This window comes from Acomys minous, assembly GCF_964271855.1.
Source record: "Acomys minous genome assembly, chromosome: 15".
Lineage (NCBI taxonomy): Eukaryota > Metazoa > Chordata > Mammalia > Rodentia > Muridae > Acomys > Acomys minous.
The window spans coordinates 34066368-34310160 of NC_140497.1; the positions used below are offsets into that span (position 1 = coordinate 34066368).

A 243793-nucleotide genomic window follows, 5' to 3' on the forward strand; every position below is an offset into this window, starting at 1 on the left:
CACCAAAGCTTCCCAGGGTGAAAAAGATTCAGTATAAGGCAAAGCTATTTGAGAAAGAACTGTTTCCTTGCACCTTGTGGATCAAACACTAGGGAAACATTGCCAAGATTTGTTGTTGTTGTTGTTGTTTTGGGGAATGTTTGTTTGTTTGTCTGTCTGTTTGTTTGTTTGTTTGAATAAACTACATCCATGCCCAGCTGCTCACAAATGATCATGTGGAAGGTCAGCTGCTACTGCAGTCACGTGAGGGGTTTGGTTTTACTTTATTTTCAGACATGAGACTCCTTGGTCTCCGCCTTGGCTCTGCTGTCATGGTCCAGCAAATGTCTGTCTTGTAGTGAAAGACAGATGTATCAAGATAAATTCATGATGTCACTTTCATGCATATAACTTAGTGGCCCCTTTGCACGGCTGATGACGAAGGCTCTGTATAACCTGACTTCGCACAATCTGGCCCCTTCTGACCTTATTTGTAGTCACCGCCCAATTCCCGCTCACCTCCGTGTTGCTATTACACTGAAAATTTATCTAGCCCCATTCCTCAGACACACTCAGTTTTCACATTTATGGAAATTATGTCCCTTTTCATGCTCTGTAGCCAAATAATCATGATAATTTCAATTTTTCTCATCTCCACTGCCAGGGTCTGACTCATGCCATCACCGTCCCTCGTTCAGGCTGCCACCCTCACTGCCCTGCTTCGTTCTAATCACTGCCCTATTATCACATATCTGCCATGCAGTAGGCAAAGCGTTCTGTATCAAGTATAAATCAGATCTGTTTTCACCAAGAAGGAAGCTCAGATTCCCGTGTTTGACCTTTAACACGCTGCCTGGCTGTCTTTGCGCTGCTTCTCCGTACTCATTATGGGAATGGTTTGTTCTGTTTCCTGCCCACGTGTACGTCTTTGGGGTCTCTCAGATACTCTAGCACCCTCTGATCTCAGGGACTCTGACACATCCCACCTGGGCTAATGATTCTTCTGCAGCATATTTTCATGTCTCCTCTGCTCAGCGCGGTCTTGGGATTAATGGTCAGTCTTTAGAAGGCCTCATCTATCCAGGTAAACTGTTAAGAGTCATCGCTGAGCCTCGGTCACACTCTAGCACACTCTACCGTCTCTGTGACATCCCTTGTTATCTGCAGTTACTGATAACTACTTTGCCTACTAACTTATCTTGCTCTGGAAATCTCAAGAGCAAAAGCACTCTCAGGCTCCTTCATCCAGTGCCTGGCTGGTATAGTCTGGATCTCGCAGACAGCAGCAGCTGCTTCCTTATTCATGAGCCGATTTTCTCCCTTGTCTTGTTCTTCATCTGCTCGGTGTTTTCCTATGTGGTTCTGTTTCATATTCAGTGGAAAGTTTCCCAGAATCTGCGAATGCTCATATAAAAAAAAAATTACCATTGACCTTTTATTTATGAAGTACCTTCAAGCAACCTCCAAAGGAAAAAGAAGTTAATAGTTTATGAAAGGCTCCTTAGCATATGGTTAAATTTTTACTGACTCTATGTTCTTTTCCCCCTACTTCTCATCTTTCTGCATGACTAACAGTATTTGCTTCTTTACTGGCTCATTATCTCTGAGCACCTGTTCTGGGAAATAACAGCCAACAGTGCTGCAGGTTTTGTTGAGTAGCCGCATTTCTTCTTGCCTCTAGTGCTTCCCTTCCCTCCCTCCCTAGGGTACCATTTACTCCATCCTTTATGGGATACCCTTGTCCCAGGCACCAGGAACATAGAAGGGACATAACAATGGACGACAACCTCCGGAAGCTTCAGCTATCTATCAGAGACGGTTGACAGGTAAAGAAAGCAACACCTGGGATACAGGGACATATGGCGAATAGGAAGATCCGGACAACACGTGCCCATGAAACCAGTCAAGCTGGGAGAGGGTTTGAGAATAAGGTGGTCATACAGTCAGCCCCAGAGGATACCCTGGGAATAACTGGCATGAGGTGGGAATAGTCAAAGTTTTTTAAAGACTGCCCTATTTAGGATGTATGGAGCGTGGAGGGGATGGAGGGAGAGATTAAAAAGAAGTATGACACAGAACAAAGCCTTGGAAGAATGGGGATTGATGTACAAGCATCTGGATTTTATCTCTTGCGTGCAGAGGGTGGGGATATAGCCACTGAATGTGTTTACTTCCCAGCCACAAGACTAGCAAGAAACCACAGTCCATTCACTATTGGGTCCTTTTTCTATAGTCTTTCTGACTAAAGAAAATCCTAGTGCAGCCGGTACTGCGTGCTTTTGGAGTCTTAGAAGAAACCTCCTTACAGACAATGAAAAATAAGCTGATCTATTGTTTTAATCTCAATTCGCTGCCCCTATTTTCTCATGTTTATTCCCATTAGTCTCTTAGGCTCACGGAAACTCTGTATGAATTCATTATAGTGTATAAATAGGCTCATCTCAGCAATTAGAAAAAAATGACATTTTCCAGAGCAATTACTTCCAAGTATCACTAGAAGGATCTGTAACTATGTAGCTGCCACATGAAGCCTTTTATTACAAGAAATAAGTGAATATGTCACCGAAAAGAAAATGAAAATGATCACTTTCTTTTATCATACCTTCTAATATTTCACCAGTATCCTCCATATTATCACACAAAGCTAACTCTTTCAGTAAGAATGTGTTCACCTTTCTGTTTATGGTGAATTTTCTTCTTATTCATCACAGTGGCATGGGCTTCCTTATAGCACTTTCAGTGACTCTTCCTTAATGGTACACAGTGATTGGCAGACTTGACTATGACTCACTCAGACTGAACCTGGATAATGGGCAGTTGATGGACACAGAGGAAAGTAAATATGTCAGATGGACAGCCACATTGACCAACAAACATTAAGTACTTAATTTTACCACAACATCTTTATTCCCAACACATAAATGGGAAAAAAGGGTAACAGTGGGAAATCTGAACCTGTGCATCTCCAAGAGTGTTTTAAATGGCATTGCTGGCTTGTGGGGTGGGGCCAATAACAGTTACCAGGTTTGCAAAAGTAAGAAAAATACAGAATTTTACTAAATGGCAAAAAATTTTACCTGCGGATAGGAGAGGTCTTGACAAGCGGAGAGTCTGGTGGAAGGCGCAAATCACTTCTATTGTGCAGATTTCACAAGCGGCATCAGGGTGTTAGTGCGTATTCTTATTTTCCATTTTTTTGTCACAATTTTTGGATAGCGTGATTAGGGATTTACCTAGAAGGAAGTGAAAACTCACAGACTAAGTAACTTGACCTAAAGATGATTTCCGGATGATGTTATTGGGAGTGTGTGGAGATGGCCAAAGCTCAATGGACACAGTAACATGGTCAGGTCAGGTGTCTGGGTGGGAGGGAGCAGAGTTACAATGCAGCCTGATCATGAACCCGGTAGCCTTTGTAGTGCATGACACTTACTATTCTAGACCAAGAGCATCCACTTAAGGACTGTGGTTTAAGTGATGGCCATGTGCCTCAGTGGCTATGAGCATTTTTTCTTGCTTCAGTTGCCGGTACCCACACATAGTGGCCCACAACTGCTTGTAACCTCAGGTCTACAGCATCAGACACCATCTTCTTGCCTCTGCAAGGGCTTGCACACACCCATGCACATGTGTGAACAAACATACATATAGGTGCACATGTAAATAATAAACATTTTAAAATAAAATTTTAATTTTAATTTTTGGAAAATAATTTTTAGGAGCGTGATTTAAGATAGCTATCAGATTAAAAGAGTAATGGACATGAACTTGAGGCATGCACTGGTTTGTATCCTCGTGTCAACTTAACTTTGCAATTTTTTAAAGGAGACATAAATTTAAGGGAGAGACATTGCAGTGTTGCACACTGAGTTTCATATTTCCTTACATTTTACTAAGTATTGACTATGTCAACACTAGAATTATAAAAGCACATTAGAACATAGTGTGATTCATTTACCCAACCAAACAATCAAAAGTAGTGCCAGGTTTCCCTTGATATCTACTACAGTGCCTGCAAGGGACTAAGCCAAGTGGAATCTTAATGCTGGCCTGGTATTATTCTCCATAGAAATCACTGCTGCAAGTCTCACAGATAGACTGCTCAGAGATGGTGGGGACTTTGATGGTCACTAAGACTTGTAAAGGATTCGGTGTGATCAGGGACATCTGACCAGAGGAAAGTCACCAGGCTTTCCTTCTTCTGGAACCATAAGTAGTTTTTACCATGCTTCTGTTTAGCAAAGCAGAACGGGCTCTCTAGGTGTGCCTTCAGAAAGTGCTCCTTGAGCTGTTTGTTTTTCAGAAAAAGGAAAGTTGTTCCCAAATCAATATGCTTAAGGAAATGGAAAGCCCTTGATTGGCAGCCAAGAGGCCTCCTAATGAAATGACATTTCCCCCAGGGATTTCAAGTGCTTAATGGAGCCTGGCGCTCTCTGTGTAAAGTTCTTGTGTTTGCTCTGTGCTGTGCTGAGCTGGACTTAGATAAACACCAGTACACCATGAAAGTGACCCTAAATAGACACATTTCCATGTCTATGTATGTCTTTTAACAAAAAAAGAAATGTTTGTATTCATACCAGGGTTGTGTGGTTGAAAGTAAATTTATAGTGTGAACAAACTCAATTCTTCATGAGCCTTCAGAGAGTGATGGCCAGTTATCAACCCAAAATACTAAAAGTTCATATAATACTGGACACATGAAAACACAATGAGATTAACACTGTATCCCCGAGTAATTTTAAGCAGTCAGTTCTCGGAAAGATGTACAAACTCTGGTTTTGGGGTTTTGTTTTTGGTTTGGTTTGGTTTGGTTTTGTCTTCTGAAGGAAGTGAACAGACTATAGTCATTATTCTAGTATGATTTGAATCTGTTTATAAATATACAAGGGCATCATGGCCAGTCTTTATGGCATCTTCCTGTTATCTGTGTGTATGAAATGCCTTAATTTTAGGGCTCAAAACCTCATTGAAACTAGCAGAAAATTTTAATATCATAGAATTTTCTGGCATCCAAGGAAAGAGAGATACACTCACAATAAGAGACCAGCCAATTTTCTCTTGGCCAAATGTCTCTATTCTTTCCTTTCCCATTTCTCTGTCTCCTTACACTCCTCAGAAATAGAGACACTATCTCCTAAAAGTGACCACAGATAAACCTACTTATCATTTATAACCACAGTATATGAAACTTTGAAAAGGAGAATCTCTTTATATCTTTTTTAAAAAATCATATTGTAAGTAGGAAATCATGGTATTGGCGATATTCTAAAGTAGATTTAATTTTTGAGGAAATAGAGGCTTTTTGAGATTAGCCGCAACAACACTGAAGACAAAATACATAAAAGATAAGCTGCTTATCATATCTCTGAACAGCTTTCTTGATACATGCATATGTTAGTAAAGGTTTTCTAGAGAAACAGAACACACACACACACACACACACACACACACACACACTTAGTATAAATGCCTTATGGAGGCCAGGAAGTTTTCTGATCTGCTTTATGCATTCTGGATGCCCAGAAAAGCCAGTAGTAGAAATGTGAGTCTGAGCCCAAAGGCCTAAGAACAAGGAGGAGCGATGATGTCTGAGAGCAGAAGACAGATGCACCCAGGGAAACAGAATAAGTGAGTCCACACTTCTCCTTTGCTGTATTCAGTTCCTGAGCAGATGGGATGGTGCCCACTCTCACTGGTGAGGGCAGATCTTCTTCACTCAGTCTACTAAAACAAATGCTAATCTCTTTTAGAGACACCCTCGCAGGCATACTCAAAAGGTTTACCAGCCATCTGGGCATCATTTAGTCCTGTCAAGTTCACCTCTAAATTTAACTATCACACGTTCTGAGTATATTCTGACCACATGATAATATATATATATATATATATATATCAGAGAATGCAATGGTCATGAACACAGGCAGTTGGGACATTACTAGTGCCACACAAAGGAGATGAGGCAAAACAGGTTTGCATTGTCTTAAAGGTACAACTCATGATGCAATGTCATTGAGTCTTTTTTGTTTTATTCTTTTTGTGTCTACAAACAGAGGTAACCCTTGGAGTACATGTATCTGAAGGACAATAATGCCATATCAAAGGACTATGGGTGAATTTGTTTGAGTTTTGACATGAGTGAAGAATCTGTTCTCTTTCCCACCCGCAACCCCCTTGTGAAAATTGTTAGCTTCTTCACACTGGGGCTAAGTCAGTGGTGCCAAGACCTCAGGTTTCAGCGTGGCTTCTCAGCATCTGAGAGATGCTCTGAGGACCAGCGGCAAGCAGATGGCTCAAGGTGCACAATTTCCCCCAGCTCAGACCTCACCAACTGCGCATCCCGCATGAACGTCCTGTTTAGCATTCCCCCAGATTTGAACAGGAAATGGTGAGTCATGCCCTGGAGAAGGCTGGCTAAGAAAGGTCTCTCAGGGATCTTCACATCAGGCCTGCCTCTGCTTCGCATTTATACCACGAAAGAGCTTTCTTTCATCAGAGGCCAGAGACCAAGTATGAGTTAGCATCACCACAATCATGGAGAAGGTTAGGATTGTGCAGCTGTAGTAATGGCCCATGGTGGGTGTGGGTCAGAACAGCACGCCGAATCGCTCATGCCGTTTACAGCAGGCTGTGCTGGCCATCCAGTTGTTCTTGTCATTCTCGCCACCATATGCCTGGCTTCTGTTCCCCGGCAATCTAGCTCTGTTCTTTATTTCTTTTTTTAGTCTTGATAGAAATTAAGTGGTCTGGCCATCCGCATCTCTCAGACTCCTGTGAAGACAGCCAGATGGGAAAAGGTCTTCTATACTTGCACAATGATCAGAATCGAAACAATGGCAATGTTTTATCTTTTAGGCAAAGACCCAGCCCTACCCCCAGGAAAGCATGGCATGCTGGGCTACAATCTTATTCTATAATGGGAATTGAAGCATTAAAAAAAAAAGAGAGAGAGAGCATCAAATTATAGGCACATGTGTGGTTTATTTAGAAGAAAGAATTTTTGAGCCCATAAATGAATTACCCTCACACTGCACTAGAGCATTTTTACTTCAGAATCCCAAATATGTGTGCTTGAGGGAAAGAGGCAAACAGCCATGCAGCTCAACTAGTTTAGGCAGTCAATTCAGAATGTCACTTTGAATTCATGAATTATCTCCTTGTCACTTGAACTGGAATAGTAGAGAAAGAGTTTTCCATTAAGGAAAATCCTCCTGCAAATACACAATGGGCTAAATCTTTCAAAACTTCAAGCCAGAGCTCACAGTCCATCAGCAGAGAAGCTCTTGTTCTCTGGAATGAGCCCAGAATCAACAAGAACATGCCAAGGTGCCAAGACTTTAACCAGACCCTGAGCAGGAAGGAGATGCTCGGCCAGCCTGATAGGGCCCTACCCTAATGGGGTTCTGAGCCGGTGCCTCTTGTTCCTGATGATCAGCCACTCAAGAGGTCCTCCACTGTCACCTTCATGATTGAAAGTCTATATTAGTTATTTTTTTTATATTGCTGCAACGTGATGCCTGACAAAAGTATCGTAAGGAAGGAAGAGTTTATTTGGGTTCAGAGTTTGGGGGTTCAGTCTGTAATATCATCAGAAACTTGAGGCAGCTGGTCACATCGTATCCACAGCCATAAGGCAGGGAATGCTGCCTGCTCTCGTCAGTTCCTTTTTTCCTTTCTACTCAGCCCAAGGCACTAGCCCGCCATGCTGCCCACATGTAGAATGGGTCTTCTTACCTCAGTTACCCTAAACTAAAAAAAAAAAAAATCTCCTGAAGACATGGGCGGAGCTTGTTCTCAACTCATCAAATTGATCTGAAGATTAACCATTATGTTGTCCAAGATTAACAAACACTTCCCAGACCAGCTTGTCACGGTCAAGTCACTATGACACAACTAGGTCACAGTCATGTGCATCTTTGGTGTAAGTAAGCCACAGCGGGAAAACACACTAGAGAAGATAATTTACATTGAGAGTCATCTTTAAAAGTCTTAAGCAACTTCAAAATGATAAGCACATATTTACTTTACAAATAAAGGTCAAACTTAAGGTCCACAACCAATCCACCTGTTTTGATGAAATACTAAAAGCTTTGGTAAGAAATTATCTTTCTAAAGTGGACATTAAAAATTTCGATTTGAGCCAGGCACGGTGGCATGCATCATTAATCCTAGCACTCAGGGTGGCAGAGGCAGGTGAATCTCTGTGAGTTCAAGGCCAGCTTGGTCTTCACAGAGAAACGCTGTCTCTAAAAATATTGGCTTTGGTTTTGAACAATGAGAGTTTTCATGTATGAACCTTTCCTAGTTCTTTTTCAGTCTTTCATAAATTTATGTTCCTTTGAATTCAAATTGATTTCTTGGGTTCAGGTTGTGATTGTAGACTCACAATAGTTATTGACATGAAAAATACTTTACAATACAAAATTTAAGACTATATTATGATGGGATTTCATGAGGTCTATATCACCACTGCTTGACCAACCACTCTCATTTCTCTTTTTGTTCCACAATATTATAGATCCATGGATAAAGGCATTTAGCGGTTCTTGTAGATTGGCATTACCCACATGCCACAGCCCTTCTCTCCCATAATGTTCTTAAAGGTCTGAATGATGCAGGAACCATTGCATCCTTGGGCTCAATCCTAGAGCCTTTATTAAAAAAGAAAGAAAGGAAGAAATCTACATTCTCTTTTCTAACTCCATTCCATGATACTTATGTACTTTGAGGATGTCTAAGCCAAGTTTTTGAATTCAATCAGTCAACAGACAGCCCAACAGCAAACTATGATTTAGGGGATCACTTGAAGATTCTTAATTTTCTGGAGAATTTAGATCCCAGAATATAGGCCAAACCATCCTTGAGTCTTCATGAAAGTGACAAGTTATGGGATTCCAAAAGATCCAGTTAGCTCTCGTAAGGAGGGCATCCCATTTGCTGTTTGAGGAGATTAGCCATCAAAACGTTATGAGAGGACCAGAGAATGTTACTGAGTGGTAAAATGAATAGACTAGCTCAGTCCCCAGTTCAGTCCTTAGGATGAACACATAATCAAACACACAAAATGATACTCAAGAAATGGTACTCATTGTTGCGAAGTCCACTTCTGCCTGCCTTGTGAACAAATCTCCTTAGATGGGTACCTGATGCTTCTGCAACTTAGTCATCACCTCAGGCCCTTGGGGACAAATTCTTGCTCTGGAATGACTCATTGCTAAGATTCAAGTTGTCACATTCCTCATGGAGTCACGGTTACTATAATTGTCACTGCCATGTACAGCAGCCTGGGAAGGGCAGCAGAGTGAAGGGAATTTCACACATGCCATAAGTCACTTACTCACTCTTCTTCAGGGATCTGGCTGGAACTTGGTGAGGTGAAGGAGGGGGAGATCTGTCTAGCTGATGCAGACAGAGGGACTACAGAGCCTTCAAGAATGGAATCTGAACTAAAATTGTCCACCATGACGCATGTGTGCAGCTTGATTTTTATGGCACCAGCATTTTGGCACTCAGCAGCCACCTATGTACCGGGCAGAGTGAGATATTGGTGTATCATTCCAAACGATACTGCAGGTGTTTTCAGAGGGAAACCAATTCAGATCATTACTCCCGAAGAGCAAAGAAAGACTTTTCACTTGCCTTCACACAATAGGTAGAACTAGCAAAATTACCTTTTTCCTAGTCCTAGGGGCAAAAAGAAATCATTATTAAGTATAGTGTAGTAGAAAATTTAAAATATTGTCAATACTGCATCTATTACTAAACACAAGATAAGTGTAAGTTTATATCAGGCTTTTCTAATTGTTTTAGTCCATATCTCCTTTTATTAATTAAAAAAAAAAAGTATCTCCACAGTCATTCCTACCACACCAAAGCATCCCTGGAAGCAGGGGCCTACCATGAGTCACTTTTCAACTTCTTGATTGTCATCATACAATAGAAGTTTGCCAAGATTTACTTTTCCTAGTTTTTATTAGACATGTAGGATTTTTTTTGCTCTCAAAATTAAAATCGTATATTAAATCATCAAACACAAGCATTTTTGGAGATTCTGACTCATCCTTACCAACTTCCTCCTCTGCTCTACCCTCTCCCAAATGTCCCTAGGTTTGAACACGGGACTGGATGAATGGCAGGCTCATCAACAGCCGACTCATCCTATCCACTACCTTGCGTGCTGCTTCATGAAACGTGTGCTAGTGCCATGCTGTTGCCCTAGGCTTCAGCAGGGAGACTGCTCTCAGGAGGATTGCCAAGGCCTGTGTGCTTTGGTCTTAGTCACTTTTAAAGTCCGGTTTACTCAGCACCTGGAAGGCAGAGGCAGGCGGATCTCTGAGTTTGAAGCCAGCCTGGTCTACAGAGTGAGTTCCAGGACAGCCAAGGCTACATAGAAAAACTCTTGTCTTGAAAAAACAAAAAAGTGCTAAAGTCAGGTTTATAAATATATACATTGCTGCTAGGGATGTAACGCAGTTGGCAGAATACTTGTGTGGCATTCATGAAGACCAGGGGTTGGATTACCAGCATCATATAAACCAGATATGGTTTATAATAATTTAAGGATAATAATTTAAGGTCACCTTTGGCTACATAAACACTTAGAAGGCAGACTAGACTAAATGAGACCTTACCCCAATAAAATAAAACAAGCATACAAAATAATAAACATGTAATTTATAAATATTCATTCTTTTGAGGTGTACGTATAAACTTTGAAACTTTTGGAATCGTGAAACTCCTATCACAGAAAGATTAGTACATTTTCATAACTCTATAAAAACGTCCTCATAGCCATTTATAGGCCATTTCCTCCTCTATCCAAGAAACCCCAAATTGCTTATCCTAGATGTTGCCTTTTCTAGAATATTGTATTGGTAGAACACGTCTTTTGTCTGCTTTTTATTGCTGTACACATTTGAAAGACATCCATGTTCTTCACATATCAGTAGACTGTGTGAAGTAAGATCTTGTTAGTGAGTAGGACCCTATTGTGTTGATATGACATTGTTTATTTACCCATTCATCAGTGGAGAATTATCTGTGTTACAAGGTCATGGTGAACAGAGTCTCTGTAAATAGTCACACACAGATCTTACATTTCATTTCTTTGAATAAGTAGCAAACAGTAAGGCATTTCATTGTTGTTTGTTTTCATTTGCATTTCTCTGAGTAGTGGTGTCGAAAATGTTGTGTTCTAGTTACGTGTGGTAACGCAGGCCTGTAATCCCAGTACTTGGGGAGGCAGAGGCAGGTGGATCTCTGAGTTCGAGGCCAGCCTGATATATAAGTTGTCCAGGTCAGAAAGAAAGAAAGAAAGAAAGAAGAAAATGCTGTTATCCTTATTTTCATGCTGACAGATTATCAGTTCAAACTTTTTGCCCAGTTTGAAAATATAGTTACTGGTTTTCTTATTATTATTGTTCTGTAAAAGTCCTTTCCATATTCTGATTACCAGTCCATGACATTTTGTAAGATTTTCTTCTGGTTGATGGCTTTCTTTCCATTTATTTTAGTGGTGATAATCATAGAAATTTTACATTTTGATTATGGTTGATATGATTGATATTTTGCTATGACATGAAATATGGATAAGATATAAAATTTTTATAACCCATATTCAAAGATTTCCTCCTATATGTTTTACAACTTTCAATGTGACAAAATGCACATAATATAGAATATTGTTGAAATCATCTAACAGAATGTAGCCCAGTGATGAGTATCTCACTTACACTGCACAGCTATCACCACCGTCCGCACCATTCCCAAAGGAAACCCACAGTCCTTAAGCAGTCGCTCCATATTCCTCACACCTAGGCAGTGTTCACCAATGTTCACTTTGTACATATTGATTCCAAGACTTTACATCCAAAAGACAATCATTTTTCCACTGAACTGCCTTGGCACTTCATTGACAATGTGGGATAAATATCTGTCTGTTCTCTTATGCTAATCTGTGTCTTTCACATCTGCAGTAACTGGTTATCGTATCTCATAAGTCATGGGATGTCCAGTCTTGGGCGCAACACTGGTATTATAAACTATCGTAGTTAGCTTTAATTGTCTACAGTCATCTGGGAAGAAAGCTTTGATCACTGAATTACCCCAATCAGATTAGCCCATGGACCTGTCCGTAAGGAACTATCTTGGTTTTTAATTGATGCTGGAGACCCTTTCTCACTATGTGTTTCACCATCCCTAAGCAGGTAGTCCTGGGTTGTGTAAGAAATCTAGCTAAGAATAAGCCAAAGAGCCAACCAGCAAGCACGATTCCAACACGGTTCCTGCCTTGAGTTCTTGTCCCTCAGTGATGATGCTGACCTGAACTTTAAGATGAAATAAACTTTTCTTCACATAGTCAGATTGGGTCTGAGTGTTTTATCACAGCAACAGAAAAGAAACAAAAGCCTGAGGGTGGGGGTAGCTACTGTTCCCAGCTCTACACGAGTCTGGGACTATGAACTGTGGTCCTCACCATTGCACAGCAAACACTGAGTCTCTTCCCATCCCTGAATTCAGCACCATTATAGTAAGATTTGACATCAAGTTGTGAACTCCTGTAGCTTCGCTCTTCTTTTTTCCAAATTCTTTAAGGCTATTATATTTCTTCTGATTTTCCACACATGCTTAGAATAAATCAATAAATGTCTCAAAAATAGCTTCTTGGCATGCTGATAGAAATAGACTTTTGATTGGAGCTTATTGCCTTGAATCTAGATCCATTTGGAGAGAATTGAAATCTTAAACTCAACTAATTGCCTCATCCATGAACCCAATGCACCGCCCTCCCCATTTAGGTCTGCTTTAATGCCTTTCATTCATAATTTTTAGCTATAATAAATAATTTAGTTTTAATTATACAGAACTTGGATATTTTGAAGACTTATTCCTGAGTATTTAATGTCTGGTATGGTTGCAAATGCTACTTTTGTTTGCAGTTTTCAGTTTATTGCTAATATGGACACTAATGATTGATCTCTGCATAGAGTTTATATCCTATTATCTTAGTGAACTCAGTTATTAGCTCTCAGAGCTCGTGCATTATCTTTGAGATTTCCTTTGTAGATAATCTGTCCTCCATGAATAGAGGCAGTTCCAGTGCTCTCGTTCCCACCTGTGTGTCTCTTACTTCTTTTCCTTTCCTTATTGCTCTGCTGGGAATGTCTAATACAATAATGAACAAGAATTGCAAAAGCAGGACTCTTGTCCTAGTTTTCAACTGATCATAGTTTAGCGACTATTTTATTTTCCCGTGATGAAATGCTCTTGACCTTTGTAGTCCCAGCCTAAATCTTCTATTTTCCTCCTTACATGGTAGGTACCTCTTCCTCCAGCTGCCCTTATTGGATGTGCCTCACATTGTCAGCAGCTCCCTTGTCACCTTATATACTCTTAGATTTTGTTTTCCCTGTGTACAGACTCCTCATTCCTTACTGAATACTAGATCTTTCCTAGAAGAATCTTTTACCCATGCCAATTGTATGTCTTAGTGGCACGCCAGTTGGTATTATTAACACTTACCCATCATCACTTCTTTTCCATTTGCACATAGTTTGTTTCTCTGGTACATATTTTTTTAAAAGCATGGATCTAAATTACATTTCCAATTGGTTAAATGCTCTCATGTCTTATTTAAAGCTTCACACTGGGGCTAAGCGGGTCCTACATGACGCATCCGTCTCATCCTCAGGCTTGCTCATCTCCTAACACTTCCCTTCTTGCCCATTGCATTGCATTCCACCTTCACTGATCCTTCTTTTCTTCCGAGACAACTAAGCATCTTTACTCTTCATCACAGAAGTAGAATATCATATGACCAGCACTTTTTTAGATGTGTGTGTCTTTTAGGCTCAAATGTGACCTCCTTAGCCAGCTTTATTCTCTACTCTATCTGGGCCATACTACCACTTAGATGTTTTATCTGACCATCTGTTATTTTCTTCCTAGCATTACCATCCGACATAACATTGTTTAATTACTGTTTTATTGTCTCCTTCTATCTCTCTTTCTAGAAACTAAGTCCATCGAGGGCAAAGATTATATAGACTTTTAGCTACTTTATTGGGTTCTTTTTCATACCTCCTTATGCCTCCTCTAACTCTTGGGTTCCAACCCCCCCCCCCCCCGACCCCTGCTCTAACACTAAGTAGGTGAGAAAGAAAGTTAGAGGGGAAAAGGGCTATTGATATTGTTAGAGTACTTCCTGCTGGCTAGGAACATTGAGTTCATTGGGACAAGTTGGATTTTCATCACCAGAATCTCTTCCAGCCAGCAACTAGCAATTCAGCAACAAACAGCAATAGCAGCGGGGGGAAGCAGCTGCCGCCTCTCTTGGGGCTCTGGCATTTATATGAGTCCCCACAATTCCAAATGTAAACTATCCTTGGCTGGCAAAATCACGCCCCTGCCAGAGCATGAGGGAAATCAAGTCAGCTGCCGTGGACTCTCTGAAACAGCCCTATATCCAACATCTGGGATTGAAACAAAAACATAAATGCTTCTATGTTTTTAAAGAAACCAAAAATTCTCACTACAGGGGATATTGACATTGTAACTGTACCTCTGTTTCTGATTCCAGTGCCTGAGCTCACAGTAGGCACGTAAGAAATAATGAATGCTGAATGAATTTCCCATTCACTTGGTCACTGAACATAAAACTCTCAGTATTAACTTATTCTAGCAATAAAATGGAAACCATTCTAGATACTGTGTGTGTTTGTGTGTGTGTGTGTGTGTGTGTGTGTGTGTGTGTGTGTGTGTGTGTGTGTGATTGTTGTTGCAGATTGGCCTCAAGTCTCCACAAATGTGAGGCTAAAGCTATACCGCTAAGCCACATCCCCAGCACAAATTACAGATTTCCAGGTTCCTCTTTTGGAAATACTGGTTTTATAGGCATATAATATCCTGAATTGGATATTTTAAATAAGTTTAGGAGTCTCTCTCTCCCTCTCTCTGTCTCTCTGTGTCTCTCTGTCTCTCTGTCTCTGTTTCTGTCACTGTCTGTCTGTCTGTCTCTCTGTCTCTGTCTCTCTGTCTGTGTGTGTATGTGTGTGCATCTCCCTCTCTCTGTCCCTCCTCTTTCCCTCCCCTTCCTCCCCCTCCATCCCTTCCCCCCTCTGACAAGCTCGTAATCAAATAAGGCCTCGCAGATGCTAGACTAGCACCTACCTCTGAGCTACATATGAAGCTTTTTAATCATAAAATAACTTAACACAGAGAATTGGGGAACTGCGGAATTTATTGTAAGCACTAAAGAAGCAAAGGCCAGAGACACCACTGCCAGTGATTAGGAAAACAAGTTTGAGGAATTTTGATGAACTCCAGCCAAAGAGCTCAGCTGTCCACAGCACCAAAGATTCTCAAGGGGGTTATGCGGCAGTCTTGGCAAAAAGGCTCATTCTGCTAACTGCCAATGGCCATTTGCTTACTCATCGCTGCCGAACAGTAACAGAAGGGTTCCTTTCTTTTCTGTCTTCCCGTCTTTCATGAGTTCTTTTCAGAGCAGAGATCTGACATGAGGTCCTGTTGGCCAGAAGGAAAAAAACATATTAGCCCAGGACCCCAGCTCTGAGAAAGGAAGCAAGAATAGAAAGAAAGGAAAGACAAAGAAAGAGAGGGGAAAAGGAGAGAGAAAATAAGGAAGGTACTCACAACCCAACTCATAAGCTCACCTCTTTCCGATCTGTGATGAAGTGCGCTCATTTTCCCTTATCCTCTCCATCTCCCCACTGTCTGTCCTCTACAGCCCCTCCCACCTCTGCGTCCTAGGACATTGCCCTCTGCAGCAGCCTGACTGGCATTCTCCTCTTTAACCTGCTTTCTTGACCTGCCTGAAATCTATCTAACTCTCGTTCCCCGGCTCAAGAGGCTTCAGCGCTTTGTGCCACCTATGAGGGTAAGTTCCAGTGCCATGGCCTGAGCAGAAAGGCCTGGCGCTTTGACCTCAGTTCTTCAGCGACATCCTGCAGGTCACATGTTCCCTCACCTCTGCCTCACTTCATCTCATTCATCCCCTGCACTTCTCCACTTAATGTCCGCTGGTCCCGCAAGACACAGTTCTGATGTCACCTTACCCAACAAGGCCTTATGTAGTAGGTTAAGTGAGAATGGTCCCATAGTGTCACATATGTGAGTGTTCAGTTGGAACTGTTTGGGAAGGATTCGAAGGTATGGCCTTATTGGAAGAGATGTGCTGCCGGGGGTAGGCTTCGATATATCAAAACATACACACACATACACACACACACACACACACACACACCATTCCCAGTTGTGTGTCTCTCTCTGCCTCCCACCTGTGGATCAAGATGTAGGCTCTCAGCTACCACTGTAGTACTGTGCCTGTGTCTGCCTGCTGCCATGCTTCTTGCCATGATGGCCATGGACTCTAACACTCTGGAACCAAGAACCCTAACTTACACACTTTTTCTTTTAAGTTGCCTTGTTCATGGTGTTTTGTCATAGCAACTGAAAAGTGCCTTATTCTACTCCCCTGCCTTCACCCCCCTCCTGACACTCTCTAATGCTCACCCTACAGCTGAGTTAGGACCCCTTACCTCAGCTGCCCTAACATTCATATGGTAAGAGTCTGTCTAACTATAGCTTTCATACATAAAGAACCAGTTCTAGGCATATGTTATCTCTTCCCCAGGGTTAACATCTTCATGATCATGTTCTGACATTTTCATCTTGGTACCAAGTGATGGAGGCTTACCATCTGATTTGAACATCCACTTTCTCTGCCTTGAGCCTGTGGCTGATCAGATCAGAGAGCTTGTATTTGACTTTGTTGTTTTTATTTGCCTTGGTTTCAACTTCTTTCTGACCACTTTAAAATTCTTTCTCACAAGGGAGTACGGGATTCGCCATTCCTGAATCTCTCTCAGACAGACTGTGTAAAGTGAGAGTTGAATGTTCTCTCCTATCTTATGAAATAACATCACATGGCATTAAGACCTTGAAGATGCGGTGCCTAAAAGGCAGAGTGAAAGTGATGCCCTGTTAGAACACTTGCCGCTCTTGTAAAAGACTCTGGCTTGTTTTCCAGCACCCATGTGGTGGCTCACAACCACCTGTAACTCCAGCTCCAGGTGGTCCAACACCCTCTCTGACTTCTCCAGGCTACAGAATGCATGGAATGCACATAAACTTATGCAGGTTCGTGTACACAATAAGTAAAAGTAATAATAGATAAAAATAAAGGAAACAGGAGTGGTTGTCTGGTCACATGAGACGAATCTGTGTATCTTACAGTTTTTCTTCCTCACTGTTGGGGGGGGGGCGCCATTACATTTTTGCACATTCCGGATTTTTGCATGTGAGGAAGTCTCTGAGGAAACCAACGCTTCTGTGGCTTGAGTTCTGACAGACCAGGGTGGCAACTTGACATAACTGAACTTTCAATGGGCATGGCTGTGGCCTTGTCTGCCCCTGCCCCTGGATGAGTTGGAGGCAGCCTGTAGGCTAAGAAGCTGGGATGGCAGGGACAGTGCGATGGTTTTACAACCACAGGAATGGAGTAAAATTACAACCGAGATCACTGCAGCCAGGAACCAAGAATTATAGGCTGAGTGTGGGGATAGCCAGACTTCCAGCGCATGTAGTTTGAGCCCTCTACATACGCTAGCATACCATCATTGAAGGAATGTGAGGAAACGCTGGAAACATCCAGGTTTTACAAATTACAAGTATCGTAATTCTTACAAAAGCATCATCAATTTGAAAGAACCTCTAATGGGAAACATAAAGGAAATTGTGGGATTTCAGTAAAAGTACAGATTGTGGGCTTGGGGGAAAAAAAGAACTCTTAGAGATCATTTCCAAGTTAAAAATAAATTCTTCATAAAAAGAAAAAAGAGACTGGGTGACATGCCTTTAAAAACCACAAAGGAGGAGTTAGAGAGATGGCTCAGTGGCAAAGAGCACTAGTTGCTCTTCCAGGGGTCCTGAGTTCAATTCCCAGTACCTACATGGTGGCTCACAGCCATCTATAGTGGGGTTTGATGCCCTCTTCTGATGTTTTCTTCTGCCATCAGGCATATATGCAAATATTGTGCTCATATGCATAGATAAATCTTTTTCAAAACCACAAAGGCATCTAGACTCTTATTTTCCATATCAAAGAATGTTTATTATTAAAGATGATATATAATAGCCTGGTGTCATGGCCCACACCTGTATCCCACTGCTTAGGAGGTTGAGGTGAGAGGATCAAAATAGTTCAAGGCCATCCTGGGCTGCACAAGAAGGTACAGGGAGAGGGAACAGAAAGCGGAAACTGCAATTCCCTTTCGAGATAGTCTGTGTAATTGAACAATCTAAGAGATTTGCTATCCGTACCCTTTACATTGTGATTTTATACTTCAATGCTCTTATGCTAAGTAACTGCCTCAAGACTTATGGACTTTTTATAAGTATTTCCACTCATCTGAAAGGACTATATTTATGTGGAACAATCTTGACTACAGGAGTGTTAAGGTGCATATATTAGCAATTATTTTCTATGATAGATCATCTTCTTCAACCTGCTTAATTAGAGTGAGCCCCACTAAAGTAATGAAGTGCAATACTGAGCATGTTTTCCTCCATCCCACTTGCATTTGATGAAGGGCAGCAGGGCGAGTCTTTCTTGTGCTTCTCTTTTTATCTGGGGGCTCCTTGAAATGCTTTAAAAAATATGCAACCAAAAAGTTTTGAAATCAGTGATTCCACTGACAAGAAACACCTGTGTCCCCACAGAAACGGTTTGAGGAGAAGGGTGAAGGGCAGCTTCCCGGCCCAGCTCCGCCCACGAAGGAACTGGAACTGCAAATCATTGGGAACACTTTGGCCCCCAGTAGTGTTTCCTTGGACTGGTGTGTCTCCAGGACCAAGCGGTTTGATGATCTCTGCTAAAGCCAACAATCTGCATAAATGTAATATTTTTGGGACATTTTTGAAGGCAGCAAGCTCACTTAGATTTATGTAATTTTAGCTTTCTTCACATATACCTTTTTAAATATGAAAGTTGGCTGTGGTATCTTGTAACGGTTGCTGGGAGAGAAATCAGCCCACACTTTTTTCTGTTAGTTGAACACCACTGGGGGAAAATCTGCTCAAATTTGGTGAACAAACAAACAAACAAAAAAAAAAACAAACAAAAAAAACCTCAAACAACAAAATTCAAAATCTTTATATCCTTTATTTTTTCAAGCAATACTCAAATTTTCACTCATGGGAGCAATTTTCTTCTGTTGTTTCAGTTCCTCAGGGAAAATGTCATAAATGTACTTAAACACAAGAAGTGGTTTTGTTTCCTTTTCTACTAAATAGGTCAGTTAAATTTTGAACATCATTAAAATGGAAGGGTATTTTATTTTTCAGTAGCTAAGCAACAACTTTATGTTTAAATGTATGTTTTATTTTATTCCATCTTATTTTTAAGATGATTAAAAATTACATTTTGGATGACATCTTTGATATGTTTTACATCTCTAACTATTAGGTGTACTTTATGACTTTGGAAAACAGCTATGCTTTGGAAGTTGCCTTGAAAAACAATGATGTGGGTTCTTTGAAAAAGGATTAGTTTTAAAATGTAAAAACAAAATCAAATATATGCTGATTCTGTAATATAAAGTTCTAAACCTGTTGGAGTTAATATTTTATAAGGTCTATCCATGCATTATAGTATTTTAAATAGAAATATTTATACTCGCTATTTTAGAACCATGAAAAATAGCTCACACTTTAGGAACTGCTAGCAAATGGCAGGTAAGGGTAACAAATATTTAGTATTGTTATCATTATACTGGAGTGAAAGTAACATGTATTTGTTTTTTTCCTTATGTAAATTTAAACTTCAGGAGTATGGGAACACAGTAAGCATATGATAGAAATGTACATAGACCCAGACTACAAGACAAAGTATATGTTTTACCTCATTTATGACATATGAGTATATTTTATATTTTGTGCTTACTTAAGGAATACCTGTTGTAAAATCTGGATAGCCATTATTTTATTATCTAATTAGTATTAGTTCTTCGTTACATTGTCATAGCTTTTGTTTATCCCGAATATGGATTAATTCTAGAACTGTTTGTTGAACGTGTGTTCTCTGCCAGGAACTGTGCTACTTGCTACAGACTTACATGCCCTGAGTTGTCATTTGGTAAAGGATACACACACTCTTTAGGTGATGAGAACCTGTCACTTGGCTTCATAGCATTATATTTTAGTTCTTTGTTAGTTGAGATAAAGATTAGCTGAGAACTAGTGAGAACCATTAATTAAATGTTCAATACTGAAATGAAACATTACCTGTTTTAAGTCCTCTGCAGAAACCATGACAAAAAAAGTATGAATTAGATGCAAAAATTCTTATTTTACATGTAGAGAAATAGTAAGATCTAGCCTCTACTTTAAGAACTACAAACTGATCATCTATTTATATTTCATGAGTATTTGTAGCTTATTATTCAAGCTATTTCCCTTCTAAACCATTCTATTTCAAAAACATATCAAAGATGCATATTAATTACTGGGGTTTGTGGTACCAGTTGCTTAATTTCTTGCATTTGGAATAGTTTTAATTATGTAGACAAAGGAGCAAGGTATTACAAGGTGTTAATCCCAGCCACCGGGATGATGTTATTTAATTGATTTGAAATGCCACCTTCTAGAATACATAGTCATTGTTGGACATTGAGGAACAACAACAACAACAAAAAAGGACAGTGACCTACCCATGAAAAGAATGCTGTGGAGAAGCCGATCAGTTACTTATCAGCCTGCTATTGTTTCTGTGCCAAACAGACGCGCTCACATTGCTTGGGCATGATGTGACTGGTAGTTATGGTCAGACAGCATAATACAGATAAAGTGATGACTTCATCCTCCATGGATAACTTACACCTTGTTCTCTAGAATTAGTCATTTTAGGAATACATGTGAAGAAAGTGTGAAACCAGACACAAGTTCCAACTAGGTATAATAGTGCTTTGAAAGCTTTGTCACAGCCAGAGAGGAAAGATCTTATCAATGTAAATTCTGTTGAACTCCTTTTTTGGGGGGGAAGAAATGGTTTTATAGAAGAAGTTTCAAGATAGTATTAAGTTTCAATATTACATGTAAATCCAGACTAATGCTTAATGATTTGTTGAGAAGTGGCTCCCATCTTCAGATTTGAAATGGTATGGTATTAATAAATTCTCAAGTTCTTTTTTTTTTTTTTTTTTTTTTAAGACAAGGTTTCTCTGTGAAGCCTTGGACTCACTTTGTAGACCAGGCTGGCCTCAAACTCACAGTGATCCACCTGCCTCTGCCTCCCGAGTGCTGGGATTAAAGGCGTGCGCCACCACAGCCTGGCAATTCTCAAGTTCTTTTTATTTTTTTATTTTATTAATTTATTGAGATTACCACTCATTTGTTACCTGATCACTTGTATCCTCCCATTCTTCCTCCCTCCTGCTTTCACCCTATTCTCCTCCCCTAGGTCTATGACCGAGGGGACCCCCCTCCCCTATTATATGGTCATAGGCTATCAAGTCTCATCTTGGTAGCTTGCTTATTCTTTCTCTGAGTGCTACCAGGCCTCCCCACCAAGGGGTGGTGGTCAAATTTGGAGCACCAGAGTTCATGTCAGAGTCAGTCCCTGCTCTCCACATAACTGTGGAGAATTTCCTGTCCCTTGGGTAGATCAGAGTAGGGGTTCAATGTTTACTACTTGTATTGTCCTTGAGAAGCACATTGTTTTCCACAAGAATGTTTGGAAAAAAATTCAATTACTAAAAGAAAGATTTCAAAGGCAACCATCTCCAAACATGTTTCTGGGTAAACCTTCACTAAAAAAAAATCATACTTGGACAAAGAGGACCAATATAAGTTTGGGATAAGAGTAAGAGTAAGGCACAAAAAAATTAAATTAAATTAAATTAAATTAAAGGAGAGAATTCTTTGTCATCAATTCTTCTTAAATGGCATTTTAACACACTATTACCAAGAGAACCATGGCTTTACTAGGGTGATATCCCTTCTCCTATTTGCCACAAATCCTTTTTCTTTTTCTTTTTCTTTTTTACTTCCTCTATGAGCAGCCAAAATAGATAGAGATGACGTAAAAAAGTAGAATTGTTATGATCATTTCACTAGAGTTGATCTGGGTGAGTTACTTCAACTTTTTATATGCAGTTTAAATAAATAGTTAAATAATTATTGTTTAATAAAATAATTACATAAGTATTTAATCATTTTATATAGTTAAATACATTAACTATTTACATACATTGAGTCTCTAAAGGAAAGCTACTTCCTAAAATTTGGGACTACAATACATTTATATATAATATATGCATACATGTTATATGTATAATATACATTCATTATCACAAATGTATGTATGTAGACATAGAGTTTCTGGGCAGAGTTTAGACTGTCACTGCTGGTTTTAAAATCTCACTACTTGCCTGGAATATAAGTAATAGAGTAACTCCACATAAAATGGTGACCTTGATAGAAACTACCATGGCCCAAGTGGAAAGAAGTCGCTTTTGCAAAATGTTAATAGGAAGAAAATAAGTATCCCTATGTTTCAAATATATCAAAACCGCTTCTTTTTCATAACAGGGTTAAAATATTTATAATCAAGAGAGCATAGATGATAATTACAACATGTACCGAGCCATCAGTGTGTGCTGAACTCAATGATAAAGACTCCTCTTTAAGGGAATTTTTTAATCAACCGTTGTGTTGGGCACTGTTATTGATGCTAATGTAGAAATGAGAGGGTTGAGGTCTTGCCAACTTCAGTTAGAAAAGTGAGGAATGTGTTTCCCTATTTGTTTGCTTCGTAAGTTGGAACAGAATGAAACTGTACAGTCCAGCCTGTCTTTGAACCCACAATCCTCCTATCACAGCCTCCAGAGTGCTAGGGTGACAGGTGACAGCCACTGTGCCAGGCTCAGGGGGATACACTTTTCACAACAGTAATGGCATCACAGAGTGAGTGGGGAGGGCAGGACTGGGGCACTGTAGACAACCATGTTCTAGTCTAGACCCCAGTTCCTTGAGGGTGGGTGCCAAGTCCTTGCACAATTCCAGGGACTTTACCTGATTGGGACAGCGAGGGAATGTAGAAAAGACAGGTACGTGGACAGACAGAAACACTGACACAAAAAAGCACCCAGGCTCTCAGATAGAGAAGCCGCAGTAGCCAGGAGCTCAAAGTGTTCATCACTTAGAGTTGAACAGGGATGTTGGGTGACTGTATATAGCTAAACCAAAGAGGTGTGTTTAGCTAACCTGGCTAAGTGCAGGTTGGTAGGGAAGTGGTCTTCAGGACATACACATTTGGCTGGGGAGAAAGCTGTGGTGGTGGTGGATGTTTTCTACACAATCTGTCAGATTTTGCACTCAGACCCCCCCGCAGGGAGATTTCCATCCCCTGAGCCTCACCCAGGAAAGACTTTGCCATTCCCCTGAGTCTGAACCGTTAGTCCTTGAAGTAGCTGTGCCTGTGTCCACTTCCCACATTCACCCAGGATTTCATCACTCACTCTGGCTTCCTCCACTCTTCGGAGGTAGGTACTGCTGTGGTGACCCTTCCTGGAAGTTCCTAACCTCTCATTCGGCTTCTTTATGGAGGGATTGGTTCACCATATGAAGAAAGGAAGAGCAGACTCGATATGCGACATCTGAAAATTTGCTTGACCCCTCTAAGTGCCATCCATCATCCCCACCCCTATATTTTCTATTTCATTTCTCAAATCTCTTTTGTTCCTCAGAATGACTTGAAATAGCCCAATAAAAGATCTAGTGCCTAAAGCCCTTAAAGATAAGAGGTTGAGAGCGATATTCTTTGAGGTGGAAATAGCTGTTTCCTCACCTTGGAACTCAGACTGACGGTTTGTGCTGAAATGGAGCCACTGCTTGATTGACACCTCCCACCCCACCCCACCCCACCCCACCCCATTTTTCTTCTACCACGTTTGGCCAGAGCAATCTGCTTCTGTGGGAGTCTTGGAGGCAAAAAAAAAAAAAAAAAAAAAGAGAAAAGCCTAAAATACCAACTTGGCTGTCTAATTGTTTTACTCATCAAATCAGTCAAGGTCTAGATGAGAGAGCGTTGAGTCCATTTCAGAGGCCGTGAGCCACGTCTTCAAACAACAGAGAACCTTGGAGGAACAGAACAAAGAGGTTTCTTTATCAAGTGAAATCTGAAAAGGTCTGTGGAAAAGAGAGTCACAATAGCTCTTAAAATAAGTAGGAGATCTAAACGGTAAGCTCAAAAAATAAAAATAAAAATAAAATTTAAAAGACACAAGGTCCATAAGCCACAAACACCCACACAGCAGCAGCAATGGCCCCTGACCGACTGTTACTCAGAAAAAGACAGACCATGAGAGAATGAACAGAAAAATGTTCCCCCGATGTCACAGAAACCCAGTTTAGTGAAAGCACTAACTGCCCCAGGGAGGTTATTTGTTTGCCGTTCAGACTGAGCAACTTGATAAGAAAAGAATCCGAGGACCCAGTGAGAAAGGTAAATAATTAACGACCCAACCCCAGCGAACAGCAGCGGCAAGTTAAGATAGTGAGTTAGACCTTCAAAGCAGAAGCCTTAGTACCAGGGAGACCCCACCCTGAGCCAGTCTTCTTTATGATCCAGGCACTTTTACTTTCTCCTGAGAAGTCACTCTCTAAACCAGACCCGGTTACACTTTAGAGATCAAAAGGAGACCTTTTCTAATACATTAAAGACAATGTCTCCAGTTCTTCCATGCTTATGGAAGTGTTTATTCACCTGCTTCCTCCTGTAACTTCCGTGTTTGCAGACTTAAGTCAAAAAGTAGTTGAGTCAAAGAGCTATTTGGAAAAAGAAGTGCTTTATCAAGGGGAGTGATGGCACATGTGCACCTACAATCATTGCCCTAGGGAGGCTGCAGTGGGAACATAGCAAGTTCAAAGTCAGTATGGACCACATAGTAAGTTCTAGGGTACAATGGGATCCTGTCACAAAAAATCTGGGGCTGGGGTGTATCTCAGTGATAGAGCCCTGGCCTAGCAAAGCAAAACAAACCAGCAAACAAAACACGTGTGCTAGCTCTCTTCTGCATGGCTTTCATATAGATTTTCTTACTGGGAAAATTCTAATAGCATAATGGTTCTTTCTCTAAATTATGAGCCTGAAGCATCTACATGGACAAGCAAAATGTTGTTTTTAAAAAATCGCATTGTTTTCCTAAGTATCTTCTAATCAGACACATCCGGATGGATCATAATCACCAAGGAAATAGAAAGGAATGTGGAGAAATGAAAAGAGGTGAGCTTTAATATGGAAAAAAAAAAGACCAACATGGACATAATCAAATGATTTCTGATTACCACGTGACTCTTAAACATCTATCAGAGCTAGGGCTGACAACCCTTGAGAAAAATGAAGGAAACCTGACTGACTGACGTTTGAACTTGAATTCAAAGACAAACAATGTTGGAATGTTGCCTTTCTCATTCTCTTCTTCAGTCCAGTTCAGTGGAGCTATTTCAACCACAGAGCTGAATCTGAAAATCAGATGATTTGTTTTAATCTGTTTAAAAGTTGAGTGGAAACACAATTCAATTCTGGATAGTATAGAACCATGTAGTGAATAGATCATTGGATGATAATGAAAAGCAGCTGATAGTCTTTATGATATCTTTTCACAGCCATTTTAGTTCAGTGCATAGGCTTCGAGTAGTTATTCATATTTTATAAATAAGCACTGTGCAGCAAAAACCAAAAGTGCAACTTATAAAACATCTCATTTCTTTTTCACTTGGTGAGCAAAATGCCCCATCTGCTTAACTAAGCCTTCTTTCAAATTTGCTTTCCTATGTGCTCTTGAGTTTATTGAGAGTGAACATGGATAGGAATAGAAATTAATTTTTCTTTATTTTAAAATTCTTTTTCTAAAATATTTGCATTGTTCTGGCCAATATTTTAGTGTGTGTGTGTGTGTGTGTGTGTGTGTGTGTGTGTGTGTGTGTGTGTGTTTACTTTAGTAGTACTTAAAAAAAATCCTTCCACAAAAATGGTTTCCACCAAGATCTCAAAATTGAGTTATACAGGAATCTACATGGAATCTGTCACTAACATTAAAAAAAATTAGCTTACTGTGCTAAAGGATGATTAGCGAGATCCAGCTTAATCTTTGGCTTCTCAGCCACATCATACTCTTCACATATGGAGGTTGCATGCTAGTGTTTTAACATGAAACCATCTAGAGAAAGAGGCCCAATAGCATGCAAGATAGTTGTCAAATCCTTCCTACATGGGTTAGATAACACACGGGATGGTCATCACAGTTTAGGAGAGAAAGGAAGGGAGTTCAAAGAGCAAGGCCACATATCAGAATGTGATGAAACCTGACTGAAAACATTACAAGTCAGAAATCAAGGTTTGGGAACTGAGCACATTTCAAAACAAAGGATTGTTCAAAAACATGGACAACCGGGTCAATTCTTATCTGTGGTGTCCCAGAGTGCATCAGCGGGGACAAAGGTAGAAACAATCTGGGAAAGTAGATTCAGCCACAGCAGGTTGAGAATGCAGTGAGTGCATCTCTGCAGGGATTGGTGGGTCAAGTTGGGGCTGGATAACAACGTTTGACAGCATTGCTGCCCAGAGCTCCATCACAAGGTGGCACTTTAACCAACTGACCTTCAAAGCCCTCCCCTTCCTTGGAAATCTATCTCTTAAGAAGTGGGAGGGAAGCTGTAATGCAATCAGTATGAAGATGAGAGAGTTGGATGGAATCCGTGTACAATGCCTGCTTCTGGGCCTTTTCAACAGATCGTAGGCTCAAGGCTTCTTGAGGCCCTTCAAGGCTCAGATATAGTTTGGCACTTCCTATCATGACAACTGTGTCTTTTCTTCTTGTCGTACGGAAAAAGAATAAAACGATTGTGTGTCCTCAAGGTGTGCCAAGGCCCAGATTGTACTAATGATATTGGTGGATACTTCTATCCCCCCATATCTCCCCTTCAGAACCAATGTACTCACCTATCCAGACCCATGCAGTCTTGTCTTTACTTTGGACAGAATGGAAGGGTCACTTTAGCCCCCTAGCTGCCTATGGCTTCTGTTAAAACCCATAATGGTTAACGTTGACTGTTAGCTTGACAGCACTGAGAACCTTCTAGGAGACAAACCCCTGGTAATTCAATGAGAAAGCTTCCTGACTGAGTTGACTGAAGTGGGAAGGACCCCTCTAAGTGAGGTCTGTAGCACCAGCATCCCTGCCCCCACCTGACTATGGATATAATGTGGCCAGCTGCCTCTTGCTCCTGCCACCAATCCTCTCCACCAGGATGGACTTTATCCCTTTGTAAACCAATCACCAGAACAGACCCCTTCTTCTATAAGCTGCTTTTGTCGGGAGTTTTGCTACAGATCCAAGCTAAGTTATCAATACAAAGTCTCATCAGAGGTTTGCCTTCCTCTTTGCGCCAAAAACCAACCTAAGACAGTAGAAATGATGGTGATGCTGGTGAGGATGAAGATGCTCTTGGGTAAGGAAGACATGCAGTAGCTATAGCGATGATGGAAAGGGCATTTCATGCACATTGTTCTCTGCATTTAATCGCTATAATAATCTGTGGATGAACAGGGCCCTAATTTCTTCTCAGTCTATAAATAAGGGAACTCAGTAACATGAAACACGACTTCATCTATAAAGACAGATCTTATCGAGATTTTGTCATTTTCAGTTTTAAGGTTATTTCACCTGATTCCTGGGCCTAACACATCCCAGCACTCAAAACATATTAGCTGAGTAAATGAACTGATGTTGTTGGCTCTTTGTTTTTTTGTTTTTTGTTTTTCTTTTCTCTGAAAATCAGGGCCGCAGTGGTGGGAGGTGGGGGGGGGGGTGTTAATATATTCAGTGGTCCTGCCTTATACGATAATCAGGATTTCAAAGCTTTTGAATTATTCCATTCAACAGATTTTCACCAGCTCACATGAACAGTTTGTTTTATTTAGAAAAAAATATGGTGGCTTGTATCTAAATAATATGCAGAACAAAGAGAAACATTTAAAATAATACAGAAAAAACTCTGTGAGGTCCTGGCACATTGAGCTGGGTTTCTGGGTTTGTGGTTGTTACAGACCAGCAGAACCTGAATAACAAGTATTAGTGGTCAGTAAGTGCCATACTTCAGCTAGGTGAGTGCTCTCCACAGGCCACTCAAAGTAAGACAGCATTTCCAAGGAGTCCTCGTTGTATTAAAAAAGAAAAGGAGAAAAAAAAAAAAAAAGGAAAATCTTCATCTCACCAGCTCCACAGATCTGCAGGAGCAACAAGAGATGTTTGTTATGACAGTAACAGTGACAAGGCAAAGTGGATTGAAAAGAATTCAGTCTGCCCCCACATGGACCAAAGCATCTGATTAAAACAGCACAAAGCTTGCCTTCCCTGACTTCGGGTTTTTTTTTACTTGAATGAAGTTGCTTGGCATGTGTAGCCACAGACTTTAATCTAGAGGGCCAGCTTGTTTAATTAACTGCAGAAAGACTCCCTACCAGGACCCGGGATACTTCCCTCTGCAGGAGTGCTAGGTGAAGACGTCTCCACAGCAGAGAGAAGAGCTATTTGAGCAGGGGAGGCGGCTGGCTCACTGCAACTGAGAGGAAATAAAAACTGTTCTCCTTTCTCCACAATGCAGTTAGGCACAGTATAAAGGAAGGTTAGAAACAGAAATTGTTTCTTTCACCCCAGGAGCAACCCTGTAGCTTGATTTTTTTCAAGCGACGATCGTTACTAGTAAGAAACGCAGCCTTTAAATTGGAATAATGTTTTCTCTCCTCCATTTGTAGAGGGCAGAGAGGGGAGGGAGGGGGCACATTTTCTCACCCAGCAGAGAGTCACTGCTGTCACTTCCGTGAGCAAGACAAGTTAACAGGAGAAGCATTTTAAGAAAATGCATTTAATCAGAGTTTTGGGTGTCATGGGAGCCTTCAGAAATGAAGACCCACAGACCCAGGGAGAGCTAGTTATGCTAAGGGTAGGATAAGGAATGGACAGCTGTGCAGAAATGTGATTGGATGAAAAAGGAATGATGTAATGTAGTCAGTGGGGGAAGGGCTGTCAGCTCAGATCTCCTTGGTCTCTGTGCAGCATTCCTTCCAAAGGGGCAGCACCTCCCCAGAATAAGGATCTTCCAGGGAGAAGGCAGAAGAGAGATTTTATAGATTGCTTTGAGGGATTGTTCAAAATCTAACTAGCACACCCAGCTGTCCTCTATCCATGATCATATAACCACATTTTTACTTAATAGAGGTGCAACTGTGGCACTGGGAAGTCAGTGGATTTGCTGCTGCTGCTGCTGCTGCTGCTGCTGCTATTGATTTGGAACACAACATGAACATCTTTTGTGCTGCGAATAAAACAATCACACAGGATCTTTCACATAGGATCTTTGTACTCCTGACCTTCTTGGAACTTTCCAAATGCTGAAGTATTACTATGAGATCCTAAGAAAAGGAGTGACCACCAGGCTTCACGATTTCTTTGTTTCTGGATCTATTTTTAACAGCTGTGTGTGTGTGTGTGTGTGTGTGTGTGTGTGTGTGTGTGTGTGTGTTGTGTATGCATGCCTGTACAGGCCACAAGTCAACATTGGGTATCTCCCTCAATTACTCTATAAGTTGCTTTTAAAGACTCACTTATTTTTAATGTGTGTGTCTGAGCGTGTCTGCGTTTGTGCATATGTACTGCGTATGTGCTGTGTATGTGCATGTGTACTGTGTATGTGCTGGTCCTGTGGAGGAATAGGAATTACTCACAGTATGAGCTGCCGTATAGGTGCTGGGAACTAAACTTGAGTTCTCTGTGAGATAACAAGCAGTCTTAATCACTGAGCCATCTCTCCAGCCCTCTACCTTAGTTTTTGAGATAGGGTTGTCTCAATAAACCTCGTAGCTAACTAATTTTGCTAGGAGGGCTAGCCAGCCAGTCCACAGGATATATTTGTCTCCATTTCCCTGGTGCTGGAATTACAGGAGGCTGTGTTTTGGTATTTTTTTTCCTTTAATATGGGTACACTCACGTCATTCTTCATACGTGTGTGCTGCAGACTTTACAGATGTAGCTTTCTCCCTAGCCCGCTGATGACTTTTAAACACTGAGCATCTCTCGTGCTGTGAGGCACAGGAATCTGCTTCCCTTGCTGTGTGAGTCATCACCATATTTTTTAAAGTGTTCTTTTTATATGTTATCAGATTTCCAGCCAACGTTCTCTAGCTCTCAAAAGAATTACCATACCTCTATGATTTTAAAGTATACATGGTTTGCAGTTTAAGTTCCCAGAAAACAAGATAAGTCTCAGCCGGGCCGCAGTCATGGCAGCTTTATCATGTTTTTCCAAGCATCCAAGAAAACCCACCAAATGCAAGAAGATGCTGAAAATAGAAGCAGGTCGCTGGCTTCCAAGTGTGTCAGTTCTCCTGGTTCACTGTTTCTCAGATTGGGTGCGGTGGGTGGGCACTTGAAGGCATCCAGAATTCCAGCAATGAATACTGCATCCGAGAATTGTTGAAATGGTGCAGTCTAGGCCTCCTCCTCCTCCTCCTCCTCTTCTTCTTCTTCATCTTCCTCCTCCTCTTCTCCTTGTCTTTCTTTTCTCCTTCCCCTTACTTACCCTCCAACCTCTTCTTCTTCCTCCTCTTCTTCTAGAGTTATTTTTATTTTCTTAAACTGTGTGTGTGTGTGTGTGTGTGTGTGTGTGTGTCTGTGTGTGCATGCATACACACACAAGTGCCAGTGACCAAAGAAGTCAAAAGGCAAAGCTAGATTCCCTGACTAGATTTACAGGCAGTTGTGAGCTGCTGGATGTGGGTTCTGGGAACGGAACTCTGGTTCTCTGGAAGAGCAGTCCACATTCTTAACTGATGAGTCACCTCTTTTCCACCAGCCTCAGCATTTTATGTCTACTTGATTTTTGAATTGTCAAACTTTGAAACTCACTAGGCAGAGAATACTGCCATTCAGAACAATCTGAGTCTGTGTGTGAAGAATTTCAGTAATATCTTCACCTAATAATTTCAAGTCTTACTTGTACACAGAGTGATAGATGGGGAAATGCAGCCTGAGTGCATTTGAGAAAGCTCTTACAACAAACGGTAATAAAAAATCCCACTGTACAAAAGAACATTGTGTTATACTTTCATTGGCAGCATGTTGGTTTTTTTTCTCATTTTAGTAGAACATAAAATATCAGTATGTTTCATAATCTGAGTTTCTCATTTTGTTGGAACTCTTTTGGTACCGAAAATAAATACCTTACATAGAGAAGGTATATAACAGATGTCTGATAATAATGATGGGTAATAAAAGCAGCCAAAATATAAAGCCTGGTGCATTGCTCTGTTAAAACAAATCACCTAAGTAAATGTTTCCCCACAGCCTTCCTTCTAAAATGCACATATAGGCTAGGCGTAGTGACATACATCTGAAATCTTAGCACTTGGGAGGTGTAGGCAGAAGGATCAGAGGTTCAAATTTGTCCTCATCTACAAAGTAGGACTCAGGCTAGCCTTGCCTTTGTGAGACCCTATCTCTAAGGGGGGGGTGGAATATCTCTGTCGTTGTGGTGGTAGTGGTACCCATGTTTAGTGACTCACAACTGCCTGTAACTCCAGATCCAAAACCTGATATCTCTGGCCTCTGCAGGCACACACACACACACACACACACACACACACACACACACACACACACCATGCACATAGCTCCACCTCCAATACACACATACACACACCATGCACACACACACACCATGCACACACACACACCATGCGCACACACACCATGTACATGCTACCACCTCCAACATACACACCATGCACACACCACCACTCTCAACACACACATACACACCATGCACACACTACTGCCTTCAACACACACACACACACACACACACACACACCCCATACACACATCAGCACTCCCAACACACACCATGCACATACCACCACTCCCAACACACACATACACACCATGCACACACTACTACCCTCAACACACACACACACACACACACACACACACACACACACCATGCACACATCAGCACTCTCAACACACACCACGCACATACCACCACTCCCAACACACACACACACACACACACACACACACACACACACACCATGCACACACCACTACTCCCAAACTACAAGCACACACCATGTACAAACAGATAGATGGACACTATATGAGTATGGGACACTAAGACCCTGTGTCCAAATGCAGCTACAAATCTTCAAGGGAAAGGTGTCTCTTTCTGTAAACATCCACTCTGTGTCCTCAGAAGCGTGTCTAGAATTTTCCTCATGAACTCCTTCTCTCCCCCGGGATGTATGTCCCCACCACTCCACTTTTTCAGCCCTCTCTCCCCTAGCTGTGCTGCTAAGGACCGTCCAGTTTCAGAAGCGGGCTCTTCTCAGAGACAGCTTTGCTTCAGCAGCCCCTGGGCATTGTTGTAGTAAATGTATTCGCCACCTGTGCTTAATGAAGGGGTTATCAGGGTGAAGAAACTAGGGCTATGCGGGAGGATAAGGTAATAGCTAATTCCAATCAGAGCGCAGGGGCAGCACTTATCACAGGGAGGGCACTGGGTGGAGTCGAACCAGCCTTCAACAGCTTCCCAGGGTTCAGCAGGGTACACATTAAGTTCCCGATGCCCTTCAATGCCAGATAATAACCAGAACTCATTTCTTCATTGCTGACCTCCATTAGGTCTGTAGGATCTGGGCCGGCCAATACTAAAGCTCCCTGACAACCTGATGAGGCCCAGAGTCACCAGGGGGCGGGGGGGGGGGGCACACTTCTGAGTGTACCTGAAGGTGTTGGCAGAAAGGTTTACCTGCAAAGGAAAGACCTATCCTGAGTGTGGACAACACCTTTCCAGGAGCTGGGGCCCTGGACTGAATAGAGAGGGAGAAGCTGGCTGGCATCGATATTCATGTCTCTCTGGTTTTGATTTTGAATCGATGAGACCCGCTGGCTTATGATCCTGCCACCATGCCATCGCCACCAGGATGGACTGACCATGCCCAAGAAGTGTGAACTCAAATAAACCCTCTTCCTTGAAGTGGCTTCTTGTCAGCCATTTCATCACAGTAACGAGAAAAGCAACTCATTGCATCTGATGGTTCCTTTCCACAGGAGACACATTAAAAAATTTTTTTAACCTCTGTTCTATGTTCATCTAAGTTTTACAGTTGTATTGGGAGGTTCCTGACATCTGTATCCATTGCAATTGTTCTCACATTATAGCAACACAGTAAAAATGAGAAATAAAGTATTTAGGAACAGAATAACCATTTAACCCACTTTGTTGCCATAACAACTGAGTTGGGTAATATCCTGTAAGGCACAATAGGGTTAAATCATTCCTACAAGATTACACAGCTGACACTGACAGAAAGGATAGATCTGTGCCATGTGTTTGCCCAGTAGTTGGAGGGATAGTAGTTAAACTAGGTCATGGATATAAAACTATGGCGAGGAATGGCCTGGGCTGAGATGCTTGAGTCTCTGCTAGGACTCTTGCAGGACCACCCTGGTGGACCAGTGTTCCACCACACTTGGAAGGGACACTTTTTGCCCTGTCGAATCAATCCTGCAGACCTCACTCTGATGATGTTCAGCCAGGTCAGCAACGTAGGAGGCAACAATTAAGAACGAAGCTTAGAAGAGCTTTACTTCAAGGCAGGCGAAGGCTTCCCCTCTAAGTGACCCCCAGGAGTCCACTAGTGAAGGTGTATGGGACAGTGAAAGATACTGTCTTTGGAAGCATGGCCAATATCATCTGGTGGTGGCTACCTGCCTACAACCTTCCTCTTTTTCTTCGCCAACACTTGATAGATCACTATTACTGCTGCCTGAGGTTATAATGAGCCTGCCTAAAAGATAGGATCTGCAAGTTTCCCTTGTGGTTAGGACCCAATAAGGAGACATCAGGAGTGCTGGGGGAGGGTGTGAGAAAGGTCCTCAAAACAGCCTGAGCTGGAGACGTCCTTGCCTGAAATGAGCAAGACGCAGTTTATTTCTGCCAGTTATATATACTGCCATGGGTAAGCCTTTTCCTAATTGGACTACTGGATTCTGAAAAACATATGATAGTAAATACATATTACTTTCTCTCCATCTTACTTCGATGATTGAGTCTCGGCATTTATATCAAGTGTTATATCAGAATCATTTATATCTGAAGAACAAAAAGTGATGCTTCTTATTTTCATTTTTCCTCTCGTTTGTGCATTTGGCTGTCTCAGGATTTGGCCTTTGCCCCTTCAGCATTTACAAACCGTGCCAAGTTTCACCCTGTCCCTCACAATTTGTTTCAGTGGCTCTGGTGAAACCAACAGCATTTGCTTTAAAGCTCTTCTTGCCAGGCTTCGCTGGCTGAGGCTGATGGTTTGTTACTGGTTCAACACTGCTGGGAAGACAGAGCCTGGCGCCATTTCTGAGGCGGGCATGTGGCACTCAGTCTGCAGATATGTGGGAGTGTCATTGTTTCCACTGGGGACAGTGGTAAGTGGAAAAGGTCACTCCAGATACACTCTCGATGTGGTCAGAGTGTCTCCCCGAGACACAGGAGTGGGACAGCTGCCACCCTCCTCTTCCATGGCTACTTTTCAAGCTTCTGGTGAGGAAATGCAGTCACTCCCAATGAGCCCAGGGACAGCTTCCCCTAGGCCACTCACAAACTCACACAGTGCACTCAATGCAGGGCCTTGAGCTGGTGTAGAAAAAACTCTGTTTACTCAAGGGGTTAGTTCTCAGAACAGGAAGCGGGTGAGTGGGTAGTGTAATTGTGGGTTAGTTGGTGTTACTGAACAACAACCCCCCCTCCCCAGGCTCCTACAGACACATGGAACTGCAGACTGTAGGGTGACCTCTCCTTTCAGCTTCTGCAATCATAGTCATTTGCAAGCCAAGAGGTTGGGACAGGCTGGGAATACCTAGAGGGACATTGTTATTAACGGAGCAGCCAATAGCTTCTTAGGCCTTGCTCGCTCTACTCCCTGCATCTCTTGCCATCTTTTGCCACTACTTGTTATTCCGGAAGGGATGCAGAATGATGCCAGGGTTTTGATTACTCCTAATGGGATAGTCTTCACTGATGCACACTTGGTAGTGCCGTGTGCATAGATTTCATATCACTTTTTTTTTTTTAAAGTTTCATATTGCTGGCATCGTCATTCTCACCATTTCTCCTGTGAGAAGGTTTTGTTCTCCTGTAATCCTTTTCCTAATTTTGACTCATTTGATATGCGGATCTCTGAAAAGTCTTCACTAGACTGGTCTGGTTTTGGTGTCGCAGCAGGGGATGAGGTGGGGCAGGGGCGGATATGTGAATGTCACTCTGGATATTAATGGAAATTGGGATTCTTTGCTGGATACAAAGCCCTGTACTCAACAGCCTGAGGTCTCTGCTTTTCAGTACAACATCGTGTACTCAGCAGCCTGCGGAGGTCTCTCTCTGTTTTTTAGTACAACATCTTAGAAGATGGAATCTGCGAACCAAACCCAACTTGCTTTAGTTTTCAATCTCCAACCTACTTCCTAATCCTGTCCAAAGTGACAGCCACACTTCCCATCATAGTCCCATTTAGGATGCACATTCCTCCTGTCCTTGTGAAAAATGGCTAAACACGGAAGATTGTACTGATCGGGCCCATTCCATTTGTTATTAGGAATTAGGAACTACTGCATGAGCTTTATGAAACCATGTTATTCCATTAAACAAACCATACTCCAGCTTTACTCCCCACAGTGATTCTTACAAAGAGTCTCTTTGTTGCTCTAGAGACAGGATCTTTGGGTAGGACTCAGAGACGAAGGCTCTAGGATAGGTGTTGCCTGAGGAGCATGTTGATTCTAAGCAACAATGCTCTCATTGAGCTTCATGGCAAAGAAGGAACAAGATTAAGAAGTATTTCAACTTGGGAACCAGTGGATAAGCGGCTTATGATCTAGACACGAAGAGCAGCAAATGCAGGGAAACAGTAAATTCTTAAAAAAAAAAAAAGTACAAATATTCTCCAGCGTTCTTACCAAAATACCTTTTGAATAAGAACAATAATACCTTAGTTGGTCCATCATTTATCACTCTTTGTTTTTAACTTTACTAAGAAGTTCTGTACCATCAAGTGACCATAGCCTTAAGATGGTTACCGATTCCACATACTTCATTTTGTTTCACTTAAAAAGACTTGCAACATGAAACGCTTTGCACTGCCTTCATTTAGAAAGAGGTGATGGATAATAGAGAGATAGAGAGATTGATGATAGATAGATAGATAGATAGATAGATAGATAGATAGATAAATGATAGAAGATAGGTAGATAGATGATAGATAGATAGATAGATAAATGATAGAAGATAGGTAGATAGATGATAGATTGATAGATGATAGCTAGAGATGATAACTGATAGACAAATAGGTAGATAATTGACAAAAGATAGATAATAGATATAAATATATTTGTGTATGGTATAACTTAGCACTTAGATGATAAATAAGTAGTTAATGGAGAGAAGACAGATAAATTACAGATAATATAAACTTGTATGTGGTACAACTTAGCTCTTAAGAGGATGACAGATAATAGACATTGTATAATATTAATGTTTTATCTAATATTATTTCTAAATACACACTGTACTTATTTTAGAAAATCATATTCTAGTGTGGCAGTATGTGCTTTCATATAGAACATAATGTCCAAGTAGAAATTTCCATCCTCAAATCTTCATTTTTTCCCATAATAAACCCCCAAATAGTGTATGTATTATCTTTATATGTCAATGGACATCTTATTAACTCTTAATTACATAACAAATATAATTATGATATATAGCAATTTGAAAATATTTTATGGACATTTCACCTTAAAATTTCACTGTAAGATAATACTTCAAGAGAGGAAATAAACAAAACTATCAATAAGAAGTTCACAGAGAAGGTGACCTAAAAGATCCCCAAGTGATGGGATATTCAATTTGGTAAGTGACTAGACAGGTAAAATATAAAACTATAATACATGATGACTTTGCAGCCACCGCCCTGGCAGACATTTGAAAACTAGATAATAGCAAACATCCTGACTGATGAGAACAAAGCAAAGGACTGTCGGGCCCAAGGCGTTAGCCTGTTCATCACAGCGTTTAAAATGAGCACTTTCACCAGAAGAATAAAAATTAGAGAGGACCCATAGGACGAGAGAGAGTTTGATAAGCCATGCCAGACAGAGTTTGAAGAGAGAGGTTTTTTGATATAAATCAAAAGCCAAAGAGGACCCAAGCTCTTATCCAGAGCTGTGTGTAACAACATCCCTGCAACCTTGGGTTCAACATCAGCAGATTCAGCCCATCACAAATAAAAAGAAATTGCCAAGTTCCTTCTGTGTGGTGTGAGACACAGTGGTACATCCCTGTAATTCTAGCACTTAGGAGGCAGAGGGAGGAGATGGAAAAGCAGACATTGCTCAAGGAATTGTAGTGACCTGCTCAGGACAGCCAACTCGGTGACTTAGCAGAGGGTAACTCCAATGGTAAGAAAAAGTGTAGGAACTCTAACCTAGCAGGAAGGTGTCACTCCCTCTTTATTCCTGGACATACAGATCGTGTGCAGATCAAATATGAGTTTGCTCGGCCAGGGAGAGGAAACAGGATCCCCTAAATCTACACGCACAGAGCTCTTGTCACATTGACCCTGGAAATGACTACAGAAGGCCAAAAATGTTAGCTTGGGCAGGAAAATGCAATACTTACAAAATAGAAATCAATGTCTGCTTGGCAAACGAAACTTGCCTATTTACAAGTCCAAAGTATTAACTATTTCGAACAGAGCTCTAGAAGCAAACCTAAGTAGGACCCCGCTTGAAAATATATCAACTGGAGTATGAATAGTGACAACGCTTAAAGAGGAGAAAGAGCTTGGGGGGATTTTAGAAGATTTAAATCGTTAAAGGAATTAAGCATGGAAGATTCCCGGAGGAGGTGAGCTTTTAAGAAAGTGTGGAATGCAATCTAATCGACTCCTGCCTTGAAGGTAGTGCTTAAATTCTCAAAGGAGTTTTCATTTGCTTTGGATGTTTTAAAGTATTTTAAAATTAGGGGGGGGGGGAAGTATAACTGAGTTAAAGGTAGTTTTCTACAGAAACAGCAATAGAACTTTTAAAAGTTCTACTTTAAACTGTGCGATGTATAAAGATATTAAACACGTTCTATAGATAAATGGATAAGTCGGAGTCGATAAGCTAGCTCGTCTGACTAGACTATTATTATTTTGACCAGATATAACAGACAATTCACTGGGCTTTGTTTGAATTAAGCTGGCTATAAGGTTGTCATTGGAAAACAAAAACCACAGCTGTCCGTCCACGTTTACCAGTCTCCTTCCAGCCCTTCTATGACTCCAAGGTCAAACCTGGTTTTTTGCCCATGTTCCCAATTAGCGCCTCTCCGGCGATATGCATATTATTAACCCGGATAGATGAAAATACAGCTTTGCTTCCTCAATCTCACAGAGTAACACTGACGCATACAACAAAAGTTCCCCCAGAAAAGCCGGGCGGGGGCGGGGTGGGAGGAGGCGACCGAGGGCGCTTGCGCTCTTGGTGAAAATTTTAGAAAGGTAACACAAGCTGCCCTCCTTCGGGGAAAAAAAATGATGAGTTTGATTAAAAAGAAAGAAAAAAGAAATTAACAAGCTGTGTCGTGCGCTGCACATGATCAGCCATGCTTGCTAAGTCTGTCTGTTGGCTGTTGCTATGGCTACGAAAAGCCGGTGGAACCCAATGAGCTGTCTGCAGCAGCGCTGAGAGGACCAGCCATTTTACTTATGGAAAGCTGTGTGGCATAGAGCTTCACCGTAGAAGAAGCATTTTTTAAAAAAATTGAAAGAAGGGAGCCACAACGGGCATGCTAATGCACAGTTATTGCAGCCACATGTGCCCGCAAGCTGCCCCTGCGACAAGCTGCCCCTGCAATTAGCTGATTGGAGAACGGGGAATGCAGGGTGAGAATGCTGCGTATCCGTTCGCCGGCTGCAGGAAAGGGTTTTGTCTCTGGAAGGCAAGCCTTCGTTGCACAGTTATCTCAGCAGATCCCTAGCTGAGAGAACTGGGGCTCTGAAGGGAGGGTGTCGCCCTCTACTTGCACAGGTCCTGTGCGAGGCTGTTGCTTATGAGCCGCAGGTCTGGGAAAGCAGGTGTGTGCTCGGATGGGCACTGAGCTGGAACGCAAGCGGCCGCTCTCGGGTTCACCTGCTTCCTGTTAACAGACTGTTGCCTCACAGAGCATCTGCTCCTACGCGCTGAAGCTTGAGGGCTGAGAAAGGGGCTCCTGGCGGCTCACTTGACTGACAGAGGTAAGCTTTTCCCCTCTTTTGAAAGCTCAGCACACAAATGAATTGAAGCAAAACTTAACTTGGAAATTTTACATCGATCATTATAAACTGAAATTAAGGAGGAAACGCACATGTTGTTCCACAAAACAGTGTCTAAGATAGAGTTTTCTCGGTGAGTTGAGGTTCCAGAAATTGTATGATAAAGAAGAAAGCACTGTTGTTTTGTGTTAGGATTTAAAATAAATATTTACTGTTTTAACAAACTATGATGGCTTGTCTTTCTGGATAGACCTGCTAGCCAATAACCTTTCTCTCCGACAGAACAATGGATTCTTTTGTGACTTGCCCTTTGACACGTTAAAAGAACTACACAGTAAACCGGCAGCATGCAAGCTGTGAAGTATTTGTCTTTAAGCCTCATAAATGTTTTAAATCTTTACACCTATGCACACCTTTAGAGTAAGGATTTTTCTGGTCCCTATGTATGTCATAATAGGCAGTGGATTTTGTACTTGCTTACTCTGGACTGAATGGCCCAGTGTGCTGTTTGATTTAGTCCCCGGCAGTTATAGAGCAAACACTGTAGGTATTGCAAAGTTGCTTACACCTCCTCTCCCAATGTCCTGCATGCCAGGCTACCCCAGAGCACAACACCCTCATTGTCCTCCCCAGGCTCCGAATCCAGGGAAAGAAAAGTCTTTGCATTGAACTCAAGTGAAGCTATAGCATGTGGCAGGAAAACTTCTTTTCTTGTGTGCTTTTTCTCACAAGTAGATTTCATAGGACAGTGAAACAAACAAAAAACCACCACGTACTTCCTACAGATAGTCACACCAATAATGGGAGGGACGTCTGCTGCTGGTCACTGCCTGAAAGTGGCCCAGACTTTGAATTGATTAGGGCATTGCCCCTGTGTAAGCATTTCTTTGGTTTTTATAGGCTCTTAGAAACAAGCTGATAATGTGGATCAAAATTGCTCAACCAAATCAAACTCTTTGTCAAGGAATGGGCCAAGAAATGACTAAAGCCTACTTTAGCCACCATTTCAGTCTTACCTAAGTCAGTTCCCCTGCTGGTGTACCAGGAAGGTCAGATTTCTCATAATCCTGTTGAAAATAGAATTATTTGGCTGAAAACTTCTGATAACTCTCTGATAGCTTCTGAAAACTTCTATCTGATAAAAAAAAACTTCTGACACCCAGCTAAAGATGGAGTTTACCGTAAAATTTCAAGTACCATAGTAACTGTGATATTTTTCCAAGAAGTAATTCATTATTTGCTGTCTTTTTCTGGCAAAACGTAGCAGGAATAAGGGGTCTTGTGATTATGCTAATTGTGATGTTTGCACTGATGTACGTGGACATTAATCACCTGTCTCATATGTTAGCATCCCCTCAGGAGCAAGTCATAAAGTGCAATAACGGGGATTTTTTATAACTTTCTTTCTGCCATTAGTATTCAGGATATAAAGATTTAGACTAAGACTCCTCAACACAGACGGATGAAAGGTGAACGCGTGTTGGATAAGGATGTGTGTGTGTGTGAACATGGCTCTGACCGAGTGGGACGTGCTCTGTGGGATATAATGCTGAGATGGTGGGACTGTCCTTAGGTTAGAGTCCAAGGAACAGCAAGAGAACAGACAGCATTAAATTCTGTGAATAGAAATCTCAGCCATGTCAACAATTCAGTGAGAACAAAATGAATGGTTAAAATAAAAAGAGCCCATTTTTAATTTCATTCCCTTTTTATGTTACCAACAAAGGATTCTTAGAATTAACAAACACGGGGCAAGGAAACTATTCACTATTAATTTCTCCTGGGGTAACTTTTTAGAACAGGTTGTAGAAATGCTTGCAGCAAGCTCACCTTGGTGTGCCCTGTTGACTTTGTGGTGTCTTTTTCTGGGGAAGAACATGTGAGATTACAGGAAGATGGATACGCACACTCGTTACCTACCCCAGCTCTATTTCCCCACGTTGCTTAACCATTTAAAGCAGCAGCCATAGAAGCTGGCGACCTCAAAACCAGTTCTGTGCTGCCTCACATTAGCAGCCCTAAGAATGGAGTTCAGAGGGTCCTCTTCTTCTACAAACACTTTGCTTGGTGGTTTTTGCCTAATTTTAGACTCACCTTCTGCCATTCCCAACTCTCCTCTTGGCAAAGTCAAATATTTTATAATTTCTGAAACTGGCTACGAAACACTGGCAAATGTTAATACCTTCTACTGTAGATGGTCCCTTTAACTCTCCAAGCAGCACCAGCTACTTTTGGTGGACCCGCGAGAGCCCAGCAAGGGTGCCCCCACACCCAACTGTTCCTTAACACATGTAGCAACCCACTTGCTCTCTGTCTGCAGCAACATCAGGCATTTGCCTCTGCTCACAGGTTTGCACAGTCTTTACTGGTCTCTGATTCTACAGCACTTTGTACAGCATTTAGAACCTAGCATGAAGACAACTCAGGGTTCACTATTAGTTACTGTAAATACAGGAGAGAGAGAAAGAGAGAGAGAGAGAGAGAGAGAGAGAGAGAGAGAGAGAGAGACAGATAGAGAGACAGAGAGAGACAGAGAGACAGAGAGAGAGAGATCAACTTCAACTTCTCGGATGTGAAAATGTCACTCTGGGACCACAGTTTCATAAGAGCATGAAAGTCTCGTATCAAATAGTCATTTTCGGAAAGAAAATCTTTAAAGCTAACTTTTAAATAAAGCGGCAAAATTTTCAGGAGAAAATGAAAAAGTGACCATCCCTATTTGGGATTTGTCGTGAATCGGCTTTTGATCAAAAGCGGAGTACAATGTAAGCGGAGTACCTGAGAAATAGCGTTTCATACTGAAGCTGAGAAAGAGGAGGCTTTGGTCTGGAGGGGGACCAAGCAACTGAGTACTAGTAGCAAAGTTTGTTTACATAGGCCCAATTAAACCTCGATGCTTCCAGGTTCCCTCAGCTGTCAATCACTGGTGCCCCGCCTCCTTCCCCTCACGTGTGTTCCTAGGTGAGAGTCTGGTGTCACTCTAGCTGTAGACCCAGTCCTAATGGAAACTTACATTTCCCCCCAGATAATGGCATAATTGTTATTTAAAAAATATTCTAGTCACCCTATTTGTGGGGAAATTGATAGAACGTTGTCATCCACAGGAGTGATGGATGCATCAGGAAATTTACGTACAATGAATTCCCCATCTCTTAAGATACCTATGTTCAAGGCAAAAGTAGTCTTTACTTTAGTATGAATGTTTCTACATAGCTCAGATTAGAGAGTTCAAGATATCTGTATGTTTCAAGTTAGAAAGGAAAATACTAGGGCATACTTAAATTCATATTTCTAGACAATTTAATATCTATTGAGGATTGGAATTTTTTAATGAAAATGGGTTAAGTATAAGTTTCTCATTAATGCGCTAGGCTCTATAGGTCTATGTTAGCTATCTCCTGCTGATGTTAATGTCTAGCATCCTATAATTAAATAGTAAGTAAGGCTTGATATTTATCCTAAAGACAAATGAATCGAGTATCTCAAGTCACATGTAACAATTTGATTTTAGGAAACAATCTCACCATGCCTCTGAATCAACATCTATACTTCATATTTAAGTAATATGTCAAGAACTTTCTTAAACATAAAGATATTTGGTAGTATAATGGCTCGCCATTGCGTTTTTGCAGGAAGCAATATAACAGATGACTGCCTTTGGCAATTTTCTGACACTTGTACAAAAAGGACATGAATCATTCTTTGTTACCAATACGCCTATTCTAAACCATCCCTGCTCGGAGTTATATTGAGTGTTTCAAAATACCTATAAATCATTTCTGAAAATGCTAAGACACAAGTAGGGGAGCACTCCTGTGACTGTTGATCTCTAAAAGTGGCCCCAATAACTTTGGTCCAGCGTAATTCAATCAAGGCTGTATTAGCTGGTTGGAGAACAGAGAACCTGCTGAGACAGGGCCCGGGAGGCTTACAGTGTGACAGACTTACATAGGGTACCACACTTTCCAGTCTTCTAAACGGAAATGTGCTAGTTTATTAAATAGGAATTTTGGCCAAAAAGCCCCAGTTTTCTCATTACTATTAGAGTCAGGTATATATAGGTCTAGCATTGTTTTTTGCTTGCTCTTTGGAAGGTTTTATTTGAGCAAAATTTAAAAAGCTGTCATTCTTCCTGAATCTAAGCAAGAGTCAAGAGTCATCTCAAAAAAATTCTTATTCTCCTCAGAAATATCTCAGTAATATTTTTATGTTATTTTTATGCATTTATTGTAAATATGTGAAAATCAAGTAAGAAAGAGGCTTACTCAAAATTTTCATGTGCTTTAAAAATGTGCATTTGCCTGTTTTCTTAGTTTGGGGTGTTTTTATCCAGCACAGACATTTCAGTTTCTCTACTTTTCCTTTGAGAAGTGTTCACAAAGGAGGGCAAATATTAAAAGGGATTTTCTTTTAATGAATCATACCACCTATCTTCAGAAGGATATACTTTTATGTACTATTAAGAAAGCAGCACTTGGGGCCTTAAGTCTGAGCTAACATTCTGACAGATTATCAAGGTGAGTCCAGGCCAGCCAATGGGGAAAGGAATCATTTCATTTTCTTTTTTCTGGAATGGTTGGAGTTGAGACCAGAGGCGACATAAATGTCCCTGTCACATTCCCTTATGTTCTTCTCCATGTTGGCATCCTTGAAAACAATGTTCTCAACCTGTGAGTTGAATGACCCCTTCAAGGGATTGCCTAAGATATTTACATTATAATTCATAACAGTAGCATAATTACAGTTATTGAGTAGCAACAAACATAATTTTATGGCTGGGGATCACCACAACATAAAAAAACTGAATGGAAGGGTTGCAGCATTAGGAAGGTTGAGAGCCACTGATTTAGAGACTAAGGTGCTTGTAAAGATCAGCCATGAAGACCAACAAACTACAACAAAAAAGGGCTTCTGACCAAAAGTGTCGATACTTAGAATATTTCTAACAGGAAGTACGAATGCCAGTAGGACTGTAGTGACATTCTTAAGTGTATAAAAAACAAAACAACAACAAAAACCTATCTACATTCCAACCACACTGGAAAAGATACTTTTGCTTAATTGTTCATTCTGTCATCTTCGACAAAGTCTGTGCACCTACATCCAGTCTAGGATCACTGGCGTCTCAGGAGCATTTAGACCTCCAAGGAAGTGGCTGGCAGAGTGTTGGCATCCCTGGTAAAAATGTGCCTGAGCTAATGACTGTGGGGACTCTTTCTCCATCTGCTAACTAAGGCTCAGCTACCACTGGCCTTATCAGGACATTAAATAACCCATACTTAATACAACTTTGGGGAAGAACCCAACAATAGTGCTTAGGAAGCCTACAGTGGGTGCTGAAAAGGGGGCTGACATTTTGTGGCTTATCAGTGTGCCCTCACACCTTATCATGCCATTTTCCCTGCTGAAGTTAATAGAGGAAAGAGGGTTAGATAACAATACCTCCAAGTGATTCTTGTGCTCAGCTGTGTCGTCTGCTGAAGATATGGTGTGTCCTGAGACAAGTGCACATAATCTGTTAGCTCTATTATCATATGGTAAAGACTATCTTTTATTCTGTGAGAGTAAACACCTTTTAAAAAAAACTGGTCTCTTAATTGATCTAGATTTTTTTCCTTGTTATTGTTCTTAAAGATTTATTTAGTTTTATTATATGTATGGATGTTTTCCCTCCACTTTGTCTGTGCAGGGCGTTGCGCGGTATCTGTGGAGTCCAGAGAGGGTATGAGGTCCTCCGAGAACCCCCTGGAGTTTCAGAAGGTTGTGAGCTATCATGTAGATGCAGGAACCTAGTTAACCTGGGTCCTCTGCTAGAACATCAGCTGCTCTTAACCACTGAACCATTTCCCTGACTCCCTTGTTTTTATTTTTGCAAGAGGTCTCACTAGGTAGCCCAGGCTAGCTCCAAACCTCCAATCCTCCTGCCTCTGCTTCCCAAGGGCTAGGAATGCAGACATTTGCTGCCACTCCCACAGAGCTCTGGACATTTATGTAACACAGTGGTGGCGATGAAAATGTTAGAACCAATCAGGTGTTGCTACAGTGAGGACGCCTTGTGTGCCTGTCTGCTACCTAACTGTCGGTAAAGGGAAGTCATGTGAGTAGCTAATGTTAAAAAAAAAAAATTAACAGTGTATAGGTAAAATAAAAGTGACAAGCAAAACTCAACTCATTCTAGCTTTAGATGGCAGCTGGGGCCATTGAAGGCATTCAGGGAACAGGCTGGCCCACTAAATCTTCAGTCAGCATTCACAGATTGAATAAATGGCCCTTAGTAATCAGATTTTCCATCCACACTGTACTAATGCTGACATGAAATTCTTAAAAGGCCGTTTCTACCCAGAGATAAAAAAGTAAATAAAGAAACGTATCTTTTTTTTTCCCATTCTTTTTGGAATCTCGAAACAGAAGAAAAGAAAAAATTAAAACTTTAGGAAGCACTATTATTTTTTTTTAAACAAAATATAGTCTTCCTGAAAATAAAAAGGCACTCACTACACTTCAACAATTTCATAACACAAGAATATTTCCAGGACCTGGGTATAGCTCACATGTAACGGGAGTGTCATGAATAATTCACACAAGGAAATGTGATTTCTGTTCCTTCTAAAAGCATCTGGTTATATTCACACCCATTGAGAAAACAAGATCATCATGGACAAATTCACATTTGCCTTCTATTTAAGCTAGCGTAAAGAAGATAATTCAAACACTACAAATTTTAAGATATTTCTTCTTATGTTTTGGAGTATAATTAGAGAGCTTAAACCAGAAAATGATGTCAATTTAGGGAGATCTTCTTAAGTTGAAAACCCATAAAAAGGAAGACCTTATATAAGCAACCGAAATCACAGCTTCCAAGTAGACTCAAGCAAACGAAAAGTTTAAATACTTAGAATTCGGAAAGCAACGGAATTTTAAGATTGTTTTCCTTTTTAATTACATGTATGTATGCCTGTGCGTGGGTTGTGCTCATGTGTCAGTGTCTGCAGAGACCTGAGGGTCTGATTCGTCTATATGCTGGTTATGAGCTGCAGGGTGTCAGTGCAGAGCTTCAAACCTGGGTCATCGGCAAGAACAGAACACGCTCTTAACATAGAGACATCGCTCCAGCGAAGCTGCAGACAGTATTCCTCCAAAAAACCTTCAACGTGATCAGTTCGAAGGATGCTGAAATTCAGCACTTGTCCTGTCCTCACTACTATCATGACTTTACTCTTAGAGAAGAGGCTGAAAAAATGATAAACATACAAGGAACTTTTGGGGGGCATGTGACTCAGAGGTGCCCAGAAACATTTTCTTCATCTTTCTGCCAAAGAAAGACCTAGCAGAGTCACATACTTAGCTTCTCCATACACTTTGCACGTTGTATTTTTATGCCATTTTAATGATGCTTCTCTTTATATGTCTAATTAGCCCATGCAAAAGTAAATTCCATGAGAAATCAACAATGGTTTAGCTGTTTACTCCATCATAGGCTTGGACAAAAATAAATTCTGGTTGGACACTAGTCTGAATCAGTTATAGATGTGTAGATTAATGTGGCTGTAAATATGATATATGTGAGAGAGTGGAGGTTAAGTTAAAGAGGTGAAGAGTGATTCCATGCAACTTTCATCATGAAAAAATTAATATGGTCCATACATCCTTAGATACATGTTCTCTTTGTTAAGAGATTTTTATATGGGGTTTGTGTCCTTTTTAGGTAAAACACTCAGCTAATGTCTAACCCTTTGAAGTCTTCAAGGTATCTTGAACAAAGATAGTCCTTGCACAATAGAAAATAACTTGCCTCATTTAGCACACTATCAACTTCCTCCACAATTTAGTCTCGAGAACAACTTAGCCTCATGGCAGTGACATCCGAGAATTAAAAAAAAAAAAAAACAGGCAAGGGATAGTCTTCTAATTTATCAAAGAAACAATAGTCACCCTTTATGACTATACCTGCTTAGGGGAAAGGGTTTTCTTAGGTCTGGGCCTCAGACACTGAATTCTCTGACTTCACATAGAAACATGTCTTTTCAGATGAGATTTGGTCTGAAATCTGATTATGTCATTGACTTCCTTTCTCCCAAAGCTTTAATCCTATAAAACTTACATGACTGATGACATTTTCCCTTAAATTAGACAAAAACTCCCTTCCTCAGTGTAGAAAGTATTTGGCTACATTTTAAATTAATGTTTAGATTTATCGGCAGGGCAGAAGATACCATCACCCTTATTTAATAAAAGCAAATGATAATCAAAGTCATAAATATCCTGGTGCAGTTTGAAAAGTCACTGTCCTTTTGACCCAGTGTCCCATCACTGCCTCGGAAGAACTGTGATCCAGTGAAGTGATTTGACATGGGCTGTAGATTGTCATGGGATGTCGTATTACATCATAAACATTTGAAACCCTAATTTTTTTTTCTTCCTTTGAAAGAAATTAAAAAAACATGCCCTCAAAACTCTATTTCCTCCCTCTGGAGCTTTGACATTTATTTTTGTAACTGTCAGGAATGCAAAGATTAGGATCATCAACTTGTTTCCTAGAGAATGTTCTACCCGTGAACTGCCCGTTTCCCAGATTCCTGGGTGTTTTATTGCACTGTGCTTCCACCCCAGTCCGTGAGCAGAGGTCCTGGAAGTTCATGGTGCAGAAAAAAGCCTTCAGGGAATAGGGGACCCAGAAGGACTTCAGCACAGTGTGTGTGTGTGTGTGTGTGTGTGTGTGTGTGTGTGTGTGTGTGCGCGCGCGCGCGCGCGCGCGCGCGCGCCATCCTTTGGGTCACCTAACCAAAAGAGCTTTCAAGTTCAGAAAGAACTAAGAAGAGTGTTGGTTGGAACCTCAAGCGTTCACATTTCTAACTAGAAGCTACTTGTTTCCAAGACCTCCATGTTCATCCTAGCTGATGCATCCCAGAGCGAGGGAGAGTATTTTATCTGGCTAACAAGATAGGATGGCTCCTTGGGTGACTGGCATTGGAAACACTGATTCCCACTGATCAGAGAAGTCATTGGTCAGTGCATTCTCTTGGGAAATAAATCAGTATTCTACCTGGCAAGTATAACATCAGTGGCAAAATGATTATAAGACCATTATCAACATATTTGCTCAAGAAACATACCAGTCCTATGAGTTTATATTTCTAAGTGAACTAAGATACCAAGTCCTTTCTGTCCTTTCTGGCAGATGGGCATGATCATACAAAGACAGGTCCTTTCATTCTTCCTTACAAGACTTCTAAAGTGAGTGTCTCAATTGCCGAGTTAATACAAAGTAGCTAGCCATGCCACTTCTATCTACTGTTAAAAAGTTCTCAATAAGGGGGAGTAATTGAGGGTAGACCTCAGGGGAAGAATGCATGGACTAAGGGCCTGGCCTCAAGTTCCATGGGTTCAATTCTCAGCTCTACCAAGAGACACCTGATAAAGGGGAGTAGAGAATGAGGGAGACCCTATATTCTGGGTGCAAATTTAAGGAGACACCAGATGGAAGTGGAAATGTTGAGATTGTAATGTATCCTCTTGTTGTTGTTGTTTTGCTGTTTATTTATTGGAACAGGACGTCCTGGAACCCACTATGTAAACCAGGTTGGCCTCAAACTCACAGAGATCCCCCCCTGCCTCTGCCTCCCAAATGCCGTGATTAAAGCTGTGCAAGACCATGTCCAGCTGTAACTGTGTTTTCAAGTTGATACTTTCCACATTATTAATTTGTTTGTTTATTGTACTCCTATCAGGGAGCTAGCATGTGTCTGTGGTAGAAGATATGATGGGGGCGGGCGTTGAGCTAGGAAGCCATTAGGGGAGCTCAGTTCACTGAGACAGGAACATTAATTATGCAGTAGACTATAGAAGATGAGAGCCTGTTATACAAAAGTTACAAAAGTAACCCATAGGAACTCTATGTTGGAGGGGATGACAAGAAAAGGCCCTGAGAAGAGAGATGTCTTATAAGTTCAGGCAAAGAAGCCTAGATACAATGACAGTCAATGTCTTACAGGATTGGCGCATACACCATTCATATGAAAGCAAGGGGTGGGGGCGCATGTTATCTAAATGTCAATAATTATTTCTCTCTTTTTTTCTCTTGTTAAAGAAATTCTTGATGCTTGCTTTCCCAAGTAAATACCAAAACCCTATCTTAATCAAGGCCCAACTTCAATAGCATTCAAATTTACCATCAACGAGAATTTAAGCCACTGTAACCATTGTGGGAAACAGTAAAAATTCCTCAAAAAAAATTACACCTTCCTTATCTTGTTTATTGGAAGGGTTGCACCTCAGGCTGAAGGCTACTGGAACAAAACCCCACAGGACTTAGTTACCACTCTAAAGTGAGCAAGACTGTGGTAGTGAACATCACAAAAATGTAATGTAAAACTAAGTAATTCATAGTACCATTATGTGACACAAGGAATGCTGGTGACAATTAACTAACTGTAGATATTTACGAGAAAACACTGCTTAACTCTTTGTCCTTGACAGTCTTGTAAAGTCATGCAGGTGGTGTGAAGGGCCACCCATAATACACCCTTTGATGAGACCGATGGATGGATCCCAGCAGGCCTGTGCATGATCCTCTAAGAATGGGTCATTGGGATGTTGAAAGAAAAGATTTGTGGGTGATCAAGTGACAGGAGGGATGGCTATAGACTCAACCAAAGTGGGAAGGAAGGGGTGAGGGTCTCAGCATGCAGGATGAGGCATGCTTGCTGGAGATGTCTTCATAAGGGCACCTAGGAAGCAGCTAGGGAGACTTCAGCTATCACAAAGGAGTCAAGCAAATTCAGGAAACCATTAGGGCATGGGTGTTGCCCCCATCAAGAGAAGAGGAACACAGTAGTGGTCACATGTAGCTTCACTCTACTGCCTCTGTAGACGACATAACCTCCTACCTGCTAATGCATGCTTGATCAACAAGACTCTACAAGACATTTTTAGTTCTTCTTTAAAAAAACAATTTATATTTTTGCAGTATCTTGTTTTTTAAATTTTTTATTTAATTAAATAAAATTACATAGTATCCCCTCTCTCTCCCTCCCTCCCTCTCTCTCTCTCTCTCTCTCTCTCTCTCTCTCTCTCTCTCTCTTTCTCTCTCTCTCTCTCTCTTCCTTCCACTCCTTCTTGGGTTCACTTCCACTCCCTCTCAAGCTCATGACTTCTTTTTCTTTAATTATTATTGTTGTTACATACATATGCAAGTAATTATGGAAATGCAGCCTGCCATTAAATATAATTGTTCAATTTCCTTAAGTCAAATGTTCTAGCTGACACCATGATTTTTCCCATTTCCCTCATATAATTTTTAAGTAAATGATAGCACTATTTAATTCTTCATTTTAAAAGCATAGAATTTGACTCAAAAATGCAATTTCCATAAAGAGTGAATATTAACAAAATTAGCATATTAGCCAGTTTTTAGATGTTGGACAAAAGTTGTTTTTGTCCCCCCATGCCCCCATCACCCGCTGCCACTGATGTTAGTATTTTAAGTTATGCTTCTTGCAAAAAAATAAAGAAGAAAAGAAAAAAATAGTGATAAATTATTTCAACAGGTTTGGTGAAGAATAAATGGAGTACACACTCTGACTGTGTACAGCTGAGACTGGGATATAGAAAATGCTAAAGAAATGGTACCATTAACAGGATGTGGTGGTGCAGGCCTGATAGGAGTCAGGACAAGACTGTCACAAGGTCAAGCCTAGCCTGGGCTGCGTAGCAAGACTCTGTCCTCCCCTCACACACACAAAAAAGATGAAATAAAATCCATAATACAAAAATAAATTAAAAAGAAAGAAGCAAGTTAGAAGGGAGGGAAGGAGAGACTGAGGGGAGGGAGGGATGGAGGGAGGGAGGGAGAGATGGAGGGGAGGGAGGGAGGGAGAGATGGAGGGAGGGAGGAAGAGATGGAGGGGAGGGAGGGAGGGAGAGATGGAGGGCAGGAGAAAGGAAGGGAGGGAAAACCTGTTACCACAAACCCTGGCATCCTTGTAAGAGTGAGTTCATTGACAGATAGTCACTGAGAAACTCTTATTCTCTAGGCCGTGTGAGCTCAGTGGTGACCAGCTACAGTCTTGCCCTGGGGAACTGCTCATAGTGGTGTGGACAGTCACTCGGCATCAGAAAGAAGTGAGCAAGCATTCAGAGGGTGCACACATACAGAATAGAGAAAGTGTGGCTGCTCTTACCTGGCCTACTTTAGAGAAGTGCATGGGTTCTATACAAATATTTGTTTAGAAGCAAACACCAGCTCTTCTCAAAGACCCCAAGTAACACAACCAGAAGAAGGGAGAGGCAATCAAAAATCTAAGATGCCAATAGTCATTTTCTTATATGCTGAAGTTGGAGGTGATTTTTACCTTTCTTTAATATTTTTTGCTTGTCTATACTATTGTTTTGAGGTAGGCTCTCGTGTATCTCAGGCTGCCCACTAACTCCCTATGGAGACAAGGATAACCTTGAATGTCCAGTTCATCTCTCTTCTGGGATTACAGGTTTGTTCCACCACACCCAGCTTTATGGGTTGTCAGTGATCAAGGCTCGCTGCATACTAGGCCAGCAACCTGCCAACTGAGATACAGCCCCAGCTCACTTGCTCACACTTGTAAAATCTAGTTCAAGTTCTCAAGTTTTCAAAATAAGGAGATGCACCTAAAAGAACTAAAAGGAATACGTGAAAGCTAATTACGATATTTAAAACAAAGCAATTGAAAAACAGTTAAACCACCTGCATGTAAAGGTTTTGCCAGCTCCACTTATTTTTGAAGTTGCCATCCGCTGTCATTTAAGAGATTAGGCATACCACTGGGAAACTGATAGCCGCCAACTTGACATTCTGTGTGCCATGTCAGCAGACCCCTCTGTTTGCTGGTGATGAAGATTTACCCTGGATTAGGAATGATTAGTTCTCCTTTGCAGCTGAGTAAGTTCAAACAGAGTTCAGAAATAATCAGCTGCCTTGGCCCGATGCACGCACGGGTCAAACAGTTTCACTTTGTTGACCATAGATGGCCAATCTAAAAAGGAAGAAAAATGGCACACTGGAAAGCATATGTCTCGGGAGAAAACCCATCTTACCATCGCCATATTTTTAGGGCAGTGTCTAGCACTCTAAATAGCACGTTGGAACACTAACTTTTACAAGTTGTATGCACAGGTAAGTACCAACGTGTTGGGGATGATGATTCCTCCTCTGCCTTTACAGGAAGAAAAGGAACTGGAAATAGAGCTCTGTAGAACGAAAGCTGCCTCACATGCACGAGCCTTTGGCTGTGATCCCCGTTACCAAACATAATCAAATAAAGTCAGGGGAAAAGCACCAGAATAGAATGGGTTCTTCACAAAGTGTGCTCAGTCCACATTGTAAGGCATGGCCGTGGCTAGTGGTGTTCATTCTTGGCCCCCTTGTGCCTTTTTCATCATCACAAGTTAAGTTTCATCATAAACTAGGATATTATACTAGCAGGCGAAGGTCCACGCACTCCGGGAGTTTCTCTGCTCTTCCTGTCCATTTCTGCTTCCTATCTGATGCTTGATTGCTGGATTCTTGAATGTATGAGTCCACATAAACAAAACATGTTTTTGCTAAGTTTTTACCATGTTAGCAAACATGCTTCCCATATTGTCATCTCATGTAAGTGATAGATTTATGCATGCCTTTGCAGGGTAGTGAAAGGCTGCAAAGGTCTGCTCTTCCTAACTTGAGTAGAGCAATGTAGCTTTAAAGTTGTGGTGGAATCAACATGCTTTCAGAATTAGCAATTAAGACATTAAAGCTGTTTACAAAGAAGGTTATTTCAATAAGCACCAAAATTTTATACCCTTGAACATACAGTGATTTTCTTGTGTTACATCTGTATCCTACTCGTGGCCTTCAAATGATTACTCAAATTTTTCAGAAGTCAGACACTGTTAAATACTCATACTGAGAACCCGAGTCACCCTGTCTGCCCATTTGTGGGACATGAGAGATGAAAGCCATTTCCATGGCACAGAGTCAATGCCTTGTAACAAGTGTTGCTCATTCCAGGCAAATGTGAGCACTCATTTAGCTGGGTCCTAAGTGAATCTCATAAGTTGTTAAGGGATAAACATAGTTTAGAGTCTTTGAGAACCAAGAGGCGCCTTCTGTCAGGCCAAAGGATTGGTGTATGAGCAGAGTTATCAACATTCCTAACATTCAAGTGCTAAAATTCCTTCTCCATGGGGGAGAACATTTATAAGTGTAACTGGCTGTATCAATCACAAACAAAATAAGAGTCTGTGTTGGCTCTTTTCACATGAAAGCCATTGCAGTTGCAGAGGCATCCATCTCCTTGGGTACCTTGCAATGATCCCCAAATGTTTGAGCCCTTATCCACTTGAAGCAAGCTAGGGGAACACATCCAAACAGATGAAATGACACAGAGACTTGTCATTTCCTTGGAAAGCCATAATGGCTATCATGTAAGTGAGAGAGAATTGGGAATGTTTCAGTTGAACTGTGTGAGTATAGATAGTCCGTAGCTCCCTCTTTAATAGTCTTCTGGTATACCTTCTTTACTGTTCATAAGTTCTACGTTTTTAACCCTGTGCTGGTTTCTCTCAGGACTAGTTAATATATAACCACTGGAGCAGTGTGTGGAGACGAGTGTAATCAGGAAGAAAGCTCCGTATCTCCTTGGAAGCCATAAAACTAGACACACTTCCTTGGCCTAGAAGTCAGCAAGTGCCATTCCTAATCCTTCGCAATATGGCAAGTACATTGTTTTTCAGGGGAAAAAAAACCACAACCAGCAAATGAAGCCAGGGTCCTGGAATCACTTCCTCTGACTTCAGATCAGTTCAAGTTTGATGTAGTTACTGTGTGGAAAGAAGCTTCAGAGTCGAAAGCAATTTCTGAATCCACTGAGAAAAAATGGTGAGAAATGGTCCAGGAACAAGGTTGCCAACACTACTTAACTGCTTAGCAAGCTTGCATCTAGACCATTTTCATGAACTTTAAATACTTAAAAGAGGAATGTCATCGAGTGTTGCATCAGTAATCAGGATGATACATTATTATTTCTCCTTTGAGTGACTCTTTTGTAACAAATGAATATATTCTGAAGATACAATCTCATTTTACTCCTTTAAAAGTAAAGCTAGAAGAGAATGTAAATGAAATTAGTTTATTTGTTAAGCCATATTTGCATAGTTTCTTATGCATATGTTTTCATAGTTTCTTATGAAATCAATTTACTTAACTTTTTAAGTGTACATAATAAATAAATAATATATATACCATAGTCTATATAATAGTCATATAATATGCAAGTAATCATTATAAATATTATTCAGTTAAAAAACTAAGTGTTGGTAAATAATGAAATTATTTTGCTTTTATTTTTAATAATGTCTCAGAAACTGCAGCTCTGAGTAGCCTTGTAGCTCATTCATCTAGATAAAATGACTGAGATAAATGAGAAGGAATGGGAAATTCTCCACAGGACTTGTTAAAAGGGGAAAGAAGTCAGTTCATTTCCTCTGAATTTAAAAAAAAAAAGGATTGATTAGTCATCTCAGGGTGGTAGAAAAGTAGTCCTTTAAAAACAGACCTGAAGCTGATTTTTTGAGGATGAGAAAAAGAGCATTAGTTATTATATTAGCCAAAAGAGAAAGAAGAAAAGCCATCACAACAAAGATGACCTGACCTGCTCTGGATATACAAGTCAAACACCTGAAAGAAGAGCTGGAGCCCGCAGTAGCCCGTAACACTGGGATCCTCGATTTGCTAGCTCATGTTCTTAAGTTTATAGGTCGTGGTGTCCATTACAACTTGAAATTTCCAGTACCTTTGTAGCCACCCAAAATAGATCATGGTGCCCAAGTCCATTCTGGAGACTCAAAGGTGAGTTCAAATGTGTGCAAGTCTTCTAAGGAGGCCAAGCGGGTAGATCCTAATCAATACCACAACACAGCGTTCACGTTACAGAGTGATGGAGGTGCCAGAGTTTACAGCTCAGGATGGGTAAAATGATGAGCACCACGTGTCCTGGCCTTTTTAGGTCCCCCTTCCCTCACCTAACACTGCATATGCAAGTCGAAGGGCAACCTCAGTTTTGACCTCCTTATCTGTCTTTGCAACTAGGATTCATCACACTGTAATAACTTTTAGACTTACCAATAAATAAACCACAATAGAATGCTATAAAAAATATTTCAGCTGTGACTTTTTCTTCCTTTCTTTTCCCAGGAGCATTTGACTAAGTAATTAATTAAAATTAACAGAAATTAATTTATCTCTGAAAATTACCTCCTTTCTTGACTCGTGTTTCTAATTATCCTGCATAACATTTTCTCCTTTGATAACTGATTCTGAAAGCATTGTTGCCCTACTTGAGTGTCTTTTAATGCCTTCACTAAACGTGCCTCATTTTCAGCCTCCATGCTCCAAATTTTCTCTTTCTCTTTAGAAGATATTCTATTCCCCCTGTCTCAAGTTATTGCAGCTCTCACTGTCTCTGCTGGTGGTGTCTCTTTTCTTTTCTCCATAGAAGCCTCTTTTTGTTGCTCCATCAAAGCAACCACCGGATACTTAAATGAGCTGGCTGTTGTGCCCAGCAAGTTCATCAGGGTTTGAACAGCCAGTCTCTATCAAGGCTACTTCCTAGGAAAGAAAGCAGCATTTGACACTGGGGTAGCCTTGCTGTACCTGGCATAAACCCACAGGAACCTTTGGGGACACGAGCGCATCACAAATAAGTGACAGGTCTGTTTGTGCCCCTCCCCCTCCGACAGGAGCAGTGGTTGTCAGCCCCTCACTCAGTGATGGTTTTTCTATGTATTCATCCTTCACACTCTAGTTTTCAAAATGTGAAGGCTCATTGGCTTTGGATGTTTCTTTCAGCCATTATTTAAGAACACATGAAAAGTGACAGATACCTACAGTCAAAACTGGTCCCGAAGGCCTTCAGACTGTGTCAGGTTTGTGAAGTGTGGTAATTGGGATAACACGCTAAGCGTTTATGTAGAGGTGTCTCACTGGGATTTGCCATAATAAAATCTCGAGTTCCTAAGGTGGAGACACTGGCAGCGGAGACACAGAACAGGAGTAGAGGAGCAGACAGAAATCGGAAGTGAGGTTCATACAAAATGCTTCTGAATTTTATTAAAGCAGACAAGATTCATAGTAATCAAGGGACTAAGGTAATTACCATCTTTTTACAAAATAAGAAAATAGAAGTGATAATATATATGTATGTATGTATACTATATAGTCCATATATATACATATATAGGGTAAGCCCACTTCCAGATGTTATTTATAATACCCTCAGATAGTATGACTATCAATGTAACAACCTTTCTCTGTCTTTCAGAGACTACCACTCTTCTCTAAGACCTGTAAAGAAAATGGTTTTTAATTTACCATTTATTTAGGTCTCCTCTCTAGTGTATCTATTCAATTAGACAATACCTGTTTTTACTTGTCAAGTCTTATTATTACCTACTGCCAGTATTTTAATTTTCCTTTCAGGTTAGCCCTCTCTTCTATAATGTATTCACTCATCACCTTTGGCAACCAGGCACGGTACAAAGAACTAGCTGCATTCAAGTTTTTAATTGCTTCTGTTTACTTATTTGTGGGTGGGAGGTATGGGTAAACACTCTTACAGCCCATGTAAACAGAACTCAATTCTCTTCTGCCACCATGTATAGGCACCAGGGGTGGAACTCAGACTGGCAGTCCTGGAAACAAGTGCTTGACCTGCTGAGCCGTCTCACTGGTCCTACATTCAAGTTTTCAAAAAGAAGGTCCTATCCTGAAAGAGTTTAAAGTCTGTTAGGACAAAGCCAACCTGCTACCATGATAGTAAATCTCTCTCTACAACACACACTTACAGAGAGCCACTGCTCACGGCCTCATTTAATTCTCTCACAGGGCTCTCAAGTAGGTAGAGACTGTTGTCAACATTTTGTATTTGATTAAGCAACTCCTCTGAAATAGCGTGCCTTGCCACCGGAGAAGTAAATCCCAGAGCACAGCACTGCCTGGTTCTAGGAGGCTCCACGCCTCACTTTTGGAAGGTAATCATCACTTTAGTAGACAGAGCTTGGACTTCAGCTATCATTGGTTATAATTATAGTCAACCACCATAGGTTAGTGTGTGTTTGTAGCAAGATGCACAGGGCAAGCCATTCCCATGAATACCAACAGCATCCCACTTTAGCCTTCTACTTAGCACAGGAGATGACAATGTCATTGATTTGAAAAGACTACCCACCAACCACAGGACAAAACTAGGCATGAGATGAGAATTTCTTAATTCCAAGAACTCATACTTAAAATTGAAATAGGAAAACAAGCAAAACCCAGAGTGTGAGCTATCTGAAATAAATTATAAGGGCGTTAAATTCAATATCCAGGTGTATCCAATCCATTTCATTTTCCCATCAGCAAACTAAAAGTGCAAACATGTTTGAAGCTAAATTATTACATTTAGAAAGCAATTTTCCATGTAGCTTTTGAAAATAACTGTCTAATGATTACTTCTTGTGAGGAGTGATTTCCCCTGCACGCTATTCCTCAGTCTTCTGTAAAATGCTCTCAGGCCAGGTATGATATTTCATTTTCAAAGTGAAGGAAACTGGGGCCCAGATGCGGCCAATTCAAGGAGAGGCTCTTCTTACTTAGGAATTGATGGGGGAGGGACCAGTACATTGTCAGTGGCACTATCTCTGGGCTGGTGGTCCTGGGCTTTTTTAAGAAAGCAGGTCGAGCAAGCCAGGAAGAGCAAGCCAGTAAGCAGAACCCCTCCATGGCTTCTGACTCAGCTCCTGCCTCCAGGTTCCTGCCCCCTTTGAGTTCCTGCCTTGGCTTCCCTCAGTGGACTATGATTCAAGATAGGTAAGCCAAGTAAGCTCTTTTCCTCCTCCAGCTGCTTTTGGTCATGGTGTTTTATCACTGTTCTAGAAACCCTAAGACCACATCCAAAGCACATGTGTCAAATTAGCCACAATAGTCAGAAACAACTGTCGGATTCTAAAGTAGCAGCCAGGTTCTTTGGTTCTTAAAAGATATAAAAACCAAAACTCATCTGTTACTCCCTAGTATACCATCAGATGTGTTATAATTTGCCCTTATTCCTTCAATTAAGGTGTTTAATCAGAAACCAAAAAACCTAAGAATCCTTAGACTAATTCCCATTTATGTGATCACATGTATTGAGTTCTGGCAAACAGTGGGCCTCCTAACTCAATTTAGCTTCACCTCAGTTATGGGTAGCAGAATCCCACTGTTGTCAGAAAGGCATAATTGGACCTGTTTGTTGCTGACCTGGAATAAGTTTTCAAACTGTCTTTTCTGGAACAAGGAAAAAAAAATCTGTCTTTCAGTTTAGATTTTGAAAAGTTGGGTAAGCTACGTAAGTGACCCTGTTCAAAGTTTTCTGGAACAATGATCTGGCGTTGATCACCAAGAACAGGATAAACACTGGGTTCCTGCCCTGGGGCTCCTGACAATTACTGCTGTGTTCTCAGTCCTTTTGGCATCACTAACCATTAAATGCCGGCTTTAGAAGAGCCAGCCTCTTTACTGTGTTTAGAAAAGAAGAGAAATTATATCAAATAATGAACGCCCTGCGGCTTCAGGCATCTTGACTGTATTCCTCATGGCATTCTTTACCCCAGTGGGCCTGAGACCTAATGCAATGGCAATTTTCAGTGCTGGCGTTGGTATCTAGGAGTTACATTTCTGGGTCTATTTTTACCTGCTATCTTAATGGCAGGCCTAGTATCCCTGCTATCTCTCAGACACCCTGATGTAATGAAATTGTTCTTAGATGGTTGTGCTCACTGGCTCCAGCCTTAAGAATCAGGCTACAACTCCATGCAGCTCTAAAAGCCTTTGACAGGCTGGATTTGCTTCAGACAAGGAACCCAGGCAAAGGCAGGCTGGTATGAGTTTCACCTCCTTTCTCTATCCCTAAGCACGGGCTTCCCGGGATAACAGCTCATCTCGGTCCATACTAGGAGGAGGAATACAGGGCAAAATGGAACAGGACCAAAAGCAGCCTGCTGGAGCGAGTTTGTGTTGTGGCTGTGTATGTGTGATACTTTCCACGTCATGTAGCTTATTAAACAGAGCAAATACAAGGAAGTATGGGAAAGCAAGTCTCATACTCATAAAGAAGAAAATGGTGTGGCCCACAAGCATGTTCTATAACACAATTATTCTAATGGGCAATAAACATGGAAGGTTGGCTTGACTGTGAAAAAGACTCAAGGAGTTTCTTCAACTAAAATATTATTTAAAGAAAGAATCACTTAATGAGAAAATGCAGGCACTGGCTTCCGGGTAAAAATGTGAACTTTTTCTAAAACTGCTCTCTGGACACACCACTGATGGCAGGTTGGATACTATTTCCTGTCTACCAGTCTAAACTAGTTCAGCCCAGAGAACATAAGGGAATATTCAACTACACCATTCTTTTTTTTATAAAACTGAATTAAGACTCCTCATTTCTTAGCATGTCTCCCATACAACTAATTTCTGGCATTTTTTTTTTAGTGACCAAACCACTGTTGGTATTTGTAGGAGGTTGGCTTCTTTGCGTATCGACATCAGAAACATGAGAGTGTTTGTAGGCACACTGCAATAAACAAAGGAGTGTACAAAAAGCCACAGTGATTTGGTCCCAGCACTTGGGCCCCACCTGTTCATCTGAGATAGAAGGGAGTAATAGGCAGCACTGGGCCAGAGGTAGATCTGTACCCAGGTGGATAAGCATGCCAACAAGCCACAGAAATGGTGGGAAGACTTTGGTTTAGGGACATCATAAGGGACAATACTCACATGTCTAACCTACACTCATATGTGGAGAAGTTTTATTTTTGTACTTAATAAGATGGCTCTAATTGTTTGTATGACTTTGGAGGTGGGGTGGGGACAGGGTCTGGCTAAGTAGCCCAGGCTGGCTTTGAACTTGCTTTTTCTCTGGGCCTTCCTATGTACCCCCCACCAGCCCTGCTTACTTTTCAATGCTGGTCAAGTGTTTGTACTTCACTTTTATGAGTTACAGGGACACTTTTCTAGCATTCTGTATATTGTGTGTGTTTGTGAGACTATCTTTCTGTGTATTGTTTGTGTGTGTTATATAGTGGGAAAAATCAGCCTCAGTTTCTCCTATACACTTATTTAATAATAACCAACATACAAAACTTATGAGACTTCAAAAGATGTTGAATTTCTCCCACCAGTAAGCACCCCACCAGTTCATAGTTGGATGGCACCTGGGCACCCTCTACTAAGTTCTGACACTATCTGGAGTCTAGATTCTAGTCACGTTCTACAGGCTATGGCCTCAGTCCCCAAGCTTTCCAACCTTCAGGTGTCAGTCCCAAGCCCCATTGTTTATAAACTGAGCTCGTGGACTATCTGATACAAATTGGGATCCCCATCTCCCTTCCTTTGGTTCGGTTAATTTTCTAGAGTGAACCAAGGCCCCAGGGAAGCACATTAACTGGTTTATTTTGAATGAAAAAAAAAAAAGGATACAGATGAAGAAACATACACGAAGGGCAAGAATTTGGAAACAGCACACACACACCCATCCCGGGAAGCTTCCTTTGGTCAACTATCTAGAAGTTCTCTGAACCCTGCCCCTCCCCCTTTTTTAGAAGCTTCATTGCTTAGACATGCATAATTGATTAAATTATTGGCTACTGGTGGTCAATTAAACCCTTAGGCCCTTCTCCTTTCCTTGGAGATCAGAGAACGAGACGTAGTGCCCCAACCCTCTAACCCTGCCATGGTCTTACAGTAAGAAGCTTCTAGACTGAAGCTCACTAGTGGCAGCCAGACACCAGTGCAGCTATGTAGCATGCAAAGAGATCCCAAGGATTTCATGACTAGTGACTGGGAATCAGGGCTGCAAAAACCACTTAAATTGCACAGTAGCAGCCAAGCATGGTGGTGCACGCCTGTAATGCCATCACACAGGGAGGGAGAGGCAGGTGGATCAATGTGAGTTCGAGGCCACGATGTGTCCTGGTCGACAATGCAGGACAGCCAAGGCTACACAGAGAAACCCTGCCAGGAACCCTCCCCCGCCCATACCCGCAAAAGAACCTCTATGACCTTATAATAATGATAACTGTTGAAATATGCTGTAGATTGATGAGTTGATTTATGCATTTATTTAAAGACTTAGAAAATATATTTTCATCCTTCTCTGTGGTAATCTGTGTTTTACACATTATCAAAGACCATATACCAGATAACACATATTAAAACATCACATCGTTAGCCTGTGCCAAATATTCCTGAGTTCAATGACACAAAGGTTACATAGCCGCTTTGTAAAACACACAGTAAAGACCACTCCATGAATGACTTCAATGAACCTTTGACTTGTACTTTGCAGCCATGGCCCCAAAAATGTCTCGCTTCCTCTTTTGGTAGGTGCCATTGCTTTGTCCCTTGACCCAAAGACGACAAGATTTCATGTCGTCTGGTTTCTAAATGGTCCGCTAGCAATTCATTTGTAGCTTTAACCAATGTAAAGTGCGAATGAAAAAGGGCTTTACACCAGGGGAAGGAGTCTGGGGCAACTGTTGTTGGTAGCATTGTTGGTCCAACTTAACTCATGCCTAACTGTTCATAAACTTTCATACACTCAGCAGGCATGGCTGGCAGGGAAACAAGTGGTGTGGCCCATCTAATAGAACAGAATAATCTCTCTGTCTCTGTCTCTGTCTCTGTCTCTGTCTCTGTCTCTGTCTCTGTCTCTGTCTCTGTCTCTCTCTCTCTCTCTCTCTCTCTCTCTCTCTCTCTCTCTCTCTCTCTCTCTCTCTCTCTCTCTGTCTCACACACACACACACACACACACACACAGAAGAAATATTCCTTAGGGGCCTCATCTGAGGAATTCATCCACCTCAACAGAATGTCAGATGATTCTTTGAGAAATCTGGAGCTACGATCTATGTGTGTAGGAAACATTGATTTCAAACTTATTTTTAATATAAATACAAATTATAAAGATAACAGGATTTATTAAATCCAAGGGGACGCATGTGATATCTGCCTCTTCCAAAAGCCTTTTAGCAAAATATGTGGGAATAAAGAGACATTCTGGAAGGCCTTGTGACTGGAAACAGCTACTTAATTAGAATACGAGGTAGGATTTTGGGAGGGGCTTGGTTTTCACAAGAAATTATTTCACGATTTCTGGCAAATATATAAGAAAAGTGTGCTTATGTTGCTTAATATTTTGAGGAATTCATTAACTTATTTCTTTTTCCAATAACTTGATGTGGAGAACTTACTTTATGCCAGGAACAGATATGACACCTGTGGGGAATCACATCGACCAAAGAAAGAGGTGAGGAAAATGCAGGAAGTCAATTAGTCAATCCCTCAAACACAGGCACCTGATTTGACCTAGGAGAGAGGGGTGGTGGGGGGTGAGAATACGGCCTTACGGCTTTTAAAGTGTTAAAAATGTAGGTCTGCATGTTGGTGGAGCATGCCTTTAATTCCAGCACTCGAGAAGCAGAGGTGGGTGGACCGATGTGAGTTCGAGGCCAGCCTAGTCTACAAAGAGAGTTCCAGGACAGCCTTACATGGAGAAACCCTGTCTTGAAAAACAAAACAAAACAACAACAACAACAACAAAACCCAAAAACAAAAATAAAATAAAACAAAACAAGTTAGAAATGTGCCAAAGGTCACAGTGCATACCTTTAATGCCAGTACAGAGAAAGCAGGGATTCTGATCCAAGGACATCATGTATGCCAAGCCTCTAAGTGTAGAACATCTCACAAATGTTTTTGGGTTTTTTTTTAATCCCTGAAAATCTGTAAGGAAAAGAGTTTAAAAGAAAAAAAAAGTAACAGAAGTAGTTTTTACTCCGAGATGAGGGCAGAAGGGTCTGCTTCTACTATTATCCTCTGGCTTAATGATTTGAGTCAGGGTCTCTCCCTAAACCTAGAACTCAGCAAGCTCCGGTAATCTCCCATGTCTGGCTGTCTGTCCCCCAGCTCTGTATCTTAGTGCTCACAAGACCATGCCAACCTTGTTAATGGGCTCCTGGAGATCCAAACTCAGGTGTTCTTGGCTGCACATCAATAACTCCTAACCACTGAGCCATCTCTCCAGCCCCTTAAGCAGTAACTTTTAAAACGGTAAAATGTTAACTAGAATACTGAGTTTAACAAAAGTTTAAGAAGTTATTTTCACAAAACTTGTGTCTGATAATAATAGTTCATTAACCTTTCAGTGAGGGTCTCAGCTTCACTTGGTAAAACCTAGTCTCCCCGCATAATGTTACACATGGGCACAAAATAGTCTTCTGAAAGCCGTAGCTTCCCATCCACAACCAAGCAGTGGAAGTAATTAGCAGGATGATGTGGTAACTCCAAATACTTACAATAGCCAGAGGAACTTAGGTAACCCCAAGTAGAGGCAGATTCTAAAGCTGGTCAGGGCTTACAGTTTAGCAAGCGTAAAGCAGAGGCTTTGTGAGTGATTGGGCCCCTGTCTTGGGCCTCAGTTTCCTAACTCAGGCCATTGATGCTTTGGCCAGTACACGGCTGACTTGAAGATGACCATATGGATGGCTACTGCATGATAAAATAAGTGCAATGCTTTTCTTGCACTTTGATGAGGGTGGTTGAAGGGAGCAACAGCCCCTAACTTCAGCTTTCTTTTACACTCTTTCGCATGCCTTCCTTTAATTCAGCTTTCTCTGGTTTCTATAGTCTCCAGAGCAGGAGAATCTGACTGATGTCTTTTTTTTCAATACATTTTTTTAATGCGTGCCAGTGTTTTGGAGGGTCTTGCTGCCCAAGAGAATGACACATTGTTCTCCTGAATTCAGACAATGCCGCTGAGCTGAGGAAAGCTATGAAAGCCTTCAGGTGTCTGCTGGACAATTCACTTTTCAAAGGGGGTGAGCTCTTGAAAACAAATATTCCTGGGAAAACTACACTCATTTCCTTCCTCCTGAGAGTCCCCCCCAAACAAAAGGAAATGATGAGCGATCGGCTGAGAATTCTGAGTTCTCCGCCTGAGAAAAGATTTTTTTTTTACACGTTTCAAACTACATGAATTCAAGAAGCTGCACAGAAAAGTTCTTGGAAATTCTGATGCTATTAAAAAAAAAAATCACTGAGTGCAGCCACACACATTAGCTGTGGGGTCTTGAACCATTACATGCTTTTAAAGTTTCTCTAAAATTAACCCTACCAAAAAAAAAAAAAAAAAAGAAAAAAGAAAAAGAAAAAACAAGCTGCCCGAAAAGTAAAGCCAGGGGTTGAAAAAAACAGGAATGGGAGGGTGTTTCTTGTTTGTCTCTCTCTGTTTTGATGTGCTAAGGGATGGACTCAATGCCACCTATGTGCTAAGCCATGCCATGGAGCTACAGCCGGAGTGGAAACTCCTAAATGCTGCCAGTGTGAGCCCAGATGTTCCTTTTCAGTGAGGATTTTTTTTAAGTCCTCTGGAACACTGAACACTCTGGGGCCACTTGCCACAGTGAGGAGTGCATTTGAAAGGGTGATGGGGTTATTCAAGTTCAAAACTGGCATGCTCATTTATTTAGGGAGGAACAGCAGTATAGGAAAGAATAACAAAAAGACTCTCTCCTCCTTATATCTGTCTTTCCAATGGTTCTAATTGGGGTGTTACTTGAGTTAGCAAGATCCTCCCTCTTGGGTGTCTCAGTGAGGCCTGTTCTAATACAGCATTGACCTCAGAATCATCTAGATTCTTGCTAAGTATTTGGCGAAAAGAAAATGCACAAGTGATCTGCCTTTCACCATTTGCATCCACCGTGTGTCCACTAAGCTCCATCTGAGAGACGATCCTTGCTCTAGTGTCTGAAACCTATTCTGTGCAGATACATACATGTGGCATTGTGATATGGCAGAGGCAGCTGAGCTCACTTTGGATTGTAAGAGGGCTCTCATGTGTAGGTCCCACCTTCTGTCTTGGAGCCCACATCTCTGCCCAGACATTCTGCCTATTTTTCCTAACATCTCCCAACTAAATAAGAGGCTCACTTTAATATAATCACTGGTGAATTATTTGAAACTGCTTTATTTTAAAAAGAAAAAAATATGAATGAATGTGATCAGTATCGTCGTTGAGCTAAAAGTCACAACAGTTAGATAGAAAAGTCAGAACTGGCTGTCCTTTACCATTTTAAAATATGTTTTCAAGTCGGATTTGTTCTCTGGGATATGGAATATGTTGAAAGGAGCTGTTTGGATCCCAGCTCAGGGTCGTTGGAAACAAAGGAGACTTTGGTGAGACACAGAGTATCACAGGATTGATGTTGGATGGAATCGGGTGTCAGACTCAGCCCCTCTTTGTTTGAGTGTGGGTTTTGAGGAAACAAGACCACGCAGGTGAAAGTGAAGCTGTGTGCTCCCCGTGGCATTGGTGTGGAAAAGAGGCGGCCAAGGGTTAAAAATAATAACTGACTTAGGACTTAGGAAGGTAAATAACTGACTTAGGACTTAGGAAGGTAATCCTTGTTTGTTTCATCAATGTTTATAGTTTCTCAAGGAAACAAAATTTTTAAAAGGTTTCTTTCTGTAAGTAAACTATTAGAAGGAGGCTATAGGAATAATTTTATGGGACCTATCTGAGAATAGAGTTCAAATCTTTATTTGTAGAATTGTCATTCAATAAGGAAATCAAGAATCGACTTTAACCTGGTAGGGGTGTAACGCTGTCTAAAGTATGACTGTTTAATCAAACGGAAAAATGCATTTTTCTATAATGATATTTTAAAACTAATACTTTTTTTTAAAAATCAAAGCTAACACAAGTTAAGATTATAATTAGATAGCTCAAATTTAAGACATAGGTTTTTTTAAAATTAGAAATAGATACATCATTTTAGTGTAAGATAAACTCATCTGAAAGATTTCACCATTATACTGCTTGAAAGGGTCACGTGACATGTCTTATTCTCTACCATGCTTGGCCCACTATGTTTTTAAAAACCGATCCCGATCCCGATGTCATCGACGCAAAGAAGGAATTGGTTTTGTATTTGTCTCAAAACAAAGAACTAAAAGACCGGAGAACCCTACTGTAGCTCTCCAGTCAAAGGTTGTTTCCTCACTGCTCATATGGCTCTGTGTTGCTGGACGGGGATTCCACCTTCATGAGATGAAGGCTTTAAAAAAAATATAGTGCAGCATCTCCTCGGTAGAGCCGCTGCCTTTCCTTCCTCGTAGCTGTGCTGGTTTTTTGACACAACACAGGAGGAACCCTCTATTGAGAGATTGCCTGTGTAGACAAGGCTGTTGAGCATTTTCTTAAGCTGTGATTGATATGGGAGGGACCCAGCCTATTGTGGGAGGGGCCACTCCTGCGCAGGTGGTCCTGGGTTACACAGGAAAGCAGGGTGAGCTAGCCAGTCAGCGCCATTCCTCCGTGGTCTTTGCTTCCTTTCCTGGCTTTAGGTTCGATTCCTGCCTCGAGTTACTGCGCTGACTTCCTTCAGTGAAGGACTGTGATCTGTAAGAAGAAATCAACCCTCTCCTCCCCAGGTTGCTTTTGGTTGTGGTGTTTATTAAAGCAATAGAAAGCAAGGTAGGTAGGACAGTGAAATCACAAGGGCCTAGTGACACAGCCATGAGTACATAGTCCTTTTATTCATTCTTGGTTAATTAAAAAAAAAAAAAAGGTCTTGGCTCTGTTTTTACTTACTTTTGAAATCTGCGTATAACAAATCCGTAAATGCCAAAGCAATGTTTATCCGCCTATTTCTCAGAGTTCTCAGCATACAGTGAGCGAGAGATGCTTGCCACACAAACGCTAAATGACACAATGTATGAATACAGCTTCTCTATAGATTGTGGTCATTCATTCTGAAAACCAAAAAGAAGTTCTAAGTTTGCCTGTCATGGCTGGTGACCCAGCACGAATGACTTTTTCCACTGGGCATGTGGAGGCAGAAGCCTCTCTGCATCATGTCACGGAACGGTCCCCCCCAGTCTTAGCCAGCAGATAAGAAATGTCATCAGCTTAACCCAGTAGCTTTCAAAAATAGCATGGTTAAAGTGGACATGTAGGTGTGTGCTAGAAAGAAACCATTTGCCTGTGGTCTTAAGAATTGGCTGGTAGCTGGTACTCCCACCTGAGACTTAAAATGTTGCGTTAAGACCCGTTGTGAGCAAGCCAAGGAGATTATCAGAACTCTCCCTTGTCAACACACGACAGCATCTTATTTTGCACTGACCACGTAAACAAACCCTTATGAAAACTTCAGGATTGAAGCAAAGTACAATCGGTGTTCCTTTAAGATTCAGTCAAGTAGTGTGTGTGTGTGTGTGTGTGTGTGTGTGTGTGTGTGTGTGTGTGTGTGTGTGTTTTCAATAGAGCTGGCAGTCTTCCTCAAAATTTCAATGAATATTTGCACAATGAACCAAGCGGTTGTGAGTTTCCTGGTTTGTGTTGGTTTTCCCCCCCGGGGGTGGTGATTCGGGCAAGGCATTTTCATCCCAGTTGCAGACAAGTCCAGCTGCTGGTAATGCTGAAAATAGCTCAAATGCTCTCAGGCCGGGAGCACCACCCAGCAGCTGAGATTCTTCGCCTCTCTCATTTGCTTTCTCTCCTGACCCTCGGTCCCCTTTTCCTCTCTGCAGACACTTGGATTGGACTTAAATCTTAAACCTCTGGAGGTCAAGACCTTTGAAAAAGGGCTAAATAAACAATCTGTACATGTAAAAGGCCACTGGCTCCCACTTCCTCTGTTGGCGCAACCGTGAAGTTCAGCCTCTTCTAGGTAAGGTTTTACTCTGGAATTACTTGGTTTCTGGTGTCTCTAAAATAACTTTTTAGTGAGTGTAGGAGGAGGCCGGGGGATTCCCAGGTAAACACTGAGTGCCCAGGATGCAGCACAGCATAGTGCATTTTTTGCGAGTGTGGTTGTAAACTTCGCCTAAAGCCCCAGTGGCTGCCACACAGTCCTGAGTACTGCCTCAGGGTTCTCATTAGGTGCGACTGCCACAGAGCCGAGAGGACCTGTAGACGCCAGTAATTTTGTTGTTTAGACTGGGTTCTTATTTTAACTTTCTTAAGGCACGCTTTAAAGTAAACAAGATTCAGCCCACCTGAGTAAATAGAGTGTATTAGGGGTTGGTCTTGATGGACAGCAATGTGGCTATACCAGAGGATGCCCCTCTCATAAAACTGTTTTATTCACTATTGGTATAGTTGTTTGGGAGATTTTGTTGCTGTATTATTATTATTATTATTATTATTATTATTATTATTATTATTATTATTATAGGGTTTCTATTCCTAGTGCACTTTGGGGTGATGATTTTGAGAATCCCTTACTCAAGCTGAATTTCCACTAAGCTATTCTTTTTTGTTTTAATTTTAATTTATTAGAATTTATTCAGATTACATCCCAATTGTTATCCCTTCCCTTGTATCCTCTCATTCCCACCCTCCCTCCTTCTTATGTGGTAGATTTTCTGACAGGTTTTTCCCCACTGCAACAGTAAACATTTTTCTGGATAGTTTTCTGCCTCCCCTCCCCCCCCCTTAGGCTTGCACTTGACATTTTGCAAAGTACTTTGATCTGTGGACTTTAACCTCAAACATACCATTTACTTTGATTGTGAGTATGCACTATGTTGGGGGGGGGGGAAGACTTTTCTTTTTTATGGCTTAATGCTTTGATAGCAATTCCTTAAGATAATTTACTGGCTTGGGTTTTGCTTTAGACTTTATTTATAAAGGAACCTTTAATTTTCAAAAGAAAATTTGTTTTCTGGCCAAGTTCTTTTACTATGTTTACTTTCTAACACAGTGATTCTCAACCTTCCTAATGCTGTGACACTCCAACACAGTCCCTCATGCTGTGGTGACCCCCAAGCATAAGATCATTCCCACCGCTACTTTATAACTGTAATTTTACTACTGTTGTGGATCATAATGTAAATATCCAAAGGGATCATAACCCACAGGTTGAGAACCACTGATGTAACTACTCAAGATGTCTAAACACAAATAGCAAAGATAGTTCTCAGGACCAATTCTGCCCATCCCTACCTGAGTGTCCTGCTTCCCAAATTACCATGTGCCTTGGGGCCTATTTGTTTTGTTTTTGTTTTTTTTAACATGAGTACTGAACTCCTTGGCATTTCAAGATGCTTTTTACCAAAAGAGTTTTGGTTTAAAAAAAAAAAAGCAAACAAACAAAAACCATATTTTTAAATGGCATATTTATCTTTTTGAGTAACAAAGCAAATACTAAAAAAAAAAAAAAAAAAGGCAGGGGGCAAAAAAAGGAAAAGTAAAATAAACTAAACAAATCTTATTAACTAAGAGTTTTTTTTAAACTTCTTTGATGTGTGGATGTACAGCATGAAGTATTTAACAAAGCAAAAGGTACTTTCTAGAATGGACAAAATATTACACGTTTGCTACTCATTAATCAGTTTTAAATATTGTGTTTACATTCAAAGCCTCGTACATATTATTGCCCTTGTTTCCTCCTCTTTTCTTCCCTACTTCAAGCATTGAGTATTTTCAAAGCCCCCTGTCAGCTACTGTTCTGGGTTTCCCCTGGTAATATTGTCGCTGTTTTGTTCAAGGCCAGGAGCCTAATCCAGCCAGGAAGGCTGTGAGGTCCCAGACTGTGCCTCTCCAGAGCCGACACAGTCTGCTCTGTGAGCCTTGTAAAGGAAGAAAACCAATGGCTACCAGAGAGACCCTGAAGCAGGCAGGGGCAGTAGCCCAGGAACGTTCTTCCTCAAGTAGGAGCACACGGAGTTCCCTTCTCTTGGATGTGGATTAGAGTAGGAAAGGGCTGAGGAGGCGTCACTATCCATGCCTTTTCCTTTGCCTCTTGGACTCTGCATCATGAAGAACATATCAGTCGTCTTATTTCTGAGAACAGTCGATCTTTGAGTCCCCCTGTTACTTTGAACAAAAGCCTCCTGGCTTCCAAGGATCTCTGAGGATCAGAAATGGTCCCTGTGAGCACTGAGAAGGCTTGGTGACAGGTGCTTCTAGAGCCAGGTGTAGTGTTGTTGGTGTAGACACGAAATCAAAAACACAGGAAGGAATAAGTTTGTGAGACGGTAGCCTGCAATGTTATCCCAATGAGCCAGCTGTCCAGTGTCCTGTTTGTCCCTCCTTACCCATGCCCCTCTGTTTTAACTGCACTTTGAAACATTGGATTGTTTGGATGTGAAACTCAAGGAGAAACCTAGCTGAGGCCACCCGGTTTCACATGGGCTCCATGTGAAAGAGGCATTCTACCCAGCCTTGCTCGAAACTCAGCCCATGTTTTGCCAAAAGTTTCCTGAGTGTCAGCAAGCGTGGATTGGAAACCTAATCCGAGGCCAGGTGACTTTTGGTGACTTTAGAGGCTTTGTTGAATAAGAACAGAAGCTGTCAAACAAGGACACTTCTTATTTCCATGACCTCTACTATCATTTCATGTGTATAAACATTTCTCTCTATTTATTCTATGGTGTTTTAAGGACAAGTTGAAGTCTAACGTGAGTTTCTGGAGATGTGGTGTCTAAGCATCGGCAAACAGAAGCCTGCATTTTAAATTCCAGCGTGGGTTGAAACACAGTGGTGTGAACATGCTGGTATAATTCAGCCAAAGGCAGGAAGTCCCAAGAGAGCTATGGAATGCCTTTCTTTGCTTAAATATACCCCTGTGCTTAGGAAGAACAAACAGTAACATTTTGTCCGGGTCTGTCCTTTTGACAGTGTGCCTTTTGTTCACTTTCCAAAGGTGGTGTCAAATATATTGGTGGAAAAAATAATAAACTTCCCCAGGTTCCCTCCCCCCAACTGATATCCTCCTAGTGAACATTGTAAGCATTGAGACGTTGTGCTGCTGTTGCTTGTAATGGACACTGGGACTAAAGGGGTGGTTGGCTAAGTCAGCTTCTTTCAGAACAGCTCAGAGACGCAGAGATATTGTGTTTGTGAACAGGTTCATGGGACCTGGTTGTCAAAGTGTGTGTGTGTGTGTGTGTGTGTGTGTGTGTGTGTATACATACATGCTGTGCAGTTGTGGGTATGTGTAGGGATACTGTAGGGAGGAGAGAGAGCAATAGCTTTGTAAGTTTCTTCAGCAAATCTGTGACCTCAGAAACAAGTGACCAAGGACAGGATCTGAAAACATTCCTTTGTTGACCATATAAATTTTGTTGGCTGGTTGTCTTTTGGTATTATTCCTCTCATTAAAAGCACCAAGTGATAGGATTCCAGAGATGGTAAATAATCTCCAATGAAAACAGGACCAGTTTTGCTTTCTCAGAAAAATGGGAATAGGGCTTCCTCAAGACCCAGCTATTCCACTCCTTGGAATATACCCAGAGGATGCACTACCACACAACAGGGACATATGCTCAACCGTGTTCATAGCTGCCTTATTCATAACAGCCAGAACTTGGAAACAACCTACGTGTCCCTCAATAGAAGAATGGATAAAGAAACTGTGGTACATTTACACTATGGAATACTATTCAGCTATTAAAAACAAGGAATTTCCAAAATTTGTGGACAAATGGATTGAACTAGAAATTGTCATAATGAGTGAGTTCATACAGAAGCAAAAAGAGCTAAATGGTATATACTCACTTATATCGAGACACTAGTCCAAGGTGTACGTCCCCATGAAAAACTGTACCTACCAGGATAGTGGGTAAGAGGGGAGGACATCCTATTGAAACTTTAGGTGTGAGAAGCCTGGGAGAAAGAGGAAATAGAAGGATCCAGCGGGTCCTGGAAAACTACAGGCGAGTCTGGGCCCTGGGGTCCTCCGCAAACTGTGGCAACAGCCAAGGAAAAAATAGGCAGTAAACCTTGAACCCCTACCCGGACTAGCCGATGGACATTCTCCACTGTTGAGTGGAGAAGGAGATCTAACTTTCACACAAACTCTGGTGCCCCATATTTGAACATGTCCCTTGGATGGAGATGCCTGGTGGCACTCAGAGGAAAGATAATAGGTCACCAAGGAGAGACTTGATACCATATGAGCATATTCAGGAGGAGGAGGTCCCCCTCAGACACAGACTTAGGGGAGGGGAGGGGAGTAGGGGGGAAGTGGGAGGAAGGGAGGAATGGGAGGATACATGGGATGGGCTAACAACTGAGATGTAATATGAATAAATTAATAAAAAAAAAAAGAAAACAGGACCAGTTTGAAAGGTCACAAACTTGTAGAACCTCCATGGATCAGTCTCAGGAAAGTCACCATGACTCTGAGGCCATTTTAAGACCCGAAGCCACCCAGGAAACTAAGATTCAACTTGACATTTTCTTAATTGGACAGTGTGTACCCAATCTGAAGACATTTCAGAGAAATGAATCGGTGACCTCAATAAAGATTTAGTTAGAATACATTGAATGATGTTTATGGATACAAACTCATAATGAGATGAAATTCCAGACATTTTCTTTCTTTCTAGAAACCTTACAATCAGCTTTAAATTTAACGGGTTGTACTTTTTTTAAGGGATGAAGTTTGTATTTTGTAGATGACTTGCAATGTGGCTATTTGGCTCCACACTACATAAAGCATTATATGTCAGCAACAACAAAATGTGGGGTTAATATATGTAGGAGCTCCTTCAGCGCTGGCTTCACTGTTCTTGGTGTGAGCTTTATTGTCATACAACAATTGATTGGTCCCAAATTAGCAAGAAGAAAGTGCTCAAATCCAGGCCTAGAGAAAATAACAAAAAGCAGCTCAGACTCACTCTACTAAGGAAAGCATCATTAAGTGCATGTTGGCGTAGAAGTTTAATCTCTCAAGCAGTTCTATCATCCATAATATTTCTGAGGAAAAGAGCAAAGATATCACACCAAAAACGAATGCCAAGCTTACATATATGCTTCTCCAGATCAGTAAAAGACTGTCTCACAAATGGCTTCAATCACCATTCAAGAATGCAAATATCTCTGATTCAAAAATCATTTTGTACTTAATTTAGTACCAGAAATAAATGAGCCATTTTGTACACACACACACTCCATATATATATATATATATATATATATATATATATATATATATATATATATATATGGTATATTACAATAGCCTAAATTTATATAGAATGCATTTTTTTTCTTTAAAAAACAAAAACAATAGTGTGGCTCAGATCAGGTCAAGATCAGAGTGTCCTTCCTAATATATCAAAGAGGATTATTTGTAACAGCACAGATAATGCATTCCTCTTCAGAAAAGCCATCAATTTCAACCAAATAAGGATATTTGAAATAAGCAATATTTTGTAAGCAGTACAGAGAGCTAAGCATATAAGTCAATGATAGCTCGCTTGCCAAGTATGCATGTTACCCTGAGTTGAGTTTGTTCCTCAGGAACAACACAGAAGAAGGAGGGGGAGGAGGAATCAAAAACTACTTTAATCGTTACAATAACCACACACGCCCTACAGTCATCCTGGAGTCTGCTCTTCTCTCTAAGATGGTCTTTCACACTGATGTGCACATTCCTTGTTGCCAGGCAGGGGTTACTGTGAGGGTACAATGGGTCCGCCCATTGCCACTCTCATCCCTAAGCTTTCTCCTGAGGTTATCATGGAGTGAGACCTGGGAACGATCCTCTCAGTCAGTCCTATACTCACTGGGAAGTGCAGGCCCACTGGTCTACCACCTAGGGTTACAGAGCAAAAGGACCAGACTGGAGGAGAAAGTAGACTGCTCTCTCTCCCCTGAACTTGGCAGAGGACACCCCTTAGTCTCCAAGTCTTACCTTGTTCTTTTTCCCGTTTCTCCCAAGACCTTCTTCTTATGTTCGCCTCTGTCTTGCTAAGAGAAATAGTTATCTCTGGCAAACTTGACACTTTTGAATGGCTAACAGAGAGGAGAGGATGGAAGATCCACATAAATTACAGAATTAGCCAACAGCCCCTGAGCTAGGAGATGGGTGTGGGCCTCACAGAACACCTGTGTTTTATAACTGTTGGCTGATTCCCACCAAAATGCAAACAGACTGAGCAAGATTTCCATTTATATTTTTCCACGAAACCTTTTATTCTAGATCAATTTTATACTTATAGAAAAAAACATGAAAACAAGTAATGCCCCTTGCTCATCAGTAAAACATAATCTATAAATGGTAATTAATAAACTTCATCGATGACATTAGTATAACTAAAGCCTGTGCTTTCTCCTTCATTCTACCCAATGACCTTCTGTCCTGGGATCCTTTCCAGATTATCGTATTACATTAAGTCTTTCCTACTTAGGCTCCTCTTAGCTATGCGAATTTCTTTCCTTGCTTTTGAGAGCCATGACAGTTTTGGAAATACTTGTCAGGTATTTTGTAAACCGTCCTATTGAAATTTGTTATATATTTTTTCTTCTTCTTCTCATAACTAAACTGGGTTCACTGCCCTGGGAGAGGGAAACCTCAGAGCAAGTGCTGGTCTTATCAGGTCACATGGGTGCATAGTATCAACAGGATATTTGGCTGCTAACAGTGTCTTTGACCACCTGGCTGAGGCAGCACTCAATAAGTTTCTTTCGTATAAAGATGCCTTCTATCCCCGTTTCATATTGTACTGTTTTAGCTTTTTTCCCTCCAACATTGTTGTGATATAATACAGGATAGAAAAAACACTTCCAGGAGAAAAGGTTTATCTTGCCTCATAGTTCCAGTGGATACAGTCTGTCATGGGAGCAGGGCAAGGCTAGGGACATTTAGCCATTTGGTGATCAGTCCAGGAAGCAGAGAACCAGACCTGAACCACATGGGATCAACCCTCCAAAGGCTCATGTTACCGTGTAGGCTCCGCATCCCAAAGTCTGACTTTCTTCTACAGTGAATAGTTGTTGCTCTACGCCATCAGTTTAAATCTACGTCATTTATTCATGCCATCATGAACATATGGACATTTGTTCTATGTACTGCTTAATATTAACATCTAAATATTAATAAGTGAGATCAAAAATCACCCAACAGACAAACCTACCCTAAATGCAGATAGCACCATGCCGTGGGCTGGGATCCCAGACTACATAAAAGGAGAAACCTAGCTAAGGCCTGGAATTCATCACTTTCTGCTTCCTGGCTCTGGATGCAATGCAGCCTCCTCCTTCTTCTCCTCCTCCTCCTCCTCTTCTGGCTACTACATCTTCCTGCCATGATGAGCTATATCACTTCTGCTCTCTAGGCTGCTTTTGTCAGGCATGTTGTCACAGAACTAAGATAAGTAGTTTGTGCAGTTCACAGTTAATCCAAGGCTAACTTATGTTTTCTTCTCTCACCCTGTTCTCGTTTGGGCCTTGGTGGCTCTGTTGGTTGACACTGATGTCTCTTTGACCTATTCCTATCGATTTAAGTTTGTTTTTTTTTTCTGACTCTACAAAATGCTCCATACTCATTTGGTTTTGCTGATCCCCAAACCAACTATTTCCTCAGAGATCTCTGGTTACTTTTATTGAAGAATAGTATTAGTGAAACCCAGAGCACTCATTTTTATTTTTGAGGGAAATATTTATAAATTATAACCAGTTTTCACCTTTATATTACATAAAAAGGAGAATATAGGCAAAAGGGGAAAAATGCAATAGTTCATCAAAGGCACAAATCTACCTATTCTATCAAGAACCAAAGGCTATGAACAGATAGGCCAGCTGAAATGGTCTACCAGAACAGCAGAGAAGTGAGTTAATAACTCAGTGTAGTTTATATTTTAAAAGTTTACTCTTGTGTACAGACAATTTAGTAGTAGAAAGGACAAAATAGCAACACCCATGTCTGCCCCATTCCCAGGTTCATTTGCACCTGAAATTTAAGGGCAGTGACTGGATTTGACTTAATAGGGAAGTAGGTGTTCATGTACAAACAGCATGCAAGGACTTAGGGGGATACTCAGTAAGGAGTGTGAGGAACTGAGTTCAGATCCCAACTACCCACATAAGCGCCTGCCTGTCCACCCAATGCTCTGGAGACAGAGAAAGGGCACCTAGGGTGAGTTAGTCAGCAAGATTAGATGACTCACCGATCTCCAGTTCAACAAGAGATCCTTTCAGTATATGAGGTGGAGAGCAATACAGAAAGACACGAGATGAAAAATCTCTCTGTCTGTCTCTCTGTGTCTCTCTGTCTCTGTCTCTGTCTCTGTTTCTCTCTCTCTCTCTCATACACACACACAAATATACACACACACACACACACACACACACACACACACACACACAAACACATGAAAAGACATGTGACCACACATGAATACATATACACACCGTCATGCCACATGTACACAAATGTGGGGGAGTTATGGAGCATACTTTTGTTTTTGTTTGTTTTTTTTTAAGCACTGCACTTTGGTTATTTTAACCCATTGAAAATATTGTTCCAAATACAACTTCTAGCTGCTTTAATTGCTCTTGACAGGCATTCAGCTCAGTGGGACTTTATTCATTCCGATTTGCAAACCTGAGAAGGTTGCTGGCTTAGAATTTTGCCATAAGTGATACTCCCTGTGGTTTGGTTTTGTTTGAATTGATCTTTCAGATGTTTAATTTTGAAAACTTATAAGAATGTTGGAAAAGTTATATGAGGAGAAGTTATATGAAGTTGTATATTATCAGAACTCAATGACCATAGAATCAAATAGTTTCCAAATCTAGACTTTTCACTTTTTAAATTTAGTTTTATGTACTACAATTGTGTGTGTGATGGGTAGGGAGGCATGCATGCGCAACACACGCATGCGCGCACACACACAGGCAGACCCACGCATGGCATATGTGTAGAGGACAAAGACAACTCGCTGGAGTCAGGTCCCTTCCACTTTATTGAGGCACCATCTCTCTTGTATCTGCGGCTCTATTTACTCCAAACTAGCCTGCCCATGAATTACTGGGATAGTTTCAGGGTTTCTACCTCCCATCTCACCATAGGTGTGCGGAAATTACAAGTGTGAGCCATTCATCCAGTTTTGTGGGTTTCAGGGAACTGGTGTTATCAAACTTACATGGCAAATGACTTTAACCCTCTGAGGCAGGACACCAGGCCTCCAAATATAGTTTTATCTATATATCAAAAACATTTTCTAGCTCATAATCATACCTATAGGTATTCCTGGGTTGTATGTGTGCATACACATTTGTGTGTGATTAAGTGGATAGCTCTGATACCAACATATCCTCTACCACTGAGCCATATCCACTAGGTCCCCCGATTTTAATTGTTAAATACCATGTCTAAGTATAGGAAGCCATCAGAAAACAAATGTTGTTTTGTAAAGGTGCCGTTGGACTAGAAGCCACACTGTGTACCAACAGAGCCCAGTGTTGGAAGGTACAGCCTGGCATCTGCAGTTCACTCAAGACCATGTCCGTGAATACCTGAACTGTCAGCTCAAGGTAGTAAAGTATTGCAAATGGGACTGGTGGCTGCTCAGGGAACGCCTGGTTTCTAAAGTGGGACATGGCCTTTGTAACACACCTATTTAATGAGACACAAATAGGGTTCAAAATATTACCCCTTTGTCACAGAGTCTGAGGAAGAAAACTAAAATTAAACTGCTGACATTTTATTTTTATCTATTTTGATTTTTTTTTTTTAATTTTGTTTTTCAAGACAGGTTTTCTCTGTGTACCCTTGGCTGTCCTGGACTCCCTTTGTCCATGCTGGCCTCGAACTCACAGAGATCCTCCTGCATCTAACTCCCCGAGTGCTGGGATTACAGGTGTGTGCCACTGTGCCCAGCTTATTATGATTATTTTCATTCTAGGCAAAGTAAGTCCTAAATTTCAAAGGAAAAAAAGTTTCCAGGCTTTAATACTGAGATCAGTAAACTATTTGGCCTTAAAAAAAAAAACAATAAAACAATGAAAAATAACCAAGTGAGCAATACTTTGAGAAGAATGAAAGTTACCTTTAAAAGTTTGGGGGTTATTTGTTTATTGTGTGTGTATGTGTGTTCACATATGCATGTGTGTATGTGTCGGTGCCTATGTATGTAGAAACCAAAAATCAACCAGTGATGGCATTCCTCATGAGTCATTTGCATTGTTCTTTGAGATAAAGGCTCTCACTAGGACCTGGGCCTCCAGATCTGGCTAAGACTGGCTGGTGAGCAAGCTCCAGGCATCTTCTTGTCTGTGCCTTTCATCCACGCCAGGCTTTTTACGTCGGTCCTGATCCAGCACAGGACCTCATGCCTGTGCGGCAAGCTATTTGCTGATGGAGCCGTCTCTCCATCTCTTAAATTTTTTTGTTTTATTTTCTGATAGCTGTTTATGTATAAAATGTATCACCATTTATCCTAGCTTAGAGCAACACCATGAATGTATTTCACATCATGGGTTTTTGTTTACAGTTGGCACTCACTCTCTTTGTCTTGTGTGGCAAGCTCCCTCACCAGATGACCATAGCTTATGAAATCTTGAGGCTAAAACAAAGTGATTATTGTTTTGCTAAGGTGAGAGGACTTGACGGTGGTGAGATATTTTTCTCATAACATTTTATATAGTTCTGTTGTAAAACATCAAAAGAAGACTACCTGTCATTTATGTCTACACATATCCTTATGTATACAAAATATCCTTTTTCTAATTAATATTCTCAGTGGATAAGGACATCTGCATCATAGAACACACTACACAACAGACTTTTTCATACTATTAATGGCTAAAAATTGAGAACATTTAGCACTCAGTTGTACATACCAATTTAAGAATGGCCTTACATATAAAGAATGAACTAATAATTTATTAATAATTTAGTATTTTATTAATAAGTTATAGTTATCTGTAGTTCTAAGTAACCACAGAAAACTATTTTAATGTCTTAAGCAATTTTAAGCTCACTGAATGAAATACTATGGCACTTCAGTAACATTTTAGTTGTTTAGTTATTTTTTTTGTCATCTTCTTTGATGGAAATCTTACAGAGTTTATGATCTAAAACTTTATACTCTGACTGTAGAAAGATCTCAATTCATATATATAAAGTTATTAAAACCTATTATAACCTTTTAAGACTAACAACTATATATTAAGGCATAGGGAAGAATCACTTTAATTTAAAAAGTGATATCTGTTAGAAATATACATCAAACATAGAATAAAGAAAATTATAAATTATTCAGTAACAAATTTCTGCAATGGATGCCATTCGAGAGAGATTATGATTGGATATTGAACTTTAATTAAATTAATAGTGTCCTATGTCTTAAAATCAGTATAGATATAGGCATATTTTGTTTTATTATTCTTTTATATATTTAATATTTAAATAAAAAGGTAAAAAACCTTTTCCCTGTATGTTATTTCTTTAAATTTGAGATATGGCCTAAATGCAGAACCAATTTAAAGGATATTTCTCAGGTGTGAGATAATATCATTTTATTTTTATTTAAAACATCCCAAATGTTCTGAAATTTTACAAAGACTAAATGACACAACAGATGGCATAATATTTAGCCTGCATTTCTATACTTTTATCTGGAGTGCAAAATATCCATAGATTGTAAATTTGAGGTTAAAATGGGTTAGTTATATAGCAGGCAGATAGCTTTGAAAACCCTGTGTTCAAGATTAGTTGTGCAGCTTGTATTTTCCTCAAATAGTTTTGTTATAAGTGTAGTATTTATTCTATAGTAATGAAATAATGATCCATGAGACTTGATGATAAGAACTGAACCTGGCAGTGAACAAGTATAATTATCTTCATTCTTTTATAATAATGAAATGAAATGGATAGATTCTTGTTTTAAGAGAACTCATACTATAAATGTCTTAAGAATGATGAGAAAGCCATATATATATGATTTGCCTGCCACAAATCTGTAGAAAACAATGGAATGGCTCTATATATACAAACATACCATGTATATTATACAAAATGTTTTAAACAAAGACTTCACATTGTAATTTAACATATTTCTTATCATTTAATTTATTCACCATAATGTAAACACAGCTGTTCATTAACATTTATATCCAACACTTCTAGTTAGGATTGGGTGGAAGTGATACATTTTCATCATAACTATTTGGCAATAATAAATGATTATGTTTGAAGTCCTTTGTTTCCATTTTTTCTATTTTTTTTTAATCCATAGAGCCATTCCTATAGGACAAAGTGGTAAAAAACTGGTAGACATGGAGATCTTTTTAAAAGAAATTTCACAAATAATGCATAATACTGATTTTTTAAAAAATCTTTTACAGCTAATTTATATGTAGTCTGAAAATCTAGTGTAATCCTAACACAATCTTAATCATTAAATAGAAATCATTCTAGTTTTATTTCTGTCATTGTGATAGTAATGCATCTCAGAGAAGAAGGGATTTAATTCAGCTCACAGTTCTAGGATACATTCCATCACATCAGGGAAGTCAAAGTGGCAGGGACTTCAATCAGCTTCTCACATCACACCCACAATCCAGAGCGTGGAGAACTGCGTGCGTGCATGGTTATTTGCTTGCTTGTGCTCAGCTTGATTTCTCCCACCCTTACACAGTCCGTGACCCTTTGCATAGGGAATGGTACCTCTCACAGTGGACGAAGTTTTCCTGTACTGGTTAATTTAATTAAGACCATCTCTCATAAACATGCCCAAAGGCCAACACAATATCGATAAATCTCCCACTGAGACTCTTCCTAAATTGTATCAAGTTATCGTCTCAACAATAAAATCTGTTTTCAATTTTTCTGGTTTTGGTGTAGAGAAGAGAAAGTTTCATCTTTGACCTCGGAGCACTTTGTTTTGTCTTGCCTTGTTACTATAGAGCGCTGAGTATGAGCCTTAAATTGGTAGAAGGCAGATCAACAGGATTGGATACTTAGTACAAGCTTTATGTGGCCATAGATGCCTCCTTTGGGAAGTGAAGGCCCCAAAAACATTGTTTCAATTGAGTACTTACAAAATCATGCAAAAATAAAATAGTAAATTGTAAAACTGTAACAAAGCAAATGGCCCTGGGCTAGGGTGGTTAGCTAGGTGAGGTGTCTCTGAAGGAAAGGACTGGGCTAAGAAGGCATTTTGCACAGATTCCCGTGACCTAACTTCCAGTCCTTAGCAAGAAGGGGATTGTCTTGTGAGAATCCCATAGTGCTCTTATTTTTTATTTGTTTTTGTTTGCGTGCTTGCTTTCCTTTTATTGCAAATAGTTTGGTCTCACATGCTATGTCCTGGTTGCAGTTTCCCCTCCTTCTGCTCCTCCCATCTCATCCCTCTTCCCCTCCCATCCAGATCCACTCCCTTTCTATCTCTCAATAGGAAATATAGTAAGATTTAAAAAAACATGGGAACACATTAGAATTGGACAAACAGAGGCAAAAGAACTCAAGAGAAGGTACAAGAAAAAGAGACACACTCATTCATACACTCAGAAATCTCATCAAAACCTTAAACCGGAAGCCATAATATATACTCAGAGGACCTGTAGGGTAAAAAGAGGGAATAAAAAAGTATATAAATAAATTAAAAATAAAAGACAATGGAATAACTTATAAAAGAGAAAGATCCCCGACACAACATTATGAGATGTGGAACCCTGAGTTCATTGTTTAACTGGCCATCCACTGTTGGGCATGCATCCTACCCTTAAGCGTAGTTTCTTTCCCCACTGAGACTCCCTTGAAGAATACTAAATTTTCATTTGCAAGTAGTTATCCATTGGAGGTTGCTTCTGAGATAGAGATGGAGACATATGTCCCCTTCCCTTTTCAGCTCTAGGACCCCAACTGATGCAGACCCCCTGGGCCCTGTGCATGCTGCCTCAGTCTCTGTAAGTTCATATTTGCACTGATCCTGTATTGTAGGGTATGTTCTGGATAGTTTTGTCAACTTGTCACAGGTAGAGTTATCTAAAAGGAGGTTAACCTCAGTTGAGAAAAAGCCTCCATAAGATCCATGGGGGAGGGCCCAACCCATTGTGAGTGGTGCCATCCCTGGGCTGGTGGTCCTGGGTTCTATGAAAATGGAGGCTGAGCAGGTCATGGAGAGCAAGGCGGTAAACGGCACCCCCTCAATGACCTCTTTGCCAGTTTCTGCTTCCAGGTTTCTACTCTGTTTGAGTTCCTGTCCTGCCTTTCTTCAATGATGATCGGTAATATGGAAGAATAAACCAAATAGACCCTTTCCTCCCCAAATTGCTTTAGCCATGCTTTTCCATCACAGCAAATGGGAATTCTAACTCGGATAAAGGGACTTGTTTTCTTGGTGTCCTTCATCTCCTCTGGCTGTTATGCTCTTTTTGCCTCCTCTTGTGAGACGGTCCCTGAGCCCTGTGGAGAGGGATTTGATGGAGATCTGCCATTTAGGTATAAATGGTCCAAGGATTCTCACTCCCTGAATGTCTGGCTATGGGTCTCTGTGTTTGCTCCGGTCTGCGGCAGAAGGAAACTTCTCTAATGTTGGCTGAGTAAGGCACATCCCACTATGAATATAGCAGAATGTCATTGGGAGTCATTTTATTGCTATTTAAAAAAGATTTTTAGAACAGTGGTATTTAGTTTTACTCTAGGTCCCTAGGATGTCTAGTCTCCGGCTCTTAGTTACCCAAGAAGTGTTGGTCTGGGTTCCATCTCAGGGAGTGGACCTTCAGTCAAACCAAATACTGGGTGGTTACTCCCACGAGCTTTGTGGCACCCTTGCGCTAGCTTATCTTACAGGCAGGACACCATTGTAGATCAAAGGGCTTGCGGCTTCGTTGGTGTTTACGTTCCTCTTTGGTAGCGAGCAGAGTACTTCCTTTCCTGAAGCAAAGCCACCAGCATGTGTGGGTGGAGGCTCTATGGAGGCACAGCTCAACCTCTCTATAGTCAATGGGTTGAGTAGGTGTTGTCTTCAGCAATGGGGTCTTTCTGTCAGTTTATGGAGAACAACCTATACAGCCTTGGCAGCAGCCTGGGTTATTCGGGAATTCCCATAGCGCCTCTACGGCCAACAACTCAATTAGAAGTAACCCAATTCCAGTACTGGAAACTTCATTTGGTGGCAAGAGATTGCCACTGTGGCTCTGTCTCCCCCGCCCCCCTTTATTTGGCAGTTTCACGTCGATTCCCGTGCTAACGATGTTCTGTTCAGAAAGTCTTTTCCTGTGCCAATGACTTCAAACATATGCCCCACTTTTTCTCTTATCAGGTCAGTGCATCTAGCTTTATGTTGAGCTCTTTGGTCCACTTGGAGTTGAATTTTTACAGGGCAATAAGTATGCGTTTATTTGGATTCTTTTACATGCAGCCATCTCATTTTAGCAGCACCATTTGTTGAAGGTGATGTGTCCCCCTCCCCCTCCCCCGCTGTCCCCAGGTTGCATTTCTAGATTATTAAAAAAAAAAACAAACAAAACCAAGTCCCCACAGTCATGTAGACTTATGTCTGTGTCTTCAGTTTGATTCCCTTGACCAATGTGCCTGTTCTTGTGCCAATACCGTGCTGTTTTTTTTTTTTTTTTTTTTTTTTTTTATTACTCTAGCTCTGCACTATGGCTTGAAGTTAGGAGTGGTGATACCTCTAGTGGTTCTTTTATTATTCATGGTTGTTTCAGCTAACCTGAATTTTTTTTGTGTTTCCATATGAGACTGAACTTTGTCCTTTCGAGATCTGAGGATTGTGCTGGAACTTTGATGGAGATTGCCCCGAACGTGTAGACTGCTTTGGCGAGCTTCCAGTCTTCTGATAGCTTCTTCAGTTCCTTTCTTCAATGACTTGAAGTTGGTTTTTTTTTTAATCATACAACTTTTTTTTTTACTTCCCTCCCTAGAGTTACCCCAAGATAATTTTATATTATTTAAGGTTATTGTTGTGAAAGGGGTTGTTTCCCTGATTTCTTTCTCAGGCAGTTTGCCGTCTGTATAGAGAAGGGCTGCTGATTTTTGTGAGTTAATTTTATATCCAGTTACTTTGCTGGAAGGGTTTATCAGCTCTAGGAGTTTCCTGGTGGAGTCTGTAGGGTCACTTATCACATCATCTGCAAATAAAGATACTTTGCTTTTAAGAAATAAAAGGAAGGTCAGAGTGACTTTACATCCGCCATTGTTCAAAAACAGTGGGCCAGAGGGGCATAGTTTGAGCCAACATGTTCTTAATTCCCCTATAGGCAAAGCTCATGAAGTTTATTAAAAATATTTTTAAAATAAACAAAAAGCCACATGAGAAATCATAGTTCCAATAAAAATGAAGAGTAACTGAATTGCCTTATGCCTTGGCCATTAATGCTGAGAAACCCACTTTGGGAGTAGGTGTGAGGGAAAGACTTGTGGGTCACTGGCATTGGACACTGGAAGCATCTGCCCTTCACTGGAATCTTTTCTCTTGCTTTCTGTGTTGCTGGAGCTCCTGGTTTCCCTCCAGGGTCTGATTCCAGCATCTGCATCCCACTCTCAGGTGTGTCTTTCTTTGCCCAACCCGAAAGCTACTTCAGTATTCCCCTTACCTTAGTTACAAGGCTCTTGAAGCTCTCTTAGCTAGTATTTCCTAGTGGTACCCTGACTACTCTTTGCATCTTTTACCACCTCCTATTAGCCTAAACTCTTGCAATTGCAGTATCTGGTAAAAAAAAAATATAGATGATCTTTGCATATACAGGTCCATCTACCAAATTCTCCTGTTTTATAGACACTCCTCCAAAAATGGCCCTATGGAGCCACAAAGGTGCATCATGTTTAAGCATAAATAACCCCATGTTTTCCAAGGGGAAAGGAGGAGCTGGCAACACTTCCCAGCTCCTTCATAAGGGAAGGGTGTGGCTCAGTGTGCTTTGCTTGGGACACAGAGCCAATGCCAGCTCTGCTGCTTGTTTCAGAGAACCCCTTCCCCCAGACTCTCCCATGACAGCAGTAACAATCTTCCCAAATCATTTGTTTTGTTGGTAACTGCCAAGTGCTCTTGTGGTAGCTGTAGGACAAGGATAACGCCTTGACTTGATAAAAATTGATCTATTAAAACCACAAAATCTATATGATTCATATATAGTAGGAAATATTCATATAGAATATTAATAAACAAATCACCAAAGCACCTAAAGATCCTTATGATTCTCATTTCATTCAATGAGAATATTGCTTAAAGCACCAAAAAGCAGTTATATGTGGATACTTATAACACTACTTAGTTTTGCTAGCAAACTTTTAGTTTCTGTTCTTTCTGATTCATGTAAAAGAGATCACGTGTGTGTGTGTGTATGTGTATGTAAAAGAGATCACGTGTGTGTGTGTGTGTGTGTGTGTGTGTGTGTGTGTGTGCGCGTGCGTGCATTCAGACCTGAAGCCAACCTGCATGTCCTTTCTCAGCAATATCTATTTTCTTTCTTGAAGAGGGTCTTTCACTGTTCTGGAACTCACCTATTAAATGAGTCATCTAATCTGGACAGCAACTATGCTCTTGGGATCTGTCTGTCTCTATCTCCCAGTGCTGGGATATAAAAGTGGGTGCCGCCATGCCTAAAAATTTTACATTGGTTCTGAGGAACGAACTCAGGTCTTCATGTGTGATGGACTTTGGTACCTCCCAGGCCTTTAAGGTAATTCTTCTTAAATTAATATGCATACCATTGTGTTAAGCACATGAAGCCATAACATCCATGACACAAGGAACAAATGTGGTCACTTACTCCTAAAATCCCAGTACCTGGAAGGCTACAATGGAAGAAGATTGTGAGTTTAAGGCCAGCCTGGGCTACATTATGATATTTATATCCTACAAAAGAGGTAAGGATGGAGACATATTCTAGGATAGCATAAAGTTCCCAGTCTTCAAATTATTACCATAAAGTATATATAATCTCATGTAATATGAACAATGACTAATAAGTATCAGATTTCTAGATCTTTCAACACTTACTGTGTCATTGGTCTTTATGTTATTTAATTAGCAATCACTTGTGGACCATCCCCTTTGTTTTCTCCCTGGGGTTCTGTGACAATTGCTGGAGCCTTAGAGCTTACAGTGCTGAGGGGGCCCATTTATCCAAATCTCATCACGCTAGTGAGCATGAGATCAAAGTTGTAACAGAGCAATGGAAGGAAGACATGGGAAACTGCAAGAGCTGAATCTATAAGCGCTGGAAGTAAATGACAGAAAAAAAGAGGGTTCCGTATTTGAATTGAGTGAATTTATTAAGAAGGTTGACTACTAAGTTTAAAAACCAGTTGAGGGGCTGAGGATGTGGGTAAGTTGAGAGAGAGCTTCACTAATGTATACAATTCCCTGGGATCAATCCCCATCACCACCTTTGTTTGATAAAATGGTGGCACACACCTATAATCTCGGCACCTGGGGCATAGAGACAGAAGAATCAGAAGTTCTAGGTCATCCTCAGCTATATACTGTGTTCAAGGCCAGGTTTGAGTACATGAGACACATCTAGAGCTCTCCCCTACCACTCCAAGAAAGTGGAGGCACTCCTGTATACTTAGAGGGCCCTTTGTCAACAACTGAGATGAAAGCTAAAGGAAATAGAGGTGTGAGTTCTACCAAAATAGATCAGGCGTTCTTCTGATCATCCAGGTGTTCTTCTAATCATCCAGGTGTTCCTCTGATCATCCAAGATTCCATTCTTGGAATACAGATATATATATATATATGATGGCCTTGGTTCTTTGGAGGGGAGGAATGTCTTAAAAGTGATAACAATTTTTATTAGTCTATATGACTCATCTGGATTTTTGTAAAGATACCGTTTTACTTGTTTCTATTTAAGTATCAGAGTATTGTTTCTACAGTGATCAGTGAGAGAAAAGTATATCTTTGAAGGAATGCTTCTTGAAGCTTTCAGTATTAATTTTCAAGATACGCGTCCAAAAAAAGTTAAGTCCAACAGAAGGATATTGAAACAAGATTTCTCAATGACTAAAAACATTACTGACTGAGGCTATGAACTTAGGCATTTTAACATATGCTTTGGTGTTTGCTTTGGTCATATGAGGAGTTAAAAGTGAAAGAAAATGTTTTGAAATACTTTTTAAGGAAATGCACAGTTGTAAAACATAAAAATTTTTATCTCTATAGTAGAACAACATAAATATCTCTCTCTCTCTCTCTCTCTCTCTCTCTCTCTCTCTCTCTCTCTCTCTCTCTCTCACTCACACACACACACACACACACACACACACACACACACACACACACACACCCCTCTGTGTGTTAATACTGCATTGGTGTTATATCTACTAATTTTTACTGTGCAATTGAAAGGAGCTAGCATTAGGAATGAAATATTTCTGCTTTTTTAGTATACTCAGATTACTCAGAATAAGGTCAGAAATTTTTCTGGCCCAGATACTGTCATTCATATTTCTGAAATAAACAAGAGAGCTAACTTATTTTAATGATGTCAGTGTTTTCAACTGAAAATATCTACGTGAAACTAGAGAGGGATTTGCTTTCTGCATTACACATTTTACCTTCTAGATCCTGTCATGAACGCTCATGTGGCAGGTGCCTGACACACTTCATGCTACTTTTTCAGCACTCAATATTGTTATAGCAAATGCTTGCTGGAGCTACCACAGTCCATGCAGACCTATTCTACAGACACGGGGTGCCTATATAGGCATTTTGGTAATTTTCTGAATAGTCTTTTCTCATATTTGGCTAAACCATGGAAAGTAATTTTAAAAAGTCATTTTTGATTCCTTGGAAACTAAACATAATACAGTATATGATCAACTCTTGATATGAGAGTTGAATGCAAATAATAGAACTATAGTAATGGTTTACTACTTACTTTTATAAAAAAAAATAACATTTAATCTCTGAATATTTATTGCTGAAAATAGCTTCTAAAGTAATCACCTAAAATACAATCAGACCTTGTTGAATGACTCTATTTTTCAAATATTTTTAAATTACAGTAAGAAAAAAAACCCTATCAGCCTCCAGGAAACTCATTTACTTCAGAGATTTAAGTCTTCTCTGCTTTACTCATTCATCATCAGGTGTTTTTAGGTGAACTGTTGAACCAATGTTCTCCCTACGCACAGCCATTAAGCGCACACACTGTACAGTCAGCCATCCAGCACAGCCCTCGGATGACACCTTCTTCCTCCATCACACGCACAAACTTCATTTTGTTTCCGTGTGTACTAAACAAAACACCTTACTTCCCTTACATATAAAAATGGGATTTAAGAGCCTGACTGTAAATGGAATTGTGAGAAGTAGAGGGAAAAAGAGCAGTCAGCCCTTAGAGACTGACGTAGGAGTGGCACTGTCTTTGTATAAAGCGGAAGTCACTGTGCCCTATTCTACATCACATTTTAAAGAAAGATGATCTTATCTTCCCCTCAGGCTTTTGACGCACCATGGGTATGCTTTAGTCCTAAACTTAGACATACTGTCGTCCTTGTCATTCATGAGAGGGCACAGTCATTCCCCCCACCCCACCCCCAACCCCACCCCCGCACATCCAGATTTGAGAACCAGCCAAGACCAAGTTCTGCTTGAGGACTTGGAACATAACAAAGAGGTACCCCAAGTGAAAGGCATCATTCCTAAAGTTTCCAAATGCCTAGTAACACTATCAATGATGAGGATCGTGGACAAAGGGCTCTAGAAGTTACCATGCAAAAATACTGAGTGTGGAATTTGGGCCTCCATATGCTTTTTGCGCTAAAAAAAAAAAAAAAAAAAAAAAAAAACAAAAACAAAAAAAAACAAACCCAAAACAAAACAAAACAAAAACAAAAAACAAAAAAAGCAAAATAAAAACAAACAAACAAATAAAAAACCAAAATTGGAAAAGTTCTCATCTATCTTCTCCCTAACAGTGAATAGTTTATCTCGTGTCTGAGGATAATTATGAATCAACAACCTGATCAACTTGGTGTTATAATAAAAATCACATTTTCAAGGAACTTTGAGTTATCTAAAAATATTAAGAAGCCTCTGAGGTCAAAGGGGAAAAATGACCTAGATAATACCTTGAAGCATATGTTTAGTAAATAAGACCTTCCTAAAAAGTAGCTGTCTGGCATTTTTCCTTGATTTCCCTGAACTCAACAAGAAAAGAGCGAGAGAAATAGAAACTAGCCCCAATGGGACCCCAATAGGTTATAAGCCTATACACTAAATGCAATTTTGCAGGCTGGTCCTGTAAATGTATGCCATGTTCTAGCGCTTGAGGTTTGGAGTGCTTTAAAGAAACATAATTTTGGTGCGTGGTCTGAGGGATCTGCTTTTCGTCAAGATAATAAGCTACTTAAAGTCAGCATCCTCAGCCAGAAGTACAAAACTTCAGAGCATCCTGTTGACAACTGTGAAAAGTTTGCAGGATTAAAAGCCCATAGGCTGTAAATGGCTAGCTTCTGGTTCTAGGAAGGAGAAAGCTTTAACATGGCTAAAAATAATCTTTACGTTTTACAGTGCTACATGTCCTGATGTGAGTAATGCTTGCAGCAGTGTGAACAAGGCAATTGAACGCTGGTGAAGAGCTTGCTTAGGCATCCTTCCTCTGCAAAGCTGTGAGCGAAGAGTTCCAGGGATTGCTTGGCTTGTCGGCCAGCTAGGGATCTAGCTAATCTGTGCCCTATTAAAATTCCTGGATACCTTCGTTTGTTTCTTATCAAGCTGCCTGATTTTTTTTAATAGCTCCTTTAAAGCATTTGTAAAAATCCTAGGCCTTTTTTAATTTTAATTTTTGATTTTGCATCTTAACTGATGTAAATTTATTTCAGATCTGCTCTTCGATTTTCCTGGTTCGATCCCTTCAACCATTGTGGTTAGGTGTGCACTCATGATTTGAAAAGAAAAGGACAACAGGGCATAGGAAGATGGAGCAGGGTATAAAGTGCTTGCTGGGCAAGCATGAGGATCTAAGTTCAAATCCCCGGAACTGACTTAAAACCTGGGTATGACATGCGGGACCATAACCAGAGCCTGGGGGGGGGGGGGAGGTGGGGGCGAGGGGGGGTGGACAGAGACAGGAGGAGCTCCCTTCTATCCCAAATGACGAGTTCTAGGTTCTGTGAGAAACCCTCCATCAATAACTCAAGTGGGCAGTGATAGAGGAAGATACTCAGAGTCAACCTCTGACTTCCAAATGCATGCGTGCGTGTACACACACACACACACACACACACACACACACACACACACACGGGAGCACACCTCCTATACACACATGCACTGCACACACACCACACCTCTACATCACATACACCTAGGAGCACACCTCTTATACACACGTGCACTGCACACACATACCACACACATACATCACACATACATAGGAGCACACCTCTTATGTACATCTGCACTACATACACATACCACACTCATACTTCCCACATACACACACAGGATCACACCTCCTACATACACATGTACCACACACACACAACACACCTATACATCATACACACATAGGAGCATATCTCTTATACACACATGCACCACATATGCATACCACATCCATACATCACACACATACCAATAAATAAACAGATAAATAAATAAATAAAAATAAGATAAAAGAGATGAACAAGCATCAGAATTTGTCCCTACTAAGATATGAGGAGTGAGGTATTTCTCTCAAAAGACGTCTTAAGAGAAAAACAAACAAACAACAAACCCACAAAGATCCCTCTAGTTGTACTATCAAATGATAAGAAAGTTGAAGTCAGAACTTGGGCCCCTGTAATCTGGATTAATGTGTGCTTAGGCCCCTGGTTGATGGTCACATTCGGGCTCTTCAAATTTGTCACTATTTCCAAGCTCAATGTCATTTTCATTGTGGTATCTCTACCTAGTATCTGCTACAAAATATGCCTAGCGTTATTAAGGACCTGGTGGGTTTTTTTTCTTTTTTTTTTTTTTTTACCATATTTTAAGTAGTATATTTTATGGCTAGATAGGTGTCTTTCCTGACTAAATCCTCACATCTGTATATGCCTTGAGGACCCGTTGTTTTCTTGTGACTGTTCCCTTCAGATAGTTTAAAGCAGTGATTCTCAACCTGTGGGTTGTGACCTGCTCCCAAAAGGGTCACATGTCAGATATTTGTATCATAACAGCATCAAAATTACAGGTGTGGAGTAACAACAAAATAATTTTATGGTTGGGGGGGGGGGTCATTACAACATGAGGAACCAACTGTATCAAAGGGCCACAGCATCAGGAGGGTTGAGAACCGCTGGTTTAAAAGATCGTGGGAGGGCAACAGAATCCATGGCCTCACTCCAGGTCACAGTGACGCATCCCCACGTGGAGATGGTGCGTGGGTGGCAATAATCACATCTCATCCGTAACTGTGAGGGGGAGCAAGGATTGTCAATCACCAAGTGGAAGAAAGGCCATGATTTCTGGGAAGAGCAGAAAAGGGAATCTGGGCAGGCCATCTGATTAGCTGGCTCTGTGGATAACTTATGGGAACACAGGGCTGTCCTCTTGACACACAGCCGAGCCAGGACTGTATTTCAAATCAGCATTCTGTTGAGGAAGAGAGCTAAGCATTGATTCTATAGCTGTCAAGTATACAAATGAATGACTTTTTTCCCCCTCCTTGTGATTTAATTGCCAGCGATGATGCCATGCATGTAAATGAGTCCCCTTTCCTCTCCTCCTGGGCACACAGCCAACTCACATCCATCCATCCCTGTGGCTGATACCCAGCCAGTGAAAGTGGTGCACTCACCTATCAACCTGCCTTCCAATGCCTATGTTGCCCCCTTTTTGCCATCAGTTCGTTGGGTTTAGTGTAGTGGGCTCTAAGCACCTCTTATGGGCTGGAGGAACAAGGTGGGAAGGAAGCCTTACTCCTAAATGACCACCAGGGACAGAGGTTTTTGAAGTCCAATGACCTGCATTGGCCATTTCATTTCTCTGGTGTTCAGCCACAGGATCGGGAAATTGTGAGTGTCAGAAGTTGTATAATTTTACACAGTTGGTGAAACCGTAGAACTGCACCACTATAATATAAGTTGTGAGTGATTTTATGATTATGTATGATGTTATATTTTCCACAAATAAATTTTTAAAAGCTTAATGAATAACTTTGAACTAAAACCCTTATACCATAGTGCTATCGCTTGGAAAAATTAAGGGGAAAAATCAGAAAATTGTGCTTTTCTATTCCATTTGAAAGTGTTATAGTTATACATGTACAGTTTCTCTTTTTGTTGACTATTTCTCCCTTCGAGGAGGACTAGTGTAGAAAAACTAAAAGAAGAGTAGAATGGTTACTTTTTTACTCTTAGAGAATTCTTACAAATAATTTTGAAAAATCACCATGAATTTGCTCATTCAAATTTCTAATCAGTATCCTGGTTAGAATTTGTAAAATTATGTTTTGTAGAAAGTACATTTTAACCTTGAACTTCCCAGGGAAATTAAATCAAGCAAAGAAAATGAAAATATCATACTCAGTGCAAAATATGTTGTATGATACTATTCAGAATTTTCCTGATAGTTCTTTTCTTTTCTTTCTTTTTTTTTTAACCACAGCCAGCCAGGGTTGAAGTCCAGACAACCCTTCATCATTGTTAATTGACTCCGAGAAATGAACAATGTGAGTCATCATGTTAAAATGACCACAATTCAAAAACTCAAACTCCCCAAACCCTTTCTTCTCATATTTATGGGTCAGTGTCCTAAAAACAAAAAAACAAAACAAAACAAAAAAAAACCCACAATGGCAAATGCAGAATTGTAATTCATCCATTAGGTCTAATTAGGATCAAATATTCATTATGCACCAGTAATTGCAGTTAGTATACTTCCCAGGATGGAATTGTTTGTGGCTAATGTGCTATAGCAACCCATGGAATAATCATGGCTATATTAAGTCCCCGCCTTGAGGAATGTCTTTCATCTCAGTGGCTGCTTTATTCATTGGGCTGACGTTCCCTGCACAGTCCTAAATGGGGCGTACTCATGCAAATTTAAATATCAAGTATTATGACTACAAAGATAAGCAATATGTTCTTGTCTGATACACATCCATTAGGTACCTCAGAGAGAACACAAATTCCTACACATTTTGTCCTGACTAAATGGGTCAGCGTTCATTAACAGTTTGAAAAGACAAGTGTAAAATGGAGCCACAGCCAGACTTAATTAAATTATTTTCCTTAGTCTTAACTAAAGGTCAGTTCCTACTCACAGTAGCTAGGTGCTCAGCATACCATTGCCTTCTTCCACTGGCATGATTTTGATGGGCTTCCCTTTCAGTTTATTAAGAAAACATGATGAGGCTGACTATGTTCTTTAAAAGCCTAGTGCACTACATAAATAAAGAGAATTCTAACTGCAATAATATTGTTACTTAATTGCATTTTTAATAAGTGCACAATGTTAGCGTGTGCCAACTATTTTGCAGCTAGATGACATAATTTATCTTTAAAGATCTTGCTCTGTTTCCATGGAGATTCTCTGGACTAAGTTTGTTTTTTGTTTGTTTTTTTTTTTCTTTTTTTTTTTCTCCTTTTTTAATTTATTCTTGTTACATCTCAATGGTTATCCCATCCCTTGTATCCTCCCATTCTTCCCTCCCTCCAATTTTCCCCTTATTCCCCTCCCCTATGACTGTTCCTGAGGGGGATTACCTCCCCCTGTATATGTTCACAGGGTATCAAGTCTCTTCTTGGTAACCTGCTATCCTTCTTCTGAGTGCAACCAGGTCTCCCCCTCCAGGGGACATGGTCAAAGGTGAGGCACCAGAGTATGTGAGAAAGTAATATCCCACTCTCCACTCTACTGTGGAGAGTGTTCTGTCCATTGGCTAGATCTGGGTAGGGGTTTAAGGTTTACCGCCTGTATTGTCCTTGGCTGGTGCCTTAGTTTGAGCGAGACCCCTGTGCCCAAATCTGCCTATCATAATATTCTACTTGTAGGCTTCTAGGACCCTCTGGATCCTTCTACTTTGCCATTCTCCCATGCTTCTCTCATCTAGAGTCCCACTAGAATGTCCTCCCCTCTGTCTCAGTTTCCTGGTAAGTGAAGGCTTTTGTGGGACATGCCCGTTGGGCTAATATGCAGATACAAGTGAGTATATACCATTTGAGTCTTTCTGCTTCTGGGTTAACTCACTCATTATGATCACTTCTAGCTCAATCCATTTCTCCACAAATTTCGGGAATTCCTTGTTTTTAATAGCTGAATAGTATTCCATAGTGTATATGTACCACAGTTTCTTTATCCATTCTTCTATTGAGGGACACTTAGGCTGTTTCCATGTTCTGGCTATTATGAATAAGGCTGCTATGAACATGGTTGAGCAAATTTTCTTGTTGTGTGCTGGAGCATCTTCTGGGTATATTCCAAGGAGTGGAATAGCTGGGTCTTGAGGAAGCCCTATTCCCATTTTTCTGAGATAGCACCAGATAGATTTCCAAAGTGGTTGTACTAGTTTGCATTCCCACCAGCAATGAAGGAGTGTTCCTCTCTCTCCACATCCTCGCCAGCATGTGGTGTTGCTTGAATTTTTAATCTTAGCCATTCTGATGGGTGTAAGATGGAATCTCAGAGTTGTTTTGATTTGCATTTCCCTGATGATTAAGGAGGTTGAGCATTTCTTTAAGTGTTTCTCAGCCATTTGATATTCCTCTGTTGAGAATTTTCTGTTTAGTTCCAAGCCCCATTTCTCAATTGGGTTATTTGGTTTGGTGGTGTTTAATTTCTTGAGTTCTTTATATATTTTGGATATTAGACCTTTGTCAGATGTAGGGTTGGTGAAGATCTTTTCCCAGTTTGTAGGCTGTCGCTTTGTTCTCTTGACAGTGTCTCCTGCCTTACAGAAGCTTCTCAGCCTCATGAGGTCCCATTTATTAATTGTTGACATTAATGTCTGGGCTGTTGGTGTTCTGTTCAGGAAGTTGTCTCCTGTGCCAATATGTTCCAGGCTCTTCCCCACTTTTTCTTCTAAGTGACTTAGTGTCTCTGGTTTTATGTTGAGGTCTTTAATCCACTTGGATTTGAGTTTTGTACAAGATGACAAATATGGGTCCTCTCTGGACTAAGTTTGTAATCCTTGGCATTATTAGCATTTTGATCAAATGATGAGTGAGTTCTCTGGCGCGGCATGATCGATACTTTGTAGCATCTTCTCATTTATGAGATGCCAGTTAGCACCTCTCCATAGCCCAGTAATTGCAATCAAAGCTGTCTCCAGATGTCACGTTCCCTGGAAAGCAAAGTCACCGTGGCTGATCCTCAAAATCCTAGAAGGTAAAATATTCCTAAACTTGACCTTAATGCAAGACTGCTTTCGCATTATAGTAGGTATTACTGCCAGTAAGAACCTGTCTCTGCTGTTCCTTGGTGCTGTGATTTTTTTTTTTCTGTGCTTGATGACGTGTGATGGTTAGAATCAAGTGTCAACTTGAGAGATTCTGGAATCTCCTCAGACAAACTTCCAGGTGCAGCAGTGAGAGACACTGAAGGTTAGACTAGCCTCTGTTTGTACCCAACCTAGGCTTGGGTTCAAAGAAGAAAGTGAGCCTAAGCACTAGCATTTACTGTCTCTGCTTCCTCACCATGGATGTAATGTGACCAGCTGCCTCAAGCTCCCTAACACCAACATTTCTCTGCCATGGTGGCCTGTGACATCAAATGAGTAGCTCCTTCCCCCCCCCCCCCAAAAAAAAACTCTTTCTCTCTCAACTTGCTTTTGTCACAATATTTTATCACAGCAACAGGAAAAGCAGCTAGGACATGGCACCTGACATCTTTCTTTGATCTCTTTTCTTTTTTGTATTTCTCTCCTCTCAAGCAACCCTACCTCCTTGCATTCATTTGTACATAGTCATGTACGTATTCTGTCTCTGTTGTGGTTCATATTTCTCTACTTTGTTCAGACTGGCTTAGACTTTAGGACCATTTAGGGAGCTGCCTGACCTCTGCTTTCTCCCTTCAACATTAGAGACACTCTGCACCCAGCAGTTACAAATTTATGTATGAGCGACAACATACACCATTGACACTTATGAATGATACTTTAGATTCATGTTTTTTTTTCCCTTTATGGACCAGAGATAACTTCCCAGCAGGTGAAGAAAAAAGAAATCTTGTCTGAATCAGCACGCCTCATGAGAGCAGAGCAAGAATTCTAACCTCACTCGAGAGGATGCTCCAAGGAACGACATCAGTCCGCCTCAACATACTGTTGCTCTGTAGTGTGCTGATGAGACCAAAGGAGGATTTTGCTACATAACCCTATAAGCAGTCGCCTACCAAGATTAACTACTTCCCCAGTGGGTCCACAGCTTAGCAAGTGTTTATAGACAGAAACTGAAGGCGTAGCACCCAGCCGGTGAGCAATGACCCCTTAAGATTAGTTTCTATGAGTTTTTGTTTGTAAGGATATTAAAAACATGCATTCCCACCCCCACCCCCCAAACCCTTTGCATTGAGGCCATAGCCTCCATTTCTGTATGCTCTGGTTTGTGTAAAGGAGCAATTAAAACTCTTCCATTAATCTGTAAGGTACTCTACTTTGCAGCATTCTGCTGTCATCTCTCAGAATCACCAGACACACCACCTCATAAATGAATACAGGCACTGAACTAATTTATCTCTAGGTTTTCCTTTCACAAAATGTTACTGGCATCAAAGCCCTTGTGCTGTAAGCTTACACAGTTTAATATGCTGATCTCTGTAATTGTGAGCCAAACTGGGCAGGAATCAGACGTCTGCGTAGTTGATTCATTGCTTTTCAGTTCTATCAGGATTTCAGCTAGCTTGCTTGAACTAACAATCTTTCTTTCTTTCTTCTTACACATTCTTTTTCTTTCATTTCTAATACAAAATCAGGCCTCCTCATCTTCTCCCTTAAGGCTCACTCTCAATGGGATATCAGGAAGGCAGGAAGGTCAAAGCAATTAACTCTTCTCCCAATCTCCTGTGTTGCCAGAGGTAGCACAGAGCAGGCGGAATCCTGGGGCCACGTTAGCAACAGCATCAGGGCTTCCTCAGGGTGTGGATCTATGGCATTCCCAGACCCCAGCTCAGCTGTCTTTGTAGCGATTTTCTTCTCAGTTCCCATGGACTAGTTTTTATATCTGGGAAAAATCATCTCAGGACTCCGCCTTCGAAGGGTAGCCAACTGCAGTGATTCCTACTGGTGGTTGTGGGATTCCAAGGTTTAACCCCCAAGGAATCTTGTTCAGGGTCCCTAATTGATGCATTTTAAAATAAAGCTATACCTGTAGCCCACAGAGCCAGGCTCTGAACACCCAACCCTTCCTGTCATCATCACTGCAGAACAGCATTCTAACTGGCTCCTCCTGTGTTTCACCATCAATTCCCCTCTGAAGATACTGTAGGTGTAAGTATATGATGTTGCTTCTTGCAGTAGGGCTCAGAACTTCAGAAGGAGCCAAGGGAATCCCATAGTTATCCAATGCAGCTCTACTTATCCAGTTTAACTATTCTTTTCACTACGAATTAGCAAATGGATAGGTACATTGACTAAAACAAAACAAAAAAAATACCCTCATTATATGAGAGGATTATTTTGAGATGTTCAACCAATTTTCTTTTTGTATGACTAATGTTTCATTAGTAAAGTAATACAGATACAAATTTCATAGTAACCCTGCTCTTACCTTGAGTGTTAGGCTCCTTAGGATTGTCTCTAGGGTCTGCTTGGAAAGCCTAGCCCTACAGAGGTCATCTCCCTCTTAATATACAGGGGCATGTGAGTGACCCCAAAGGGTTTTAGAGTCCTACTACCCAGCTTGCCATATTATATACCATAACATGTAAACATGAAGATATAAGATTGATAGAAACTAAACCCTGAAAATATTTTCAAGAGCATATTGCATAAGCCAAAGTCAGCATGATTGAAGAGTTTTTCTGGTGAATACAGGTGGGACCAAGAATGTAGCTAGTTATTACCAGAAACTCCACTTGGCACACACTGAAGCCCGGCGTGGCATTTCCCATCATTAAAACTTGGCACCAACTAATGGGGTCAAGGTCACATGTCCTGAGAGTGTGCGATTAGATGCTGATTTCCTAGTTTAAGAGAGAGCAAGGCAAACTCAGGGCAAGCCACACAAAATGTACAGAGTTTGCTGCAAATAAAAACAAGCTTTGTTACCAGCTCTTGCCACAGCCTAGACATAGTCAGGATTTCCAGCTACAGACCAAGCAGGTACCAATGGTCCAGGAGACACCACTGACTTGACCAGGGCCTAATTCATCTGTCATGGACATGGTAAACTCTAGCCAAGTACTGATGATCCTAGCACCTCTAGTTGCCTCCAAGAAAGGATAACAATGCCCTTTCTTCAACCTGTGGTTCATGACCACTTTGGGGGCCAAATGATGCTTTTACAGGGGTCGCCTAAGACCATCAGAAAACAGATATCTACATTATGGCTCACAGCAGTAGAAAAATTACAATTGTGAAGTAGCAACAAAAATAGTTTTATGGTTGGGGGGTCTCCAAAACATAAGGAACTGTATTAAATAAAGAACTGTAGAATTAGGACAGTTGAGAGCCACTGTTCTATTGCATTCTTAACCTGACCACACCCCATGGACTAGGAACTTACAGTTTATTCCAATCAGATCACAGCCTGTTTGAACTCACATTCAACCAAAATGAACTTTCTGAACCTACAATAAACTTACATCCTATGTGCAGAGCTTAAGTTACACAATACCTTATTTTGCTTAAACAATAGAAGTTTCATTCTCAAAGTTCTGGAAGCCAGAAAGAAATTCAAGAGGCTGCTGAAGATCAGGGTGCCGGCAGATGCTGTTTTCCCTGTAGCATCTCTCCTTGGTTTGTTAATGTCCCCTAGATAGCTGTTTTCTCACCCACTGTATGAGGTCTGTCTTTATCTGTGTCCTTACATCTATGGAGTAATTTTGTGTGTGTGTGTCCACATTTCCTTTTCTTATAAAGATTCTAGGTAAAATGGGCAAAGGCCAACCTCAATGCTTCATTTAAATTGAATTGTAGAAACCAGAGGCTGACATTGGTGTCTTCTTCAATTTCTCTCTATATCATATTTTGAGGTGGATTCTCTCACTGAACTTGAAGTTCACTGAATTGGGTAGACTGGTCAATAAGTATGCCCTAGAGATCTACCTGTCTCAATATTACCAGTACTAGGATTATAGGTATATCAACTACACCTAGATTTTTTATTTTTATAGGCTGTGAGGGATTGCACTAAGGTCCACATGCTTATATGGCAAGCCCTTTATCTGCTGAGCAATTTCCCCAGCCCTCACCACAGGAATTTTGAGATAAGACAGCTTAGTCTAAAGTAGGTTGTCGCTTGAGGGGAAATGGTGGAGTCTTAGGGAGCCTATAAAATACCTTATACCTGGATCTCATCTTTCATATGCCTAACCATCCATCTATCCAGGCATGGTCATCATAGCTTTAGAGTTGTCCCAGCCACTAGCTTCAGGCTCCATTCCCACTGGTGTCCTCTCATCAGATCAAAGAGACTATGAAGAGCCAGAGAGATCTATCACACTGTGTAAAACAGCCCTGAGAACACGTTTCATGATGGTGTTGGAGTACTCCCAGACAGAAGTGGAAGCATTTGAATTATCTCACCAGGCATTCATCTTTCTATAACCCTTCACGCTACTTGAGTGTGCAGAACACATGGCCCGGCATAAATCTCACAGAACTTCAGCCCTGATGAAAAGCCGCTTGCTCTTTCCCTTCTCCGTGTCTGTCGGCTTGTTATTCTGTCTACGATTTTCCTACACATAGATGGAGGCAGTTAAAGTTTTGCTGATACGTGGAAAGATCAAAAGTAGAGCGGGAAGACATGTTTCTGAGAGCTGGATCTCGCCCAGCTTTTTTGGGAAGGCTGAAATGTGGCAGCCAAAAGGTCATGACCAAAGATAATAACCATAGAAACCAATAGGGTGGGCTTTCATCAAGGCATTCTTCAAGCAGCTTGAGTTGAAATCTTCATATTAGCCTAAAAAAATTAATACATGAAAGAAAAACCAAAAAGAGAATGTTCTTTGTTACTATTATTTAGTGTTTAACCTATGATAGTTACATCTAAATGTAAACTCTCAAGCATTAAGCTAAGTGTTCAATAAGACACAGCCATTATCTATTATTGTATGACTACTCAGTAGGCAGATTTGGAATATCCTGCCATTATCAAGTCAGAATGGTACTACTTGAAAGCAAAGGCTCCATGTGAAAGGTACCTATAATTTCCTTTGGCCCTCCTTGTCTTCATGAATGTTAGTTTAGAGACAATGGTTAACTCTCTATTGCAGAGGTAAATATATATTTTCCAAGATATCTGTCTAATAACATATAAAAAATCAAAATACAGGGCCACTGAGGACCCCTCTTTGCTTTAGGGATGCTTCTGGTTGGACTTGGATTTTTATCTGTCCATGTCCAGGATGATACTGACACCACCTACTTGGCCATCTGTGGTATTGCTCCTTCATCCTACATGTCTGGCTCCCACATCAACTGCTAATGGATGGTAGTGAGGAAATACTCCCTGTATGCCTACTCAGCTCAGAACAACCAGCACCCAATTCTCTCTGCCCTCAGCTGGACTACAATATCTGTTCATGTCCTTATAGATAGGTGGCTATCAAGAGGCCTCTGGTAGCTAGCACAACACCCAAGCTGTCTCTCCTCTCTGAGTTTTCATTCCTAAATAAGACTCACCAAAGCATACTGCCAGTGGTTAACAAGAAAACCTTAATTCACAGTGTAGAGAGGTTTTAGCATTAGGAACTGATTTTGGCAGTCTCTAACATACGATGGCCATTCATCATGACATTAAGCTTGCTATCTCATTGCTGTGTTTTCCCTTATAACAGGTCTATGGTGCCAGTGTGCCAAATATTATTGAATTTGTAAAATGTGTTCTCACTGTTAAGAATCATTCTAATATAATAGCCTTACTGCCACTATCACTTGTCGGCAACTTGTTCCAAGTGAGTACTACTTCCTTAACTGATTTGACCTAAAGAAAACAATGCCTTGAACAATGGTAATTTATCAGTTCTCTCCCATCTCAGTCCAAACCATAAGTTTTCTTTAGTAACACAGAATAGAAAATAGCCAATGGTGTATTTCAATCACAATAATTAACTGTGAACTGATAATCTACTGATGTAATGAAACTGTTGGCATATATATTTTTAGATCTATTTTATTTTGGTTTCTACCCCCCTTCATCCCATTCCCTTCCAACACCTCAGCACCAAGTAGTAAGCAAAGAAGGTTAGTGAAGAGAAGGGTCGTCATATGTCTCTTTACTACTTCCTGCCGGTTAGGGTCATTGGATTCCTCAAGGAAAGTCCAATCTTCATTTCAAGGTATCTGCAACTTCTTCTCGTCAAACTGTATCAACAGTAACTAGGAACAGCAAGGAGGAGCAGGAGCCTTCTTCTTTCTCAGAGCCCCATCTCTCCCTCTGGGCTCTGGAGCTTATTACCTCTCCAGAGTCCTGGGAGTTAAACTATCTCCAGCTGGCAAAGAGCCCCTCTCAGAGCCCACAGGAGGCATAGTTTGCTGCTGTGGGCAATCTCAATCAGCCCCACATCCCACACCTGGGATTAAAACAAGACCATGTTTTACATAACATAAGTGAGTATTTAATGACACCAAAACTTCCACTACGTGGAACAAAGCTGGATTAAAAACCTACCAGTTACCTGGTGCCTCATATTTGACCATGTCCCCTAGAGGGGGAGACCTGGTGGCACTCAGAGGAAGGATAGCAGGTTACCAAGAAGAGACTTGATACCCTATGAGCATATACAGGGGAGGAAATCCCCCTCAGGAACAGTCACAGGGGAGGGGAATAAGGGGAAAATTGGAGGGAGGGAAGAATGAGAGGATACAAGGGATGGGATAACCATTGAGATGTAACAAGAATAAATTAATAAAAAATGTAAAAAAATAAAATAAAATAAAAAACTACCAGTTACTTTAAGGAATCTGGGAAAGACCACATTGGACTCATTGTGATTTCAAGTGCCACATGAGTGCAGTAACTTATGCCATGGGAAACATTGAAACTTCTGTCCCTCATGTGATCACAGTCTAACACTACAATTATAATAGTGTCCAACCTCATGAACTTTTAGGAAGTAAAAGTTGGGGATTACATAACAAAAATGAAGGAAAAGGAAGGAAAATCCATATTGCAAAGCTTGCATTGTGCAACCATGTATGGACACCTGAAGCTTGTACAACATGAAATCTGTGGGGTGTGGAGGGCAGCTATGGAAAGTAACTCTGTAGATTAATATGTTTTGGGAGCTACACACAAATTTATAAGATACTTCGATAATACATAAGAAAGGCAATAAATCATTGTATATAACTTTATGTATGGTTTCATATTCATCACCAAAGGGAACCATGGGATAAGCAAGTGCAATGCCCACTTTTGCTGTAACATGCTAAGAGATTATCTGGGTTTGGTCATATTAGGTAGCCATTTGGAAACTAGTTGGGAAAATTTTTGCAAAACCAAAGGGAAACCTAAGCTTGATCCCCAGTTGAACTATTGATAATGAAATGGGTATGCCAAATAGGAAGATAGCCTATGATACTACAATTTTAAGCTCAGCTAAATACATTGGGATCAAATTCATTGCCAACAACAAATTTCCTTCAAGCCACAAGTTGCAAAACTAGCCCTGCCTCACCAGAATGCTCTGAAACACTAAGACATGAAGATGTGACTTAAGGATGACCGTGTACCTAATAAAGAGTGACACAGAGAGCCTCCACCCTGCCGTCTTTCTGACCTTAAGATCTGAAATTCAGATCTAGGTTGCTTTGGTAGATGGGTGCAAACAAGATGTCTCCCCAGGGAACTGAGTTCTTGCCAGCCAACACCAAAGGGCTCAAAGCTATAAGATGCCATGCTCTGTGAGGCTCATCTGTTAAAGGGATGCCCGCCGAGGCTGGGGCTGTGCAGGTGGGCAGAGCTGGTAGACAGGTTTAGCCTCTATATGACTGGACATGCGTCACTACATCAACTAACATGGGCTAAGGCTCAGGGGATCCTCAGAGCCTACTTAATGTCGGTTGTGCATGGGAAATAATTCTTCCTCCCTGCATTCCATCTATTTTCTCTCCTTTTTATTATGGTGGGCTTTGTGTTTTATGGGAACACGGGGATGGTATTCACACTCACACGTGCACACATGGAGTACAGAAGTGATGTCAGCAAATATGAAGACATCTCCATCACTCTCCACTTTATTTATTACGAAAGGGAATCTCACCAAGCCTTCACCTGACACGCTGGCTAGACTGGCTGGCCACCAAGCCCTAGGAATCCTCCTGTCTCTGCCTCACATCTCTGGGATTACAGGCCCATTCTTTGACATTGGCTTTTTACGTAGATTCTGGGCATTTGAACAGAGAGGTTCATGTTAAACAAGAACAGAGCTTCATTTGCATGCTAACCCCTGTCATTGCCTTAGCCCCAGTCTTTATTTATTATTTTGGCCTAATCCAGTTTAAACCTTGACTAAGCCTTTATTTTTATGGCTCTTATTCTAAATAGCTCTTGAGAATTTCCCACAAATCTGAGGCACAATGGTATGCAGGTTTCATGGATTATGTTATATGATCCCCAAAGTAAACTGCAATGGAATTTAAACACCATGTGTGCATGGACCCTAGTTTTCTCTGGACATCTCTGGTCCTTTTTGCTTGGAAATTAATTAGGAACTCAATGAATACTGAAAGAATAAATGGTCAATGAATGAATGGAAGAGCAACTTACAAAATCTATACTATTGTTATTTCTATTTTGTCCTGCACTGAGTTATGTGGCCAATTTGCCAAGACAGATCAGCTCCACGGTTATGCTGATGGTGTGTTGGTTTTGGCCTTTTGTTGTTGGCGGTGGTTGATTGGTTGGTTGGTTGGTTGGTTGTTGGTTGTTGGTTTTTATTTCTTTTCTACCTTGGATATTTAATAGCCATCAAATGCTAGCCAACTGGCTTGAACTAGGTCCTTGGTGTTGTTTAAACTCTATGCTGAAACTGTTTGACATAAGACAAGGGCCCGGAGACCCAGACATTATTGCCTTCACCAAATATTAATGGGGAAAAATAAGGCAGTAGGATAAGTTAAACTGGGATAAAGAGGCTGAGGAAACCAAGGTAGGCAAATTGAGAAAGTCAGGACAAGCCTCTGACTCAAGAAACACTAAAGGCTGCCCAGGCAAAGGGTTTCTAAAAAGCAGGATGGAAGACAAAATAAATATAGACCAGGGTTAAATGGTGCACAGGGTGGGGCGAAGGAGATGTGTATCTTAATAGTTACCAGCAAGGCCAAGCTTGGTCTGCTGTCAACTCTCCAGGGTATGATTTGTGGCTGGTAATCAAAACAGATAATGAAAGCAGAAACGGATTTTTCAGTTCACTTCATGCTGTGTCCAGAGAAGACGGCAAGCAAAGGAGCAGAATGAAGGGGTGAGAAGGAAGGTCAGGCCCAGGAGAGGCTTCTGCTTAAAGTGTAAGAGGCACAAGAGAACCAAAGAGCCTTTATGCTTTTTTTATACAGAGTGTTAAAGACTTCAAATGGTGTTTTCAGTGTGTGTGTGTGTGTGTGTGTGTGTGTGTGTGTGCATGTGTGTATATGTATGTATATGTGTGTGCATGTATGTGTGTGTGTGAATGTGTGTGTGTGTGCGCGCGTGCGCGTGTGCTCGTGCATAGGATTACATCATGTCTGCATATGAAGTAGTTGCTGCACATCAACACTAGATGTCTTCCTCAATTGTGTCTCCACCATTTTTTTTTTTTGACAAGATATCTCATTTAACCTGGAACTCACCAATTAGATTAGACATGCCAGTTAGTGATCCCTAGGAATCCTCCTGTGTCTGACTCCCAGGCAGGAATTGTAGGTGCCTCACTGCCATGCCTGGCTTTGTACATGGGTGCTGAAAATCTGAACTCAGGTCTTCACACAGCATGCCAAGCACTGTACCAATTAAATCCGCATCCTCGGCCCTTGAGGTGATGATTTTCTTCCTGACTTTGTTTGTATTTTGCATACTTATGATCATGGATAGTGCTATATTTAAGCAAGAAATGGACCATAAGTCTCAGCTTTGCAGCTTTCACACATTTTCTATACGTCTTTGGGCTCAGAGCATAAGGCAAAATATTAGTGTGTGTGTGTGTGTGTGTGTGTGTGTGTGTGTGTGTGTGTGTGTGTGTGTGTAATCAGTTCTTGTCTGAGTCACTGTTATATACTCGGGCCTTTCAGCGTCACTCTTTGCTGTAGCACAGCCTGCGTGACTTTCCAGTCTTTATTGCGCCATTTTCTAGCTTTCTTTATGCCACAGCCAGAGGACATTCTGGTGTTGAAAATTACCCTTTGGCAAAAGCAATAAAGAAAACCCGAACACCATAATGAGTACAGTTTTGCCCACTCCAAGTGACATTCCATAGGCTCACATTTCTGTGCCAGAGGGATCCTAGCAGGCGTGCATATGTTTAGCTTCCTGCCATTTATGAAAATTGAACTAAGCGGTGCCCTGTGGCCACAGTGATGAATGCCCTGACAGCATGTGTACACTGCATATGCAGCCGCTTGTCAGTCCAAGACAAGCCCCCTTTGATGAACGGACAGGACCGTACTTCTTTCTGCTCCCTTTCTGTATAAGACTCACACCGAGGATTTGTGTTTCTGTCCGGAGCTCTGGGTTTCCATCATTTATTTTTTATAGCGCCGACACTAAACCAATTGCAGCAAACGAAGGGTATTATTTCGGACTTGGTGCATCACGGTGCCGATTTGCTGTTCCTAGGAGGCACGTTTGCTCAGTTGGGTTCTTATCACGTTCGTCATGGGAGACCTGGCTCCACAGAACGTAAGTGTTTTTGAGGTGCTTGGTAATTTCCATAATGTAAATGCTTGATTTCCTACACGCATGGCGGGGGAAGGGGTTTGTCAAAGTAAGATGCTAGAGGGATGCTAAGGTTATTGATGGGATTCCTGAGGGGGGGAGGGGGATAGGACCAGCAGAGTGAAGACAAGTAGCAGACAGGGTCACACCCTCTTGTTTCTCAGGAGACAGCTAAGTTTTGAGAGATGTTTGGTTGACCTGAACAGCTGTACGGTACTTCAAAGACAGATCACCATGTGATTTCAGAAACGTTTATATCTTCTCAGTTTTAGGTGCTCTCTAAAAACAGTAGGCCTGCAGTTTTAGGCTAAAAGCGGGAGTAATAAGGACTTTTGAAATAGGATATTTGAAAAGAACCGTTTATAAGGAACTAGATACGTTTTCCCCACCCTTGAACACAAACACCCTTTCACACACCAACAAAATGACAACAGCGGAAAAGAAACCAACTAACCGGTAATAACATTATGCACCAGCTTAGCAGTCTTTTTGCCTGCAGTGGGCTTGCTGGGAGTGGCTGGCTAATCATCAATAACAAATGTTAAACTTTGAATCTGCAGCACCTCACATCCATAATAGCTTTAGGAGAGAGAGCACATTTGGCTTATTTCTCTATGAATATTTAGCACGTTTCCGATGTATAAATATGGCTGCTTTTTCAAGCATCATTCCATTTTGCCCTGTTTCCAACTTTCAAGGCTCCTTACTCAGCTTTTCAACTTTGTAAATGTGATTGCCATACGGAGCTGGTAGAAGATAAAATACTCAAGCAACGCACGCAGGTTGCTATTTTCCAGTGCTCCCGGCTTCACCCCAAAGCCCGATCCATACGACACTAGAGGAGGAGTGGAAAAGGTCAGCTCCAGGTGGCTTTATCTGCTTTCTATTAAACCTGACAGCTAATTTGCAAGTTCACACTTTTTAAAAACTAGGGTTCTTGAAACCCTGGCAGCTGAACCCTCACAACTATGTACAGAGAAAATGGAGCCCAGAGAGTACCCTTGTGTTAAGGCACTAGCCAAGATATTACTATGGTCAAAGACAAATTAATTCTCATCTAATGCTTTCTAGTAAAAAAAAAAACTGAAAGGAAAAGTAAGAAGCCTTACGAAACAAGCCAGAACTTTCCATTGAGAGTCCCACATGGAATTCAAAACTTCTCATTTCGTCTGAATTCACAAAGCCATCCAAGCAAGAATTCTTCTTTAGACCCACTGATGGGATGCTTCAAATGCCTTTTCTATATAAAGATGTGTTTAATCAGATAGAGCGAGTGACACTTTTATAACCCAGAAAAAAAAGTATTTATTCTTGGAAATGCAAAAGGCCTTGTACATGTGGCCAGATATGGGAAAAAATATATTTAGGGGGTGACATTTTTTGGCATGAGATAGAAAGCAAACAGTTTTCTTATGAAACACTTGGCAAAGCAGAATCTTAGAGCTGTTTCTAAACTCGTCCATTTGCAAAACCTCACAGGCTGTTTTGCTGTCTCTGCTATGGGAGAAGGAAAATCCCTTGGCTGGAATGGGCTGAGTCCTGTTGCTTTGCTTCTGCTGATGGGAATTAGTGAAATTAACTAGACTCCTGTTGAAATGTCTAGCCTGTCATCAGTTTTGTATCAAAATGAAAACACATGGCACTGGCAGAGAGAAGCCAAAAGAGACACGTCTCAAAAACTATTTGAACAATGCTTGAAGGTTAGCGACACAATCATTGAGTTACACACACACACACACACACACAGAGAGAGAGAGAGAGAGAGAGAGAGAGAGAGAGAGAGAGAGAGAGAGAGAGAGAGAGAGAGAGCTTTAAATTTCCTTCTAGAGCCAGAATACAACAGACTCTACACTCCAATCTTGGCGCCTTTCTTCAGAAGGCGTGCCACCCTCATGGACAACCTCAGTGGCCTGGGCTTGAGGCTTATGGTGCTGGGAAGAAATTAAACATCTGTATTTTTAGAAAAAGTATCTTGGCGGAGTTAAGGACACAAGACAACGAATATAAGCATACCCTGACCTTAAATGTGGCTACTGTGTTCTTCCAGACCAGCGTGGTATTTGCTTGGTGGATGTTGCACCTAACAGCCCTCCTTGAGTAAATGACAAGTGGAGGCAGATGTGGCAGGAGGTGGGGGTGGGGGAGGGTAGGGGGTGGGGGGGGGTGGGGGGGAGTTGAAGGGTGAGGGCGGGAAGAACATGGAAATCACAGTGCCCTCAGTTTTCCTCCTCTCTGTCATTTTCTTTTGGTACTTCCTATCTCACAGTGCAGTATAGTCCCTACAGCCATGTTCACAGAGATCACTGAGGAGCCTTTAAACTTGTTCTGGATTAGAAACAACTGTACTTATGCGTCCTGGGGGCGGGGTCAACACAGACTGTTTCTGTAATGCGGAGAGGGGCACGGGCAGGTTTGTTGACTGAGCAGAGGCTGCACTGGTAAACTGCGTTCTGTTTTCCTCAGAGATGAACATGAGTCTTGTAGGCAGAGCTTAATTTTATAGAAACGTTGTTCTGTCAGTGCAGAAAGACTTTAGGTTTCTCATACCTTTTCTGGCTATATAAAATGTTAATCCCCACACCACAAAAATATTAGATCTTCACAGGGGTAAGGCTGGCTGATGTGTGCTGGGCCTCTCATATCAGAATCAACACTGCCACACCCTTTGGGTCTTCTAGGACATTGATTAGACCGATGTAAAGTTTTGTGTGTGTGTGTGTGTGTGTGTGTGTGTGTGTGTGTGTGTGTGTGTGTAACAGACAGACAGAGAGAGAGACAGAGACAGAAACAGAGACAGTGATGGAGAGACAGAGAGAAACAGAGAAAGAGTCCCCTCTTTCTCCATTTCTAAATTGATTTTAATGTCTCTTGAACTATGCCTTTATTCCCAGGCCAGGTCTCCTTCAACAGCTCAGGCAATCCAGGGAAGGCAAAGGCACCCATGATTGCCATTGATTGAGGTGACCCACCCCCAAACTCTTGGTGGGCCATTTGTCTCCACCACCTCCCTCTGTCCACCAGTTTTGGGGAGAGGTCAAGGGTCAGAGTTGGGTCACTGCAGTTCTTTTGTCGGCAGCTGTTTTAAGTTCCAAAACCTGAAACCCAAAGGCAGTGGAAATTCTAAGTACGGCTGCCAGTTAGAGCAATCACTGGGAAATCTACCTCCGTTCTCTCTCCTCTTAATGAACAGTGAGAGAAGTGTCGCTTGTAAAGCACAGACATAATTAGAGAAAAGGGGGACACCGTGGGCAGGTGTCACAATGCCGAATCCTTACCTTGGTTGTCTTTCTCTCCAGCGAAAATGGTTAGAAGCTCAGGTGAAATAGGTACTGCTAAGAGCAACCCACAGCTAAGGCATTTTAATCATGTGTTACTTGACATGTTCACCTGGCATTTAAAAATGTCAGCTCAACAATAAGACAAAGGGGCAAACTGTGCCAATGATCATGCTTGCATTGGGTAAAGTGAAACAGGCTTGTTTGTTGAAAACATTTCTTTTTACCATAATATGGACTATTAGGTTTTTTTTTTCAAGTCTGTGCTGAAGATGAGATGTTGCATAGGGAGTATCTTTTGAAATTCTGGTGGATTTTTAGAAAATAAGTAGCAAAACAAATAAGTTAGCCTTAAGCATAGTCCTGGAAGGGCCGGGTACTAGCAGGTGGGTTGTGGCCCTGAACTGAAGACCCTTAAGAATAACCCTGGGAAACTAACGGGGTTGGTGCCATCCACGTGCCTGTAGCTAAATAAGCACTCACTTCATCAAACGGGTACTTTGTTTGGATTCTCATTTCTGTACTTATTATATAAGTGTTGTTAGCGTGGACGGCATTGATTTGAACTCTCCTCAACTCCCTGCTCCCCATTTCTCCTCCCCTTTCCCTCGGCTCTTACGTTCTCTGATGAGGAACCCACAGCTACCCAGACACTCACATCATTCCGTAATGCTCTCAAGACTCACGTAACAGGAACGCCCAGTTCTTGCGTGTAATGTACGCGTGACTTAGGAGTAAGCATGCCTTGTTGTCGTTTAATAAAAGACTGGACTTGCACCATAACGTCTTCACCATTAGCCATTTTGAGGACGATATGACTTCAAAAATGTATAGAAAGTTGGTCTTCACTGTCTCCATCCCCAAGCTCTCAAGAGGCCATGTTGACAAAAAGTGCCTAGGACCACTACAGCAGCTCTTTTTATGGCAGTGGGAATGACTCCGTGCCTGAGCACTACTTTCAAAGCCAGGCTGTTGTTGTATGGGAGAGCCACCTCACCACTGAGGCCTGAGTAACTTAGCATCTAACTGTGACCCTATTTCCAATTTGTAAAAGAGAGAACAGCAGGTCCCATTTGTCTGCTATTGGAAGCATAGCCGGGTTTAATGGGAGAGCTTGGGGAGAACCTTTATGGCGTAGCAATTTCGATAAGTGCTAGCTGCAGGTAATACTATGATTATCTTATGGTGAACTCAGCAACACAGGAATTGTGTTAAAAAAAAATATTAAGCTCTATTTTCCAGGCTTGCCTATTAATTGTTACTGTTAAATGAGTTTAATTTTTTTCATGACACATGCGCAGAATTTTGGATGTCTGTTAATAGACTGTACTTGTCTGCTCTATGTTAAAAGGACAAAGGTGCACACACTTGTGGACATACATACTATCAAATATTTCAGTGATACAGTATAGGGATTAACAAACATCTAACACAGAAGCAGATGCAGTTTTAGTGGGATTAATCGCCCAGTGGTATTTGCAAACAGGTCGTTTAAACAAGAGTGAAGCCTGGAAGGGATTTGGGGCAGAGCTGCGTGTGCATGCTTGCACGTGCCATGTCGCTTGCTTTTCAGAGTAGTGCACTGTAGGAAAGAAATGCTTTCTTCCCAGTTCGCAGATACCTGCAGATAGTATTCTGCCCAGAAGGGAGAAATAATTTATTATAAATCATCTGGAGCAAGTGTCCTAGGGTGTCAAAATGATTTGTTGCTGCTACGGGAATATCTATCTACAGAAACACATATTGCTGCTCACCATGAAGTCAGAGACATTGCTAAAAATGGGCTGATGTAGAGTGTGGAAGAGAGAAGTTCCTTCTAGCTGCAAAATACTCAATACCATTTCCCATGACCATAACCTTTGTCTCAAATTTCCACTGCAGGACTCAACCTTGTATTTAGAAAACCTAGACACTTGATTCAAATATCTTATGATTTACTTTAAAGGAGAGATGGTTCTGCCTGTGTTGGGACATTAGAGAGCCTTATACAGTCAGATGAGCCAAGGCACTCTTGTACATTGCAGAGACTTACATCCCTGAAACATGATTTGCTCCGACCCCTGACCCAAGACAGGGTTTCTCTGTATAGCCTTGGCTGTCCTGGACTCCCCTTGTAGACCAGGCTCGCCTTGAGCTCAGAGATCCACCTGGCTCTGCCTTCCCAAGTGCTGGGCCCGGCTCAAAAGGGGATTTTCAATGAGTGAGTGTGTAATAATAAAGGAAAGATATTATTGAAGACAAGGAACAAAAAGTAACCTTTATCTTTAGGGGGCAGGGAGGTGTGGTAGCACCCAGAGGGGCCATCAGGGAGAGCCCTGTGGAGTTGCCTCCTTCTTACAGCCCTGTATCCCTCTCTTCTCCTGTCCCACTCTACACATGTTTAAAACAGGCTGGAAAAGCTCAGAGGAGTCTGGGATGCACATGAACAGCATGGTCCTTGCTACCACGGAACAGTCCATGGTTCCATTTTATGAAAACCCCGATCAGTGGTCACAGAAATCTTTTTGAGAAGAAAGTTTGCATTAAATAAAGACCAAGAAGAAAGGGAATGAATAAGTAAGACATGTCAGGGTCTATGACAGTCAATATTACTTGCTTTGTGATCATCTAATGTGACCCGGAATAAAACAGCCCTACTTTACTAACTTCATATAATGACTGAATACAGGCTAGTTGTGGGATGTGACGTGACACACTCACGACAACAAATGTGTTTGCACAATTTCCTTTCAACGTTTTGTTTTTTGTTGTTGTTTTTTTTTGTTTGTTTGTTTGTTTTTTGTCTGTTTTTGGGAATCGAACATCAAGCTTTGTAAAGAACAAAACACACCGTGACAGTGTTAGGTGTCTGCCTGGTTAGACCTCACTGGTGTTCTGGTGATTTTGCAGCTGATGAGCGGATCCCATCCACCCATTCATTGTAACATTTCTCTTCTAGAACCAGAATAGGACAGACTCATATACCATTGTGATCTGGGTGCATTTCTTCAGAAGGTATGCTGCCCTCGTTGGGGAACCTTGGTGGCCTGGGCTTGGGGCTCATGGTGCTGGGAAGAAATTAAATGCATGTCTTCTACTACAATATATCTCCATGAAGTCAAGGATATAAAAATATAAGTGTACCCTGACCTCTCGTTGACCTTTACCTCTATTATTCCCGGAAGAACATCTACCTTGAGATTTTTTTCCCAGGCACCTCTTTTTAAGTTGATTCAAAAGAGGCCCCTAGGGGACATCAGAGGTGAGGGCACGGTCTCAAGGAACTTCTTTTTTGCTTAGTGATGATTTTTTGTTTATTGAGGGGTGCTAGGGGTGGAACCTAGGATCTTGTACACGCTAGGTAAGCACTCTGCCACTGACTCACATCCCAAGTACATTTAATGAAATACCTTGAGTGGGTTGCTGAAACTCCGAAAGGGTAACTGAGCTCCACCCTTGTCCTAAAACGGTCTCCATTCTCACAAAGATGCCAGTGAGAACAGAGGCGTCACCATCCTCAGGAATGTCCACTTCCAGTGTCCCACCTCACTGCAGGCAGTGTCAGGTGACCTTGTCGGTTACTGACTGGAGGAGATTTGCGAAGTGTGCCATGTCGTGCCCTGCTAGAGATCTACCTCGCATGATGTGACTTTCTCCATTGAAAGGCCATTTGAATTTCTAGTACTAACTTCCTGCTGAATTTAATCCATGGTCTTCATTATAAACTGTTAGAAAATCCAATGCCCACTGTAATGTACTTGATTCTTCCCTATTAACTGTAGAAGTGAATGCCCTTACCCATCTTCCACCCAAAGAGAACACAGAGATGGTCCAGTCTTATGCCTGCCTCCCTTTCCCACAGTGTGGCACTGGGAGTACATCTCAACAACAGCAGCAGCAGCAGCAACAACAACAACAACAACAACAACAACAAAACTTCTCGCCTTTCTCAACATCACCCATTTTAAATTCACTCCTTATTGCTCAATACCGCAAATGTTATGACCCAAAGCCAAACACCCTCCTCTCTAGCCCTTTTTCATTTTTAGAAATTTGGAAACATAACTGCTTTAGCTAAAGATCTTCTTACTCTCCCAATAGTCAGTCTAAACAAGATTTCATATTAAGAGTCAAAACATTTCGAATGACTGGTGGGTAATTGTGAATATAAACGAGGTAAGAAGGAGGCTACCAGTTACAGCTATGGATAGCCTTTGCGATATGTCTAATTTTTAGCCAGCCTGAAGTTGCACCAGGCCCTGCCCTCAGGTGGAACTCAGACATCAAGATCATGTCACAGACTTCTCTTTTGGTTGTGACTTCATCAGTTTTGTTGTTGTTGTTGTTGTTGTTGTTGTTTACCTCTAAGACACTTCAGTTAATAACGACCATGAGGATTTTAACTTTTTATTTTATTAATCATTAACTTACATCCTAGTTATAGTTCCCTCCCTCCCTGTTTCCCCTATTTCCCCTCCCCTACTCCTCAGAGAAGGAGAGCAACACTCCACCCCCCAACATAACAACTCACACCAGGACTGAGCACATCTTCTTCCTCTGAGGCCTGGCAAGGCAGCCCCACCAGGAGAAAATGATCAAAAAGCAGGCAAGAGAGTCCATGTCAGATTCCACCTTCACTCCCCTTACTAGGGGACCCATTTGAGGACCGACTGCCCATTGGTTACATTTGTGTAGGGGGCCTAGGGCCAGGCCATGCATGGTCGGTCCTTTATTGGAGCTTTAGTCTCCAGAGACCCCACCTGGGCCCTGGTCAGTTGGCTTTGTTGGTCTTCTTGTGGAGCTCCTGTCTCCTCTGAGTCCTTCTATCCTTCTCACTCTACCACAAGACACCCTGTGCTCTACCCAGTGTTTGCCTGTGTGTATCTGCATCTGTTTCCATCAGTTGCTGGGTGGAGCCTCTGAGAGGACAGCTGTGCTAGGCTCCCATCTGCAAGCAGAGCAGAGCATCGTTAATAGTGTCAGGGGTTAGCTGTCTCCCATGGGGTGAGTCTCAGGTTGGGCCAGGCATTTGTTGGACATGAGCAGAGATTGAGGGTTTTAATTCAAAGATAATTCCAAATGTTTTCTTCACGCCGCTAATACTCTGATTTATATTTAAGTTGTTGGAAAGTCAAAACTAGGCATCAGTATTCACTTCTGTTTGGACTGCGTATATTGTATTATATCACATTTTAATGTTCAGGGTTCATCACGACGTACTTTAGTGGTGATAATATAAAAATTCTACGGGTTATTTTAAATATTTAAAAAGCCTGTGTTCTTGCTGCTTGTTCATGGCAACCATTCTCTGATACTCTACTTGTTACTGGTGACTCCTGCCCACTGATACTTCCCAGTAGAGAGAATGCACTTTTTTTTTAAACCACATATGCCCTTAGCCTCAGCACTCTGAAGCCCTCCGTACAGCTTCTATTGCGATTTCCTGGTTTTTCAATCATTCCCTCAACTGGCCTCCAGAATTGGAAAAGGACAGGAGCCTCATTCCTTTGGGGTCAAGATTCTGGCTACTAGGGTCATCTTGCTTACTAACTCCCCGGCTTTTGGACTCTTCCTCTAAAATCAAGAAATATTAGATACCACGTATCTAATTCACCACTAAGGCATCTTCATAAGTCTACCTTCATCCACCACATGCAGTGTTGATTTCCTTACTTTTCATGAGCCCCTGGGTCACATCGGTTAAGTCACAAAAGACCTGCAGTCTATACTTGTGCCAGGAATTCATTTTCCAAGCCTTGAAACAAAGTACAATCAACTGGTAACTCCATTGTCTCCCCATTTCCAAGTCTAGAACTTGGAATCAATGAGTTAGAAGAAGTGTGTTGCCTCTAAGACTCTTTTATGGGGAAAATCCTCCCCTGCTTTGTCTAAGGCCCTCGTAACTTCTATCGATGCCAAGGCTGAGGTGACAAGATCATAGGCTCAGCCTCGGTGGTCATCCAAGTCCTCCTTCAAGACTGCTTTGTGAACCTCGGCATCCTCCCTCCCTCATGTCCTCCTGTGGGACAGCCTACTCACTTAACTTTGTATCTGCAAGGATGCTATTTCTGAATAAGGCCACCTTCATGGCCACTGAGTGTTATGGATGCTGACTTCACCATATCTTCTGGGATGTACAACTCATCCAGCGACAGCCACTCTTAGGCCTGGAGTCCTCTCCACCAGAAAAACAGCTTCAATGTATCTACTTCAAGTTTGAAGTTTATCCTTCATCTCCCAAACTCAACTGTACTTTCTTCCACACCCGTACAGCTAATTTGTTCTGCAAAATCCAGAGATGGGCTTGGGAATCTGGTCCAGGCTCTCTTTGAGCAAAACTAACATATGGAGGACTAGAGGAGTAATCTTCCCTCAGTGTCACCCAGGCATTGAGTCTCTCAGATCACGTGTGAACTCCTAAAGAATATATGAATATACATATATGTATGTGTGTGCACGCATGCATACATATATATACACAAGCTGTGAGTCTATATATGCATATATACATATATATGTGTGTTTACAGCTTGTTTTCCCCCAGGTGCTATGAATCTCCTTGTAATAGATCAACTCTTTCTGTCATACTTAGATGCTCTTCCTATTCACACACTGTATCTAAGATAATCCTCCAACAGGATAGAGTTTTCTCCCTCCTAATATGGCCCTTGATTGCCCTGACTTTGGAGGGCAAGGAAATGCCCTGAAATTCTTTGCTCTCATGCAAACAATTTAGAAGGTCATTGGTCTCCACTGAACTTTCCACCTTTTCTGATGGTTTATTTTGTATAGGAAAAATTTTACTTCCTCCATTGTTAAGTCAAGTTTTTTGTACATGTGCATGTCTTTTAAGAAAGGTTACTCATCAGGACACAGGTAGAAGATTGTAGAATTTGTTTTCCATTGTTTCAGTCAGTAAGAATCTTTGTGATGTTCTTAGTGTACCTGCAGCATGAAAATATGGATACATGGTTAGATGGATGTGTGAGTACATGAGTGTGTGGGTGGATGGACAGACAGACAGACAGATAGGTAGATGATTAATGGCAGATAGATAGGAAGGTAAGTAGGTAGGTAGGTAGATAGATAGATAGATAGATAGATAGATAGATAGATTGATTGATTGATAGATAGATAGAGGTAGAAAACATATAGGCAGATAGTACTTCCTAATCTTGATTATTGTAACAGTGTGTGTGTGTGTGTGTGTGTATGTGTGTGTGTATAAGGATAAAGAGAATCTCACTGAAATATAAATACCAAGAGGCTTTATTAGGCATGACACTGAAAATGTATTTTATAAATATTTTGCTAAGTCGATAGGAGAGGAAGTGATTAGTGAGGTGGCTGTTTTGCCTTATGCTGCCTTCTGAGCCCGTTGAAATTCCTCATTGGCATTAACCATCTGACATGCTTTCCATTTGGAGGAATGTTCTATTCTAAGTTCCAATTGCTCCCTCTATTTTCAGTGTGCAGGGTGAGAGTGTCTGTGTTTGAACTGCCAAGGATGACATTGTGTACTCAAGCAAACTCTGAATAATATTGAGAGGAGGGGTTTAAATTAACCATTTGAGTTTTGCTAACTCCTGGTTAAGGCATTTCCAGTGTGTGGATACTTGGCCACAAGAACACCCTACAAAATAGGATCATAAGTTGCTTGTGCCATAATAGAAGACTCACCTGTACTTAATGGTTTCCATAGGAATGACCAGTAAATATATGCATTGATTGTTTTAAAATTAGCATATCCTTTTGTTAGGAAGAATAAAATAGTAGAATTTTGATCAGAGCTTGGACAGGAAGGAGTTTCTCTTCCAACGTTGTTAACATCCCACCATCCCTTCCAAAGGCACAGCTCCAATGACCTAACTTCCTTCCTTTGGGCCCATCTCCACCATCTCTAATGACACACAGGCCATGTGCCCACTGCCCAGCTCCAAATGAAGGCATGCTTGAAAAGCAAAACCTGCATCTATACAACCCCAGTGATCTCTAAAGTAGGGTGAACATTGAGTTATTTCAATCTTTTCAGCTCTGACCTGGTGAGTGTAAAGCAACTGCTGCAATCTGGATTCCAGGCCAATGCCTGTAGCAGTCACACAAGGGCTCTCATGTTTTAGTTACAGAAGGACTAAAAAGAAACTGTCTGAAGGTTGTCTTCTTAGCGACAGAAATACCTGAGTCACTGGTTTTCTCTAAAGGCTTCCTGAGTGCAAGTGCTGCTTGTATTTTACAAAATCATAACTACTGCTGAAGCATATAACAATGCATTTTCCCTATCACCCCAGTAGCATCTTGGTTAGCCAGATTTCCATCATTAGCACAAAATACCTGAACTAGTCAACTTATACGGGTCAGTTTCAGTCTGTGGCCACTTGGCCCTGCTGTTGCCCTTGTGCCTGTGTTAAAGCTGAAGACCATGATGGAAGTCTGTATACATCACAGAGACCAAGAAGCAGGGTGAAACAAAGGGACAGCTAGGTGTCCCACTGTATCACCCGAGGCCGCACCTACAATGACCTAGCTTCCTCCTAGTTGGCTTACCTCTTCAACCTCTTCTTTCATTTCTCAGTAGCACCACAGGCCAGTGACCAATTTTTTATCCCATGTGCCCCTAGGAAATGTCTAACGGTCAAACCATTAAGTGTCCATTTGAGTGGATGGGGACACATTTCAAAACAGATAAAAGGAAGGTGGCTTATGACTTTGAGTGACAGTGGTGGGGCCACATCCTCACAGCGAGAAGCCTCCAGTCCCTTTCTTTAATATAAACACAATGTGAAAGAAATTACTATTTAAAATTTTTCAGCTCACCATCCGGGTAACAAAAAGTGTATATTTGGTGATATTTTTTTTTCTCTTGACAAAATTCATGTCGATGTTTTAAATTTTCAAACTATCATCTCTATATTAGTTTGCAGATTAGACTTATAATCAATTCTTTGACTAATTTTTTCATAGCATGAAAGTATTCTTGATAATAAAAATCCATTTAGCTACAGAAGAAATTAAGCCACTAAATATATAAACTATAACACCCACCAAGGATGAAATACTGAAAGTTTATATCATTTTAATGTTAAAGGAATCAAAAATCCCTAACATTTGAGAGTGCTATATTTCTCCCAATTCCCTGGAGGGGGGGGGGGAATTACATAAGTTGTCCTGTCCATGAAATGTGGGTGCCCTGCACCCCACCACCAACACAGAGTGGATCGTGATAATGCTAAAGCTGAACAGAACCATCTGGAATATGTGTGAGTCATTAGACGAAGTAAAAAGAGAAAGGCAGAGTCTCAGAAAGCAACTCCCCCAGAAGGCTCAAGTTCGCATTCCTCCCGCTCACAGGCTAGAAACCAGGGCTCTGGATTCCGAGAAACCGGCTCCAAAAGCTGCAGAACTTATGGCCAGCATTTGTCAGGATGGCAAGGGCTGGCCTCCTTTAACCAGTTCAAGTGGGTGAGGGAGGCCCTCTTCTTTGCGTATTGAGAAAATGGAATGTGGAAGAAATTTCTCAGAAGGAAACCGTCAAGGACCACACAACATCCTGCGCATGAGGGAAGTTTTTCTTAGAGAGAAATGAGTAGGAAAATCAAAGAAAAAGCTGTATCTCCCCCTATCTTGTATCACCATATTGAAGTTTAAACTTTGGGTCTTGCTCATGCTAGGCAAGCTCCTAGATTTTCCCCCCCCACATTTTTAGTTTGAGACGGGACCTCAGCACTTTACCCAGGCTGGCCTTGAGCTCACTGTGCAGCCTGAGTTGGCTTTGAACTTGAAGTTCTTCTGCCTTGGCCTTCCAAGTGGCTGGGATCCCTAAGCATATAGCACTCACCCCGTCTTCCCTTTCTTTGTCAACTTTATAGACTTAACAGTTTTTAAGTATATGTCCCCTGAACAAAGTTTTATTTGCTTAAAACTGGGAAAACACACTTCACCACATAAGAAAATAAAAGGGAAATAAGAAACAGTTTCTATAGATCTCTCTCTTTCATTCTTTCTCTTTCTCTCTCATGTTTACGTGTGTGTGTGTGTGTGTGTGTGTGTGTGTGTGTGTGTGTGTGTGTATGTGTGTGTGTCTACATACATGGAGCTCAGAGATTAAGTAAGGCATAGTGTCATCCCCACAAATGCTGTCCCCCTTTTTTGAGACACGATGTCTCACTGGCCTGCAGCTCATCAATTCGGTTAGACTGACTGACCAATAAATCATAGGGCTTTGGCCACGCCCACCTCCCTTCATACCTTCACTCCTGACATCTTTGTATGGCCCGTGTTGGAGACCTGACCTCAGTTCTTCAGGCTTTCACATCAGGGGCTTTTCTGACTGAGCCATCTTCCCAGCCCCTTGCTTTAAGGGTTTTTGCTTTATTTGAGGCCATTTGTTCATTCGCTTATTCACCTGTTTTTCTGTGTGGTTCAAGCTAGCCTCAAACTTAACACAACCTTCGTGTGTTTCCTTCCTGAGGGTTGAAATTACAGATCTGAGCCACAAACTCCAGTGTTCATTCATGGATTTCTTACCATACTCTATTTTCTGTGCTAAATGTTTTATGCATGTCATCTATGGCAATCTCAAGACAATCCTGGTCTTATTTTACAGTGGAGGTAGGAAATACAGGAGCCTTACTCTATTAGGTGACATCTTCCTCGAGAAAGCATTATGAGGTCCCTGATCAGTGGCTGATGCCATCAGACCTGGTCACATGTCTATGCTTTCACAGAGCAGACAGATAGACAGACACACTGCTGGGATTAGTCTCTGGTCCATCTTTTTCCAAAGCATCAAAACAGTGCAACTTAATGATGAACTGTTTGATTAATTGTTTAAGACACCTGAGAGATCTCGTCAGGGCCTGGTAAACATGGTGCGCCTTAATTTAGTTTCTTCCTGATCTCAGAGTCACCATCATTAAGTTGAAGATTAAGAAAGGCTCTCTGGTTAAACCAATCTGTACTAATATGATTTAGTTTGTGAAGAGACCTTTAATTAACCAGATTTAGCCATGGATTTGCTATCTGACCAAAATTAATCTGACCAATCCCTACATTTCCATTGTAAGAAGCATTTTTCAGTGTACATCTAGATCCACTGTGTTTCCAGCACCAAGCATAATGGTGTATGCAAAAACTAGCAAAATAGTCCCAAGACATTCCCATCCACAAGCATTTTGGTGGAGGTGGCAGGTTGTTTGTTGGTTTGGTTTTATTTTGACAAGCTAAGAGCTCCTGTTTGAGTAGGTGAAGGCATTTGCCTAGGTGGCAAAGGCAGAAACCAAGTTGAAACTGAGGCCAGTCTCCCTCAGCGCATGCAGTGAATTCTTTGGGAATCACAGTCACAGGCTTCTATAAAACCTTGGGTCTTTCTAGCACTTGGTCTGGCTGTGTACATTCAGAAAGCAAGTACTGTTCTTTGGGGGGTATATTTTTTAATTGAACAGACCAGTAATCTCTACAGAATTTATTTCAACTGAACTTACTTAAAGCCAATTAATTATAAGATGTTGCACATGTAAATTGTATTTGTCACTATCTAATACAAGTAAAAGGCTATATCACAAGGACCACCACCTAATCTCTAAGTCAATCATATACCCATGATTTAGTCATTTAAAAAAGTATCACCTCCACAAGTGGTACACGCCTTTGATCCCAGCACTTAGTAGATAGAAGCAGGTGAATTTCTGAGTTCGAGGCCAGCCTGGTCTTCAGAGCAAGTTCCAGGACAGCCAGGGCTATGCAGAGGAACCTTGTTGGAGAAAAACCAAAACAAACAAAAGGATTACTTCCACCTTAAGCCACTAATTAAAAATACTGATCAAAAAAGCTGTGGTCTCTGGAGTTTAGTTATCTTTTCTGAACCAGTTATTCATCTTGCTTTATGTTAAAATGTAGAATAAGCAATTTTTATAATAAAGTAAGCAAACCAGGGGGCATTTTAGAATACCATGTTTGGTTTATCATAATGATTTAACTACCTTGGTATAAAAGGCTTGCTTCCCAATGAAGAGACATTTGTTTAAAGAACTTGTTGAAATGAAGTTAATCTCTTCAAGCATATCTTCTTTGCCATGTACCACAATCCGATAAAAGGCTTAATTTGGTAATATTGGCAATAAGATTGTTAAGTTTTCATTAATTTCAAAACAAGGAAGCATTGGCCTAACCAGGTGAAGTTTGCTCATTACAAATGCCCTGCACAGAAGTACCATAAAACACCAACAGATAAATTTGCTAAACTTTTCATATGTCTACTTATATGTATTTTTACCATTATGATAAGACATTAACAAAGTATGTTGACTCTGCCTCCGTTTGCCTGGCTGTCAGGACTACATAAACAAGAGGATCTTTAGCCCCAAATGGGGTCTTTCCTTAACATTCTACCCACTTTTCAGAAAGGATGAGAGCATAATTTGCTGAAGCTACTTTTATCACATCAGTGCTGACTGAAGCGACTCATTGGTAACCATGGAAACAGCATCAAGCAGTGAAAAGAGATGAGCATCTGTGCATTCTTTTGATGCTATTGCCTCTGGGGAGATAATCTGTTAGGGACTCCTAATCTGTCCCAAAAGCATTCAGGTTTCCTCTCCCTTCACACTTTTGTTGGTACTCTGTAAAAGCCACAGTAAGTTTAAAACAAGGCAACTGAACGCTGTACCCTCAGGACTCTATGTTCTTTCCAGAAATGTGTCTCATATTTAAAGATGCATGCTCAAATGTCCTAAAAACAGACTCTCCTCCCAGATACATTTCTCTCCTTTCTATTTCTGCAGTCCTGGTCTAAGGCCAAGATCTCATACTATATTTATGTCAATTTTTCCTGTGTCTCTTTTAATAAGGTTTTAATATGCTAATATTTATAGAAAAAGAATTTTAAAACAAGAAATAAGCACTCTGTCTCATTATGCATTAAAGTTGCATCAAATGTATGTATGTATGTATGTGTGTGTATGTATGTATGTGTGTATATTGACATGTTAAATGTGGTTTTCAAAGCTGCATGTACTCTAATAAAACAGCACAAAATTCATATCAAGAAAACTTTATAGATTATGTATCTATGGAACACGAAGTTTTTAAAAGGGGACCAATGAAAACTTTGAATAATTTTAATTTTAAAGTCAAGTTATAACATTTTATTCCTTCAGTAGTAAATATAAGATACTGAATAACAAAAACCTAAATAAAATATGGCCTCCACCCTTAAGAAAGCACATATATCATAAAGTGAGACAAGATGAAGTGATAAGCAAGGCTTGCCTCCTAGTGAGAAACATTTATTTAAAGGAGCACATTGAAATGAGTCAGTCTGTCCAAACTTGGAGCAGTTAAATTGTATAGGAAGTAAGGCACTGGGGACTACATCATAATGGGCTTCTAAAGAGGTTTATTATTTTAAGAAGTATTAGGAAGAATCCCAATTGGAAAGAAAAAATTCTCACAAAAGATGAGCCAGACACACTAGTTTATCAGTCAGTATGTGGTCCCCAGCAAGGATTCATCCAAATAAATCTGACTCCCCTAAGACCCGGGGCAGTGACCAGCAGAAAGAGGGGAAAGAAGAGAGGAAGAAGGTAACCAGAAGACTAGGATAAAATAGAACGTTAGGAACAAGAGTGTCAAAGGCAGCAGCAGCGGAAGTGAGTGTCACGTGTACAAAAGCAGTCGCAACTATGAGCAATGCCTATGAGCAAGCACGGGGTTAACAGTTCAATTAACAGCCCCTTAGAGCTCTTACCAAGGTTGTTGTTCCAAACTTTATATGTAAAGAACATTGAGACTTGAGAGATTAACTTGCTTAAGGATGTTCTGCTAGACTCCCTTTCGTCTTTTGGAGGTGGTGGGGAAGATGCTCTATCAGGGGACATCCATGTTTACCTGGCTTTGCCAAAGAGTTCTAAGTGGAAGGGCTACAAAGCCACAGTTAGAGGTTCTCCCAAATGCAGCCTCCCCATCTATGGATGAATGGGTGGCTTAACTATCCATCACCATGGCAACAATTACAAACTAGAACATCAGCCTGAGCTATCTACCTGTTGGGTTGTAGCAGGCAAGGGTGGCCCACAACTGTTAACTCACAAAAGGCTGGAGTTAAGTGTAAATGTCAGTAGGGGAAATAGATCCAGGTCTTTTTTATAGAACTAGGCAAAGAGTCATGGCAATTGTTTTAAAGGCTTTTGGTTAAAATATAAACTAACAACACCAACGCTTTCTTATAGGTGATGATTGATTGATACAATGAGCACATGAGGATATGCAAGGTGCTGAACTAGGGCAGTGAGAGACAACTGATGAGACATACAACACCCTTAATCCCACAGAAGGCAGACATGAAAGAGATTGGCATCCTTCTCAGCACAACTTAAGATGGATATAAAACTATGGCCCACACTCTCTCTCTCTCCCCAAAACACCTAGCATCCTCAAAAGAGCCCAGACTAGTTAGTTAGTTAGTTAGTTAGTTAGTTAGTTTGAGGCAGGAGTTTTCTGCACAGCGGTGGCTGTCCTGGAACTCACTCTGTAGACTTGCAGACACTGGGGTCTTTCTAATGCTTAGCTTCCACTTACAAGTCAAACGCATGAAAAACCAATCGATTCCACCCTGGAGCCTATTCAGCTGCCCAGCTATAATGAATGACATACAAGACAGAGTGCAAATATCTTAGCATGTCAGATGTTAACAAAACAAACCCGGAAGACACTGAGAGTCACTGCCATTTAGGTTTTTAGGTGCCTTTGTGTTTAAAGTAAGGAAGACAATGGGAAGTGTATAGCTGCAGTGCTGCTGAGGACCGTGGGTTTCTGTACTGCAGCTGCTCTCCTCTTTCCAACCTAGGGCCTGGGGCATTCAATGAATCAGTGTGAACATCTTACCCTGTGACTATGGGATCTGTGTGGTTTTCCTTGACTCTACAAAGACAGTTGAACTAGAAAGACACATGTTGAAAAAGAAATTCTCAAATGATGAGCTTAATATTCAAATTGTGGATGAGGAATACCCTCTGTCTTAAGCCCCCATGAATTCTGTGTGTTGATAGCACGGGAGATTATGCGAAGGAAACAGAACTGAGCTAAGGGCAGTGCTTTGAAGCAATACTCCTCTCTCTGGGTATTTGAATGCATTTGCATTGATGTGTTGGGTTCTTCTTCTTCTTCTTCTTCTTCTTCTTCTTCTTCTTCTTCTTCTTCTTCTTCTTCTTCTTCTTCTTCTTCTTCTTCTTCTTCTTCTTCTTTCTCTTTACTTCCTTTAATGTTCCCTCAGAATCCTCATGGAAATAGATTACATAGTTCACATGCTCACCCTAGCTCATGGAAGCACATCCAATGAGCAGGGCACGGTGGTGCACATCTGTAATCCCAGCAGTCAGAAAACTGAAGCAGCAGGAAACTGAGTTCCATCTCATTACACAGTGAGTTCAAAACCAGCCTGAGTCTTAAACGAGTGAACGAAATAATGTGATTATTTGCTTCCTTCCAATATGATGATATAAAGTCGGGTCTCCGTCATTTCAACTATTAAAATTATACTGAGCCTCAGAAAACCGGGTAATGGTCCTGAGTATATTAGGTACTGCTTTGCGCAACGCGAAATGAGTGGTAAGGAAGCCCCTGTGCTTCTGGGTAGCAGTAGCAGTGGTGCTCCGCTTTCAGTTAAAGGCACAGCAACTGGTTCCAGGTGGTTTAACAGTGGAGGAAGAGGGGTCCTTGCATGCACCTCTAATCCCACTCTTTTAGTATGCTTCCTCCGAATCCTGACCCAGAGCACCTAACAGTCCCTTTCTGATTATTTCTTACCACCAATCAGATGCGGGAGACAAAGCCATTGTGAAGTGCTACTCTGCAAGACCTGAAGGGTTTTCACGCCTCTAAAAGTACCCCCAAAAGGCAATACAGCCGCTGCACGTTAAATTCATTCAGAATGAATTACAGAAACTGTCTCCCAAATAATACCACTTGGAAATTCAATGCCTACACGACCTTAACAGAAATGGAGTTTATCATAGCTAAGTAGGACTTAAGACTAAGTTTAGGACCCAAAGACTTACAAACAGGGTTTCCATTTGCTTGTTTGTTTGAAGTGGGATGGAGACAGACCTTCACAAGTTCACACAGCCCTGACCCTTTCTGTCAGACGAGTAGATAAACCCCATCGGGTCATTGATCCGAGCAGCATTATGACTCTGTGGCCAGGGCTCAGAATGGTGAAGCTTTTACTTATATTTGTGGATTGTTGTAAAGCGTCATTTGACCTGAAGACTCTCCTAGAATCCACAGCCCTTTCAACAGGTATCGATGGCAATCCTTCATGTGTATATGATTTGGAGGTTCAAATTATTGTTCGGACCAGAATCTAAAAACAAAACAAAACCTCAAAAACACGTCTCTCTCCCTCCGCCCCCTCCCTCCTCTCTCTCTCTCTCTCTCTCTCTCTCTCTCTCTCTCTCTCTCTCTCTCTCTCTCTCTCTCTCTCGGTGGGGGGGGTATTGAACTCAGGACCTCTGGAAGAGCAGACAGTGCTCTTAACCGCTGAGCCATTTCTCCTTTTCTTTTTCTTTTCTTTTTTCTTTTTCTTTCTTTCTTTCTTTTTTTTCCCTACATTGTGCTACACATTGGTAACAGCAACAATAACAAAAAGAAGAAAGAAAAAAAAAAAGCCTTCGGGGAGGGGACGCAATCTCACATGATAATTTTGCTAAATTATTTGGAAGTTGAGCAACACAGGGCCTAATTATAAGGAACAAAGGCCTGTAATTCTAAGAAGGCTGCAGTTGTCTGGCACAGAGAGTTCCTTGGGCAATTTACTCAGGCTCCTGAAACAACTTCTGTTTTCCTTTAGGCCATACAGAAAGATCTGGGTATTTTCTCCTCCTTTACAGCAAAACATTTCCTTTCACTGAGGTGACATTCTAAGGTTTTTGTCTGGTCAGACACAGTAAAACACTTTGTCCACAATGTTTGGTCTCAATTTCCTTACATTTTTCACATCTGATCAAACTTTCTAGTTGAAAATGACCAAAAGGGAAAGGGTAAGACTTCCACTGCCTGCTCGGAAAGGTTTCTTATCTGGGCTTCAAAAACCTCCCTACCACTTGCTGTGTTGTTCTTCCAGGAAGTTAAGACAAAGATCCATCCGCTCACCATGGTGACCTTGTCCTCAGAGAAACAACAAGTCAAACACTCATATCTATCACGGCTAAAGGGGAGGAGGAATAGAAGATTACATCTGTTTTCCTTGTCATTACCTTTGGGGCTCACAGCTGTGCCCCATCTCTTCTTGTCTTCTCAACAGTCCCACCAAGGGCAGATTAGGAATCTGAGCATCTTTATTGTGAAGGTGGGAAGCCTGGAGCCAGGGGGCAAGGGTGGAATGCCTCTAGTCACATGGAGCCGTGCCAGCCCTGTGACCAGCGTACAAACTTTCAAAGCACTGGATCGATGTGGCTGAACCCACATGCCTCCTCATCAAGGAATAGGTTAAGACATAAGCTTCTCAAGGAATGTACAGTCTGTCCAATGTTTGTGATAAGGCAAGGAGAAGAACAAAGGAAGGAAGGCATGTACCTTGACCTTGGGATCACGGCAGAGAAAAACAATTACATTGGCACTACCTATTAAGTGATAGTACATCCAGAAGTATATATCTAAGTGAAAACGTCAGTTAAGTTGTAACCATTTAAAGTGGTGGTCCTCAATCTGTGGCTTGTGACGCCCACAGGGGTCACATATAGGACATCCTGCATATCAGATATTTACATTATGATTCATAACAGTGCAAAATTAGTTATGAAGTAGCAATGAAAATAATTTTATTGGAGGGGGGGTCTTCACAACATGAGGAACTATATTAAAGGGTCACAGCGTTAGGAAGGTTGAGAACCATTGCTTTAAAGGAAAATAAATTTCAATATAAAGTTGAGGACTTTTTCCTTATAATAAGGCATAAATATAATTTTAATCAGAGCATTAGAGTTTTCTAGACTCTACCTATGGTAGTACATTTCTTGTGAATAAAAGGTCAGCTCTTTTGGACATCCAAAGCCACAGAGATATTAATAAGAGAAAGCTTTGTTACCCAAGATGTGAGGGTAGAAAGTGGTAGTTTAAGCCTAGCATGCCAGCATTCTGTAAAGAAACACCTAGTCGCCCGATACAGAAAGGGCACTGAAGTCATCCCAAAAGAAAGGGTCCTGTCAAAGTCCTTCTGGGGAGGCAGCAAGTTTGTTGGGGTCATTTTCAGGAATATAAGCGCCTTTTGTGAACTGAAACGTCAAATAGGCTCATCTTAGACAAGGGTTATCTCCAAGGAGGAGCCTCAGGAAGGCTTTAGAAAGACTCATGAAGTCTTCTGTGCCTACTGAGCCACTGTCTACCTCCACGAGGGAATGCTAATAGGATTGATCTCACTGTGGGTCATCACAGCAGCTATGTTTCCAAAGATGGTGACAATTATGTCTGACCCCAAGCAAACATATACACTGCAGGCAGCTGTACAGTTGATGGGGTCTCGATCCCTTTAACTTTTCACTCTGCCTTTTTTTTTTTTAGCTTCTTTTTCTTTTGTGGCTAGGTTCCCACTTGAGACCCAACAGCTGCATTCTAGCCAGAAGAGAAGGACAAAAAGAATGAGGACAGCATGGCCCTTCCTTTAAAGACCATAGCTTCTTGAAGTGAGGACCACATGATTTCCTCTCAGGCCCACTGACCAAAAGTTGGTCACAGAACCTGAGAGCTATAACTGCAGCCTGGATGAAGCCATGTGTCTGGCTAAAATAATATAAATATGGTAAGAGGGGAAGGTTTGGGTATCTGAGGATGTTAGCTCTCCCTGCTGCATAACCGAACTGTATTTGAGAAAAGAGTGTGTGTGACGCATTACTAGGGCGTTGTTTCCCGATGTAGATTAGGAACAAGTGTTGCTCCATCTCAACAAATGAAGGAGGATTTCTCACTTTGTCAAGCGCTACTTGTTTGCAGCTAAACTTAACACCTTCTGCTGAGCCAGTCATAGCCAAATTAAGCTTGCCACCCTGATATCAAGACAAATGTTCTTGAAGCGTGGCACTCTATCCTTCTGCCTTTGTTTGGTTTATTTACAACCGAAAAAGTAGGTTGGGGGATGGAGTTGCAGAAAGTGATCCGTGTAACTGTTACTCTATACGTCACAAAACTGATAACCAAATGCTGGAGAGAGAGAGAGAAAAAAAAAAAAATAATGTCTGAATCACCTTAGTATAGACTGCCCTAACCTGGTCACACTGAATAATTCATTGTAGAAGAGCCTCAGTCAAAACAACACTGGTGAGCCTGTTTACTCCAGAACTGTAACTCCTACCTGCTGCTTCCCTGGTCTGTGATTTTTTTTTAACATGACTGCATTCCTTTCCTGATACAACAGACAATAGGCAAGGTAAAGTTCTTAAAAACAAACAAACAAACAAACAAACAAAAAACCCAAAACCAAACAAACAAACAAACAAACAAAAAAAACAGACTCTATTTAAAAGTCTCTGGGCAAACTCACTGCTTCCCGGAATCTGGTGACCCATCTATAGGGAGTCAGACTCATTTGCAGAGCCAGGAAAACCATACAGCTGTTTCTGGGTCATAACAGGGTTACATGCAGTACGTCAGGCTTGAGCTAAAGTGGGAAGGGGATCATAGCTCACGCCTGGCCTAGTGGGATTATGAAAAGGAAAGCATAGAAACAGTTATAAATGCCTGACTGTCATTGTACAAACGAAGGAGGGTCCACAGAGACAGAGGGTGACCTGAAGGCACCCACCCAATTAAGCACTGGGCTCTGGAAGCCCCAGCTCACAGCCAAGGACACTTTCTGGTCTTGACTCTCAGGACAGCGTAGGAATTTCAGATGGAGTAAACAGATCTTTGTACACACACACACTCAAAAGTGCCCAACTGTAGGAGCAAATGCATATATACAGCAAGTTTATAATTATTAAATAAAGTAGCAATTGGCAATGAAAACAATGCAGCAAACAGGTCTCGGTTTTCCCTTTGATTCCTCACACTTGTCCTCCATTGCTTACCTCACCCTATTTACCCACGCATGTGAAAGCAGAGGCCTCTCTGTTACTTAAAGTGGCTGGTGTACGGTGGATCCTCATACCCGGGAACTGTGGAGTTGAATTCAGGCTATGATAAAATAATGCTAACAACAGCTTGCGTCCTTTTTATTGTTTTATGCCAGGTGTCTTTCTGTTGAATGTGTTATTTCGTTCCATCTTCCCCTTGATCCTATCTCGTTTGTGACTGGGGAAGCTGACATATAAGTAATTGACTCTATGTCTACCAGCTAGTAAGGGACTGTCACTGGGTTCACTGTGCCGTATTGGCTACCAGCAAAAACAGATGCCTAATCTCTCATCTGTGCACATTCAGGAAGCAGTGAGTTGAGCTTTGGTCTTTTCCCTCTCCTATTTCCTCTCTTTTCCTAGCTTAGCTCACTTGACCAGTTCATATTTCTCAGTTTGTGTCACATCATCTCTTTTGACCTAACCCTACACACACACACACACACATAAATATAAATATATATATGCACTTATTTTATGTGGTAAGATAGCTATCACCTCATACCTATGTGTAATACCATTATTTTAAGAAATTAATAAATAAATGGATAATTTCATAAAAATAATACATGTTGGATGCAGGAGCACTGTGGGAGAACAATGACCTTGCTCTGACACCAGAGAGACTCTTGGCTCTCTGTTTCTCCTCCCTTTGTTCAAAACAGTCTGAGTTTTAATATCTTACTGGAAGTAAACTTTTTTTTTTTTTTTTGGCATTTTGACAATAGAGCAGTTATGCCTTATAATCAAAGGAAAACATGAACTGGCTCTCTCCTAGCAACTCACTAAAGATTACTCCCAGGGAATAATTTATGAGTCTGAGTGTAAGTGCATGTCACATGTAAGCTCAAAGCCAACAGATCCCATACTTGCTCATTAATGTCTTTCAATAGCCTACAAACACGAGCATGCCTTTAATGATACCGCAGAGCCAACAAACACAATAAATGTCCCACACGGACAATTTCATGTGAAAGAAAGTCAAGAATTGCAGCACTTTTTCCCCCTGTTGTTGAAACCTTAATTACAATTAGAAGTCACTAGTAATCATTTTGCCATCCTACGACTGCCTTTACTCAAGTCTCTTCCACCTTTTTCACGTAAAGGGACATCTGTCACACAAGGGCGGACTGCGTCATGGCAACCTGGCCTTCCCTGACGTGTTCTCCCAGTGGGCATCTTCTCTGCCCGTGAAGTCTGGTGTACTGAGGAGATCAGTCAATCAAACCAGCTCCTACTCAGTCCCGGGAAGCTGCCGCTTGCAGAGCCTTAATGAGCCAGAGGAAGGTGCAATCAACACAGACGTTATTGGGCCATCTGTGCAGTAAAGGCACAAACACAGCTTGAGAATAATTCATTCCATCTCCCCAATCCATGACTTAATCAACTCCTTTTGAAAACCGTTTATGAAAATAGAAACCCTGACTGGGGAATTCATTTGCATGATGACCAAAGCAAAGGAAAGTTCTATGGTTGAATTAATATAAAACCACGACTCACACGCTTGTTCATTTTTACTAGCAGAGGAGGTAACGTGCGGGGACTGTGTGCCGGTTCCATTTCTAATTGCTCTATGTGTTTCAGTGCATTGGTTCTTCGTGCAGCCCCATTCCTAGGCAAGGAAACTCAACCTGACTCAGAGCCAGAGTGAGTAACTTTCTAAATTTACCCACGTGCAAATGGTGGAAGGGGCTTTGACAAAGCTGGCTGGGCTCCAGGTTCACTGCTGTCACTCATATCCTGGATCAGCGGTGGGCAGTATGGTCCCCTACTCCAATTACTATTTGAAACCCAAAGGTTGCTGGGATGTTGCCATTCCTTAAAATAGCTCAAATCTGGATCATGAGCATTTGTTCTAGAATGCCTTTTTCTGTGCTGTCTTCTCATGACACAGAATGTGTTCCTATTTCTATCTATTATGAGTTGGGGTGACACGGCTTGCTGTGTAGCTCTCATTCAAAGAAGCAGGCTACAAAAAAAAATGTGGTTGACTTTAAGCTTGCTCAGTATTGTCCAGAGAACACATCATGGGCCACTGAACCGGAAGCGCCACCACCGAGAATAACCTTCATTTAAAATTATGCTGCTATGCCCTCCACAGAAACTTGGAGCAATTAATGTATATCGTTACCTATCCACTGGGCACTTTGACTTTTTCGTCCTTTCCTAACGCTGTCTTTCAGCTGTTTATACTTAAGGGAAATATGAATGAAGCCATCATTCATGCATACCCCTAAAAGGTTTAGGCTCAGTCTACATTTCCAGCCAATTACATTTCAAATCACTGAGCTGCAAATTTTCTATATACTACATTAGATAGTCCTAAGTCTGTTTTTCCTAAGGTATTCCTAAAACAGGGCACCTTGTTATCCTAATAAGTGAGAGTCTATGGAAACAGTTGATTGATTGATTGTATTAATATCTATCCTGATTTTAGACGGTCAGTAACATTTTTCATTGGCCTCAATTACTACAGGCTACACTTAATTTATTTCATTAAGATGAAACTTTTGTATTGTTTTAAATTTTGTCATTATTTTTGAGAATTTCATATGGATACAATAAAATATAAGCACACCTGCCCATCGTTTGCTCTTCCAACCCCCTCATACCCTTCCAACCTCATGTCTTTTTTCTTTTTCTTTCTTTCTTTCTTTCTTTCTTTCTTTCTTTTCTTTTCTTTTTTTTATAACCTGCTAAGTTCAGTTGGTACTCCTCATGTGTACATAAGTATTGGGCCGTCCACTGGAGTATGAAAAACATACCAGTTTCCGTAATTCAACAAAAAATGATCCTTATGAGCTTTAGAAATGGCCTCGTGGCTATTCTTGCCGAAGACCCAGCTTTGATTCCCAGCATCCACATGGTAGCTCACGACCATCTGTAACTACAGTTCCAGGGGGATCTGAACCCTTCTTTTGGTCTCTGCTGATACCAGACTGGCACATACTCCACATACATACGTGCAGGCAAAATACTCACAGATAAATAAATAAATAAATCCTCCCACTCCCCACAATTGTCAATAGCTCCTTAGTACAGGGTGAGGCCTGAATAGCCCCATCCTGTACAGGTCTTGCACAAATAGTCATAGCTGCTGTGAGTCCGCTATCTCTGAAGCAACTGGACATAGCGTGTCACAGAACTCCTTCCTGCCCTCTGGTGCTTACGGTATTTGTGTCTCCTATGACGTTTCCCGAGGCCTGTGGGTGGCAGAATTAAATTATGGTTTAGGGCTGAACACAAACTCTCCTGTCATTGCTCTTTGATTTGTTATGCGTTTTTCCAATGACTGCTGTTAATTGAAAACAAAACAAAAGCAAAGAAAACAAAAACAAAAAAGCCCAAACCTTACCATACCAAGGTTAAGAACAGCCCAAGTTTATGGGTAAAGATAAACATATTGAAGGCAGCTTGACAGCATGACCATTTAGCAAAACAACAATAGCAGGTCCCACCCTTGGGCCTATGACTTCCTCAGCCAACGGTTATCAGCCAGCATTAGGGTACTAGGAATTAAATTCCCTCCTGTGAAGCAAGTTTCTCATCCAATCAGCCATCCCACAATTGCCTCTTGCCCGATGGGCCTTTTTTATAAGCCTTTGGCTAATTTGTTATGTTTTCCCTAGAATTCAGTAGTTTTGGGAGAGAAAAGCTACAGATTGCAAAAGAAGAAAAATAATATTAAGATAAAAGAAGTTTTTTCTCAAGTTAGTCCTTTTCTGTTTGGATAATGCTATTTTAAAGTTTGTGTATCAAAATAAATACTGAAATATCTGCTTTTAGTCTTAACATCAACTCAGTTTAGACAAATTACAAAACCAAATGTCTCTAAAATTAATCATGATTAAGTAAATTATTTTCTTTGACATACATTGATGAGAAAACTTTGATATGCCTTAAGACATTCCACTATGATTTATTTACTTTTAGCAAGATGACTTACAAATCCTTAATCTATAGTCTCACAACACAGTTCCTTATCTTTTCATAGAATCAAAGGTTATAAAAATGTCTTAAGACAAACTCTGAAGTTGTTATTTGAGATATTTAGCAAGATTTACTGCATTTTTGCTATCATAAAACATGTTTTCGGTGAAAAGTTTAGGTAACAAATTCTTGGTGCTGATGAGGTGGGAAAAGCCTGGAGCAAATTAACATACAGACAGAACTGCATTAAAAATTTACAGTCTGCTTTATTCTACTTGGCGTTGGCTTAATATATTCATGAGGTTCAAGTATGATCTTGACAGAGATCAAACATCGGAGTCAGTGGTCTAGTGAGACTGGTGACGCATTTTGAAGTTTTTTTGCAAGGGACTGTGCAAAAATGTCATGGATTCTAACCTTGTGACTTTACCCATTACTAGAAACAGAAAGTGTGTTAAAATGCAAATGTGTCATGCTAATAAGAGGACACCTCATTCCTTGTAATGTTAACAAAACCCCAAGGAGATTAGATGTAAGGTATCAGAAACTCCTCCTCATAGCCAGTTACCTAGTGATGGTTGTTGTAACTGAGAAAGCCGACTTCTTGTTACAGTTAAAGGTAAGGAATAGCTGTTAATACCTCACTTACAGAGTTCAAAATGAAGGTCACAAAGGGAGGTGGGAGTTTCAGGGGTCACCAGTTTGCCCTGACGTTGACAGGACCCATGCCCTTGGTCAGAATCCAAAGCCAGATCAATTAGTGTCTAACGCCACAAATGACACAAAGGTATAAAATGGTGTTCACTGTCAACATGTGGCAAAATTAATTCATGTGCTGCTTTACTGTAATGACAGGGGGCCACTAACAAATAGCAACGATGTCATTTCCTGGAGGCAGGAATTCTTGTAGTCCAGGCTATCCTTAATTTCAAGGTGACCCTGGATTTCTGATCTCCCTACCACCACCTCCCAAGTGGCAGGATTATGGGCTTGTAGCGCCATGCCCAGCTACTGGTTCTGTTTCATTATGGGGCACAGATTCGCTCTACTCTCTTTGAGATTCTCTGACTCACATCTCTCCCACAGTAATATTTCTGTAGTTACCCAAGTGCTAAGAATGACTATCTCCTTGAACTTCCTAAACGGAAGAGAAATCTGAACTGTACCACTTCACCATATTCATGCTTTCCCCCTGACTGCCCTGAGTGGAATCATACCAGAGCGAGGCCTTTTCCTCCCGTGGAGGTCCCACCCTATGACTGAGTTTCCTGCCCCTGAGTCACATTCTCCTGATGAAGGGCCCTGCTGTGAAGATGAAAAATGAGACAATATGCCAACATGTAAGCTGCAAGGCAGCAAAAAAACAACAAAACAAAACAAAACAAAAAGAAAATCCTCTTCCAAAGAATAATGGAAATGAAATGGAAGTCAATTTATATAAGGAGGTCCGGACCGATCTCTCTGATAAGGTGATGTGATGGTTTGGATGTGAAATATCCCCCATGGTATTGAGTGTTTGAACCCGCAGTCCCCAGTTAGTGGCAACCATTTATGAAGAATTAATAGGTGCCACCTCATTGGAGGAAGTAGCCTGGCAGGGGACTTTGAAAGCTATAAGCATTGTCTGCTTCCAGTGTGATGTCTCTGCTTAGTGCTTGTGGGTTGAAGACATGCACTCTCAATTTGCTGCCATATGTCTCCATTATAATTAAGATTACTGTTCTGGAACCATAGGCCCAAATAACCTGTTCCTTCTATAGCTTGCCCTGGTCCGGGTGTTTTATCACAGCAGTAGACACATAGCTGCTAAGGCATAGCTTAATGCATAACTGAGCATCAAGCTGAGGGACTAAAGGACAGAGCTGGTGATAGATAGAACTCTAGAAAGAGAGGGAAAACTCTGGGATAGTAGTGGGCTTGGTGGGCAAAGAACAATGAAGTATTCCAGATCCTACAACAGACCGGGCAAGGAGGAAGAGTAGTGACAATGAGCCTATGCACTGTGAGCATCCAGGACACAGCAGGGCTGGAAGGTGGGTGCCTGAGTTGGGGATGTTTGAACCGAATGAGTACTCTCTATCAGCTGTTACAGCCATCACCCTGAATATCCCAGCATCTGAACACAGAAGATACAGGTACAAGCAGAGGAAGGGAAACCAGTCAGAAGGCGCTAAAACAGTCGAGACAGAGCCGAGGTACAAGACGCCCACAGACAAGTTGAATATAGATGTCTGAATTCCACGTGTACAAGGTATTGTAAGATTTGGTCACAAATGAAAATGGCAAAAGCAATTATGAGTCAAATATGATGTCAATGTCTTGAGGCTAGAAAATTGTAATTCCTTTTGGCAGTGCTAGAAAGCAGTAAAAACGTTGGCAGCACATTCTGGGAAAGTGCTCTACTGTTGAGCTATATTCCCATCATCTCTGGTACTCTGTTTGCTACTTTCTTCTTCCTCCTCCTCCTCCTCCTCCTCCTCCTCCTTCTCCTCCTCCTCCTCCTCCTCCTCCTTTGTGATAGACCTTAAACTCACTCTGTATCCGAAGCTAGACGTGAACTTGTAACATTCCTGCCTCTGTCTCCTGAGTACTAGTAGTTCAGGTCTATGTCACTGGACCTGGCAATAGTGATGCTTTTTGCAGAGAGACAGCACGTTGGAGCAAAAATTTGGGTCATGTGCCATTTGCGCATACAAAAATGGGTGCATAGACAGACAGCTTTTATTACAGGCCTGACATTTTGAGGGTAGCAACTTAGGAATGGTCAAACAGCTATAATTTTATTTAACTGGCTTTTTTTTTTTTTTTTTAGAAATCTGTATACTTTACTCTATGAATGACTCTAGTGTGTTGAGAATGTCCATTGATTGGAATAGAGGACAGATGGCAATGGTGCAGAAGTAATGAGAAAAATGCTGAGGGGTAAATACAGGGAAGAAGGCGATTGAACACCAAGATGCTTTGCCTCCCTGCTTTATGTTTGTAGGTGCTCTGACTCAGAACTCACTGAGGTGACATGAGTCCATGTCTCAGTATATGTGTATGTGTACATAGATAGGGTGACAGACAGACAGACAGAGACAGATAATGCTGTCTTGCTGCTGTGATACAGTACCTGGAAAATATCAGTTTAAGGAAGGAAGGGTGTTGTTGCTGTTGTTCTTGTTCTTGTTGATGGTGGTGATGATGATGGTGATGATGGTGATGATGATGATGATGATAATGTTTGGAGATCACAATTTGAAAACACACGCCATTATGATGGAGAGGCCATGGCAGCAGGAGCTTAAGGTGACTGGCCACACTGTAGATGAAGTCAGAAGGGAGGCAACACTGAGTGCTTATGCTTAACTCATCTTCTTTTTCTTTAGCCCAGGACCCCTTCCCATGGAATGGTGCCATGCACATTCAGGGCAGGTCTACCTATCTCAATGTTCTCAGTCTAAAGTTTCCCTCCATGATATAGCCAGAAGTTTGTTTCCATGGTGATTACAAATCCTCTCAAGATTAACCATCATATCATTTGACCTGAAATATTAGCTCAACCTTTGAGTTTCTACACATGACCCTCATTGAACTTCAAATGCTGAATAGTGGCAAGAACAGTCAAGGTCTATTAAACAATCATTGTGTTGTTTAATTGTAGAAGCCAGTAATTAGTCTCAGGATTATGCCAGAATATCTAACTAGCTTTACATGTATTCATTTGCAACTAAAGAACAGAGCTATAACTCGGTTTTGCATCTGAGAAAGCAATACCATTAGTTGCCCATTGAGCCAGTTATCTCTGTTGGCGAATTTCATTCACTATGGGGAAACAACTGCTACATGCTCAGCTTACCATTGGTCGACTCCACCAGGACACCACTAATATGCAAGAGATAAGACTCGACCCACATAAAAACAACTGCACAACTCACGCAGGAAACAAAGGCAAAAAAATGTCTCCTTCAGTGGTAGACTGTGGTATCCATAATAAAAATACAGGCGTCACATAGAAGGGGCAAATCAGGGGATAAATGTAGAGGAAACACAATTTATTTTGGAACTTCAGATAAATGTAAATTAGTTCAAAAGCATATGCTTTGGAGACATCAACTGCTAATAGAGCAATTCCTCTTGCTTATCTTGTAACAGTTGCATAACAAGGAAGTTCAAATGGGTGAAATGAGTTTAAGAAAGCGAGGAGATTGGGTTTAGAAGGGAGAGTCAAGATTTGGGGACAGCAAAGAGACGAAAGAAAACAAATGAAATGTTTAGAGGAGAGAACATCAATTATTCTATGACATTATTTTAAATGTAGGGAGGTGTGTGTGTATGTGTGTGTGTGTAAATAGTTTACTTATATGCAATTTTCATTTCATTTAACCACTAATTAAAATGCATTCTAAAAATAACATAATATGGTACAAACACTTGGCAAATTAGAAAGAGAAAGTACCTAAAAATTATTCTTACTATAATATTGAAGATTAGCTCTTTTCCTAAAATGAAACAACAGATTTTTAAAAACATTAAACTGCTTTATTATGTTTAGTTTTCTTTTATTGAATAGTAAAAAGTTGAAGGTATATCTCCTTTACAAGGATTAACTCAAACTTTTGACAAAACATAAAAAATAAAGAGACTTGAGTTTATGTAAAATCATTTTCAGTTTATATTTTAAGTGTTCATCTATATTGCAAATCTGTATGTATATGTATGTGTGTATAAATATATACATTCATTCATGCACACATAGATAGAGAAATAAACATTGGAAAACCAGAAGTAATATTCAAAATTCATATCTTAAGAAATCAGACAGTAAAGGAGATACAACAAAGATGGCAGTAAATGGTTTCTAAACAGTTAGCATCTTGGACTGATGGTCATTGCTAGAAGATTATCCTTTGTGGCATCCTTTGTCTTTGCCCTATGGATTTGAAAGCTACCAAAGCTGCATGTTTCTTCCTCTTCATCAGCATGGCCAGGAAAGCCCTAGAAAGGAGGCAAAATAGATACATGCATAACACAGCGTAGGAAGAATGCATGAGATAATTCCAGGAAATGCTCAAAATAGCTAAATTAGCTGTATTCTGAATATATATGAAGTAATTTACTTTTTATAATGTTGGTTCAGCTGAATAAAAATGATTTCATCTTCGAGTGTTCCGGTGATTATAACTGAAATGTGACTCACACATAGGAGGGCTCCTTTCCTTCCTCTTTGGACAAAGTGGTCAGGATCAAAATAAATAAAAATATTCACAGCCACAGTGGGTGGTTCCAACTGGTAGCCTGGGCCTTACAAAGTGAAGACATGCCCTATGTACTTCCTGACTCTGCGTTTATACATACATATGGAAATGTAGTTTGGCTGGATCTCATTATGGGTGACTGTGTAGTCATACATACAAAATGAAGGAAAGTGGCGTTCGTGTACTTCCTTCAGTTCCATGCATTGCTGAGGATGCCGTGGGCCACACTTGGGAGGGTTCTGAGGCTGCTGAAGGGGCTCACTACATGCTCTTAGCAATGGACCACAGACGGAAGGAGCCCATGCCACCTAAAGTGCAACCTGGGACCCCCTAAGACGAGTGATTAAAAACAACCTGCTCACACTGTTACACACTATGCTATTCCCTACTATGTGCAACCAGAAGATTGTCTATTAGGTCTTCTTCATTCCCATGGGACAGGACAGCAACCAATAGCATTTGCCTCCAAGTCACCACTAATTGATTACTGCCTCCCGTTTCCTCCACCCCGGGTGCTAAACCGTGCTTAATCTGTGTTTGACTTATATAAAAACCAAAAGGGCTAGAAATACTTAACCCTCCTACTTAAGCTCTGGAGTCTAGACCAAATGAACTGTGGGATGTGGGCAGAAAGATATGCTCTTCCCAGAGTAAAATGTCTTTTATTTTACTTCTGAAGAAACACACAACTTGGAGACAGTGCCAGATCAAGAGGAAACCCCCAGGTTTCGTTTATGCAGGGACTAAAATAAACTGAGCATTGGCAATGTGTGCCTAATGATTAAGTGAAGAATGAAGAATGACCGATACCGTTCTCTGAGACGGGAGATGTAGGAAAAAGGGGAGGGGATATTGTAAACCCGCAACAGCCTGAGACATGAATCGAGTCCCCTTTGAATTGGAGCGCAGACAGCAATATTGAAACGGGCTGACTCGGTGAGAGCCCGGCCTGGCTTTGCTTTGGAGGAGTCTGAAATTTAGGTTCTTTGGCCGAATGCTACTCTTAAGTATTTCAATTACACTGAGACCTTTTAAAAAACCATTTGCTGCATATAAACTGATATCTTATGTGCAGACCATTTTTATATAGTCATTAAAATAAGACCCAGGGGACCCATTTGAGCATTATTTCCTGGGCTTAGTGTTCATCTATAATTTTGAAGGAAAATAAATTTTCTTCATAAGCATTCCATAATTCTTACTCCTAATGTTCTCGCTATTTCATCTCCTATCTGTATTTTCTTGATACATATGCTGCAGGGTAGCATTAAAATATAGCCAAGTATAATAAATCATAACTTGTGTTAAGCCACCAGTCTAATTCCAAATGTGATAAAGAGGGGAACAGGCTGACATTTTTGTGTCATGGACTCTGGTTACTGTTTCCAAAGCCCAGGCCATCAGTCATCTACAAGAAAAATAGCTTCAGATGCCACCAGGATCCCTGTGCTGTTGTAATTCAACAAGTGATGACATGAGTAGCTCTGCCAGTTAGAAAATGTGATGAAAATATTGGTCAGAAATACAATGTGCTTTTGATGTTCTAGACGTTTCCTCAAAATCAGTAGACGTTGCTCTGTAAATAGGAGCTGTGTGAAGAACGTGACATTTGGAATGGTAAACTGTGTTGCGATTTATTACTTTTGAAGGCGTTCTCTGCTGTCAACTCTGACAGAGTACCAAAAAATTAATAATTCATGTCATTCATAAAATCCCTCATGCTTTTGTAATGCAATGATAATTTATGGACTGAAGCTCGTTCCTTTTTAAAGTGTGTATTTGTAAAATGGATGTTATCTTTGATGTAAATTCTCAAGTTGACAATCCCTTGGAATAACATGGAGAGACATGTTATATGTCTGTGACCTATAGACCTTATTTCTTGAGTTAAGCTGGCAGCCGAGAGAACAGCTTAAATGTTTTAGGCTTCCATTTGTACATATCCCATCTAATCCTGCTCCTATCAGAAATATGAACCTACAATGATCTTTTCCTCATGATGTTAAATACATGGATGATTCATTAAAATTGGTTTCCAGTTAGATTCTGCTTGGGACAAGCAAACAGAATAATAGGCATAGTTGTCTACATATAATATTTCCATGGACATTTGTTGAGCACATATCTTCCTACATTTACTATCTTTCAGATGATAAAAAAAATACCCTGTTATTTTGTGTGTTATAAAACAAGACTTTCATTTTATACATTAAAAATCATATTTACTTGAATTTCTAGGTTTTATTTTTGGGGAGAGTGTGGGTGTATATGCGGGTGATGCAAGTAGAAAGGGGATATGAGGAGGAGAGATCTAAAGTAGGGGACAAAAGAAGAGGAGGGAAGGGGTGTGCGATGGAAGCAGATCAAGGCTGTTGGAGGAAGGGAAAGGGGCCCAAAGCAGAGAAGAGAGAAAAAAAGAGGGTGTACATGAACAAGAAAAAAAGCAATATGATGTATGGACATGTTACCAGGATGCCTATTTGTGTTCAAATCAAGAAAATAAGGAGTCAGACACATACAAGTGGTGTTTGGATCGGTTTCGCTTTTTGGCTTTTTTCCCTCTGGTCTACATTAACAGGACACCCACTTTAGTGGTAGGATAACAAAACAGCCGAGCAGTGGTCTCACATGCCTTTAATCCTAGCACTTAGGAGGCAGAGACAGGAGGGTCTCTGAGTTTGAGGCCAGCCTGGTCTACAGAGTGAGTTCTAAGACAGCCAGGGCTACACAGAGAAACCCTGTCTCAAAAAACAAAACAAAACAAAAAATTCTATTAAGAGCATGTTCCTGAAAGTTCTCTAAAACTTGGGTTGTTGGATTCTACCCAATAATGTTAATGCGTGTGTAGAAATGTGTGTGCCTGTGTATGTGTGTGTGCATGTGTGCATGCATACATGTGTGTGTGTGTGTGTGTGTGTGTGTGTGTGTGTGTGTGTGTGTGTATGACTATTTGTGAAGTTGCTGCTTCTGTAAGAGTTACCTTTTCGAACTGTCCATGTGTTTTACTTCTTCCCCAATAAGTTACATTACTGGCCCTCAGCCACACCCAAGAAGTAGGTACAGCCGTTATGTTAATGATAGTAGAATAAATTAGAAATTACCTAGTTACTACTGAAAAGCGCTTTCTCTCCTCGCCATGCTGGGAGAGACTCAGTTCTGGCATGTAGGAGCTGGACAGAGAATCTCAGTTTCCATTCCTCCCTGCTACAACAAAGTGAGGAAATGCTTGTATTTTCATTAGAAAAGGACGAAATGATGAAGAAACTGGTGATTATTGAGTTGTTTCAAGTTTCTGGACAGACACACTTTACGCCTGTGAGCCTAGAACATGGCAATCTCTGGATACCATGGTAGAGTCCACAAACCCGAGAATCCCTGAGAGCCTGTGCCTCAGTGGGTCTCCGCTGAAGATGCAACCAGGTTGCTACGGATGGGAAGAGCTCATGGCCTCAGGCATTTAGGAATCTAAAAGAGGGGCTTCCTTGCCTCTCCAAGAGCCATAACCATCAAGAAGTTCATAAAAGTAGTTGAGCGTTTTTGTAGATAGATGGGAACAAATTACTAGTAAAGATCAGACCTAGTAAGGGTTAGTTGTATATATTAAAATATGCCAAAACTCTTAGTAGAACTTTCTAACCATTACTACTTAATAATCATGTCAAGTAAATTTGGAGTTTTATGAATCTTTGTTCAAGTGAGTTTCACTGTTCTCCAGTGCACAGTTTAAGGAAAAATCCGTATGTTGTTTTCCTTGCCTATTTTTGGTGGACTGAGTGACAGGCGCTTAGATTTAGCTTTAAATAGTGGCAAGGTATGAAGGGCTATATTAGGTATAAACAGAGACGCATGCTGGGAACTCATGAGCTAGCTAAGGAATAAAAATTCAATTGTTTGGGTTGGCATTTTTTTTCTGAACAAAAGAACAATAAATGTAAAGATCCCATTTTGTTTCAGTACACAGAAATATTAAAGCCCTTGGTTTTAGCATGGACCTATTTACCTTCTTTCAAGGGAGGGCTGATAACAAGACTTCTAGAACCCAGCATTAAGGAAAAGTCACATTTGGATGTTGTTTTTCTTAAACCCAGGGACATCCTTAAGGTCCACTGGCATGAATTCTCTGAAACTAAAAGGCAATCTGAGTGCATGCCAACAATATTTTTCATGACTGCTAATACTTAAACGACAGCTCACCATAATGTTTGTACCGTGTTGCCTGTGGCCTCACCAACTCCAGGCCAGCATTCTCTAAAGACCTTCAAAACCTGCTTAGACATGTTTTCCTACCAGGATGTCACACGCTAAAGTAAAGTAAAGAAGATGCTTTTTAACATGATATAAGTGGACTCAACATGTCAGCACAGCAGGATCATGATCTTAATTTATTTTAAAAACACAGTTGATTTACACATCGTGTAACAGTTGTGTTACACTAAGCCAACAGTCTATTAAATCCCCTGGACTTATTTCATGTCAGTTTTGAGAAGACAGTCTAGTCTCCTCCATCAAATCATCACATTTGCCTTAGCCACCTTGAAGGTGTTCATCTTTACTTTGGCTAAAGCCTAATGTTGTCACAATTAGTTGTCTATTACTTTTCTTCTCTTAAGAGTATGCCCTCTACAGAGTCAATAAGTATGCCTTTTTTTTTTCTCTTCAAAATAAGAATATTGAAATCACACAGTCAAAAAAAAAAAAAAAAGAAACTCCTTTAAATGAGTTTTTCTTCACCTGTTTTTTCTTTTTTTTTTTTATTAATTTATTCAGATTACATCTCAATTGTTATCCCTTACTTGTATCTTCCCATTCCTCTCTCCCTTCCTCTTTCACCCTATTCCCCTCAGATCGACCCACAAGACCTGAGAAAGCCCCAGTAGCAGGCAACCATACGGGCACAAAACCAAAGCCCAGCACCATGTGAGCTTGCATCTTCACCTGTTATTCTTCCTGAATGTTGGCACACAGGGACTTCCTATAAGAATCTTGGCAGATCCCTTGCTAAGATCTAGAGAACCATCCTTGTGCTCCAGAGAGTCGTGGTACATGTGTAATAATAGTACCACACCTCTGATGTTAAAGATGAGTAACTTTGACAACGAAAATATGTTCTCTGTCTTTCTAGCACATTTTCATAGAGCCAATAGGACGCTATACTTGTCCAACAAAATATCAGAAATATATTTTAGTAAAGGTTCATGTATCTCCACACAGCTTTTTTCTCCACTTTTAACCCATTATTTTCCTCCTTAGGTTTTCTATGATGAGCCAATTTACCAAATATAAAATACATATAAAGGTACTGAGTATAGTTTCATTCTGAATAAGCTTAGTAAGAAATACACTATTGAAACATGAAAAATAATTGACCGGATTAGTGTTGTACTAATCCTTCATCAAAGCCCATATTCCAGGTAACGAATAGGTTTTCAACACATATTTATAATAGTGCTAGAACTGGGCAATATACCTTGTCATTGGCGAGTTATGTAAATATTTTCTCAGGTGTTCAGGAAACAGGTGTATTAAATCAGAAGAGACATGTGGCTATGTCTCTAACAGTCAATTAGCAATCCCTGGGATTATTTTACAATCATAATTTGTTAACATAACATTGCCACAGAGGTATTTTAGAAGAAACACAATAATTAAATTTGTGGGGTTTTCATTTGTAGAAAAGTAGCAATAGCCATGGGCCTGGACTTAGAAACTCAGAATAATATTTTCCATATGGATTTTCACAGTAGCTGGGTGAAAGGGAATCTGCCTCAAGCAGCCATTATTCCCTCTTGGTCTTAGATGACGAGTAAGCCTTCAGTTCTTTGTTAACAGCCCCCATTTTACTTGTCAACCAGGTCGGTTTTCCATCACACATTCCTCTCACAGTTTGTTCTTTCTCTTACCCCTCATAATCCAGTAATTAAGACTGTGCCATGAGCCTTTAGGATGGTTTGGTCTTGGTTTCACACAGCACTTCAGGATGCCTTAAAGAAGGACTCGAGTTTTTTTTTTTTATTAAGACTCCAGAGAGCTGAGCTGCCTCGCGAGTGTCAGCGTGTTGCTCCGTCATCTTGGGGAAGTCTTTTTATTTTATCCTCGTGTATCTATGCTCTGAAATCTGTTTTCATACAGGACTGGAATTCAGGCGATGGAGCATAAATCAAGTCATCCATCTCCATCCCTACTAAAGGACTTAATGTTTGCTTCAATTTATTGCCTAAAGTTTGAAGTATGGGGAGCCAAACCAACCTAATAGAATAATGTTTTTAATGTCAGATTATTTGTGTCATCAACATATAAAGACAAGGAAGGAAGATAGAAAGCTTCAAAGTGGAGGGGAATTCTACAAATACACAATATCAAAGATGGTCCCCTCAAGATAGGAATATGTGCTGCTTGCACGATGACAAAAAGAGAAGCCAGTCTCACCGAGGATGCTAGAAAATCTTCATTCATCACACAATTCACTGTTAGCTTCCTAAGTATCTTCTCCTGCAGCCGTCATCTAGGGCTCTAAGCCATCCGGCTAATCTTTGTAACCTTTTAGTGTTTACTCTCTTTGAATTTAGTAGTTTGGGCTGCAGTTAAGCTACGAGGGCAGTGATTGCTCCAAATGCTTCCTGAAGATTGTCTTGTGTTATTCATGGCAATGATTTTAAAAAGAAAAAAAAATGCCCTAGCTAAGTGGAAGGGCTGCCCACCTAAACAGCCCAATTCCTTCTCGATTTCAACATGCTGCTAAGTCGGGGTGGGGTACCCGGAAGATTGGAGAAAGCATACAGGTCAACTGCTAAACCATATAGCTGGCCTCAATCTGAAGTCACACCATAACACCCTATCCACTGCTCAGGAAATTCTAGGTTATAGTCTTACAACATAGACTAAGGTAAAAGTCGGCCTGGACATATCTGATATGTTGGTGGATGCTGTTGGCCGGATGGTAGGGCAAAGGGTAGATCTGATTCTCGGGAACTGTGGAAGATGCTCGTGAGCAGTCCGCATTGTATAGGTGCTTCAAAGTTGACCTGGTTTGACTCCGGTCCTTCCTGCCACTCCCTTCTCAGTCTTCTCTGTATTGGAGTGTTTTCTGTGGCCGACAACACAGTAGCACACAATGGGAAAGTTGTAAAGATCAGTGCTTGTTTTAAGCTGTATTTCGGGCCTAAGGGAAACCTCTTAGTATATGGCAGGAGACAAAGACTATGTGTATTGTTTGCGACTCTTCGGATCTGTTTCCCTTTCCTTAGGAAGCCACCAGGCTTCAACTTTTCGAGCTCGATTTTAATGGCCTTATCTAATCCTTATTACCTCACCTAAAGACCCCGCCTCTAAACACCATAGTGGAAGTTTCTATCTTTTTAATAACCCACAGTGACTTTTAGATCTCATAGGCGAAGCTCTAGGAGGCACAACCTATGTTCAAACCACAGCTCCGCCCTTCCAACACTATTCAGGTCTCTGCCAATATGTTGTGGGGACTATTCTAATGTACTGTGTATAATCTTTTCATGCTGGACTCACCATGGCCTCCTTGGGGGGATCATTATTTTCATGAAGAATCGATTTGACATTTGATTTATGTAGCATAAGCCCATGTAATTTTCCAAGAACTATACTGTTAAATTGAACAAAAATGGCTATCTTAAGGGAAAATATGAGATTAAAGCATTTGGAAGTATGCTCTGCTTATAAAAGTAAATGACACTGAGAAAGTAGGATGCTGGAGCAATATTTCATGTGACCATGGAAAATAAAATCAAGATTCATTTAGAGTACTTTGCTGACTTCATGTGTATGTGAGGTGAATCTACTTACATGTGATATAAACATGTGCATATGTGCATACCAGTGTGTTATGCACACCAGTGTGTTATGCACATCTGTCCACGGGGCCAAGGGTTATTGTTTGTATCTTCTTCAGTTACTTTCTCCCTTGGATTTTAGGACAGGTTCTTACTGAGTCTAGATTTCTTCAATGGGTAACATTGACTCGCCTGGGAGCCTCAGCATTATGCTGTGGGGTTATTGCACCCAACAGTTTACTAACTGAGCCATCTCCTCAACACCTAGTGCTGACTTTGAAGCATTGAGAAAATACCAGACTGTCTTACCTGCCTATTGCTGACTTCTTTCTTCAATATGTCTTTGGGGATGTATGTTTTGGAAAATTTTTGTTCTCGGTAGCTCACATGGTAACAACCCAAAACGAACAATTCCACAATTCCTTCAACCCATCATCTTTTTTCAGAAATTTTTCCCAGTTATCAGGCAATTTAATATGATTTAAAAGAATGATATATGGCCTTATAAAACGCATTTAGTGGCTCCATGACCTTTTGCTTCTTTGGTACTTGTAATTATTTCTCCCCATTCCTAAAATATGATGTCGACTGGGTTGACCATCACTGCAGTGTCTAAATTGCCTTCTTGATGCTGTGAGCAGTCCATCTTCAAGGTCCATTAGCTCAGTAATAGTGGGAGGTAGCATCCTTACCCAGGGAACATCCTGCCCTTACTATCCACTGTGATGGGTTTTGCGCCCGCCCACTCAGAGGCAGAGGAGTTGATGTCTCATGGGGGACTAATTTAGAGGAAGCATTCAGAAAGGGGCTCAAGGTGTGCCTTTGTTTTCAAAACTCTGGAAATGTAAAGGACAAAATGAGCTGATTGGCATTTTCTTGTAAATATCTCAAAGCAACATGTTGACATATTCTCATGGGTAATGACTGCTAAATGTCAACCCGAATTAAGCCATTCGGCTGTAATTGAGAAATAATTGAGAAGTGAAGTAATTTAGCAATTTTGAATACTTCTTATTATGCATGGCACTGACAAAGAGAAAAAGAGAAGTGCATTGATCTCTTAGGGCATTTTAACCAGAAAGGGCGGCACAAAGGCAGTTGTTTCACAGAACACATACAGTGCAAGCTGAAGTCTGCTGTGGAACCTTAATGGGCAGCATATGATCGTCCCTGTGTTTAAAACACACCTCTAAACAATCTGTGTACTTGTATCTAAAAAATACATAAACCACCACTATGTTACCACAAGATAGCAGTATCATTTTGGGTGATTAAAACTATACTATAGAAAAAAAAAACTCAGAGCCATGCCAGCTGCAGTTTAACTCTTCCTCTCAGTTGTACAAAAATAACATAATCTACACAGAATTCCTGGGTAAAAAATGGAAGATGTTTCTGCTCTTCTTTGGAATGTATGACTGATGATGATTAATAATAATAGTAACAGTAACAACAAATTCAAGCACAATTATATCTGTGAGCACAGTTGTGTTGATATGTAGGTATGATCAAACTTTCCAGGACACCCATTCAAAAGAAAAGTTGTGGTCTAGTCTTCTGTGCATGTTGAAAATAAGGGCCACTCTGTTTCACAAAATAATAATGAGGTATTAATAATGGAAAGATAGTTGGGTACAATTAATAAGATCTTGACATGAAGTCATGTTATTGCTGAAGTATTGACAAACAGTACGGCCCATGGCCATACACATACTGGGAGCAAAGGGTCATCCCACCTTTAGGTAAAACAAATGCATTGCCATGCATATCTTGAATTGGTATAATGTTGCTTTTGTCTATCAACTTTGTAAAGAAGTAAATTTAAGGAAATTTGGCCCCATACAACCTATGAAAAATTATTTTGACCCCTTAATATACCAGGCTCTTTGTTCTGTAGATTGACTTCTTTGGGTAAATGATTTATTTTATGGCCCTGGTTCAATTCCAACTTAAGAAAATGCTTGAAGTGCTGTCTTCTTCTAGTAGCATGCAGACACTCCAGGAATTTGATGCCCTCCCGAATACTCTGTGCTCGTTATGCAACTGCAATCAAAGGCACTTTTTCAGGACAGAACAAGAGAGATTGAATTCTCTGCAGTTTAAATTGCTTAAAGAGTTCTCAGTGGTAGAACTGTTAATGGCTTTTGAGCAAACAAGGACACTGAATCATGCATTTTTATTAGTCACCCAAGAAGCCTTTGGTTTCAGGTTGTTCTTAAGCATGCAAACACCAAGGCTCGTCTTTAAGAACCTACAATGTGTCTTGCCTGATTAGGAAGTTAGTCACTTAATGTTTTGACAACTAAAACAATAATAAGATTTAAAAACACTAACAAATTACCCTTAGCAGTAACAGGATACATCACTTATAAAAATGAACAGCCCAAGGATTTGTGGCGCCTTCCTTTGTTCTACCTAATCCTCCTCTGCTGTCTGAGAGCTCAGGGTTTTGAAAATATCTGCATTGGATCCTAATAATACATGTTGGTATTAATTCTCTACTCAGTGTAGAAACATTATTTTAGACATTAGCAGCTTTTGTGTGCTGGGAATTCACTCTCCTTCCACAGTGATCTCTTCATCAGTGAATATTATTCTGGTGTGAACACTGCCTCCCTCATCCCCCATTAAAACCTAAATCCGTCTCCAGCATAGTGTGCTGCCTGGCTCCAGAAGGGACGGTGAGGTCAGGTTTGGGAAATATCCTTACAGGCCTCATGTTCTGGGGATTGTTTACCCCTTCTTGTTTTAGAAGTTGCCTCAGCCATGGTCACAGACATCCCTTGAGGCAACTTTTCCATTTATTTTGTCCATTTAAGGGGAACGTATCAAGAGTTTTGCTACTGAGAGATTAAAATAAATACATCGGGAGGAACATTCTCAGAGCTCCTGCGCAGACCGCTGCCTTCTCCCGTGGGTCCACAGGCATCCCTACCCCACAGGCCATAAGGCTGCCCCGTCCAGTTTTAGGAATATGCCAGAGTCTAGAAGGAAGGCTGAGGAAACCAGAAGAGTCCTCCTTTACTTAGATACATTGAAAACTCAAAAGTGAAATATGTTATGATAAAGTTCCCCTCAATGACTTTTTAAAAGTACATAGGCCTGTGAAAATTAATCCACATGTGTAAAGTAATGATTTCAAGATACCAACTTTTTTTTGTTGTTGAAATTCTGGAAAAGATACTTAACAATATTATGCTTGTAATGTTAAAGAGCAGATGGATAGTTACTGTAAAAAAACAAAAACAAAAAATCCTTCTTTGGTGTTTTTTGCATACTGAGTTTGGATCACAGAGTCTCATATATGTTAGGTATGAAAATTAAATTTCTTAAAATGGAATATAGGCTATGTATATAATTCACTGGGTAGAGCACATGCTTGGTTTGCATGAGGCTGGTCTATTATTGCAAAGAAGGAAACAAAGCCAGAAGAGGAGAAAGAAAGGTAGGTCCATTGCCAACCATTAGTGATGACCATTAAATGAAAACAGAACTTTATTATCATAAGACAAGAATGATTTTGCCCTAAATTGAATGAAATTATAAAGTCTGCCCTCCTTATTAAACTTTGGCTTAAACAAGATTAATGATAACGTGGTATTAATTTGTAGGTCAGGGTTCTCAACCTGTGGGTCAGGACCCTTTTGCAAGGGTCCCCTAAGACTGTCAGAAAACACATATATTTACATTACAACTCATAACAGTTATGAAGTAGCAACAAAAATGATTTGATGGCCAGGCAGTGGTGGCACACGCCTTTAATCCCAGCACTCGGGAGACAGGGGCAGGTAGACCCCTGTGAGTTCAAGGCCAGCCTGGTCTACAATGTGAGTCTAGGACAGTCAGTGCTACACAGAGAAATCCTGTCTCAAAAAAAAAATAATAATAAATAATAATAATTTGATGGTTGGAGGTCACCACAAGATGGGAAACTGTATTAAACGGTTGCAGCACTAGGAGGGTTGAGAATCACTGTTGTAGGTACACTAAAACCCAAAATACTGTCACAGCATTTTGTTCCATGTGCTAGTGAGCCAACTCTTATCACTTTTTTTTTCTTACAGGAAAACTGAAGACTTTAGTAACAACCCCTTCAAGGTGAAAATGAACACAGGTATGTTGTCTGATCGTTTTTGTTTTTTTATACTCTTTAGCTTTGCTCTCTAAAAGACACCTTGGTCCTGCATTATCAGAGTGCTGTATTGACTGTATATGTAATGCTGAGTTTCTGAGCATGTGTAGAGTTATGCTGCTTTACCATTGTGTCCCAATATTATATTCCAAAGTAGAATTTTTGTTGCCTGTTATTATTGATCTTTTATTATATATTTTCTTCTTCTGTGTCTATGTTTTCATGTACGGGCTGGTGTGTGTGGAAACCAAAGATTAAATTTCTGTGTCATTCCTTGATTTTTTTTTAACCCACCTTGTTTTTGAAACAGGGTCTCTCGTTTGACCTGGAATTCTGCAATTAGCCTAGGCTAGGTGTCCCATGAGCCCCAAATATGCCCCTATCTCTGCATCTCCTGTGCTGGAATTGTAAGCACATTCTACTGTGCCTGGCTTTTTATTTTTATTTTTTTAATATTTATTTATTTATTTATTTATACAGTGTTCTGCATTCATGTGAGCTTGCTCACCAGAAGAGGGCACCAGATGTCAGTATAGGTGGTTATGAGCTACCATGTGGTTGCTGGGAATTGAACTCAGGACCTTTGGAAGAGCAGATAGAGCTCTTAACCACTGAGCCATCTCTCCAGCCCATGTGCCTGGCTTTTTAAACATATGTTCCGAGGATCAAATGGAAGCTTTCATGCTAGTACAGAAAGCACTTCACCAACCAAGCCACAATCTCAGCCCTTTCTGGTTGCATTTTCTTTTTCAATTAATTCTTAAAGTTGCTTGAAATTGTATTTATACATTTGAAATCTCTTGCTTAAAGTTGCCCTGGTAAACAGTACTTACACTTTTCCATCTTACATATTGTTTATGTTGACAAAGCAAGCAGTTTGTGTTCCAAAGCCTCACACAAAATTAGCTTAATCATTTCACCACCGCAATATGCATAAAACCACAAGCATATTCTTTTTAGACTTGCACACAGTATCCCTAAATATTTTAACATGAATGCCTCTGAACCCTGTGTTATATCCATTTTAATTGCAAAATGGTTTATAAACACCTGATAAATATATATATATATATATATATATATATATATATATATATATAATATATATATATATATATATCATCATTGTGTTTCCACAGTGGACCCATTTGGCTCATAATTTCACCTTCACCCTCATTGGCTCAAAAGTCTCATACACAGTATACCCACATGAAGTGATTAAAGAAAATGACTCTCAGTAAAGTCCTGTGATGGTGACATGGCTGGTGGCTAAAAAGTTGTTTTATCCAGCTACCCCCATAATAGAGCAGAAAGGAATCCCAGGGCGTTCTTTCTCACCAAGCTCCTTATGTCAAAGTGTCTAGAAGAAGGATTAACAACTGGCTGGTAGAAGCCAGCATTTAATCCCTAGATCAAGTGTGGAGACATGTGCCAGGTCCACCTCCCTGTGGCATCCTCTTAGCTAAAACCTGCTCAAACTGGCCCCAGAGAACAGTGTGCCAGCTGGCCCCTAAGGGTGGAGGCCACATGTAGATAGATGCGTAGAGCAATGGATAAGACAGGCTGTTGGAGAGAGAAATGACTGGCCTTCCCAGAGAGCCAGGTAGAGGCAGTTTTACAGTTGGAGATGGGTTTTCTTCCTTCAGTCTCCTCTGCCTAATGATGGGTCTTATTTCACTTTGCACATACAATGTAAAATGGACTCTAATGAGCCATGTTGTGTGACTGTAAAGCCACTCTGACAGACTGCCCACATGAAAAAGTGAGGTTTACTCACTGCTTGGAGGTAGCTCCTTTGAAGATTTGAAGTTCCACACGGCTTCTCAAAATAGGATTTTCCTGTTTATCATAACCTATTATGAGAGCTTAGCATACTGTGCTTGTATGCAGTATATTCAACAGTTGGTCTTCCCAGTCCTGTAATTGCAAGCTAATAATAAAGTAGGAACAGAGAAATTGGAAAGTTGTTCAACTCCCTGAGATCTGAACCAAGCTGCTGCTGAAGAGCATAAATAGAAACCTCTACATCCCTTTCCTTTTGTAAGGAGTGATCTTGACTCTAGATCGACACATGTCGGCACCTGTGTGCGTAAAATTCAGTTGCCTACGGACACATGCAAATTTGGCAATAAACTAAAACACTTTGTTTAAAACTCCAAAGTAATGTTACAATGTTACTATAAAAACATGCTACTTTAAAAAAAACATAGGTGACAAATATTTATATGACACTTAGGTAGAAGATAGATAGGCACACCGTGCTTTAGAAAACTGCAATTATTATCACTGTATTAATAAAATTAAGGTGAGCTCATTTTATTTGTTATTCGAGAATCAATTGTTCCCTTCTCTATCATTATTAATGCTATATAATATTTCTTAAAACTCTATATGCCACGTCTGGGATAGTGGTTCAGTTGAGTAAAATGCTTGCTGCACAGGCATGGGCACCTGAGTTCAAACCCCAAGTACCCAGGCAAAAATCTGTGTATGGAAGCAAGTACCCACAGTGCCAGTTCTAGGAGACAGAGAGGAGGATCCTGGGGTGCTCTGGCCAGGATCCAAGCACAGTGAGAGATCCTGTCTAAAAAAAAAAAAAAAATATATATATATATATATATATATATATATATATATATATATATATATATATATATTGGAGAGAGAAATGGGGTACCCTTAACATTGACCTCTGGCCTCTAGGAGCATACACATAGTTGTGTGCACCACATGGACAGTTCACAATACACCCATATATGTCACATACAGGCAAAAAAAAAAAAAAAAAGGCCATTTGGCAGTCACTACAGTCTAAAATTTCTTTTATATTTAATCTTTGTTTTTAATCAAATACATAACAAACTATCCAAGGAGAAAGCGTTTCACTTTAGCATGTCTAAACTATGTACTATCTCCACTCATAGCACTTATGACCCATTACTTTCTAATGCATGAGAATTCACAGTCATTAAAAGAGGAAAAGATAATTCAGTGATTCATGGACATAGCCATGTAAGTGTTTTCTAACTGTAGAAAGAGGAAGCAGACATCCTAAAGCTCAGCAGGAGGCTGTAGTTCATGGGTGGGATGACTGTGAGGGGGAGGCCAGCGTAGACTGCTTTAGGATAACCTACATGTCACAGACAGCATCCTCATCTTGAGTCCTTAGGAACATCATCAAAGAATAACATGAAATATTTGATATAATAGAAACAGAATATTAATTTCCAGTGCTTTGTCGTTTTTACCAGTTTCCAAAAAACCCTCAACTTTTAAAACTCAGCTCTTTAACAAGTATTAGCACAAAGTCAACATTCACTTGGCCTAAAGATTCCCCTGTTTCTTTGTCTTGTGGTGACAATGTCTGAGCAGTTTTCTCATGGTGCTTCTAAGCCCAAAGAAGTATCTAAAAAATTCTATTTATTAAACAGTTTGGCACAAACAATATAATAAGTATCTATGTCCTGTTTAGTTCAAACAATATAATAAGTATCTATGACCTGACAATTTAAAAATCATTTGACAAAATAATGCATGTGAATTGAAAGAAAAGCAGTAATTTACTTTCAGTGTGACCACAACTACTTAACAGTGGTATGTGTGTGCCTGCCGTGCACCCGAGACTTCTCGGGCCATGAAATGAAATTGTGCATAACTACTGTTGTTCACCGATCCTAAATGGCTTTCACACAGCACTTGCTTTTTAACACAGCCACCACCCACAATCTTAACTCCTAGAGAAACAATGTGATCAAAATAAATATGAAATAACATGAAATATCAAAACTCGAAACTACTTCAATCTAATATTTCCTTCAGTGTCCTGCTGTTTTCTCATTTTTTTCCCCAATATTCTCCGACAGCCTTATAGATTAATGAAGATGGCGCAGGGCATCTCAGCACACAAGGTGAACATGCTGTGCTTCTACCCTGCCCCTGGCTCTTCTCATTCTGAGATATAATATTTTCATCTCTATTCATTCTCAAACACTTAAGACTTAAAAGAATCAGAAAGTAAAATCCTTCTAGGAGTGACGTCACTTTTTACTTTCAACATCCTTTACTACGCAGTCCTTTTAGACTAGCCAGTGGTGATTAGATCCTACATTATGTCCAATGGTATTATGTACATTTTCCCATTTTAGCAAACTCACAATAGCTATTGGTGTTCTGTTGAAGGTATGTCCATTGTAATTTTCCACAATTTATGTCTTTCTCTTTTGATTTTCAGCTATAGTTTTTTTTTAAATTCATTTACCTTATTTTCATTTCATGTTTCAATGCAGGTTTCCTGTTTCATGGTTTCTGCATTAAAAAAAATATAATTTTAAGTTAGAACTTTTTAAAAATTTTATTATTATAATTTATTCAGATTACATTCCAATTATACGTTAGAAAAGTTACACCAATTTTCTGGTCTATTGACCTCACTCCTTATGACGTTTACCAGTAATTGCTCATAATTCCAATTATTTGCTTACGCTTAATTAATAGACTTTATTATCCCTATGGAATAAAGATTAAGGAAAGTATGTATCAAGATGCAATAACTACACTCACAATTATATTCTCATATTGTTAGTTATGTGATTTGTTCTTTTGTAAGTTCACTCTCAAAAAGGGAATTGAGGTTGTTTTGATTTGAGGAGCAGGGGAAAGATGGACAACTATTTATTGCACACGCTATATTACCAAAGAATGTGGGAGCAGAATCAGAATCTATTCAGAAATAGAACTCTAACCTTTCAATCTTGCAGTCTTGTCTTCCAAATTTAGAAGTCTCAGCCTCTCATAGCACAGAAAATGGCTGGTGCATTTGCTCTTATTTCACTTCATATTTTGATTTCCTTAGCATGCGTACAGATTATGCCATACCTAGAATTCAAAAGTCTAAGAACGATGCGTTTTTTTAAAAAAATGCTCATTTCAATACTGTGTGTATCAGTGCTGTTCTTGATTTAAATTAGATTAACTGAACTTGCATAATGACCTGTGTATATGAAGTATATGTGAGCTGAAAAAATATTACTTCAAGAATTGTTCAATCAAGGTAACTCACTCCTGATTATGGTTAGGAATCAAGAGTAAATAGAGTAACTCTAAATTGTTTGGATGAATGCATGTTATAACATGGCACTTTAGGCTGAAAGACAGATAATTCATTAACTCCCAAAGCTAGCTATGCTCTCTCTAGACTTGTGCATGAAATAAGCGTGGTGTGAACAAAATAAAGCTCCGTGTCTGGGATTTCATTAAATAACAAATGTCAGACATTAAATAGCAAACCTTTTGTTTCATTTCAAGGCCTTGCTGTCTATCTCTGAGCAGTCCCCTGGTTTTTCACTTTTGCCTCACTTCGTCTCTTTTAGTTTGGGGTTGGGAATGGGATTCGCAGATGTATTTCATGATTACTAATGCTCAACTGTTCATCTTTCTCATGGATATCTGACACATCACACTTAAAATGCATGACATTGCATGTGCTTTCTCTGTTGCCTTGGCCTCTGCTATATCATTTTTTTGCTTCCAGATAGCGGTGGGTGTGCTCGCAAACGTGCCGCCATGTCTGTTACGTTAACATCTGTGAAGAGAGTTCAAAGTTCTCCAAACCTATTGGCTGCAGGTATAACATCACTAACTCACAGTGTCACACTTGAGTGGCTTCGCCTCACCTCTCTTTCTAGAATCATTGTATTGGAATGTGTACAAAGGCTTTACATGCCTTTCAAGTCCCCCACTCAACCTTATTTTTTTCTAATCCCAAGAATAGCTTCTATCCTTTCTAGCTTTGTTCTAAAAATAAAAGGCCAAAGGAAACTGATACCTTGTTAAAAAACAAACATTTAAAAATATAATTAAAAACATCAGTCACTTGCCAAAAATATGTTAACTGCAAATGTTAATAACTATTTAGATTTTTCTTATCTCATAAACTAAAGTAACATGACATATTATTACAATATCAAGTGTTCCTTTGACATGTTATTATATGATATCATGTGTTCCTTTGAGAATTAGAGAAAAAGAGACTTGGTTAAAGGGGATCTTTATTTTATTCCCCCTCCCCACACACAAAAGATTTCAAACAGACCTTCTTGCATCTATCTAAATCCATACTTTAGATCATATCAAAATCTTGATCAATTTAGGTTAACATGAGCCCACAGATAAAAATGAAGGTGTGATATTTCAATATCCACTGAAGTAGTTCCCTTCTTACTAAATGTCTCTGTTGACTTACCTACACCTGAGGCCCAAAGTTCATCTGGAGAGTCTACAGCAGTGGGAGAGCGACTCGAGTCCACTCTGTCCCTAAGCCCTTATGGGAGTAGCCAAAGCCTCTTGGTAACTGGTTAGTTAATTGGTTGACTTGGTTGAAGTCTAGGGTTTCCTTGGGTTTGTTTATAAGAAGTGATGGAGTCTCTAATTTTAGTTCTCTCTCTGTGTGTGTTTCAGTCTTCTGTAAACACATGCTTAGTGGTCAGCTGGTACGAAGAATGCCCTACTCAACTTCATTAAAGAAAAAACTAAAAACCATACTTTTAAGGTGACCCCCACCTTCTTCCCCAACTCATAAATGAATTTCAAGTTCCAAGTCCAAATGTCAAGTCAGGAGTTTCATTATCTTTCTTTACAAAAATTTTTTTTATTTTAATGAATGTAATATGATCTTATTTGTGTTTAAAAACCACTCTGATTGTGTTTCTTCATGCATGTATGAATATCAAAAGGTATTATAAAAGCTATAGACATACTTATCTGGATTCACTTAACATAAGAGAATGGTGAGAAGTAAAATTAATAACGGGCAGGTACCTCATATAATTGGAATGTCTGAACCATGAATTTCCTATACATTTCAACCAAGTAAAACCTCAGATGTGATCATTGATGTACATGCTAGATAGAGGGTTACTCACCATGGTAACAATTCCTATTTGTTGTTACTTAGAAAAATAGCCCACAACAGAGAGCATGGGATTGAACTAGAGATCGCATTTGAGAGAGTCAAAACTGTACTACGAGCAAAATTCCATACCATCCAACTTGTTGGGGAAAGACTAAAAAGTTTCACAGTCAAAATAGAAAAATAAGCTGAGCCAGTCCTGATGGCATCAACCTATGACCCCAGCTACTTAGAATTCAAGGCTACCTGGGACCATCTAGCAAGTTTAAGGCAGATCTGGCATTCTGTCTCAAAATTTTTAAATAATAAAATCAGAGTGAGGGATGGGGTGTAGCTGAGTGGTGAAAGGCTTAGCTTGCATGTACCAGGCTTTTGGTTCAATTTCTTGTACCCAAGGAAAAGGAAGGAAGGAAGGAAGGAAGGAAGGAAGGAAGGAAGGAAGGAAGGAAGGAAAATTGGTTGGTTGATGAAATCTCCTTCAGGACTGTGAGCAATTATCTCTTGCCTAGTTTATGTCACTAGAAATACAATTTTTTAGCAGTCCCCTGATTTAAGATTTAACTTCTAAAAGAATATTTCTTTTGCATATATTGACACTTAAAGTCTTCCAAGCAATTTTAATCACATTTAAAAGAAAAAAATCAGGGTCCTTTATGGCTAGGATCATTGTATAGCAGCTTTTATACAAGAACTTATAGGATAGGAAATATATGTTTTCTGCATCACTAGAGAATTAATTATTCATTGAACTGTATGCTAAAAACCATTGAGTCAAGCTTTATTAAAACATGGCCTCATCTTGACGTTTCATTCGTGGGCGTGTCCGTAGAGTTTACCAGAGGTAAACAGAGGTACACTGTCCTCTGTTTCTCCCACTCAATGTTTCTTGGGGCTCTGTAATCCCATAATGGGGTCACTATTGTGAGGAAACAGAGCTGGCCATCTAGAACCTATCAACCAGAACCTGTGTATTCCAAGGGTTTTCAAATGAGCTCAGTATCCCCTTCCTCCCAACCCTCATCCACATCCCTGGCACCGCCAGCACATATTTCATGGTTTTTCTTTTCTAGCTTAGTCTTATCAAACAAACCAAGAGTAAATTAAACTTCCCATTCTCAGTGGTGGCACATACTTTTAATCCCAGCACTCGGGAGGCAGAGGCAGGTGGATCGCTGTGAGTTTGAGGCTAGCCTGGTCCACAAAGGGAGTCCAGGACAGCCAAGGCTACACAGAGAAACTCTGTCTCAATAATAAATAAATAAATAAATAAATAAATAAATATAAATAAATAAACTTCCCATTCTCGAGCAAACAATTACAATACACAACAGTGTTATCAATGCTACTTCCCTGTGCACTGCTCTACCTCAAGGCCCTGATTTGATCTTTTTCCACAGTTCAGTGAGCAGTACCATAGCTGTCAATTAATCTTTTTCCTTAAGTGGCACCAAAGCAGAATTCTAAAGGTGGCTGCGCACTACTAAACTGCATTGGTTTCCTCTGTAGAGATCTCTTGGTCTTTTAACTGAATAAAATGGTGAACTTCAGGCGCCATTAAACTCTGGGTGTAGAACCCAGTAAATACATCATGAGTAACTCCACAAAGTTATTTTTACTGGCTTACTCGATTATACCCCATTTTTAAATTCCAATTTATGATCATATATAATGAATGTGAATGTTCCTCTTCTATAACTCACCTGTGCTGGAGTTGTTGCAGGCAACTCTGAGCTGGTTCACATTTATTTTTCTTCCCTTGATTGTTGGGGGGTAGGGAAAGGAATCCATCTTAAATATTTTATCTAAAAAATTTAGAAATAAACTTTTCCCCTTCAACCTGCCAATGATCGTGCCAAACATATATGTATACATTTTAAAATTATATTCCTGAAGCATTTGGGAAGAAAACAGAGGCATGACCAGTAAAAAGTTATTAATGATCCCAGGGACATGTGGAAGGAATCTAGGACTGGACAGCAATGAGACTAAAGGGCTCCTGTGATCCTTTCCAACCCCAAGCCTTTTGGGGTCCAGTAGACCCAAACAGTACAAATTGATTCCCTCAGATGGCCGTATAGGACGTTCTTGAATGTACAGTTCTGAGACAGTTGGCCATTAGTATATGGCTAAACAAACTGGTTTTGTACCAAAAGCAATTTATTTACCATGGTTTATTCTCCACAGCTTATGAACCAAAAGGCAACGGAATATATTGTAACAGCTTCCATGTTTGAATAAACAAAAAGACTTTGAAGGGACAGTGAGAAAATTTAAATTCTAGAGAACAATATGAAAACATTACCTTGTACAGAAGATACATCTGCCTTTTGTAAAAGTGAGAAAAAAAAAAGCAAGCTATTGAAACATTAGTCACTACCTAGTGTAGCAGTTAAACATGATCAGTTACGGGTGAGCTCTAGCCGGCTACAGATCTGGTGGTCCACTTTACTGTTTCTAAAAAGCGCTCATTGTTTGCAAACCAGATTCTTTTCAGTCCTTTAATTCTATGTTCAGAATTCATATATCCATCTTGGGCCACGATAAGCTTAAAATTACATGGCTGCAGTATTATCAGGGCTGAAAATTAGTGTTTGATATGTGTTCCCGTTATAGATTGTAGACACCTAACAAGTGATAGGCCTGTTGACATTAAAATGGCGCACAAACCTTTCATTATCACACTTAGCGTACCCTGGCTTAGGACTGAGATAATGTCGGCAAAAACAATGCATGTGGTTCACTGTCAAGTATTTTTCCAGGAGTGTTGGTTTGTTTCACACTGGCATTAATTTCAACATTGTTTTTCTTTCAGGGCGTGATTCTCAGTCTCCAGATTCAGGTACAAAAAAAAAAGTCGTGAATAGTTACCATGCTTGCTCCAAGGACATTTTTCTTTTTACATATCCATAGCTACATCATTGAATTGCTGTTAAACTTAAATTTCATACAGTGCTATGCCTATTAAATCATAATTCTACCAAGACCATTTTGATTTTAGGGGAAAAAATCAATTTTCTAACACTCCAAAAAAAATGCAAGTGAACGTAGATATTTCTGTGTCCAATTTGTTTTCCCTTAATAAAAGCTTGGAGATCTTACCATGATCGAAATCCAGAGACACTGAACGGAGATGCCACATCTTCCTCTCTTGCAGCAAAAGGTTTTAGAAGCGTTCGACCAAACCTGCAAGACAAAAAATCACCAACCCAGGTAATATGGCCCAGGGCTTGCTGGGTATCATCTAGTTTCCTAGACCTCTGTTCTCTCCTCCCCTGGGCGACCTCATTCCCAGCATCCTAGCTTTAAGATGCTTCTGCCTTTTCTGTTTGCTTTGCTTGTCGTGCTAACATGTACAGCATGCGGTGTGAGTCATAAGCTCAGAGCAGGTAAGTTTTTGTTGTTGTCATTGGTCGTCTTTATTCTCCTCCGGTTAAGCTTCTATAAAGGGGGCCAGCTTCTAGCGTAGTGTTCGAGATAAAGTCTAATTATTAAAGCTCTGGCAGCTGATGGTTTGGATTTCAGAGCCTGAGAGTCAGCGAGACATTGTGAGTTGAGTGAATACAAGCCAGACAAACACTGAGCTTCTGCCATGTTAGAAAAACTGTGCGTGCAGGGTGTTCTACAAGCCATGTAACTAAATGAACCATAGACCCCCCTCCCGCCCCGCCAATATCTAAAAATAGGACAAGATAGGCTATGTTTGCTTTTAGCATAATCTCTAAAACTATGGGTGGAAGCAATATCTTTGTAATGTGTCCTAAAGTAATGTGTCCTTTCCAACCTGCGAGAAGTTTGGCAATGAGATACAAAAATACTCTCATAGGACCGAAAACGGTCGATCAAACGTCTAGCCTGCTCAGGGCATAGGATGTGTGCATTTCTTCAGGGCAGGTTTGACAATGTGCCTCTCATGACTAACTTGGACTTTCTGTTTTTCCTTCTGTATCATTTCTCTTTCTGAACACTTTTTGGCCATCCAGGCACCCTTCCCACCAGCCAGAAAAGAGAGCTTTTGTAGGGCCTTGATAACCTGTCAAACAAAGGGTGACATTTTAGACTCATCAGTAACTCACACACAAACTCCATGTTGCACCGAGGACTTTTCTAACCTTAAACCACCCCAGGGAACTGTGCATTCTAGTGAAGATTCTAACCAGACAATAGTGTATTCTGAGGAATCCAACACAACTGTGTCATACACACAGAAAATCACCAATCCACTACCAGCAACCTCCAGCTCTGGTCCTGCACCACCTGGAGACATCAACACACCATTTCTACAAGAAGACTACATGCAAGATTCTCAAACACAAAGAATTTCTACCTTGAAACTAACCCATAGCCAGGACGCAGGGAGCAGTTTCCTTTTGAATGCACCACAGTTTTCCCAACCCATAGATGTTCCATCATTCCTGAAAAGGTCTTTCTCACCAACCCCTAACCCAGGACCTAAGACACACACAGCATCTCTTTCCATTCAGATAGCTCCCCATTCAGGAAACGATCTTGAAAGCCACAGGCAGTTACCTGAGCTTCCTCCAGAGACTGCAAAGATGCCTCTTCAGCAAGATAGACAAGCGTCTGCCGAGGCCGCAACCTGTCAGTTCCCAGCGGTACATCACACTTGTCAATCTCTTCTGTGGGCACCGATCGCAGGGATCCTAACTCCTTGAGTTTGAGCTTTGTATTTAACCTAATGCTCTATTAGTTTCTAAGCAGGAAGGGAAAGGAGAAAGAAACTATTTCAATCCTTACTAGCTGAACTCAGTTAATTTCTTTGCGTCTTTTTATTTAAATACATGCACATAGATCCTTCCTACAAACATCACGAACAGAGAAGTTGTTACTTAAGACACTGTAGACCACGTCCATCCTGAATGTGGTTCCGGGTACCAAAGACCGAATTTTCATGTCAGACCTTTGGAAGCCAGGTCCTTATTTAAATGTACAGCATCTCTTAAGATAATTCTCAATCATAATATCCTTTCTCTTTGTTTCAAGCACTACTTATCATTTTGTGAGCTGCCTTAATTTTTACTAAAACTTGATCAGTCTGTCATTTCAGAAAGCATGACTAGTCAAGTTTTATCACCTAGACTTTGTGTGTGTGTGGGGGGGGGGGGGCTGTTATTTTCACTTATGCAAAATTCTTTCATAGCACCATTCCAATGACTCTCACCAACTCTGTCTGAGGGAAAGCCATTCTTCCCTCAGCTTCTCCACATTGTGAGACAGCATCGACCACGTAAGCGTTAAAGATAAAAACCAGACAGTTTCCTCCAGGCTTTGTTGTTGGCTGTGTAAGGAAACATCCATAGCGACCTCTCTGTGAGTTTGAAATAGACTCGGGCATAGTAATCACTTCTTCGTTCATAGGATGTGTCAAGCCAAGAGACTATGAGAGAGGGGACCCTGGCAGCAGCAGCAGGGCCGTAGACACTGCATCCCTGGGTAGGTTCTCTGGTATTGGAGCTATTGGAGATCACACAAACTTATCTTTGGAGATAAAATTTTTCTACAGCTTAAAAATATATAACAGATAATATGACTGACACCAAGGTTCCCCACCACCACCACACCTGCCCATAGTGTAGATAAGTAAAAAGATGGGAGGGGGCAGTTAAAAATCTTTTACAATGTTCCATCCATACTATTAATTTCATATGACACTCATTCCACAGTACAATGGTAAGTTATCTTCTTTTCTGTGTATACCAGGGTGGCCTTGAACTCACCACCCTCTTGTCTCTACCCTCTGAGTGCTGGGGTTATAGGTGTGTACCACCATGCTCAGCCTGAGAGCCCAGGTGAATTTTTTTTTAAATTGTGACAATCACAATAATAGCAACTAATCAATAAAAGGATTTAACCATATGCAGCCAATATTCTAACACATTTATATTAATATTTTCATTGTCACAGGTGGTATTATTACCGTCTGCAGTTTACAGACAAGGCAACTAAGGCCCCAAAGTCAGTTCCTTCTGTAGCACCCAGCAGAACTAGCATGGCCGCTCACTGATGACAAGGAGTAGTGAGGCCGTGGTACATGGAAAAGGGCAGATATGTTTAGCTAGGGCTTTGGGAGCCAGGAAGCTCTACAGGAGCAAAGTTCTCTAAAGTAGGACTGTTCCAGCACCAACAGTAGCTTTATCTGTGACCCATGACATGTCACTCTGGTAAGGAGGGGCAAAGTCACTAAGAACATTCCTAACTACTTGCTTCACCCAAACTAATATGGATCTTCGAAACCATTTTCTAATGTTTGAAAACGCAGCTTTGCTACTTTCCTTTTCAGTGATTTTTGTCACAATCCAGACTGGCTAGAAACAGTGGCCTGACTTCAAAGTTAAGATTTAAGGCCTTATCACTTTTATTCATTGAGCAAACATTTATTGATTTCTTGATGTGTCCAGGTTCTGTTCTCAAAGCCCTATTTTTAACTTTTGATGCTTAGTGTCTGCTGTGCGAATTTTAAATAATGAAACAAGTAAATTTATCATGCATGAGAGAAGCGATTGTGGAAATTATGCCATGTTAAACTGTGGTGTGGGGAGCATATGCCATTTTAAACGGGATAGCCAGATAAAACCCACCCAAAAGATGAAACAATTTGGAAAAGAGAAAAAAATATTCTAGGCAAAATAATCAGTAGAATGAAAATTTATGAAGCCAGAGCAGGAAGGAAAGGGGGAATAAGTAAGGCGTGGAGTTACAGGAAGTTAAGTTAGAGGTAACAAAAGCCAGAAGTCCTTGCAAAGGACTGTAAAGATTTTTCCCTTGGGCTTAATAAAAATGGGCGTCCTTAGAAGATTTTGAGGCTACCACTATAATAATGATTCAACTGATAGTCTAACCAAATTGTTCCAGCATCTCAATTGTGGGAGAAAAACAGGCAAGTAAGCCAGAAAGCTGTTGTGATAGCCTGGACCAGGAAAGACGGTAAAGCCCGGAGAGGCATTGGAGGTGGTGAGAAGTCCAACTGTGGGAATATGATTTTGAAAGAGGAGCAAAACAGAGCTTCCTGGCAGATTGCAGGGTAGATATGAGAGAAAGAGAACGGTCAAGCTTGATCCCAGCTGAGATGTGGGGCTCGTGCCATTACCTGAGACCAAGAGAGTGCAGGCTTAGCAAAAAATCACCGGTGTCGGGAAGTAAAGTGAATAAATTTTTTTAAATGTTTTTAAAAGTCACTGGTGTCAGTAGAGACATGTCTCTAGACAGCCACAAGGAGTGGTAGAGTGTGGGATAAGAGGATTTTTGGACTCAGGAGAAAGGTCCTGGTTGGTGATTAAAAAAAAAAATGATCATCTTACAGAGGCTTTTTGTGGCCAATAGACAGTGAAATCAATATGGATGGAGGATGGAAGGAACTGAGCTTGTATAAATCTTTACATTCAAAGGAAGAGCCAGTCCAGCAGACTGGAATTAGCATCTCCATAAGAGAGTACTTTGGCGTACCAAAAGGAAAGGAAAAAATCATGAGAGGGTAAGGCAAGTAACTTCAGATATTGTTCACAGAACAAGTAAGATGAGAGCTGAAAGAATGCCACAGAGCAGGGCGAGAGGGCGGCTCTCTCAGAGGGATAGACAGGGAGGAAACCAATTAGACCATGGCTTCTTTCAAGGTGTTATTATGTGCCTCCCTTAACTTCAGCTTCTCCATCCATAATATGGGGTTAATAACAGCATTCATCTTAAAGAGTGTCTCGGCAGGGAGGATAATGTATATGGGGCTTTGGCATACCACCTTCTACACAGTAATTCCCCGTGCAGAAGCTGTTATTATTTTAAAATAATATTTTCCATGCTATGTAGCAGCTTGGGAAAGTAAATTGGTGTTTTTAACCAATAACTTTTTCACAGAAGAATGAAAGTTTATTTCATCAAATTAATGGCATTTTCTAATATATTGTACTGTCTTATAACACCTTTTCAAAAGGTGGCATACATTGTTGTGGTTTTTCTTTTAATTTTGCCAAGAACGTATGAGGTCTACTCTCGTCACAGTATTTTTGCAGTTCATGTAGGTGGCAGACATGTATGCATGTATGTATATATGTTGGGTGTCCTTCTGATAATTCACTACTTTATTTGTTGAGGCACAGTCTCTTATGAGCCTGCAGCTTGCTAACTCTGGCTAGCCTAGCTACCAACTTCCTACAGAGATCCCTTATCTTTACCTCCTAAATGCTGGGCTTTTTAATTTGGGTTCAGAAAATCCCAACTCAGCTCTTGGTTTTTGCAGAGCAAACACTTTATCAATTGAGCTGGCTCACCCCAGGCCTTTCTTCACAATTTTAAACATCCATATATGACTATTAACTCTTGCCATAATGTCATATAGAAACTTCCTAGGATGTGTTTGTCTTGCCTGAGTGAAACTCTGCACCCAAGACAGCAGCTGGGCTCCTGCTCGCCCTGTTCCTAGCAACTGCCTCTCCTGTCTGCCTCTGTTTTGACTGTTTCAGGTATCTCATGGAAGTGGAATCATGAAGCATTTGGTTTTGTTCTGTGACTGGCTTGTTTCACTTACATAATATTCTCTGGATTATCCATTTCAAGTTACATGGGTGCAGCATTGCTTTCTTTTTTTTTTTTAATACAAAAAGGTAGTCCATTATGATATATATTATATTTTCTTTATCTAGACTTCCACCAATGGACATTTCATTTTCATGCCTTTCTCATTATGGTATACTTCATTTTTGTTTCATTTGCTGTCTAATGGTCTGTCACAATGGTTTTTACATTCCAAATTCTGGCAGGAAGACATAGTAAATGTCAAGGGCTGTAAGCTATACTTTATGAACCAGGTTTATATGTGTGTGTGTGTGTGTGTGTGTGTGTGTGTATGTGTGTGTGTGTGTGTGTGTGTGTGTGTATAGTTTCTATATATAGTTATATTTATATACTGATCTCCCAAGAAATTAAAAGATTCAATAAACAAAATATTCTAAGGAATAAAAAGCAAATTTTAGTATTTTAGGAGTTTTGTTTATATATGTGTTTAAAGCTGGCAATTAGTGCAAAAAGACAATCACAGGCTACTGTTAGGGTTATTCCCCATATCTGATAAGTTGGACATATGGTTTTATAAACTATATGCTTTACATAATATTTTCTACAGTGTGTGTATAGAAAGACCACGAATGAGGTATATGTTGCCCTTTTGTGTGAACAAATTTTCTATTGCTAAAAGCATCATTGTTGTTCATGTTCGATTAATACAAATGTAAGCCAAATGCTTAGGAAAGATGGCAAACAGTCACACCAAGGCTTTCCATGGTGTCTGTAAGTGCTATGCCCTTTGCTTCTGAAGGATAAACTTGGCCCGTCCAGTGTGGGGTAACATAACCAATCACTGGTCAGAGCATCACTCCTACAACTGCTACTGCACAGATGCTGAGAATTCAAGGACAAATCTCTCTTGGTGGCATGTTGAAGAGAGAGAAAACTCTTTTATTTTGCTCCATGAGATCAATATGTAAGAACTAAGGAAGGCAGAGCATAATGCCTAGTTTTATGTCAACTTGACATGAGCTACAGTCACTTTGGAAGAGAAAACCTCAATTTGAGAAAACGGCCCCACCAGATTGGCTTGTGGTCAAGCCCATGGTGTATTTTCTTGACTAATGGTTGATATGGAAAAAGACTTGCTCACTGTGGGTGGTGCCACCTTGGGTTGCTATAAGAAAGCAAATTGAGCAAACCAGGGAGAGCAAGCCATTAAGTAGCTCTTGTCTATGCCCTAAGCATCAGCCCCTGCCTCAAATTCCGGTCTGGAATTCCTGTCCTGACTTCTCTGGATGATGGACTAACTATCAGCGGTAAGATGGAATAAACCTTTCCCCCTCGAGTTGCTTTTGGCTGTTGTGTTTTATCACTGCAATGGAAATCCTAAGATACAGTGTAAGGCACAAATGTGTGCTGGCAGCCACATTAGATGATGGAACACAGAATTCCAGAGCAATCTTTCTGCACCACTCCCACTGCTGCCATCCCAGACCATCGATGTCTTCCATTGTATGGCCAACCAGTGGAATTTTTGTGGGTACAAAAGTCTTTGTGGGTTTGTTGTATTTGTACTTGAACAAGTCTTTTGCAAATTTCCAGGTGTGTGTGTGTGTGTGTGTGTGTGTGTGTGTGTGTGTGTGTTAAATAACGGAACATTCTAGCATGAGAAGAGAATAGTATGAATTTAGAAACCGTATAAGTACGCCTCTACTGGAGAAGCAGTAAGGTCTTTCCTAGATATGCACAATGGCCCCTCCCTTAGTTTATAAAACAGCAATTTAGTGCTTGAGGAATTCTGGCGTCTAATTATTAGAAGCACTTCTTACACTGAGTCATAATCTGCCTTCTTTAAATTCTACACATTTCTCCCAGGGAACAGAAGAGATGGCCTTTTCTTCTTCCTCTATCCAACAACTTTCAATCATTGTTTCCTTCCCGGCCCTGGCCTTGGCTTTGTGCAAAGCATTACCATGCCTTCTACGCAGCTGTGACAGCACACCAGGCACCGCGAAGTAGATTTTATTCTTTATAGCTCGCTCTTCACAGACTGTAGGGGGTGTGTTTCATTAGCACTTGTAACTGACATAGGAGGAAACTGAGTCCAAGGGAAATTAAACAGCTTGCCCATATCACGACAGATCCACTGTCAGTAGGTTCTCCTGCCTCTGTCTTCCTTTCAGTATCAACCTTACACTCCATCTTTGGCAGTGTTCTGAGAATATGACAGCTTCTCAGATATAAAAGAAGACAGATGTAACTGTCACGCCAAGGTTCCTGCTATTTCAGACCCACTAGGTTTGAACATTCTGGATGCCTTTCTGCTGTAGGCACTTAGGTCTACAGTGCCTACATCCATCACAGCTTTCCCCATGGCTGAGTCACCCTCTATCCAGCCTCCTTAATTCTCCAGAGAGCTTCAACCTTGATTTCTTTCACCTGTGGCATTCATGAGTTCTCCTAGTGTTCTGGATCTGATTCATTTCAACCAAGAGGCTCAATCTTATTTTGAGTAACTTAAAGTAATAGGTATGTTAAGGATTAAGAGGTCCCTTCCTCACTGAAGAGCAGGCAGCTTGCAAGCTGATGTCTCTAGTTCCTCTCTTGATAGCTAGGGAAAGTAAATGGCGACTTAGCCTCGTAGAAAGTGAGTGATTATTGAGCCATATTTGAATTCACTTCACGTGGTCCCTGAAAGCAGGGAAACACAAAGCAATCTGACTGATCTTTCTGCAGCCGTTTCCATTTCGCTAAGTCGTTAATACAGGACATAAAACACCCAGAAGAGCTTTTAGAAGTCCCTAAAACTAACGAGGCCCTCCCCACTCCCCCCACCAAGATTATATAAGCGGTAAAGACTACTGTATCACTCTCAAACAAGCTAAGCTGCAAAGAAGACTCTCAGACAAACTGGGCCACCCAGAAGATACAGAAAGCAGCCAAGCTGCCTGGGAGGCACTCAGACCAGTGACATTTGCCAACCTGTTGAGCTGCCTGTGGGTCATGCAGGGGGGCTCCATGTTTCCAGCTTTCCTAAACTGTTGTTGCCCATGCTGGGATGGGCTGTTGGTGACACAGGTGTCTTGGAGTCATCTATGCTCCTTTAAGTAACCCTAATAAAACCCATTGGCTCACTAACTTGGTACCCATACTTGGATATGTCATCGTTTCTCTATTTGGGGTGATTAGAGGTTTGTTCATGTCTCCCCAGGAATAGTGCCTCACAACAGATGGTTCTCTCTCCTGCTGTGTCTAAAGGAAACTTCATCAACATGGAGGTCAGGGTCATGTAAAAGAATTTCACCTGACCGACATCCTTACAGGATGGTCTTTCAAAGCTATCTGTGGGTGGCCAACTGTTGGATTTTATTATTTCAGCTAAAGAAATTTTAAGGGTGGTGTGATTCATAAAGAGGTGTATATTTCATGTTACCTGTACACATGTGCACACACCTTTAACAGCTCAAAATTATGGACATGACAGAGGCAGAGAAGGAAGAAATGGGAGGTGACACTGTTTTCTGTGGTCATTCTCTTTGGGATGATAACATATGAAGAACATCTCATGTCTGAGAGTGCACCCCAAACAGCCATGACCAGGGTGAAAAACATTGCTTCAGCTTTTGATGTGTCAGGCTGAAAGACATAAGCAAGTCAGCTTCATAGGAGTCAAACTCTTTCTACTCTCAAAGGAAAAAATGTCTCATCAGAATGAACAACTTAAGAACTAATTGTCACAGCATAGAGGCAAAACTGAAACCTCCCGATACATGGAAACTGTCCTGGGGAACTGCTTTCTATTAAGCAACTTTATTGGCATTTTCCAAAGACAGCTTTAGACTAAATTCCATTCAGACCTGAAGCAAACATTTAATGCATTAAGTAAAAATTATTATAGTTGCATATCATATATCGCCTCTAATAAAATCTACTATTGTAAACAATGGCTAATATGACGCATACATTCCTATTACATTTTTAAATTCAAGGTAGCTAAGAGTTGTACAAGCTGAATATAGAGTTTTTCCTACAAAGCACACAATTTTAAAAATCATGGTTTAAATGGATCTGCTCAAACACCAACATCATTAAGCTTCTTAAATAAAACTAAAACAAGAAGCTATGTCTTCCAATCCCTCCTTGGATTTCTTTTAATTTCGTTCAGTTAAGAATGTACTTGGGAGTATCCATGAGGCCCTGGAGTTTATGTAAAACTTTATGCATATATAAATTAGTGTATTTTTCTAAGTACCAATAGTTTCCAGCAAATTCCTAAGTAATCTACGACTCAACCTAGTGCATTTTCAATATCTAATTAAAAGTGAGAGAAAAAATATGACTTTAATAAGGCCAACAGGCTGCATGACATCAGCTACGTTATAAATTATGGTTGACCTTGAGTAGCAACGGATGCCATTAAAATATTTACTAGGCCATATCTAGGCCTTTATATGGTCGTGTTCATTCCTTATCTTTATACTAGTACCCCATAATATTTTTAGTCATCTTATATACCTCAGACACTCCACCCAACAAAAGAAAGAAAAAGAAAAGCAAACAAAATGTTCTCTAAGTTGCAATGGCTAATGAGGAAAACGCTTCTGCCTCATTTGTCCATTCATTAAGGTGGATTGCCTTTATCATACCTGACATCGGGGATGTGACAGACATCAGTGAAACTTTTGATGAGCATCTTTTCTCTCTACGCTTGACTGGTCCCTTCCTGGTGTTCAAACTCTTGGGTGACTTGCAGCTTTGGAATTCTTAAACTTTTTATTCACCCTCCAGTTTCTTTCTCCTTTCTTAAGCCTCAATGCCAACGGTAGCTCTAACTAACCTGGGTCCCTTCTAACCATTTTAAGTGGCTGATTTTTGTTTTCATTTACTTATGCACATCAGTACCACTGCTAACACGTATGTGTAGCCTATTTAAATTTTCAATTTTGTTTTATTTCCTAGTACAAGCAATGCACAGATTTGGTGAGTAGAAAGAGAGCAGAAATTCTTTTTGCAAGTAATTGTTTATAGCTTGGTCAACTTAAATAGTAAGTCAGGAAAAAAATAAGACAAATGGATTTCTCTTGGGGGAGTCTTCTGACAGTGGGCAGGCAATAGGAGGAACTGTAGTCCAGCAGTGTTCTTGAGAGACAAACTAATCTGCCAAGCAGCAGACAACTTATCATTTCGTTCTCACTAGGACAAAACCCAAAAACATCTGAGGAGAAATGTCCATCCTGTCAAGGCTTTCTCATCTTTACCCAAACGTGCACTGCAGTCTTAGAGGAACAAAGGCCTTTGTTCAAAATGCGTCAGATTAATATTCTTCCCACTTGCATGCTTTTCTCATACTGTGTATTTGACACCTAATCTATCTGGATACATTTCCTTGGAGTGTTTGCACAGAAAGCCAGATATTCTTACTAATTTGGATGATTTTTTTATCTCTCAGTATTCTTTTCCCCTCAAACTCAGCTTGAAAATCAGCGTGTCAGAGGCGAACACTTCACAAATGCAAAGACACAGCACATCAGATGCTGTTTCTTCCTGCCTATCAGTGATTGCTGGTCACCAGCCCACTTTTTCCCCAGGCAGTGTCCCCAGCCCACTGTCACCACCACCTGATGACCTGGGACCTTCCTGCCTGCCTTCGACCCAGGGCCTCTCTGCTTGTCTATATAAATGTCCTGTCCTAGCTCCTAACAGCCTTATACAGAGCCACACCACAGGCTCTCTCGGGTCTGACCCTTCCCTGAACGAGCACTCCTCCCAGTCTGAGAGTGAGTCCTCCACAGCCATTCTGGCTGAGCTACAACTGGAAAACTCTGACTCGACTGATTGCTCTGAGATGCCTTCCCCCACCTGGGGTCAGAGATCTGCTGTGACAGATGGCATCACCTTAGCAACCCCTGCTGCCACTTCTGTAATTATTCTTCTTTCCTTTACCTCCACCATTTTTTTTAAAGGACTGCACTTGTTTGCTATCTGGCTTTGTAGCCGAGCATTTTTATCTGCATAAGTGTTGATTAGCAAACTGAGTCTATACCATCTGTGAGGGAAAGCCGTTGGCACCATCCTCATTAAGCATGCTCTGTGCTCACATCTCTGCTGATATTCCCTTCTTGCGCTTAGGGGCTGTTTGTGGTTACTCTAAAGTGCTCGGCTCCTGATTGACCGTTTTTCTGCGGCATGAATGCTACAAAGTGGTTTACTTATAAGGCATTGCGTCAGAAACATAAAATAAGTAGACTCTCATTGTTCATAATGCTTGTGTTATGAAGTCCAAAGTGTTTCAGTATTGTAACTTACCATGAATGCCTGGAATATGACGCCTTCCTCTAGGACTCACACTGCTGTGCACCCTGGTTTAATAGTTTATGTACTGTCTTTGTCCAGTGAGTGATCTGCCTGCATAGCACTAATTGCACTAATTGTTCTTACAATTCTTTTGATGGCAGCCACCTCTGATGAACACTTCTGTCATATAAGAGTGAGAGATGTAAACAATCTCAGTTCATCTTGCAGAAATTAGGCCTATGGTTGTTTTTCTAATTTTTTTATTTTTTATATATACATTTATATTATTACACATATATAAAATAAACTGCATATAGCAAGAAGTACCACAAAAAATCAGGAATTATATTAATGTTGCAGTCATAGTGTTTTGGCTATTTGTATTTGTCAACCTTGAAGAAATTATCTTTCCTATCTCAGTGAGTCTAAAGTTCTGAATGTAAATCAATATCTATCATATCTCATCTCTGGGGTTGTTTTTGGAAATATATTTTCCTGAGCCATCCAACTTTTGAAGTTTATGATTATATTTTTTCATTTCTATGTCAACAATTTTTCTTTCGTTTATACAATATATAAATGATTCTCATATGCATGCTGTCATTGAAATATGCCTATAATTTCATTCATTGATCACTAATCATCGGTTAATGAATGCCTAAAATGCTGTAAATTTTTATCATATAGATCCTCTGTCACTGATAATAACGAGATTGTGACTTCTGTTGAAGGATGTACAACTTTAAGCAGAGACAGAGAGAGCTTTTCTGAAACTATTACCATCATAAACATAGGTTCTGTCACAAGGACAATTTATCTGTGCTACACAGCTGTTATACACTGTCAAGCCATAACACTTTAACTTGTATGCACAGAGAAACACCACAAGACATATTTTTTTTAACTTCTACAACTACAGAATTTTTAAAAATACCTCTTTTCGGTTGTTTGGGGCAGCTGGATAATTCTTCCAGGAGTAACTTGACCAATCTAACCACTGGCCACAGATGAGCATCCACTAGCCTCAGGAACTCAGTGGATATGGGTCTCTCTGTGTCCTACTGTGTTGGGGGAAAACCTTTTTATGCCTTTTAATAACTTTAAGAAATTTTATCAGGACATTTAACAACAACAACAACAAAAGGTTTCCTTAGTTTAGGCTCTTTTGGACCCTCACTTATGCAGAATTTTGTACATCATCAGAGGTGCCTGCAACTGACACTAGTCCCGATTATCACCTTATTGTCATGAATTTTCCATGAAATGTTAAACTTTGAATGTTTACTCTTTCATCTCGAATTTGTGCTACTGAGGCCAACAAAATAATGCGCATTTCCTAAGTATATAACATACAGGTTGGCTATCCCTAATCCAAATACCCAAATTCCAAAAGGTTTCAATTTTTGAAATATTTTAAGCGTTGACATGACATTGCAAGCTAAAAATTCCACACCTGACTTCCTGTGGCAAGTTGTGATTAAAAACAAACAAATATGGAGGCCTGCATTCAATTCCCAGTACCTACACAGTGGCTCACAACCACCTGTTCCAGAATCCAATGCACTCTTCTATATGAAGACAAAGTACCCATATATATATATATATATATATATATATATATATATATATATATATATATAACATATGAAATCTGAAATACTTCTGCCCCTAAGCATTTGGATTAAGGGGTAGTCAACTGTAGCAGAAACCTTCATCTTTAATAAGATTCTCAACATGTGGCTGGTTATAATAGAATTTTTCTAATACCTAACAGAAACATTTGATGAGCACAATCCTCATAATTTAATATTTATTGATTTTAAGAAACATACGATATGAACTAGGTGGATTAGCTTTCTTCTGAATCATTTGAAAGCATGATAGTCCTAAAGTGAGGTCCTGTCGGTGTACACTCACTTATCTGCTCTCTTTCACACGTGTGTCATCGAAGTGTATTTTGTTATCTTTCAAAAAGTAGGCAAGTTAGTAAGCTGTGAGTCTCTTATGTCTGTGCGTATGCGTCTGTGATGTTGTTTTAACTAGATGTCTTTACTAACGTTTTATCGTATTTGCATGCATTATTCAGTTTGCATAACGCTCGGTGGTATGCCGTGCAAAGATAGCCCTGAGTAAAACTTCTATGAACTAGGTTGATTCAACGCAGTCACGCCACGCATCCTCTGAATGCATCAATACCAAGTTGCATGCTCGAACAACTACCAAAGCACCGCGCGTATGACTGTGTCAACGAGAAGCTTCAGGTGGCATTGGAAATAGAAAATATTCAGATGTAAGGCAAACAGCTCAGTTTATTGAGAAACCGGAATGCTAACTTAAGTGGAAGTAGGGGAAGCCAGTGTTTTAACATCTCCGCAGTGGTGGACCAGGTGTGGGACGGCTAGAGTAGGTCATGTTGTCACTCATTTATCCAACACGTGCCTTCTGTGTTAGTCACCTTGTTTTGGAAACATCGATTCATTACAGGCCCTTTCTGACTGAGCCTGTGAACCAGCCCTCCCCCCAGTCCTGTCAGAGAGCATTCATCTCAAATCCACTGTGGTGCGGAGGGACGTGAGGGAGCTGTGACTACTTAAGGCCAGGCCATGAGCGCTTAGTTGTCCTCCGAATTCATTGGCAGTGATGCCTGTAGGTGGCACCTCCATTGGCAGAGTGATGTGCCCACTGGATAGCTGCCCTCACTTTTCCTAATCACTCCCCTTACTCTCTGATAATATAAAAAAGTGAGAAATAAAGGAAAGGATGGAGAAAAAACCTGGGTGTGAGGAAGGATAATTGTGTCCCTCTGACATCAGTTTTCAAAATAAATAAAAGCCTGTAGCTGCTCACTGTCCTGTAGCTAGGAAGCCTTGTTGTCGTTTAAAGGAGCGGTGTTTACAGGGAACCATGCGCTATAACATGGTCCTTGTTGCTTTCCTCAGAGCCAGATAACCATCAACGGCAACTCTGGTGGTGCGGTGAGTCCAGTGAGCTACTATCAGCGGCCATTTTCCCCATCTGCATACTCCCTCCCAGCCTCACTCAACTCCAGCCTTCTCATGCAGCATGGCAGGTCACTCGGTAAGTTGTAACTATGTTCCCCATGGCTGCTCTCATGTCACAACTATGTATCACAGAAGAAAAATATAAGGTGACCAATAGTACTCTCTCTGGGGCTGGAGAGATGGTTCAGCGGTTAAGAGCCCTGGCTGCTCCCCTAGAGGGCCCAGGTTCCATTCCAGGTACCCACAATGGCAGCTCCCAACTGTCTGTAACTCCAATTCCAGAGGATCTGACACCAATGCACACAAATTAAAATTAAAATTAAAATCATTAATAAAGTGCTCTCTGGTAATCTTAACTTGGGAGGGATGAGAACAGAAGAGTCTGCATTGTAAAAAAAAAAAAAAAAGATTCTTGCTGTTTGAAGGGGACAATTCCATCTGTGGCTGAGCCTGGAGAAGGCTGGTTGATAGTTAAGTGATGGAGTAGAAAGAACAGAAGGACACCTAGAGAGAGGAGGGGAGCTTATGGGACCCAGACAACATTAAGGTAGCACTTTTTTTTACTGAGGTGGCTTCTACCTTTGTAGAAGAACTTTTATTCTAGAATATTCCTTAGCTACAGCCATAGAAAAATTGTCTAACAATTAAAACAGCATAACAAGGAGACAGGTTATAGTAACACAGTAAAATCTGGAAGTCCTGGACCACCATCATAAACTATCCAGACTGATGTGTGAAGGCCAGCCGTCATCACTGGGGTAGAGGAAAGCAAACAAGGGGACTTAGCAACTCCCTCCAATGAAGATCCCACAATTTATAGAGACAAGCTCTTGACATTTTTGAGGTCAAAAATTAGGCAAAGACACAGCCCTTGGTGCTGGGGAGATTGCTCAGTGGCTAAGATCACGCGTTGCTCCTCCAGAAGACCCAGGCTCAACTCTAAACACCCAAGTGCTGGTTCATAAACATCTGTGATCCTGGTTCTCTTCTGATCTCTAAAAGGCACCAAGTACACACATGGTATACATACATACACACAAGCAGAGCACACCTACATAAAATATATAAATTGAATTTAAAATTTTAAGTTGTAGTCCTCCAATAATAATATTTCCTAAATAATCATTAAGTGTGACTTTTTAATTCCACTGCCTGTCTTAGTGAATAGCTCTCCCCAGTCTACCAATTAAAAGGTATAAAGGCTCAAGTATAGGCCTAACCAGTAAGTAGATTTCATACATGTTTTTAAGTTATATAAACAGTGAAAAGTTTTCTTTCAAAACTTCAAGCTTATGATTTTGTGGATCTTGTGAACTCTTTTGAGCCTCCTGGGAAAGTTCTGTGCTTCATAAAGATAAAAACATTCTTATGTCATAGCATAACTTAAAAATAATGTAATGAGTATTTTTTTAATTGCTAAAAATTCAATGCAAAAATGCCAAAATGTTGTTCGAAAAGCCTTAGCAAACTGAACCGTTATGTGAGGGTAGGTTGGAAAAGTTTTCAGGATGATGACAAAGCACAAAGGCTGCTAAGGACAGCATGAAGACCCATCTTACAGCCGCTACAAGTCAGCAACAGAGAGAACAGTCTGGAACACGGGACTGGACACCATCCTGTAGTTGGCAGCAGACCTCTTTCTCTCTTCCCACACTGATTCTGAACCAAAGGTATAATATACTACCAGTTTACTAAAGAACGCTTTATGCCGATTTCAAGCCCACTCGGGGCAGAACTCAGCTTCCATGCTCAACAAAACTTCTATAAGGCTTTAAACATAGTCATGGGACTCATTAAAGAAGAGTCTAAATATACTGGTGCCTTTTCTAATGCTACTCCTGGGAGCCATTTGTGAAGCTTGTAACAATCTCCTTTTAGAGGACAAGAAAGAAGAGCTTGTTTGTGCCCAATTTCTCCCTTTGACAACCAGTCCATGGCTCAGTTTTATAATAGACACCACTATTTCAACATTTCATAATGGAATTATATGTTATTATACATGAGAATGAAACTTTCTAAATTATTTCAGCCATAACGTTTTCCTAAATATTCATTAAATGGGACTCTTTATCCTATTGCCTGTCTTAACAGACAGTTTTCCGCATTCTATCAAATTAAAAATATGAATACACAATTGCAGACAGGCCTTGCCTTTATACCTAGCCAGTGAGTAGATTTTACATATAAACTATTTAACATGGAAAGAAAGTTCCTGTATAAACATTGAACAAGTTCCAATTGGCGAAAGTAGTGATAGGAGTGGAATTTTACAAGTCTACTTTGCCCTAAGTGATCCGCAGATTTAGTCAAAGACAAAAGATTGCAAACATAACAGTTTGTGGGCCTTATAAGAGAAATATAAAAAGAACCAGCTTTCATTGCACAGTTTGTGGGTCTGTACAGTCACACAAACTATACACAAAGATAGACTTGATACCGTCTTTTGCTAGGACCATGGCCCTACCTACATGTTCAGAAAACATTGGCCGCTGAAAAAAAATCCTAGCATCATGGATATCCCATCAAGACCGTAGAGGAATTAAATTGAAAAGTCAATCGCAATGAATAATATACTATGACTTCATTTAGGGTAGCTAAGGAAGACGGGTCTGTGTAACCAATGACATATGGAGCATTTTTTGTTCCTAGACTCGTCTGTTGAATTGAAAGAAAAGCTTTAAGACGCTTTTCTGTGTCAAACTACATTGAAAATGGCCTTAATTATAGCAATTATAATGATATACTGGATATCAGCCTTGAGAGCTTAACCCTAAATACCCATATGAAAACAAGACAAATTCTTAAATGTCATTTTGCACAACGTGACATTTATGAAAAGCACACACACACACACACACATGTGATGTAGAAGTTCATTATACTATCTATTCATGATATAAATATTAATTATAAATCACATACATATGAAAATGAACCATATATATATATATGAATATAATCAACAAAGACTATCATGAAACATAAGAATTTTTCAGCTCCCACAGAAAGGGACTGAGTAACAGACATGCTAAAACAGGTCATACAGAGCCTTCAAAACAACAATGATGTTGATTTTCCCCCAAAAACTATCATTTTAAACCTCAGAATGAACAGAATAGGCAGTGTACATGTATGTTCTCTGTTACTTCTGAACATATTCCCAGAGGTTTATAACATTAGCAAGAAGATGAACTTTTGATAAGCCTCATTTAACGTTAATCCTTCAGATAACTGTCTATCTCAACAGATAAAAAGCCATAGCATGGGTTTTTTACCATAAATATTCAACCAACAATATTAAATAAAATTCAATAAACTATAGTCACTGAAAAGCACTTATTTACCCATAAGCCTTCATTTCCTAACATGTGTCTACTTCTAACAGTGATTCCATAGAATTCAGTTAAAATTTCTATCTTTGGATCAATAACCCTAATGATTTTTAAAAATACCTCTCAGGGTGCTGGAGAGATGGCTCAGAGGTTAAGAGCACTGTCTACTCTTCCAGAGGTCCTGAGTTCAACTCCCAGCAACCACATGGGCTCACAACCATCTATAATGTGATCTGATGCCCTCTTCTGGCCTGCAGGTGTACATGTAGGCAGAGCACTGTATCTGTAACAATAAATAATTTAATCTTAAAAAAAATACCTCTCAGTATTTCTTCATAGTGGCAGACAGTACAAGGATCATTATGACTTAGGGCCTGAGAAAAGTTACCAGGCTTCTTTCACCTTCTGTCCCTCGTTTATAGAGGGTCAGAAGGACTCTTGTCCCCCTTGTCCTGCTCCTCCAAGATTACAGGAAGATGCGGTGAGGTGAGATATATTCAGTGTTCCCTCAACAGTGGCTGCCTACGTCACTCAACAAATACTCTTCCCCTCACACCCCTTTATAAACCAACAAGGTCCTGGGGCTAGAGAGATGGCTCAGAGGTTAAGAGCACTGGCTGCTCTTCCAAAGGTCCTGAGTTCAATTCCCAGCACCCACATGGTGGCTTACAACCATCTATAATGTGATCTGGTGCCCTCTTCTGGCCTGCAGGTGTTACATGCAGGCAGAACATTGTATACATAATAAATAAATAAATAAATAAATAAATAAATAAATAAATCTTTAAAAAAAAAAAAAAACAACGAGGTCCTTGTCGTTCCATACATATGTGTAAATCGGCCGCTGAGTAACACAGGGCACATATGTGAAAAGGCACAGAGGTGGAATTATGGATTCGTCTATGGTCGGCCATCAATGTATATGAATCTATAGTCTGCGCCTCCAACGTGATCTGTGTCGCTGTATTTTCCGCACAGATTCCGCAGAGGCTTATTCCCAGCATGCCCAGTCTTTGGACGGCACCATGGGAAGCTCCATTCCGCTCTACAGATCCTCAGAGGAAGAGAAGAGGGTGACGGTTATCAAAGCCCCGCATTACCCAGGGATCGGCCCCGTGGATGAGTCTGGAATCCCCACAGCCATTAGAACGGTAAGCCACGCCTGCCAGCACGTGTGTCTCCCTGGGTCTGCCTGTGAGCTCCACAAAGGATGGACTGTACAGAACTTTGTGCATTCCTAGGGTCTCATAACATATGGACTGTCCTCTGAGACGTCTGAGCTCCCATGAATACCACGTTGTGTGGCAGAGTGGGGGGGAAAGCACGCAGCGAAGACAACTACGCAATCTGTTTTTCCACTTGAATTTGAAATCATGAAAATTGTGGGTCTTGTTAAATAATAACACTTTGTTTTTAATTTTGTATCAAGGAGAGGTAAAGCCTAGAGAGAAAAAGGAAAAAAAAGGGGTGGGGGTGGGGTAAAGTGAGTAACTCCTTTCATAGCATCCAATTCCCACATGTGCTGTAAAAAAGACAAGTGATTTGTTTCTTGAAATGGGTGTGAGTTAACACCAGGGGATGGGAAACTGTGAATTGGGACTAGGGACGTGAGATAATTGGAGTGAAAGGAGGTAACATCTTGGGAAGGAAAAACCTGTCTGTTAAAAAAGAAGAAATATTTGCTCGTCCCTCTCAGCTGAGCCTGCTGAGAGCTCCCTGTATGATAAGGGAAAGTGTTAAGGGCATTTTTTTTTTTAGTCTTTAAACTCTGCCAAAGCGTTACTCAGCTGGGGCAGCCCTTTCTGGCAAAGCTCCCCAGCAGCAGAGCCTAGGCAGGCAGCTGTGTGCTGACCACGTCCACTGCAAGAGGAGGTCTGTGGTGGCAGGGAAGGGAGACCGACCAGGAAGCCAGGATGAGAGCCACGGCGTCTTTGCAGGTGAAATTGGTTGCGGGAGGAGGGTGGCAGAGTGAGAGGAGAAAGCTCCAGCGGCCTGTGCACCCACATCAGGTCTGAGGTGCTGCCAAGAGCAGTTTCCCCTGAATAGAAATACAGGGAGCCCGAAACAGTAAGGAACCTAGAAAAGGAGTGGGAAGGCTATCGGGCTAGAGCAATGGTGAGACAGAAAACGTTTGAAAAGGATGAAAGATGAAGTATGAGGGTTTCCCTTCTGTCTTTGAGTTTGCAGTGGTCGTGTTTTATATACAGACATGAGTTCAGAATTGATTATTCTTGGCATCGGTATTGTAGTTGGAGCCAAAGAAAGTATATACATATAGCATGCGCTTGGGATTTCCCCTTCGCAGATTGTTAAGAATGTTGAAATGGGACTAATTATAAAACTCAAGAAATTTGTGTTGGGATGACTATGGTCATATTTAAGTGTCAGAAAAACCCCAGGGCTTGTGACTAATGTACCCCCACTTTAAGAAGTTGTATGTTTCAGATGACAGTGTTTTGACATTTGTTTTCCTTTAAGAATTTCTGACTCAAAAGTGGCTAAATTTGAATTTTCCCATGATAATGAAGGAGTAATGACTCAGTCGGGGATGGTGGCATAGATTTTTGCCTGTTAGCCCTTGAGACACAGTATACACACAGCCTAGGAGACCACTCCTTTCTGTACAATTACAGACCCTGTCTGAAAAGATTCTACCTAAAGCCTATGAGTGTGTCTTTAAGTTAGTAAATGCTATATAAAAATGGGCACATTAATGTGACCCAATCTTTTTAATCTATGGATCTTTACTCTGTAATACTTTACTTGAAAGTCTTTGCTTTGTTAGGTTTTAAAGGAAAAATCCAAGTGTTGGAGGCGATTAGCAAAGTTCAAGTAATACGAACAGGTTTATGTTATCTGCTGCCAAATGCAAGGCACGCCAGATGATAAGCAACCACTCACATCCAGTAAGAGTGCGATGCTAATTTCCCTTATAGAAAACTGAAAGTGAATTATTAGCTACTGCAGAAGCTCCTTATAAGGAACCATGGGGGTTTTTTTTTCCTGTACAACTTGCTCAGACCTTTAAAACTGTATAAAGGCAGGAGGGATCCTGTTCATGTTTACTACTTTGCAGCCTTATAAATTACACATCCAAGTATAGAGCTGTATTTATAAATGCCTGCCATCCCTGGGCCAAGAATGTGCAAGGTTATTTTCTTCTTCCCTCATTCGTGCAGAAAGCAATGGTTTTCAGACTCATATTGCCTCAGCTTCCTGCCCAGTGTGGGCATTAGAGGCAGCACTGTCTTGATGTGCCATGTCGGGGAATCCTCTCTTGACATCTAACGAATACCATGGTAACAGGATATCGTAAAGTGGTCCAGAAATGGCAGAAAACAAAACCTGGATGCTCACTACTTCTGAGCTCACTACTTCTGAGTTCTTGTGATGAAAGGAGATAGCTTCGCAGAGTGTCCCTTCTCCTGTGACCTATGTGTCTATGTCAGCCTTTTACTGTGATAGTCTTAAAAACACCAACAAAAAAATCTCCCGGGGTCAGAGCCCATGAGACTGTGTAAGAAGCCAGCTAGTTAAGTGAGATGCAACATTTCTTTCTCCTAATTCAAATATTATACTTGTTTGGCTGTTTTAGAGCTAGTGGGGGAGGGGGGTAGGATAGGGTTGCTGTTGTCTTATGTGTAGAGAATACGTTTTGTGATGTCTTTATGTTAGACCGGTATACAGTGCTGGTATTTCATAATTACATCATATATAGGAGTTATATATTCCATGCAAAATGCTTTTGGAGAACTCTTTTACCAAAAGTAAATTCCCCAAGTGGGGACTTCTGCATTCATCATCTCAATGTGAGACATAACATGCTCCAAAACGGCCTTGACAAAAGGGAACAAAGTGCTGGCAGCCCTTCCTTTAGAAGGAGACACCGAGTTTGCACGCCTCTGTTTTGCCAGCCTCGTAGCCTCTCTGCCAGCCGGTGGGGGCATTCCCTGCCTTCTCTGTACTTAACTCACCATATAAAGCTAGCAGATGGCCTACGTGTGAGATCCTGCCTGATACAGGCCCTCCAGCAAGGGTACGCAACAACGCTGTCTGTCACAATGCGTTGCCATATACAGCGATATAACTTCCTTATTCGGCCTCCTTGTCCCCACGGGCTGTGTCCACATACAGTGAGAGACTATCTATCTTTATACACAGTTGTATGTTACTTTTTTGTTCTCGTTGCTGCTGTTCTAATGGCATAAAACTATAAAGGAAATGAAGCTTAATGAGAAAGAAACCCTCCTTTAAGAAAAATAAATGCCCTCTGCCATGCCCAGCTTTTTACACTACACAAGAGTTAGAAATAGAAATTGATGTTCTCATACTTATATGGCAGATACCTTGCTGACTTTCCCCGCCTGCCTCCTATGTTTCACTATTTTGTTTGAACCAGCAAACACCAGATTTTTTTTTTTACTGGATTACCCCAGACACTAGTTCCTATCATTTGGTCATATACATATGTGTGCATGTATGTATAATGTGTGTGTGTGTGTGTGTGTGTGTGTGTGTGTGTGTGTGTGTGTGTGTAGGTCATAGGTCAATCTCGGGTGTTGTTCCTAAGAAGCCATTCTGATTTTTGATAGGGTGTCTGGCTGGGGCCTGGGCCTTACAAATGAGGCTAGGCAGCTCCAGGGACCCTCCTGTTTCTGCTCCTCCAGGTTTGGGATTGCAGACGTGTGTGTCACCATGCCTAGCTGTTTATGTGGGTGTTGGGGGGCAGAACTCAATTCTCATGCTTGCCCGGCAAGCATTTAGCAGATCCATTTCCTTAGTCTATGTCATTATTCTTAAATTTTTATATTGAGTTGTCTGTGAAGACATTTAAATTTTAAGTAGGGGTATTTTTAATTTTTTTTTGTCTCAAGTGGTAGATATTCTGGTCAGCTTCAGTGAAGACAGAATGAGCATTTACTAGTCCAAGTGACTAGAATACTGAGTGTATCAGACAATTGCAAGGTCATGGAGCATATATAAAAGTGCAGCCAGGCTTTCAGAGCTTCTTTAATAAGACCTTGGGGGTGCATACAACTTTTGCCTTGGTAAGTTATATACTCCGTGATAGTCAGCATTCCTCACACATGCAAGGCTTCAGGTATGACAGCAGCACCAGGGTAGAGTACAACTAGGAAATTAGTGTCCAGTCATTAAACAGCATTCAGAGCATGGAGCATTTAGTTATCACCTTCTGCTTTAGAGAACTAGAAATCTGAGAAAGCTATGTGTCTCTCCTCGCCCCCCTTGGGTATGTGGGGGAAGGCAGTCGTATGTAGGTGTGCACAGGTGGTGTGTATGCCCGTGTGAGCATGCAGGAGCCAGAGGTAGAGTCCAGGTAGCCTCCTTTCACTCTTGGCCTTGTTCTCTGAGCCAGGGTGTCTTGCAGTGGGTGTTAAGGGTTTTATAATAGTCCGACCAATATAACAAATCACAAGCAAACAAAAAAAAAACCAAAAACAACAGGGGAACTCCAACATCGGTGGAGGGAAATAGTGAGAGAACTTAGCTTATTGGTGTGACCATCTTATGGTCTGTGAAAATGTACATTCACTCCTCTGACTGTAGAGCAACAATTGGCCTGGCAAGATCTCCATCTCAATTCTGTCAGAGCTAGTTGGGCTAGAAGTCAACCCTTCTGTGTGAGGGCAACTAAAGGCATCAGATTTTCCAGTGTCATTGCCCTAATTTCAACATTGGTTAAGACATGTACTAGTGAGGGTGGAAACCATTTGATATTTAATATTCTGACTTTTGTGTATGTGGTCCTTGCAGTTTTTACCTAGAAACGATTAGGCAGTGTTTAAATTTATTTTCACTTCTGAAAGACAATTCTGACAGTCACTAGAGATGTAAATAGATGTCAGTTCTGTTAAGAATCACATTTTCTACAATGGGAAATTGAGGGCATCATTAATTCTCCCTACACACACACACACACACACACACACACACACACACACACACACGCATGCACGCACGCACACTCAGAGTAATAAAGTGGGCTGGTGGTAGATCCCTGTAATTCCAGCATGTGACAGACTGAGGTGAACAGATTGTGAGTTAAAGGCCAGTTCAGTATACACAGCAAATAATAATAATAATAATAATAATAATAATAATAATAATAATAATAGTGATAATAATAATAGAGCTATCTTTAATCAAATACTCACTATCCAGTGCTGCGTGCAGCTGATTTGAATAAATGAAACCATAGCACACAATGTTCCAATTCAGTACATATGAGATGCTCTACTCTCACACTACATTTAGTAACAGGATACACTGCTAAAATTGGCATCAAGTCATAGTAGAAATAAATAAAAATCTGCTGTTATAAATATCAAATATTAGCAATGAAGGCTTTGCCTAGGGGGTGTTGGCTTGAGAGTGTGAGGGTCTCAGACTGGGGGCTCTGGGACTGAGGCCATTTTGGGTGTAAGAAGTATCAGAAGCGTTACGACACCATAAGTAGACATGGGCGTGGCTGAGGTTCTGAAGACAGGTCAGATCCACACGCTTAAAGCCCCTCTTAAAGGTTTCAGGGAGAAAAGGTGGTCAGTCCTACGTCGTGCAGCTGAGGTAGCACAGGACACAGGCTTACAGTCAGTCAGTAGCCCGGGAAAGGGGCAAGAGTCAAACCTTTGGTAATGTGCATCCATCATTTAGAATGCCTCACCTATAGCCCCCGATGACTTGGAGTGTTAGGTAAACGAACTCTGGGGAAGAGAAATAGAGACACAGTTACACAGTTACAGTAAGATGTTTGCCATTTGTTTTATAGCAGCCATGGTGGTGGGGGGGGGGAGGAGAGAGAGAGAGAGAGAGAGGGAGAGAGAGAGAGAGAGAAGCGACAGCAGATAGGCATGGCCTGAGGAGCCCTCAGTCCAAACCGAACAGAAAGAGTTTATCATTTTTGCATGTTCTCTCTACAGACAGTTGACCGGCCGAAGGACTGGTACAAGACGATGTTTAAGCAAATTCACATGGTACACAAGCCGGGTATGTATGTTCTTCTCAGCTTCGTTGTTGTTAGTTTGTGGTTTTTAATCAAGTCCTTATGGATTAAAGGATATATACTGAACTTTATATAGACTTTTTTCCACGCAAAAAAATGTCAAGACCCCAGCAAACCAAATGGCCCCTCCTTTTCAGCATTTTTCCTCTACTCCCTGTTATCCCTCTTGAATCGCACATCTGTGCCTCTGCCTTCACCATGAGTGGTCAAGAACCTCCCAAAAGGTGGCCTTGGAGGTTGCCAGGTGCCAAGCCTGTCTCGGTGCCCACATCGACGCTGTGATATTGCCCACTTCTGGGCCCTAAGCACTGCTGTTCTTGTCTGCCCATGTTTGTCTCCGACCATTTCTGATCGCACTCAGTACAGTTGACAAAAGCCATTAAAAGCAGCTAATGGGAAATTGTGATGCAGAGGACACAAGAAGCTGCTTGAGGAAGGGAGGACAAGGGACCGGTTTTGCATGTGTGACCCAGACAGTCAGGTATATTTATAGGCAAAAAATCACTCCTCAGAGGCCTTGAGAGTACAGTATTTGGAAATTGAAAGTATGAATATCTGCTTGTAGAAAAAAAAATTGCTTTTATTTTCTGGTATGTTTCTGTCATTTCTCTGACCTTCTGCTGTCTTGGCAACAAGGTGGCAGAACCTGGATTATCATGTTTATGTTTCATTTTCTAGATGAGGACACAGACATGTATAATACTCCTTACACATACAATGCAGGTAGGACGGCTTTCGTGGCTTGCTTGCGATGACATGTCACACACCACTGTTGGGAAGAGCCCCAGTCCTTTGTCTTACCACTCAGACCTCGTGTTGTCCCTTCCTGTGATGAAGACAGAATGCCCTGCTTCCCTTCTCGGAGCATGCCTAACAAAAGGTCGATCCTTTCTGCCGGAAATGGGAACTAACCTTGTTCTGTGTCATTCGTCGCCCCTCCCCCCCCCACACCCATGGGCTCGTTCTCAACTTCAGGAATGTTTAAACCACAGTGTAAAGGGGCAGGGTGAAAGAACAGACTATGTCCTGGGTTACACAGCGAAATAAAGATCTTTTTTATCAGCAGAAAGAGTGACCATAGTTGCGTAAGACCTCTCAGATATTATCCCCCCAAAAAACAAGTCAAGTCAAGCGGAGTGCTTTACGACTTTGACCAGGCCCTTGCTCCAAAATGGAGCCATTCATTGAAAGATGTGAAAACCTCCCTCTTGGCTCAGCCACTTTTCTGACTCAGAGCTGCCGATGCTCACAATGGAATGGACTTCAGCTCTGGGCATTCCAGCTTGTATTTGAATGTGCTGGTTTCTTGTTGAGTGGTCTTCATGCTCCTGTGACAGACTCTTTAAAAAAAAAACTGTTCCCTATCATCAGTTTTTCCTACCTATCACATCAGGAGATCCTACCCAGCCTTAGCCATAGGCCCAGGACTGTGCCCTCATTTAGGGTCCCTTGCCACCCTAATAGAAATAAATCCCTATGAGACTTCCCCTCCCTAAAACCTGATGACCAGCAACTAGCCCTTTAACTGGGTGATTTTGCTGCTCAACTCTAAAGATCAATGGGATGGGGCACGGTAAAGAATCACACACCAAGCCGGTGACCCCTCAGTTAGACTATGTCCTCATATTGTTGCAAGAACTCCATTAAAATAAACACTTTCTTCCTAGTCCTGGTCCATCAAGCTCACCTCCTTGATTTACAAGTTGAAGTCTGTGGAACTGACCCAGACGCTCTCGAGAGGAGGCGTTGCCTAATGTCATTCCTCATGGAAACAAACGTACACAGAGAAGAAGCAGTCAAGCTCAGACAGACTTAGCCCAAGATGGAGACTATGAAGAACTCAGAATCTTTATACACTTTTTAGATATTAAAGTTGTTGTGTCCTGCTGGGAATTAACGAAGCTAAAGTTCAGCTATTACCCTGTAAAGTTCCAGGAGTTTTATCAGTCAGTCAACAAATTACCTATAACCCGGCTCTACTTTCTGCTAACCCCACAGCCGTGTGTCTGTCTTGCATGCTATTCCTGCTGCCTTCTTCTGCCCACCAAAGCTAATCCTTCAGGCCCAACTCTAGACCCATGGGATCCATACTATAGTCTCTGTCTCGCTCAGCATCTTCTAATAACTCTAATTCTTACTAGGTCTTTCTCCCTTGGATTTTATTAACCATCACCAACTCTTTTCAATCACGTATCTTCTTGGAGCAGCTTGCTGAGGAGGTTTCACACTTCCCTGTCCCATGTCAGAACAGTACCTCATGCATACAGCATGTTCAATATTTGTTGGAATGCAATTAACCTAACAATTGTCATATGCATATCAGTATTACAAAGTATTGGCTGCCATTTTAATCTTCCTCTGAAAGTTTACCTAAGGTGCTAGTTTCTGTAACTGAGAGAAAACCTGAGTACCTGTAAGTCTGTTTTTACTATTAGCCTGAATTTTCATTAATTCTACAAGAACTGATGATTTACTATAATCGGTGCTTATGTGAAAGACAAATTTATGTCTAATTAATAAGTTATAATTTACAAATTAATTTTGATGCATTAATAAACAATGTACTACTTGATTGTATATTATGAATATGCTTATTGGTAATTTTTTTTAAAGCCATTGGTGATTTTTCAGAGCCCAACCACTTAATGCACTTTTTAAGTTATTTGCCTGTTTTGTTGGTTTTTCTCTCTTTTCATGGTAGGTCTGTACAACTCACCCTACAGCGCTCAATCCCACCCTGCTGCGAAGACCCAGACCTACAGACCTCTTTCCAAAAGCCATTCAGACAATGGCACGGATGCTTTTAAGAAGGCACCCTCCCCAGTGCCTCCCCCACACGTTCCGCCACGACCAAGAGATCAGTCTTCAACAGAAAAGTAAGGCTCCTTCCCCCAAAATGGCTTCTCCGGATAAAAACCAACCCACAATGGCAGTCAGCAAAGCATCAGTCCAGCATTGTGGAAAGAATAAATGCACAGACTTAGCAGTCTATACTGAGCGTCACTACTGAGATTATGCTGAACACTTTCAGGAAAGTCTTGCTCATGCTAGCATAATGCTCCAATATAATCTTGATATATCTGGGACACAGCCTTTACTTTTTGTTCAGTAAGTGCATATAAGAAATAAAGAGACACAGATGTAGTTCATGGGTAGTATATCATTTGCCTGAGTACTACAAATAACAACAAAACATGTACACACACACATACACACACACACACACACACACACACACACACACACTACATTGTGTCCATAGACCTTTGATGTGAGACTCGGTGGTAGTGGCTTATTCCATACACACAATGGACTGTGGATCCAGTTCCTGAGCTGAAAGGGGCTAGAGTGTGTACATCATTCATTAAATCTCAGTCTTCATAGAGCTGAGGCACAAATTCAAGGTCACTCAGAGCTACATAATAACTTACAAGCCAGAGCTGGCTACACAGTAGCATTCTGTCTCAAAATAAATGCATACAAACAAAATAACTGAAAATAATTGGCATGAGTTCCCTTTGTTACCTTACATTAGCAAGAAGACAAAGCGGTTAGTTTTTTGTTTTCACAGTTTTGGAATTTCAGATCTTTTAAGATATCTTTTAAAAACCAAAGCAAATTATTCTTAAATCATAAATAAGGCATTAACAAGTATGTATGACTCATTTCCATCCAGTTATTTTAGCTGATTCTAATTTTCATTTCTCTACTGAAATATTTTTAAATAAGCTATTTACACTCAGACTTTTTTTGAACATATCTCAGTTGTGTTATTTTAGTTGGACTGTGGCTAATATTCCTAGTTACTGATAGTCTTTACCGACAGCTAATCATGAGGCAAGCACTGGGCTAAACAATTCATTTTATTACTTGTTATTCTGATAACAGCTCAGTGAAGGCATGCTCTACATTACAGAAAAAAAAGACAGGTTAGAGCATTAGTAACTTCCTCTGTTTGTATGGATAGAATGTCTGAACTAGGATTCTATCTGGCTTCCCCTAAGTCCAAAGCCAATGCTGTCACTACTGGCAATTAATGAATAGTAATGGAAAAGTTGTTTGTTATTACTGGTTATACTACTGTTTATATTATTGTTTTTAAAGTATTTTTCTATCTTCCTAAATAGTTCCACTAACTGGGTACCAGGCATTCAAACATATGAGCCTATGGGCGTCATTCTCATTGAAACTGCCCACCATACATACTCACGGGAACTATACTTAACACCATTAAGAACTGCGCCATTAGAAATAATTGATGATCATTTATAAGATCATTCTGTAATACACAACAAAAATAGACATGTGCCACACACATGTCAAGGGCTTTTCATCTTAATACCTCTTTCCTCATGACAAATTATGGAGAAGTACAAATGTCTTAAAACTGAGAAATAATTATCACTACACCCATTTTTTAATGTATGGAGTCTATAATGCTCAGAGAGCAACCTGGACACAATTTCACACAAATGGGAAGACTGAAGTGGGAAGGTTGGGGGCTTTGCCAGATAGAGCTAACTGGTTCCCTATACACTAGGACTTGGTTTTCCTTTTCTGTGTCCGTGATTCCGTGAATAAAGAATTGCATTCCTTTCCATGGAAAGCAGAATCTCCAAACTCAGAAGCCAAAAGCTCCCTCTTTCCAAATATAAGTAAGATAAATAAATACGTACTGAATAATTCTTCCTCTTCTCCAAAGGCAGTTTTGTGATTTAGTTCTAGCTGCCCAGAAGAGCTTGGTGCTGTGACTCTTCCTATGAAAATGTACTTGCCCAGAGCCCTTGACAAACTCTCAATGATGTCAATGCAAAGAACAGATCAGATTCCCCTGGGACAGTGTTTCCAGGCTCACACCAAGGGCTCTTCCATGCCACCTTGCTTATCACTATGCACGCCAGCCCAAGTGATGCAGTTGTAATTCCCAAGTATGCGCTCCAATGCCGTTCACAAGAAATAGGATCAAACGTGATATATGCATTATTCCTGGCCATTCTGGATGAAGGAAACCAGGTCAACAGGTGGCTAAATGGACAAAGCTTCACAGAGCACAATGCCACTTATTTTAAACTCAGACACATACAGCTGTCATTAATGGTCCAGGGGTCTAGCCACAAGTCACTATCTATGGGTCTAAAAACCTCTTTGGTGAGCTTTTGCAGCCATAGTCACACGCACAAAAAATAGGAGGAAAGATGTACTGTAAAGGATGGCTTACTATCAGTCATTTATATAAAGTTAAACATATGTGGTATTTTTCATAAACTTTTAGCCAGAGAGATGTTTTTGGTTGTGTAGGGTTTTTTGTTTGTTTTTTATCTCTCAGAATAGGAGAGATGGCTCAGCAAGAAAAACTGCTTGCCGATTAAGCCTGAAGGTCTGAATTTGATCCCTAGAACCCATGGTGGAAAGGAAGCTTTGATTCACTAATGTTTTTTCCTCTGCAAGATACACACACACGCACACGCACACACACACACTAAATGAGTAAATTTCAACTAAAATTAACCTAGGCAATTGACCATGGGTGGTATTTCACAGGTGCTTTTCACACAAATTGTTTCAACATGTGGTTTGCTGTTCATTTATAGGCATGACTGGGACCCTCCAGACAGAAAGGTAGACACCAGAAAATTCCGATCGGAGCCAAGGAGTATTTTTGAATATGAGCCTGGGAAGTCATCCATTCTGCAGCACGAAAGACCCGTAAGCACTTGTGATTGATCAAAACGCCCGCTTGCTAGGCCACGGGGATTCCCAAGTAAACTTGAGTCTCACCCGCCTTTTATTTATTTGACATTGATGAGAAGTTGTGTTTATTTTTAATCGTGATTTGTGTATCTGATCTCTAAATTGAAAGAGGTACCTTAGTGCCATATATGTGCAAGACTCGTTATCGTTAGCTAGTAGCTAGCTGCGCCTAATCACGGCACTCATACGTGAAAGGCTTAGTTGCTAGTTCTACAGAGAGGAAAAACATGGATCCATACAGGCCCAGGCAGATGAATCCCTTGACTTGTATGTTGGTTTCCCACTATTTCTTGCACTTGAGGAAATTTTCCCAAGCATGCTTCCTATAACAAGTTGTTTAATTGGTTTTTATTAAATCCCTCTCAGGGTACCAAGCCGTAAGCTTCCTGATTACCACTTTAATGGATCAACACTGTATTTCTCTTTATAGCCTTTGTTTGTTTATTTTAGTCATACACAAACTAAAGGATGTATGGACTAGGAAAAGACCACTTGCCTCCACTAAAGCTTCCAGCATCTTCTCCCTTGACCCTCTTCCCTTTGGGTCCTCTAGTTATTTCTTTCTCAGAGATCAGTGTCCTTGAGACCTCTTTAAAAGTCAGCAATTCCTCTGTATGCCCAAACTTGCTTCCAGATCAACCCTGTTGGTATTTGCTCAGAGCCCCATAGCATCACACATATACGTCGACTGCAAGATCAGCCCTGAGATTCAGTTGGTCAGCCTGGGACCTCACCACACCCAACATGAGTGTCCTTGAGTATGAAACAGCGTGTTTTGTAGTTGTGTTCTTGAGAAGTATGCTCAAAAAAATTCCAATCACATAATTCAACTGTCTTTCTTCAAATAATTCAAATTTCTCTGCATGATAAGATTACAACAAACTGGGAGGGGACATTATTGATTCCAGGTTCTAGATTATAACCCATTTATTAAGTTGTCTGATTGAATATCAAGAATGTGAAATTTCTAAACCAAAATTCAATGGAATACAATATTACTTCTGGAAAAAAAATCACAAAATAATTTCATATTTAATTATAATAGAAAAGCTTTAATGATCACTCTAATGATTTATGAGGCTCTTGAGATAATGATTCAACTGAAGATAGGAAACCTCTTAAATGCCTAAAAGGGAAGCACATCTAAAGAAATCTCCCCCTTAGGGCTCATCCATGGGATACCCTCATTATGGCTAAAGTTTCTAGAAGCCTTTGGAGGCGAGCTTTGAGGGCCCTCTGTTTTAAAAACACCAGTAACAACAATAGTAATAAAACAGCTGTAAGTACCTACTACATGCCGAGCTCTGTAATTAGTAATAATTTGTTTATCTTGTGTAGTGTTCCCAAGAACCCTTAAAGCAGGCACACAAACTTCCTGCTTTACAGACTAAGCGATGGAAGCGGCATAAAGTGAATGCCGCTTGGCCATGTTGCGGACATGGAACCGGCTGAGCCTAGGCGAACTTTTGCTTGGTGTACTTCATCACTGCTGTGTTGGCTCCTCTGAGCAGGAAGCCTCTAGCTAGTACTCAGCAGCACCATAATTTGATTCTTTTAAAGCATAGTGTAATTAGTGGCTAACTCATAGTAAGTTCCTGGTACTGGCTTTACCGAAAAGCTGGGTTCAGGGTAACTAACTATAATGCAAGTCCAGTATTCTTGATGGTCTAAGGGGCCATTGGCATGGCCAGAGATTCTGCTATGGCTAGAACTCTTCAGCCACAGGAAAAGATTAATGGAAAAGAACTGGTAACTTAAAAGGAAGTGAGAATGAAAGGCTTACATTTTTATCTCCCGAAACCATCTTGTTGAGAGCCAGTGTTGTGACAAATGATAAGGGAGAGTTAAAGATAGAGCTTTGGCCAAGCCTTGTTAAATTATTGTTATTATATGTTGAGACTACTACCTTTTTCTAAAAATCAAACCTGAATTCATCCCACTTTAAGTTTAAAAAAACAAAAAACAAAAAACAACAACAACAGCAAACACCACAGAGGGCTGATTGGGCAAGGGGTTTTGAGACCAGCTAAGTGTCTTGAAGGCTCAGACTGTAGGAGTGAGTGGGCTTGCTAAGAGTGACATAAGATCCGGTGGCTTTCGAGGCCTCACGAGTGGCATCTTCTGACTTTTCACTCAGAGGCATTTTGAGAGCACCCCTTTGTTCTTTTCCATTCTAATTTTAAAAATTATAGACAGTAGCTCAGCCGCGCCATGTTATTCTCCTCAACTTCCAGATAAACCCTGTCCGCTTCCCTATATGCTTGGATCCCCCCTCACTATGAACTTATATTCCTCCTCACAGGGAGAAATAGCAATGGCTCTCCAGTCCACAGTTGTCTGTTGTCTGGGTGCCTTGACACATACATTACCCTGATTTTTTAAAAGCCTATCGGTCCTAAATTTTTTCTTGATTCTCTCTCATCTCTAGAGCAGAATCTAACTCCCTTGATACAACTAAAAAAAAAAAACCAACAAAAATAAAACCTACCAAAACCCTGTGATTTCCCCGCACCTCTTGCTGGCTACACAAAGGGCTTTCCACTTTCCATCCCTTCTCTTCAGACCTTTGCACGGTCTGTTCTTTATTCCACAGAAGCATGCCATACCACCTCTTCTATCACGTGGAAAGTTACACACACACACACACACACACACACAGAGCTCCCAGGTTTATCAGAGGCACACTTCCTCTAGGGGCTGGTATATACACAACCCCGCCCCACAGACACACACACACCTGCTCCCAGGTTTATCAGAGGCACACTTCCCCCAGGGGCTTGTTCACGCTCAGCAGTGGGTTTGCTGGAGACCTGCAGTTCCGACTTTGACATCCTTACCATAGCCTGTTCACTTGTCTGAGTTCCTCACTACACCGCAGGCTCCTTGAGAGTGGGTACCTTGTCTGACACAGCGTTATCTATGCTCCATACCCAACTCAATGCCTGGTATCTATGCCTATGTAGTACATTTCTCCTTGAGTGGCTAAATGAATGGGAACTGATGTTACCTTTGTAGATGAGGGATAAAACTGGTAAGAGATTGAATCTACCTATGAGGCCCATTGAGTCTCCATCAAGATGCACACATGGAATTGACCAATAGCTCTAGCCCAGGAAGCAATTCTGCTTAACCAGAAATCCTCAAACTCTGGGGAAAAGATTGCCTTCATCATTAGTATTGAAGATTTTATACATACTACATATATATATATATATATATATATATATATATATATACACACACATATATTTATATTTTAATATTAAGAATGTATATGTATATATAATATATTATAGAATATATATTTATATTTAATACTAAGAATATATGTATATAGTATATTATAGAATATATGTATTTTATATAAATATTTTATATATAATTAATATATGTACATATATATATATTCTATAACAGGAAGGCAAAATATAAATGCATTTCCTTGAAGCTAACTAAGTGGGCCTAATATCTGACCCAGGAAAGGCCATGCAATCACAAGAAATGTGTTTTTAACCAACTTGATCCACAGATTAGACTACATTTCTAGTTTACAGATTCCATATTTCAATCATAGCAAATCTACTGGAATAATATTAATAGACATGTAACAGATCATCTGAATTAGCTACACCTGTAGATAAGCCGTGTTAATTGTTCTTATGCTTAATATAATAAAAAATGCGCACGGACATTGTTGCCTTTCATACAATAACTGTGGCCAGATATAATAATAGCTGAAAGGAACATGCATTGGGTGAGTTGAAATGCAATTTAAAACCACCAGCAAATATGGCTTGTCAACCAAAATTACCACTCAGAGTTAGAGCTATAAAAATTTGAGAAGTTGTATCTGATGGTTTGACCCATGAAGACGTAGCCCATAATACAATGGTACTTACTATGGAAACAAATACATGGAAAACGTAGTGACCAGTGCCTTGAAGCTTGGAAGCCAATGAGCAAGAACAAGAACAAACCCGTGGTCCTAGTGCTCCAGTGGATAACACAGGAAGTGTGTGCTCAATGAGAAGGCTGGGAAGCCAGGACTTTCTCTAACCTGAAAAGCAGCTCAAGGCTTTTAAGGTGGGAAAACTAAAAAGTACTCACTCACACACCTTTAATCTAAGCACTCAGGGCGGCAGAGGCAAGCAGATCTCTGTGAGTTCAAGGCCAGCCTGGTCTACGAAGAGAGTTTCAGGACAGCTGAGAATACACAGAGAAACCTCGACTTTGGGAAAAAAAATTACGCATTGTAGGGAGCTTTGAAGAACAATTGCACATAGACTCCCGTGTTAACGGATCTCATGCATTTCTTCTCACACCAGAGACACTCGGTTTGTGTTAGCAGAAAGTTGCTAAGTTTGTAAAACTGACAGAAATAAAACCAGGTGAGAGAGATGTCCATCAGATGGCTGCTCCTCTGCCACTGTGAGAACTGCAGTGGGAGGCGTCTGTCCCCTAATGTTCCTACGTGTTCGTATCCACAGGGAACAAAGAGGGGCTTCTCTGATGTGAGGGGAAGGATGGAGCAGTGACAGCATTATATGCATATGCTTCCATTATCTGATTGTCTGCGTAAGTGTCACTGACCGTCATAGTGTTTCTGTGTCCTTTAGCTCTGTATTGCCACAGAACACAATCGATTGCTGTATAACAAAAAGCACCCAATAGGTCATCTGCAGCAAATAAACTATTCTAGTTCTGGCATGTCATTTTGAGGGGATGGGGTCTGTTTGTAGAGGACCAGTTTGATGATGCTGTTTCATGTTCTTTTGAGATAAATCAGCCCTGGCTGATTTCAGACTCAGCATCCTCTCCTCCCTGCCTCCTGGGTACCTGCCATTCAGCCGTGCACCAGCCACCACACCCAGCCTAGAAAGCAGAGGCTCTGCTCAGATGTGTACCACTCACCACATTCAGGAACTACTGAGGATGACGTCACTGTTTGAGGGACTTTCTGTGCTCATATTTGTTTGTGCAGATTCTAGACTGGAGTTTTAATAAATAGGACCATCTGTTTATTAAAATTGCTATTTTTCAGGTTTGCAGCAAAGCGTTTGCTATCTGTTCCTTTCGCTAGATTCTATTGCAGAAATGTGTCTCCACCAAGGAGAATGTGGTCTGTCCATTTGCTGTAGGTTTTCTTTTAACTACAAGTCAAGGCGATGTTTTTCAAAAAGCTCGTTTTCCTACTTGCTTAGTAGGTTTGCTGCCCCCTGCTGTTCATAGAGTGGCTCTCAGGCTCTCAACCTTCCTAATGCTGTGACCCTTTAATGTAGTTCCTCACGTTGTGGTGACCCCCAACCATAAGGTTATTTTTGTTGCTACTTAATAAATATAATTGTGCTACTTTTACGAGTCATGATATAAATATGGGTGTCTTCCAAAGGTCTCAGGTGACTCATATGAAAGGATCATTTGACCTCCCAAAGGGGTCATGACCCACAGGTTGAGAGCCACTGCTCTGATAGGTTTTCATCCTCCCCTTCCCACCTCTCCCCTGGGCAAAAAAAAAAAATGTAATTCAAAGCAAAAGTTTTAAAAATTGAGATCTCATAGCCACTACATATGCAGCAATAGACACTATGGTGTTTGGGAGAATTAGAGGTTTCTCTCCTGTGAAGGAAATAGTATACCTCTCTGAAGTGCACAAGAGTTACTGGCAAATCCTCTCTAATGTTAATTGTTCAAAGATAAAGGCTCCAGCAAAGTTATGCTATGAAATAAGTATACATTACAGCTGCCATTGTCTAAGTAATTATAGAAAAGTAACATTTCATCACTAACAAAATCTTAAAACTCCTATCATTAGTAGATCAAAAATTTTAATTCAATAGAAAAGTTATAAATCCCCGTGTATCTTTTTAATTCAATGGGAACTGATTACTGGAAGATGCTCTTTCTATAGATTTCACTATTAAGTTTGAAGTGGAAACCAAAAATAATATTGACATTAATTAGGGTAAATATCTGAGTTTCTAAAGCATTTTCTCCTTCTAATTGAACAGCTCCTTCAGTTGTCATTCATGACAAAAATAACCGCATAGCCACAGATAAAGTAATACTAAAAAGACAGCTTCAGTGCTTGACCAGCAGCATGGCATTTTGCATACACGCGCATTCCTGTATATGCCCATCCAGATACCCACTTTGGGATGCTATCAACCACTACACAAGTGTGCCACTATGGAGTTGTTATTCACTCACCATTGGTCACAAACATCTCCCAGGGTTACTCTGCCACCTTTATAATCATTACCACCACACACACTGCAGAAGCTTGACCGCTGCACTATTTTGTTAGGACACCTCCAACTTTTCTATCGTTGCATGTAGTTTCTATACTGTAACCATCACATTTCATAAATACATTAAAATAGAACTACATCACTGAAACTCCTAAGGGAATAATTTATCACCCACTATAGACCAAATGGCATTAATGAAGCTATTATAGATGGCAATGACAATGAAGCACTTCAATTACCTCATGACAAAATACTGGCTATTTTGGGGCGGAGGATGTGGAATATTTCAATGCCCTCAGCATTATGGAGCTACTCAGTGGGAATACTCGAATACCTTAAAACTTCTAACAGAATAATATGGGGTTGAAGTAGTGGGTGTTTAGCATCCCTCCTGGACAGGACTGTGGGCATCACAGCTTTTTCTCTTGGTTGACAAGAATGGCTTTTAGGGAACCAGGTAACTTTCCTTAGAATTTTTTTCTGTCTTCATATGGTGTACTCTGTAACTATACACATATAATTAGTGATGTGAAATATATCAAAGTAGCAGCTAAAGTACATAAAGTACTTTGAGCATCACTTTATAGGAAAAGCAACCAGCAGGACCCCAACTAGCCTGGTACGTATTGTAAAAAAACAAACAAACAAACAAACATTAAACCTATCACCGGGTTAAGGAAAGGCTGTTGTATCCGTGTTCTATTGCTAAATTGTGTCTGTTTTTTCCTCAACTGTTTATGTAAACACCCCCTAGCCTTTCTGTCTTAAACGCAACCATTCATAAACTACATGAAATGCAAGTCAGTTACACACACACACACACACACACACACACACACACACACACACACACACACAACTCTCCCTCCCCTACCCACCCTCCTTTAGCTCCAAGTAAGCAGGAGGAGATTAAGTCACGAAATGGGATTATTTCTTCACTTTCGAGGAGACTTGTGACCATCAGGTCTTTGCTGCGGTGGACCATTTTTAAGAAATCTGCTCTCCACTGCCACCCCAACCATAGCCCCTTTCTGAAATGTTAGTCTCCCAGACTGAGTAACGCCAGCTGGTGTCCTCCAGGTTGCATCAAGAGGCCCTGTCTAACGAACCAGTGTTTCCTGACCCCTTTCTCTTACAGCCCCCTCTCCCAACAACTCCAACACCTGTTCCCAGGGAACCCGGCCGGAAGTCTCTCCCAGTCTCACCCTCAACAGATGGCCTGCGTAGCCCTTCCCCTCCGCCCAGGAGCTGTATCCCTGCACCCCGTCCGATCGCCCCAGTGCTCTCTCCCACCCTGGTGAGCTCCTCCCTTCTTCACTTTCTCTCTTGTTGTGGGGAAGATGAGCTCATCCTTTGTCCTGAGGCTAAGGCATGGTCAGATCCCAGTCCCCGCTCCTACACCCCCACTTTTCTCCCAGGCACCCCCATCTCCGTCATCTCATGCCCCAGCCCGCCCCATCTGCAATGTCCGCACACTGCAGACCACTGTTGCCAGTTGCTAGTCACTTCAGGGACAGCCGACTGACCACTCCGGGAGAGCACCTCGGTGCCTCGGTTGCACCTGTCTTCACAGTCTGGTGTGACACCCATCGCCACTGTCACTGCCTGGGTAAAGAATTAGCAATGGTGGCAACAGGGACCCCCAGTGTGGCCACGCCCCCTCATTTCTATGTCTTCATTTTGCTCATTGTACTTTACTTCCTCCGTTCTGTCTTGCTGAGATTTGTTGGATGAGTCCGATGCATGTTTGCGTGCGGATGATGCGCGCGTGTTTTCATACCACACGGCGGGTTTTTTTCCCTCACTTCGCTCAGTGTGCTTTCTCCTCCCTTTTTCCTTCACACCTGCTCTAGACTGGTCGCATAAATCCAGATGACATAGATTTAGAAAATGAGCCCTGGTATAAATTCTTTTCAGAACTGGAGTTTGGACGTCCGGTAAGTGAGGTTAGAAAATTACTATAACAAATAGGAGAATGTTGTTTGATTTTTTTTTTTAAGCACATTAATTGTCAGGAGACGTGTCATGTTGAAAACAAAAGCTGGATGAATAAAATACATGTGTCCCAGCCTTCAGTCACAAAAGCTCTATTGAGGAATTGCCTGTGGATTTCATAACTGTAATAATGTGTTTTATAAATGCTAACCTGTTGGCGAGCGTGTCATGTCCGCTGCCCCAGCAATTTCACTAGAACTCAGATTCTGTTCTGTCTTACAGCATGGCACATAAGTATATTTGCAAATACGCCAATCACATATTCCTCACTGGATGGCTGTGAAAGTCCCTTTTATATATTAAAACACAGCCTTGGTTGGCCCCATTATGTGTTTTATTGAATTGAATAAAATGTGACTGTAAATGAATAGTAAACAGAATTTCCTGCTATTTCTATTACCTAATATGTGGGTTGTTTCCTCCAATTTTTCCTGGTATCTCCTCTTATTATCATAAATGTATTTTCCCCCACTGGGACCATGCTCTCTTGTTTTGTTTTATGTATTTGCTATCATTTGGGTAGCTTCTAGAGGCTGTACTGGTTTCTGTGTTGAGCCTAAATTACCAGCACTTCCTAAAATCCTTCTCAGCCACACCGGGGCACTCACCAGCATGCTTTCCACGTAATTCCTCTAACATCTCCTGAATACACTTGCAATCTGCTGTGGCCAAAGACCAGGAGTGCTAAGTTTGATTTGACGTACTGAGTTGGCAAATCTACTAACTGAGCACAAGCAGCTTTGCGCAGTGCTCGAGACCATTTAGGGACGTTGCACTCTTGCTCCGTGGCTGCCATTTTGCTCCGTTCATGTCACTCTTTGTGTGTATCTGATGCTGTCGGCACTTGACTCCTAACTGTTGTCACCTTTTCCACATGTTCATTACTCGCTGCCATTGACTCTCCTCCAACCCATCTCTCCACTTGTGCCTCTGTGGTGCGTCTACACCCAGCCTCCTAAAAAGGCTCTGGACTATGTTCAAGACCATTCTTCCGGTGTGTCCAATGAGGTAAAGACGAATTCTTCTCTCCTTCCAGGTCTCCCCCTTTGTTACTGTCAACCTGAACATCTGTGGTTTTATAGCTCACTGTGCTGTGCGAGCTGGTTTTGAAAACTCTCTTTGTGTCACTGTGTTTGCGTGTAGTTAGCACTGTCCAGACAGTTAGGGCAAAGGGGTTGGCTGTTTCTGAATTCCAGGCAATGAATCATTCCAACTGTTATTTCCAGTTAAAATACTCACCAGAATGAAAAATTAAAAAAAAACACCAAACATTGAACTTTGGCAATGAATTAACTATCCATTTTAACAGACTGAGCAAAGTACTAAAAAACTTCTAGAAGCCACTTTTTTGTTGTACGTAGAGGTACGGACTCAAGAGTTTAATTCTTCGGCCATGGAGATGGCACATTAGGGAAAAGAGCTGTAAAAAGCCTAAGGATCTGACTTGGATCCCTGGCACCCACCCACTGTGGATGAAGAGAAAATCCCCTCACATAGTGTGGCAAGTGTGCTGCACACACACAGACCAAATAATATAGATAGCTCAGAGGTTAAGGGCGCCATCTGTTCTTCCAGAGGTCCTCAGTTCAATTCCCAGCAAACACATGGTGGCTCATGACCAGATCTCATAATGAGATCTCGTGCCCTCTTCTGACCTACAGGCATACATGCACAGAGAATATTGTATAAATAATAAGTAATAAATAAATAAATATTTAGAAACAAAACAAAGTTTAGATTCTTACATGATCAGGTACTTATTCCTTACCTTTTCCTAAATGTTATTGCTACTCTTTCGTTTCCCTAAATGCTTGTAACTTGTGCGTTTTACCATCAGTCAAGAGTAGAGATACTGAACACCTGGTATGTGTGGTCCAGCCTCCCATTTCCACGTCCTTGACAGGCATCACTACCGTAGATAGTCATCACTGTGGTGTGGATAAATCTTAGTTGAGATCTCTGCTGGAGAGTGCTTTTGAATGGGGCCGGAGAGACAACTCAGTGGTTAAGAGCACTTGCTACTCTAGTAGAAGACCTGGCTTTGTTTCCCAGCATCTCCATGGCAGCTCACAGCTACGCACAGCTCCATCTCCATCACCCTCCTCTGGCCTCCACCAGCACCAGGCACCCCTATGCTGCACAGGCACGCATGCAGGCAAAACACTCATGAATTTAAAATAAGACTAATACTGCTTATGACAGTGAAGGATTTATGCCAGGCCATGTAAGTTTTTAATCTGCATGAGGAAAACATAGCATGAAGAGGTACAGCAAGGATCCTAAGCCAAACATGGCCCCTCCACAAAGAAACCGGAAGGGTATTTTAGAAAGCACTTAGAAGACACAAGCAGAAATGTCATTGTTTGGCCAAGTTTCTGGCCCATAAAGGCCTCCTGTGGGTGCTCTCAGAAGCAGCCAAGATAGAAGAAGCACACAGAATCAACTGATTCCGTCCCAATAGTTGCTGTGCGTTCTTAAGTGAATACAACCCTTAATATCTTACCTTCGTCACAAAGCCTTTATTCAGGCTATGCACAAATTGAGAGCCAAGAACTCGTGCTAAGGACGATACCCCTGACACAGTGGATCTGGGCAGGGGGGACAAACTGCAGGCATGGAGTTTAAAGGCAAAAGTATTCAAAGTTTGAAAGGTTCAATCTGAAAACCAAATTCTTGATCGTGTAATAAGCCATTGGTATGTGTTAAAACAGGGAAGTCTGAAAAAAGACTTTATGAAACAGAAAGTAACCAGGAATTCAGTGATTTTTTTTCCAAGACTCTAAAGAGAATTAAATGAAGCAGGAGGGTTCTATTCTATATGCTTTGCTGTCATTTCAGCATAGGAACAGCCTAAGAGTTGATTTTGAAATTCAATTCCGTCAAATGTTTTTCCTGTGTTTTCCACACCAAAGCTATGTTATCGTGTTGACGGACTTCCATTGGATTTATAATCCAGTTGGGGAGAAGGATATCTTTGCCATGTTGAGTATTTTTTTCCCAATTTTGTTTAGTTCAGTATGATGGGTTTAAGTGAATCAACACTGGAAAAAAAACAGACATATATTTTCCCCTCAGGTATTTTAAGCAGATATTTCTGGATTTTTTTTCAAAGCAGTTGGTTCGTTGAGAACTGAAACAGGATTTAGATGAGATAATATTCAGTTCGTTGGTTTTCTAGTTAAGAAAAATAGGATGGAATAACTTCAAGGAATGTATGTTTAGTCGCCTACTAAGATGGCTGCTGAGAGAACAAATCGCCAATTGTTCAGCCTTGTCTTCAAAGCTCTTTCCTTAAACCACACTTGTCCCCATCTCTGGTAGATGTACTTAAAGCTCAGCTCTTCTAGAAACTGTTTTCTTTTAATGATTGAGTTTGGATAAAATGGGTCCTGGGAATTAATGCTACACAGTAATTACTTGAGCACAGAGATGGAAAAACTGAACAATGCTCTTTCTGTCTTATGGTAGTGGCCAAAATACTACATTGAAAAAAGCAGTTTGAGAGCAATTGAGCTGTTTTGTCTCATCATCTTTTGGGGACTGAAAGACATGAGTGATTTTAACAGCATGTTAACCAGGGTGCTGACTTAAGAACATGGCCTGTCAGAGTATAAGAAGATAGACTCTCACAAGATATTTAGATTCTGAATTTAATAATATTTGTATGACATTGCTAGCAAAATTATAAATTATTAGGTAATACCTAAGCTATTGTTTATCAAGTAAATGTTTCAAATGACATATTTTTAAGTCAAATGTAACTGAGATATTTGTTTACAGATGTGAGAATGAAACCTATATATTGCTAATTTGAAACAAAATTTTTAAAGAGCAGTTAAGAACTTGTTTGCATAGTTTAATCAGTAATTACTTGACAGAAAGAGTGATTTGATGTTTGCCAGCCCTTGAAATGACCTTTTACTGTGTTACAGCAATGATGACATGAAAATGACAAGCAGGTGGTATGGTGTAAAATGGGCTAGTTCTTTTCCGGGGACTTCTTTTTCAGGTGGAGTGTCACAATTATCATACAAGGCTTTGCCTCAATTATTAATCTTTTTAGTATTACCTTCTAACTAACAACTGAACTTTCTCTTATGATACATAAAGTCAAAGTTGATTTTATGGGGCCAGCAAGATGGCTCAACTGTGACCTGAGTTTGAACCCTAGGACCTATATTGGGTAAGGAGAGACTTGATTTCCTCAAGTTGTCTTCTGACCTCCACACATACCACCATAGTACGTGCATGGCCACACACACACACACACACACACACACACACAGTATTTTGTAAAATCCCTTTAAACTGGCTTAAACTTACTTGGAATATAAAAAACAGAACAAAGAACAATAATTATAGTTTGTCTTAACTCTGAAACACACTTTATCAATTCTCATACGGATTTTTATTTCATGTTACATCATTGTCCAATTTTATCATAGTTGGGGCCTCTTATTTCTGATCCTCCTGGGTTCTGAGAGCACTCTGACTTTGACCCTTTCAGTGGTCAACTGTATGTCAGGTTGTCCCATAAAACCTGCGACCCACAGCTGGTGATGCTCCAGTGCTCCCTGACACACTTCTACAAACATGCAGAAGTAGCTAATATTATTTTACTAATAATATTTTCTTTCTTCCTTATATTTTCCTTACTTTCTAGTGTCCAATTCAGACAAATTCAAATCATCATGTAAACTTCTCAACACAGCAGAACATTTTTTTCTTCTATAGTTGCTGAGAACATAGCCGCCTAGGAACTTTCTAAGAAGTACAAATATTAAATATGCTTTTTTTGTCCCAAATGAAGGAATGTTTTCATGCCAATAGATGTTTTTGTTTGATTATTGGTAAGATTCCATTCTCAATCAGTAATATAGAATTAAAGTAAAATATTAAGCATAAGGCTGCTACTGCCTTGTAATGTCCCCTTCAGTATTCAGAGATTCAATACTAGCCCTCTCGTAATCCAGACATTTCACCATGTGTCTCAGAAACAGCCATGTACAATGGAAACTTTCTATCTGATGATCCCGTGTGGCATCAGTTTTAGCGTGCTGTACAGAATGAAATGTGTAAAACACACCCTTTGAAAGTGTATCTTGATTCACTTGGTCATTTATTTTAAACTAATCCTAAACTCAAATTGCCTAAGATTTATAAACCTGTACCTCACTGAAGTCTCAGGGAATTGAGTGATTTCAAATCAAAATCTGTGAGCTTTATGAAAACGGCATGTGCGCTTATAGAGGAAAGACTTATCTTTCTACTTGTATGCTATATTTTCAAGATAACACTGGCAATAACAATGAAGTTACAAAGAACTTTATGTTTTCTATGGATTTAAAGATGCAGTCACTGAGAGCCTAAGGGTAGTGCTAAAGATACTGTTAACCCTTCACTCAGTTCAGTGCTTCTGATGATGTTACTGGGTTTTTTTTTTCTTCCTGATGAAATGAACACCATGGCTGTGCTGCATCACGGAATGCAGTGTAGTCTGTTAAAGGAGAATGCAGAGACGTGGTATCTCTCTGGAAAGTCATTTCTAGAATCACAAAACAAAATGATCCTTTTGATTGCCAATAGTTATAGTATCCTTTTCAGTCTGCAATGATAAATGAAATTTGCTACATTAATTCTCTTTTCACGAACTACTGTCCTCTCTTAACAGGCCTCCATCTATCAGGCCTCCATGGACAGAAGCCTGGAAAGACCCAGTAGGTAAGGATCTGGTGACATCACACTAACAGACTATCCCACCCAGTGGTTGCTTCCTCACTAGTCATCTTCCCTGCTGAAATGCTGATGAAGATCACACAATCCTCACTCTTACTTGCAGTACCAGACCTCATGGTATGGAGCACGTATCCAATCATTTATGAGTGTTTTTTCTTAAATGATACCCTACTCAAAACTAAAAATCAAAAACCACTCCTTTCTTTATAAACCATTTTTCCACAGCCAGTTTACTTGCTGGGTAAAATTTTATTTGCTCATAATTTAAATAGACAATATTGGAATTCCAGTCTAAGGTTCTTCTGAACAGAGTAGGAAAGCAAAAGATGATCCTTAAGGAAAAGGACACTTGTTTAACTAGATCCTTTTATAGCATCCTTTCTGCTATTTTGGCACTTCCTTCTAGATAGATTCTTGTCAGAACACTCTCTCTCTCTCTCTCTCTCTCTCTCTCTCTCTCTCTCTCTCTCTCTCTCTCTCACACACACACACACACACACACACACACACACATGTAATTGCATTATACAAATAGAAAGGATAACATTGAATTACCAAGAGCAATAAGTTCACTGCAAGGAAATTTGCACTTTGAAAGGTGATTGTCACACACACACACACACACACACACACACACACACACGAGAGAGAGAGAGAGAGAGAGAGAGTAAACAGGGTTCAATCTCCACTTGTATGTTTGCAGCAACTTTTTCAAAATTGCCAAGGCCTAGAGGCACTCAGCTTTGTGGGTATGAGGTTAGGTGATATGCCACTATCCAATGTAGTCATCGGGTTTCTCGCGCCTGTGTTAACCTCTTCCAACACCGACCAAAGTGACACTCATTCCATCCACCAGCTCTGCAAGCATGGCCGGAGACTTCAGGAAGCGGAGGAAGAGCGAACCTGCAGTGGGCCCGCCCAGAGGCTTGGGGGACCAGAGTGCAAGCAGGGTCAGCCCTAGCCGGGCCGACCTCCCAGGACCAAGCTCTACCTTTACGAAGTCTTTCATTAGTTCTTCTCCATCTTCTCCCTCAAGAGCGCAAGGTGAGCAAAGATAAAGGAACACAGCTTGCTTGTTCATGATCTAGGCAGATGACGGGGAAGGGTAGATCTCATGACCATGAGCTGTGCTGCTCTCACTTGTAGTGTCCGGAAGCAAATACAGTTTCCCTGCAAAGCCATTGCTTCTACTCAATCCAATTCAAACTGGCAAGGCACTTGAGTGTCTTAAAGAACTCAGATGTAAGCCAGGCAATGGTGGCTCATGCCTTTAATCCCAGTGCGGGAGGCAGAGACAGGTGGATCTCTGTGAGTTCGAGGGCAACCTGGTCTACAGAATGAGATCCAGGATAGCCAAGGCTACACTGAGAAACCCAAACAAACAAAAATCTCTCAGACTAACATTTGTTACTATTTTCTCAAAAGTAGATAGAATTTGGTTTTTTTCAAGTATTAATTTGTTGTCATATTTACAGAAATGGCATTTATGTGCTTTTACATAGTCAAATTGCCTAATCTTATTATAGATAATTACATTTGTAGAATAAGAATTACAAGTAGCAACAGAAAAATATTACTTAAAACATGCACTGGGGTACTTTAAATTCTGGAACGTAAATTATCTATTAAGTCGCGCGCCTTTAGTCATTTACTCTATTTTGTTCAACCTTCATTTGTATGGTAGAGTATCACATTTGACCATGTAACAAACAATGGTCCACAAAGCTTCACAATAAGTACGTACTGGCTTAAAGCCACAGATTTAAGATTTAGAAATGAGAGGCTTCAGTGGGTAAAGGCACTTGCTACCAAGCCTGACCATCTGAGTATGGCCTCCATGGCTCCTTTAATAAAACGAGAGAACAGATCCCCACACGTTGTCTTCTGACCTCGACTTATGTGTACACATGCAAGAGGGAGAATGAAAAAGAAGAGAGCGGGAGGGAGGCTGGCCACTTCTTCAGATGGCTTCTCTCCTCTTAGGAAACGCAGTAAGCTATGTGTTGAAGGGACAGAGTTGCTCATGTGGGTCTCTGTAGATTACTTGGGTCTTTTTTCTTTTGAACCAGAGTCTATTGACCCAGAAGCATGCCAAATTTGGAGCCCCATGATCTCTTCTAGTGAATAGGGGTTTTTTTTTAACATGTAAAGAAAATAAATTGTAACAGAGGTGTCCAGGAAGTAGGACAGAGTCAGGGACACCTAACAACTGTGTACACTAAAACTGTTGCCACGCAGTGGTTAAAGCCAGGCAGTAGCTAGTGTTTGTACAAAAGACAGGTTGTTTATTAACTAACATGCCTTCGTCATAGTCGACTTCTCTACACAAACAAATATCCTGAGGAACAAGTCAGTAGTGAAATGCCATGGGCCTGTCATTCTCAATCCAAAATGTAAAAGGATTCTGACAGATTTAAGTATTTTTCTTACCATAGAGAGTTAAATCATCTTCCTTTCCCAAGCATTACATACCACCTGAATCAATTACTAATTTTTGAAGAACTTGGGGAAGATCACAATTGGCAAATTGTTATATAGGGAGAGAGACATGCTATTAGCTTAATAACTAAGAGTTATGTTTGGGCATGCCTCGTTGGCTGAAAGGCAATTGAACTATGCAGTAGAAATGTGTTAGCCACACAAGGTGTATTTCGTGTGTGGTTTTGCTCACTGTAGTGTCTACAAAGTTCCTCTAGCGTCAAGAATTCCTCTGAAATCGAATCTGTGTGGATGTTAAGGCGTCTATACTAATGCCACACTAACTGCCTTCCCTTTGCTGTGCTAATACTCACGTGTTCTCCTTTCCTTTGCGAACCTTTTAACGTCTCCACATGTCTCTCTCCCACCATGCTGCTCTGGACGGAAAGGTGGGGATGATAGCAAAACCTGTCCATCCCTTTGCAGTTACTCAGGGCTCAACGGTGCCCCCTCTAGTGAGTTAGAGTACTGTGGCGCTTACAGACAGCACTTGGATGTTCCCCGGGACTCTCCAAGGGCCATCACTTTCAAGAATGGCTGGCAAATGGCGCGGCAAAACGCGGAGATCTGGAGCAGCACTGAAGAGACCGTTTCCCCGAAAATCAAGTCCCGCAGCTGTGACGACCTCCTTAATGATGACTGTGACAGCTTCCCGGACCCTAAAACCAAGTCAGAAAGTATGGGTTCCCTGTTGTGTGAAGAAGACTCTAAAGAGAGCTGCCCCATGGCGTGGACTTCCCCCTACATCCAGGAAGTATGCGGTAACAGCCGATCGAGGACCAAACACAGGTCAGCCCATAACGCCCCAGGCTTCCTCAAAATGTACAAGAAAATGCATCGCATTAACCGCAAGGATTTGATGAACTCGGAGGTAATTTGCTCTGTGAAATCCAGGATACTGCAGTATGAAAAGGAACAACAGCACAGGGGTCTGCTCCAGGGATGGAGCCAGTCTTCCACCGAGGAGGTGCCCCGGGACGTGGTACCCACTCGCATTTCGGAATTTGAAAAGCTGATTCAGAAGTCTAAGTCTATGCCCAATCTAGGAGATGAAATGTTATCCCCTATAACCCTAGAGCCCCAAGAGAATGGTTTGTGTCCCAAGAGGCGATTTTCTATCGAGTCTCTGCTGGAGGAAGAGACTCAGGTTCGACACCCTGCTCAGGGTCAGCGCGGCTGCAAGTCTAAAACCCTGGTGCCCATCCACATTGAGGTCACCAGCGACGAGCAACCCAGAATGCACACGGAGTTTTCCGACAGTGACCAAGACGGGGTTGTGTCTGACCACAGCGACTATGTTCACGTAGAAGGGTCGTCCTTTTGCAGCGAGAGCGATTTCGACCATTTCTCTTTCACATCCTCTGAGAGCTTCTACGGCTCCAGCCACCACCACCACCACCACCACAGACACCTCATCAGCTCCTGCAAAGGCCGATGCCCCGCCTCTTACACCCGATTCACCACAATGTTAAAACACGAAAGAGCTAAGCATGAAACTATCGACCAACCCAGGAGGCAAGAAATGGATCCGGGCCTATCTAAACTTGCATTTCTAGTCAGCCCTGTGCCTTTCCGGAGGAAAAAAATCACCACTCCCAAAAAACAGACTGAACAGGCCAAATGCAAAGCCTCTGTAGTTGAGGCTCTGGACTCGGCCCTCAAAGACATCTGTGACCAAATAAAAGCTGAAAAGAGGCGGGGAAGCCTGCCGGACAACAGTATATTACACCGGCTCATCAGTGAACTGTTGCCGGAGATCCCGGAGAGGAATTCATCTCTTAATGCTCTGAAAAGGAGCCCCATGCACCAGCCCTTCCACCCACTGCCTCCAGATGGTGCTATTCAGTATCCGCTGTACCAAACCTATTGTGGGAGAATGCCTCACAGTGCCTCTTTCCCCGATGTGGACACAAGCAACAACTACCACACGCAGGACTATGGTAGTGCACTGAGCCTGCAAGGTGGACGAGCTTCTCTTTCCTTTTCTTTGTGGTTCGGATGCCATCCTCCCATGCATTCATGTTTTTTTCCACCCTGCATCTCATCGCCCTCGGGCTGTGATACCATGTGACATGTGACGTCATTATGTGTTGCAAAGCAAAGCAAACCTGTGTTGTGCCTGCGACGTGTCTGACTCGGTAGTTCTCACTTTGCCTGTGTGATATTTGACTTCCATGTGTTGGCTCAAAGGGCTCAGCAATTCCCAAGCATTTACTCCCTTAAAAGTAAAAGTAAACTCAATCTGTCACTTAAAATTAGGGTTAAAATGAGTAGGGCATTGAAAAAACAAAGGAAATAGTAAATCTCCACATTCTTAAGATTTATGTTACTGGCATTGACGCTGTGCAGCACGCTTCACAAACAATAGATTAGAGGGTTTTCAAAGGCAGGTTCTACAACTGGAAACTTTCAGGTCAGAATCCCAATTTTCTGGCAAAATATCCATCTTCTTCAGTTATCTAATACCCTGAAATAACCACAACTCAAATTCAAAAGAAGATAGCAAGGCAAAAACTATAGTTCAATGTCTGTATCCCTACAGTATCTTTTGGCTCATTGTGAATCAAAGTCAGTAGTTTCACAGCCTTTTTAAAATTTTCTATATTAACATTAGAACTCTCTACCTGTTCACTCGAAGTCTGGTCCCATTCAACCTATATAGAAGTTGCAACAGCAAATCAGTCAGTCAGCAACACTGAGCGTGTGATTAACAGCGGATGAATAATTGAAGGTATTAGAAGTTATTTAATAACTTTCTCCATTTAAAGGACACAATTTGGAATTTTGTTAATGTATCCTTAAGATACCCATGTTATTTGTATCCTTCGAGATAGTCATTTTCTCCCTTCCTTGATTTGCTTACTTTCCATGCCTAAGACAAGCATGTACTGAAGTGTAAATTGGATTAGGCTAAATATGCCTTTCAAGTAGGTCCATTTTCACAGTTACTGCAAATGCTAGAAGGCAACATAGAGACAAGTAACAGTTGTGATGCCGAGGAATTGACTGAAGTTGACCTAACTTGAGAACAGTATGCTTTGAGAGTTTTATCTAATTCTCAAGTGGATCTGTGTCTGGCATGCATGTCATGAGGATAGAGTGAATATTCCAGGCTCAGGGATGGGCTGTCAGGAGAGAAGCTTCACACACTAACAATGCACAGAGCTTTGGCTAGATGCATTGTCTAATTGAAACTACCATATGTCCGTGGATGGGTGTTTTTGCAAGGGCTGTTTTACAACTGAGAAATTGAGGGACACAGAGGGCAAAATGTCTCAATGTCTCACAGATTAGCTAAGTTAGCTAAAAAATGTATGATAAAAAGTGTTTCTAATGGCAAAAACAAAATTGTTAATAACCACTAGACAATATTACTTATCGGTTTTTAAAGAATGCTGGGAGAGAGCCAATAGAATAAGTAGGGTCTGGCGAGATGACTCAGTGGTTAAGAGGCCTTGATCATCTTCCAGAAAACTTGGTTCAGTTCCCAGTGTGCACATGGCAGCTTATAATTATCTATAACTCCAGTCCCAGAGAGTGGATGCCCTCAAAGGCACTGCACACACAATGGTACACAAATATATATGAAGACATAAACCCATACATAAAAATAATAAAAAGGGATAGAATGATAAATAAAGTAGTAACTTACAACATAATAGTATATATTTTAATTTACTTAATAAATAGAATAATAAACTTTATATTCAATAAGTTAGAATTGGTAATCAATTTTATTGTAATCCAATTTTTTAACTACCTTCTTCAATTTTCTGATACCCTGATATAAATATAGTACATTATCAAAACATGAGTTTGAAGCATTGAAAAAATTATACTGTACATAAAATTTATCTTAATGATTTGTACTATTTAACATTTAAAACTTGTTAAAATGAGTGTTTTTTAAACTTTGACCTATTTACACAAATAAACTGTCATGATGCTGCCAGATTTCTGGAAACCCTCACATCCATCCCAAATGCAAATCACACACCATGTAAGGTCTACGAAACGGAGAGGGATATTTGCAGGCATCATTTTTAAATGTTTTTATTTATATTTTGCTCTAGTGAGAACAAGGCCTCACTATTTCATAAGCAATTTGGCAACTTCATATGAGGCTTTCTGGTTATCTGTTTGTTTTCTAGAATAAATATTTTACTTTCTGATTAGTTGAACATTAGTGTACAAGAGAAAGTCATAAAGGATATGGAATCTTAAGACCCAATAAGTATTTACAAACACACAAGCACACACACACACACACACACACACACACACACACACACACACACAGAGTGGAGGGGGAAACATGACCATAGTCTCATCCTATTCATACTTAATTTTTTTCATCATTACTTCTTTATTGTATTTCACAAACATTTGTTTTGTTTCTGCAAATGTTATCTTTAAATTTTCCATTCTTTCTATATCTTATAATAATAATAATTTATTAGAGCCAAAAAAGATAGAAAAATCAATCATTCATTATAAAGTTGGAGTTTGAAAAGCCCTACAAGTGTGAATTATCTATACCAAGGATTTCAGTGTAATTAACTAATTGGCAATATAATAATATAGTATATACAATTATAATGCTTCTGTTATTTGTGTAGTTTTTTCATTTCCAATGTGTGTCTACATGTGTGTTATATCATTACTTTACAGTTACTTGTGAGTTTTACATCCATGTTCTCACTAGTGACATCTCTCCAAATGCGGGGGTGAAGGAATTGCCACCAGGGAAGTGGCTGGCCAGTCTCCTTTGCATGAAGTGAAGTCTCATTCTTGTTCATCTTATCCTTTCCAATAGACCATGAGTCCCCTAGAAGCTACTCATCTGCTTTGACTGACTTGGGAAGAAGTGCATCACGGGAACGAAGAGGAACTCCAGAAAAAGAGGTTAGTTTAACAGCACCAAAGGATCTTCGGAGAAAGCCCTTGCCAGTCAGATGTCTACCTCAACCCAGTAAAGACCTCAGACTGAAGCCTGGCAGCCGCAAGAGTCTAGAAATTCTGCATAGAGCCTGAGTCTAGGGCCGGAGCTCCACTCATTTCCTACTTGGGATGCACTCCGGGCAGTGGGCCTTTCTGAGTCTTGACCTGGTACCCATGGACTAATAGAGTTCAAATCAGCCTGCTTTGTGGAGGGATTGTAGGTTGTACACAAGTGCTTTCATTGGAGAGTACTCCTGATCATAGATTTTATCCATCAAGTTTCATAGCATTGAGGAGTTCTTATACAGCACTGACTCCTGCCTCATCACCCTAAGCCAGAGCCAGAACACCTCTTCCTAACCACCTCGGAAGCCAAGGGCTTGATGGAGACTGAAAACTGAGCTTGGAGTGACAGGCATAGCCTGCAGGACCCCTATGAAGTCATACACTGCCAAAAGTTTCTTGACGCTCACTAAAATCACAGGGGAAGAAATTGGGATGGTGAAGGGAGGACTGGTTTGTGGGAAAGGAAGAGTTGGCAACACTAGCTACATGGTGCATAGTGCCTCAGATGTATCCAGGGGCCCAAGAGTTTGAGGGTAGACATGAGAATTACTTCAGGACTAAAGGAGAAGCCAAAGGTTGCCTGGACCCTCCATTCCTTTATTTTTGGATAACTTCTTAGATAATCAATGTTTATTGAAGAATATAATAAATTCCTTTCTGTCTTTTGTTTCTTTTGTTATGATTCAGGCAGACTAGTGTCACTCCATAGAAGTTAGAGTAGGTGGGCCATCCACCGTCTTCTGTTTGTAGTATTCCAAAAGGACACACCCAGGACAGAACCCTTGGTGGGCATTTTATTGTTTTGTGGCATTAGTCTACTTTAGTTCCTAAAATGAAGCCTGATGTGTCCCCATTTAGCTTGCTGGTCTAAAGGTAGCACTAATTGATACATTTGTAACTCCCACATATCACTTAACATTACATGTGCTTTGTTGTTCTTATGGGAAACCTAACGTTGTTTTAATTGGTGCTAAATGTTTACCTTTTGTTTCAGAAATTGCCTGCAAAGGCAGTCTATGATTTCAAAGCTCAGACTTCTAAGTAAGTGGCATAAAAAACTTACCATATGTTTGAACTTCATGTTTATTATTGTGGGGAGGAGAGTGGTGTGTGTGTGTGTGTGATGTGTTACAACTAAGGCTCAAATCTCAGTTCTATCTCATCAGCTAGCTCCTTTAAAATTACTAGCTCACCCAGTTGTGAACTGCCGAGTCTTAAATCACAACACTTACACAATGAAGCACAATAAATTCAGAAGAATGGGGAAATAAGAAGAAATGAAGAGTATTTTCTCTAGAATTTTTTTTCCTGTCAAGAATTAACATTTTAAAAAGCAATAGGGAGTAACTATCCCTACCTAGCAAGGGGAACTTTTTTTTTTTTTCATTTCTTTGGCTACATCAAGGGCAGTCCATGGGGTGGGACCCAAAGCCTGATGCAGTTGATCCTGCAGTGAAAGCTTGATCTTGCAGCACTAGGAAGAGCCTGTTCCTGCCCTGTGGTCCTTGGGTGTCAGTGCTTTCATAGTCCTGCATGGTGTTCTTTGTTTCTTTAGGAACTGTTCGTCCAAAAGAGAAGGTAGGTAACTAGGAAAGACTAATGCTGAGCACACAATAGAGATCTACACAGAAGGAGACTGTCTCCGTCAAAAGCACACCCCCCTCCATCACCAGAAACCTGCCCATGTATTCACCTCAAAGTGTCTATCACAACCTCATAGTAATGCTTAGCTGGGGCCATTTAAGACACAACTCCGGCATAACAGCATTCTGTTTCTACTGTGTACCAGTCCCAACTACTGATCTTTGGGCATGATGTTGACACTTTATAAGGTGTTATGAAAAAATTATATAAACTATATTTATTGTATTTGTTCTTTGAGACAAGCCATCAAAATTGTTCCAAAACATGTACTACCCATCGAATAGCAGAGCCTAAAATACAGGAAGGGTGTCTTCTAGGGCTCAAAAGATGTCCCATGAAGTACATGAAGTTGAGAGGGAACGGTGAGGGGTGGTGTGAGAGAGCTCAGCGTGGAAGGGGTGGAGGTTGATTTGATCAAAACATAGCGCATACATGTATAAAATAAACAGTAAGGTGAAAATTAAAACTAAACATGAAAAAACCCACAAGATTCAGGGCCAGTGAGTTGGCTCAGAGGGTAGAGGCCCTTGACACCAGCCCTGACAGCCTCATCTTCTATTTTCATATAATGGAAGGAAGGAACCAATACCTACATGTCCTGTTCTGCTCTCCATACATGGTGTTGTATGGACATGCACACATGCCTGTCCATGATATGTGCATGTACACACCCAAATAAATGAAAAATAAATAATTATACCAATATAGGTGAATTATCTTATCAAACCAATAAGAGAAGATGGCACACATCACAAAGGGAGGGTCCAGGAATAATATTGGGTCGCTAGATCTAGACTGCCAAGCCATCATCCCATCCTCTTCTAGAGTTCCCTAATGGACAGTCAGGGAATCTTGCTCTCCCTCCTCACTGTGGGGGAAGGGCCATGGGACTGACTGCCTATACCATCATCCCACCTTTCACAGAGAGCATGTGTGGGTCTGTCGAAACTAATAAAGTCTAACTGTGTGGGCTTTTGGTAAAGGAGATTCACCAGTCAGCCTAAAAGCTAAGAAGAAAGTGGGGCTGCTCACCCTATAAATAGGTGGGTCTTATTATAGCTTAATGATCTTCCTCTTGTTCTTTTCTCAGAAGATATAAAGAGAACATCCATCACCTCCAATGTGGTTCTATATTCGACACAAAAATCAGGGTGATGGGCAACTCGTGTAACTTTCAAGGCTCAGACACCCAACCAAACATCTTTGAAACCTGCAGAATGAGACTATTTTAGTCCTTTTAAATTAGTAGAGGTGAATGCTTTGGTACAGAATATGAACAATAGATACACATATCCACATTTTAAATAAATATTCATTCAAAGCTATTTTTATTATTTAATAAGACCAAAAGTAATCCTTGTAGAACTATAGCTAAGTAACTCACCCCACAAGATGTCTCAACTTTAGACAGGAGAAGAGATGACTTCCCTTTTTCCAAAGGTCCACAGTAGCCTGTATTTTAAAACACACTAAAAATACAGAAAATTTATCAAAATGGGACTCTAGCTCTGATGTAAGAGAGACAGAGTTTTGAAAAACTTTCCCTTTACTAGATTTAGCCAGAGTATTAAGTAGACAGTACCTAAATTTATATTAGAAAAAAGTCAATTGCCTATAATTTCCATATATATATATTCTAAAATTTTAAGTTGATGGCATTTAGAAATGCTCCTGGTACAAGCAAAAATATTAGGTTATAAACACTATATGTGACTATATATTAGCAAGGTGACAATAATCTGTCCCCTCTGTCAAATTTCAGATCATTGCAGTATATGATTTAAACATGGCGAGATCTATATACTTGCTCTTCAAAATCATTTCCAAGGTTACCTTAAGTGACTTCTGGGAATGTTTAAGGAACATCCTGATCTAACTGAGCTCGGTAGATGTTTACACATGGGAAGCGTACTTCTCAGATAAATATAGGGTAATGATCCTAAGGCCAATGGCTGCCCAAGCAGAAAGACTCCATCGGTCATGTCTCTTCCAGGGAACTGTCGTTTAAGAAAGGAGATACTGTCTACATCCTCAGGAAAATCGACCAAAACTGGTATGAGGGGGAGCACCACGGAAGAGTGGGCATCTTTCCAATCTCATACGTAGAGGTATGGCCTTTCTCCTCCTCTCCTGATGGGCACTGTCTCAAAGGTTTTCACAGGCTTAAGAGCCAACAGCTGCTCTCCTTTGCAGAAACTAACACCCCCAGAAAAAGCGCAGCCTGCGAGACCACCACCCCCTGTCCAGCCCGGAGAGATCGGAGAAGCCATAGCCAAATACAACTTCAATGCAGACACAAATGTGGAACTCTCCCTGCGAAAGGTAATCTGGCTGTGTTCTCCGTCGGAGTGTTTTCCCTGACTATATAATTCTGAAACCAAAATAGACTACGTTGTTTTCTAGGACATACTAGGTTTTCTTTAGTTTCGACAAAGGACTCAAGGTCTCCCAGGGTCACTGTTAACCTCTGGTTCCTTTGAGACACACAGCTCTGAGAGTCTATCGGTATCGGTAATGTCGCCCTAAGGAGCAAGACCCCGAGTCCCCTCTGAGGGGGGCCTTGACTGAATAATAACGAGCACACATGCAGAACCCTGAGAGGAGGATGCATTTTAATGACAACACTTCAAAATATCTTTATGCCGGCTCATTACTCAATTTTAAATACCTTTCTCAATATTTACTTGTCTATCTTGGAATCAAGAAGTAGTGCCAATGTAACGAAAGTGCGTCCTCTCCAGAAGCCTCTGTGAAGAGCTTTCTATGCAGTCCTGTTTCCTTGATCATTCTTCTCCGAGCCTCACGATGGATCCAAATCTCTCCAGCAAGCTCTCTAAGTCATTTGTCTGGGAAAAAAATCAAAAGGATCTCTTTAACTCCTTTCCTGCATAGTTAAGAATGATAAATGAAGCATTGCTATCATTTGCTAAAAATTTTTTTTTTAATTTTTTAAAAACCATGTATTTGTTTGAGGCAACCAGCTCTCCACACAGCACAGAAAAGATAGCCATGTTAATTGGGGTGTTTTAGAACATTCCGTGCCTATGGAGAGTTAGTAAAGTGAGTGAGGATGGCCCAGAGTTGCAGGAGATGGTCTAGTTTTCTCCTTCCATTCCTACTTCTGCATCATCAGCAACTCTCATTCTCTCTCTCTCTCTGTCTCTCTCTCTCTGTCTCTCTCTCTCTCTGTCTCTCTCTCTCTCTGTCTCTCTCTCTGTCTCTGTCTCTCTCTCTGTCTCTCTCTCTCTCTCTCTGTCTCTCTCTCTCTGTCTCTGTCTCTCTCTCTCTCTGTCTCTCTCTCTGTCTTTCTCTCTCTCTCTCTCTGTCTCTCTCTCTCTCTCTCTCTCTCGTTGTTTGTTTGTTTTTCAACACAGGGTTTCTCTGTGTTATCTTGGCTGTCCTGGACTCACTTCATAGACATGTGCGCCACTTAACCCAGAAACCCACAGCACAGCACACTGAGTACCATCTTCTGTTCCATAGTGTAAAGATAGGTTCTCCTGGGGTTACTCATCCAACAGCAGAACTACCAACTGGTTCATCTGGGCACATTGACCACATCCTCTTGATGGAGAGGCCCGGTGGCACTCAGAGGAAGGGTAACAGGCTATCAAGAAGAGACTTGATACCCTATGATCATATAGAGGGGGAGAAGGTCCCCCTCAGTCACAGTCATAGGGGAGGGGAGTAGGGTGAAAGCTGGAGGGAGGGAGGAATGGGATGATACAAGGGATGGGATAACAATTGAAATGTAATATGAATAAATTAATAAAAAATAAATTTAAAAAGAAGGAAAACAAGAAAATTCTGAGATTTGGGAGGTTCCCTTTTCTTCTATATGCTTCACTCAGCAGTGACACTGTACGTTTAACAAACTGTCCAGCACGTTCTTTGCGTTAAAGAGAATCTTCAGTGTGCTGTGTTGAAGCTAATGAGTTTTTAATTTTTATTTAATTAATTTATTCAGATCACAACTCAATTGTTATCCCATCACTTGTATCCTCCCCTTCCTCCCTCCCACCTTCTTTCACCCTTTTCCCCTCCCCTAGGTCTATGACCGAGGGGGACCTCCTCCCCCACTAAATGGTCATAGGCTATCAAGTCTCATCTTGATAGCCTGCTTGTTCTTTGAAGCTAATGAGTAGAAGGCAGCCCCGGGATCATCAGATCTAGTTCCCCATAGTTCTATAGCGCCCTCTAGCGGAACCTGCTGAGTTTGCTCCTTTAACAACTTGTTGACTTAGTTCCGGCCCAAGTGTGGTCTTCAGTAAAGAGTTAAAATTATCTGGCATTGGCCTGCTCATTGCAGGAAGCATAATAGTGAAAATGTCTACTATTACAAAGTCCAAAGATTCTACTCAAACGTTTAGTGGCCAGAGTGGCATAGCCATTCACCAAGTAGAACGGATTCTGGTGTTACAACTGCCCTCATCAGATGCAGGGGGGGGGGGGGGGACATTACCCCTCTCCACGGCTATGAATGTTCTAGGGTGCCATCTTTGCCGAATTTTTTTCTCTGTTACTCTGTTACTTCTCAGGACATGCAGGTTAAATAACAAAAATGCTGGGCCATTCAACTTTGTGCCTTCCAGAGGATGGCTTCTGTGAGCCATTTCAGACACACTTCCTTCTTCCTGCAGGTCATCACATTAGTGCCACTGTCATTGACACAGCACTTTTACACCATTTGCCTTTTGAAGTAATTTCCACAAATCATTTTAATTTGTACCAGTATGAAGTATATATAAGCCCACTTCCATTAGCCAAGCATCCTTGGGGCCCTACTATCATGAATGGAAGGTTCAGTTTATACCTATGCTGCAATCTATGCTGTTCTAATAAACCATGGGACCTTACTTACATTCTTCCAGACAAGCCAAAACTGGAGGTATAAAACTTTTCCAAACAAAAAACTACTGTTTATCAGAAAACAATGACAACTACACTTGTTATATTATGGTGTCTCGACTTACAACGTATTTTCCCAATGCTCATTACAGGGTGATAGGATTATTCTTCTTAAAAGAGTTGATCAAAACTGGTACGAAGGTAAAATCCCAGGAACCAACAGGCAAGGCATCTTCCCTGTCTCCTATGTGGAAGTCATCAAGAAGAACACAAAAGGTGCTGAGGACTACCCTGAGCCGCCTCTACCCCACAGCTACTCTACTGATAGAATTCACAGCCTCAGTTCTAATAAGGTAAGAAGCCATTTTATCACATTACCTCTGTACTTGGGGCCTCAGAATCTGATAATCAGTAGGATATTTGGGGATATTAAACCATCATATCTATTGAAAAGAAACAAATTCATAATACACACACACACACACACACACACACACACACACACACACACACACACGAGTTCCAGGTCAGAAAATTTAAGTTACTTTTCCTCAAATAAATGCTGGGATAAAGGCTTAGTGTTTATTTTTGTTAACTCTATTTTCAAACTAAAGTCTATATAGAGGAAAAAAAACACTAGTATCATAAAACCTTCTTGATACATCTCTATATTTCTATGTATATGAATTACATACACACATACACATGCAGAGACTCACATATATATTATATACCTAAATTGTGTATCTTATCATTATATAATTACTAAGTGTACAATATTCTATGAAAGTCTTAAGGCATTTTCTACATAGAGAGCCTAAGGTATTATTTTTAATTTAGGGCCTAGAATTTCATTATTAGTTTGTATGAAAACATAATAGATTGATAGAACTATTTAGTTTTTTTATTATTTTAGGGCCACAAATTCCACTGTTTGACCTAAACTGGTAGCTGAAGATGATTGTCTTGCTCAGTACAGTTTAGAAAGGACTTTTGCTCCAAAATTGTTTCATTACGTTAAGGCCATATATATTCTTCTGCTTCCTGTATCCATATTTTTTCCTCACTTTTCTGCTGAATTAAAGGATATTTTATGGATATACGTGGGGACTTCTTTCTCCTTTTCAAATATTTTAAAACATAAAAGTTTTAAAGCACCAGTGAATTATTTCCAAAATACTGCCAAGTGCCTCCCAACATTGAGAACAACACATCCGGTTGTGTAATACGTTAATTGTTTTAGTTGAGACAAGGGTAGAATGTGGGGAAATAGACCATTAACATTGTCAAAGTGTGAAGTTAAGATTATTTTTCAGACAGTGTCCCCAGGAACCTACACCACTTTAAGTAAAAAACCTATGACTCTATCTCAATTGAGACATTTTCCTTTAGAAAGTCTAAGATCTGTCATTTTTTGAAATTCTAATCCTTTTCCAAGACTGGGTGTCCGCTGTGGGTAACTACCCTAGATTCTCTATCGCTGGGTAACTGAGCAGTTTATACCCGTTTGATGATGAAGTTTCCAGAATTTAACCCTCAGAGATCAGCACCCTTCCTCCAGTGGTTTCTGTTGACGATGGGAAAGGATGGCATCTTCATCCATCCGTATTTGTTGTGCCATCCATTCATCAGAAGAACTAGCGCAAGTGCCAGGTGACTGGGCCTTTAAACGAAGTGATGCGGGAGAGAAAAGCACGTGTCTACAAATGCCGAGCACTGAAGAACTTCTATGTGCTCAGGTTACATTTGTGTCTTTTCCCTGGCTATGTTTTAGATGGCACTCGTGGGATTTTTTTTTTTTTTTTTTTAGTGAACAAATACCAAATTTTTAATGGAGGAATGTACACATTTCACTTGTAACTAATTGTCTTATTCTTAGTGTTGAAAAAAAAAGTCAAAGCTTATGTTCATAGTTTGAAAAAAATTCTAGTTTCATTTCAATTTGTTATCTATCCTATGGTGTCATTAGTTTAGTGAAGGGAGTTCCTGTAGTGTTACCCTGGTCAATTTCAGAAAAAAAAATAGACATATATACTTTTAAATAGTGAGATTTAAAAAAAAAAACAGCAGAAAGATGCATCTCCTATTTTCTAACTGGTATTTGCTAATAAAGAAAGGAGTGCAAATTAACTTCTGAATCATTTGCTAGCAAATTCAAATCACATAACTTGACATATTTCTATTTTGAGAAAGGATCAAATGAAAGTTGGTATTACTTCTTGCTTTAGCACAATAGAATCTAATCCTAATCCTTTTTAAAGATAAAATAACTTTGAGTATATTTTGTGATATAGGTACCCCTTAAAATTAACGCTTAATTTTATTGGTGTTACCAAGTCCATTTTAAAGTCTTTCAGTCTTCTAACATGTGTAGAGGTGACACGGGGGCAAGTAACAGTGAAGTCGGTAGTAGCAGACAGCAGTAGAAAGGAAGGTGATGGAATTTAGAGATTTCTCGGCACACACAGTAGCTCTGTCCACATGAGAAAAGAATAAAGTTATTTATCTTGAGTTACTGTTAATTTCGCTCATTTCCAAAATCTAAATTACTAAGATCAAATCTAGCACTTTTGCGTTTGTAACAAGAAATATAAAATACAGTTTTATCCAGTAAGAGAACTTCAGTAGACTATCAAATGAGACTTCGTCTTCAGGACCAGTAGTAAGGCTGTCAATCCAGCACCAAACATATGTACAGTACAATGTCATATCAGTGGCCAAGCAGGCTTGGATCTCGGATGCTGTATGAAGATGCTCACATAGTTGTGTTATACTTGGTGCCATTTGTGACAGTCCATGCTGAGATTCCATCCTATTGCCTTTAAAATGTAGTAAGTTCAACTAGTGCTCCCCTCCAATAATGAGACACTTTGAGTCAGTTGTACACTTGGACATTGGGAAGCCCAAAGCCTCTCTTGGCTGCATGCGTGATGTATTATCCCGAGCAGCGAAGAGGAACATGAGCAACCTTCTCTGTGAGACTTTTCCTCATAGATCACACAACTATCTTGTCAACTATCTAGAAAGCACTAAATTAAAGGTCATCTACCAGCCTCTTTCATGGCCCTTGAATGCACAGAATGTAGCGTTGCTTTTCCTGTCCAGCAAGCGAAGAGCAGAATATATCACAAGTTACTAGGCAGCTTCTTTAGGAGTGCTTCTTCTGAATTTGCATTTGTTGTTTTCTTTAAAATAATCAAGCTATATCAATTGTATTAAAATATAAAGCATGATATTTTGACTGCAGAAGATCCAGCTTCGTAGATTATATTCTTTGGGCTTACATAAAATATCGCACTTAGCAGATGACTGAGTCGGCATTTCCTGTCCTCTTCAGTGTAAAAATTTACCTTGGAGGCTTTTTAAACTTTGAAGCAATGATCAGGCAAGACTTGTTTCATTCTGATCATGGGATCCTATAACTAAGAACTATGTTTTAGCATTTATTCCCTTAAACATGTGTTTGTGTAGACTAGCCTAAAATATTTTGTGCCACATACATGTGAAAATAGAGTTGGCACCTCTGCAGTGAGCAAGAACAGTCAATCAATTCAGAGACTAAAACAAAGCTTAGTTGTTAGATATGACTCTGTGCTAACAATGCCCAGATACATTTGAAATATAGATAAAGAGTCTGTGTAGTCTCAGAGTGGTAGATGAATATTAAACCTCTTAGGGTTTCTTTGTATACTTTCGTGATCTCTATGAACTCTCTGTGTCTTCTCTTTTGACGCTTATATCTTCCAAACCTGGTATCTTCCAATAGTGTTTGATTACTCGAATAAGGTTTACCATGAACCTAAGTGATTTAAGTTTCAAGTAACTTCTCCCAATCTAGAAATCTTCCAAGTATCTTCCATCGATGTCTGTGCTACAAGCCTAAAACTATATCCATCACCACACCTTTCCTGTATTTCTCTGTCATTGTGTTTTCATGTGTTATTATTTTCTTTGTTTGCTTTGCTTCATAACTCCTGCTCATTTGTAAGTTGGCTTCCAGTGGACAAACCTGTCTGCCCATGTACAAAGCTCTGCCTGGATCAGAGAAAGGAGCCCTCCAGGGAGCTGCCCAAGAGTGGCTGTCCCTGACAGACTGGTGTCTACCAGCAAATCCACAGGCTCCAACACCACCATCTTTCCTCGACAACTTCTTGGCTGAACTAGAGAAGTTTAGTGCTTTAACCCTACCACCTGACCAGGCCAAACCGAACATCCTAAACCAGGCCATTCTTGAAATTAAGGAGGAGCCCTCTCCGCTCCCCCTCTCACTACCTCCAGCATCTGTACCAGCCGAATCGCCTCGCTGTCTATTACCTTCTCCTCACTCAAGTACCACCTCCTCTGGGGCCAAGACTGACAATATGGTGTCTCTTCGGGATCATGCAAAGGACACACAAAGCAAATTTTCAGATTTGAATAAAAAGGGAAGGGGCTTTTTAGACCCTACCAAGGTCCTTGAAGTCCTAGGTGATAAATTTGTGGCCTCTGCATGCACCAATGTGGGTGCCTTGCCTATAACTCTTCCGGTCATTGGAGAGGAAGATGAGGAACTCTGTGAGGGGCTTACATACCAAAGATGGCTGCCAGGATCTCGAGAGCAAGATGTCATGTGTTACAGCCACAACAGTACAGAGGTGACACCACAACTGCACATCCAGGAAGAAGAGGAAGAGGAGAGCCCTACCTGCTTAACATATTCATTAGGCATTCCCACACATCCTAGGAGCCCCGAGGAAGACATCAATGCAGCCCAAACCAGTAATGAGGTATTTAATTTTGCCTAATTACTGAGGACTAACCAGTTTTACAATTATCCAAAGAGTTAATACTACTACTAAATATCTACTTCCAACACTGCCTTAACAGGCTTCCTTATGTGAGTATAAACACTGGAAATTCCAGAGTGGAAAGAATATGCAGGCACAACGTAGGTTATTAAAATGATGGAAATATGTGTGATATGATTCCACTTTCCCACTATTCCTTTGTCACTATCCATTCAACTTAATGCTTAAGTTTATTGTCATTCTAATATTCTAATATTAATAACGATAGCTAATCATTTACTCCTTGTGTCAGACACGATTCTCAGAACCCAACACCCTTAATTTTCAAAACCCAGAGAGCAAGGAAATATGGTTATCCCCACTTTAGAGAGAAGGAGGCTGATGACAGACAGGTTTTTCTAATTCCAAGATAGGAAACAGTATCTCCTGCCATGATGGCAGTCTGCAAAACAGAACAAGGAAGTAAAGTGTCAAACCGCTGAAATAGTTCTACAGTCCCCATTTGGCTCTTCTGAATCAGTTGTTCCCTTGAGTTTGTAGTCTGAGTCCTGCACCTCTGTCTTACAAAGGACCTTGGCCAGTAGTTTCCATCAGTAAAGAAAGGGAACATAAGTTTATGAACTCTCTTCAAAAATAAACTAGTTCCTGGGCACAGTGATGCAGCATTCAGAGAAGCAACGGCAAGTAGATCGCTGTGAGTTCGAGGCCAGCCTGGTCTACAAATCTAGTCCAGGACAGCCACAGCTACACAGAGAAAGCCTATCTCAAGAACAACAACGATGAACATGTGATGATGATAATGATATAAACTAGTTGGTTTCTCAAATATGAATTATCTAAATTCAAGAGCAAGTATGTTTACCTATAGCTTATGAAATTGTTAATTCAAAAAACAGTTTGTAGTATACTAAGTCATGGTGATATATTTACACAAGTCATTTCCTTCGGTGATTCCTCGGTTTCCAAATGACTAGCCACAACTTTGTAGAAAGGAGCCCCACCGCTTGGTGATAGGGAGAGTTCACTGTAGTCAGCCAAGCGTGCCACTAAGCCTGTTATTTAAACATCAGGTCTTCCCTTCACTGTGACCATCTTAAAGGTGTGAGCAGACATTAGCTTTTATTTACAGCTCTTCTATCTGCCTGCTTCAGACAGTGTCCTAGGCACAGCATCCATCCTACTAAGGTTAGCTGGGCAGACATCTCTATGCTCAAAGAAGTTCCAATTTCCCTAGCTGTGTAACAATTTACATTAATGTTAACCTACTTTATAAGCAAGTTATATGTTGCTGCAGAGTTTTAGGTACTTCCCTACCCTCATGTTGAAGGGGAAAAAAAGAAGCATCCCTCACAGACAGACAAGGAGAACACAGACACTGACAACCAACCACCTACCCCAAATAATATCCATTGAGATTTTGAAATCAAAATGCAAAAGGCTAAGCCAGTGCTTTCAATGCAAAAATACATAAATATCACTTTCCCTTGGGTATTTTATAACTTAAAACTTAGCACATGTGAAGGGACCCTTAAAAGTGTGTCCCTTCATTTGGACACCAGCATAATCACATCTTGTCTTTCCCCAACATTTAAGCCACCCTCATTTGCCTCGGGAGATCGAACTTCTACACCTTTTCCCAGCTGTCTGTCTGCCTCCCCTCCGGCTCATGCTCCTCTGGCCTCTGTCTCTGACCTGACCTGTGAGCTTTCTCAGCCCACCCAGCCCTCCTCACCTCCTCTCCTCCCCAAATACCCTTATCAACAGGAGATGAGTACACCAAAATCAAAGGTAACTGCATCCCACGTGTGGTTCAATGTATCGCATGTCTTTCCACGGTGTTCAGTAGCTGTATGCATTTTAGATTCGTGTCATCTTACAAGCTCTAAAAAGGTTATGTAAAGTGTGACTGCTAACTTTTAACATCATTGGCATGGCCTCCATCCCAAACATTCAAGAGACAAATCTGCATAAGACCTGTACCCTTATTGAGAAGAGAAACAAACTAAAACTTACCTCATAGTCAAAGGAAACCATTAGATTCTGTTTTAACTTTGAGTCAGCTTGGGAGCCATCGCATTCGAAGGCATAAGTTTAGTGCCTGCCAACTCAAGTCATTTCTCAGTTGACATGATGCCTCCTTGACATCATCTTGCCCATCAGCAGGTTCACAGAGCCTAAGATCAGGGTGGTCCTCAACTTTACTTGTGTAGAGCCCCACTCTTCCACAGGAGACACCAAGGATAATTCTTTGGTGTTGACTACAAAGCACCTATCTCTGATACTGCTGTCCAGCATCCCAGCTGGCACTTAACTGTCCCTAGGATTATCACTTTTATGTAAAGTAACGATTGGTCTTAGAAAACAATATTGACAATCCAAGATGACATCAATCTATCACAGAAGAGTTTTGATTCTGGAGTAAGAGTGATCCCAAAACCTTTTTCTTCAGACTTCAAATAACAAGGCATCCTCAGATTTCATCTTTTAAAAGTGAAGCAAGGGCTTTCTGTAGATAGGGAAGGAGGTAAGGCCCTAAACAACCACGTTTCCATAGCAGTGAACACCATCCAACATCCATCGTCCTCAATAGCCGTCAGAATCCCCATCACCATCAAAGGACACAGCCCATCTATGTGAGGCACTCTGCAAATGAAAAGAGCTCTCCAGAGGAAAGAATAACCTGCTTTAAGGACCAGTTTCTCCCCACTCTTTTGAGTTTTCATCTTAGATAACAAAAGATAATTTTAAACCTTTAAAAACTATAATGCCACTTTAGACCATGACTAAGGCTAAGAAGTGCCTTTACCCCTCTTTTCTGTGGCTTTAATTTTTAAAGCCAAATTGTTTATTCCTTGCCTCCAGTAGCATGTTCTACCGCTTTTGAGCTTAATCAGTACCTGAGAAAGAACCTCTAGATCAGCGGTTCTCAACCTTCCTAAGGCTGAGAACCTTTAATACAGTCCCCCAACCATAAAATTATATTCATTGCTACTTCATAGCTATAATTTAGCTACTGTTATGAATCATAGTATAAAAATAATTTGGAGATAGAGATTTGCCGGGGGTGGGAGGGTTGCAACCTACAGGTTGAGAACCACTGCTCTAGACTTTTACTTCTCCAATTTAGAGAGGTGTTGAATTCATCCCTACAGTAACAAAGGAAAAACTAAAATTCAAAAAGAGTTTATATTTACCACAAGAGCCAAGAGCACTTCATATAGTCTTTTGGGATCAATGTGTCAAAGTAATAAAAAAAAAAAAGTAGAAGTATTCACAATAACTATATTTTAAAAAGAAGTTTTGTTTTTGTTTTTGTTTCATTTGGTTTGGTTTTTGGTTTTTCGAGACAGGGTTTCTCTTTGTAACTTTGGCTGTCCTGGACTCACTCTGTAGACCAGGCTTTCCTCGAACTCACAGTGATCCACCTGCCTCTGCCTCCCAAGTGCTGGGACCAAAGGCGTGCACCACCATGCCCGGCTTAAAAGACTATTTTAATAACTATATAAAATGACTAATTTCAGGAAGACAACCTTTTGTTTCTTGTATTTTACCTCATGTTTGGGAACAAATGTTGAACTTTAATTCCCCATTGAGTTTTTTCAAACCTTGTAAATCTATTTTATATAAGTTTGACTGAACACACTTGTGCTTATAAATATAAAAACAAATGAATCCAATCTTAGATCTCATAAGCACTACAAAGGAAAGAAAGCCTTGACACAAAAGAAAAATGTTTTAATAAGCATAGAACAGTATACCAAAAATCACTATAGTAACATTTTTGTTAACTCATATACCATTCGTAAACTCAAGAGGGAGAGAGAGAGAGCACTTCCCAGCATCCCACCCTAGCATAGTGGTTCCACAGATGCCAGAAATCTGGACAGTCTCCATTTCTCCTGGTTCCTCTTTCAGAAAATGTCATGTGAGCACAGCTAGGTACAAGGGCGATTAGGAACAGCAGTCTACCCTCAGTGACCATGTGCATAAGTAAGGACAAAACCAAGAATGGATGGTGCAGAGCTTCACGCACACCCTCTTCCACAAGCCTTGGACAAGCATGGCAGGCTACATCCTCCCAAGAGATGAGAGATCAGAACCACTAATGACCATACGAAGTGGCCTAAGCTAGAGCTACAGTCTTTTACTCAAAAGTATTTTCAGTCCTACTAATGTTCTCTTAATTCTACTCAAACTCTAGACCGTCCATTGCTAGCTAGATACCATGGGGTGTGTGGGGGGGGGGAGATGAAGTAAACCCATGACAAGAGTCACTTGTTTATTGTCATAGTGAAGATTTTCCTTTGAAAACACACCAAAAGGAGCTGTAGTCTGGCAATATTCAATATTTCATTATATTTCACAACCTCCCCCCACCATCACCCCACAAATGCATTTTCTTCTTAGGAGCTCTGTTAGAACATTGTACCTCTAAAATTCCTAACGCTTTCCATAAAACTTGATGGGTATCAAGCCAAAAATGTCTCTCATCTTCACCTACCTAACGCTGCCGACCATTTGGTAAACACAAAGAAAACAGTCCGGTTAAAGAGTGTTTTGGATGCAGTTGTTAAGCGTTCTCTTAGTAAGGAAGTAGTATTCTATCATGTGTCCTTAGCCACATACGTTACATCCAAACACTTTTTTATTCACTGTGAGTCCCACCGTAGCAGCAGCAGGTCCTGGAGGGGAAACTCTGTAAAGAGCAGGCAGAGAAGCTGTATGCAGCCTGTTCGCCCTCTCTGCTCAGCTAGCATTCATGAGCTTTGGCATGCTGTGTGTGCATGGAAAACAGCAGACCGAGAAGGCTCCTCCTGAAGGCCGCGTCATGAAGGAAGAACTAATGCACTTCTTATGGCTTTTCTAGGCTGATTTAAAGAGCAAGACATTTGTCCTGGGTAAGCCGCCTCGTAGCCCAGTGATGTCTAAGAGGTCCTGCAACTCACCTGTCAGCGGTTTGCACAGGGTAGGATCAGGGACACACACCCCCCCCCCCCCGCCACCTACTGTCGTCATCCTGGCCTCCCTGGCTCTTCCTTAGGTGACTTTGCTGTGAGGCTGAGGAGTCCCTTGAGATGAAATGACCCTTAGCTGAGGAGCTATGAAATCAGATCCAAATGGGTTGTGTGCTTCCCTCTTGTACGTGTCAAGTTTGTCAAATCCAGAATGGTACTACCCAATGCCTCACCACCCAAATAAGAGTGCAGTGCGTACTGTTTTCTAACAGCCATCTCCCTTCCATAGTCAATAGCTGGTCTCCAGTCACAGTGTTTAGGGCAGAGAACTAAACTGTGGCCAGTCGCATTCGCTCCAGAGTCTCTCGGTTTCTCTGGGTTTATTTTAAACTGTGAGCCATTTCAAAACATTCGGCCACTTGGGAGGTTTCTCTCCACGCTGCTCCCTGGAGTCTGCGTACTCCCAATGCCCTCAGAGCTTTGAGGGCAGTTGCTTGTCCTCTGACTATTCAGTTCTGTAGCATCTGTAGTACTCAAGAGTGGATGGGTTCTAAGTGGCGCCCTGAGCTCTGGGGAACCCAGCCAAGGAATGTGGGGGTCTGCATCTACGCAGACCTCGGGCCTCCTGGAGTCTAAGTTAATGGACCCTGATTTAGCTTTGGCTGGCCTGCTCTGTTGTGCAGTTCAAGTTCTCCGGGCTTAATTTTTAGTGTTCCCTTTCCATTTCATAAATGCAAACAGTGCTTTAAATGTAAGGCACTTTGTGCCTTTCGCTTTGCACAGTCAAGCCCTCTTCCGTTGCTGAAGCAGACATGTGCGGCCGCAGGGTAGAGAGGAATGTCAGTTTGTAGAGATTAGGGCTGTATTGGACAGCCCTTCCAGAGCTAATACATATATTTCAGGGCCAGGCAGACAGGCAGGCAGAAAGTTAGTTTTATAAAAATTGATGGACCTCAAAAAAAAAAAAACTATTGATGGCCCTCATCCATAAGTTTCCATGAGTAAGATGGCATGCTTTGAGTCATCTTGAGCTCCCCACCCCCTTGCCCGTATGTCCATCTTATGTATAAGTCTCACCCTCTGTGAAGACCAGAAGATTCTTTTTGATTCTGACTTCTGTACAGTTGTGTTTCACCTTTGTAATCTCAAGAGGGGAAAGAGGCCAATCCGCTTAAGCACAGGATGGTGAGCTACCGGACTCCCAGGCAGCTAATTCTGCCTGCTATGCACAACAACTCGTGTTCTCTGAGAAAGGATGACTTGGGGACCCAAGAGCTACTTGTAATGCCTGCAAAGATTTTTTTCCACATTTTTTCCACATTTTCTAAAAGTAATAGAACATACTTTTAAAAAGAATTCTCTAAAATATAGCTAACTCCTGAAATAGCTTGAAAGAAGCACTTGGCTCTCAAACTCCTATCACAACAGTGTACATAGTCTGTTGGTTCCAGATCCTAGGGTAAATCTCAAAGCACCTTCATTATGAGCAGTGTTTTATAATTATCTCAGCCTTGAGCAATAACATGTATTTAAAACCTGCCTCTTTTGCATCCATTTTTACATCATTTTTTAAATCAAAAGATGAATATGTCTTTATGAAAATATCTCATACAGCTAATAGTGACAGTGAAAAGAGAAAACAAAAGAAAAAAGTTAAATATTTAGGGCACCATGAAAATAGCACGATGCGTCGTTGGATTTTCACATTTTTAATGACTTCCAAAGACTCATTAAGGAAATAAAAGCATAACACAACACTTGCTCAAAAATGCCCGGCATGGTAACAGTAACCTGTTCACTTGAAAGCTGCCTCCTTCTTACGCTCACAGTTTGTATAGGCCTCTCCAAATGTTATAATTACATATTGTTCTGCATTCACCTCAGCACCGCTGAGATTTTTTTTATGCGCGCTAGAAATGCCTGAGCTGTTAAAGCAGCAGAGAACACAAGCCTAAAACCCCGCTGGCTAACAAGTCATTTCTTCTCGAGAACCAAGGCTGCGGGAAACAAAAAGCATGGGCGGGAAGGAAGGAGCGTGGTAGGGAAAAAAACAAAAAAACAAAAAACAAACAAACAAACAAACAAAAAACCAGACCTTTATCTACTTCAAATTACCCCGTGGGCTTTAAGGTATCCTTTCTAAATTAATCCAGGCGGGAGAAATGTGTTACTACCGCTGCTCACCATTAGGTGGCAGCATAGTGCAGGCACAGTAGCAAAGATAGTACTCAGGAGCACTTTGCTTAAATACCCACAGGAACCACAACAAAATACAGATGCTGAGTTTCAGGAAGTCAGTCCATCTAGTCTGCCATAACACTTCGTTCACTGCAGGGCTAATCAAAGTTGTCCCTTCATCTCTTTTGTCACATATTTGTCATAGTAAATGATTTGGGGGAGGATTTAATTAACATTCACGGTGGCTCTGAACTATTACCATTGAGGCTTCCGTGAGACTAAGAGACACAACCATTAGCTAATTTTCTGACTATACACTGTGCAATGTTTAGGCTTTACATGGCAAAGGAAAGCTATAAGGTGAAGTGTCTATTCCTTTATGGGTTCTGTGAGGGAGCAAAGATCATCTTCATCTTGCCTCGCCGATTTTAGGGTGAGGGATCTGAGCTGCCATCCTTAAGTGACTGCCATCCTTAAGTGACCGTCAACACTACTATTCCTCTAGTGGACAAGGACCTGTAAAATATGTTAATTCTAATAGGATTGTAATTACACAGTGCTTCTAAGAAACCGGCCACAGTGACCAGCCCATCCCCAATCCCATTAAAGAAAGGCTTTGAAATGTTTTCTAAAGTCACAATTTTATGAGATACACAACTTCTCAGTAATAAAAGTTAGGATTGTACTGTAGCCTGAGAAAGTGAATAGTGTGGGGGAAACTGGTGATTCAGGAAGAAAGAGAAGGGGCAAGCAAGTGAGGATGTGAAGCAAGTGAAAATACATATGTTGAAAGATGATTAAGAGACAGGAAATTACTGTCTCACACACTCAAGGACTATGTGAGCCTCACACTTGGAACTACAGGCCAGTTTTCCCAAATGCCAGAGAGACAATGTATTTAAGTAACTTAGGCGACTAGAGGACTGAAGGTACTGATCAAGTGGGATTCTAACAAAAATACTAAATAACAGACTATAACCTTCAAATGTAGACTGGTTTATGTTAACTAACAGGTTGATTTAATCAGGTATTCAATTTTTGACTTAAAAAGGAGTTAGAAAAGAATTGGCAATGTAACATATACCTTATGGATGACTTCTACTTGTCTCTTCATATAATTAAATTGATATTACTTATTTTTTTATTAAAAATCTCAAAAAAATGTCTTGAGGATGGTTTGGTCTTCATTATTTTTTTAGACAGGCATTCTCCATGTAGCTCTTGTACACTGGCCTTGAGCTCACTGAGATCTGCCTTCCTTTGCCTCCAGAGTGCTAAGACTAAAGGCGTGCGCCCCCTACCCAGCTTAGCCTTCATGATCCTTAAAAACAGTAGAATTTACCCCGTCAATATTTTATATCACTAATATCATTTTACAAGTTGAAATACTGTTAGGAATTCCATACTGACTGATGGGAGTAAATCATCCACATGGCTAATAATTCTTATCCACTCTTTAGTTTTAGATTTACGTATTCCATGCATAGATGTTGAATAAATTCTAGGAGTCCTGTTAATAAATGCTCCCAATTAAAAGACTTGAAAGCTTGGAAAATACTTCATCTGCACTGAGTAGACAGTGTGGGTTGGAGACGGTGGGTAAATTTAAGCAAAGGACTGTTCACAGAACTCATACTGAACAAAACCACAGGGATCCCAGTCCACCCTTGGACTAGAGGTTTCTATGGACTGTTCCAGGGGACATCTGTCTAGCTTATTATAATCAATAATAATTCCAAGCATAGGTCCTGATGTCGGTGGACATGGCCCTAATAACTAATTCCGTTATATTGGAGTCCGGGCTCTGACCTTGTTATGTCAGCTGATAGCTGCCACTGAGCAGAAAATGTTTGAAATGAATGGCTGAATGCATCTCTTTTCCTCAAACGCACCATGTAGATGGTCGATTACGCTCAGCTTCCATGTTCAACCAATGTGTTAAATTTCATTCTCTGAAGTGTTTGTGTGGCTGCACAGGATCTCGTCATTTCCAATATTATAAGTATCTATTACAGATACTGGTCTTGATGCTTAGTTTAAAAAGAAAGGAAACTCTTTTGAGAGTTCAGTGCACTGGGAATTTCTACCAATATTTCTCTTCTAAGGTAAAGCATTATGTGTTACCTGGATATTGTCCGTTGCGTTCTTATTAAAGTCCACTGTGTTCCCCCTTCGAAAATTGCATGTGCTTCCCTGACCCAGCCCCCGCCCTATGGAGAGCAGAGAATTTAAGTTCAAATGCAGCATGGGATGCCCCGCTACTGACATATTCATCTGTACCGTGTGTGGCAATGTCGTCTGTGAAGGAAAAGCTCAGGGCGAATGCGGTTACTGCTAGACGTGGCTTCCTTCTGCTTGTCTGAGAAAGCGCTGGAGAATGAGGTTGAGCGAAGGCGCCCAGCCTTTCTGCTCTTGTGGTTTCATGTCCTTCTTCTTGCCATATTCCTGACCTTGGAAAAATCAATGGGACTAAACCTCAACTTTCCCTTAAAGCTCACAGAGACCATATTGTGGATGTGTCCAAAAAGTTTGAACCTTGGCTATTTTGATTTAAAGCACCCTTCAAAATACTTGAATTATTAAGCGTACAGAAGCCCTCTTGTTTGGCAGATTTTTTTCCCTTCCTCTTGGTTTTTTACAACAGGAAATATTAAATGCCATGCCATTACCCAAATTACCTTTTAATGATACCAGTTCAAACACTGATGACATTCAAAATTATTTCATTTCAGCCACAGCGCCCTGCTTTCTCTCATGAAAACCTTCACAGTGGGGGAGAACCGTAAGTATCATTCTTATCCACTAAACCCAAGACTAACCCTGACCCACCGCATGGACAATATATGTACGACACAGACCCACAGACGCAGTAGGCTTTGTACATGGAGAGATCAAATAGTGAACGTGTGGTCTGCAGCACAAGACATCATCACAAGGTTTTGCATTATCAATGAGAGCAGACACTAATGTTTAAGGAAAACAGCAGGACTGGAGAGGTGGCTCAGTGGTTAAAAGCACTGGCTGCTCTTCCAGAGGACCTAAGTTCAGTTCCCTGCATCCACATGGTGGCTCACAACCATCTGTAACACCCTCTCCTAGCCTCCGTGCGTCCCAAGCACTCACGTGGTGCAGATACATACATGCAAGCAAAACACTTATACACATAAAATTAAAATATAAATAAATAACAAAGGAAAACAGAAAACAATTCACGCACCAGGAAAACCTTCCAGAGTTGCAGTGACTCCTACAATGTATAAATCTGTCTCTTCCTCTGCAGCCTGTATAACTGGTAACCACAATGTTGTTTTTCCATTTATCTGAATGCTTCAAAAATACACCTAAGGTCTACTTTAGTAGTATAGTTCTAAAATTATAACACATGCTTCAAAATGTCTTCTGAAAATAGCAGTATTAAAGTACTCACTACTGTTTAAATGCATGATGCAATGCTCACTGCACCAAGAATGTGTGTTCTCAAATGTTACTCCCAAATTCCCTCTCCTTTCTGATACATATGTCAAATCAACCTACAAGAATCACACATTGCCTTTAAGTGCCTCATTTGTCCTACTGTGGCTCAATTTACAATAGATACATAAATAGATGATTGATGATGAAGATAGATGATAGATAGATAGACAATAGATAGATAGATAGATAGATAATAGATGGATAGATGATGAAGAAAATAGATTGATAGATAGATAATAGAAAGAAAGAGGATGCTTCACTTCCTATTGACTCCTGCCTATGCTGAGTCAAAAGAGACATCGAAAAGCCATACCCATAGTCCTTACCCTGCCGTGTACACCTGAGCTTTCTGCCCAAACTCTACTCACTTGGTGAAAAACACACTGACTCTTTGTGGTCAGGCCCCAGTGCATAACTGGTCCGTTTTCAGCACCAAGAGCCCCTCCTTGTTCTTCATGGCTGAAAACAGGCCCTTTGGATCTCATCACTCTCTGCAAGTGCCTCTCACACCGCATGGCCATGAAGGCATTCTCCTGAAGGCGTCCCTACCACAAACTAACTAGCTTACACGTGGTGACCACTGAAAAACCTTGTTTAACTGGAAACACTTAAGAGTGGCTTGTAATAATACTTCTGTTGTTCTTTTACATGTGCAAACAATGATAGGATTAAATCACGAAATTATGCTCTAGAGCTGTTGTTCAGTGTGATGGCATTGCCAGCGTGTTCTATTAAACAGCTTTCAGGGCATACAAGCAAGTTGTGTTCTGTTGTGTTTTTTATGTCATATGCAGCTGTGACCATTTGGCTGTTCTAAAAATCACAGAGCCCACGGGTGGGGAAAATACAATTTCAAGCCTAATTCTTTATCAAATTTGTGTTTTGTTGCAGCCTTAACTAGAGGGATTATGGAATGTTAGCTAATTACATGTATTTTAAAAATATTTTCTGAAGCAAAAGTAGAAAATCTAAGCCATGTTGCTATGGTTCAGTTTAGTGACAATAAAAGATGCAGGTTATAGAGAAATTAAATGACAGACTTATTTTTGAGGCAGTCTTGACCCGCTTCCCCCCCCCACCTCCATCTCACCTATATCTTTCAAAGAGGCTTTTTAAAATTTTATTTATTTAATTGGGATGCATTTCCTGTCGTGCAACACTGATTTTGAAAGCCAGCAGAAGTAGAAGAATTTCCAGGACGGCTTGTTTATGTTTCCATAAAAATGTTTTGTGTGTGAGTGTGATCTAATTAAGCCTCTATAGAAAATAAATTCTGACAAGCGTACTTGGCTTTCATCATATAAACACGAGCCGGAGTCCATGCCAGTTCTGGTTTGTTAGTTCCAGGGACCTCGAGAGTCTTTCAGGCAGTTGGAGTTTGCAGCCTTAAATAGGCCTGTAAGTGGGCTGGAGATCCACCTCAGTAAGGCTAGAGGCTGAGAACCCGACTGGGAGAATCCACCTTCCCAAAGCAACCGCAGAGTGCATCCAGTCACATACCAGCCAAGGATGACCATGTCCCTCATATGCGTGAGAATTGACAAGGGCCCTTGCCGAAATTCCCTTTCCCTGGAAGCATCCAAACCGCATCATTCTACCACCTGACCAGCCTCAGACACTAACCAGCACATGAACAACAAAATGACTTTCCTCTTTTCCTGACGCTGGCCCCAGGCAAACGTCTTTAGTGAGGTGGCCCCCTCCCACTCTTACTTGCCACCTCTTTCGAGGGTCCCGCTTTGTTTCTGTGCTTGAGCACATACTGAAGACTCTCCCAACAAAAGACTTCAGAAGATTACAAATGGCTCAAAGTATGTAAATGCCTAAAACGGCCCACTAGAAGAGACCATTATTAACAAGAGAAGATACCTCTAATACGGGAATTGTAGGGTTAGGTCCCATCTAGGAGGGATGATGGTTTTTATGGAAAGGCAAAACTCTTTCCTGGAACTCCCTGAAGCCCATTTTACCTGCACCCCGTGATTAGGAACAGAGGGAGCCAGGGAGCCTGCTGCACATTTATAGCACAGTCTTTGAATTCAAGTGCTAGAATAGCTTTATTCTATCAAAATATGATTTTTCTGCATCAATAAAGGAATTTAGAAATAAAGCATTCTTGTTACAGAGTAGAATTCAGTATCACTTACTTTTTCATGGTGGCCTAAAATAAATCCAGAGTGCCCTCCAGAATGTTACTATTTTCTTATATTAGCACAATTATATGACAGTTATAAAAAGCAATGGGAACAAATTTAATGGTTGGTCCTTTTAATCTTCTAATTATACCAGTGATAAGTTATATCATGAAATTATCCCACTGACTAAACAAATCCTTCCCATCTCTTTTAGCCTCTATGTCAGCCTTTACTTTCCAAAGTACCAGTCCATGCTAACAGTAACAAAATGTAATAGTCAGAGAAGTCAATGCCAAATAGATTCAGTTTTCAAATGCAGTACTGGTCACTCTCTCTCTCTCTCTCTCTCTCTCTCTCTCTCTCTCTCTCTCTCTCTCTCTGAGTTCCAAGAAGAAAAAACAAAATGGCAGCATTCTTTCAGTAATTATTTCTCACATCTGATTACTTCAAAGGAGACTTTTTAAACTCAAAGACATTTTTTTCTTCCTGGGCACATTTTTCAAGTCCATGCTCTCCCTGTTGTGCTGGGTCAGGAATGGCCACGCATAAAGCCTCAGGCTTTTACCTAGGTGAATAGCACAAAGTCATCACATTTCAAATCCTGATTCAGATTATAAAACTAGTCTGCTTTAAGCAATTTCCTGTGATAAACATAGTCTTCCTTTTATAGTAACTCCTATTTATTATTTGCAAAATGTGTGTTTGAAACATTCTGCACAATTCAGCTCAGAATCATTTAAGAATCCCATTTCCAAGCCTCCACTATCTGCTTATGGCTATGGCTAGCTAAGTCTGTAATCCCTCTTGCTAATACAACTGCACAATACAAATACCGTTAATTAGTTCCATATTCTACATTGCTATGTAGCATCTGAATCATAGAAAGTATATGTCTAGACAACTTAAAAGCAAATATAAAAATGCTTTTGCCTGATTCATGAATATTATAATCTTCCCTGAATATTTTTCATTGTAAGTTTTAAAATGTTATTAAAAGTGGTATGATTCCCGTGAGAACGTGAATGTTTCCATTGATTTTACGTGCTTAGCAGGGACTTAAAACACTCCTAACACAGCGTGTTGATAACAGAAATGTTAGAGCTGAAATGAGCGTTGTACTAACTTGTACGATGTCACGGAGAGGTGACCTAAATTAAACGTGCCCCGTTTGTCCTGTTTAAGGTTTCAGGCTCTGTATAACTATACTCCTAGGAATGAAGATGAGCTGGAACTCAGAGAAAGTGATGTCGTTGATGTGATGGAAAAGTGTGATGACGGATGGTTCGTGGGTACGTTGCTTATTTATTCTCAGACACGTGTGGGTGTTTTCGTCATCTGTTTGAATTTGCTCACGTGCACGGTTCACTGTGGCAATCGATCTCTCTTTGAATCCATGGCGCAGTGTATACTCCCAAAGCCGCTGCATTTTAATTCAGTGCCGCATTTACTGCTTCGGTTGGATGTGATTTTCTGCTAGTTTTATTTCAACCCATCCAAGCACATGTCTTTAAATAGCACCAACAGGCAATGGCGTGGTGTGACAGTAACGAGAACGAAAACACACCTTGCTATGTCCGGCGGATAATGTCAGTCAGCAGGGGAAATGCGACTTGGTGTGGAGCAAGATGAAAGGAGAGCTGACGCACTTGCTAGGTCTGATGTAGCAATTCTGAAAGTCTAGGGCTCCCCCTCGTTAGTAGAAGGGAGAACTTCCTGCTGTGCCACTTCAAAGGCAAGCCCATCCATAGTTACCATCCCAAAGACTGAGAGCTCAGCCAGGAAGCACGTGATTAGCATCGCCCACGCCTCAAGTGTTCAGCCCTCAGCCCGAAAAGAGAGTTGGGGGTGGGGGGTGGGGAGTGGGAGCAAGGAGGAGGATGGAGAGGAGGAGACAACATGGGGTCATCTAAGGAAATACGTGTAGACAAAAGCATACACCCAGACACAAAGGGAAGAGAGGAAAACGGAAGGGGTGGGCACGGATGAAGAGGTGCTCAGCCATTCAAACAAACTAGGTTCTGTTCTCAGCACCTACGTGGTGACTATTAACTGCCTGTAACTCCAGCTCCAGGGGGATCTGATGCCCTTTCTGGGCTCTATAAGCACTGTGAACATGCAACACATAGGCATGAACTCATGCAAAACACCCATACACATACTTTTTTTAATTTAAAAAAAAAATGTGAGAGGGGGCTGGAGAGATGGCTCAGTGGTTAAGAGCACTGACTGCTCTTCCAGAGGTCGTGAGTTCAATTCCCAGCAACCACATGGCGGCTCACAACCATCCACAATGAGATCTGGTGCCCTCTTCTGGCCTGCAGATGTACATGCAGGCAGAGCACTGTACACATAATAAATAAATAAAATTTTTTTTTAAATGTGAGAATGAAAGATTTCTCTAGACTGTCTAGCAGTGGTGAGATAGTGAAAGAAGTGAAGCCACATGGGCCAACACATGCGTTAGAGTCTATTGTTTATATCAATAGCCATCTAGAACAAAGGCTTACATACGTGGTTCATAGGAATAACAATCTAACCAAATCAATAAATTATAGAATATTAATGACAGGTAAAATTTGAGAGGCCCAAGCCAATCCACTGTGCCAAAATACAAAAGAATTTATTGTACAGACTTAATAAAGAGTATACAAAGAGCTGTGGTGTTTGAAAGCACAGGTGAGTCTAAGGAAAGTCATGTGTGCACTTGGTTTTAACTGGCCACATTAGAAATCACTCTCAAACGGTTGAACTCCATTCCACATGCCCAGGCAAGCGGCGGCCAATCTTCCACATTTTTTTTTAATTCCATGATTTTCAGTTGCTAAGGATTCTATGTGAAGAACGTAGCAGTGCTTTTTAAGTGAGGGAGGTAGCGCTGGGCAGTGGATTATAACACTGGTGATGTTGGCACCGTCCCACGTAGCGGCCAGTGTGGCACCCTCTGCCAAACAGGCCTCCTGTTCCTGAGCCAACCCTGACTCTTGCGTTTTACCGGCCATCTTGTCCCTCTGCAAGCCTCACGGTGATCTCTTATTCCTTGTTTGGCACCATGCTGACCTAAGTCCTACCACTGAGCTCTTCTGCAGACAGTCTTTCCTCTTGAGTGGCGGGGCTTCCCCATTTAGCTCACTGTGATGGAAGTCTACCGTTTATGCTCATGCTCAAACACTGGCTACATCAGGCAAGACGAGTACATTGCCTGCCTCCTCTTTTTATTGGCTTAAAGCGAGCTGTCTTTATTCTTTCCCCCAGACTCTCTAGAGCTTGCCTTCTCAGTGAACCCTTGTAGACAGGAAGCCTTCAAGCTGACAGAGTAACCTGGCATTTCATTGCTGTGACACACTTTTCATTTATTGCTTCTGTTTTCAGGAACTTCAAGAAGGACCAAATTCTTTGGTACTTTCCCGGGAAACTATGTCAAGAGGCTGTGAACCACCTCACTCCTTCTTTACTCCACATTTCAGCAACACATCTGCATAACTCACCTGAAACATCCCAGCAGGGTCTGTTGCTGTCCTGCCTTATGGCTTCCAATAGGCCATCACCTGTCATCCCACCTGCTGCCACCAAATCACCAGCAGAGTTGACTGCCGCTGTGAGCCTTAGGGAGGCTGGGAGCTTTAGGGAAATGTGGCAGACTTACACTCACATAAATATGCAGTTTCCTGCTTTCTTCCCTGAACCTTGAAATGTTTGTGTATAGAATCAGAATGAAAGTCATTCTATTAAAAAAAAAAAGAGTGAAATAATTAAGGAAGAAAGAAAGAGGGGAAAAAAGACTCTGCAAGAGACTGTCTGGTCTCGTGGCTGTATCCCCACCTCTGTGGAAGGTGTTCTATCCTCAGGAAGCCAGAAGATTGTTTTTTGAAATGCTATGGTTTGCATTTTCACTCTCAGCTTGGCAGTATATTTTCCTTTCACGAGTTTGCCTAGTGCCCTGGTTTACACTATATGACAACTATCCTTCAGCTATTGTTTGCCTGCACTTATTATTATGTTGTTGTTTTATGCACAGTGATTATGAAATCTAGAGCGAGTAGGGAAGTTCATTGAGATGGGTGGGATGTTTGTTGGTTGCATTGAATTGGCCCCTTTCTTTTGTACTTATTAGGAGTGCAAACAGAGGGTGATTAAGAGCCGTTGGTCACTATTATGAGACTACAAAAGGTTTAGCCACACTACAGGACAAATCATTGTTGTAAATTTTCATTGCTGTTTCATATTAAAAGGTAACCATCAGCATCATGAACAATGAGCTCTTAGTGTTTTATTTATCTGTCAAACCTTAAAAGCAGTGTTAGTGAGAGAGGCAAAGAGATGAAAGTGATAGCAGCAGGTCAGTTTCACTGCATGTACACTTACATGTTTGAGATTGTATGAGGACATATAATTCATATGCTGTGTTGTACATTTTATGGAAATGCAAAAGAACCCCACATTATTTTATGGAGTACTTCGGGGGCACCCCGAGTGTTAAGGCTGGCTTTAGCAAGGATGATGATCAATACAATTATTTTTACTACGATAATTATTTTTCTTCTATGGAATCCAGAATCCTGACTCCATTTGCAGACAGGAATATATATATATATGTTGAGCCTGATTTTTTCTGGTGTGTGTAATATACTTCCTAGGAACAAATTGGGCACTTTTTAGAAATAATGGTTAAATCATTCAGGTTGCATTTCCTGCCCCCAAACAGATCTACAAAATGATCCCGAACCTGAAAGGTTTAATGGCTTCACGGTGCCTGCGTTCCACATACCCTGAGACTTAGCTTTGTATTTTGAATGAATTTGCATAAGATATGTTCATCTTTGAATCTTTAGCACCTTATAGACAAAACTTTTTATGGCTTTCCTTACGTGGACAATGCTTGATCTTACACAACATATAGACTCTAGCATTTTGTACATATGTTTGTTCTTTTCTCTCTCTCTCTCTCTCTCTCTCTCTCTCCTCTCTCTCTCTTTCTCTCTCTCTCTTTCTCTCTCTCTCTCTCTCCTCTCTTTCTCTCTCTCTCTTTCTCTCTCTCTTTTTGTACAGACTATTTACTTGTTAAGAAAACAGGAGGTTTTCCAATTTGGTCTTTACCCTGCATTCAAATCGAATTCAAACTCTTTCAGCAGTCCCCCTTTATGATATCTTCACAGACCACAAGCTAATGTGACCCTGGGAGATAGCATCCACACAGAATTCTATAAATTGAAAAGATCATCGTAGCCAATCTAAAATGCACATAAATGCCGGTTACAGAGGAGCATTGTTGCAGAGGGGGCGGGAGAAGGGAGATAAAGAAACACCTGTGAGAAACCCACTTGACTATCCAGTTCACAACCAGCTTTATATTACAAAAACTTGGGAATGGAAAATCTGCCAGCCTACCACATACAGCTTTGCTGAAAATAAAATGAATACTTTTTCACACCATTTATGAAAACAAATATTCAACTCTGTTGCCTGTTATATTTAAGAAAAAATGCTGTTTCTATTCTCTGTATCTGATTTTAAAAGGAAAAAAATATTCATACCTGGCTTTCAGGTGATTGACTTTGAATTCTTACAAGCAAAGGTCATTGTGTTTTCTTGAGTAGATACCTAATAAATTTTGCTTGAAAGTACTTCCACCTTTCTTTGGCGTTCATGTAACCTGTTTTATTCCAAGGTATTAGTTATGTCTGTGTTACTTTGACACACAAATGGAAAAATGATTACTTGCATCAACTGGGAGGAATATTTTAAAATTTACCACCAAAGCTCGCTTGCTAAATCCTCTTGACTTAAATATTGCTCTTCAGCCAAGGTACCACATTCTGCATTCTGCCTCAAAACTGGCTATTTCCCAACGAGTTAGTTTATGAGCACCCATCTTGAGCCTTGTAACTGCTTACTGTAAAGATCTTTACCATCATTGGTCTCAGTAAACTTCAGAGTTTCTGCCACAGAGGGAGCATCCCTTCCTACCACACTAACAACAAAGAGCTACTGCCACTTGGGCCCTTTCTAGTACAATACCTTAGCCCTTTCTTGATCCATCCATTTCAACCCACATCCATGTCTGGCAAATACTCTGGAACATGGTCCTTTCCTGCCCTTTCAGTTCAACAACATGTCTTATTGTTTCGATGGCTACTCAGTCTCCTCTATGCCACTGGATTTCTAATATCTTTAGCTCTCCACTGAGATATGGTCCCTCATGGAAAAAAAAAATACACACACACCTCACAGAATCTTATAGTCCTGCTTTCACCCGAGCACTGGTCAGTCACTTAATCTATCAATCTGAGTCTGTCCCCCCAGGTCATTGGAAGGCTAGCGGGGGGGGTGGGGGGGTGGAGTGGGGGGGGGGGGGACTCTGGTATTTACACACCACATGATAAGTCCTGCTTTAGCTCCACCATCACCTCAAACAGGCCCGCCCCTTCCTTCCTTGATCAACAGAGGGGAGAATCTGTTTAAACAGCCATCTGCTTTCGTAACTATTTACTGTTTGAGCTCTCCTTGTAGGTGGTCAGTTTGTGTGGTCTGAGAATTCCTTCCCACTCTCTTCCAGATTTTGGCCACAAAAGAGGATAGTATTTAAAGAATCGTTTGATTACAAAAGATCGTGTACTCTGACAGCTTCTCAGAGTCCATTTATTTAAAGAACTAATGGTTCAACCCCCCTTGCCAGATGGTGACTCTATAAGAGCTGTTTATGTATCAAGTAGGTTTCAAATCATCTACTCATCACCAATAATGAGGGTCAGAGCACAAGTAGAGATCAGCCTTAGAAATAAAATGTCTTGTGGTAGGGATTTGCTTATGGAATGGACTCGGTCTGCTATCAGGTATTGGA

At 40.8% G+C, this 243793-nt stretch overlaps 1 protein-coding gene and 1 long non-coding RNA gene across 25 annotated transcripts; one reads left to right on the top strand and one right to left on the bottom strand.

Annotated features, from left to right (window-relative positions):
• The first annotated feature begins 38622 nt into the window (after nt 1–38622).
• Nucleotides 38623–242576, top strand: SORBS2 (sorbin and SH3 domain containing 2). Of its 24 annotated transcripts, XM_084758907.1 has the most exons (27): nt 38623–39382; nt 68019–68158; nt 150582–150631; nt 156180–156272; nt 160369–160395; nt 160642–160766; nt 175304–175442; nt 179677–179849; nt 185637–185703; nt 186398–186442; nt 188421–188595; nt 191311–191425; nt 198857–199015; nt 199572–199655; nt 200665–200721; nt 205385–205434; nt 206306–206493; nt 212744–212832; nt 213929–213975; nt 216572–216686; nt 216772–216900; nt 219579–219779; nt 223416–224192; nt 225807–226001; nt 234079–234128; nt 238138–238244; nt 240325–242576. In XM_084758907.1, the coding sequence occupies exons 3-27, from the start codon at nt 150622–150624 to the stop codon at nt 240384–240386; spliced, it is 3279 nt and encodes a 1092-aa protein (XP_084615033.1). In that variant the 5' UTR covers nt 38623–39382; nt 68019–68158; nt 150582–150621; the 3' UTR covers nt 240387–242576. The 24 variants fall into 24 exon arrangements, with proteins under 24 accessions (XP_084615033.1, XP_084615043.1, XP_084615046.1 ...); XM_084758917.1 differs by lacking the exons at nt 223416–224192; nt 225807–226001 and adding an exon at nt 208317–209888; XM_084758920.1 differs by lacking the exons at nt 223416–224192; nt 225807–226001 and adding an exon at nt 208317–209888 and having other exon boundaries at nt 160711–160766.
• LOC311584523 lies at nt 137856–158762 on the bottom strand. The gene is made up of 4 exons (XR_014774922.1): nt 156891–158762; nt 154908–154954; nt 144619–144699; nt 137856–138458 (listed from the first exon to the last, which is right to left on the bottom strand). It is a non-coding gene; the product is annotated as an uncharacterized lncRNA (long non-coding RNA).
• Nucleotides 242577–243793: the final 1217 nt, after the last annotated feature.

Excerpts from the sequence above, each read along its gene's own strand:
- SORBS2 (XM_084758906.1), top strand. The coding sequence starts at position 106,136 with ATGGGAGACCTGGCTCCACAGAAC. Across the intron at positions 160,396-160,641 it reads TTCTCAGTCTCCAGATTCAG|CTTGGAGATCTTACCATGAT; the intron begins GTACAAAAAAAA and ends CCTTAATAAAAG. Across the intron at positions 234,129-238,137 it reads CTTCACAGTGGGGGAGAACC|GTTTCAGGCTCTGTATAACT; the intron begins GTAAGTATCATT and ends GTCCTGTTTAAG.